This window comes from Trichosurus vulpecula, chromosome 6 (genome assembly GCF_011100635.1).
Source record: "Trichosurus vulpecula isolate mTriVul1 chromosome 6, mTriVul1.pri, whole genome shotgun sequence".
NCBI classification, from domain to species: domain Eukaryota; kingdom Metazoa; phylum Chordata; class Mammalia; order Diprotodontia; family Phalangeridae; genus Trichosurus; species Trichosurus vulpecula.
This window is the reverse complement of record NC_050578.1, coordinates 277,897,088-278,107,149: the sequence shown is the minus strand read 5'-3', so window position 1 is coordinate 278,107,149 and position 210,062 is coordinate 277,897,088. Positions and strand designations below refer to the sequence as shown.

General features: G+C 49.1%; 2 protein-coding genes across 2 annotated transcripts; one reads left to right on the top strand and one right to left on the bottom strand.

The window, feature by feature from the left end:
- Window positions 1-16,937: 16,937 nt before the first annotated feature.
- LRP5 (LDL receptor related protein 5) lies at window positions 16,938-162,197 on the bottom strand. The gene is made up of 23 exons (XM_036763316.1): window positions 161,912-162,197; window positions 121,729-122,125; window positions 97,940-98,137; window positions 96,809-97,005; window positions 94,863-94,994; window positions 69,610-70,006; window positions 67,207-67,378; window positions 46,528-46,744; window positions 44,504-44,793; window positions 43,184-43,410; window positions 41,564-41,748; window positions 39,530-39,853; window positions 38,278-38,477; window positions 35,383-35,591; window positions 34,270-34,460; window positions 32,934-33,143; window positions 31,233-31,358; window positions 30,199-30,435; window positions 27,236-27,346; window positions 25,517-25,753; window positions 24,540-24,679; window positions 18,616-18,713; window positions 16,938-17,413 (listed from the first exon to the last, which is right to left on the bottom strand). The coding sequence occupies exons 1-23, from the start codon at window positions 161,964-161,966 to the stop codon at window positions 17,152-17,154; spliced, it is 4,812 nt and encodes a 1,603-aa protein (XP_036619211.1). The 5' UTR covers window positions 161,967-162,197; the 3' UTR covers window positions 16,938-17,151.
- Window positions 162,198-201,123: 38,926 nt separating this feature from the next.
- C6H11orf24 (chromosome 6 C11orf24 homolog) lies at window positions 201,124-206,018 on the top strand. The gene is given in 4 exon segments (XM_036764937.1): window positions 201,124-201,191; window positions 201,193-201,388; window positions 202,848-202,964; window positions 204,466-206,018. Coding segments are annotated over 4 exon segments (1,407 nt in total). The 5' UTR covers window positions 201,124-201,149; the 3' UTR covers window positions 205,518-206,018.
- The last annotated feature ends 4,044 nt before the right edge of the window (window positions 206,019-210,062 follow it).

Below are 210,062 nucleotides of genomic sequence, written 5' to 3'. Positions count from 1 at the left end.
CTGCCCTCGAAGGGGGCACTCTAATGGGGAAAGACCCGCTTGCCAGTGGGGGTGGACCCCTCCCCAGGATGCAGGGTCTGGGAGGAGAAAGAGGGGCCCGCAGGGGTGAAGGAAGCAGACTTGGTGATAGTTGGGGGGGTCTGGGAGGAGGAGCTCTCCTTGTACATTTATATGGCGCCTGCTGTGTACTAGGCACGGTGCCAGGTGTTTTACAGACATCTCACTTGAACCTCACAACGCCCCGAATGGGAGGTGCTACATTACGCCCATCTGACAGCCGAAGGAACTGAGGCAAGCCAAGATTAAGTGACTGGCCCAGGGCAAGGAGGCGCCTAGCCGCCTAATCAGGATTTTAATTCAGGTCTTCCTGATTCCAGATGGATTTAATTAGCGTAATGGCTGCTAGGTGGCGCCATCGTGCACGGAGCGCATCTGACTAGCTGGGTGACCCTGGGCAAGTCCCTTCCCCCTGTTGCCTCAGTTTCCTGGTCTGTAACATGAGCCGGAGAAGGGAACAGGTCACGGAGAGTCAGAACGGGCTGAAACGACACGTACAAGCATATATACACGCGCGTGCACACTGCCACACCTCTGGTGGTCCCTGCCCCCACAGGACAGCCGGAGGCCTCCTGCCCCCCTCCCCATCATCGGGGGCTTCCCCAATACCCATAGACCTTGGTTAGCTTTCCCAGAAGGCCCAGACCCCAGGTAGGCTGGGCACCGTGCCCACACTCTCTGCAGGAGAGAAGGGGCACCACCCTCGTGGTGGCATAAGTCATGTCCGGCTCTTCTTGGCAGAACATTGGAGGGGTTTGCCATTTCCTTCTCCAGATGCGGAAACTGAGGCAAACAGGGTTTTAACCCAGGGTCTGAGGCCGGATTTGAACCCAAGTCTTCCTGACTCCAGGCCTGGCGCTCTCTGTACCGCACCACCTAGCTGCCCACCAGGACCCTTTGTTGGACAGATGGGGCCCCTGCTAAGGCTCTGGGGGAAATCCTTTGAAGTCTTCTTCTGATCCAAAGGGGGAAGGGGGCAGCAGAACCCGTCTCCTTCCCGCAAGGTTTTGCCGGAGCGGCCTGCTTTTGGAATGCCAGAGTCCCACCTGGCTGGCAGCCTTCCCCGAAGCCCCTGGGGAGCCTGACTCTCCTTAAGGATCTCTAGTCGCTTCCCACCCAGCACGGGCGGCCTCGTCCAGTGGCAGCCGGTAATTGTCTTTGACTGACCTATTGATCCTGTAACTTGGGCAGTTTCACCGGTAAGGCCAGGGCTGGACCTATTCATGAGTGTGAAAGTGACTGACAGGTAGCAGTACGGGTCCGCCCCCGACACCCCTACACGGATCCACCTTGGGTGTCCCCTGCCAGCCAACTCTCACCCGTGGCCCAGAGAAGCCATGGGCAGCGGCCATGTCCCGTCTGGGCAGACGGCTAAACCGGGTGAAGGAATCGCCAGGCCTCGGAGCTCTGGGAGAGTGAAGGGGTGTCTGCCCCAAGCGTGTGGCAGAATGGACGGATGAGAACCGTCTGTTCCAATGGCCGTGAAGGCGGCTGAAGCAGGCGCTGTGAGGTGCTCAGAGCTTGGTCAGACACAGAAAGCACCAAGGTCACCTCCTGCACCCCAGGCCGTCAACAGGCGTCCTGACTCTTGTCCTGCCACTGGACTTCCGTGGCTCAGGAAAAGCGAGTGGGCTGATGACTTTGTGCGGCCCTGTCTCACTTCAGCCCAAGGCTCACAGGAGGCAACATATCCTCCCAAAGTCACTGGAACCCTTGGACAATGAAGGGTGAATAATAATATACAAATACACGGGAATATAAATACAAGGTCATTTGGAGGGGGAGGGAGGGAGGACAAGCCTCCCAAACCTGAGCGGGGACTGTGCAAAGTCAGGGGGGTGGGAGCTGCCGGCTGTGAAAACAGGGAGCAGGTCGGTTTGGCCACAGGAAAAAAGCCTGTGAAGAGAAGGGTGTGAAATCAGCCTGGAACAAGGTTGCAGCTGATCATGGAGGGTCTTAACTGCTGGGGTCAAGAGTCTGCCTGTTATCCTTCCAGCCATAGGAAGCCAAGCCCTGAGCACAGCCCCCTGCCCCTGTGTGTTCCCGCAGGGTGTCCCCACTCGCCCTCCACCTCCCCCTGCACCGTTACACAAAGCCTTTCCTGACTTCCCCCTTCTCGAGTCACTTAGAGCTTGTCAGCTCCTCGAGAACAGCTCGTTTTGGGGTTTGGGTGTAGAGCATCCAGCTCTCAGCCTGGCATCCAGTAGGCGATTAATAAGTACTGATAATTCAACCAAATTGAACTCCCCCAGATTGGAGCCAGGTAGCCAGACCCGGATCTCTTAGCTCTGTGGAGGAGTGCTAGAAAGGAAGCCCGCTTTCAAGGTGGGGTCCAGGCCTCCTGGGTTCTCTGCCTCTCTTCTTTGACGAGACCAGGTGACCCTCTTCACTATCTGCCCATGACCCTTGGGTCCCCAGCTGCCACCTCTGCCCTGTTCAGATAGATAAATTTAGGAGACAGGAGAGACCGTGAAGGTCATTTAGCCCAGCCCCCTCATTTGACAATTGAGGAAACTGAGGCGGAGGTGGGGAGAAGGTCTCACTCCCTGTCTGTCACCCAAGCCGTAACGTCCAAGACCTCCATCCAGCATCTTCCCCCAGCCAGTCACTGATGTGGTTCCTGTTTCCCAGGTGGGGAAGGTCACAGTCGCTTTGTCTCGGGCTCTGCTCCCTGTAAATAGTCCTTCTCGGGTGTTTGTCTGAAAATGTTCACTTACCCTTGACTAGAAAAGGATTCTTTAATCCGAGGCTGGTAACCGATAGTTTTAGACCCGACACCAGGGAGACCCGAATTCAAATTCTGCTTTTGCTAGCTTGCTGTGTGATTATGGATAAGTGGTTCAGCCTTTCGGAGTCTCAGGCTTGTATTAACAGGGAGTCCCCAGTCTGACAAAATCACAAAGTAAGGACCCAAGCCTCGAAGAAATAACTCTGGTTCCTGGACCTGCCCCACAACAACCACCACCCAGGAAGGGAGGCAGGGGTCTGTCACCTTCTCCCTCTATCTAACCTGGGTTAGAGCCCAGCTTTCCTGATCTGATAACTGAGGCCACAGTCTCTAGCCACTGGACTACATGGGCTCAGAAGGGAGAGCCAGGGTCAGACAGAGCTGTGCCTTGGGAGAGTGCCTGAGGTTGGACAGAAGGGAGGGGAAGGATGCCCCTGCTTCAAGTCCAGAAGGCTCTCTTGAACCAAAGGAGGGCCACAGGCCCCTCCTCATCTGCCATTCTGCCCTTCCAAGCCTCATGTGCTGCCCACGTGTGGATCCCCCAATCTCTTCCCCCAGCCATGGAGCTGAGGGGCCAGACTCAGAAGTTTTGGCCACTGGATGGCAGCTGCCACCAGGAACCCAGCCCAGCCGTGCTCTGGGACTGGGCCCTGGCTGTGGAGCTGAGTGGTGGGGGGCAGGTGCCGGGTGGGGGGAGGCACCCTGCTGAGCCCTGACCCAGGCCTCAGGGGAGGCCCTATGGATCCCAAAAGCCAGCCGAGGACTGGTGTCAGGGCTGGCCCAGGGTGGGCAGGAGCCAGCTAGAACTGGCCTGAGAGAGCTGCTTGCTAAGATCTCAGGGTGAGCTTCTATACCTCAGAGACTGACTGTCTAGACTTGAGGAAAGTGGTGGAGACGATGTTATGTGCAGGTTTAACTCCTATGCGCATCCCATGACGTCCCCTTTTGTCCAGACAGCTGTTTGCCACACATTCGCCAGCACCCCCCCACACCCCGCTCAGAGGCAATCTGGACATTGCCCCCAATTTAAAGAGGGGGCCTGAGGCTTCCTTGGCTCAGGCTGCACAGTTGCTTTGGGACTGAGAGGATTCCACAGAAGACAGGCTGGCACTTTGTTAAGGGAGAATTTGAACTCTCCCAAGCCCACCTAACCTGAGACATTCAGGCCCAGGCAAAGGATGCCCCTGAATCTTAGACTCACGATACAAAAACACAAACAGGTCTCCATCCCCAGGGGAGGGACTGCTGGGACCCAGGTCCCCTGACGAGGGACCTAGAAGGCCACCTCCTGGAGGCAGGACCCCTCCCCCACCACCTGCCCCCTGGTTACACCAGGCTCCCTCATCTTGGTACTGTTTGGCAGGTTCCCTTCGCTCCCAGTGCAGGGATGCTGGACAACACCACAGAGAGTAAGGCACAGATAGGCAGGAGCAGGGGCTCTGTCTCTCATGTCTGGTTGTAGCCTCCATTCGGGACTGGACAGGGAGGTGTCAGGGCAGAGCCACAGGGGGACCACTGGAGATGTTTCCAGCCCCCAAATGCCAGCTCATAACTTCATAAGGGTTCTGGTGAAGAGCAGAGATGGAATGATGGGTAGAAGGACAAATTTTGGAGTTGGGACAGTGTGGCACGGGAAAGCAGGCCCAGGACAGCGGAGAGGCTCTCAGAGGCCATGCTCGGGCACCATGTCTAAGCCACCATGTCTAAGCCACCGCCCCAGGGCAGATAATCTGGCTGGGTCACCACTAGGCCCAGAGAATCTGCAGCCGCAGGAATCTTCCCACCTCGTGGCCCCTGACAGGTGAGCAGGGACCACTCTCCTCAGAGAGGAGGATCAGACTGACTTTGCTTTAAGAGATGGCCGCAGGCTCACTAGGGGCAATGTGCCTGGAGCCCCACAGCTGGCTGGCCCAGGGGCAGGTACCACGCATGGCAGTATCCTCACTTGACTGACTGGGAGGTTGGGCTCAGGGAAGCAGGCCACCTGTCCAGGGTCACACAGAGAGTTCAGAAGGGTCTTGAGGTTTGGCACTGTGCCAATTGGGCCCTACTGCCCCTCAAACCAATCCCTCACACATTAGGTATTTATTAAGCCCCTACTGTGTACCAGGCACTGTAGTCAATACCGGGTCACAAGCACAAAGAATGAAATGGTCCCTCCTGACGAGGAGCTGACATTCTAAAGGGGAGGTAGCCAGGACATAGTGCATATATGTGAATAAAGATGTAATAGAGGCAAGACCTCGAGGCGTCACTGCAGGCCTGGAATCAGGAGGACCTGAGTTCAAATCCAGACTCAGACACTTCCCAGCTGTGTGGCCCTGAGCAGTCACTACACCCTGTTTGCCTTGGTTTCCCTATCTGTAAAATGAGCTGGAGAAGGAAATAGCAAGCTAGTCCAGGGTCTCTACCAAGAAAACCCCAAATGGGGTCACAGAGAGTCAGACATGACTGAAAAATGACTGGACATAAAGAGACAAGGTAGTTTGGGTGTGAGGGCATCAGCAGCCTGTGGGAGTAGCGGGGGAGAAGGAAAGGCTTGGTGCAGAAGATGGCACACAAACTTCATCTTACAGGAAAAACAGGGCTCTGAGAGAGACGAAGGGAAGGAGTGTGCTCCAGGCAAGGGGGGACAGCCAATGCAAAAGCTTGGTGGGAGGAACAGAGAGAAGGCCAATTTGGCTGGATCACAGAGGGAGGGAGGGGGAAAAGCTGGAAAGAAGGTTGGGCCAAGTAAGCAAAGGGCTTTTCAAGCTCAGCAGGGGAGCTTGTATCTGATCCCAGAGGCAGTAAGAAGCTACCAGAATGGACAGAACAAGCATCATGTGGTCGTACCCAGGTAAAGTTGAGGAAGGTTCCTTGGGCAGCAGCGTTGGGTACACTGAGACAGGAAGACCAGTCTGAAGGCTGCTACAGTGATCTGGGTAAGCGGTGAGTAGGGGCCTGCCTCATCACACCTCTGGATGGCATTGTCCATTGTTGGATTGTGAGGAAGTCCCAGAGGATTGGTGCTTCTGTTGAAAAGAGCCCTATCTAGAGTCATTTCTGGAGGGGTTGTGGAAGATCAGGCACTCTAATCAGTCAAATCAAATGCATTGTTGGTAGAGATAGGAAGTGTATCCAAAATGTCCACTCTTGGGTCTGGTGAAATGAAGTGGAAGGAGAGGTCTTAGAATCAGAACACGAGGGTCTGAGTCCTGGCTTTCAAATTAATCTCCAGTCCAGAATCAAATTAGATATGGTTAAGCTGCTTTGCAAACCTTCAAGGGCTTTATAAACGTTGTGATGATGATGACAAGGGTGGTGGTGATGGCGATGATGGTGATGGTGATGACGGTGGTGATGGTGGTGATGGTGATGACAGTGGTGATGGTGATGGTGGTGATGATGGTGATGAGGATGGTGATGGTGATAGTAATGATGGTGATGATGGTGATGATGATGGTGATATGGTGATAGTGATAATGGTGATGATGGTGATTATGATGATTGTGATGAGGATGGTGACGAAGATGGTGATGGTGATAGTGATGATGGTGGTGATGGTGGTGATGATGATGGTGATGATGGTGATAGTGGTGATGATGGTGATGAGGATGGTGATGATGGTGATGGTGATGATGATGGTGATGGTGATGATGATGGTGATAGTGGTGATGATGATGGTGATATTGGTGATGATGATGATGGTCATGGTGATGATGGTGATGGTGATGATGATGGTGATGATGGTCATGGTGATGATGGTGGTGATGGTGATAGTAATGCTGGTGATGGTGATGATGGTCATGGTGATGATGGTGATGGTGATGATGATGGTGATGATGATGGTGATATGGTGATAGTGATAATGGTGATGATGATGATGATTGTGATGAGGATGGTGATGATGATGGTGATGGTGATGATGGTGATGATGTTGATGGTGGTGATGGTGATGTGATGGTGGTGATGGTGATGTGGTGATGGTGGTGATGGTGATGATGATGGTGATGTGGTGATGATGGTGATGGTGATGATGGTGATGATGGTGGTGATAATGGTGATGGTGATGATGGTGATGTGATGATGTGATGGTGATGATGGTGATGATGATGGTGATGGTGATGATGATAATGATGGTGATGGTGATGATGATGGTGATAATGGTGATGGTGATGATGATGATGATGATTGTGATGGTGATGATGATAATGATGGTGATGGTGGTGATGGTGATGTGGTGATGGTGGTGATGGTGATGTGGTGATGGTGGTGATGGTGGTGATGATGATGATGATGATGGTGATGATGGTGATGATGGTGATGATGATAGTGATGGTGATGATGATGATGGTGATGGTGATGGTGGTGTTGAGGATGGTGACGATGATGGTGATGGTGATGATGGTGATGGTGGTGATGATGGTGATGATGATGGTGATGATGGTGATGATGGTGATGATGATGATGGTGGTGATGGTGATGATGATGGTGATGATGGTGATGGTGATGGTGGTGATGAGGATGATGATGGTGATGATGGTGATGGTGTTATGATGATGATGACGATGGTGATGATGATGGTGATGATGATGCTGGTGATGATGATAGTGATGATGGTGATGATGGTGGTGATGATGATAGTGATGATGGTAATGGTGATGTTGATAATGGTGATGATGATGACGATGGTGATGATGATGGTGATGGTGATGATGATGATGATTGTGATGGTAATGATGGTGATGATGGTGATGGTGGTGATGGTGATGTGGTGGTGATGATGGTGATGGTAATGGTGATGTTGATAATGGTGATGATGATGACGATGGTGATGATGATGGTGATGGTGATGATGATAATGATGGTGATGGTTATGATGATGGTGATAATGGTGATGGTGATGATGGTGATGGTGATGACAATGGTAGTGATGATAGTGATGATGATGGTGATGGTGATGGTGATGATGGTGATGATGATGATGGTGATGGTGGTGTTGAGGATGGTGACGATGACGATGATGGTGATGGTGATGATGGTGATGATGGTGATGGTGTTATGATGATGATGGTGATGATGATGATGATAATGGTGTTATGATGATGATGGTGATGATGGTGATGATGATGATGATGGTGATGATGGTGATGGTAATGGTGATGGTGATAATGGTGATGATGACGATGGTGATGATGGTGATGACGATGGTGGTGATGATGGTGATGATGATGATGATGGTGATGATGATAGTGATAATGGTAATGGTGATGGTGATAATGGTGATGATGATGACGATGGTGATGATGATGATGATGGTGATGATGATGATGACGATGGTGATGATGATGATGATGGTGATGATGATGACGATGGTGATGATGATGACGATGGTGATGATGATAGTGATGATGATGGTGATGATGGTGATGATGGTAATGATGATAGTGATGATGATGATGGTGATGATGGTGATGGTGATGATGATGGTGATGATGATGATGATGTTGGTGATGATGATAGTGATTGTGAGAAACGTGGTTTTGGGGATCACTGGACTTCCTAGGCAGGGCTAAAGTCCTGAGGAAGAACCCTGTGATAATTAGCCACCCCTTAATCTGTGGGGATCACAGGGCCTCCTAGGGGTCAGACCCTAAGGAAGACCCAAGTGATGGCCCTTTAGGATGGCGGAAAGATCACAAGGCTCCCGAGACAGGGCCAGAAGTCCCAAGTGATGTCCCCTTAAGAAGGCCGTGCAGACCACAGGGTTCCCCAAGGGAATCAAGAGTGGTAGCCCTCTTAACACCGCAGTGGGGATCACAGGATACCCCAAGACAAGATCCAGGAATAAGCCTGGCGAGCTTCTGCTGCCTGTTGCTTCCCTTCACTTGACCTTAGGAAAATCCACGTGATTTGCCCATTCACACCCAAAGAACTCAGGATCAGAGTGGGCAGAGGCAAGCATTTTATTACACTCCCCGAGAGAGCAGGTGTAGTGCTCACGGGAATACTCACACTGATACAGCTGCAGGAGCAGGGGTAACCATTCCCTCCACTCCTGCTAGAGTCATGGTTAGTTTACAATCTTTGTTTTTTACATAGTTTTCCTAGGTTATACAGTTTATATAAATAGGATAATAAGGATACAGAAGCAAAAGTGAAGTTAATTAGATTTTCCTTGTCTTAGTTTAGGATTAAACTATATTCTTTTACTTCCCCTACTTTTCCTCTTTAACATATGCAAATTATGCAAATCAGTAGGCCTGGATTCTTGACCAAGACCAGACCCTAGATAAGCTTGAACAGGTTCAAGTGGGTTTGGCCTCTCTAATTCCCCAGACTGCCTTCTCAAAAAGTATGCACATGCATATAAGCCTCTGACCTCTCACCTGACCGACCTTGAGGCCTGGTCTCTGCTAAAGCTGGGGTGGGGGAGGGCAGGGAAGCACACCTTTAGTTCTGTGGAAACAAAACTCCTCCTCCCATTTCTTACAGTGATGATGATGGTGATGATGATGATGGTGATGATGACGATGATGGTGATGATGGTGATGATGGTGATGATGATGGTGATGATGGTGATGATGGTGATGATGACGATGATGGTGATGATGGTCATGGTGATGATGGTGATGATGGTGATGATGGTGATGATGGTGATGATGATGGTGATGATGATGATGGCGATGATGGTGATGATGATGATGATGACGATTGTGATGATGGTGATGATGGTGATGGTGATGATGATGATGATGATGATGGTGATGGCAATGATGATGATGATGACGATGGTGATGATGGTGATGATGATGATGGCGATGATGATGGTGATGATGGTGATGATGATGATGGTCATGGTGATGATGGTCATGGTGATGATGGTCACAGTGAAGATGGTGATGATGACGATGATGGTGATGATGGTGATGATGACGATGATGACGATGATGGCGATGATGGCGATGATGATGATGATGATGGTGATGATGATGATGGTCATGGTGAAGATGGTGATGATGACGATGATGGTGATGATGGTGATGATGATGATGACGATGGTGATGATGGTGATGGTGATGATGATGATGATGATGGTGATGGCAATGATGATGATGATGACGATGATGATGATGATGGCGATGATGATGATGGTGATGATGATGATGGTGATGGCGATGATGATGATGGTGATGATGATGATGATGATGGTGATGGTGACGATGATGATGATGACGATGGTGATGATGGTGATGGTGATGATGTTGATGGTGATGATGTTGATGGTGATGATGATGATGATGGTGATGGTGATGATGATGGTGATGGCGATGATGATGATGGTGATGATGATGGTGATGATGATGATGGTGATGGTGATGATGGTGATGATGACGATGATGGTGATGATGGTGATGATGATGATGACGTGCCAGGTCAGTGCTTGGAGGTGGGAATAGAAAGACAAAAATCAAATGGTACCTTACCCCTTAAGATGTAGAGTGACATTCTATTGAGGCAATATGGAAAGGAGGATGGAAGGTTGGCCAGTGGGAGTCCCAGTCATCAAGCATATGAAATATTCAAAGAACGGGTCTCTCATTGGCCAGTGTCTCCATATGTGAAACAAATACAAATTATTTTGGAGGGGAGGGTCAGTGCTCACCTGATAGGGAATCAGAAAGGGCCTCGTGTGGAGGTGGCCCCTCAGACGATCTTTGAATCTTAGGCATTTCAAGAGCCAGAGGTGAGGCTCGAGATTATGTCAGGAGGGGGACAAACCTGTTCAAAGATGCGGAGATGGGAGACGGAGTGCCATATACAAGGTCCAACGAGAAGGCACACGTCATACACAGAGTGTATGATGGGGAATCATGAGAAATCAGCCTAGAGAGGCCAGCAGGAGCTGGTTTGTGAAGCGCCAAACAGAGGAGTGCTTTTGTCTGTTTTGTTTTGTTTTTTATCCTGGAGGCAGTGGTGAATCACTGAAGCTTGTAGAGCAGGAGAGCACTGCCCTCCTGTGCTTTGGTCTAATCACTTGGCAGCCGAGGAGTGAAGGGTGGACCAGAGAGGACAAAACAAAGGATAGGCTTTGGAACTTGGGGCTTATGAGTCAGCTGGTCTGTCTGCTCCATTTTCCAGAGGGAGAAACAAAGGCCCAGGTGAGGCAGGGACTTGCCTGACTGGGGTCACAGAGGCCATAAGTAGCAAAGTTAAGACTGAAGTGCAGATCTCCAGAATCCCAATCCGCACCATTTATCTGGCCGGAGCTGACCAGGCAGCCAAAGAGAGGAGAAAGATGGAGCCTCAAAGACGGGGAATCTCGAAGGGGCCCATAGAATGCCACCCTCCCTTCTGAGAACAGCAGGCAGGTGCAGCGATGCAATGCTGACATCTTCCAAAGGGAGTAGCCAGAGGTCACTGAGGCAGGGAGACTGTGGACTGTGCCCAAGGAGCCTCAAGACCCTGGGCAGATGTACCATGGCAGCTCACTCTCATGCAGGCACTTGTTTAAGAAATAGATGCCCCCTCCAAGGACTTCTAGACCTTGATTCTTTTCCTTCTTCCGCTCATAGGCACCATGACTGGCATGGCAGGATGCTCGGGCTTTGGCTGCAGGGTCTGCTACCAGAGAGCTATGTGACCTTGGGGGACTTACTGACCCTCTCTGGGCCTCAGCTCCCTCACCAGCAAAATAAGAGGATTGGATAAGAGGACCTTACCTATCCAGAGGCCATGTGTGATGGAAAGAGGGCCAGAGGGAGCTGGCAGATCTGGGCTTGGATCCTCATCATGCTCCTTAGCCCCCAAATGACCTTGGGAGGATCCCTTCAGCTGTCTGCCCCCAGCTTTCTCTGGGCTGAGAGCTCCCCAAGCTGCTGCTGCTACTGTCACAACTTCCTCCAAGACCCCCTGCTGCTGCTGCTGCTGCTGCCACCGTAGCCTGGGCTGCTCCCACCCAGGGTCACAGACCTCTCAAGCCATCCTCCTAAGCTGTCCTATGCTGGGAAAATGTCTCACTCGCCGTTGGTCGACTTTGCAATCCAAAACTTGATTTGAGCAGTTATTTTAAAGTTGTTCGGAGGGAGACGTTGGGAGAGTTCTGCTGGGTTGCTACCTTCAATCTGCCATCTCGGTTCTCCCCTACCCACCTTTGTTTTCCCTATTGTATTTTTAAAAAATTAAATTAAATTTTTTCCTCAATTACATGTAAACAAAAATTTTAACTTTTGGTTTTTTTTAATTTGGAGTTCCATCTTCCCCTCCTCTCTCCCCCTCCTCTCCCCTCTCCTTGAGAAGGCAAGCAATTTGCCATAGATTATATATGTGCAGTCATACAAAACATTTCCGTATTAGCCATGTTGCAAAATACACATCAAAAAACAAGAACAATGAAAGTTTTTTTTTTAAAAAAAAGCGTGCTTCGATCTGCATTCAGACGCCTCCGGTTCTCTCTCTGGATGGGGATGGCATTTTCACGTTAAGTCCTTTGGAATTGTTTGAGGTCATTGTATTGCTGAGAATAGCTAAGTCGTTCACAGCTGATTATCGTATGCTATTGTACACCGTGGCTGGTGCTATGTGCTGGTTCTGTGCATTTCACTTCGCATCAGTTCATGGAAGTCTTTCCAGGTTTTTCTGAGAGCATCGTGCTCATCATTTCTTAAAGCAGAACAGTATTCCTTCACAACCATGAACCACAACTTGTTCAGCCATTCCACACACACACACACATATTTATATATCTCCTTTTCCTTTGATCCCTTTGGGGTATAGACCTTATAGTCATGTTTCTGGGTCAAAGGGTATGCACAGTTTTACAGCCCTTTGGGCACAGTTCCAAATTGCTCTCCAGAACGGTTGGATCAGTTCACAACTCCATCAGTAACGCATCGTGTCTCTATTTTTCCATATCCTCTCCAACACTTGTCATTTTCCTTTTCTGTCATATTAGCTGCTCTGATAGTATGGGGTGGTACCTCAGAGTTCTTATCATTTGCTTCTTTCTAATCAATCTTGATTTAGAGCATTTTCATATGATTATAGATAGCTTTGGTTTCTTCTTCTGAAAACTGCCTGTTCACATCCTTTGACTACTTATCAATTGGGGAATGACTTGTATTCTTACAATTTGGCTCAGTGCTCTATATAAGAAATGTAGCCTTTATCAGAGAAACTTGCTGTAAAAATCCTCCCCCTCCAGCCCCGCCCCACCGCAAGTTTTCTGCTTTCCTTCTAATCTTGGCTACATTGGTTTTGTTTGTGCAAAGCCTTTTTAATATGGTGTAATCAAAATTATCCACTTTACATCCTGTAATGCTCTCTATCTCTTGTTTGGTCATAAATTCTTCCCCTATCCATAGATCTAACAGGTACACTATTCATTTCATGTTCCCCTAGTTTATTTATATTACCCTTTATATTTAAAACATATACCCATTTTGACCTTATCTCAGGATACAGTGTGAAATGTTGGTCTACACCTAGTTTCTGCTAAACTGCTTTCCAGTTTTCCTAGCAATTTTTGCCAAATACTGATTTCTTGTCCCAAAGTCTTGGATCTTTGGGTCTGTCAAAAAATCAGGTTACTATGGTCCTATTGTCTTTAGAATAACATAGAAATTCCTCTGTTTGGCATTTACTGTTCCATCATCCGACCTCAACTTGCTTTTCAAGGCTGTGGACCCACTGTTTGCCTATGTACTATCTTCTCCAGCCAAATGGGCCAACTTCCAGCCCAACCACACCTGCCTATCCTCTGTGGCTCTCATCTATGTCCTCCCAATGTTCATCACGGCATGCTGGAACTCTTCCTTGGTTTTCTCTGACACCACAAGGGTACCAGTGGACCCCTCTGACTGGGCACTTTCTTCCTTCACCTTCATCCCATCACCAGCCTATCTTCTCTTGTTGTTACACAATTCCTGGAGAACACCCTTTTCTCCTCTTTGTCTTAAAATTGGTTCTGCATCATATCTGCTCATACCCACCTCCATCATGCTCTGCGTGATGGTCACATCTCTAATTCTCCACAGACAAGGAGGTTCCAGGTTTCACTGCTATATAGCAACATGGGCAAAATGTTTGTATTTATAAAATAGCCTTTTGCTCTTATGGGAAGCCAGGGGTCAGTAAAAGAGCTTTGCAGTTTGCCAAAGGCAATCCAGCCCATCCTTCTCCTCCTTTCCCATTCTGGACACAGCTCAATGCCCACCTGTATTATCTGTATTAGAAACCTGTTCCAGATGACATCCTGTTGGACAAATAGCCATTTAGACGCATGTTAAAATCCTGGCAATAGACATCCTTCATCCACTTGGTCTGTCCTGTGTAGATGGTAACGCCAACCCTCTCTGAAAGATTAGAGAGTCTCTCCTTGGGGCCTGATGAAGACAACACAATTTAATTCACCAACAAAAGGACCTCAACATCTCCGCTGAATCCCTCCTTGATCTGGACTCCATGTTGGGGCTCTTCCATCGCTGTCAGGGTTGCTTTTGGCAACCACACATCTCGTTTCATGTCATAGTCAATGTTATGATCAGAGGGTCACCCAACAGAGATACTTCTGTGGTAACCTCTATGGAGGAAACTTGAATTCCGATCCTGTTGTAGAGATGCTGTGAAAGAGCCTATCAGGCAGTCGTGTGTTCTCCCGAGTCAGAATGCATAATCTATAAACGCTGACCCCAATGGGACCTCATTACCTCTACCTTCCAGTCAATTAGGAGACAGTCAAGACCTGGTCCATTGTCGAGCATCATTTATGAAATTCTGCTTGCTGCCCACTAATAATTAATATACATCCTCATTGAGAATAACTCCTATTTGTAAATAGATAACCCCCCAAAAAAGACTCTGCAGAGATGGGCACGCAGGAGCAGAGCATGGTAGATGGTTGTTTTCTCTGTTGCCTTTTTGTTTTTTTTTTTAAGAGACAATCCAGATTAAGTGACTTGCCTAGGATCACACAGCTTGTAAGTGTCTGAGGCCAAATTTGAACTCAGGTCCTTCTGACTCCAGGGGCGGTGCCCTATCTACTGTGTCACCTAGCTGCCCCAGAATAATGCTTTTAAATACATAAAAGAAAACACATAGGATTACAAAGAAAACCAATTGTATTGAAATACAGTTATCAAAAAAGTTGTAAATGACAGCTAACTTTTATACGGCACCTGTGTGCCAGATACTGTGCAAAGCACGTACAATTATCATTTCATTCAATGCTCACAACAACCCTGGGAGGCAGGTGCTGTTACAACCCCCATTTTACAGGTGGGGAGTGTGAGGCAAATAGAGATTAAGTGACTTGTCCAGGGTCACACAACCAGGAAGTGTCTGAAGCCAGATTTGAACTCAGGTCTTCCTGACTCCAGGCCCAGCGCTCTATCTACTATGCCTGGAGCTGGTTCACTGAGCCCAGATTAAGAACTCCTGGCCTAACCTGTGCAGCCTATATCAGATTACTTGCCATCTCAGGGAGAGAGAGAGGAATAGAAGGATAGAATTTGGAACTCAAAACTTGAAAAAAAAAAAAAAGCAAATGTTAAAAATTGCTTTAACATTTAGTTGGGAGAAAAATAAAATTAAAAAAAAAAACCAACTCCCAGCATAGAAAGTCTTATCAAGGTCTTCCTGGAACTTCCCCACAGCCTTGATTTTAGCAGCTGATGTTGGTACCGAAGATGCATTTATTTCCACGATGGCATTTTTTGCAAACACTTGTCATTAGCACTGCAGCAGGTAAGGAACCGCTGGCTGTGAAATAAGATTTCTTACTGCTTTGGGGCATGTGGAAAACCCATGCCCCCAACTCCCTTCTTTGCTTCTGGAGGCAGCTCCTGGGAGCCAGCCTTCCAAAAGCTGGAATTCCCTTCTTTCCCCCACTTTCATTTCTAGCGAGAACATTGGCGATGTAGGCGCCTACACGGGGTGTTCAACCAGGATCGCGCTCTTACAGAGCCAGCCATCAAAATGAGGCTTGTGGAGGGACCAAAGAGCTGTGAGATTCTCCGCACCTTCCCCTGCCGACAGGACTGTCGAGGAAGCGGACCTGGTGCTGGACGATGACCTTCCCACACCAGGTGGTCAGCCAGTTGGAGATGATTTCTGGCTAAACAAACGTTTGTTGAATTAAATTGTAGATAGAATCCGGACTCTACTCACTACCTGTATGACCTTGGGCATGTCCCATCACCTCCTGAAGCCTGTTTTCTTCTCTGTAAAACAGTGAGGTCGGGCTGTATAGTCTCTCAAAGGGTGGTAACCGCAAAGACTAAGTTAGGCTTGATGTGAAGGCAATGCCTCAAGCCAACAGTTCTGTGTCAAAGCATCCTGGGTGGCCGTGGGAGGTGGCCAGTTCCCCTCACGGGAGGTCTTCCAGCAACAAGGGCTGGATGACCCATGTTGGGTGTAGTGTACCCAAGGTTCCAGTTCAGGCCTAGGTGGTCTCTGAGGTCCCTTAGGGTTCTCAGCCTTATGTCCTACCCCACCCTCTGCCCCATGATTCTGCTGCTTTGCTAGCCTCTAGCTAAGTGGTACAGTGGGTTGAGTATGGGGCCTGATGTCAGGAAAGCTCATCTTCCTAAGTTCAGATTAGTCTCAGGCACTTACTAGCTGTGGGACCCTGGGTAAGTCACTTCACCCTGTTTGCCTCAGTTTCTTCATCTGTAAAATGAGCTAGAGAAGGAAATGGCAAACCATTCCAGTATCTTTGTCAAGAAAACTCCACTGGGGTCACAAGAGTTGGACATGACTGAAAAACTGAACACAACAATGAGAAGGCTTCCTCAGACTCCACCAAGGCTAAGCACACCAAGCTCAGCCTGGAAGTGTTGGGAAATGGAGATTCCCAGATGATTAGAACTCTGGATAAATAAGCCAATCCAAACGCTCGGACTACAGCATCTTGGCACACCAGCTCTGTGGGAAAGGGTCTATAGTCAGCTTCTCCCTCCCTCTCTTTAATTGTGGCAGTGAGCATTTCTCAGTACTGACCCTAAGTAACCTACACCCCACAATCCAGTGGGATCCTTTGGTTCGGCCAACAAAGATGGACCCAAACAAGCTGACGACTTGAAACCTGTTGAGGTCTCAGGATAAATACACGCCACAGGCACGCCAACTCAAGGCTCTGAAACCAAGTCAAGTAGCACAGAAAGAAAGGGAATTAAGTTAAAAAATTAAATTTATAAATATTTTTCCACTGTACAAAGTTTTCACAGCCCTGCCCACCCTGCTATTATTCACATTTTTTGTGTTTTAAAATCCCAACCATATTTATTTATTTTTTAAAATCATAAAATATATTTTTTTCTTTGTTCATATTTAAAAATATTTACAGGGGGAGGGGGAAGAAGCGGGCCCGGGTGGCCGGGCCGAGGTCAGGAGGAGTCCGTGCAGGGTGAGGGTGGGGGTGGGAAGAGATGGAAGTAACTGCGCTCCGTGGCTGGTGACGGCGGGCAGCTGTCTTCCGCTGACAGGTACTGGCTGTGGGGCGTGGGTGGGGGTGGGTAGGGGTCCGAGTCTGAGTTCAGATCCATGTAGTATTTGCTGGCCTTCCACCGGCTGGTGGTGCAGTCGCTGTCACATACGTCCGTGCTGCACGGCGTCGTGGGGGGCGCGATCCCTCTGATGATGTATGGTCTGGAAGGAAAGAGGGAAAACAAAGATGTTGGTGCCAGGAGGCCAACGTCCACTTGTCTGGGAGATGAGGCAACTCCCAGCTGGGCTGCCCCCAGCTAGCTCAAGGCACGATATCTGTACGAGCCTCATTTGTAAAATGGGGATATTCCTACTTAGAGCTACTTAACTCACGAGATTTCCACGAGTGCTTTATGGAACTTACAGCACTATAGAAACGTGGGTGACCAGAGTTCAAAGCCTGCATTTGGCAATTATGATCCACATGAGTGACCAAATCATTTCGCCTCCTTTGTACGATGAGGGCATGAGACAAGATGGTCCCCTGCAGCTCTTGGACCACCATCCCTACTATTAAGCAGTAGCCAATTAGTACTACTATTAATAAGGCGCAGGGCTTCCTGGGGAGGCAGGTCCCTTCTCTGTACCCCATTCCTCAGCGCCTGGGGTCTTGTCCAGTTCTTTCCAGTGCTCCCTGAGGCTAGAGTCCAGCCCACAAGCCCCTGGTCTCCTGGCTGGATTCCCAAACTTGGTGGCTGCTATCTGCTAAGGCTGTTTCCAGGATCGACCACAAGGGGGCACAAGACCTCTGTACTGGACAACTCCCTGGTTGGGAAATCCTGGGGATTCTAGCAGCCGGCTGGCAGCCCTACCAAGCTCCCCTGCCGGCCTGGCTGCTGCTTCACCAGCCCTTTGGACCAGGCTTGGACGAACGCACTTGTGTCTGCCTGGGACTGGGTTCGTGGTAAGGGAACAGAAAGCCACGCCCACCCCCTCCAACGCACAGTAAATGCTGCATGGTCATTGACTTCATGCTACGGAATAAGTTATGAGGAAGGAGAAGCGACTGATGCAGAGCCTGCAGGCAGAGGACTTGGCTTTCCATCCCACCCCGATGCTTGCCCACTGTGTCTGCATGGGATCCCGAGCAAGCCACACAAAACTCCCTGGGCCTTGGCTTCTTCATCTGTAAAAGGGAGACTAAACGTCAGACCCAAATCTGTGATCCTATTAAATCGACAATCTGACTTGAGGATTTGTGCATAAACTAGGAACCAGGAAGCTGGTTTCAGGCCAGTGGCCATCATTCACCGACTGAGTGACCCTGAGCAAATCAATGGTCTCGTTTTCCTCCCACGTGCCACGGGGGACCCCTACTCTGTCGCCTGGCAGGTGCAGGTGCCGCAGCTCCACAAACCATGTACCTGTATGATCTTGTGGTTGAAGGAATGTTTGAGGAGTAGAACATCTCCGTGTTGTACAAAGAGCGGTCAGTTGCGGGAGAAGGAGGAGGGTTCAGGATCTGGGGAGAGAAAGGACAAGAGGCTCATCATGTCACTCACTGCTGCCCTCCACGCCCACAGTTGGGCAGCACTGTCTCTTGCCTTATGTCACCAAGATTCCAGGAGGGCTGCAGAGAAGGCTTAACCTGGGAGCCACACATGGACTGCCAGCCGTGTGCTATTCCTAGAGAGAGTCTTCGTCATTAAGAAGCATCAGTGGGAAAAGCCCTCTACAGAAGTGATCGCAACCCACAACCCAACCATAATTTACGATTAGAGATTTAGAGTTCATTTAGTCAAGGGGGTCTTAATCCCTTGGAGAGAGGGGGATCTATGGATAGATTTCAGGGGATCCATGAACTTCAATGGAAAAAATTATGTCTTTATTTTCACTGACCTTTCCTGAAATTTAGCATTTCCTTCGATTATGGTGTTTTTTTTTTAACCCTAGAGCATCATTTGAAGAAGGCATCCAGAGGATTCACTAGTCTGCCCAAGACGCACAACCAATACCTTCATTTTAGAGATGAAGAAACTAAAGCTCAGAAAGGTAAATGACTTGGTTAAGGCCACACAGGTAGCAGGTGGCAGAACTGAGATTTGAGCCTAGGACCTTAGACTCCAAGTCCAATTGAGTGTCTTAAGGAGTTGTCTGAGGCTCCAAGGGGTCATGAGAGCTGCTGGACCCAGAGCTAGTACTCTGGCTGGATGCCTGGCACTGATACTTCCTACCTAGATACGCTTGGGTCACTCACTAACCTCTCCGGGCCTCAGTTTCTATATCTGTAAAAGATGACTTCTAGGGTCTCTTCCTGTTCTAAACTGAATTTTGATTGAGCTAATTGATCAATCACTATGCATTTATTCTATGCATCAAACACAGCATGTACTAAGCACTAGGGATACAAAGACCAAACAAAATGACCCCTGCCCTCAAGGAACTTCCATTCTTCTGAAGAAACAACATGCACATTTACAGAAGTTGTTGTGAATAGACACAAAGTAAATACTTAAGTTGTTGTTGTCCTTTGTCCTTTCTTAAAGAGCACCATGACATCAGGGAGGTGATGCCATGACATGAAAGTGAGTTGGATCTAAGTGAGGGAGGGCTGTGCAAAGTCACTAGCCTCACTCTCTCCTCCAGAGCCATCTGGGTCCAGTGGCCAGAGAGAGGCCCTCAAACGCTTAAGTCATCAGGAAGCTAGGTGGTGCAGTGGACAGAATGCTCATCTTCATGAGTTCAAATCTAGGCTCATACACTTCCTAACTGTATAATCCTAGACAAGTCACTTAACCCTGTTTGCCTCAGTTTCCTCACCTATAAAATGAGCTGGAGAAGGAAATGGAAAACCACTCCATTATCTCTGCCAAGAAAACCCCAAATTGGGTCAATGAGAGTCAGATACAACTGAGAAATGACTAATACTTCCATTGGTTTGGGAAGGAAGAGTGCTCTAGGGGTTGGGGGTGGGGTGGGGAGGTGGGCAGGGATGGTCCATAGCTTCATTCAGAAGAGAGTGCTTGAGCTGTGAGCTTTGAGGAAAACCGGGGATTCCAAAAGGGATTCCAGGCATGGGGGACAGCCTGTACAAAAGCATGGAGATGAGAGATAGTGTTTTATATGTGATATAAGCCCAAGAAGGCCAGTCTGGCTGAAATGTCAAGTGGATAGGCGGGGACAATGTGGAATGAGCCTGGAAAGGCAAGTTAGAGGGAGGTTGTGAAATGTCAGAGTCAGGATTTGAATCTGCAGCTTCCTCGATCCAAGGTCAGCACTCTATCTTCTATACCCCTTGGACTTTCAATTCTGTGGCTGGGTTGAAAGAAACAGAATGTGACCCAACCAACTTTCCCTCATAATTTGTCAAAAAAGTTGAGGCCATTTGCTGTGAGCGCCTCCTTCTCTCCTCAACTCACATCACTCAGATGCAGTCTGCCATCATCTCCTCCTTCACCCCCTCTCCGATGAAGAGGTGGCCCACTTCCTTACCAAGGCCAACCCTCTATCTGCATGAGCTATCCTACTCTGTCTGGCCTCCTCCAACAGATGGCCCTCTTTGGCATCTCACTCTCTCACTTACCCTCATCCCCTCCCTGTCTAGAGGCTCCTTCCCTGCTGCCTACAAAGGAGACTGAGAAGCAGCATTCAGAGAGGGAGGAGGAGAACCAAGAGAGAGAGATAGAAGTGTCCCAAAAACCTAGAGAGAAGAGAGCATCGCGGAGGAGACAGTGGTTACCAGTGTCAAAGGGAGCACAGAGGTCAAGGAGAATAAGCATTGAGAAAAGGCCACTGGATTTGGCAATGACCATGTCTCCCCCATCCTCAAAAAACCCTCACCTGGTCCATCCATGCCCACTAGCTCTCATCCCATGTGTCTCCTCCCTTTTGTGGTTATACGACCTGAGATTGTCCAGGAAAGCTTGTTCTTCCTCTCTTCTCATTGTCCTCTTAACTCTTAACAATCTGCCTTCTGTCCTCGTCATTCAAACGAAACTATTTTCTCTAAAGTTATCCAATGGGCTCTTCTCAATCCTCATCCTTCTTGACCTCTATGCTCCCTTTGACCCGCGGATGCCCCTCTCCTCCTCAATCTTCTCTTCTTTCTAGGTCTTCTTGTTACTGCTCTCTCCTGGTTCTCCTCCTGCCTATCTGACCCCTCCTTCTCAGTGTCCTTTGGTGGTTCTTCTTCCTGGTTACTCCCACTAACGGTGAATGTCTTCCAGGGCTTTTTTCTGAGCCTTCTTCTTTTCTCCTTCTATATTCTTTCACTCGGGGATCTCATCAGTTTCCATGTCACACATACTCCTCCCATTCAATCAACTTTACCAGCTCCCCTAACATCCAGGATTAAATAGAAAATTCTCTGTTTGGCATTCAAAGCCTTCAAAATCTGCTCCCTCAAAAATCGGAACACTACTGCACTGTTGGTGGAGTTGTGAACTGATCCAGCCATTCCGGAGAACAATTTGGAATTATGCCCAAAGGGCTATAAAACTGTGCATACCCTTTGATCCAGCAATACCACTTCTAGGTCTGTATCCCAAAGAGATCATAAAAAAGGTAAAAGAACCCACATGTACAAAAATATTAACAGCAGCTCTTTTTTGTGGTGGCAAAGTATTAGAAATTGAGGGGATGCCCATCCATTGGGGAATGGTTAAACAAGTTGTAGTATGTGATGTAATGGAATACTACTGTGCTTTAAGAAAGGATGAGCAAGCAGATTTCAGAAAAACCTGGAAAGACTTAAATGAACTGATGCTGAGTGAAGTAAGCGGAACCAGGAGAACATTGTACACAGTAACAGCAACGTTGTAACAATGATCAATTGTGAATGACTTAGCTCTTCTCAGCAATACAGTGATCCAAGACAGTTCCAAGACTCATGATGGAAAATGCCGTCCACATCCAGAGAAAGAACCATGGAGTCTGAGTGCAGATCGAAGCAGACTGTTTTCTCTTTTTTTTCCTTTCTCATGGTTTTTCCCTTTTGTTCTGATTCTTCTTTCACAACACGACTAATGTGGAAATATGTTTAACATGATTGTACATGCATAACCTATATCAGATTGCATGTCGACTTGGAGAGAGGGAGAAAAATTTGGAGCCAAAATATTATTTTGTATATTTGGAAAAAACAAAATACTATTAAGTGGGGAAAAAAACCAATTCCTGCCCCCTCACCTTTCCCATCTTCTTATCCCTCCCCCCCATGTGCTCTTCATTCATGGGGTACTGAGCCCCTGGCCATTCCTTGCACAGGACCCTCCCCCTCTCTACGGCTGCCATTTCATGGTCGTCTTCCTGTGCCTGGAAGCATTGCCCTTCTCATCTCTGTCTCCCGGCTTCCCTCGCTTGCTTCAAGCCTCAGCTATACTTCCACTTGTGGGAGACACCTTTCCTGCCTTCCTGCCTTCATGTCTGCCTTCTGTTGATTCCCTCCAACTTATCCCAGATGTAACTTGTTTGTACCTAGTTGCTTGCATGTTGTCTCCCCAACCTGACCAAGAGCCCCTTGGGAGCAGAGACTGGCTTTTGCCTTTGTTTGTATCACCAAAGCTTAGTGCAGGGCTTGGAACACAGTAGGCGCTTAATGAATCCTTACTGACTGACCAACATCTTCATCAGCTCTTCCCACGGAAGACGTAACAATAACCCAAACGTCACCCACATTCCTGCAGTACAACTTAACAGACGTGATTTCATTTAATCAGATGGCAGACCAGCTGTTGGTTTCAAAGTCAGTCTGCAAATGTGGCCTCCTACAATGCTCTGCATATAGTAGGCATTTAATAAATGCTTGTAGATTGAAAGGCAGCATCGTCTCATTGGTGCCTCGTGTCTCGGATGAGGTCTGGGCTTTTGCTGCTCATCAGAATGAATGCTTTCGGTCAATAAATCAACAGATCATGAAAAAACAGACCTCATAACACTGTCTTATCCAAATTTTTCACACTGATGAAGGTTGGTTCTCCAAATCTGATTTTGGATTGTCAGAGGTGGACAGGATGACAAGAATGACGGAAAACCACAGCTTATTAAAAATCCTAAATCCAGCCGGTTTCCAACCAAGAGTTTGGGCCCATCCTCCATAGTCCCCGTTGGCCCAGTGAAGTTGATGTGAATTCCAACAGGCTGATTCTCCCTCATGGGAGGAAGGCCTCAGGCCCAGAGAGGGTGAACTCAGGGAACTTTTCTGGGTCCAGAATCCTGGGTGTCCACTGGAATCTAGAAGTCTGTAGTAGAGATGAAAAGGCCAGGACTAGAGAGTGGGGGACTTGGGTGGAAGAAAGTCCAAGACAGAACAAGGCTGTCCCCAGTCAGTCCTGGCATTTCCTTTTAGCCATGGCCTGGGATCTGGCAGGCATACTCAAGATCTCTGTCAACATCTGCTTCCATCAGATCAGCAAGGGCTCTTTAGATCCCATTTGTTCCCTCCTGCAGCACTGTACGCTGGGCTTGGCAGACCTGCCATAACTGACTGGGCGACCTTGGCAAAGCCAGGCTTGTTCCCTGAGCACCATAATTGCCAGTGCAGGCTCTGGCTTCAAATGATCCATTTAAAGACTGTATATAGCATTCCACCCCACCTCAATCCCCTCCCCACCTTCAGCAAAGGAGAATCTTCTGGAGGGCAGGGATTGAGTCATTTCTTTGTCATTCTATCCTTAGCACCAAGAACCATTCTCTGCACCTGATGCAGATTTAATGAACGCTTGTGAATCAAACTGAATATCAGAAGTTGGATCATTTAACAACATGAGGGTTAGATAAAAGAGTCAGAAGATTGGGGTTCATGTCCTGGCTTTGAGAAAACATAGGGAAGGAAGAAAAGAAGGAAGGAGAAGGAAAATATAGAGGAACATAAAGAAAGAAGGAAAAGAGAGGAAAGAGAGGAAAGGGAAGGAAGGAAGGAAGGAAGGAAGGAAGGAAGGAAGGAGAGGAAGGAAAGAAGGAAGGAGAGGAAGGAAGGAAGGAAGGAAGGAAGGAAGGAAGGAAGGAAGGAAGGAGAGGAAGGAAGGAAGGAAGGAAGGTAGGAAGGAAGGAAGGAAGAAAGAAAGAAAGAAAAGGAAGAAAGAAAAGAAAGAGGAGCTCCAGGGGAAAAGCTTGGCTCTGACACATGAATGACTCTGCCTTGGGTTTCTCTGTGTGGTCTCCCCTTCTGGGAAGGGGAGACAGGGAGGCCATGAGAAGAGGCCACTGGCCCAACTCTGCTGCTGCTCCCCTTCTCCTCCCCTCCCCCTCCCTCTCCTCCCCTCCCCTCCTCCCCTCTTCCCTCTCCCTCTTCCCCACCCCCTTCCCTCCCCCCCTTCCTCTCCTTTCTGCCCCACCTGCTCCCACTCACCTGTGGGTATAAAGTGGCTTTAGTGCTGGATGAGCTGCTGGACGAGGCCCCGGTGACATGGTTCCTATCATAGAGGGGCAGGCCGCTGCTGCCCCCCATGAGGCTCATGGAACTGATCATGGACTTGCCACAGGAAATACCTGTAGAAGGACAAGGGAGGGAAGGTGAGCTGGGGAGCTCCTGAGTCCTAGAACACAGACACCCTGGGTGACCTGCACTTCCTGGCTGCCAGAGGGGGAGAGGACAAGGGTCTGCATTACCAAGGAGACCTTGAAAAGCTCCGAATCTCTGAGCTGGATGAGATGTCAAAGGTCATCAAGACCAGCCCATCCTGCCCAATAATCATCTTGACAGCAAGGTCATCCAGCCTTGGCATGAAGACCTCTAGTGGACGGGGGGAGGAGGGGTACCTGGGAACTTCTGAGGCCACTGGCCCACTCCCCATTTGGACAACTCTACTTGCTTCTGCTTTCTTCCTGAGACTAAGCCTACATTTCTCTCTCTGCAATTTCCACCCATTCCACCTAATTCTTTTTTCTGAGGCCAAACCCTCCCTCTTCAACGTGACAGCCCATTGGAAACCTGAAGACAGCTAATGCCAGGCTAACATTCCCAGTTCCCTCAATTGATTCTTGTACGTAATGAACTCAAGGCCTTTCACACCATCCTATCCCCTCTCCTCTGGACACTTTCCAGCTGACCACTATTCCTAAAAGATGTCACTCAGAAGACAAGACTCCAGGTCTGGTCACCAGCCCCCACCCCAACCACAGGAATGTTGTAGGGAATCACTGTGCCGGGGCAGATGGGACAGATGGCATTCATCTTGCTGCCATCTTTCTTAAACAAAATGGCGTTACTATCCCCCACCACCATCCAAAGACCATGGAAAGTTGGGTTGGTCTCAATAACGACATTATAGATTTCAGGTATAAAGAGCATCTTATGTACGTCTTTTCATTTGACCTCATTCCTACCTGTGAAGGTGCCATGCTGAGAACTGCCAGGGGCTATGAAATTGAGGGGGACGTGAGGAGTGCCACTGACATACTCATGGGGGAATGGCCCACTGGCCCCCGTGTATCTCTGGCAGACCACACGCTGGCAGACAAAATACATCCCTCCCATCACGAAGAGGGAGAGGATGATCCCGATGACGGGGCCGATGGCATTACTGTGGGAGGGTGGGTCATCCGAAGGCGGCTTTGTGATTTCTGCCAAGAGAAAGTGAGGAACAGTCCATGGGACTTCAAAAGCAACAGCATCATCTTGGGTATGGAAAGATGGAATATCACTGCCCCCGTCATGGGAAGTCTGGAGTCTGGGGCATTTGGGCCACTTTCTTTATTTCAATGAATCGATCCCTAGAGAGGCCTATAGTGGCATAGCTAGAGAGGGGACCTTGGAGCCAGGAAGACTTGCATTCTGATCTTCTCCTAGGCAGGTCATACCCCTGATACCCCTGGGCAGATCATCTACTGGGCAAAGCCTCCTGGACAGCTCTCTAAGACTGTCAAATTGCCAAGCAGGTACCCATCTGACTGGCAGGATCCAGACCACGAAATCATAGGCTCAGATCCAATCTAATCAGTCAATCACAGAATCTGAGAATTGGAAGGGGTCCTCAGTCCAATTCACACCCAGAAGGAATCCCCATTATAATACACCTGAAAAACAGTATTCCCACTAAATACTTGGGACAACTGACCTACGGGCATTAATTAAGCACACCCCTGCATGAGCCAAGCACAGTGCTCTAAGTGCTGGATGGAGAAGCAGACCAAAGAGAGACAGGCCTCATCCTTGGGTATCTGACCATCATTGCATCATCCATTTCATAAAGAAAATCCAGAGACTCCACTCCTGAGCATCCTCTCCAAAAGACCCAGAGTTCCTACTGGTAATACTCTAGCTTTTGGGGCTGGCTGCAGGCAGGAGCAAGGGAGGCAGCTGGGACCCACGGGTTTCCCTGAATGCCTCAGCCTAGAGCTGGGGAACGCTGGGTATTGACCAGCTTCAGGAACCAGAGAAGACACAGGTTTGGGGGGAGGATCCCTCTTAGACCTGGCTAGGGCCTCCCATTCTGGCAATGAGGGGCTTTACTTATCGGAGAAACAGAGGGATGTGTCAGCAGAGACATTTCAGAGCTGTCACTTCAACCCTGTTATTTACAGACAACGGCACCAGTCACCTATCTGGTCTTCCTGCCCCCAGTTTCTTTCTTTCACACCCACCCCCACATCCCAGGAAAAAGTTATCACCAGGGAGATTGCTCCACCTCTGGTACTCACATCAGAGGGCTGAAAGGTGGAACCAAAAATACTTCCCAAAGACTCCCTGTCCGGAAGTCTCAGAAGCCCAGCCAGCTCCTCACTTCCCACCAACTGCTCTGCTCAGTTTCATCTCCACTATCATGGTCCTGCCCTAGGCACCATCCCTGGCTTCTAATTTGCATCTTCCTTTTGTGTATTGTCTTCTCCCTCTAGACTGTAAGCTCCTTGAGGGCAGGAACTGTCTTTTTTCACATTTGTACTCTCAGGGCTTAGCATAGTGCCTCGCACATAGTAGGCACTTAAAAATGTGTATTGAATTGGATTGTAAGGGCATTGGCCAAGGGCACACAGGTAGCCAGTGTCAGAACCAGTCTTGACTCCAGGTTGCCCCCTGGCCCTCCCATCCCCCTGAGGCCTGCTCACCACACAAGAGCTCATCAGAACCGTCCATGCAGTCTGGGAAGGAGTCACACTGCTGCTTGATGAGGATGCACTGGCCACTGGCACAACGGAACTGGTTGGGCAGGCAGATGGCTGGGTGGGAAGAAAAGCCAAGATGAGTAAGTCAGCCTCTGCCTCACATCTGCCACACCCCCCATCCAGGAGTGGAGCCTCTGTCCTGAACATCCCCGGGTCTTGAAATGCTCAAGGAGCTACAGACTTTCACTGGGTCATTCAACAGACATTATTAAACCCTGAGGGTGTTCGGAGAGTCCTGTGCTCCGTGTACGGGAAGTCTGCAGAGGGCATAGGCCCTGTCCTCATGGCGCTTACAGTCCATCTGGGGACAGGGGTAATGGAAAGGGTGATCTCTGCCAAACCCAACAGCCTTTTCTCCTCCTCCTCCTCCTCCTCCTCCTCCTCCTTTTTTAACTGCTCTACAGCCGTTGACACTGCTGATCACTCACTCCTCTCTCTCCGGGTTCTCCTCCTACCCATCTGCTCACTCCTTTTGTGCATCTTCATCCAAGTTACACCCACTAATCTGTGAGTGTCCCACAGGCAAGGGCTAGGTGAAGGCGGGTGCCAAAGGACGGCCCTGAAAAGGGGAGCCCTCACACCAGAGGGGCTCCTGGAACACCCCTTTGCCCCTTTTGAAAAGGCTAAATGACCCATTTGGCCATGAATTCCTTAATCATATAGCCTCGGACCAATAGTGAGACTTCTGGGCCAAGTCGACTAGGCTGAACATCAAGGAGGAAAATCTCAATTACTTTCCCTATGAAAGGGAATGGGGATGGAGGAGGAGAAGGTGAGTTCAGTGGCTTCCTCCCTGGCTGTCTCTTTTCCAGATACTGAAGCTGTATAAGCCAGAGCTTGGATGGCAAGAGCCCCAGCCTCCCAGCTGGCTGAGTCTGAGGTCAGACACTCTCCAGCAGACATCCTAGGCCAGGCAGGAGTGCAAAGACTGGCCAAGCAACCCCTGCACTGCATGGAGCCCACGAGTAAAAGAGGCCCTTTCACCAACATGAGACTATCTTGTTCATAGTTTTGTTTTTTTTTTAAAGGGGGCAGGATGGAGCATGAGGCCCCTTTCAGAAACTATAGCTTCTTGACCCAATTTTTAAATTATAGAGACAGATGCCCTTCCCTCTTGTCATGGAGAGAAATACCAAAGGGGCTGGGAAAAGGCTCCCTGTCCATCCATGCCTATGGCCAGCTGGGACAAAAGGGAGAGATGAGATGGGAGTGGAGAGGATGTTGGGGAGGCAGCTGGAGGTGAGGGGGGAGGGTGGAAGGCTTTGCCAGTGTAGATGGAGGGAAGGCCTCTGGTGCCCAGGTGTTGGTGACAAAGAAGGGGAGAGCAGGGAGGGCTCAGAGCAACTTGGGGGCGTCACCTCTGGCCAATCTAGGACACTGCTTCCCTGCCAAGAGATTCCTCTTCTTCCCACTGGGGGAAGTCCCTCCTCAGGCCTGAGCCTCAGTTCCTCCTCAGCCAGAGGGGGTGGCACCAGGGTCGCTGTGAGCTACAGTGATGTCCTGCCTTCTCCAGAGCCCTCTGGAATGGCTCAAAGGTGGCAGATTCAGGGTTAAGAGAAACCTCAGGGTTCCTGAGCACAATGAAACTGAGGCTCAGAGCGTCATACCCCTCGCTCAGCCTCACCTCCTTCAGATAAATAAGTGGTAGCTGTCCCATCCCTTGGCTGCAGGAGATGGAGAGGAAGTGTTCGGCAGCCAGGAGCAGAGGAGAAAAAGCTTTGAAGCCAGTCACACCCTTTCCTCCTTGAGGCGTCAGGATCTTTGGGCTTGTTTTCATATGCTGGGGACCAGGGAGGAGGGAGGCAGGGCTGGCTATGTTTGGAAAAATCTCACCAGAGAAGTGAGTGATAAATGTTGGGGGCTTTGAACAGGAGTGACAATACTTAGACGCTATCTTGTTCCTTGGCAGGGGCGGTGGGGACGGGGGGGGGGGGGAGGTACTCCTCCCACCAACGTGGATTGTAAGCCATTCCCAACTTAGATTTTTTTTTCTTTTTGATGGGACCTGAGTCTTCCTCAGTGTTGGTCTCTGGGGAGGAAACTGTGTCTGCCAATGGAGATGGGCTCCTGCTGTGCAAACTTAGAAACCCCATTTTCCTGCAGCACTGAGTATCTTGCCCAGGGTCACAAGAGGACTTGAACCCCAGGCTTCTGGACTCAGCAACCAGCTCTTTCCCATGCCCCCACATGCTCCCTCTCAAGCAGACATTGTCAGCAAGCACTGTGGCTGGAAGAAAGTCACCAACTGGTGGCCAATACCTGTTGTGTCAAGCAAGAAGTGGGCACCTAGGCTCATCTCTGACCCTCCTGCTGCACCTGCTGGCAATGCTGTTGCTCTTCTCCAAGAATTTAAAATATATAACCAAAGCTTTCTCCAGTCATAGGTATTCATAGGCAACCCGACCATGCTCATGAACCTTCAATGGCTGCCTAGTGCCCACAGGATACAGAACGACCTCCTCAGTTCGGCATTGAAAGTCCTTCACGACCTGGCTGTGATTACCTTTGTATACTTCTATTTCACTTAAATTCCCCCTTCCACACACTCCACACTCCAGCCTAACTGGATATCTTGCAATTTCCTGAACTCAGGACTCCATCTCCCCCCTCTAAGCCTTTGGAGACTATCAGGCCGCCCCAAGTCTGATGTGCTCTCCTTCCTCAGAATTCTGTCAAGGCTCAGTGTAAGAGCCGTCCCTCCCTTCTTGAGGCCCCTAATCATCAGCCTCTTCTGTAGCAAGAACAGAAGTTTCCCGAAGGCAGGCATCCCTTCATTTTGGGATTCCCTGCCCCTATCACACACCTGGCATACAGTAGGTGCTCAGAAAAGACTTGTTGGATTGGGTTCTGAGGGACGGGGTGGGAGATGTCCTGAGGCTCCCTGGGGCCCCAAGACATCCTCGTACCATCACAGTCGGCTTCGTCAGACTTGTCCTGGCAGTCGATCTCTCCATTGCACCGCCAGCGTAGGTCGATGCACTGGCCCTTCTCACACTGGAACTGGGAGGCCGAGCACACTGGGCAGTTCGCCTCATCACTGTGATCGTCACACTCCGGAAACCCGTCGCACCTCCACGCCATCGGGATGCAATCGATCTCCCCCGTGGCGCATGTGAACTGGTCTGGGGAACACGTTGGGGGCTCTAGAAAAAAGACCCCGAGGAGGAAGCCATGGGCAGGCGGTCACTGTGCCACGTGTGTCTCTCTTAAGTGCTGGGTGATAATTCTTACTGTGTACGTAAATATGTATATAAACATAAAATATATGTACATGTGTATGTTTGTGTGTGTATATATACATCTACATACACACACATATAAAAGAGTCTGGGCTTGGGATTTCATTAGTAAAAGGACCTCCTGGTGAGGAGACTCCATCAATGCAGGGAGGCATCTTCTCTGCAATGTATTATCTTGCCTGGTGTTAAGTGACTTGCCCAGGGTCACACAGCTAGTACAGATCTAAACAGGATTTGAACTCAGGTCTTCCTGACTCCAAGTCCATGAGAGGACGGACTGAAGAGAATGGAGCTGTTTGATGGGAGAAGGAAAAGCTCCGGGCCGGGCCTGATGGCCGTTTCAATGTATTGGAAGCACCATCACATGGAAGAGAGATTAGCCTTGCGCTGCTCAGCCCCAGGGGGCAGAATGAGGAGCAGAGAGAGCCTGGAAGGAGAACTTTCCCAACCACCAGAACTGTTACAAGGCATTATGGGCTCCCTGGGGAGGTGGTGGGCCTTCCCTCACTTGGGGTTGCTGGCAGAGACTCCAGACCCGCATGCTGGGGCTGTGATGGGACAGCTTGTTCAGGGCTGGGTTAGACTATTCACACTGAGCCCAGCAGAGCTGCGTGCGTGTGCACATACACACACACACAAACAGACACACGGGAACCCCATTGGATGTTTCAGATGCTTGACTGAGACGGCCCGGGACCTACCTCCACACGTCAGGAGGTTCTGTAACAGCACCAGGTGAACGGGGCAGGAGCACCTCGGGGTCCCATCGCCTTTGGCGATGCAGATGTGTGAGCAGCCTCCATTGTCTCGGGAACACGGATGAGCGGCTGCAGAAAGCAAGCAGACCAAAATGTGCTCAGGGAGCGTCCTTCCTGCCCGGGGGCGCGTGGCCGGGGAGGGCCCAGCGGCCGAGGAGCCGCCCCGGCCCCTCCCAGGACAATATGGGTGTCTCTGGGGACCCCTCCACATTCTGCCTCCCCAATGAGGGGGTGGAATGGTGAGAATGCCAGACTTGAAGTCAGGAAGCCCAGAGCTTCAGACACTAGCTGTGTGACCCTGGGCAAGTCACCTGACTAACCCCTCTCTACCTCAGCTGCTGATCTGTAAAGTGCAGATAAGAATAGCACCTCCCTCCCAGGGCTGTCACGAAGACCAAATGAGGTAACAGGTAGAAGGCGCTTTGCAAACCTCACAGCGTCGCAGCAGCACTCGCTGTTCTTGGGTTTCACTGCTAAGTCTGAAGTCAGCTTTGTTAAAGGATGCTCAGGACCCTGTTTCTCTTATGAGATTGGCAGTATATAATTATTGGGCAGCTAGGGGGCGCCATGGTGCACACGGCGCTGGGCCTGGAGTCAGGAAGACAAATCTTCCCGAGTTCAAATCCAGCCTCAGACGCTTCCTAGCTGTGTGACCCTGGACGAGTCACTTCAGCCTGTTTCCCTCAGTTTTCTCATCTGTAAAATGAGCCGGAGAAGGAAACGGCGAACCCCTCCAGTATCTTTGCCAAGAACACCTCAAATGGGGTCCCCAAGATTCGGACGTAACTAAAAACTGGCCAAACAAGAAGTATGTTATTAAAGTTTTACATATGAGAGGACAGTAAAAGCAGTAACAGGGACAGCCCGAATCCCTAGAGCACCAGAAGGCTTAGTGAGCGCTCCATGTGCGTTACATCACCCCAGGCTCACAACAATTGCATGACGTGGCGACTGTCAACCCCAGAGGAGGAAGCTCCGGCCGACTGGGGAGAAGCTGCTTGCCCAGGGCTACACGGTCAGTAAGGGTCCGAGGCTGGATTCAAACTCGGGTCTTCCTGACGCCAGGCCCAGCGCTCTATCTCTTATGCCACCAGCTGCCTTTGGGAGTGAGCGGGAACCGAGTGATCATAGGACGGACATCACTAATGGACCTGAAGAGTCCTTGTGATACAGATGACAAAACTGAGGACCGAGAAAGGAACTCCTATTCCATTCCACTGGAGTCAGCAAACATTTATTAAGTGCCACCTCCACGCTAGACATGGTGCCAAGTTGGGGGTTACAGAGAAGAAACAATCCAGAAGCGGCTGTTCTATTAAGAGGAAGACCACACAAAGAGATACAAAGTAGCATCCCGAGGGAGGACGCTGTTACAACCAGGGGGCTTCCTGGAGGAGGTGGACCCAAAGCTGTGCCTTCAAGGAAGCCCAGGAGTCTAACAGGTGGAGCCAGTGCCTGGCGGGGACGGGCATCCGTCTGGGCAAAGGGAGAAGCCAGAGATGGAACGAGTGCTGCTGCTAGACAAATAGCTTGTCCAAGGCTATGTGGGCAGTATTATCCGAGGCCTCTGATTTCAAACTGTCCCCGCCCTTAAGAAGGGACAGAAGAGAGGCCTGGAGTCTCTGGCCGGCGGGGTCATCTTACCGTACTCCTCCACGTTGACCTCTTCCACCGCGTGGATCCCGGTGAGGTGAGAGATCCGCCCCTGGATCCGGGTCCGTTTGTAACCACTGGTCTTCTCTACCCGCTCAATCATCTGCTGCTGACGGTCAATCCAATATAGGTGGTTGCCCAGCACCGTCAGGCCCATGGGCTGCACGATGTTGGAGTCTTCCAGAGTCACCCGGTTTGCTCCTAAAAGAGGCAGGAGGTCACACAGTGAAGGCCTTCAGTGGGGACAGGCAGACCCAAGCCCTGGCTGGTGGTCTGTAGCTGGGCTTTGCCCAGGTCCTAAACAGTGGGTCTGAAAGGCAGACAGGGAAAGCCAATGCCATGTATGTTACAACTGGCATGGCCTAGGGGAGAAGCAGCTGAGGATGCCAACCCTTGGCCAATCAATCAATAATCCTTTTTAAGAACTTATTACAAGCTGGGTCCCCTTTTAAATGCTGGGTACACAAACACAAAAGTGAGACGGTGCTTGCTTGCCCTCAGCAGGTGTACATTCTACATTCTATAGGAATGATCACAACGTCAGGTGGAAAGACACAGGTTGTCCCTGGGTTGGCCTCAGCCCTGACCTCCTGCAGTGTGAGAGGCTCTTAGGTGCCCCTTCACCGCAGACACAACAATAATTATTATAACAATAGTGGGAGAAGCGTTTGCCAAAGGTGGGCCACAATCCCAGGTCTTCGTGGCTTCTGAGTTGGTTCTCTGCCCAGCACACCACGCCGCCTCTGATAATAATAATGATGGTGATGACAAGGACATAGCCCTGTGAGATGGGCACTATGGAGGGTCAGTGGGATTCAGTGCCCTATCTACAGTCACAGGGCTGGCGAGGATTTATCAGGCGGCTTGGGAAACCTGCCTCAATTTTCAGAGTAGCGGCCATGAGCTTCGAGCTCGAAGAGATTCTAAGATTTTTGGAAACAGCCCAAAAGAACAGAAGGGCCTCTTCTTCAGTGTCACCCAGGTAAGGTCCCTTCAGTCCTCAGGAAGCCCTAGAGTTGCTTAGAAATGTTCTGGAGTTTGGAGTTTGGGGTTTGGGTATATATAGCTGGCTACCCTTGTGGGCACTGACCCTGAACTTTGGGGGGTTCCCTCAACCACTGTTCTAAGCCTAAATTCTGCAGGTACATGTTTAACACCCCCAGGCTGGTCATCTGCCCCCAAGCTGACACCCTGTATAAGCCGAGATGCCCCTGCGCTGAAGAGGTGAGGTCCTTGATGGAAGACCATCTAGACAGTCATTGGCACTGGGAGAGACCAACCCAACCCAACAGGGCTCCTGTGGACCAATGCCCCGAGGAGCACCTACCTGACAAGTCACAGCTCTCAATGCGTTTTAGGTCAGCGTCCACCCAAAACAGCTTGCCTAGCTTATTGTCGACGACCAGGGCCACCGGCCGGATGAGGCCTGTGGTGAACAGCACTTCCCGCTCCGTGCCATCCAGGGCTGCCCGCTCGATCTTCGCCGCACGGTCCTGCATGTTGGTGAAGTACAGGTACCTGCCAAGGACAGGCACAGAGGCCATGAGGAAGGGCAGCCAAAATCCAATTTAATAGGACGAATTGTTAGAGAAAATGGGGTGGGGGTGGGGAGTTAGGGATGTCATGATCACACTTCCTGGGCAGGGAGCCCCACGCAGGTCTGCCAACACATCGAGGGGCCTAGGTTTCCCTCAGCCTGGGCACTTGTGCACTAATGCAGAGTGCAGCCCAGCTATGACTTAACGCCTTCGAGAGGGGACGTGACCTGTCCGAGGTCACAAGCCAGTGACTCAGTTTGGGGGCCGGAACAGTGAGGTAGCAGTAAGACAAGTTTCAGGGGTGGGTGGGGTTGGAACCTGTGTCCTCCTAATTCCAAACCTGCTACGCTAGCCCCTCTGGGCCACGGCCTCATCAACCACAGACACGGGACTAACAGTAAGGGCGGCTCAGAGCTAACTCAGCGGCTCATGCCTGGAGAGCGCCTCGCGGCTTACAGTGTGTCTCAAAGACATTATTTTATTTGACCTTCCCAACAATGCTGAGCAGAAAGTACTGCTGCCACATTACCATTAGCTGCAAGGGAAAACCGAGACTTGCTGGTGAGAAATGGTTTCCCCCAAGCGCAGGCACGTCCTAACATTAGCTGGCATTTCAGGGTGGTCCTGGGTGTCTTTACACACAGTAATTATGTCGTCTGAGCCTCACACACACCACCCTCCTGGGAAGGGTGGCATGACTCTCCCTCCTTTGTAGAAGAGAAAGCTGTGGGCTCCATGGCTGAGGAGTGTCTGAGGTGGGATTTGAACCCAGCACCCTCCATGACGCTAGGCCACCTTGAGACAAGCAAGGAAATGGAGGAGCCGGGCCCCAATCCCGGCGCGCTGAATCTCGAGCTCTGCCCCCTCTCCCCTCCCTGCCATCGTGGCCGCTGGTCCCTCACCCGCGCTCGGCATTCACCACGATGGCTCTGGGCTTGTCACGATCCCCACGCAGCACCACGCCAATGGCTTCCCCGCTCAGCCGATGCACGTTGATGGTGTTGGTGGCCTCGCAGGTCCAGTACAGTGTGTGGCTGTAAATGTCAATGCTGAGGTCATGCGGCTGCTTTTCCGAATTCTGGCCTTGGTTTGCTGAAGTCACGACAAAAGGCTGCGAGACAGAATCGGGAGAAAGCTCAGAGCATCAGTCATTTCAATGGCACATCCTCGGCTGCGGGCTCCTTCAGGGCAGGCAATGAGCTTTCTCTAAATTTTGTATTAATGCCCAGCCTGGTGATCTGTAGACGGGTAAGTGCCTGGCATACAGCAGACATTTAATAATTGCTTGTTGACTTATTTAGTTCAGGAAACAGTAAGCACCTAATAGATGGTAGGCGTTGAAGATGTAATCTCAACAGCGTCTCATCCCAGGTTGCTTACACTCTACTGGGGAGAGGATGCAGAATGGCCAGCCAATGGAGAGTGAATGTTGAGTCCAGAAGGACAAATTAGCCCGCTGACCCGGGTTCAAACCCTACCTATGATACTGACTAGTCTTGTGACCATTTAGCCTCTCCTAGACTCAGTTTCTCCCTCTGTAAAACATAGCACCCAGCTCACAGAGTTGTTAGGAGGACCAAGTGAGATAAAGTATAGAGAGAATGCTCGAATTTTCCTTCCCTCCCTCCTGATGTGCCCCCCACTCCCAGGTGCTCATCATATTGGCACTAGCCTTAATGTGGGCATCACATTGGCATGGCCCACTGCAGCTCTGGATTCCTGGGCTCACATTATCACCCTCTCAAGCCTGGATCACCACTCCCAGCCCCACGTGCAAATCTTAAAGCATCACATAAATGTGAGCTGCAACCATTACTGTCACCAGAATCCGGCCAGGAGGCCCTGGTCGCCAGCCCTTTCCTTCACTGTGGAACGAGTGGACTCCAACTAATCACAGAAAGCCCGCCGTACGCTCCACAGAGGACAGCCTGCTTCGTCCATTCTGCGTCATCTCAGGTTTCAGGGCAAGATGCCCCGAGCCTCCACGTGGGCTGGCAGCAGGCAGAGCCCCCCGTACATGTTTGAAGAACTGGGCTCCCTTACAATGTATTTTGAAGTGGGACCCTTTTCATTAGCATTGGGCCTATTCCATTTCCCAATGAGGGAACATCTTCAATCAATGCAGACCAGCACCTTCGCTAATGCATAAAGCGTTAACGCTGTTTGTGGGCACCATGACAAGATAAATGACTGGCCCAGGGTCACACAGCCAATATGGGTCAGAGCTGGTTTTCCAGATGTAGCCTGGTGCTGCTATGAGGCGGTGCTCATCTGCTGGGGGATAGCAGGGCCTACTATGGGCGATGTTTGCAATGGATTACTCTTGTGCTCAACGAAACGATGATGCAAATAGTTTCAGAGAAACCTAGGAAGACTTATATTAACTGATACAAAGTGAAGCGGGCAGAAGCAGGACAATAATTTCTGCACTAAGAGCAATACTCTAAAGCCCGACAACTTTGAAAGACTTTGGAACGCTGGTCTACTCGATGACCCACCAGAATGCCAAAGGACTCATGGTAAAGCACTCTGCTCATCGGTGTACACGTTGCCTTTCCCCAGTAGAAGCTCCTGACTGACAGATGATAGATGCAGGGGGCAAGCTGATACACATTTTTTTTGGACATTTGGGGGCAAAATAAGGGATCTGACTAGATCTTGGAGTAGGGATTTTATTTGACACAAAGACGAAGAATACACCTCCCTCCCCAGTAACTGTAAACTTGACCCTATGTCTAATTATCCTTCAACCACAGGAGAAAGACTTTGGCTCTAATGAAGCAGAACTGCTTACAGACTTCTGTAATTAGTCAGGATTTGGGGTGAAACTAGAAAGGTAATTCCCCAAATTGCTCAGATGGCACTGTCTCTTTTAAGCTGTGCACAGCCTGGATCCAGCCTGTCACAGCAGAATCGCCGACCTCCACAGGCCTGCAGGCAATTTACACCCAAGGCTTTCTCTGCAGGGGAGCGTCAGTCCAACAATTAGCACCTTCTGGCTTTCCAAAGCCCCAGAGCAAAGCTCTTCTCTGAGTCCCAAACTGCCATTCCTATCAATGGAGACCAAAGAACTTCACGTCCCACGCAATCACACGCTCCCTGAGCTCTACGCTCTCTGATGCAGAAGAGGCACGACCGCGGCCTGGAAAGCCCAAAGCCCTTGCCCATGATAGAGTCCAGATGAGAGTCAGCCAGAGAGGCTGGATCCACACAGTCACGGCAGGGGCAGAATGAGGGTTAGGGTTTGGCATGAGGTGAAGAGGTCTGACGGTAGGTGGGGACTGTTACCGCAAAGACTAGTGCTTATTAAGCATGGGTAACTAGCTTTAATCCTGCACTTAGTCACCCCCTGGTAACTAGTCTCAGGGCTGTGGTTAGTTACAGACTGCAGACAGAACACCCAAAGAGTTAGGATGATATTCTGACTTTTACAGATGCCACTAGGGGGCGCCAAAGGAAAGAGCACTGGACCTGGAGTCAGGCGCTCCTGAGTTTGAATCCAATCTCAGCTGCATGCTAGACAAGTCACTTAACTTCTATCTGCCTTGGTTTCCCCATCTGCAAAACGGGGATAATAATGGCACCTACTTCCCAGGGCTGTTGTAAGGATAGATAAGTATCTGTAATGCATTTTTCAAATCTTAAAGTGCTTTATAAATGCTAGCTAACAGCAGCCTTATCAGCATCTTCATCCTCCTCTTCATTACAGAGAAACCAGGGGAGGGCAGATATGTAAGTCCTCACTGAGGCCGCACACCCCGCCCCCTCCCATCCCCGGATCCAATAAGCAGACTTGCCTGGGTCCCGTCATCTTTGGCCCTTTTAATGTTCTGACGCCCGTCCACCCAGTAGATGAACTTGTCCAGCGGGTCGTAATCGATGGCTTTGACGTTGCGCAGGCCGTGCAGTGGGAGGACCACATCTGGGCTTTGCTGGTCATCGGGTATCATCCGGCTGATAGCACACTTCTGACTAAAGAGCAGGAAGGCGGTGGGTGCTGAGTGATGGTCAGAAAGGGGAAAACAAGAAGTCTGGTGAGAAAAGCCAGGCCGGCGGGCACTAGTCCTACCCTGGGGATACAGGCAAGGTGCCAGCTCACGTCAAGACGTTAAGACAGATGTGGACACCAAGAAGAAACCCCCGTGCCCTTAACATCAACCCCAGTGATGTCTTCTAGGTGCTTTGACCATAACTGAGAGAGGACGTCTTTTATCCCCCAAACCAAAAGCTGATGCTCTCAGCTCCAGGACTAGGTGACTTGTTTTTCACCCTGAGACGCTTTGAACCGAATGCACTCTAACCCCCAAAGTACTCTTGATTCCCTGCCTGGACTCTGGGCGTCCTGCTACTGGCTCAGGAGGCTTTGAGACCTGAAATGACAGTGCCTGGTTAGGAAAAGCCTGTTTGTCTTCAGAATTCTAACATGTTCTCAAACACTCACCGGAGAACAATCTAGATTTGTTCTAGCTCTAGAAACTTTCAGAATAAAAAAAATTCAGGAGGCGAATAGGACTATCCACCAGGAGCTGTCCAGGGTGGTTTCTCATTCACTTTAGCGAGCTTCAACAGACAGCATTTATTAAGACTACTGTATGCAAGGCATCTGGGACATGGGGAGGAAATAAGACGAAGCACCTACCTTCAGAGGGCTTATGATCTATGAAAATAGATAATAATAATGCACATACATGAAATTCTGTCTGCTGCCTCTGTGCCTTGGCATGGGCTTCCACTAAACTGGAATTTCTGCTCCAAAGGTCAGCTCAGGCCTCACCTCCTAGAGGTGGCCTTTCTCTACTCCTCTCTCTCCCAAATTTACTTTGCATTTACTTTTTCAATGTTTTCAAATGTAAGCTTCCTTTTTGTCCATTTCCCCAGTGCCCGGCACAGAGTAGGTGATTAATTACTGAACTGAATGGCTCAGCCCATCTGTTAACTCAAGAATCAACGTGCCGTCCCCTTAAGAGGACAGGAGGCCAGTACCCCTCCCAGTCACCCAGCCCGGGGGCTTCTTGGTGAGATTGTATTGAAGGGGTCCAAGGCACATACAGGTACAGTTCCTGTGGTTCGGATCCAGTGTGTAATGGGTGGCGCATCCACATCTGTAACCACTGGGGATGGCCAGGCACAGCTGTCCGCAATGTCCGTTGTTCTGTACGCAGTCATTCAGACCATCCTGGCGGGAAGAGTGGAAGACCAGGATGTCCATCACGAAGTCCAGATGGCCCTGAATCAGGGTCCGGTTTTTGCCGTTGACCTTATCGGCTCTCTCAATACTGTGCAGATTCCAGTCGGTCCAATAAATGTAGTCGCTGTACTGCGTCAGCCCAAAGGGGTGCGGGAGGTCATCGGCAATGATGACCCTTTCTTGACCTGAAGGTTTAAATGTACGTTATGTTAGCATTTGGACCAGAAGGAAGGAAATACACACAGAAACAGGCATCAGAGGTGGTCAAGAAAGAAACGGGCCGTGTCTGGAGGCTCTGGTCCGCCCTCGTTGGAGGGCAGAGAGCACGGTAGCTGTAAATCCTGGCCTGCAGTGAGTGCTACAGCATTATTATTATTGTTGGTGCTGTTATAACTACTAATATTAAACACTGGACCTGGGATCAGAAAGACCTGATTACATGCAGTCTCAGACACTGTGTGCCCCTGGCAAAAATGTGACCGCTGAGCCTGGCTCCATCGCTAGGTGGCCATGGGCAGGGCAGCCCCTGCTCTGGGCCTCCCCTTCCTCACCTGTGAAGGTGTGGTAGAAAGAACACTGGAGCTGGCAGGAGACCTGGGCAGGGACACATCGCCACCTGCAATGGCCAGCTGCTTCTCCTCTGCTCCTTATCGGCTGGAGACCTAGGCAACGTCCTTAACCTCCCTAGGACTCAGTTCCCTCGTCTGCAAAATGAGAGCCTTGAGCCAGACCCCAGGATTATGTCATCTAAGAATTCAAGCTCCCATGGACCTTAGGAGCTACGCAGTCCAGCCCTTAGGTTTTCGAGATGTGAAAGCCCCAGGAAAGTAGAGGTGACCTGTCCAGGTGACCTCGGAGCTCTCTCCTACCTCTAAATCTTAACATCCTACCATGAAGGCAGATCTCAGGTCAGATCTCTGGGGTCACTCTCCACAGGTTCAAATCTCTGAGGTCACTTTTCACAGGGTCAGATCTCTGAGGTCACTCTCCAGAGGATCAGATCACTGATCTCCACAGGGTCAGATCTCTGGGCACACTCCCCACAGGGTCAGATCATTGATCTCCACAGGGTCAGATCTCTGAGGTCACTCAGTGAAGGGCTGGTCTGCTCTTCACTGTCCCCAAAGCTTGAATTAGGGTTGGTCCTCATTCTCAAAGATCTTTGAGGTTTCATCATCTGACAATGGCATCCACATTGGAATCAGATTTGGATCCAGCCCGGCTCCCCAGTAAAGGAGTCAAGAAATGCCATGGAGTGTGACTTATCAAGGCATTGGTTTCCTTTCTGTATCCATCCTATCTTCCTTGTGAGCCCATCTCCCGTGGCACCTTTAATATGAGGCCTCTCCTAATCCCCACAGTGCCCCCCTAATTCCTAGCACCCCCCCTCTTGAAATGAAGATTGTAGGAACACGCCCCTTAGAGCTGGCAGGGATGGGAAAGGTCATCTCATCCAACCCACAGAGAACACACAGCTGAGAGAGGGAAAGAGATTTTCTCAAGATGAGAGAGGTTTTGAACCCAGATCCCCTGACTGAAGTCAAAGGCTCTTCCTACTGCACCACACTGCCCTGGAGTTTCCTTCGCCTCTATTTGCTCATCAGTGTACACTTTGCCTTTCCCCAGTAGAAGCTCTTTGAGGACAGAGATGACACAGTGCCTGGCATATGGAAGGTGTCCAATTAATGCTAATCGAATTGAACTGACCCAAGACATAGGAAGGACTTGCACTGTTATTTATGTCTGTTTCACTTTGGGAAACCTAGAACATGAGTGGGTCCAGGACCCTGTTGTCCAAGTTCATGCCCTCTGCCCTTCCATGCTGGTTGTAGACACCATGGATCACACCCTCTGTTGTCAAGGAGTTAGTACTTATGGTTTAACTACATATGTACCCAGCATGTTTGAAGACTCTATCATGTTGGTGTCCAGATCAGTCCAGTAGAGCCTCTGGTCCGCATAGTCAATGGTCAGGTCATTGGCCCGACCCACTTTGTCCACCAGAGTGATGCTGTTGGTTCCATCCATGTAGGCCCGGACGATCCTAGGCTTACCGCCCCACTCTGTCCAGTAGAGGTACCTACAAAGGAACCAGAAGGAACGTCGGTGACCTCAAAAGGGTATGAATGGTAAAAGAGGAAGAGGAAGAGAGGGAAGGGAGGAGAAAGGAGAAAGACAGACAGAGAAATACAGAGAGAGAGAGATACAGAGAGAGAGAAATATATATAGAGAGAGAAATACAGAGAGAGAGAGAGAGAGAGAAATACAGAGAGAGAGAGAGAGAGAGAAATACAGAGAGAGAGAGAGAAATACAGAGAGAGAGAGAGAGAGAGAGAGAGAGAGAGAGAAATACAGAGAGAGAGAGAGAGAGAGAGAGAGAGAAATACAGAGAGAGAGAGAGAGAGAGAGAGAGAGAGGGAGGGAGGGAGGGAAAGAACACAATTCCAGGGCTACAGGGCACCTTCAGCATTTTGAAAAGTTGCCTTTAATGCTGTAGGTCAGAGACTGTTTTTTGAAGCCTGTCCTTGAATACACTTGTTGAAGAACACTCCTCAGCCTCTCCCTGGATCTCACTCCTTTTTTGTTCCTTCCATGGGCCTGTAACAAGGGCCCCCCAGCACACAGAGCACTGGTCCTGGAATCAGGAAGACCCAAGTTCAAATTCAGCAGGAAGCTCAGCTTGGAGGCAGTGCTGGGGCCACTGATATTAAGTTTATTATATCCTTAAAAAAAAGCCATTCAGACAGATTCCTGGCTTTGTGTCCAATATTCCTGTTCTGTTCTTTTATCAGGACATGTTTGGGTTTGTTGCCATTTGCCAAGTTCTTATTATTAAAATGAAAAAGATTTTTTAAAGATTTACAAGTCACTCTATAAATACTATTTCATTTGATCCTCAACACCACTCTATGAGGTATAATTATCCCCATTTTACAGTGGAAGAAGCTGAATCTGAGAGCAGTAACTGGCTCGTCCAGCATCTACACAGCAGGAAGTGACAGGGATGGGACTTGAACATGGCTCCTCCTGAGCCCAAACCTTTCCCTTCACCAGCCACCCACTAGGCACTAAGGACCTAGTGTGTCAGGCTCTGTGCTAAGCACTGCAGATCCAGATCCCAAACAGGGCAGTCCCTGCCCTCCAGGACCATACCTTCTATTGGGGGAAATGCCACGTCCACAAGTCAGTTCGAGAGTGCATTCCTCTATAAGGCATCGAGAGCTCTCCCATCTGCAGCCTCCATGCATTGGTTCATCCCCTGCCCATCGCCCACCCCGCCGGTCAGTCCACATCCATCATTCCCCTCACACTTGGCTCCAAATTCACCTCCCCCAGAAGACCATGCTTGATTAACCGCATCTCAGTGGATGGCTACTGCCCTCAACACATGAACAGCAAATGTCAGCCCACCTCTCACCCCAGATACCACCCATGCGACCAGATAATCTTCAAGCCTCTGCCCCCCATGGCCTCGGTGGTGACCACCCAGCTGCGTCGCTCCAGGCACTCCTTACCCTTTGGTGGGATCCAGGGCCAAGGACCTAGGGTTGTCGAGATCCTTCCACACCAGAACCTGTCTGTACTGCCCGTCCAAGCGAGCCACCTCGATGCGGTTGGTGCCCGTGTCTGCCCAGTAGAGGTTCCTGCCCATCCAGTCCACGGCCATGCCCTCAGGGTAATCCAAGCCAAACTCGATCACGTGCTCCACGGAGCTCCCATTCATATAGGCCCGGCTGATGGTCTGCAAGGCCAGAGAGAAAAAACAGTGCCTTCCTGGATGAGCAAACCATGGAGTCACAAGAGAAAGAGAGAGGCCCACCCTGAAACATTTGCAAGGCATATTAGAAGGCACCCCAGAATCTGAGGCAACACCTTGGAAATGAGCCTCTTTTATGGCCAAAGTACAACAGGACAAGGTGATTTTTTGTCCTCTGAGAGATACTCAAGCTAGAGTCACCTCCTCTACGTCCCAGACCCCTCGGGCAGGTCTGGAGGAACCTTCCCAGAATCATGCTATGAAATGTGCAAAGCAGGATAACCAGGCCTGCCAAGGAAACCAATCCCATCAACTAAGACTGAGTTCACGGAGTCCACGTTAGAAGCCCCTGAACAGGCTCACGGACTCAGAACCCGAAGTGAGATCTTAGAGGCAGGCCAGCAACTCCCACATTTTAAAGATGAAGAAACTGAAGCCCAGGCACGGAAAGTGACTGTTCAAAGCAGGATTCAAACCCAGGTCTTTGTCAGTCCAAGCCCAGAATTCTATCCACTCTACCTCAGTGTTATCATGTTTCTTGATGCTTGACGCCATATGCATCCCTCAAATTTACCTTTTACAGTCCCTGCAAAGGTAGCAGGGGGAGCAGAAGGAGTGAAGACTGAAGAGGGAAAATGGTTTTTCTGCACCCTGAAGCAATTCTAAGAAGGGCTTATAGCAGGGTCTCTTAAGCTGGAGTTTGTGATCTTTTTAAAAAAAATTCTGATCATTTTATCTCAATCTAGTCAGCTTCCCTCATCACCTTCTGTATTTTATTTAAAGTATCTAAAAACATGATTCTGAGAAAGTGACTCTGGGCTTCCCCAGACCGCTGCCCATGGGGTCCAGGACACAAAAATAGGTGAAGAACATCTGATTTTAAGGCAGTTCACTGAAATGGGCCTCTTCAGGACTGAGGCTAGCTGAGTTTGCTGAAGCCACACGAGTGACCCCCATTTGGCCCCCAATCCTACACCTCACAGCTTCCCCAGTTCCCACGAGCCCTCCCTCCCTCAGCCTAGGCTGAGCCTTTCTGGCAGGAGTCTGCAGGCCGCCAGCGATACTGAAGTGGCAATACCTTCAGGCTGACATCCGTCCAGTAGATGTGGTTGTTGGAGACATCAAAGTCCAGGGCAGAGGCCTCCTTGACTCCAGTCAGGGGGATTGCCACGTCGTTGTTGTTGGTCTCCAAAGAGATCCTGTGGATGGCGGCTCGGCTCGTGAAGACCAGAAAGGCTTCAGGGATGATGCAGGTTTGCAGGTCATTCAGCAGCTCCAGCCCGATGGGGCAGCCACACTTGGTAGCATGGGGAGTGAAGAAGCAAAGGTGGCTGCAGCCCCCGTTCTTCTCGGCACATGGGTTGGTGCCTGAAAGCAAGCGTCCAGCCTCTAAGTCAAGGAAGCCAGCAAAGCAACACTGCCACGGGATGTATGGGGGCCACTGATGATGCCTTACGCATCCCTCGGATTTACCTTTTACAGTCCCTGCAAAGGTCACACAGTGACATTTGGGGGAAGTGGCAGTAGCAGGGGGGAGCAGACGAGGTAAAGATTTAAGAGGGAAAATGGTTTTTCTGCACCCTGAAGCAATTCTAAGAAGGGCTTATAGCAGTGTTTCTTAAGCTGGAGTCCTAGACGGGCAGTCAGGTTAGCATGGGCGGATGAGGAAAAGTGTTTCTGCCTGGGGGCTGGATACTGGGGCTCCAACTCCGGTCCCATTCAATGTTCCAAGGCCTCTCCCAGCTCAGGTGTCCTATGTTCTAAGGCCCCTCCAAGCCCAGATGTTCTAAGTTCCAAGGCCTCTCCCAGCTCAGATGTTCTATGTTCCAAGGCTTCTCCAAATTCAGGTGTTCTATGTTTTATGTGCAAAGGACCCTCCCAGCTCTGATATTCTGTAATTCTGCCCCTGCTAAGTTGCTTTCTCAGGTTCCCAAACACAAGCACGGGAGGTCTAGATGATATTTTCTACTGTTGACCAAAGACTCAATTATTTTGATAAAACAGACAGTGGTTAGCTGGCTTCCTTCAGGCCAGCTGGCCATCTCTCCCATGTCTGAACCAACCCTATTTCAGATCAAGTCCTGGAACTCAAACCCCTGGCTTCCTCCCATCCTTCATAATGGCCGGCCCCTGCAGGGAGCTCGGGGAAAACAAACCCTGGCCAGATCCCACAACCCTCAATTACGAGGGTGGATGAGTCTTGGCTCTATCCTTGCTAAAGTGAGTGAATGAATGGCATGGGTGGACATCACTTTATATGAGGACTGTCACTTCAAAAGACAGGGCATCATTTTCAGAGTGGTTTGAATTTTGTTCATTTTACCCAGTGGGGTGGATAGAGAACTGGCTTTGAAGCCAGGAAATCCTGGGTTCAGGTCCTGCCTCTGACTCATCCCAACCTTGTAACTGTGGCCAAGTCCCTGAGCCCCCCAGTTCTCCAGGCACCTCCTGCATCTAGTGCATGGAATTTCCTTGCCCCAGAGTCCCCTGAGCCGATACAATCCAAGGTATGGTCCCTACACACCATTTTACTTGGATACGTGTTCCTTGAGAGTAAACAGAGTGTTTTCCCCTTTCTTTAGAGCCCTACCTGTTAGTACCATGCCTGGCACACAGTGAGTACTTAATAAATGTTTGTTGTTACCCACAGGACAGGAGTCTCCTGGGATAAGGAGTGGGGATCCCTTCAGGAAAAGTGAGGAATGCTTGTCTCCTGGATTATTTTTCTGTCTAAAGCTAAATTTTTAAACATTGTGTTTGTACATAAAACCAAAAGGGAAAAAGGTGCATAAAGATAACTCCATTTTCCCATGGTGCTCCAAGATAAAATAAGAGACATCTTCCTGTCAAACATGAATAAATCCAGGGACTGAGTTTGAAGTTTTTGAGGATGAAGGACCTATTGCCTCTCCTCCCCTACCCTCTTTCCAAGGGCTCAAAGGGAAAGATGGGGCCCCTGAACGGAGAAGAGATGAGGCTCCTCTCCACCCCACTCTTAAGTGGGGCTGCCCAGCTGTGCTTCCCACCAAGAGTGTACCCACTGAACCAGCCCAAGCGATGACCCCACCCTCCTCCCCGCTGCCTGCCGCCTCTGCTCCTCACCGATGACCTTGGCCACGTTCACGGCTTTCAGGCCCATCAAGTCGGGCAGCTGGTCGATGATGATGTCTCGGTTTGCCTTGACCTTGTGGACTCGTTCGATGCTGCGTCTTTGCCAATCTGTCCAATAAATGTAGTCCCCCAACAAGGTGAAGCCAAATATATGGGGGAGCTTATCTTCCAGGAGGGTTCTTCTCTTTGTGCCATCAATATTGATCACCTAGAAAAGAAGACGACCAAGAAAGAGCCATTTCAAGATGGCAGGTGTGACGGGAGTCTCATTGTGCGGATGCCTTCCATCGACACCAAACCAACTTAATTCAATAAGCACATATGAAATGGTGACTATGTCCTTGGCCCGGGTCCGACTCAGAGGCACAAAGACAAAAACTAAACAGTCCCTGCCCTCAAGGAACTTACTTTCTAACGGGGCGGGGAGGGGGGAGACACAGGCCCACAGATAAGTATAATGTAGGTGCAAAGAGATGGAGAGCTCATTAGCAACGGGGAGAGAGGAATCAGAAAAGGCCTCGTGGGGGAGGTAGCAGCTAAGCAGTGGTCTGAAGGGAATCAGGCAATCTAGGACATGGAGGTAAAGAAGGCATCCTTTCTAGGCACGAGAGGCTGCCTGTACAAAGGGAGGGAATTTCATTTCTAGGGAATTGCCAGCTGGCCATTTGGATGGAAATGGAGAGCGTGTGAAGAGAACAATCTGAAACAAGACCACAGCAAGAGATGGGAGCCGTGTTATGGAGAGCCTTAAATGCTGGGCCAGAGATTTCTCATTTTAGCCTAGAAGCAAGAGGGAGGGAGCCTCTGAGTACATGGTGAGACTTGGGCTTTAGGAAAAGCATGTTGGCAGCTGTGGGAATTTCTGGCATGCTTGAAAGAAGAGATGTTCCCCTGGACTCTGCCATCTTGTCTGACCCACATTGATTCAGTCACTCACTTATTTATTCATCTAATCATTTGCTTAGAACATGTGAGAGGCGGCATCATAGTGGACAGGGCACTAGCTCTGGAGCTGGAGGAGCTGGATTCGAATGCTGCTTCTATCCCTTACTAGCCATGGGACCTGGTCAAGCCACTGAACTAGTGAACTCAGCTTCCACATCTGCATAATAAGAGGGTTGTGCTACAGGGCCTTCAAGGCGATGATTAGAGATTCCACACTTGTGTATCCATGGCTGCTCTAGGTTGGGGGCAGGGCGGAGCTGACCATAAGGGATCTTTTCCTGGATGCCCACTACTCTCTGGCCGTCAGCCGAAATGCCACTAGCAGACGCACACTGGTGCCTGGGTCTCTGGAGACTTAGCGGCTAAATCTTTTTGGTGAAGAGTCAAGTAGAGATAAAAAACCATCCGCGGAGGATAAAAATACAGTCAAACATCAAAACGTAGTTTAATGAACTGGTTGATGCAGAATGAGAGATAAGGTGTGAGTTTGTTTGGAGATGAGCGCCAATGTTCTCAGCGAGGACACTTGAGCTCCCTGGCTCTTTGAACAAATGAGATGAAAGGCATGAGACGCCGCCAATCTCAAACAGCTGGATCGTATTTCAGGCTCATTTGAAAAGAAACAAATAATCCATGGGGAGTATGAGACTTTGGACACGAAAATAACAAAAATAAGGAAGGCGCCTCTGTCCTCGGCAACCGTTAGGACGTTCGGTCTCTGGGTCCTCTGGGGAAATTGCACCAGCTTGAGGAGGGCAGCAACCAGCTGGCCTGGACCTTCTGGGTGAGTCCTTGGCTGGGTGGTCATGAAGGTCATGTTCTTGTGAGCAGGGAGCAACAGAATGAGTGCAAGGAGGCGGCGTTCGAGGCCTGGGTCTGACGCTTCCTAGCTACGTAACCATGGGCAAATCACACAATATCAGTGAGCCTCAGTTTCCTTATGTCTACCTCCTAGGCCTGTCAGGGGAAGTAAGGGCAAACCGTGGAAACCCTAAAACCTTGTGATATGAAGGGCAGCTAGAATTATCACTATCATGTAAGCATAAGATCATTGCCCCGGCAGATAAACGATCACAGGATGGGAACGGGCAAAAGAAGAAATGCAACCTATAAACAACCATACAGAAAATGGCTCCGAGTCATTAATATCAAGAGAATTACAATTTAGAACAATTCTTGGGTTTTCACAGCACATTGATCAGACTGACAGCGATACAGAAAAAACACAGCAAATGGTGAAGGAGCTATGGAAAGGCGGCACAGCCATCCACAGCTGGGGCAATGGACTGGTCCAACTGTACTAAAAAAACAATTTGGAACTAAATGAAAAAAGTCACTAACACGTATATATCCTTTGACCCAGCCATGGAACTACTGGGCATATGCCCTTAGAAGAGGCTAACAAAAGAGATCCCCATACATGCCAAAATATTGATAACAGAACTTTTCATAATTTTGAAGAACTGGGAGCAAGATGGTGCCTACCGACCGAACTGAATGTTCAGAATGAACAAATTGTGGTACGTGAATATAATGGAATATTGTTTCACCACCAGAAATTATGTACAAGAAGGATTCAGAGAAACTTGGGAAGCCTTTTTGAGCCGATTCAGAGTAAAGTAAGCAGAGCTAAGAGAGTACCTTACATAACGGCTGAGACAACATCAAAAGAACCATGATGATTGATGGCAGAACTCAAATCAAAGCAGGGCCCAACCAGGCCTTTGGGGAACCGATGGTGACAATAGCTCTCTCCTCTCAGTAAAGTGGATGAATACAGGGGCAGCATGGCACCCACGCTGTTAGACACAGCCGACATATTGGTTAATTTTGCGTCACTATGCCTTATTACAAGGGAGGGTTCCATGGCGGGAGAGGGGGAAGGATCATCAGGAAACAAGAGTGATGTAAAAAAAAAAAAGCATTGGTAAAATATGTACGTGCACGCACGCACACACACACACACCCCATGGCAAAACAGAGAAATGCCCTTAGAACCAGAAAGACCTGGGTTCAAGTAATGCCTTTGGCACATATGGCTATGTGACCCTGGGTACTTAACCTCTCAGCAACCCAGGCAATTCTCAAAGAAGAATATCATGCTAAGCAAGGCTGGGAGAGGTGGGTCTTTCACATCAGTGAAATCACAGGTTTGATCTCATAACAATAAAAAATCATAGATATATAGATTTATATCTAAATATAAAATGAAAAGTTACTGGCCACTGGGGAAATCCAAAAAGGCTTCATGGAGAAGGTGGCATGTTGCAGGAGCATAGACTTGGAGCTGGAAAGAATGTTAGAAGCCATCAAGATCTCCTCGTCTCTATACACATACATTTTGCAGATGAGGAAACAGGCCCAGTGAAGTGACATGACTTGCCTGGGGTCACACATCTCTTTTTTTAAATTATATTTTTATTTATTTCATTAAATATTTCCCATTTACATTTAAAAATTTTGATATTCATTTTTTAAAATTTGGTTTCTAAATTTTCTCCCCCCTCTCCTGACCCTCCTCACCCACTGAGAAGACAAGCAATATGACATCAATTATCCCTGTGAAGTCATGCAAAATGTATTTCCATAAAGCCATGTTGTAAAAACACACATGCACACACGTGCATGCACACACGCACACGCAATGCACAAACGTGCACGCACGCGCACACACATACACACACACACACACACAAAAGAAGAATAAGGAAAGTGAACAAAATCTGCTTCCTTCTGTACCCAGAGTCTATGAGTTCTCGCTCTGGAGGTGGAGAGTAGCCTCCAAGAGTCGTCCGTCTCTTAAGTGTCTGAGGCAGGATTTCAAACCACATCCTCCTGACTCCAGATCAATTGCGTTGTCTCAGGTGAGCTGGGTCTTTAGGGATAAGCAGGATTTCGCCGGATCATTTCAGGTATACAGCAGCTAACGTGATTCCAGTCTTCTGTTTGGCTGCATTTCCAAACCCTTCGGCTTTCAAGAAGGCCACAGTGACACCCCTCTCCCTGGCTCCGCTGGCATCTCCCTACACCTAGGGCCATCTAAGTTGTGCTTAATGAAGCCCAGTTGGGTTCACAGGAGCTGAACTGGATGCAGCAGGGGCTTTGAACTCTGGAAGCTATGATAATGAGCCATGGAGGCCGAGAGCCACCAGAGCCCTCCCACGTGCCAGCTCTCCCTCTGCACATCAGCATCAGACAAAAAAAAAAATGGGAACCATCAAGCCATTTGATCAGAGATGTTACCATAGGGCATGGGGCTGGAAGGGGCTTTAGAAATCATTTCATCCAAGCCCCTCATTTAACAGAGGAAGAAATTGGCACCCAGAGAAGGGAAAAGGTTTTCCCGAGGAAGTTCATAGCAAAGCTGTGATTTGAACCTTCCAGAGTTAGAAAGCTGTAATAGCAAACCAGACCAAAAATGCCCCCCAAGGATTCATTGTCTTTGGGACTAAAGACACTCTCCTCCTTCTAAATGCCAACCATATAGGAGTCCGAATTGTTATAATGAGAATACATAACAAAACTCCCCAAATGACACCAAGGCCCTTCTACCTCCTGCATCAATTTGAAAACAACCCTTCCTGATCTCTGGCCACAGCAATCACTGGAACTGATTAACAACATGTTGGCTGGAAGGCTTGGAAAGAATCAGGAATTCAAAGGACAACTCTGGGCTGGTCCATTTCAGTCCAGAGAAAACAATGAGTCTCCAACAGCCGTTCTGTGAAACATCTCAGCGCACCTCAACAACATCCAACACATCTGGCAAAAATAAAGATTTCTGAAAGAAGACTTCCCCATAGCTTACTTGTGTTGCGGGACATCTGACTGGAATATATAGGACTTCAGTCACTCAGGTCTGGCCTGAACATTTTCTTGGGGATTCTGAGTTTTCTGGCCAACTGAGTCGGCAGGTCCACCCCTGAGGGCCTGACCTTTGAAGGAGCCCTCTTCCAAAGGAACCTTGTTCCTTGAATCATACATCCCAAGAAAGCTCTAAATGGATAAGCGCCCTCAACTTTAGAAGTCACTAAATCATTTAAAAAAAAAAGACCTTAGGAGAATACAAGAAGGTATCTTTCAGATCCGACACTGGGAGAAAATTCACAATCAAAACAAAAACAAGGAGATGAGAAAAGAACAATTTTTTGAAATGTAAAATTTAAAAGCTCCTGCATAAACAAAATCAATGCATATCTTTAATAAAGGTTTGCTAGGCAAGAAGTTTAGGGAACTGAAACAAATACATAAGAGCAGGGGTAGGGAAACTGTGGCCTTCTACGTCCTTGGGTGTGGCCTTTTGACTGAGTTCAAATTTTACAGAACAAATCCTTTCATGAATGGGATTTGTTCTTGAAGTGTGGATTCAGTCAAAGGGCCGCACTTGAGGACCTAGACAGCCATGTGTGGCCTTGAGACCACAGGTTCCTCACCCAGCAAAAGGGCAAATGAAGCTTATCCAATTATTCAGGGTAACATTTTCAATTTTTTTAATTGCTTGAAAGGTTAGTAGCTTGAAATAGAAATATTAGAGAATGGGAAATTCCTGGTGTCTGTTTTCAAGCTGACTTGAGCGTAAGAACAATTAACAGCAAATACCTAACCAATGACCCCATCAATAACACTGAAAAAGCCCGAGTCTTAGGAATCCCTCCTTTCACCCTACCATCTGAGACTTGCCTCAAGTCCACCTTTATTTCAAATGTTAGCCCACTCTTGCTCAGCCTTGACCTGCTCCACCCTTCGTTCTTCTGCCAGGTGAGTGAGGGTCTTTTTCTCTCTGGATATCAATCTCCCCCTCTATAAAATGGTAGGGCCTGATGAGATGATCTCTAAGGCTCTCTATGACTCCTTTCTCTGTCCTTCACTATCTAGCCCCTATTCCCACCCCCTCCACACACCAACTGTCATCACTGTATGGAAGTTAAAAGCTTCTCTCACAAGGTACAGTGCTCTGTATACAGTATGTGCTCTATAAGTGTTTGCTGAAGTTGTTGCTTTTGAGTTCTATATCACAGCGTAAGGAAAAATGGATAAGCTCCAGCTGTGCTCTTTGCTCAAAGATTTCCCTGTGCCCACAGATGCCATAACCCTTCTCCACCAGGTGCAATTCTGTCCACATCCCTCCCCTCCAAGACTGTGTTCCTTTTATTTTGTATGCATCCTTTGTGTGTCTATTTATATACATATGTATCTATTTATATACATGTTGCCTGTGAGCTACTTGAGGGCAGGGACCATGTTTTTGCCTTTCTTTGTATCCCCAAATCTTAGCATAGTGCCTGGCAGATAGTCAGGGCTCCATAATCCTTAAAGACTGAATCAAGTACCTTTTCCTCCAGAAAGTCTTCTTTGATCCCTCCTTTCCAGCTGGTAACCACCTTTCCTTCCTCCATCTCCACAGGATACTTTGTACCTCTTACACCTTCACCAAATACCTGTGGTTATGTACGGCTCTGTGCTGGTTTTCCTTCCAGAATATAAGCTCCGTGAGGGCACATTTATGCTCAGTCTGGTGCTTGGAGAAGGGATTCATATTTTAAATATGGGTTTGACTAAAGGACCTGGAAGGACCCTTTCAGTCCAAAGGCTCATGATTCTCTTTTCCCTGGGGCCAAAGACGGGATTCCCCTAAGTGAACTGAGTTTAAAGGGGTGGGAAGCGCTCCCTCGCTCCAGTAAGAGAAGCCAGTATCTGTGCGCCTTCTCAGATTCCGACACAGGAAAAAAAAATCCACTCACTCAGCACCTGTTAGGTCTAGTACAATGAAAGCCAAGACAAAGACCCGTGTCGTGAATTGCAATATTCTTCTGGTGACGTCAGAGGACTAGCAGTCATGGGACACAACAGTTGCTGAAGGACTGAATTGGATGATCACCCAAGGGACAATGGAGAAGGCACAGTGTGGGCACAAGCAGCCACCACACATGAAAACAAGAAATTAGAAAGGAGAACACTGGAAGAAAGGAGCCTAAAAGATGGGACAGTCACACGGCAAAAGTGAGGGGCATCCTTCATGAGAATCTTCGAAATGTTAAGGGAAATCAAAGACAGCCCCAGCACACAGCAAACTCTCAGCGAAGAGCCAGTCAGGAGAAAAGGAGGAGAGCTCTCCAGGAGGGTTGGGAACTGAATCATTAAAGAGATATACACATCAATGAGACCATGAGTCCTCAAGCATAGTGGAATACAGTGGACATGGGGCAAGTGGGCTCCACATTATCAATGATTAAGTTCCTAGAAAATGACCCCAAAATGATATTTTTTATGGAGATTCAACTTTTTTTTACTGACTATATTTAATAATTGAATTGTGGTCCTTGCAGAAGAAAGGACTCTGAATCTTCAAATATAGTCATACAAAAAAAAACCCACCTTTAAAAGTCATGGTTTTGTCCTTTTGGGGGGGTTGGGGTAGAGAACCATCTCAACAACTTAGAAGCGCTGAACATTTAACTAAAAAAGAATGCAAGGAGGCTGCTACCAGGCCTATATTCTAAAGAAATCCAAGAACTGGAAACTAAGGCAGGGTCCATCTGTTGGGGAATGGCTGACCAAGTTATAGTGTATGACTATGATGGAATAGTATTGTGCTGTAAGAGGGGGTGAAATGGATTGTTTCAGAGAAACCTGGGAAGACTTGTGTGAACAGATGCAGAGATGAGTGAGAAGATCCAGGAAAACAGTTTATAACAACATTGTAAAAACAAACAATTTTGAAAGACTTAAAGAACTCTGATCAACGCAGTAACGAACCATCATGCCAAAGGGCTGATGACAGGAGACGCAGAAGAAGACAGCCATTTTTGGCCAATACGGGAATTTATTTCATTTAACTAGGCATATTTGTTACAAAGGCTTTCTTTTTCCCTTTTTTTTCCAGATGGAAGGGAAGGAAGTGAGAGGGAAAAATAAATGCTTAATAATTGAAAAAAAGACTAAAATTAAATTAAAAATGCAATGGGGATGAAGTGTCCCAGCTTCTAAGAAAGCCCTTGCACAAAATTCCATACCTAGACAAATTCATCTCTCTTTAGTTACCCAGATCCTATTTTCTCTCCAAATGGAAATTTTTCTTTCTGCAGATCTGTTAGGTTTGGGGTTTCGCCTTCCTCTGCTTGTAGGTGTCAGATCATGGGAACACCAATATATTTTTATCCTCCATAATCCGTTAATTCGTCTCAGGTCACTTACACACACTCACCACCACTGCTGAGGTTCCCCACTTGTGTTACATTATCTGAAAGGGGATCCCTGTGATGACAGGTTGTCCATCAATGGAGATCAGCTGCTGGAGATTGGACCCAGCCCACGAATGTTCTGGCCAACATTCCTGGCAGGGGGACAGGCCAGCAGGGGGGCAGAAGGGACCCACAGGGACTTCCAATGGGGAAAGTGCAAGAGCTTCCTTTCCCCTCCTTCATTCCAACATTCACTACTAGAAGAACTGGGGTCCTTTTCTAACTAGCAGCCATGGATTTCATCCAGCCGGACTAGTGTTCAAAGGAGGTGCCCATGTGGATGAAGAGGAAGACTCTAGCCCGAGCCTTTGAAGGATGAATATAAAGAACGGTCCTCATCTGTTCCATGGAATCTACCCATTTTCTCTTCTGAACTCACATGGTTTCCTATGAAACTGTCCATCAATGGCAGAGGTGGGCAGAAGGGAGGGAATGAGCATTTCTATAGCGCCTACTATGTGCCAGGCACTCTGCTAAGTGCTTTTTGTAAATATTTTCTCATTGGATCCTCACGACAATCTGGCCAGGCAGGTGCCATTGTTATCCTCATCCTAAATATAAGTGAAGTAACTTTCATCATGGACATTTCTCGAGTGTGTTTGGGTCATAAAGCACTTTCCTCACGAGGATCCAGAAGAAGGACTGGGATGCCATCTTACAGGGAAGGAACCTGAAGGGCCAGCCATAGGGATCAATCCACTGGCACCAATGGTCCCACAGTTAGTTATTAAGTGGAACTACCGGACACACATTGTGGATTTCTGCCCCACAAGTCCCCTGCTCTCCCTTCACATGGCTTCTCTAAATGAAGCAAGAGAACAGTCCTACCAAGGCTCTTCTGGGAACCCAAGACTCCATGGCCAGCACCTCCAATCTAGCAGTGAACATTTACCAATTAAGCCACTCCCATGATCCATCCCCACCCCCAACCTCCACGCAAGACCTTGCCTCTTGGCTGAGCTTCAGAGACTTGCCCAGTTAACTCTGCCCATCCAGAGATCATGCAGTAAAGTCAGAACCCTGGTCGATGAAGAGGCGGCCAAATATCACAGCCAATATTACATCTTTAAACTAAGTCAGCATGCAGCTTTCAGGGATGCTTACGTGTGGTTTGGTGGTCTCTCTTTCTGTTTTATTGAGTTTGACACAACCGCATTACACAGTTGGGCTGAAATCAGCCATTATAGGTATGGTTGTTCAGTCATTTCAGCCATGTCTGACTCTCCATGACCACTGGGGGTTTTCTTGGCAGAGGTACTGGAGCAGTTTGTCATTTCCTTCTCCAGCTCATTTGACAGATGAGGAAACTGAGGCAAACAGGGTAAAGTGACCTACCTGCCCAGGGTCACACAGCTAGTAAGGTGTCTGAGGCCAGATTTGAACTCTCGAAGAAGAGTCTTCCTGACTCCAGGCCAGTGCTCTGTGCACTGTGGCTCCACCTAGCAGCCTCTTTAGGTATACACTCTATGGTTTAATTCAAGGGGACTTCTCCATAGCCCTGGTTTTCCTCCAGTCTGTTACCCTTTGTCATCTCTGTTTCCTGTCTCTCATGGGGCAGCACTACATTGTAATCAGAAGACTCAGAGTCAAATTCCAGCTCTGCTTAACACTTCTATGACCTTGGGCAAATCTGTGGGCCTCAGTCTCCTCCTCTGTAATGTGAGCCATTTGGACTAGAAGACTTCTTAGGTCCATTCTATCGCTAAATCTATGATCCAAGGAAATGACATACAAATATGCTACGGCTACATGAATTCTAGTGATCAGCCAGTCAACCCTGTGTGCCAGGCCCTGTGCTAATAAGTTCAGGATTTCAGAGAAAGGCAAAAGCTCCTCCTTGCTCACAACTCTGTCCAGACAAAGTGCATTTGGAATACATTGGAGAGTCCAGAGGAAGGGCATGGGAATTGTGGGAGATAGGGAAAGGCCTCTTGTAAAAGGGGAGATTTTAGCTGGCACTGAAAGGAAGGCAGGAGGCCAAAATGAGAAGGGAGAGCAGCCCAGGCATGGAGGATGGACAGCCAGAGAAAATACCCAGAGCTGAGAGAAATAGGGCTTGTCTGTGAAACAAAGAGGTCAGTGTCCCTGGGGGAGCGAGGTGTAAGGAGCCTGGGAAGAGGGGCAGCTAGGTGGCACAGGGAGTAGAGCACCAGCCCTGGAGTTAGGAGGACCTGAGTTCAAATCTGACCTCATATACTTGACACGCTTACTAGCTGTTTGACCTTGGACAAGTCACTTAACCCCAATTGCCCTGCCCTCCCTCTCCAAAAAAAAAAGGATCTTGGAGAGGGAGGAGGGGGCAGGTGACCAAGAGTTTTGAATGCCAAGCAGAGAATTTTCTATTTGATCCTGAAGGCCATAGGGAACCCTGGAGTTTACTGAGTGAGGGGGTGGCAAGATCGGACCTGTGTTTTAGGAAAATCCCTTTGGTGGCTGAAAGGAAGGTGGTCTAGAGTGGGGAGAGCCTTGAGGCAGGCAGACCCAGCAGCCACTGCAATAGCCCAGGGGTGAGGGGACAAGGCCTACATCAGGATGGGTGTCAGAGGAGGGAAGGGGGCATATTGGAGAGATACTGCAGAGATGGTGTCACCAGACCCTGGCACAGATTGGAGATGGGGGAGAGAGATGGAGAGGAATCCAAGACAGCTCCTCCGTTGTGAGCCAGAGGAGTGATAATAAGGGTGATGGTGGACATGATGAGTTTGAGATGTCTGCTGGCCATCGGGTCTGAGAGGCCTGAGAGGCAGGTGCAGGCATTAGGGTGGAGGTGGGGGCGGGGCCAGGGCTGATCATCAGCATTGAGGCGATCTGATGAGATCGCCAAGGGAGACTTAAATAGAGAAGAGCTAGCCCTGGATCTCAGGTCAAGATGCAAACAAGGAGCAGCAACAGGGCAGGTGGCCTCTGAGCCTGCCAGATCCCAGCTTGGCTCTTGCCCCTGACCCAGGCTGCTTGTGTGACCTACCCAAGTCACTGAACTGCTCCACACTCTGACCAAGCCTAGCAAACCTGCCCGCACTGACTTAAAAGGCAATTGGAAAATGCTTAACAAATATCAAAATAAAAGACAACGTAATGTTAATTATCTATTGTTAAGCTACAATTAAGGACAATGTTAAAATACAACAGATAATAACAGACATAAAAGTATCCTATAATAGAGGATGTGAATTTGTGGCTTTCTAAGTCAACACATGATTCAAGGCTGACTGTCTCCCTCCTGAATACCTGCCTCCCAGCAGGACTGGCACACGCAGACATCCATCCTGCGATGGAACCTGGCATGGTGGCTGGCTTCTACTCTTAGCCAGACCTAAGATGCTTGCAATCCTGAATGCAGCCTCTAAATCTCATCCCTGTACACGAAAGTGCCCATCTGAGGCGCCTGCTTCATGAGCCCGATATTTGTGGACCTTTGTTCTGCTCCCAACATATCAAAGGGATTAAGGATCCAGCTGCCAGCCTGGGCAACAATAAATCTGGCCCACACAGCCTTCTTCAAAGAGAAAGCAAATGAGTTTACATCACATTAAGTCCCAAAGTGTCCCCTTGGAGCCCAGAGCTTAGCCAGGCACAGACAGCCCTAAGATAAATGGAATGGTTGTTTTGTGTTTGTTTTCCCCTCAAATTGAAATCCTGCGAAGTCAATAGATATGCCACCGTGAGGCAAAGCCAACTGTGTCTCCTAACCAGTCCTATCTAAATTGTGCCCTAAGACTCTGCCCCTCTAGGAGAGCCCCAGGACCTCCCAGGTCACCTGGTCCAATCTGTGTCTGGGCGTAAATCGTCTCTGCGATGATACCCTCCAGAGTTATCCAACTGCCCCTTAAAAGCATCCAGTATTTGAGTGTATGTGTATTGACAGGGGTCTCACCACTTCCCAACGTAACCCATTCCTCTCCTAGCCAGCTCTAAGTGGAGAAGGGCTTCCTGTTACCCAGCCCAATTCTGTTTCTCTGGAGATCCCCACCACTGCTGCTAGATGTAGGCCACAAACCAATCAAGGATTCACTGAGAAGAGAAGGTACCTCTGGGGACCACTGAGACCCTTCCTTCATTTTACAGGCCCAAAGAGGGGCTGCCCCCAAGGTCAGAGCGTTGCAGAGCTGACATTGGAACCCAGGTCCTCTGTGTCCTCTGGCTTCCAATCAGGGCTTTTTCTGTCTCCTCACCCTGTCCCAAAGGACGCAAGGTACCCTACTCACCCAGCTGGACTAGACATGGGCAGGCAGAAGCGAGCCCTGAGTCTGTTTGCCAATGCACAGCTAGAAAGCTGTCCCTAAAACTTGGCCCTGGTATGGAAGACCTTTCAAAAAATACTAAGGTCCTCCCATCCATAGCCCAGTAAGTTGGAAGTCACAGGAACTGGAATCTGAGAACCTGGGTCTCAGTCTTTGCCACTTCCAACCTGTGGGACCCAAGGAGAGTTCACCTCCTTCTCTTGGCCTCAGCCTTGTCTATCTGTAAAATGGACAAGCTGACCAATATGTTCTCTAAGGCTGTCTCTTGTAGCCCCAAATTCTATGATTCCATAAGCTATGGCCTGCTTGAGGCCAGCTCAAAATCTATGATCATTTATGATCATAGCAAAATCTCCAGCAACTATAAGAAAATGAATAGCTTTGGGAAACATTCTGTTTCCAAGCTAACAATCTTGGTAATCTGTGGCTGGCTGATGTCCAGATAGAGGCAGATCCCCCATCAGAGTGCAGAGACATTGCAAGGGGCCAGCATTGCTAGGCTCTATCTTACCAACAGAACCTACCGGGAGGCCCAGAGGTAGTCCCCACCTGCTCCCCCACAGCACGGGCTTCAAAGCTTCATTTGTAAGGCAGTGGCCTGAACCCCACACATGTTTTCTCCTAACAATTATAAATCGGTGGTATCAAAGGAACAGGGGCCACTAAACCTCTAAACTGGGATCCCAAATGACTCAGAAAACTACCTATTTACATTCCCTATGTTCTATTTATTTTGTGAAATATTTCCCAATTACATTTGAATCTGGTTCATGTCAGCGGGTGCCTTGGGCACCTCTGTTATAGATGGTAGTGAGAGTCCCAGGCTATCCCAGAGAAGTCACAATGGAACTGAATGACAGTTAGTAATTGTGTTATTATCGCTGACTGCTACTGGTACTGTTTGCTTTTCAGAGAAACTAATGCTCCCCCCCACCCCACCTCAAATATACCACAATCGACATCTCCATAACAATTGCAGATTTGCAAGACATTTTCATGAAAGAAACTGGGAGAAATGGAAGCAAATATCATCCCCACTCTACAGATGAAGGAAACCAGACCAGGGTTGTGACTTGCCCAGCTATTGAGTGTCAGAGGTGGAATTAGAACTCAGACCCTCCTGACTGCCTCTCTCAGGTTCTATCCACTCGCTCCTCCCATCTAGGTCCTGGCAACACTAGGGGCCTCCAAGTTTCTAAGTTCAGAGGTAGAATTTCCCTTCACTGAATTTCTGACTTGGTTTACAAATTCTTTTAAGTCTCTTATTTAAGGAGTTGGGATAGGGGCTCCCAGGTGAGGAAAGTCCCCATACATTCTCCGCAATTTATAATCTTATAAAGTTGCCCATTAACATTAAGTGACTAGCGTAAGGCCACATGGTCAGCGTGTGTCCGAGGGGAATCTTGGACCCCAGGCTTCCTGGCTTTCATTGAGGTTCTTAGGGAAGTGAATTCATGGTGATAACCAAGCTTGATTGTTATCTGGTTCACAGACTTGGTCATTATCCCATCTAAGGGCAATCTCCTCCTGATCTGCCCATCGGAAGGGACTGGCCGGCCAGCATTGACCCTTCTCTGTGAGAAGGGACTGAGAGACCAATGGAAGGGAGGAAGTCCCTTTGGTTAGTGAGGGGAGAGTCCTGGACAAATGGAAGAGGGATGTGGCCACTCAATTCTGGAATATTAACCCAGACTGGATTTCAAGATCTCTGTCTTCTTCCAGGCTCTTTGGCCCCTTCCAACCTTGCCACTCTTCCTCCACCTCATGCCCTCCCTGTAGCTGCCACCCAGTGACACCAGGCCCCGGGCTCTGCCCCTGATTCTGGCCATCTTCTCTGGCTGTCCCTCAGCCCCAGGGTTCTCTCCCTCATCTCAGCCTCTTTCGAGCAACAGCTAAAGTCCCACCTTCTACAAGAATCCTTTCCTTGTGCCCCTTAAGGCTGTCTCCCCTCTGTGCTCAACTCCAAGTTATCTAGTATTTCTAAAGCACTTAGATCAGTGCCTGGGACCCAGGAGGTGCTACATAACTTGCCGAAAATCAGAGATTCATGTGGGAGGGCACGAGGCAAGGAGGGGGCTATGCCAGTTTAGATCTCCTTCCCTTCCCTTCTTCCCCCCTCCTGTCCCCTCCCACCCCCCGAAATTGCCTGGCTATAGATTAATAATAAATTAAATAAAGCTATTTCTGGCAGACTGATACCTAAATTGATGGGGTTTTTTTCTTGGACAGCTGGCACCTTTTATCTTGACCTAACAATCTTTCCCATCATCCCTGGCCAGTCTGGATTCTTGCTACAAATCAAAACACTTAAATCAAGCTCCACAAGACAGACTGGATATAACCATGTGTTTGCTCTGCCCTCATTGTCCCCCACACTCCTCTGCCAGGGTGGGGGAGGCGTCTGTCACCATCTACCCCCAGGACCCTCCCTGGTCTATGGATTCCTCAGAGAGGGGTTTCCTTTTAGTGACCTTGGTATGAATGTTACTGTATTGAGTAGGTAACTGAGTGATTTCTCCAAACTGAATTCAATATATTAAGGATGATCCCTGTCAGGCTAGTTTTAGTAAAAGGCAATTCTGGCTGCTCCAGAACAGAAACGAAGCCTCCCTCCCTGCCCCGCCCACCACTCTCCAGTGACCGGCTCTCCTGGCTGGGTTGGCTGCACAGCTGTTCTAACCTATCTTCTCCCCCTGACAGCCAGTCCTGCCATTAGTGGAGCCATAGGGAGGTCCAGGAAAGACAACACTGGCCAGCCAACGTCATTACAGAGGCATAGACCTAGGGTGAGGGCACTCGCCAAGTGGATATCAGACAAGAACGAGAACAGACAGTGGTTCTGAATAGGTCATTAATGAGGCATGAGCTCACAGAGTCAAGGTTGTGGGGGATATATCTGACATTATCTGACTCAGCCCCATCACTTTACAGGAGCGTAAAATAAGGCCCGGAGATGAAAAGTTACTTCTCTAATGTCACACAGATTGTCCAACACAAAGTATTCAAAAGCCAGGTGCCCAAACGCTGAAGCCTGTGTTCTTTCTATCTTAGGCTCTAGACAAATTAAAACAGCCTTGGGGTGATCAAGTTCTAGGTCACTTTCAGCATGCAAGTCACAATCTCTTTGGGACCCTGGTGACCCTAAATTAGTGAGCACAAATAGATTCTAAGTCAGACACTTTCTTAACTTATGGGAGGCATTGGGAGCCCTGCTAGTGGCTATAGCAAATTCTCTCAACACAGAGTTCTCTGAGAGGACACTGACCTAAGGTAGAGAGAAAACCAGGCAGGGAAAATCCCTCAAAGGAGTACAGAAGTCCCTGTGGATAAGGGCTGGTAAGAATTAAGTTGGCCAATCAGCAAGCACTTATTTTATGTTTGCCCTGTGAGGAGGCACCAAAAGGACCTAATTTCTCTGTCCCCTGCAGCTGCTTCAGTTCTGTTGAATTCTTTGGGTTCTGGGCGGGATGGCTCTAGCCCAAAATTCAATCAATTAAGCACCTACTATTCCCTGAGCATTGTAATAAGTACTGAGGCTACAAAGACAAAAACTGAGTGGTTCTTGCCTTCAAAGAGTTTATATTCTACTGGAGGAAATAATATGTAAATGCATAAGGAGAGGGGGGGCAGAGAGGGGGAGAGAGGGAGGGGGAGAGAGAGAGAGAGAGAGAAAGAGAGAGAGAGAAAGAGAGACTGTTTTGGTGGAGGATAGTTTGAACAGCTGGGGAGTGGGGCTCAGAAAGGGTTTGTGTTTGAAGGAAGCTCAGGATTCTGAAAGGAGGAGTTTCTAAAAGAACTCTTCCATTGTCCCAACTGGCATAACTCTAAGTTAATTAGGCATCCCATCCCATGTGCGTCTACCTCTAATGTATGTAAAGTTTGTTTCTCTGTGTGTGTGTCTATGGGGGTCAAAGGTCTCTCACTGATGCTCTGAGGTGCTGTCCTGAGAAAACTCAGACATGGGGGGTAAAAGGCCATGGACCTGGCCTCCCATGTGGTCTTTGGCCTGAGCCTCTCACTACCTAGGTGACTGTAAATCAGAGCCAGGGAGGAGCCTAGTCCCTTGTGGAGAACTCCCCTCTGGAAGGGCGACTGTATGAAGAAACCCCAAACATGTCAGGATTTGGCAAGGCTCAGGGCAAACTCTTCTGAGCACCTTGAATGGGAAGGTGGGCCCCATGCTGCTTTCTCCTTTAAAGGAGATGTTTTCGGCTTTCACCAAGGCACATCCCTGGCCCCAGATCCAGATCATCCTGGTTCATCTGCCCAGTTCACGTACGATTCTCACTTGGAGCAAACATGGGGGGGGGGGGAATTTCCTCCTAAAGCCTTCTTTTTATTGGCTTCATTCCAGGAGGCGGCTCCTTTTCATCTTCTCCAAAAAAAGGGGCCAAATTAGCAGCCCTTGGGGTTTTGACAGTTTCTAAGACAGGCTTAGGAATGGTAATTATCCCAACAGATGCGCTTATCTGGGGAGAAATGTCTCAAGTTGCTGACCCAGGACGCTGGTGGCTCTCCCACTGCCAACTCTCAGCCTCCTTCGGCTGCCCCAGGGCTGGATCAGTGCAGCAGCGCAGAGCTCAGCCAGCCCATGGTCCTCCCATGAAGAATGGAAGCTCCAAATTAGAAGAGAATCTCAGGGGCAGGGGCAGGGGAGGTGGGGGGACAGGGACTCAAATGTTTGGTTATCGCCAGCATGTGGTAGGTGCTGACTGCACCAGATTCCAGCACCCCCTCTTTCAGGGGAGCAGAGAAGGGAGAGGAGAGAGGAGCTGCTGGATGAAGGCAGGTGGGATTGTTTCTTCAGGCTCCAGGGTCTCCTGTGCATGTCTGCGCTAATGTTCTGTGCAGCTCTCTTCTGGAGCCTCGCTAGGGATCATCTTCTCCCTTCCCTTTTGGATTTGCTGGCAACCTAGAGGATTTCCTGCTGACCTGGTCTTAGCTGAAGAATCAACAGAAAATATTTTCATCTGAGCTGAGTTGTCCGTCAGGCCCTAGCCATCTAGTTCTGTCTGTAATGAGGTGCCTCAATTTTCTCTTTCTCTGTCTCAGGCAAAAGGATTCAGAGGAGGGAAACAGTGGGCTTTCTTGGGTGACAAAGCCCCCAGGGAAAGCTCCTCTCTCTCCTCTGGCTTCAGAGTGACAGCTCGCCCATGGTCACCACACCGAGTCCCACACTGTCATTATCATCCTCTAGGACTTCAAAGCCTGGCCACCTGGACCTTAACCAAACCACCTCCTTTCTTTGGGCCTCAACTTCCCATCTGGAAAAGAAAGATGCCGGACAAGATGGTCTCCAAGTACTGTCCTACCTCTAAATATGATGACCTGGAATGGAGGGCTTGAGGAAACACTCATATAAACAGGTGTAATATACAGATGAGAACATGAGAAAGCGATACTTGAAGAGGAAATGCCCAGGGGTTGTGGGGATGGGTAACAAGGGGAGGAGGGAGAGATCATTGTCAGCAGGAGGCAGGAAGCTAGGGACAGGGCTGAAGAGCAGTAATACTCCGTCTCCTACATGAGGTGGTTTCGAGAAAAATCCTTTGTAAACTCTAAAGGGGAACTGTTATTATCGTAATGTAGTACATTGTAAAGCATACATTTGAATCATTATGATTGCTTCTGCCAAGAATGGACAGCGTCACATTTCAGACTAATGCAAGGTATAAGCCAGAGAAGACCTGCCCTCCCTCTACATTTGCTTGTTGTCACACCTTTCCTAAAATGATCCCAAATAAGCATTTGAACTCCAAGGGATCAAAGGTCAAGCTTCCTGTCCTACCAGCAACCCCACCCCCCCCACCAATCTTACATCAGCTGACGATGATGACACATTCCTGTGCATCAGATAGGAAGATAATGTCCCTGGTAAGAGACCAACAAGGGCAGGGCTCAAGAAGAGCAGGGGATGTCACAAGGAAGGTGGAGCCTTGCCAGAAATGATTGGCCATGGGACAACTGAGGTGACAGCATTTCCCTTTCAGAGAGGATTGTACACTGATGCGAAGGCACTGGACCTTGCCATGTTGATGACTATTAATGAATACTCCTAACAATTATTGTTAATACTATTAATGATAAAGGACTTGGCTTACAAAGTAAAGGCTTCACAAAAACTGATTTGGCCTCCCCTCTTCACTCCCTGCCCTGGTATCACCAGCTGGTTTTGGCGCTCAGCTCCAACGGCAGCGTCTTTCCTAGTGGCTCGCAGCTAGGGAGGGCAGTGCCACCCTAGTCCTCCCCCCACTTCCCTCATACTATTACACACTCATCAGTTGTTCCCCCCAACAAAACCGAAACAGAGATTATCCCACTTTTGTCTCTGTATCCTTAGCATCCAAGACAGTGCCTGACAGAGTAAGTCCATGATGAATGCTTGGAAACTTTGCAGCAAGGTGCTGAGTGTGCTTTTTTGCTGCCTTCTCCTGGGACGGTTTGGGACCCGGGGGAGGGTACAGTTGTCTATGGTTGGTGGGGGGAAGTGCGGTGGACCCCCAAGGACCCCACCCTGTTGGCTTCGTTGCCCAGCCACCCCTCAGGACTTGGAAGCGGGGGAGGGGCTGGAACAGTGTGGGGAGAACAGACCCCCAAGAGAACTTTATTTGGACTCTTTTGTTTTCATTGGGACTTTGCTAATTAAAGCATGCCTGTACCTGAGGGTACTAGGAGGAAGCCTGCAATGGCAGCGTGGGGAGAAGGACACACCCTCAAGAAGGACTTTACTTGGACACTCTGTATTGACTAAAGAGGTTGTAACTTGCTGTGACCTAGGGGTGGGTGGTGTTTGTATTGTATTGGCCACTGTGCTGAGCCCAGGACTGTCCAAAGTCATGTGACTGCTGTATGAGAAAAATAAAAATAAGAAAATAATAATAAGAAATAGCTAACATTTATATAGAGCTTACATGTGCCACACACTGTGCCAAGTACTTTAAGGTTATTATCTTAATCTTCATGAGAACTATGAGAGGCAGGTGCTGTTATAATCCCCATTTTACAGGTGAGGAAACTAAGGTAAAGTGACTTGCCCAGGACCACACAACTAGTAAGGTCTAAGGGTAGATTTGAATTCAAGCCTTTGCCCAGCACTCTATCCACTGCCTGACCTAGCTGCCCCATAAGTACAAGCAGTGAGTACTATGTAAACAATGGCTGCTTGACAAATTTCACCAATAAAGGTCTTATTTCTAAGGGATATGTTTACACACACAAACACACGTAACTGAGTCATATTTAATAAAAGTAAGAGCTATTTCCCAGTTGGCCAGAGGATAGGAATTGGAAGTTTTCAGAGAGAAAAATCCAAGCTATCAACAGCCACATGAAAAATGCTTCAAATCATTAATATTTGGAGAAATGTGCATTAAAACAACTCAAAAGTTGTCTCTAACCCAACAGATAGGCAAAGTTGACAAAAAGGGAGAATGACAAATGCTGGACGTGATTGAGAAAACAGGAACACTAATGCACTGTTGGTGGAGCTGTGAACTGGTCCAACCATTCTGGAGAACGATTTAAAGCTGTGCTTCAAGAGCTGTTAAATTGAATATAACCATTGACTCAGCAATACAACTACTATGGTTACAACGCCAAAGAGGTCAAAGAAAGAGGAAAAGGACCCATTTGTATCAAGATATTTATAGAAGCTCTTTTCATGGTGGCAAAGAACTGGAAACTGAGGGGATACTCATCAGTTAGAGAACAGCTGAATGTATTATTGTGATGAAATACTGATGTACTATATGAAATTAGGAAGGAAATGGTTTCAGAAAAACCTGAGAAGACTTATATGAACCGATGCAAAGTGAAATCAGCAGAACCAGGAGACCGTTGTACACAGTAATAGCAACATTGTAATGATCATCAACCGGGTACTCTGATCAACACAAGGACCCACCACAATTCCAAAACACTCATGATGAAACAGGCTGCCCACCTCCTGAAGACAGATGAACTCAAGATGCAAACTGAAGGAAAAGAACACACACACACACACACACACGTGTGTGCGCGAGTGTTCGTGTGTGTGTGTGTGTGTGTGTGTGTGTGTGTGTGTATAGACAGGGCCAATGTGGGAATCTGCTTTGTTTGACCATACATATTTGTAATCGGTTCTGAGACGAAGGGGAAAGTGAGAGAGATAATAACCGAAAATAAAATAAAATTGAATTTTACAAAACAGTTGATTAACTGACCAGTCTCACCCTCTGTCACCCACCACCTGAGGAATGACTCACCTCAATTTTGTCTGTCTTGGCATCTCCCCAATAAAGCTTGCCCTCCTGGAGGTCTAGTGCCAAGCCATTGGGCCACCCAAGAGACGTGTTCACCAGGACTCTTCTGGCCTGTCCATCCAGATGGGCGCATTCAATTTTGGGGTTTTCACCCCAGTCTGTCCAGTACATGTAGCTGAAAAAGAATCCCACACATACACATTTCCATCAATTCAACACAACTCATCCCGTTTTAAGCCTGGCAACAGCTCCATGAGACAGGTGCTATGGGATTTATTGTCCCATTTTTCAGATGGGAAAACTGAGGCTCAGACAGGTTAGGTGACTTATCCATCATCACACAGCAAGTGTGCATCAGAGGTGAGGTTCTTGACGTCAAGGCCACCACTGTACCCACCGCACTATGCCACTACTGAATGAACCCAGGATCCCAGACCAAGAGCCCAAAGGGACATCTTCCTTTTACAGAGAAGGACACGGGTGCTCAGGGAAATAAACTGCCTTGCCCAAGGCCACATAGTCAATGAGTGTCCTAGGCAGGATTTGAACCCTGTCCCATGGCTCCAGAGCCCAGCTCTCTCCACTGTACCTGAAGCTTTACGAAGTACTTTCTTCCCAACACCGGCTGTGAGGTAAGGATTATTCCCATTTTAAAAGTGAGAAGACTAGGATGTGGGGAAAATGGAACATTGTTACATTGTTGGTGGAGTTGTGAACTGATCCAGCCATTCTGGAGAGCAATTTGGAAATATGCCCAAAGGGCTATAAAAATGTGCATATCCTTTGACTCAGCAATATCACTTCTAGGGCTGTATCCCAAAGAGATCACACAAGTGGGAAATGGACTAGCATGTACAAAAATATTTATAGCAGCTCTTTTTGTGATGGCAAAGAATTGGAAATCAAGGGGATGCCCATCAATTGGGGAATGGCTGAACAAATTGTGGTATACGAATGTAATGGAATACTATTGTGCTATAAGAAATGAGGAGCAGACAGACTTCATTACAACCTAGAAAGACATATATGAACTGATGCTGAGTGAAGGGAGCAGAACCAGGAGATAACAGACACACAGTATCTGTAAGGACTAACTTTGATAGACTTGGCTCCTCTCATCAATGCAAGGTTCAAAGACAGCGCCAAAGGACTCATGATGGAAAAAGCTGTGCACAGCCAGAGAAAGAATCGTGGAGTCTGAACGCAGATTGAGGCAAACTATTTGCTCTCTTTTTTTCCTCCTTTTCTGGTTTCGTTTCTCCTTTCTCATGATTCATTCCATTGGTCATAATTCTTCTTTACAACTGGACTATTATGTAAATAAGTTCCATGTGAAGGTATATGTAAAACCTACATTGGATTAATGCCGTCTTGGGGGAGAGGGGGAGAGAGAATATTTGGAACCCCAAAAATTGTGGAACTGAGTGTTGTAAACTAAAAATAAAAAATAAATTTATTTTTAAAAAGGTGAGAAGACTGAGCTTCAGAGATGATCTGGCCAAGGTCACAGACAGCTGGTAAGTGGTCAAAGTGGGACCCAGGTCCCAGCCACAAATCAGCTGCTCTCGCCACTAACTATGAGCCCTGCCCGCCTCGGAGCAGACTGGGACAGGAACAGCAATGTTCTGGAAGCCAAGCCTGGCGAGGGGATGAGCTCCCCAGCCCGCCACGTTAGCCAAGCTTCTGAGATCTGCCCAACGCCTATGTGACAGCTGGTAATTCAGGCCGAAGCTCCGGCCAGGATCCCATCCTGCCTCTATATTCACTCCCCGTGATGCTGCGCTGGAGGACTGCTTTACTGTACAGCCAGGGCTTAGCCAGGCCCTCCCTGGTGAGGCGTGGTCCTGCCCCGCCCCTCCTCAGAGGCCCTGGGAGGAGGAGTCCTCAGAAGTGGGAATCAGAGGACCCGAGTTCAGTTCCTGACCCTGCCACATACAGCAACCCAACTCCCTGGGCAACCTTCATCTTGACGGGCCTCAGTAAGACTCGATGGCCTTTAACTCTACATCGCCTTGGACAAGTCACTTCAACTCCTCGAGCCTCAGTTTCCCCATTTGTAAAGTGACCAACTGGTCCCTGAGGTCGCATCTAGCCCTCAATCTAGGACCCCACGATCACCCAGGAGGCTTATAGCTGGAAGGGTTGAGTGGGTGCTAAACTGGGTTGCAACAAGAAGTCAGCCTGTATCTTGGAAAAAATGCTGCATCTGAAGTCAGGAGAGACCTGGGTTCAAATCCTGCCTGGAACACGAACTGCAAGAGTGTGGAGAAGTCACTTCCCTCCTAGGAGCCTCGGTTTCTCTACCGGGACAGCAGGGATGACAATGCCTCCCAGGGCGGGGTACCTTTCAGTCCCGCCTTGCAGCCCTTCCTTGGCCCCGCCCCCTTCAAGCCCCCTGACACTCACCCCATCACCGGGTTCAGAACAATGGCCCGGGGCTCGTCCAGGTTCTCAGAGATAAGAATCTTCCTGGAGGTCCCGTTCAGCCGAGTCACCTCGATGCGGTCTGTGCCCGTGTCAGTCCAGTAGAGGTTCCTGGCCACCCAGTCGACGGCAATGCCGTCAGGGTCGTTGATCTCCGTGTTGACTAAGGTCTGGGCGCCGGAGCCGTCCAGGTAGGCCCGGCGGATGGCCCTCACTTCATCGTCTGTCCAGTAGACGTAGCGCTCCACGGGGTCGTAGTCAATGGCGATGGCGTGTCTGATGTCGTCAATCTGCAGAATGATGTCCGTGAAGTCGGGCATGTCCAGGGAGATCCTGCGCAGATCTGTGCGCCGTGCGAGCAGCAGAACCTCCTCGGCACCTGGGAGGAGAGTCAGTCTGTCAGGTCAACACGCATTGATTAGGCGCCTATTGTATGTAAGGCACAGGTAAACATGAAGCCGCCCTGCCCTCAGGAAGCTGAGGTCTACTGGATGGGAAGGCGTTCTGGATGCGCAATAACCCGGCCGTTTCATCTACTCCCGATGTGATCTTGGGGAAATCCCTTTGCTGTGCTGGGTCCCAAGTTTCCCCACCTGTAACAGCCTCTAAGTCTGTGATCCCCTGAAAGACATTAGTTTAATGGGCTAGCAACCGTTTTGTACAGACTGTGAGAGATTCTCCAGAAGCAGCTTATACAGTGGTAGCTGTTTGGTCATTTCTGGAGTGTCTGACTCTGACCCAGTTTGGGGTTTTCTTGGCAAAGATGCTGGAGTGGTTTGCCATTTCCTTCTCCAGCTATTTTTACAGATGAGGAAACTGAGGCCAACAGGGTTAAGTGGTTTGCCCAGGGTCACCCAGCTAGCAAGTATCTGAGGCCAGATTTGAACTCAGGTCTTTGACTCCAGGCCCGGTGCTCTGTTCTCTGCACCATCCAGTTGCCCCCCACAGTAGTAAGGGTGATCTATGCCACTGTAGGGCTGGCTGATGCTGGGGTGTGGATGTAATACTTGAAGCTGGACCGATGACCTCAGTTCAAAGGATGAGGGATATAAAGCTGGAAGAGGTCTAACTTCTTTATTTTACAGAAGAGGAAACTGAGGCAGCATCTGTTGACTTGCTAGATACTACGGGAGGAGAGATGCCTGTCATGGTCCTCCCCTCAACCAGGCTTTGATTTAGTCTGGGAGATGACAAAAGGAGAGGAACTAACTAAGCCCCAGGTTACTAGCATCAGAGAATGGGTGACCTTGCAGCTGGAGAAAACTTCAGGAACCTCTCATAGTTAGCGGCAGCCTCTAACTTAGGGTCTGTCCCTCAATGATTCTATCAGTGGGTCCACCACTACTGTGGTGAAGAAGATCCTGTGATCCAGCTATCTCCTGATCAGGTAGGAACAGATTATATGTTTGGGGGACTGAACCTCTGAAAATTCCCCTGGGGCACTAGAGGTTCAGTAACTTGGCAAAGGTAAGGGAGAGGCAAGACCAGAACCCATGTCTTTGTTAAGCTGAGGCCAGCTCTTGAATACACAACACAGCCCAGGGTCTCAGGCTCTGCCTCGATGGAAAGCAGACTGGACAGACTCCAGCAAGCAGAGCCCCTGACAATGTGCACAGAAGGAGCTGCAGGCTGCGGGGAGCGTCTGGGAATACAAAGAGGGAAAGAAAAGGCCTTCCGAGAAACAGACTCATCTCCTGAAATGAGGGATGAGGATTCCAGCTCCTAACCTGCACCCCCCAGCTCCTCTGGGAAAAGAACCTTCTCTCTTCATGGACAAACGCATTCAGAGGGGTGGCATCTTGAGGAACTGAAAAGGCAGGATGTTTTTCCCAACCTACAAACAGCGAGCAAGTAAAGAGTGACTGGCACCCCAGCCAGAAACTTAGCCATCTGACATAAGTTCTGCTTATCAAAAATTTGGACGAGTGCACTCATTTCCAAAGACAAAGGGTCTAGGCTTGATTTCTGACTATGCCACTTGCTGCTTTGTGACCTTGGGGCAGATCCTGCTCCTCTTTGGGCATCAGCTTCCCCAATACATAAAATGAGGGCCTTGAGCTTGATGACCTTGGAGGCCCCTCTGAGCCACACATCTACATACCCACAGTGTCCCCCAGTCACAATATCAGAGGCCTAGAGCCTTTTTTACAAATGAGGAAACTGAGGCACAGTCTCTTGCCCAGTGCTTTGCACTGAATAGAGGTTTGATAAATACTGGCTGAATAAATGAACCATCCACCAACAGTCACTGCTTGTGGTTTGCCACTGGGGCCTCCAAGCCCTCCCCGGAGTGGCTTTGTTCCTGTCCAACTCAATCCCTGACCGATTCCAGTTTGAGGCTGGTGTCAGAGGCAGCCCTAGAAAGGGGCATGAGGATAGAACCAGTCCTGTGCTGGTCCTGGGGATTCCAGCTCACCTCTGCTCCCCAACGCTGACCCTGGCAGCTGGAGATGCCGCCTTTAGCCAAGGGCCAGGGGCGTGGGCACTTCAGGACATGGCCTGGGCTAGTGAGGGCAGATTGCCAAGGTGCTCAGGCAGCAAGGCCACCTTCTTGGGGGGTGACCCATTGTTCTAAAGCTTTCCTCCTACCTTCTTCATTCACTGACAACCCTAACAACAACAGTAACCGAGATCTTATCATCCCCTTGTGACACAGACTCTCTCAGCTGTCTGGCACCTCACAGATCGTCTGATCCACCCCCTTCATGTAGTAAGAGGAGCCCAGGGAGGGGAAGAGCCCTGCCCCAGGACACTCAGGGCCTTAATGGCAGCTCTGGGATTTGAACCCAGGTTTCTCCTGAGCTAGTGTTTTTGTCTGTTTGCAAGAGAATGCAAGGGCCAGCCAGAGCTAGGAAGATTCTTAGAAGAAAGGCCAGCTTTGTGGGTGAGGCAGGGCCAGCCCTGGAGCCAGTCAGTCCTGTTTCTGACACATGCTAGGTGTGTGATTAGGGACAAACCACAATCTAAAATGACAAAGGTGCCAATAGGAGTTTATCTGGGATGATGGAGGGAGATCCTATACCAGGAGTTCCCCATATAGATGAAATTGCAAGCCCAGACCCGCCCCCCCCCCCCACACACACACACACGGCCACCAAGTGTCAGGCCCTGAGCTAAGTACCAAGGATACAAAGAAAGGTATGAGACAGTCCTGCCCTCAAGGGCTCACAGTCTAATGAGGGAGACAAGAAACAAAACAAGCCACTGTGTCTACCTCCCCGCCAAACAAGCCATAGACAGGAGAAATTAGAGCTGATCCCAGGGGAAAGGCACTGGTGTCTGCTGTCCTCCTTTTCAGTAAGCTGGGGTGTTAACACAGAAAAGGAAATGACACGGAGTCAGGGGAGACCAACTCTCCAATCTCACCTTCAACACTTACCGCCTGGGCGACCACCAGCTAATCACCTAACCTCACCCAGCATTGGTTTCCTCAAAAATAGGGGCGAGAGGAGAGCAGCCAATGAAGCTTGGCGGGCAAAGTGCTTTGGAAAGCCTTGGAGCATCGCAGGAAACCTAGCCATTGTGACTGCTCTTTGAAGTCATGAAACTGAGATCACTGGTATCCCCTTCATTAGCAGAAGGGCTAAGAGCTCCTCCTGGGTCGGTGTCAAGCCAAGTGCTAGAACTCTGGCATACCTAGAGCCCCTTCCCCATCCCCCTCTTATGTGGGCTGTCTTCCCCTATTGGAACAGAACATAAGCTCCCAGAGAGTAAAGACTGTCTCCCTTGGGAAGAATTTCCTGGTAATTTTGCTGTCCCAGCTCAGGCTGGCCCCTTCTCTAAAACATGGAGTCTTAGAAAATTGCCCAGGACACAGAGAGGTTGGGTGACTTCCCTAAGGTCACACATCCAGCAGGACTTGAACCCAGGTCTTCACTTCAAGGCCAACTCTCTTCCTTACACCATATCCATCTTGGCACTGAGTAAACACTCAGTGTTTATTTACTAAGTCAATTATCACATCAATTTTTTAAAAAGGCAAAGTATAGGTCAGTGACCTTGACTTCTATTCCTGGGAAAACTCTAGAATCAGTCAGGTCATTAAGGGGAGGGCTGGGGTGAACCTAGAAAAGGAAGGTGCTGAGCATGAAGAGCTCTTGCCAGGACAGCTCAGCCTTAGGTCAAACTAACTTCATTGCCTTTTTTGACAGGGTTGCTCACTAAGCCTAGAGACCAAAGGAATGCTGTGTGTACAGACGACCTAAATGTTAGCAGAGCTTTGACTCAAGGTACCTCACACTCCTCTTGTATGGAAGATGGCTGGATGGGCGGTGGATGAGAAAACGATTAGGTGCTGACCAGTCTCAAAGAGTGCCTGTTCATGGTTCAACATCAGCTGAGGAGAGACCAGATGAAGTTTACAGATGATACAAAGCTGGGGAGGAGGAAGGCAGATGCTTAACAAGTGGACAGCAGAGTTGAGATCCACTAAGAGCTCCACAATCTAGAGCATTGGGTTGATTCCAATAAGATAAAATTCAACAGGATAAGTGTCAAATTTTACACTTGGGTTAAAAAATTTCACTTCCTATGTACCAAATGAGAAAGGTGTGGTTAGGCGGCAGTTTTTCTGGAAAAGATCTGGGCTTTTGGTGGACTACAAGACTCAATACAAGTCAATTGGTGAGATAGGATTGCCCAAAATACCCCTTTGATCTTGACTGAACTTCCAGGAAAAAGGAGGAGATGGGTCCCTCCATCCTGCAGCCCAGGTAGACCTCACCTGGAGGCCTGTGCTCAGCTCTGGGAGCCAAAGCTTAAGAAGGAGGCTCATGGGTGGAAGAGCATCCAGAGAAGGGCAACCACCATGTTGAAGGGCCTTGAGATCACATGAGAACTGGGGAAAGGAACTGGGGTGGGGGGTGGGGGCGGGAAGGGTATGAAAATCATCTTCAAGTAATTAAAGGGCCGTCGGGTGGAAGAGGATCAGTCTAGGTCAGCCTGGCCCTTGATGGACCACATGACCATCCTTTGATTCTCACACCAACCCCACGGGGGCACCATATCTTTTGGCCCTGTCCTGAGATTTCATGGAGGCTGGGAATTCCCATGGGTGGAAGTGGTAAAGAGGTGAATTTTGGCTTGATATCAAGAAAAACCTTTTAAGAATGTTAAAATTATGATTCTGCCACAACATGACATTTGCATTCCTAAAAATCACTGGGCTATGCAAAGTCACACAATAAAAAACTGGGCTTGGGGTGTAACCTTCGAAAACCACCAGCGACATGTTTAAAAAAGCCAGAAACTTCACAAAAATAGTAGAACCATTTTATGCGTATTAAATGGTTAGGAAATGTACAAATACTCCAATAAATCGTGTCTCTGTCCATGGCCTAGGGCTGCTATTCGGTCCTTGCCCTGGTTGCTTGCAAACTCAGTGGTTATGGGTGCGATCAAATTCTATGATTCCTGATTCGCCATCCAAGTGTTTCATTGTAGAAACAGCAACGGTATTGATGTCAGAAGATCTGGGTTCAAATTCTGCGTCAGTCACTTCCTATAAGTTCCTTAATTTGGGCCTGCTTTCTGCATCTTAAAATTAGAAATTAGGAATCAGTGACCTCTAAGATCTTTTCCAGCTCTAAATTAATGACCTTACACTTTTCTGCCTCCTCCTTTCAAGCTCACTGACCACTCTTAACAGCAGCTGGTTCATTCTGACCAATGAGGGACCAACCAAATTTATCTTCAGAGAACCCTTCTTCCTGCTGCCCAGTGCCACTGCTCATGGGCTTGGACAGCATCATAAAGGGGAGAGGAGTAATCCCAGAGACCTGGACCCGCCCTGGACCAGTGGAATCACTATTCCCTCACAGCCAGAGTGTTTCCAACCACAGCCGTACAGGCATAATACAAAAGGGATGGGCTGGACTGGTAGTCTTCGCCCTGTTGGTGATGGCCTGGACAACCTTGGGCGAAGCGCCAGACCTCTCTGGGCCTCCATTCTCCATCTACAAAGTGAGAGGTCTCCAAAGATCCCTTCAGTCCTACCATCCTGTGGAGAACCACAGGAGAACCTACTGCTAGGGGGAGCATATAAAATATTAACAGCATTATTGATAGGGCCAGCCATGGGGGGAGGGAGGAAATCTGCGTTGTCTGTTCTTTCTTGAAGAGAACCATGACATCGGGGAGGTGATGCTGTGACTCAGTTGGATTTAAGTGAGGCAGGGATTTGCAAGGTCATCAGCCTTACTTTCTCCTCCAGAGCCGTCCGGGTCCAGTGGCCAGATAGAGATCAGGATGACTGGAGACAGCCCCGGACGTAGTGGGAGACAGGAAGGAAGGGAAGGAGGCAGACAGCAGCCTCGAAGGATGCCCTAAACAGGACAGCCATAGTGAGATGCTAAAGGAGAGGGCTAGGGCTGGATCTCTGTCTCCAATATTCCAGTGGGGGGGTGCAGCGATGCTAGGACCCGGGTTTGAATCTCGCTCTCATACTTGGTATGTCACTCATGGTTGGACTGGACAGAGTCTAGGGTCTCTTCCAATTCCAAATCTATGGTTTCCCCAAGAAATCTTCTAGCTCCTGAGATGCAAAAAATAAATCACATCGAAGAATGAGATTCAATTCAAACAATCCTCGTGGAATGCCGGCTTTGGGGTGGCCCGGTGACAGGGTAAGGGGCGGAACCCAGAGCTCCTGTCACCACCCTGGAGGCACCTCAAAGCAGCCTTGGTCCAACCATCTCATCTTCGAGATGAGGAAACTGAGGCCCAGGTCACAAGGTAGTCAGGGCAGAGCCAGGATCTGAACCCAGGTCCTGTTACCCCAAGTTCAGTGCTCATCAGCAGCCACTGAAATGAAGAAAGACTTGGTCCCTGAGCTCAGTCTGCACGTACTCTCAGGCCGTTCTGCCTCTATGGACAACATCTCATCCCCAGCCATCCGCACCAGGGAAGGTATGCAGATGGAGGCACAGACCCCCACAACCTGGGTGACCTTGGGTAATCCCTCCCTCCCCAGGACCCCAGTTCCCGTTCCACAGCTTTTGAAGCTTATAACGACCCACGAGGGAACCGTCTCTTTTGGTCCAGTCCTGTGTGTTCATGGAGACAGGGAACTCCCATGGGGGAGAATTCCATCTACCAGTGAAGATTAGCCAGTCATTTCTAACTGATAGCTTTAGAAAGTTATCCAGGGTGCTGAGAGGGGAAGGGTCTCACAGGAAGGCAGGCAGGAACAAGGTGGACGTCCAGGAGACAATGAACTCTGAACCTCCAGACCATTTACAAATAGCTGAAGATCCGTTGCACCTCTAATGGAGGGAACGCTCAGGCCTCAATCTAATTAACAAGTGTTGGTGCCGGGCCCACTCTGGCCAGAGCCCTGTGCCAAGGCTGGCGATTTCTGCACCTGCTACGGTGGGGGCACTTAAGATGGAAACCAAACCAAAAAGAGGGGGAGCAGGGCAGGGGGCAGGCCCTCCCCTCAGGGAGCCCAGAGAGGCTCGCCTGAAAGCCATAACACAAGCAGCCGCCCTCGGAGTAGGGAGGCTGAAAGCCCGGGTGGGATGACTGACGTCCCAGACTCTCTCCCTGGGACTCCTCGGGCGGGGCCCCAGGAGGGGAGCCTGGAGATCTTGGCCGGAAAAGAGCCTGCCTGAGGACGGGTTTGGGGGTGGGAGTGCCTTAGGAGACGGAAGCTTCTTCCCACATTTGAGCAGGGCACCGGCTGGCTTGCGGGCAGTAATCTGTGTAGAAGCAATGAACTTTCCTTCCCCAGCAGCTTAAACAAACAAGCCGCACAAACCACTAAAGCCCAAAGGAAAGCTTTCCCTCCCCGGGGCCTCCACCTGGATCTCAGCTCTCCCCCTCCCCTTCTCACCTGAGTCCAAGCCAAGCCCTCCAGCAGTGATTTCGCTGCCAGCCTCAGCTGGGCAGGCCACTGTCTAAGGTCGACGCTCAGTCCCCACCCTCCCGTGGGCTGTCCAGGCCTTTCCACTCACAGAACCGTGGACTCAACAAGCTAATGTCGCTACAGGTCCTACTCTGTACGGGGCCCTTGACAAACCTGATCTCATCTGATCCTCACTGCAGCCTTGGCAGGCAGGCTCTCTTATCATCCCCATTTTCCAGGTGAGGAAGCTGAGGCAGAGAGATGTTGAGTCACTTGCTTGGGGACACACAGCTAGGACGTCTTCCTGACTCCAGGTCCAGGTTCCTTCCCCTGCCTTTCTGCTCTCCTGGAAGGACTGACCAACACCCTCCAGAAAGTCCACAGCTGAAAACATCAACTCTCTGCACCTGTTGTTCCAAATCTGACGCCCTTTGGGGCAGAAATGTGAGTGGGGGGTGGGGTGGAGATGAGGGCTGAGTTAAAACCCCTGGTCCCTATAGCATCTGTAATCCAAGAGTCCTGAGAAATAAAACTGCCCTGTCTGCCTCCTCTCCCTTCACACCACACAGGATAGAAGCTCCTCTCCAGGACCCCCAGGGCATCTGACAATAGAACGACCAGAAAGAAGGGGCAGACCCCAGCTCAGAACCTTGCAAGGCTCAAGCCCGCGGGACCCCTCGGCTGCCCAGCCTGGCTCCCCACCCCACTGGGACCATCTTTCCATCGCAGGCCTGCAGACATTTGACAAACAGCTTGTGGCAGAGAGGTCAGAGGGCACAGCCCAGAAAGGGAAGACCCGGCTCCCAAACTCCCACTCTAGTCCCTGGGCCAGCCAGGAGCTGCCCCTGCCTGGGACAATGTCTCCATTCATGTTCCCCCAACCCCCACTCAACCAAACCAATCACCTTCTCTGTGGCTTTCAGACCCACTCATCTCCCCCACTTCCCCAGCGAGCTGGAGCGGCAGCCAAGAGGGCTGGAAGCCCCAGGGTCAGAAGGGTCACTTCCCCTGCCTCTCCATCCTCCCCTAAAGTGCTCAGGTTTGCCCGTGGCCACCCTAGGTGTCTCCCCAAATGCTCACTACCAGGGGGCTCCGTGCTATTTATAATGGTTGGGATTTCCACCTCCCCTTCTACCCCCAAACTGGGCTCAATCTGTGAGTTATTAGTACGGGAAGCTAGAAAACCCCTGTCCCAACAGAGATGAGCACTGTTAGGTAACCTACCTGAGGCACTGAGCAGAAGGTGACCTGGACAAGGTCACACAGCCAGCATGTGGAACCCACAGCTTCCAGACTCTGAGGACCCCTCGCTAACCACTATACCACTCTCCCCACTCCCCAATTCACTTAGCATCAGAATCACCTCCCCATATCCTCATCCCTTGTAACAAAAAGCAGAGCAAAACCGGGTCAACCATGTGGCCTCATCCAATGGCATATACAACACGTCGGGCCCCTAGCCTACCACCTCTCTGCCAGAAGGGGGAGGGCAGATTTCTTCCTCTTTTCTCTTGGATAACGGGTTGTTCATTTGGCGGCATCACAGTGTTGTTTTCATCGACCAGTTCTGGAATTCTGGATCCTCTGATTAATCAATCCCACCACCATCTGGGGTTCATTATGGTGGTGGTTGTTTTTGTTGTTTTAATGGAAGCCGAGCCTTATCTCAGGGTTGGCCTGCTGATGGGGGGAGTGATAAACCCCCGGTGAGTCACACGGATGCCCCAAACCTCAGGAGTTAGGAGGGGCCGCAAAAGTCACAGGACCCGAGAGCAGGACTGGAGTTGGAGGAGCCACCCTTCACTTGATAAATGAGGCCCAGAGAGGGAAGTGTGTGGCCCAGGGTCACACAGGGAGAAAGTGGAGAAGGTGGGAGGTGAGCCCAGGTCTCACTGCTCCAAATCCCACCCTCTTTGCACTGTAATGAGGTCACCCGGCCCCCCACCGGGACCTGCTCAGGAATTCTCCCCTACAATAGTGAGCCCCCATTTGTAGGCTACAGGCTGGACTTTGGAGTCACAGGACCTGGGTTCAAATCCTGCTCTGTGACTTTCTACTATCTGTACGAACCTCGCTGGGCTCTTCTGCTTGGCCCCATCAGGAAGGAAGCTCTCTGCAGGCAGGCATTCTTCTTCTTTTTATTTCTTTTTGTTTGTTTGTATTCCTGGTGTTTAACACAGTGCCTGGTACATAGGAGGCACCTAATATGTGCTCACTCCAGCTCGCTTTCTCTCTGTCTCTGTCTCTCTCCCTGTCTCTCTCTGTCTTTCTCTGTCTCTCTCTCTCTCTGTCTCTCTCTCTCTCCCTCTATCCATCTGTCCATCAGTCTCCACAGAGATAACACCACTGGACATTTGCGCAGGTTTCACGGTTTGCTGTGCACTTCACATGCAACATCTCACTTGATCCTCAGGAGGTACATAGGAGGCACCTAATAAGTGCTCACTCCAGCTCTCTCTCTCTCTCTCTCTCTCTCTCTCTCTCTCTCTGTCCACCTGTCTGTATGTCCATCTGGCCATCCGTCCACCTGTCCATCCATCCATCGGTCTCCACAGAGATAACACCACTGGACATCCACGCAGGTTTTGGGGTTCACTGTGCACTTTATGTGCAATATCTCACTTGATCGTCACAACAGCCCTGGAAGGTACACACTATTATCATCTACATTTTACAGATGAGGAAACTGAGGCACAGAGTGTTGAAGTGACTCACCCAGGGTCACACAGCCAATAGGAGCAGAGGTAGGACTACACCCGAAGCCTTTCCTCGCACAAGAATCTATCTGGCTCAGTAGAAAGGGCGCTGACCTGGGAGTCCCGGGCCTTAAATCAAAGTTCAGTTTTCTCACTCCCCACAAGACTTTGGGTAAGTCATTTCTCTCTGGGTCTCAGACGAGGTCGGGCTACGTGACCTCTGAGGCGCCTTCCAGCTTCGGGGGCTTGGATCCTATCCTTTCTGATGGTTCTCTTCTTTCACTTTCTAAAGACCGCCTTCCTCCTTGGAGGCCGAGGGTCAGCAACCTGAAGGCGGGCCCCCCATCTTTAGAGAATCCTCCACAAGCCTTAGTGAACGAACAGCACATGACGTGCAGGGCTTCTGGGAGAATCGTTGCCAGAATCCGACGAAGCCCTGGCCTATTTGTCTTCTCCACCTTCTAAAGCCTGCCAGGAGGATTCTTCCTGTGACCTCACCTAGCCTGGGCTTGACTCCAGCTCCTGAGGGAGAGCCAGGGCCGGAGCCTGAGCCAGAACTCCTCCTGCCACCTGGGTATGGAGGTGAGCGGCATTTGGCGGGAAGCAGAGCGTCAGAATCTGTCTTCACAGGCGGCTTCCCAGCACTGTCAGTGGAGGGCAAGGTTCCATCTTGGACCCTAGCGCCCTGGTGGAAGAGCAGCTGGGGGGCGCCACAGTGTACAGAGCACCAGGCCTGTAGTCAGGAAGACCTAGGTTCAAATCCAGCCTCAGACACTACTAGCTGTGTGACCTTGGGCAAGTCGCTTCACCCTGCTGGCCTCAGTTTCCTCATCTGTAAAATGAGCTGTAGACCCCTCCAGTATCTTTGCCAAGAGAACCCCAATGGGGTCACAGAGTGAGACACGACAAACGAGAACTAAACAACAGCACCACCCTGATGGAAGTTACACGGTCAGGTGAGATGAGAGAAAGCTGAGATGGGGAGCAGGGGCATAGGCAGAGCAGGGCACATCCCAAAGGCTGGCCCTTTGGGTGGGGGATCGAATTTGGAATCAGGAGGGCCTGGGTTCAAATCTCACATTGGACATGATAAGCGGTGTGACCTTGGGGAAGTCACTTGTTCTCTGGATCTCAGTTTCCCCCTCTAGGAAATGGTGGCAATAGCCGAAGCAGCCCCTACTTCGCAGGGTACTTGTGAGGCTCGTCATCTTAAGAGGGCTCTCTGGACACCAGCCCTCATGAGGATTCTCACCCCCTCCCAAGGCCCTTCTTTTTCAGAACATTCTAAGAAGGCCTTTTCCTCTGGAGGTGGCTGGAACACGCCTTTGTGCGCTCCTCTCCAGAGCCCGCCAGATTTTCATCAGGACTGCCCTGCCCGGAATGGACTGTGTTGTTTAGTCTCTGAGCTATTAAAAATTCACGCTTCCCAGCTGAAAATAGCAGCTGCATTGGCTCTGCCAAGTTAACGCCAATCACAGCTGTGAGCGGCAGCCCGGCCGGCCCTCTACACAACAAGGTCCTCCTTTCTTTTCCCTTTGCCCTACTTAACATGATAAGGGACAAGACAGCTCTAATATGGAAACAAATGCTCTGATTTATTCACCCGGCTGAAACCCATGGGGCCTGGGGCACCGCTACCTCGGCTAAGCCACTCCAAAAAGGGCTTTGAAACTCCCATCCCAGTTGTCAGTCAGCTGTGAATGAGAAGGAAACAGGGGAACTGCTGTCTGGCCCCGGCACCCCCTCCCCACTCTGGCAGCCACATTCCCCGACTTCTGGCCGCTCTCTGTCCCTGTGGAACATCTGTTGGAAGAGGTGGGGTAGGCTCTTCGGGAAGTCCCCGAGCCTCAGCTTTGCTGCAGGTGAGCCGCCCTTCCTGGCCATGGGATGGGATGGCATGCCACCTCTGGAATACCTCTCCAAGTCAAGGCCAGAGAACCAAAGGACAATCTGCAACCCCAGGAGGAGTTAACAACATAAGATTCGGGAAGCCTCATGGAGCCCTAGGGGCCTGAGTGGGTGGGGAGCGAGGGCCAGAGAGTACTGGTTATTGAATTCATTACAGAAACATCCCTAGAACAGGGAGAACTGAAACGATATTTAATAAGGTGGCCCAGCGTCACTGCCAGCTCCAGCAAGACCAGAGCCCCAGGGAGCAAGGCTTCCTTATGACAGTGGTCTTCCTTCCTGTGGAATAATGATGCTGACATTAAAGCCCTCACCCCCGTCGATTGTAGACTCTTCCCCCTAATTGGAAAACTGTGGGAAAAACTAAGCCAAGATGTGCCAATAGATGCTCGGGGCCCTCTGACAAGGAAAACAGGCAGAAAAGGAGGAAGGAGAAGGCCAGCCTGGTTCTGAAATTCTGTACCAAGTGTTGTGGGCCCTGAGGCCAAAGGCTGGTACAAGAGAAATTTGTGGTCTTTGTTTTCCAGTTCAGAAAGAGCCCAAGTCTGGCTTTCAGTGCCATGGGAAAATGCCTATATAGCATAGCTAGAATCTATAAAAAGAATAGTACAGCTATCTCTTGTTCCAAGTAAACTCAATATGCCACAGTCAGAATTTGCCACTTGGATAAAGTGGGAAATTTATTTCCTTTTATATAACCTAAAAGCTAGAGCTCAAAGAATTTTTTTTTTAAATCTAGAGCATGGGATGAATTAGATGGGGGCACCTACTGGTAAAGAGTGGCATTGCAACCCAGCTCTATTGGAAGTCACAAACCAAGGAGGGAACAAGGAAAACTCCGGGAAGTTACCAGTGTGGCGACCCCAGGAATAATAGAAATTCTAATAGCTTTTGGAGGAGACAGAAGCAAATATAAAGGGAGAAGATGGCCAAGAGCTGGGGAGTTCAGCAAAAGGGGGAACCAAAGCCCTGGGAAATATGGTACTGCTGGGCGAGTACCATGGCCGTGTCACCTTGGGTTGAGGCTGGCCACCACTGCTACTGTCCCTTTGCCAACTCTTCCCACAGAAGGGATTGCATGCGTTGTACCCAGATTTTGAGCCTTCAAATAGAGCTCATTTTTTAAAAACCCAGCATTTATGGCTGCCTCTGCATATACAGCACGGGTGTCTCAAGATAATTGCGCCAAGAGTAATTACAAAACTGAAAGCTTAATGCTCCAGCACAAGTCTATAAAGATAAAATGTTGTCAGGCTGGACAACTCACACGTGGATATGAACAGACAATCCACAACCACACCTTGGTTTCTTCCAGTCACCCGACACAGCCCCTCTCCACTGCCCAGAAATACTATATGCAAGAAATGAAGGCTAATTGTTTTTATTAAATGAAGGACAATATACACAGGAAGCTAACTCTGCTACCCAAAAGGGCAACTGACTCTAAATTCAGGTAGAAGTGATTTTAGAATTCCCTCCCCTCTGCTGCCTTGATTAAAGTGGATGATTAAGCATAACTTGGGATATAGACTAGGAAAAAACCCTGGCCTGAGCCTCAAGGAGCCCCAGGCTTGGATCCCAATCCTGCCAATAGCTGGCTGTGCCACTTTAGACCAATACCTTCCCCTCTTGAAGTCTCTATTTCTTACTCTGTAAAACAAGGGAGTCAGAAAAGATTTCACTCAACTGGAACAGTTTCTCTACTCCAAAATGGTGGTGGTATCAACAGTCCTACACACCTCCCTCATTCTCCACAAGCTCCTCCATTGTTTATACTCATCCTCACTTTTCTCACCAAGTATCTATGTATCAGACACCTTGGTCACAGAACTGAGAAGGGCTCACAGAGAAGTAGGAGTCCAAAGCCTGAGATATTAGTGTCTGCCCAACACAGTGCTTTGCACATAGTAGGTAATTAATAAATGTTTACTGGGTTGGTTTAAGACTTAAAGAGAGAAGAATTTGGCTCAAAGGCGCTAGGAAATAGTCAAGAATCAAATTCTGGTGAGAGAGCTACCAATGAGAAAGTGGAGGGTGCTGAAAGCAAACAATGTGGCTGCACAGGGAGCTCACTGACAACTCAGATTTTAAATGTACTTATACATAAAAGGGACAAAAGGGGGAGGCAGGAAACAGAATAACTACAAAAGAGTGACATGGTCTAGTAAAAATAGTGTCAGGAAGACTAGCAACTAATGCTAAAAAAAACAAAACTCCAAAACATCGGTTATTTATTTTTTAACTTACATCATAGGCAAGAGAAAGAAAAGAACCTGGTAGTCAACTAGCATTATTAAGCATCTCTGTGTTTCAGGCATGGTGTTAGGCACTGGGGATAGAAAGAAAGGCAAAAGACAGTCCCTGCCTTCAAGGAGCTCCCAGTCTAATGGGGGAGACAACATGCAAAAAAACCATATACAAACAAGATATAAATAGGGTAAATTGACAGAGAGAAGGCACACAAATTGCTAGATGATAGGACAGCTTTTTGATGTAGAAGAAAATACGGTAATGACAGGTAGAAAGCAAAACTGCCCAATTCCTTCTTGTTGGTTTTCTCTACCAATAAAAAAGACAGATTAAGGACAGGACAATGAAAGTCAAGGAAGATGAGGAGAGACAAGAGAGAGCCTAAATGCCTCCAGTAAGTTTAAGGGACCCAGCCCAGACAAGTGAGGAAATGAAAGAATTCAAAGAGGAGCAGCCACACGATGAGCTCTGAGTAAGCAAGGAGAACGGGAGACATGCCCAGAGACTATGCCAGGCAACATTGTCTGGGGACGCTTCATAAAAAAGGACAGGGAGCTAGAGGCTGATCCCTGGTCAAACTCTAAAAGAGGCTACTAAAGGAGGTTGGTGAGCACTGCTCCTCCTCTTCAAGGTGACCAAAGATTTTCGGATTTTGTAATCTTCTGACCTTTGGTTGGTCCTCTCTCTGTGGCTTTTATGCTCTATTGACCTGGACTACCAGCAGCGGCAGCAGCAGCAGCACAATCAGCAGCAGCACCACTGCCAGTGCCACCACCACCACCTCTGCCACCACTACCACCACCACCACCACCAACAGCAGCACCACCAGCAGCAGCACCACCACCAGCACCACCAGCAGCAGCACCACCACCAGCACCACCAGCAGCAGCACCACCACCAGCACCACCAGTAGCAGCACCACTGCCAGCACCATCACCACCACCTCTGCCACTACCAACAGCACCACCACAACCAGCAGCAGCACCACTACATCTCATGATACAGCTCTTTCTCCTGGTTTTCCTCTCCTCCCTAGAGGAATACTCATCTGTCATTAACGTTCTCCCCTCATAAATCCTGGGTGTCCCCCGAAGCTTTATCAAGGATGGAAGGAAGGAAAAGGAGGAAGGAAGGAAGGAAAGGAGGGAGGGGGGAGGGGGAAGGAAGGAAAGGAGGAAGGAAGGAAGGAAGGAAGGAAGGAAAGGAGGGAGGAGGGAAGGGGAAGGAAGGAAAGGAGGAAGGAAGAAAGAAAGGAAGGAAATAATTATCCATCGTGCCACCTGACTGCCAGCACCCTCTTCTTTCTACGTACACTCAATCTCAGTGATCTCATCGGCTTCTATGGGTTCAATTAGCATCTAGTTGCAGATGATCCCCAACTTCTATCTCCAGCCCTATCTCTCAGGAGCACCATTCAGCACCTCCAGCTTCCTGTTGCTGCATCTCCATTGGCATGTCCCAGAGGCACCTCAAACGCAACATGTCCAAAATGGAACTCATTCTCTTTGCCCTGAAACATCCCCTTCCTTCATACTTCTCCAATTCTTCTCAAAGTAGCACCATTCTCTCAGACACTCAGCTACACCCTTCTCTCTATCCACATGGCTGTTGCTTTATTTCAGACTATTGTAAGTCTCTTAACTAGGGCCAGGGCCACGTGCCTGCTTTGAGGAGGGTTAGATTGGATCATCTCTGAGGCGACCCCCCCAGGTCCCCACCCCACTGGGGAGGCCCCTGCCTCCTCTGGGATCCCACAATCCATTCTAGGTGTCGTGAGACTCTGGGGAGTACTCTCACCACCTGCTGCCCCTCAGAGACTCCTCAGTGACCCAGCTCTGTCTAGGAAGGGGTCAGAACACCTGAAAGTACCAGGATGTGAATGTGGCCAACTTTAGGTCCTGGCTACAGGGCCTTAATTGAGAGACGTCTTTCTGCTCTTAAAGTCTCCTGGACTGGCTTGCCAGCCTTATCCCTCCCCATGGCTCGGCGTCCCTTTTGGGCTTCTGACCAATGGCAAAGGATTCCCTCTTGCTGCCCACTGGCAAGAGAAACAAAGACCTCTACAGTAGAAAAGATCTTCGGGGACCATGCCTCTAGAGCTAGCCAGGACCTGTGAGGTCGACGGGATCAGGGGCATCAAGAGGTTAAGTGACTCATGAAGGGGCACACAGCGAGTAAGTGACTGAGGCCAGTTTGGAACCTGGTTCTTCCAAACTCCAGGCACAGCACTCTACACACGGTCCCCCCAATACAGCCCCCTCATTTCTACAGCTGGGGAGACAAGATAGCGGAAGGGGGCAGCCCAAAGTGTCACCATGTGTCATACACAGCAGGCATCTAATAAATGATTGTTTGAATTTATATTAAGTAGCAGGCAAATGGTTCAGACAAAGGCATCCTAGGACTCAGGCCACTGCACTAACCACCAGGCAGCATTGCCTCAATATTCTCCCCACCCACCTGGACCATCTGTGACAAGTTTGTGGGACCATCTAACATGCAGCTCTCCTGGGCCCACCACTCTCCTCCCTGGCTTTATTCAGCAAGGATGCCTTATCTCTCCCCAGTCCAGCTAACACCCAGCTCTCCTGGGCCCACCATGCTCCTCCCTGGCTTTATTCAGCAAGCATGCCTTATCTCTCCCCAGTTCTGCTGATCTTCTCTAGGCTGGCTAGGCCAGGGGTGGGGAACCTGCTAGGCTTCTCCCCAGGGATTTATTTCTCCCTTATTTTGGGACCTGCTCTGTGTCCACTACAGCATGGGCCTCCTTGTACCTCTTTGTATTTCTACTGTACTTAAGAAGCTTCCCGGGTTTCCGCCTCTCTGGGCTGGCCACTGGCATGACTGTTAAAATCCTGGAAAGGAATCAAGAGAGCGGAGAGCTGCCTCGGAATCTCTCCTGTCCAAGTTGGACACTGAGCTCTCCTATTTGGAGGTTTCTTTTGGTCTCACTATTAAATGCATTTCTTTTTCTAAAGTTAATTCTTTCCTTGGGCACTTTCCACTATTCCAGGTTTAGCCAAAGTGGGGGGTGGGGAGGGAAGGAAGATGTTCTCAGCCCCTCTGGTCCTAACAAGTTAATTAATGAGACAGTGGGAGAAATGCTTGGGATGAATATACACAGTCAAGGGAAGGAAGCCAAGCTTGGGAAAATGTTTTTTAGAAAACTGGACCAAAGGGCCACATTCTTATGTAAAACTAGCGGCCTTCTTCCATCCCTTTTGTTTCTCCCAAGGGCTTTTTCTCCTTTTGACAGAAAGCCCTAGACAGAGCGTCTGGGCTGACAACGGAAAGGTACAGGCTTGGTGTAAAGAAAACACCAATCCAATTTATTTTCAGGCTGCCTTCCGACACTGCGCTGAATACCCTTGGCCACCGATTCCCACCGCTCGCCTCAGAAACGCCAGGCCCATTGGAAATGACAACAAAAAGGGGCTGTCTTTGGGGCCCTTAGCATTCTGGGACAAGAGTTATTTGTGGAAATGTCTTTCTCAGCTGTAAGGGGAAAGACAGTTCTTCCACGCCAAAGGGGAAATGCTTCCCCCAAAGGCAGACAAGCTTCGAAAGCTAGACACATCCCTAACTGGGATGAGTGGAAGCTTTGGAGGAGGGGGAGACTGGACATTCACACAGAACACTCCAGGGCCCACCTAGGTCCCCCAAGGCAAGTGGGGCTGGCTCGAGAGAGCTGAATGCAAAGGGGAACAGTTGGGGCTGGTGGGGATGATGAGGAAGGATCAAAAGAAAAACATTTGATACATGCTGTCTGATTGTTCCTTTCACAATGATCATGTTAGGTGGGTTTTACCATCTCCACCAGATCAGAGCCAACAATCTCATCTGCTCCCATGGGATTTAATGACCAACCACATGACTCTGCAGTCTAGCTGTGAAACCCAGGCCTCTCTGCTGAGCACTGGTCCCACACCTACTTAAGGGAGATCTCAAGATGGATGTCCCACAAGCGTCTTAAATTCAATCCTGTCAAAACTGTAAGAAATGGGAGGAGGAGTTTTGTTTCCACAGAACTAAAGGTGTGCTTCCCCGCCCTCCCCCACCCCAGCTTTAGTAGAGACCAGGCCTCAAGGTCGGTCAGGTGAGAGGTCAGAGGCTTGTACGAAGCATGCGCATACTTTTTGAGAAGGCAGTCAGGAGAATTAGAGAGGCCAAACCCATTTGAACCAGTTCAAGCTTATCTAGGGTCTGGTCTTGGTCAAGAATCCAGGCCTACTGATTTGCATAATTTGCATATGTTAAAGAGGAAAAGTAGGGGAAGTAAAAGAACATAGCTTAATCCTAAACTAAGATAAGGAAAATCTAATTAACTTCACTTTTGCTTCTGTATCCTTATTATCCTATTTATATAAACTGTATAACCTAGGAAAACTATGTAAAAAACAAAGATTGTAAACTAACCATGACTCTAGCAGGAGTGGAGGGAATGGTTACCCCTGCTCCTGCAGTTGTATCAGTGTGAGTGTTCCCGTGAGCACTACACCTGCTCTCTCAAGGAGTGTGATAAAATGCTTTCCTCTGCCCACTCTGGCCCTGAGCTCTTTAGGTGAGAATGGGCAAATCACATGGATTTTCCTAAGGTTAAGTGAAGGGAAGCAATAGGCAGTGGAAGCTTGCTGGCCTTACTCCTGGATCTTGTCTTGGGGTGTCCTGTGATCCCCACTGTGGTGTTAAGAGGGCTACCACTCCGGATTCCCTTGGGGAACTCTGTGGTCTGCACAGCCTTCTTAAGGGGACATCATTTGGGACTTCCGGCCCTGTCTCGGGAGCCTTGTGATCTTACCACCATCCTAAGGGGCCATCACTTGGGTCCTCCTTAGGGTTTGACCCCTAGGAGGCCCTGTGATCCCCACAGATTAAGGGATGCCTACCACTTGGTCTTCCTCTGGGAGTCCTGTGGTCTGTACAGCTTCCCTAGGGATTATCACAGGGTTCTTCCTCAGGACTTTGGCCCTGCCTAGGAAGTCCAATGATCCCCAAAGCCACGTGTTCTCGCAATTTTGGGGAGTCCAGTGATCTCCAAAACCACGTTTCTCACAAAAACTGAACTAGTTATCTTTGCCCCTAAACATCTCTTTTGTGCCATGGACGCTTTTGGTTGCGATCTGTCTCAGGAAGCCCACGCTCCTCTTCTCAGAATTGTATTTTTAAATGAAGAAAATGAAACACACAGGACTATAAAGAAAACCAACTATACTGAAATATAATTACCAGAATGTCAAGAAAGACAAGTTCACAGACCCAGGTTAGGAAGCTCTGTCCTAAGCCCGCCCCCTTCCCAAACATCACTGCTTCTGGTAAGGGCACCACCAGCCTCCCACCTGGTCTTCCTCAGGCTTCTCCACTCCCACTCAGCTCTCCAAGTGATTTCTCTAGACTACAGGTCAGACCATGTCACTAACCAATCCAGTGGCTCCCAAATGCCTCTAGGATCACAAAATTGTAGATTGCTCGGAACAGGGGAGATGTTAGAGACGATCCAGTCCAGGAAACTGAGGCCAGAGAGATTTCGGGAAATACCAGACATCACCCCATGTGTGTTGGTGCGAGGCAGGGCCCTTCCCAGGCCAGGGTCCCTTTGGTTTGGAAGCACTCAGGTTGAGGCCGTTTGCACCTTTGAATGTCATTAACCAATCAGACAATAGATAGAAATGCTTTACAACCTAGCACAAAGGGCTGGACAGAGCCCCCAGGAGATAGCAGCTCTTCTGCTCCATGTGCTGTCATCTGTCGGCTGATGACAACCTGGAGCGAAGCCCATCAACCAGTCATCTGTATTCCAGTGCCGTGGGAGAGTTCACCCCATGGAGCCCAGGCCCAGACCCACCACCACGGGTCCACCATCTTCCTACCATGCCAAGATTCATCCCCCCACATCCTCACCTTCCACCTCCAGTTCTGAGAACAGTAATCCTATCAATCCTAGAAGGTAAGGGCCCATTCATTACCCTGTGACTCTACTTTACCTTCTCAGTGATTTCCCAGACCGAAACTGCCTTCCGTGGTCACCCCTCCCTCAATGTGTTATCTTCCCCTATTAGAATGTAAGCTTCTGGAGGGCAGAACCTCTCTGGCTTTTAGTTATTTGAGTGCCCAGCACCTGGCACATAATAAGCCCGTGATAGACTTTTTCATTCATTCTTTCATTCAACAGCCCAGGGCCAAAGATAAATCTCTAGACAAGCCATTAGAGACTTCCCTCCAAGTTGACACCAACCAATTAACAGTTTTCTTTTGTGTCCAGTCATTCAATCAATCCCAGCTCTATCCAGCCTCCCCACCATTAGCCCACAACTCCCCATCTATTGTATAAGGACAGTAGGAAAGACTTCATCAAATCCTTTGCTGAAACTCAGAGAAACTATGTCTACCACATTCCTCTGCTTGGTTACGTCAAGGTATGGTGTCTAGAGAGCAATTGTGGTGGGCCTTGCCCAACTTCTTTGAGGAAACCACACTGGCTGGTTCTTAGCCAGCTTCTTTTCTAAATACAGTTTGATTACTTAGATATCATATCTAAAATATTAAAAGACAATTATTTTCTTTTGTTTTACCTGCAATCCCAATACAGCTCCCCCTCCCAGAGAGCCATCCCTTATGCCAAAGTTTAAATAAAAAAGGAAAAAATATTTCAGAAAAATTAACCAACATTTCAAAAAAGTCTGACATTACAGACAATGTTCCTCACCCAAAGCCCTAAAATTTGTCCCCAAATCTATTTGTTTTCCTCAAGATCTCAGTTTAGATTTGGAAGGAAACCTGGAGGTCATCAAGTCCAAGTCTCTAATTTTACAGAGGATCAGCCGAAGCTGAGAAAGTGGAAGTCCTGTGCCCAGGCACAAAGCAGGTTACAGGCAGAACCCCAACTCCAAGCTCACTGTTCCCTCTACTACACACTTAGCTAGTCTTTCCATGGACTTGCAATAGTAATTGTCTACTTTGCCTTCCTGGCTCTAAGAAATCTTTTATAATGAACCAGATCATTCCTTTTTTAAGAAAGTATACAGTTTAAGCAGGAATGAAACCCTGCTCCCTGACCTACACTTTAAACTTCACCCTTTCCCTCATTTTGAGGATCAGAACATGTATCTATCCACTTCTGGTACTATGGCTCCTCGACCATCTGTCCTGATTGTTCAAAGATCACTGATAGGGGCTCATTAAGCACATCCACCAGCTCTTCTATAGTTCAACCTCTTCCTTTTACAGGTGGGGAAACCAAGGCTTGAGAGTTTAAATGACTTACCCAAGGCAACAAGCACAGGTTATTAATAGAAAAACCAGGACTCTCCTGACCCTCAAAGTGAGAAATTAGAACTTGCCCCTGTGGGACACAAGCAGTCCGGAGTTGTTCAACACCAAGCAGAGCTGGAGATTCAAAGCACACTGACCATGAAGGATGAAGGATGAACAATAAAGCGACTAAATGGTACCATGGGCATTTTTTAAAAAGCTATTCGAAAGGAATCACCGGCCTTCTTAGCTAGTGACAACAAACTCGATTAAACTAGCCTGTTTCGATGAAATGATTTATTTTTGTTGAAATGGAGGAAAACCATGTCAAGCATCATCCAAAGGAAATGTGACTCCACTATAATGAAGCCCCCTATCACCTCACTGTTTACCTGGTGATAAGCATACTCAAGATGTAGCTTGCAGCTTTTCAAAGTAAATCAATACTTTTTTTGGAAACAAAAAGCCCTGAAATGACAGCAAATGTCACAGACCCTAAATAAAAGCATTAATACAAGAAATCAGCCCCCAATCTAGGCAAGGCCCAGGAGCACCACAAGCCCAGCCAGGAGACCTCCAGAGAGTCTCCCAAGTGTTCTCCCTCCCCATTTCAGTCCAGGGCTGGGGGTAAAGTGGGGGAGAACAGAAACGTTCTCAGTTTTTAGGTGGACACCAGACATGCTCGGTCATCCACAACAACGAGCTGTTTCCCAAGTCACCCACACGATGCTGCTTCTCAGCGAATAACAATCAATATAGTTTCAGAGAGAAGAGGGAACATGGGAAGCCAGGTCTCCTGCCCCCTCCAGGGGAAGAGGCTCACCTGCTTTATCCCCAACCTGTTCGTCTGCAGCTAAGGGGGAAGGGGCAGGTAGGGAGGGCCATTCATTTGTAGGACAGCAGCTTTTTGAGGGTTGCTCAAGAAAGAGTCACACAGCCCAATCCCCCAGAGCCAGACGTGATCTCAAACACAGCCTCTCCAGCTGTGGGGCCCACTCCACATCCTGTTGCTTCATCGCGCGCGCGCGCGCGCACACACACACACACACACACACACACACACACACACACACTGGAGCAATCCCAAGGCTCTCTATGAGGCTTCACTGTTCTCTGCTTTTTTGAAGGCTGGGCCCAGCTGGGCTGAGTTTCTTTCAGCTCAGGCTAGAGTAGGGGACATCCCCAGGAGGGAGGCAGCCACTTGGGGCTGACATTCATGGCAACGAGGCAGCTCAGGGGTGCAGTGGAGACGGGGCAGGGCCTGGCCTCAGACACTTACTAACTGGGTGACCCTGTCTGCCTCAGTTTCTTGATCTGTAAAATGGGGATTGAACAGCACCTATCTCACAGGGTTGTTATGAGGATGAAATGAGTTATACTTGTAAAGCATTATGCAGATCTATAAATGCTAGCTATTATGACTATAATTACTACTATAATCCCAGAAAATGGCCACTAGGGGGTGCCATAGTGGATAGAGCCTAGAGTCAGGAAGCTTCATCCTGTGGCCTCAGACACTTCCTAGCTTGGTGACCCTGGGCAAGTCACTTCACCTTGTTTGCCTCAGTTTCCTTATCTGTCAAATGAGCTGGAGAAGGAAATGGCAAACCCCTCCAGTATCTTTGTCGAGAAGCCCCCGAAGGGGTCACAGGGAGCTGGGCACAACTCAACAACAATTTACGCATCTGACCAAGATTTACAAAGTCCTGTGAGGTGGGCACTGCCAGGATTGTGCCCTCCATTTTACAGAGGCCAGAGAGAGGTTACATGACCTGCCCAGAGGGAGGAAGGCCACAGGTGTGGTTCATTGCCTATGTTGTCAGATTTTTTTCCACATTTCAGTCAGTTTTGTGGAATGTTTTTTCTTTTCTTCCTCTTTTTTTTTTTTTTGCAGGGGGGGAAGGCAGGGCAATTGGGGTTAGGTGACTTGCCCAAGGTCACACAGCTAGTAAGTGTGTCAAGTGTCTGAGGCTGGATTTGAACTCAGGTCCTCCTGACTTCAGCTCTACGCACTGCACCATCTAGCTGCCCCATCTAGCTGCCCTCCCCCCCTTTTTCTTTTTAATGAGATTCTTTGTTACATGGGGTGGCTCACTGGCAGGGAGAGAGGGAGGGGTAAAAGGGAAATTTTTGATAATGCAAGAAAGTGATGTCAATCAAATTTATTCTAGAAATTTGAATTTTAAAAAATGCACACCTCTGACAAACTAGAGTCAGGATTCAAACCCAGATCTCCCATTCTGCTCTAAAGAAAGAAGACTCTTCTTTACAACACAACTAACGTGAAAATATGTTTAATGTGAATGTACATATAGAGCCAGTATCAGATAGCACTCGATCTTGGGAAAGGGGAGAAAATTTAGAACTGAAAAGCTTGTGGAACTAAATGTTGTAAACTAAAAAGAAATAAATTGTTTTTTTAAAGGAAAAGACAAATGAAAGAGTGGGCAGGAAAAGCCAAGATAATGCGGATCACAGATGGGAAGAATCCCTGGGCTCACAGATCCCAGGCTGGAAGGAACAAGGGACTCACCTCATCCAACCAAATCATTTTAGAGATGAGGACAGGGAGGCCCAGAGGTCCAGGTACAGACCCTCCAGGAAGGAAGTCAGAAAGCCGTCTGCCTCCAGATCCAGCCTTCTGGCCTCAGCCCCTGGCTGCCTCCCCCACCTGCCACCTAACCCTATGACCTGAACATGAGAATCTGTGATTCTGAGCCACTTGGGAACTGGAAGCAGGCATGAGCTGCCCTGGTGCCATGAGGCTGCCCGCACACATCCTCAACAACTGTGGTGAGAGCTTTCAGTTAATTATGAGCCACAGAGAAGAGGTATGAGAAGACGCCTCCCTCCACTCCTCTGCAGAGGTGGGAGCCCACAGGCATAGAATTCTGCATACAGATTTTGGGGGGGTGTTGACTGGTTTTGTTGAAACTTTTTCCTTTTCTGTTTTTTCAATTCTTTGTCATAAGGGACAGTCGGCTATCTGGAAAGAGAGATACAGGCCCAAAATAGAGACAATGTGACAATAAAAGATATCAATTGATATCTACTTTTGAAAAGGAAGTTGGTCCTGGATACAAAATTCATCACATAGAAGGTTCTGACAGAGAAAAATGGAAGAAAAAATTTACATCAAAACTTGGACTCGACCGCAGCGGACAAAGACAATGTCACGCAGGGATCGAGAGGGACGTCCTCACGTGGACTAAAGAGGCCTCCACGAGGTGCACAGGGCTCGGCCTTCATGAACAACTGCCCCACAGGAAGCGAGGGAGGCCCGTTCTTACCTGCCTTACAGGTCCTGCCGTTGTCCTCCAGCTGCACCCCCGTGGGGCAGGCACAGGTGTAGAAAGGTTCTCTTGGAGACAGCAGGCACAGGTGGGAGCAGCCACCGTTGTCCTCTTCACAAGGGGTGTGGACTGTGGGAAAGGACGGGCTTGGAAATCTGAGTGGGACATACAGACTCCCCTCCCTCTGTGTCTGACCCGCTCATCACCGTCACCTTACGCAAACCGCCCTCCTCCAGGCTCAGCCTCCTGATCTGTACGACGGGACCACTGACCCATCACTAGCTGCCTCACAGGAAGGGCCTTGGGAGACAAGGAGGCACCACAGGGGAGTCTGTCAGTGACGATTCTCATTCAGTCCAATCCCACACACATTTACTGAGCGCCTATCGCGGTTGACACCGCAGCTGTTCAGTCTTTTTCAGTAGTGTCTGACTTTCCGTGACTCTGTTTGGGGTTTTCTTGGCAAAGATATTGGAGTTATTTGCCGTTTCCTTCTCCAGCTCATTTTACAGATGAGGAAACTGAGGCAAACAGGTTCAGGTGACTTGCCCAGGGTCATACAGCCAGTAAACGTCTGAAGCCAGATTTGAACTCACAAAAATGAGTCTCCTGACTCCAGGCCCAGCTCTCTATCCATTCTACTGCTCCAGCTAACACTGTACTCGATGTCAAGGCTACAAAGACAAAAGCAGAAGGGTCCCTGCCTTCAAAAAGCTTCCATTTGGAGCCAACATTTGTTTCTTGTTGGGGATTCACCAGCTGTTTCTCCTCTTTTTCCCCACCCTGTGCTGTCCTTTATCATCTTTGCTTCCTAAGCTTTCCCTTTTGGGGGTGGGGGTCTTTCCTCAAGCACATCAAATGAAAAAGTCCATTAACGTCAGCCTTGACTAACTCATCTGATGCTTCTTCAAAGTCCCAGGAATCCAAGGAGCAGACCCAGCCTCCCCATTCTAATTTGCCCAGGCACTGTCCTTCCCCTTGAGGTTCTAAGATTCCCTGGCTGCCCCTGGCCCGGGTCTGGGCACTTAGGAGACAGTGACAATGAATGCCTAATGAATGCCAGTGATTCCTCACCTACCAAACCCACTGTCGTCAAGACCTTATCATCGCCCCAAACTGCTTTCTCCAGAGTTACTAATGATGGCTCAGGAGCCAATGCAATGGCCCTTTCCCCATTCTTTTTGGCCTCCGTGTAGCCTTGGGCACTGGTGATCTCTCTCTCCTCCTCGACATTCTCTACTCTCTGGGTTTTCAGGATTCTCTCTCTCTCTCTCTCCCTCTCCCTCTCTCTCCCTTTCCTTCTCTCTCTCTCCCTCTCCCTTTCTCTCCCTTTCCTTCTCTCCCTCTCCCTCTCCCTCTCCCTCTCCCTCCCCCTCCCCCTCCCCCTTCCCCTCCCCCTCCCCCTCTCCCTCTCTCTCTCTCTCTCTCTCTCTCTCTCTCTCTCTCTCTCTCTCCCCCTCTCCCTCTCCCTGTCCCCGCCCTCAGTGCTCCTCCCCCCTCTCTGACTATGCTTTCTCTGTCTCCTTTGCTGGATCCTCCTCCAGATCACAACCTCTAACTATACATGACCCTCAAGACTCTATCCTGGCTTTTCTGCTCTTCTCCCTCTAGACTGCTTTATTTGGGGATCTCATCAGCTCCCTTGGATTTAATTACCACCTCTACCCCAATGATCCTCAAGTCCCTAAAACCGTGAGTGTCACCACAAAAGCATCTCTGTGTCCCATCCTGATGTGAGTTACAATGACACACAAGCCTCAGGATTGGGTCCTGGGAGGAAGGGCCTTTCATGCCTCCTGCAGAAAGCCTGGGGAGGGGCCTGCCCCCAGCCCTGCAAAGATGACCACCCTCCATACTGCCACACTGTGGCCAGTGGGTATGGGAACACTCAGACCCCAGCCTGGCCTATGGAAACAAAGAAAAGGAAAGAATCGTCTACTTACAATAGGGTTGCCTGTCTTGGCTTAATACTTGGATATCCATGGGAGAGTAAAGGGCGCCGAGGATTTCTCGCCTCTTTTCACCAGTTCTCTTATTGCAGGCGTGAATGGAACGTGTCTGCCAGTCTGTCCAGTAGAGAGTGTCCCCCGAGAGGGTCAGGGCAAAGGGATGGGTCAAGCTGCCCTCCACCACTTTTTGCCTGGTTTGTCAAATACAAGAAATGAAGACCATCAACGCTGACTGCCCCTTTTATAGACAGGCCACATTCAGCTCTCTCTGAACTTGAATGTGGCCACACTCACTATCCAGCTACTTTTGTGTCACACTGAAGGGCTGACAACAAACTGAGGACAAGCAACGGCACCCAGGGAGACCAGCAAGGCCAGCAAAGGGTAAGGGGAGGTCACCAGGGAGACTCTGAGCCATCGCCCTGAGGCCACAGGCATTTCAACCCAAGCTCTCCCTGCAAAGGACCAGCTGCAATGACTGCTGGAAGTTCTCTGACACATGCCTGCCATGTAGCCCTGGGCAAGTCACTCAGTTTCCTCACTGGTAAAGCTTTACAGCATCTGCAGAACTTAGACAACTGGTCACATTAAGATATTGGCACAACCAAGAACATGGGAGAAAAACTTTTATTTCATCCAACACATCAGAGAATCTCCAGACTGGGCGGGACGTCAGAGACACTGAGCCCAGCACAAACCTGAAGAGGAATCCCCTCTCTGACACTCCCAACCAGTGGCCACCAAGCTCCTGCTGGAAGACTTCCAGTGGAGGAGAACCTCCAGCTTCCCAAGGCAGTCCACTACACTTGTGAGAGCCTAGTTTTAGCCTCTAGAGCCAAGAAGAACAAGGCCCACAGCCCTTCGAGAACTTGAAGACAGTGATTCCGGGATCACAGATCCAGAGCCCAGAGAGACCCTGGAGATCACCCAGTTCAACTTCCTCCCCTTACAAGTGGGGAAGCTGAGTCCCAGAGAGGTTAACTACATGCCTTGCTTAGGGCCACACAGACAGTCAGAGACAGGTGTTCCTGACTCCAAAACCAGCTCTTGGGCCATCACTCCATGTGCTGCCTTTTACACTTGCTAAATAACTGGAAGGAGACCCCTGAGCAAAGAGAAACGTACCTGAAGGAGCCATCCAAGTTGGCTCGGTGGATGAAACTCAGCTTTGCATCTGCCCAGTAAAGCTTCTGCTCCTCAAGGTCAATCGTGAGGCCATTGGGCCAGTAAATGTCCGAATCAACGATGATTTTCCTCGTGCTACTGTCCATCCCTGCACGTTCTATCCGAGGGGTTTCACCCCAGTCTGTCCAATACATGTACCTGGAGAGAAGATGAAAACATGGTCAATATGAAGCCACCAGGGATTCTCAATGTTGTGACAAGAGGAGAAATGGTTTAGAGTCTTGGAGACTTAATTTTAAGGATTAGAGGATTTGGAGCCCAAGGGAACCTTGGACAGCATCTCACCCACTTTTTAAAAAATTAGAGCCAACACTGAAACACTTGAGAAATGCCTGTAATATTCCTATGGGAGAGCAGTGTGACACACTGGATAGAGCGCCCACCCTGGAGTCAGGATGTCTTAGGATCTTGGATCAAGAGTTAAGAGGCCCGCTGTCCCACCCTGTCATTTTATTTTTTAGTGTAACTTCTATTTCATATTTTTTCTCAATTAACAAGCATTTTTCCTCTCCCTATCACTTCTCCCCAAGTGGGAAAAAAGCAAAACCCTGGTTACAAACATGTATGACAAAGCAAAACAACTTCCCACACTGGCCATGTACAAAAAATTTATCTGTGTCCAGAGCAGATCATCCGTTTGTCCAGAGGTGGACAGTACGCATCATGACTTGTCCTCTGGAACTATGGTTGGTCACTGCATTGATGAGCATTCTCAAGCCTTCCAAAGTCAGTAAATCAGTCAATAAATATTTAGTAAATGCCTACTACCTGCCAGGCACTAGAGATACAAAAAGAGGCAAAAGACAATCCCTGTCCTCAAGGAGTTTACAATCTAATTGGGAAGACAACATGCAAACAACATGTATGAACGAGCTTCGTTCAGGGCGTACAGGAAGTCAATAAAGTTGTTTTTACAATGTTGCTGTTATGGCATCAATTGTTCTTCTGGTGCTGTTCATGTCCCTCTGTATCAGTTCACAAAAATCTTCCTAAGTTTCTGTGCCACCATCTATTTTGTTGTCTATTATGGCACAATCCTCAATTGATGGGTGCCACCCTTACTTTCCAGTTCTACACCACCATAAAAAGAACTGCTATAAACATTTATATATATATATATATAGATAGATAGATAGATAGATATAGATATATAGATACTTTCCCTCTTTCTTTGATCTTTTTCAAACCCATTTTACAGATGAAGAAAGTGAGGTTCCCAGAGGTCAGGTGACTTACCCAAGTCACCAAGGTAGTGAGCAGTAGAACTAGGCTTCAAGCCCAGAAGGACTCACTCCAGACCCAACACTAATGATTTTCTATATGCAAGTGGAGGGCTAAATGGTTTCCAGGGTCCTTCTACCTCTAAATTTGAGCTCTGGTCTTTTTTTTTTCTTTTAATTATCGATGTGTTTCATTTTTACATTATAAATTTTACTGATTACCACCCATTCATGAGAGGAGAGGTCTCTTTAACAAACTGAAACAGTTAAGTAAAATGAACAATACAGTGACCTGGTTTAGAAGTAAACATAACATTCCATAATTGTAGCCCCTCCCAATTTATTTAAAATTTTTTTTTAATGAAAAGGAACATTTTCTCTCTCCTACCTCATTGAAAAAAAGAAAAACAAAATCCTTGTAACAAAAATGCATAGTCAAACAAAACAAATTTCCTCAATGGTTGTATACAGAAATACATGTTTCATTCTGCCCCCTTCTCTGGCAGAAAGGGGACAGTGCATTTCATCCATCATTTGCTGGATCCTGGATGGTCACTGGACTGATCGTGGCATCCGAAGCTTTCAAACGGGCTTATCTTTAAGATGTTGTTCCTATCGAAATTGTACTCCTTGTTGTCTTCCCTCTGTTTCAGTTCATACAGGACTCTCCACGTCCCTTTGAAACCATCCATTTTCTCATTTCTTTCAGCACAATATTACTCAATTACACTCAGAGACCACAGTTCACTCAGTCAGTCCTCAATTGATGGGCATCCCCTTAGTTTACGGAGTGGTTGGCTTGGTTTTTGTTTTGCCACCACCAAAAATAAAACATTGCTATAAATATTTTTGTACATATACGACCTTTTCCTGTTTCTTTGATCTCTTTTGGACATAGGACTAGCAGTGGTAGAGCTGGCTCAACGGACATACACTATTTACTAGCTTTTAATATATAAATCCAAAGTTTTTGCTTCCAGAATGGCTGGACCCATTCACAGGTCCACCAACTTTGTATCAATGTGCCCTCCAACATTTAGGATTTTACTGTTTTGTTATCCTTGCCAATTTGATGAGTGTGAGGCAGAGCCTCAGAAGTCTTTTAATCTGACTTTCTTTAATTAGTAGTAATTTGGATCATTATTCATATGGCATATATTTCATAAGGCTTCATTTCTTTCCTTGAGAAATGCCTTTCATATCCTTAGAGCATTTGTCAGTTGGGGAATGACATATATGTGTGTGTGTGTTTATGTATATATGTGTGTGTGTGTATACACACATAAATGCATATATAGATACATATTAGAAATGAGACCTTTAGAGTCCTACCAAATTCCTTTTATGGAGCAAATATGGTTTTGATACCTAAACCAAGGAGAGCAAAACCAGAAAAATAAAACTATAGACCAATATCCCTAGTGAATATTGATGCAAAAAGTTTTAAATAAAACCCTAGCAAGGTGATTACAGCCATATATCACAAAGATATATATGTATATGTGTATGTATGTGTGTACGTATATGTATGTATATGTGTATACATGTATGTATAAAACTAGGTGGAATTTATATCAGAAATTACAGATGGTTCAATATTAGGAAAATAGAAGCATAATTGAACACATCAATAACAAAATCAGCAAAAACTACAGAATTATGTCAATAGATTCAGGGGGGAAAGCTTTTGGCAAAATACAATACCCATTCCTATTAAAAACGCTAGAAAGCACAGGAATAAATGAAGCTTTTCTTAAAATGATAAGTATGTAGATATAAAAAGCTCTAAAACCATCAGCAAGCACTATCTATAATGAGGAAAAGCTAGAAGCCTCCCCAATAAGATCAGGGATGAAGCAAGGATGCCCATTACCACCGCTATCATTCACTATTGTACTAGAAATGCTGGCTACAGCAATAAGACAGCAGTAATAAGATAAATAATAGTATCAAGAAAAACAGTATTAGAAAGCAATCATAGTAAGCAAAAGAAATGGAAGGAATAAGAATAGGCAACAAGGAACAAAGTATCACTTTTGCAGATGATACGATGGTTCTTAGAGAGCTCTAGAGAATCGACTAAAAAACTAGTCAAAACAATAACAACTTCAGCAAAGTTGCAGGATATAAAATACATCCACACAAATCACCAGCATTTCTATGTACTACAAACAAAACCCAGCAGGAGGAAATAGAAAGAGAAATTCCATTTAAAATAACCGCAGACAGTAGAAAATACTTGAGAATCTATTTGCCAAAACACACTCAGGAACTATATGGACATAACTACAAAACACTCATCACACAAATAAAGACAAATCTAAACAAATGTGGGTAGGCCAAGCCAATATAATAAAGATAACAATTCTACCTAAATTAATTTACTTCCTAAATGCCTTACCAATCAAACTACCAAAGAATTATTTCCTAGAGCTAGAAAAAAAATAATAAAATTTATCTGGAAGAATAAAAGGTTAAGAATATCAAGAGAATCAATGGGGAGAAAGTAAAGAAAGGTAACCTAGCAGTACCAGAATTCAAACTATCCTACAAAGTGATAATCATCAAAACAATCTGGTACTGGCTAAGACATAGAGTGGTAGATCAGTGGAATAGATTAGGTACACATAACACAGTGGTAAATGACCACATTAGTCTAGTGTTTGATAAACCCACAGATCCAAACTTTTGGGACGAGAACTCACTATTTGACAAAAATTGCTGGGAAAACAGGAAAGCAGTTTGGCAGAAAATAGGTATCTCACACCATATGCTATGATGAGATGAAAATGGGTACATGATTTAGACATGAAGGGTGATATTTAGTATTAGCAAATTGGAGGAGCATAGGGAAAATTACCTGTCAGATTTATGGATAAGGCAAACATTTATGCCAAACAAAAGATACAGAGGATCATAGGAGGTAAAATGGATAATTTTGATTATATTAAATGCAAGAGTTTCTGTATAAAACTAGTGCAGCCAAAATTAGAAGGAAAGCAGGAAATTGGTAGAAAAAATTTACAGCAAGTTTCTCTGATAAAGGTCTCATTTCTCAAATATATAAGGAACTGAGCCAAATTTATAAAAATAAGAGCTATTCCCCAATTGACAAATAGCCAAAGGCAGTTTTCAGAAGAAGAAATTAAAGCTATCTATAGTTATGAAAAAATGCTTTAAATCACTATTGATTAGAGAAATGCAAATTAAAATAACTCAGAGGTACCACATCATACATATCAGATTGGCTAACGTGACACAAAAGGAATATGACAAATGTTGGAGAGGATGTGGAAAAATGGGGACACTGATGGCTGTTGGTAGAGTTGTGAACTGACCCAACCATTCTGAAGAGCAATTTGAACTCTGCCCAAAGGGCTATAAAACTGTGCAGACCCTCTGACCTAGCAATACCACTACCAGGTCTGTATCCCAAAGAGATCAAAAGAAAAAGCTCTATGTGTAGAAAAACATTTATAGCATTTCTTTTTGTGACAATAAAGAACTGGAAATTAAGGGGATGCACATCAATTGGGAATGGCTGACCAAGCTGTGGGATATGATTGTGACAGAATATTATTATGCTTAAGAAATGATGAGCGGGATAGACTTAAATGAACTGATGTGAAGTGAAGTAGGCAGAACCAGGAGAACATTGTACACTGCAACAGCAACATTGTAACAATTATCAGCTGTGGAAGATTTGTCAACTTTGATCAAGACAATGATCCATGTCACTTCCAAAGGACTCATATGAAAATGCTATCCATCTCCAGAGAGAGCTATTTAACTCAGGACAGACTGAAGCATATTTTTTCACTTTCTTTATTTTTATTTTTGTTTTTGCAACATGGCTAATATAGAAATATGTTTTGTATGACGCCACACGTATAATAGGTATCATATTGCTTGTTTTCTCAATGGGTGTGGGAGAGATGGGAAGGAGGAAGAGACTTTGGAACTCAAAATTCAAAAAGAACGTTAAAAATTTGTAAAATTTAAAATGAAAGAAACGAGACTTTATCAGAGAAACTCGTTGCCTTGGTTTTTCCCCATTAGTTTCCCACTTAATCTTAGCTTTGTTGGATTTATTTGTGCAAAGCCCTTCTAATTTCATGTAATCAGAACGATCCTTTTCGTCTTCCGTGGCCCTCTCTTCCTTGTTCGGTCATTTTCCACATTTTTCTCATTTTTCTGATATGTTTATTATTTGGTCTGTTATATTTAGGTCAAGTATCCATTTGGAACTTAACTTGGTATAAGGTGTGAGGCGTTGGCCTAAATCTAATTTCTTCCACGTGCTGCCACCTTTCCCAGCAATTTTGGCCAAGGAGTGAGTCCTCCTTCCAGTATCTTGGGTCTTTGTGTCTATCCAACACCACTGGATTTGCTGGCTACTGTATGGCATGTACCTGATCTGTTCTACCAATTCTCTCCCTTTTTGAATCAGCACCAAATTGCATTGAGAATTCCTGCTGTGTCAGAAGCCTAGGGCCCAGACATCGCTACACCCGCTTCATTCCCTCTTTTTATTATTGCCGTAGTTCTATAAAGTAATCCACTGGTATTCTGATTGGTTTTGTCTTGAATAAATAAGCTCGTTTAGACAGCTTGTTATTCTGTGACATTTATTTGTCCTTCACACAATAATTAATATCTTCCCAACTATCTCAGGTCTGCCTCTATTTCTGTCAACAGTGTTTTATAGCTGCATTTATACAGTTCTTGTGTGGATCTTGTACTGGTTTAAAAACAGCATTTTAGACATTCTATGGTTATTTTAGATGGAATTTTTTTTTATTTCTCCCTGCTGTATTTGATTGGTGTTATATAGAAGTGCAGATGGTTTGTGTGGAGCCCCAACCCTAGCCCTAAATTTGCAGTGGATGGAGCACTGGGCAAATAGTCAAGAAGACCCAAGTTCAAGTCTAGTTTCAGACTCTAGCTGTGTGACCCTGGGCAAGTCACTTCACCCTGTCTGCCTCAGTTGCCTCATCTGTAAAATGAGCTGGAGAAGGAAATGGCAAACCGCCCCAGTATCTTTGCCAAGAAAACTCTAAAAAGGGTCACAAAGAATGCAGACATGACTGAACAACAACAACAAAACTTTATATCCTACAAGTTGCTGAAATGATTGTTTCAATTAATTTTTAGTTGAGGTTTTTGGGTTCTTTAAGTGTGCTATCATCTCGTCCATAAAAGATTATTTTATTCCTTCTTTCCCTGCACTTATCCCCTCAGTTTCTTCTTCTTGTTTTATTGCCATAGGCAGTAAGTGTGACAGTGAACAGCCTTGTTTCAGCCTAGATTTTATTGGAAAGGATTTTAATGTGTGTTCATCGCATATCATAGTAACTCTTAGTTTTAAATAGAGACTATCATTTTAATGAAAGGTCCATTTATTCCTTTTTTTTTAGTATTTCAACAGAAATAGATTTTTTTCTGCATCTATTGACCTATTTATGCAGATATTTCAATGTCTTCCTCTGAAACTGGGTTGTTTAAATTCTCTATTTCTTGTTCTGTTAATTCAGGTACTTTATATTCTTGTAAATATTGATCTATTTAAGTTGTTGGTTTATTGGTCAGATCAAATTGCTTCAAATAAGAGCCTTTACTCCCTCTGAATTTGCTGTGTGCATCGTCCTTTTTCATTTTGGATCCTGGTGATGAGGTTAACTGTTAACATGCCACTTTAGCCACCCCATGCCTACCCCGTCTCAACTCAACGCAACAGGGATTTTCACCACTCCTTGGGATCGTGGTGTTTAGGGTTGGAAGGGGTTCATCTGAATGGGAGCTCCTTGAGGGGAGGAGCTATTTTCACTTTGTCTTTGAATCCCCTGGTGCTTTGTAGCATGGCACCTGGCACACAGTAAGCACTTAACAGATGCTTGTTGATTGATCAACTCACAGATCATTCCATTCTACCCTCATTCTATTGCAATATTTCTCCTGGCAAACAGTGAGGGGGAAGGGGCTTCAAGAAGGTGTTTTCTTATACTGGAAGAAATAAAAATACCTAATCGATGACCCATGTTGCTCTTTTCTTCCAATGCAACTGCAGAGTTCCGGGTCCCTGCTCCCCTCTCCCATCACTTCTACAGACCAGCCCACTGGGCTAACCCTGTTCAATGCTGCCAGCCTCCCAAACTGCTTCTCATCCCCACCTTCCCTCCTGCTGACCTAGTTCAAACACTGACTGGGTTACCAGCTGTGTGACTCTGGGGGAGTCACCTCACCTCAATCCCTTTTCTGTAAAATAAGGATGAGATTTGCATAACGTACCCCACATGGATGTTTGGAGGAGCCAATGAGCTAACAGATGTAGACAGCTTTGAGGGAAGGTGGGATAGCAATGTGGGCTCTCATTATTCTGGGAGTTTTCACTATCTTGTTCATATCTGGTCCAGCTGTGGGACAACATACCCAATTCTCTAATCTGCCCACCAGAGATCAACCTCACCCTAAGGAAGCCTGGAAGGTAGCACAGAGATCGAAGATGGAGCTCTGGACGTTCACATCGGAGGAGGGGAGGATCAGCACCATGGTCAGGTCCCGCACTCCTGCCTGGCACATAGTAGGATCACCAGTGATGAATGTAATCTATTAATGAGTATTTTAAAGGTGCCTACTATGTGCCAGCCACTGTGCTAGGCACTAGAGATACAAAAACAAAGAAGAAACCAGTCCTGCCCTCCAGGAGCTTACATTCTATTGAGGGGATACAGCATACAGCATATAGATAATATGGAAATTAGAAAAAAGAAATACAAAGTTGTTTGGGTGGGGAGATATTAGTAATTAGGGAATTCCAGGAATGCCTCTAGAAAGATGCGTTTTCAGAATTGAGTCTTAAAGGAGGGGAGGGAGGTGCAATTCCAAAAGATGAAGGGAAGGGGTAGGGAGAGAGGTTGGTTGTGCCTTGCAGAGGCACAGAGAATCAATGCATCAATCAGCACTTATGAAGCACCTGCTGTATACCAGGCACCGGGTTACGAGAAGAAGATGCAAAGTCATGGGTAAGGAATAAAGAGGCAGTATACATAAAGGCTCGGAGGCCTGAGTTAAAAGCTGGAACCCAGCTGGTATTTTATCCTCTAGGCAAGAGGGGGCCACTGAGGCTCTGCAGGTGTAGAGATGAGAAATAAAGCTGATCCCTGCCATCAAGGAGCCGCTGTGAACCTAAGAAACAGGACACAGACAAAATAAACATGGCAGCTTTCCTCAAGTCAATGAAAGGAACATGATCACAGATTGAGGGAGGGAGGCAACAAGCAATTATTAAGTGGCTACTATGTGCCAGGGGGGCTTCTAGGTGGCACCACAGTGCACAGAGCACCAGGCCTGGGGGCAAGAAGACTCAGCTTCCTGAGGTCAAATCCCACCTTCAGACACTGACTAGCCGAGTGACCCTGGGCAAGTCCCTTCACCCTGTTTGCCTCAGCTTCCTCATCTATAAAATGAACTGGTGTCTCTGCTGAGAAAGCCCCAAATGGGGTCACGAAGGGCCGGACGCAGCTGAAAAAGGAGTGAAAGACGACAATGCGCCAGGTGCTGCACTCAGTGCTTTACAAATATTACCTGCCTTGAAGCTCACGACAACCCCAGGAGGAAGGGGCTGAGGAAACTGAAGCAGGCAGAGATCAAGTGACTGACCCAGGGTCACACAGCTAATAAATATCTGAGGCCTGATTTGAACTCAGGTCTTTCTGACTTCAGGCCCGACACTCTGTCCATCGCACTACCCAGCTGAATGATGGCTGGAAGATACCTCAGAAGCCATCTAATCCAACCCTTTCATTTGACAAATGGGGAAACTGAGGCCCAGGCTGTCTAGTCCCAGTCCCTCATTTTGCAGAGAAGGATACTGAGGCCCAAGGGAATCAGGTCCATAAGGAATCAGTATTGGAGGCGTGATTTGGGGCCCTGCCCTCTGATACCGGCTCTGGGGCTCTTCCCACTGACCCTGAGGCCTCCCTGGAAAAGGGAAGAGACTCTTTTTCTGGCCCGAGAGGGGAGAATCAGGAGGCTGGGGGATCCAAGGAAGAGTTCCCTCACATGAGGCCCTTCCACAAGAGGAACGGGCTGCTCTGAAAGTGAGGCCCTGAGAGGGGCCTCCAAGCAGAGGCCATGTGCCCACTTACCATTAGAGCGTGAGCTCCCAGAGGGCAGGACTTTGTATGCTTAACAGAGTGCCTGGCACATAGTAGGGGCTTAATTAAGTCCTTGCTGACTGACTACCCTTTGGGGATATTCTATATTGGAGCTGTGATAGTCTCAGTGCCCCGACAAAGGAAAAGCAAGGCAAAGCAGTAGGAAGTGTAGGACTTCGGCCAGAGCATCTGGGTCCAAATCGACTTCTGCTCCTTCAGAACTGTGGGACCTTAGGTCAGCCCCTCCCCCTTCTGGGCCTCCACTTCCTGATCTATGGAATGAGAGGGGTGGGCTGCATGGCCTTGGCTCTCCTGCTCTGAGCTTCAGGCCTTCGTCTCCAAAGTGGAGGCTCTGCTCCTCTCCCTCCCTGGTGGGGGGTGCCCACCAGCCTACTCCTCTTCCCCAGGAAGCCTGGATGTGAAGCTTGGAGGCAGCTTCTTCTGCTTAGACAGGAGGCCCAATCTGGGGACAGGGACAGGAACGCTCAAGCCGAGCCCAAGACCAGAAAAATGAAGCTCCCTGGACTCTGGCTCCAGCATGACTCGCATTCCTTTGGCCCCTGCTGCATAACAGATGCCTGTGGGTTCCCTTCGGCAGGAGCCTCAGAACCAGGCAGGACCACGATTCGGGAACCTATCTGCCCAGGCAGATGGCATGGAGGAAGGGCGACTTCCGAAGACGGCCTTCCTGGAGGGAGCGGGCTGGCACTTCGGGAACTGCCCAGGTCCGGAGTTATTTTGGGGCCTTGACATTTTGAGTTGGGAGGAGAGGCTTGGATTTCACCCTGTTGTTGATTTGAACCTGGGAATACCAGCAGCTCGAGCTCAGGACCAAGCCAGGTCCTGGCCAAGGCCCAGGCTCTGGCTGGTAAAGCGTGTGCAAAGTGAACTCTAACCTAGAAGAAGACCTCAGAGCCTCTCAGCCCTGGGGGGGTAGCCCCAGGAGCTGGACAATGGACATACAGCAGTTTCCAGGCCAAGCGATTCCTCTTGCACAACTTGGAAAAAGCACCTTCCTGGCCCCCTCCCCCCATTGCCAGGACTACCTTCACTTTCCACTCAGCCAAAGAAGGGAGAGAGGGAGGGAGGGAGGGAGATGGGTAGCCTAGGAAGCCTTCTTGAAGCTTCCCACATGCCACAGAGGTTGTCTGGGGGATTGCCAGTCATAATGTAATACATCTGCCTGCAACCAGGAACACCATCGATGGAAGGGGTCCTGGGGGAATGTGGCTTTGCCTAAGCTAACTTGTATTTAATTTGTATATATCTTGTATTTGCTTAGAGGACCATGGACTGGTCCTCTAAGCTCCCTGAGGGCAGGGACTGTTATGTCTTTGTCTCTGTACCAGCACAGTTGGTACCTGTGACATCACTGCTATTGAATAGCATTCACATATTCACAGCTATTCGATAAACTTAAATGGCAGCCAACTTCAGGGAGATCACAAATTCTTAGCATCTCAGAGGTAGATGCCATCAGAAAAGGAAGAGACCTTAGAGATGGTCTGGTCCAATCCTCTCACTTCGCAGGTAAGGAAACCGAGATAGAACAAGGACCCAATCTGTCCAAAGTAACAAAGATGATCAGCCACAACATTAGAATCAACCCCCACTGAGGCCAATCCCAAACTCATTCTATGACAATACACTCTCTTCGCTTGGGTCTGTCACATCCTCAAATCAGCACAGAATTCCAGAGCTGAAGTCAGCCTGTGCCTGACCCAGATTGCCCTCGAGGACACCCCACAAAGGGGCCATCCCAGTCTGCCTGAAGACCAGCATAAAAGGAGAGCCCATTGCTGCTCCAGGAAAGACACGCTGCTCAGGGATACCTCTCACTGTTGAGAAGGTTTCCTGATATCAAGCCTCAATTTGCCACTTCTAACACATTATTCTTTGCTCTGCCCTTGGCGCCAAGCAGAAAAAATAAAATCCCTCTTCTATGTGACAGCCTTGAAGACAGATCTATGCTTGCAGACAGATTTCATGCCCTCCTCCCTGCCTCAGTCTTCTCTTCCACAAGCTAAGAATTCCCATTTCTTCAACTGATGCGCCTCTGTATGGTTTGAAAGGCAGGCCCTTCCCCATGCCAAAGTGACCTTCTCTGGTCACTCTACAGCTCATCAATGTCCTTCTTAAACCATGGCCCCTAAAATGAGATAGGGCAAATGGAAGCACACTGCTGGAGACACCTCTGAGTACTCAAGCTTCAGTTTCCAAACCTGCAACTCGCTCATAATAACAGTTGGCACTTCTAGAGAGGCCCAGAATTGGCAAAGTGCCTTCCATCTCACCAAATATGTGAGGCAGGTGCCAGTGTCCCCATTTTACAGAGGAAGAAACTGAGCCTCAGGGAGGTTAAGTGACTTGCCCGGGGGCACTTAGCTAGGACATCCCAGAGGCAAGATTTGAATCTAGGCTTTTCTGACTTCACTCCTAGGATCCATTTAAAGGTAGAAACTTGTGGAACAGAATTAAAGGCAAATACGGAAGCAATAAAGCACACCCCATCTTATTGCACTTTGCTTTACTGCACTTCTCAGATTTTGGGTTTTTTTTTTTGGAGGGGGAAGGCAGGACAATTGGGGTTAAGTAACTTGCCCAAGGTCACACAGCTAGTAAGTGTGTCTAGCATCTTAGACTGGATTTGAACTCAGGTCCTCCTGACTCCAGGGCCGGTGCTCTACTCACTGAGCCACCTAGTTGCCCCTCTCAGATTTTTTTTTTGCAAGGGGCAGTGTTGAGGGGTCCACACAAATTGAAGGCTCATGGCAACCCTGCATGGAGCGAGTCTGTCAGCGCCATTTTCCAGCAGCGTGTGCTCACGCCGTGTCTCTGAGTTCCTTTTGGGTCATTCTCACAATATTTCAAACATTTTCCTTACCATTCTATCTGCTCTGCTGATCTGGGATCAGTGATCTTTGATGTTACTGCTGTCCTTGTTTGGGAGCACCACAAACCACACCCACATGAGACACTGGTAAATGTGTGTGTTCTGACTGCTCCCAACTGACCGCTCCCCACCACTCCCCTCTCCCTGGGCCTGCCTGTTCTCTGACACGCAACGATGTTGAAGAATATTACAGAAATTGAGCAGATAAAGCAGTGGAAGGGTTTGGGAGGACTGACCCCAATTGTGAAAGAAGTTCTCCTTGGGGTGAAATACTATCAAACAGCATTGCGTGCCAGAAAGAAATCTTTCATGAAAGGAAGAGTCAAATGCAGCGAATTTCACTGTTTTGTTATTTTAAACAATTGCCGTGGCCACCCCAGCCTTCAGCAGCCACCCCCGATCAGTCAGCAGCCATCGACATCGAGGCAAGACCCTCCGCCAGCAAAGAGGTTGGGACTCGCTGAAGGCTCACATGGCACTTAGCATTTTTCAGCAATAAAGTATTTCCAATTAAGGTATGTACAGTGGTCTTTTTATACATAATACTATTGCACACTGAAGAGACTACAGCATAGTGTAAATATAACTTGTATATGTACTGGGAAATGGGAAAATCGTGTGACTTGCTTTATTGAGATATGTGTTTTAGTGAGGTGGTCTGGAACTAAATCCGAAATATCTCCAAGATATGCCTGTACTGAGCACACTTCTGGCGAGCAGGAGACAATGACAGGGCAAGGGGCTTAATCTGTCTGAGCCTCAGTTCTTTACCTGTAAAATTAAGGAAGCGTGACTACGAGGAAATCAGAGAATCACGGGAAGAGCTGCATGAACGGATGCAGGGAGATATAAGTGGAACCAAGAAAAAAAAACAAAACGATGTACTTACATTAGTAAGTGCAGAAGAAAGCCTCCAAGGAGGCCGCACTCTAATCAAAGGTCCCAGAGAACAGACAACAAAGGACATATCTCTTCCTCCTCTCACAGAGAGGTGGGACATTCCTGGCAGCAATGGCCATCTTCCCCAGGTAGGAGAGGTAACTGTATCTCATAGTTTTGCTAAACTGTTTTTTTTTCCTTCTGACAGTAGAAAGGGAGGAAGGGGAGTGTGTATTTTCAGAAAGGACTGGTTTGTAAAAACAAAATGTGTCAATAAAGCTTATTTTTAAAAATAAAATGAAAGAAGTTGGATTAAATGGTCACTAAGGTCTCTTCCGGAGCAGCTAGATGGTGCAGTGGATGGAGCGCTGTGTCTAGGGTCAAATCCAACCTCAGACCCTTACTAGCTGTGTGACCCTGGGCAAGTCACTTCACCCTATTTGCCTCAGTTTCCTCATCTGCAAAAGGAGCTGGAGAAGGAAATGGCAAACCATCCCAGTGTCTGCCAACAAAACCTCAAACAGGGTTGTGGAGAGTCACATACAACTAAACAATAACAAAAGCTTCCTTTGGAGTTCTACATATATGATCTTGTGATCCCTTTCTCCTCCAAGCCTTCTCAGAGGCCCACCCCCCCTGCCCCCAGGCCATAGCGTTGGCTTCCTCCCCAGAGCTCAGAGGTCATTTACTGACCTCACCATTCAAAGGGCCCAGATAGATCGCTCAGGATCCTTTGCTGTCTGCTCCTAATGCCCAAGGAGACTCCAAGCTCCAGAAAGGCAGGGATCATCCTGCACGTGCATTCTATACAGCACTGAGAGCCCACAGGCTCAGCAAAAGTTTGCTAATGGACAACATTCAGGGAGTGAGAGAAGGGACTCCCACCTAAGAAGCATCGGCAGTTCCACATAAGCTTTTCCCCGTCTGCTGGGCAAGCCACAGCACCTCTGGGGCTCAGTATTGTCATCTGTAAAATGGGAGGACTGGACTGGATGATGTCTAAGGAATTCCAGCCTGCTCTCTACGATCTGTGACGCCTCCCCTCCCCCAGCATTCTCACAGCAGCAGCAGCAAGCGTGCAGGAGGGAAGGAAACGGCCAAAGAGAGGAAACCAAACACGGGCCAGGATCAGATTTTCTGAAATCAGGGCATGTTTTTGTTCTCACTGGGGCCCTCCAGCACAAATGTTTCATGTTACCAATCCAGGCTGACCCCCTGACAGCTCATGGACAGCGGGCCAAGGCTGCAGGGCAAAGGCAGGGAGAGTGAAGGGGGACCAGAAGGGACAGGGAGAGGCATCTGTCTTTTCGTTGCTTTCCAGAAAGAGGGAATTTCTGCCCTGATCTCCTCCTGCCCCAGGGACGGCCTGAGCCAAAGTCGGCCTCAGCTCTCACCAGATCTTGGGAAGGGACGGGAGAACAGTACAGTTAGGAGACTCTAATGTATTTGCTTTGGCTGAAGGCTCGGAAAATTCTCCATGTGTGCAAAGGCTTAATGGCCAAAGACCACTTTCCCACTTTCCTAAGTTCTCGGGTATTCTCCACCATGGGTGAGAAGGAAGTCTCCCTGCCCCCTCCCCTGTCCCAGGGACACCGCTCCAGGGAGGCCCAACCGAGGAGCTCCCCTCCTGTGGACAGCTGGCTGGGCTGACCACACCCCACCTTCTGGAAAGAGGAGCAGAGATTTATTAAATGCCTGCTAGGCACAAAGCACTGGACCAGGCACAGAGGGAAAAGGCCAGCATTAGCTGTGACACAGCCCCTTCCCTTGCTGAGCTCACATAAACACACAGAGAAAACACAGAACATGACACAGAAAAGGTATCTGAGAACTGGAAAAGAGGTCTTGGGAGCCCTGACAGGGAAGGGCACCATCGCTGTGGCAGGCTTGGGGAGGGAGATCATGGAAGGCCCCCTGGAGGAGGAGGCCGTGGAAGCTCCAACTCTCCCTGTCCTTGGCGCTGGTAACACAGCTCTCTCCCAAGGATAATGAGCCAGAAGGCACATTTATATGCACCTACTAGGTGCCAGGCCCTGTGTGCCAGTGGGACAAAAACAAAGCCCTCCTTGCCTTCAAGAAACTGACATTCTACTGGGAAGGAACAAAATGTTTCCAGATCAGTAAAGACAAGACCAGGATGGTGCCAGGCCCTTACAACAGAGGGGTTCTGGGAAGCCTTCAAAGAGAAGCTGGTGCCTGAGCAGATGGCAGGGGCTAGTCACCACTAACCTTCCCCAGGGCCCCCTTCATGTCTCCCTCCTGCCCGGAGAATAACGACACTGGCATTTATATGGCACTTCAAGGCTCGAAGTGTGCTTCACAGATATCTCGTTTTACCCTCACAGCAATCCTGGGGGCGCGGAGGGGGAGGGGCTATCATTACCCTGTTTTATAGATGAGGCAAACAGAGTTAAGTGATTTGCGCAGGGTCCCGGAGCCAGGAAGTGTTCAAGGTAGGATTTGAACTCTGCTCTTCCTGACTCTCATCTAGCCACATGGCTGCCTCTAAGCCAAAGAGAAGGGGGTGGGTTCTAACGAGGCTGAGGAGGGAGACTCCACCAGATCTTCTAACGACTACACTAAGGGATGGGGATGAGGAGAGGGTGGAGGGTGGCTTGGCTGCCTAGAAGGACGATGGTGTCCTTGACTGCACAAGGGAAAGGAGGAAGATGCCACTCTCCCGTCCTGCCCCCTTCTCTTTCTGCAGAGCCCTTGTGAGGAGGCTGAGGCAGGGCTTTAGATGGGCCAGATGCCTGCCCCGTGCCAAGGTTCCCTTCCAGGCCCAACTCGAGAACAGGCCAGCAGTTCTGTAAGTCAACATGGCAGGTTGAGAAAGAGCCGGGATGGGAGCAGCCAGCAGCCTGTGCCCAGATCTGAGGTGGGGGCGGGCCGGGGGGGGGGGAAGGCAGGCTGAGATCAGCAGGTCAGGATGGGTGGTGCCTATTTCTCACAGAGGAGCAAGCAGATTGTTAAGTGCTTCAAGCCCACCTGCCAAATGCCAAGAGGAAAAGGATCTTTTGGGCAGCTTGGTGGAGAAATCAAGCATGTTGGACTTGGAGTCAGGAAAAGACCTGAGTTCAAATCCTGACTCAGAGACTCACTAACCTAGGTGAGACACTTAACTTTTGTCTTCCTCAGTTTCCTCATCTGTAAATTTGGGGAGGGGGGTGGGAAACAGTATCTGGCTCACAAAGCTGTTGTACAGATCGAATGAGAACCTTTGTAAAGTGCTTTGCAAACACCAGCTACATAGATTCTAGCTCTATCATGATGATTCCATCCCGAGGCCCTGGCCCAGCTCTCTTTTCTCAAGCTCCCTAAAGAAAAGTCTTTGCGAATGGGATTTTTGCATGCACAAGATCCAGCCAGCATTCAGAAAGGAGGGAAGTGAGGCCTGGCAAGAGAAGAGCTTGTGGGGGACGAGAGGTCCTGCCCTCTCCCCTCACCCTCCCCCACAACTGTACCAACCACAGTTTGATTCAGAGCTGGGACCGGGCCAGTCCAAAGTCTTTGTCGTTCATAGGAGGAAGCTGAGGCCCACAGAAAAGAAACGACTCACCCAAGGCCATGTAAATGTCATTCTCAGATGTTTGCACTAAAGAAATGAGGCCCCTCAGCCAGCCATGAACACTTGATTCTCACAGGGCCCTGGTGATGGAAGGCCACGGTTAGCCGGGCTCTTCTCAGCCCTGGGGGACAAGGGGTGACTCGGAGGTCACCTCCAGGACTGCAGCCGGCCCTGTAGGGCCGCAGGGAGCTCCCCACCACCGGCAGGCGGCCAGGGTCTGGGGCAGGCTTAGTCAGAAAGGAGCTGACTCCAGGGCGCCCAAGGAGCTTTTCAGCTCTGATGTTCTGAGACTGGGGAGGAGGGAAGGAGAGATGGAGACCACAAGATCTGGGTTCAAGTCTTGACTCTGATAAAATACTGACTGTGGGACCAGGGGGCACCAACTCCCTCAGGCAACAACCTCCTAGAATCACAGATGTAAACATGGAAGGGACCTTGGAGGCTATGCAATTCTGACTGCTCATTATACAGATGAAGAAACCGAGGCCCAGAGGGGTTCCGTGATTTGCCCAGGATCACACAGCTTATAATTGGGCAGGGTTTGAACCCAGGCCTGTTGGACTCTCTGGGCCTCAGTTTCCCATCTATTAAAATGAGAATGATAGTTATGGCACTCCCTTCCCCCACAGGGGTGCCTTTTACCGTCCTTAATCCAATCAATCAATGGCAGTCCTTTTTAATACGTGGTTAAAGACTTGTTCTGTCATGTAGAATTTCTTATTGCTTGTAATTTACTGTGCCCGCCTCAGCAAAGCCACAGAGGAGCTGCCGACTAAGACACAGCTGTAATGGCCTTGGGTGCAAATGGACATTCAAAGGTCGTTCCCCAATTCAGATCCTAGGATCGTCCGCCAAGAGTTGCAAGGTCCTTGGAGGCCACCTTGCCCAACCCCTTCATCTTCCAGGTGAGAAAACTGCAACCCAGAGAAAGGGAGAGCCTTGTCCAAAATCACAGAGGCCATAGAGGACAACCAGTATTTGAACCCAGGTTCTGCCTCTGATGCCAAATCCCGTGTTCTTTTCACTGCACCAACCCGGCTCCTGACATGATTTGAATACATGATCAGAAGATTTTAGAGATGGTTAAATAGAGGGGGGAGAATCAAAGATTCTTCAAGCATTTCAATTATCCCCAAAATCTCGATGGCCCCCTTTCAAAGAGAAGAAATAATTCAAAAACAGCACCAGGATTTGAAGTCAAAGGCTCCTTCCCTCACGGCGCCAAAGCTATGAGGATTGAAGTTACTGCCAAGTAAGGCCAGATAAAATTTCTCAAACCTCAGAGGTACAAATCATTCATCAACCCTGCAAAGGCAACCTTTGAGACATCAGACTTCAGAAGCCCATGACTCATGTTTTAAAAATTAACCCCAAACAACTTGAGAAGTCCCTAGTCAAAATTTAAAGGGCAGTGATACACCACGCAAATGTAAAAGGATTAGACTTTAAAGTGATATTGTCTCTATTCCCCTAAGATAAAAACAAGCTAAGAGAGATTTCTAAGCAGGACACAACTATCCCTGATGGGTGTTTGGAGCTGCTGTCAGAGTTTTGGAAATTATTGATTTCTACAGGAAAAAACAATACAGGTCTGAAGGATTTTAACTTATTTACTTGGGTTTGGAGCAACACACACCCCTGAGCTATTCTGGTCTCAGAAAAACACTGAACTACAGAGGAAATGATTCAAGTCATCTCATTCCCATTCAATAATGCTCCCCTGCTCCCCTACCCCAACACACATACAGTCCTTCTAAATGCCTAATGAGACAAGATGGAACCAGGAGAGCCCAAGCAAGCCCTGAGAGGCAGTGAGCTACATGGCACTCCCCACTCACATCAGAAACCAGTAAATTACACCGTTGTAGTAGGCAGCGCCAGAATGTTCAAGTGGTGAGAATCCTATGTTTAAGTGGCTACCACAAAGCCCTTGTGCTCTTGTCTTTTCCTATCTCCAAATAAACAACCAACTTAACTGAGAGAATGAACACCCCTCCCTTCTTCCCCACAGAGGTGGGGGACTTTGGGTATGGAATAGTGCATGTACTGTCAGGCAGCTGATGCGTTGGTTGGTTTTGCTGAACTGCTTTTTCTCCCCCTCTTTCTTTTTCAATCTTCACTACAAAGGATGGCTCATGGGTAGTGGAGGAAGGAGGAATATAAAAATGATGATATAAAAATTACCATAAAAAGGTAAAAAAAATTTCTTAAGCAGCCAACTTCCTGGCCTGTGTAAGAGTTCATGAAAAGAAGCCCTAGAGACTGGTTTCCCTGGGGAAACATTTCGATCTCCTAAGGACTCAGGCAAATGCAGCTGCAGGCAACCCATGAAGTAGTTCCTTTTAAAAACCAGGCCCAGGTATGACTTAAAAAGCACAAGGGGAAGGCCTTGAACTGTAATCACAGCCACGAGTACTGGGATTTCAGGAGATGTCCTCAAATTCTTCTCTATCCATGTTAATGTCTAGTGGTGATTTCTGGCAGCTGGCTGCTTTAATCCTGACACCACCCAGAAAACCCAAACTGTGACTGTGGATCCTCCATGACACGAGGTGAGGGCACATTGCTAGGGAAATTCTCTGATTGTGAGAGTGGTGTGCATACCTTTCACGCCCTGCCACAATTAAGGAACCAAACAGGGAATGCTGAACCTGGAGAAAAGAAAGGGGACACACTAGCAGTCTCTACATATATGAAAGGCATAGAAAAGAGATTAGATTTGCTCCGCTTGGCCCCAGACACTGACAGGAGGGCTCTGCAGACACCTTTCTGGGAGCCATGTGGATGGGGAGAGAAGCACTGCTTTACTGACAGCTGATTGACTGGAGAAAAACCCTCCAAAGGGTTTGTTTCTGCTGTCTTTCATCTTCCTCTCCGGTTTGTGGGAGAATCAGAGAAGGAAAGACAGACTTTGCTCGGCTGTGAGTTGTGCTGGTTGGAGCAGAGGTATGGCTTTGCTGAGAGATTAATGGAAAAAGCAGAATCCCTTGCTGCTTGTCTGAGCAGGAGAAACTTTTCCGAGGCCCAGAGCAGATCTGAGGAGCGTGGTGGTTTTCAGGCTTAAGGGAACTGCTTATCACTGAAAAAGTATAACACTCAGAGTACTGCCAAGAGTGGCTGTGTGTTAAAAGAGACTGACTTCAGCAGCCCAACATCCCAGCAAGTCATTAATAGTACAGATCGTTCCTTAAAGAGAGCAGGGACATCAAAGCCAGCAGTCCAGGGTCATTATAGGGCCGTGTGTTTCCCCATTCATGTGCCTCTTGACTGTGTGTGCCCACTTCCCCATAGACATTGTGTGCATTGGAGAGAGAATACGACTGAGGTTTCAGAGCTGACTGTTAGTTTTCTCATTCTTGTTTTTGCTTTCTACTGGGTAAATGCTTGTGTTTGCCTTCTAGTTCAGTCAATGCTTTATGTTTAAGAGTCCATGGTATTATTGTGATTGATCTGTGCAAATGGGAAGCATGCTGGTAGGTGCTCAGAAGCTACAGTGTTGAGTATTATGAATGCTTCCCTCACACCTAGATCATCTCTAGGACCCTGAGAGGATGGAGCTATCACCTCATGAGTACTATTCTGGGGAATCATCCTCACCCAGGTGGGGTGAGCAAACCAGCCACAACCTAGAGAAAGAGAGCCTGGGAAGAGGTGGGTTGCCGAAAAATAGTAATATACGTAACCCTAAAGTGCAAAGCACTTTATAGGCACTATCATGATTTAGTGAATAGAACATTCAGCTTGAGGTCAAGAAAACCTAGATTAAAATTTTTCCTCTAGCACATGCTAGCTGTTTGACCACAGGCAAGTCACTTAATGTCTCTGATCCTCAGTTTCTTTTGCTGGAGAGTGGGGATAATAACATTGCCTACCTCATAGAATTACTGTGAGGCTCAAATGTGTTAATGTCTGAAAAGTCCATTTATCATCATCATCATTGTCATCACCACCATCATCATCACCATCACAATCACCATCATTACTACCATCACCATCACCACCACCATCACCATCATCACCATCATCATCATCACCATCACCACCATCACTACCATCATCATCACCACCACCACCACCATTATCACCATCATCATCATCACCATCACTACCACCACCATCACCACCATCATCACCATCACCACCATCACTACCATCACCACCATCACTACCATCACCATCATCATCATCACCACCATCATCATCACCATCACCACCATCACCATCACCACCACCATCACCATCATCACCATCACCACCATCATCATCATCACCATCACTACCACCACCATCACCACCATCACCATCACCACCATCATCATCACCATCACCACCATCACTACCATCACCACCATCATCATCACCATCACCACCACCACCATCGCCACCACCACTACCATCCCTACCATCACCATCATCATCATCATCATCACCATCGCCATCATCACCATCATTTGAAAGCTAAGGAAGTAGTGTGGGATGGTGGGAAGGTGTTTGAACAATCCAGCTAGCAGCCGCTGTAGGGGCGTAAAACCAACAACAACCAGCACACAGAATGCTGCAAGCCCAGGTTCTTTTGATCTGCTTTACTAAGGAAAGCAACATTAAGGGGTTAACAATCTTACTTTAATCCAGCATACAGACATCATTCACTTAGTTCAGGGGAAAAAGCTAGCACTCTGAACTTCAGAGCAAACACAAATTACAAACAACATTTATGAACAGACCAAATACAATTCATAGTTACCAAGGAACCATCAACAGCCGGGAGCTCGACAAGGCTGGCTCAGAGTCAAGCACCACTCCTGCTGCAGCTCAAGAGCTCCAGAAAAAGAAAGCCAACCTCTGATTTTACATATCTTGTTCAGGGTCAAAGGTGAGTCACGCATGAGACTCACCCACATGACTTAAAATCGTCACAAAAATGCAACGAAACCCACGTGATCTAAAAGCCTCTGTTGTCACAAACATGTCACTCAAACCCATGTAAACTAGGCTTTCCCTTGAGGGAAGGAGGTCATCAAAGACTCCTAATTTAATCAAGGAAACACAGGCCAAACTCTTCAAGGGCATTTAGTTGAATAAGTGCTAAGAGCCCATCTTGATAGCCAATACAGAAGGAAGGAAGCTTCTGGAGTCTGAGGACCCGGTTAAATTCAAGCCCTGTCACTTACTGCCTGTGTGATCTTGGGGCAGTACACTCAACCTCTTTAAGCCTCTGTAAAACAAAGAGGATGGAACATATGGCCTTCCAGGGGCCCATCTTGATTTAATCAACGATCCTGGGAAGATGCAGGAGATCAGAAATGATGTAACTTGCCCATGGTCATACAACTAGCACATTCAGAGGAGGCACTTGAACCCAGACCTCCGCTGCCCTATCCTGCCTCTCATTGCCATAATGGCTGCATCTGACAAGTGTTCAGGACTGATGCATCCCAGGGAAGGGTGAGGGCTGAGCCAAGACAACCAAGATCTAGTCTCTGTCCTTGAGGAGCTCTCAGGCTAGTCTGAAAGACCTGCTCACCAATTAAGAGCAGAGCAGAAAGGAGATACACTATAAAAAGAAACTGCATACACTTACTGGGTCTCGTGCATCCAAACAAGCCTTGTCCCTCAAAAGCAGTCACCCTGGGAGGCCGAGCACTTATTCAGCAGTGCTGCTGGACTGCAGCATCCTGCCTCCCAGGCACACACATAGCAACAATGGTGACTATATTGAGTCCCTAGTCCTGGCTCCTCACCAGGAGTGTGATCTTGGTGGGGTCACCTCCAGCTCCAGGCCTGAGCCCTCAGTACTCCCTCTAGAGAGCATGACTGCCCCCAGCCCTCAAGGAAGCATGTGTGACCCCACGTTTAGCACTGACACATTTAGCACTGACACCTGCGCATGGCTCATATTTTGAGAAATAGCCATGGGATCAAGGACAGCCCTTCTCAGCTCCTGGCCTTAGCTCTGTCTCCCTGAAATGGGGCCACTGAGTCACCCAAGAGCTCCCTGTACGGGATGTAGAGGAGTCTATCTTCTCTTCTAACGATCAGGGTGTTTCTCTCCTAGACTTACTAAGGAACTCATCTTCCGTTAACATCCCCATTCGAGCCCTGACTTCAGACGAGAAGACAGCGTAGGGGCAAGGGTGTCACTAGCCCCAAAACCAGCTCGGATACTGCCTAGCTGCATGACTGTGGGCCAGTCACTTCACTTCTCTGAGACTCAGTCATGCCACCTGTATTTTAGGAATAATAATGCCTCTCCATTTCTGAAGTCCTTTCCAGCTCTAAATCTGTGGCTCTGGGACTTCTACCTCCCACAGGGGTGCAGGCAAGGGAGCTATTATTTGTATATTATTCAATTATTTAACATTTATTACTGATATTACTGGCTGTGCAACCATGGACAAGCCACAAAGTCTCTGATCTTACATATTACCTGAATTAGGTCAGGAAGACCAGGGTTCAAGTCCCATTTCAGACACGTAAAGCTCTGACCCTGGGCAAGCTACTTTTCACCTTGATAGCCCACAGGCAACACTTGAAGACCGTAAGTTACGGGAGAGTCACCAGTATACTTTAGTGAAAGGAGTTTCCAACATCAATGAAATCACAGGTTGAGATCCCACCACCAGACAAAAATCAACATTTCCACCCATTTTCCATCTGTCCAGTTGTACAGAGAACACTACAAAAGTCCATCGTTTTTATAAACAATATCCAAGGCTTTCAAAGGGCCTGGATGTCAGGTCCATTCTACACAATGCAGAGACGCTTACCAGCTGCAGCTTGTGGCTGGCAGCAACTGACATGTGCGAGTGTGTGACGGCCTGATAAACGAGACAAATCCATCTAGAGCACGCCACCCGGAGAGAGCCTGGCCCCTGTGACAACACAGTGGAAATCAGGTGGGCTGGGTGCATTCCCGCCTCCCCAGCCTTCCTTTCAATTTTGCTTCCATCTCAATCCAAGAAAGAAGACTACTGGCCGCTCAGTGGCCATAAGAAAGCAGGAGCGTTACTTACCCATGAGCAGGGTCCAGGGCGATAGCCCGCGGCTGATCCAGATCTTGCCAGAAAAGGACTTTTCTCGAGGTTCCGTTGAGATTGGCCACCTCAATTCGGTTGGTCTCCGAGTCCGTCCAGTAGAGCTTCTTCCCGATCCAATCACATGCCAAACCATCGGGGGACACCAGGCCGGAGATGATGACGTTCTGCACCGTGCTCCCCGACTGGTTAAAGTACGTCTGCTTGATGGCTTCTTCACTCACATCCGTCCAGTAAATGACACCCTGGGAGTACTGGAAGTCCACAGCTGCCGCGTCCTCCAGGCCGCTCACCACAATGCTAGATTCCAACTTGGCTCCCCCGGCGTCCACCAGCCTCACGTCCCGGCGATTGGCGAAGAGCAGGAGCGGAGAGGCTGCAAGAGCAAAGCAGAGATATGGAACATCATCAAGCCATGCTGGGCTACACCCCCAGGGCTGTGCTCCCATGTGACCCCTGGCGACAGAGGCCATCGAGATCAATTCCCTCATTTTACACCGGAGGAAGCTGAGGCCCAGAGATGGGAAGTGATTTTACCAGGGCCACTTAGCTAAAGGTGCCAGAGACAGGATTTGAATCCAAGACCTCCCATCCATTCCAGCATGCCATCCATCACCATACAATGCCTCTCTCTACAATGCTGCCATTAACAATTAGAACTCTAAGAAATTTTTTTTAATGGATTAGAGAAAAGAGTTGAAGTATGGTAGAGTGTTCACTCATCAGCTAACAGGGACTGACAGCTGTCTTCCAGTATTTGAAGGGCTGTCACATAGAAGAGAGATTAGCTTTGCTGGGTTAGGACTAGGAGCAATGAGGGAGATAGGCTGAAGAGGGAGATGGGAGTTCTAAATCAGGAAAAACAAACTTCCTAAGAATGAGAGCTATTTGAAAATAGAATGAGATGTCTGAGGAGGTTGTGAGTGCCTCATAACTGGAAGTATCCAATTAGTAATTAGATAGCCATTTGTCAGGAACTCATAGTGGGGGATGGACTTCTCAGGGCAATTGTTTTCTGTACATCTGGGATGTCTGTGCACTGGAGCTCTGGCCTGTGGGAAGACCCAGAGCAGTGTGCTCAGGCACCGTCTCTCTTGGAGGAGATGGGCAGCCTCCCCACGTGGCGCCACCTCCCTGGGGAGACGGCTTCTGAGTAAAATTGCTGAAGTGTGAAGGAAATCCTTTGGAGAGTTTCAGCAGGTGTGGACATTCTGCCACTGGTCCATGAGGCAATTGGCTGCAAAGCCAGCATGGAATACATCTTTCCAAAAGCCTGAGTGAGCTTGGGGCACCTCTTTGCTTCACGCGTGTCTGGCGGAGGTTAGGAACTCCTTTGCCCACAGGGTCGTTGCTCAAAGTGTCATCTTTATCTTCTCCTTTAAATTTCCCATTTCTTTCTTTACTCTATGTGATGATTTACATCATAGCGCCTTGTATATTATTTTATAAATAAAAAATACACGCATGGGGGAAATGCTCAAAATTGTTTACTTATGAGCCTTGTCATTACGGAGTCATTTCTGGCATGTCCAACTTCTCAACCAGGTTTTGGGGTTTTCTTGGCAGAGATACTGGAGTGGTTTACTGTTTCCTGCTGCAGCTCCTTTTATGAATGAGGAAACTGAGGCAAACAGGGTGAAGTGACTTGCCCAGGGTCACACAGCTAGTGTCTCGGGCCTGAGTCAAACTCGGGTACATGATCAAAGTTTGGAAACCACTGGTCAAGATGACCCCCGAGATTCCTTCCGGCTCTGAGATTCTAAACTTCTGCGTAAGACAGGATAAAGGGGCTTGGAGGGAGCTACAGGTATACTGGTATTGCCCTTTGTCTATTGCAGCATGCTTTTAATTGTGAATAACTTTTAGTAAGAGACTCAGTTTGGTTTTTTGGTAAAGCAGGGAAGGTAGAGGGGCTTGTGTCCAGACCTGGGATTTCATTGGCACTGGGAATACCTGTCAGTCAATAAACATTTAGTAAGTGCCAACTATGTGCCAGGCACTGGACCAAGCACTGGGAATATAAAGGCAAAAGGCAGTCCCTGCCCTTGAGAATCTCACAGACAAAATGGGGAGAGGATATGCCAAGGACTCCATACAAAAATGCTATAGGAGGGGTAAGCTGAAGATGAAAACCAGAGGGAAGCAGCTAGCCTTAGGGGAGATTGGAATGGCTTGCTGGAGAAGGCAGGGCTTTAGCTGAGACTTGAAGGAAGCCAAGAGAGGGAGATGAGGAGGGAGAGAATTCCAGGCATGGAAAACAGCCAATGAAAATGCCTAGAGTCTGGAGATGAAGCATCTGGTTCCAGGAACAACAAGGCAGCCAGAATAGCTGCTGAAGAAACTCCCTGCCCAAATGCACAGCAACAGGTACTCTGTGACTCTGAATTAGAGTTACCTGTGGCCCATAGGCATCAAAGGCAAGACTTGAACCCAAGGCCTCCTGACTCAGATGCAGCCTTTTCTAAGCTTGTTAAGCCCCAACCATAAAGAACTTTTCAGCTCCTCCTCAGCCTGTCTGAATATCATTACAGGCACAGCAAAGGAAAACTAGATGGCCCCACCAAACCAGGCCAACCACATTCAACAGTCCTGAGCCAACTGGCTGTGTGTGCATAGGCCTGGCCCCAGAACCAGGAAACTTTGGTTCCAGCCCTGGCTCTGAAAGGTGATGGTTTTTCAACTTGGCAAATCAAATCTGAATGTAACAGCCCCAAGCCCAAAGGAGAGTCTGACAGACAGAGAGGAGACTTGTGCCTCCCAGGGCCCACAAACAACTACAGTGTAAGGAAAACTAGGCAGATGGGAGTGGGCTTCCCAGGGAAGGGGGCACCTGAATGGAGCCTTGAAAAAATACAAGAATTCTGAGAGACAAAGGATGACAAAGGAGGGCATTCCAGGCCTGGGCACAGCCTGTGCAAATGCCTGTAGGTAGGAGATGGATCACCCAGTTCAAGGAGCTTCTAGAACACAAGTGTGTGAATGGCAGTGGTAGGAAGTCAGGTTGGACAGATGAGTGGGACGCCAATGGTTGGGCAACCACCAGCCAGGCTAAGGAGTGTGTGTCTTATCCTAGAAGCAACCAGGAGCCACTAAAGACTTTGGCAAGGCAGTAACAGAATCAGATCTGTATCTTAGGAGGACGACTTTGACAGCTGGAGGGAAGATACAATGCATGCAGGAAACAATGTTGACAATGCCCGCCCTCCTTCGGATTTTATGCACGAGGAAGCTGAAAACAGAGGCACCCTCAAGTTCAAGGCTCCTGCTACTACACCACAGACACAGACACACAGACAGACACACACACACACCCACACACCCGGCTCCGCAGGTGATTTGCTACTTCTAATTCCTCCTCCCTTCTCCCCCGCCCCAAACAGCTCTCCCGGTGAGTCCCAGGGCTCCCTGATGGACACATGTCAATCATCCCCGCTCCATTCCACGTCACTGTTCTCATAGCTTCATTGCTCCCCCAGCAGACAGAGGAGCTGGTTTTAGGAGTCTCTGGCCAGACGGGCACACTTTCTTCATGAACTTCACCCAACATAACTCACTTCTGCAGAACAGATCCTGGCTGGGGGCCAAGTCTAGCCCCAGATGTTCCCTTGGAAAGAGGGGTCAAGATCAATCAGGCAAAGACAACGAAGACCAGATAACCCAATCTACTCCTCTTCAATTCAATTCATTTTAATTAAATAAAATGCAAGTTCTCTTCCCGAGGACCCTTGATCTCCCCACTGCTGAAGAGGAGCCTTGCCCCTTGATATAACTTTGTATGATGGTATAATACTCTGTATTAATGTCATATATGGGATCAGTAGGCCTACCCCTTCCTCTGTGTAGGAAGCTTCTTCCTAAATGTCATGCCAGGAAATGAACAGAACGCTCCAAAATGTGATCTGACCAGGGCAGAGTGCACAGGGGCCCATCACCACTTTAATCCTGACCAGGGGCCCCGCTGATTTCTAACGCAGTCCAACTGTCAGCTTTGGGGACTGTATTGTCACCCAGTTCATTTGCTTTGTGAGAGAGTTTTGTTGTTATCGTTGCAGGACTGGAAGTTCTTTGATGGTGTTTTTGGTTCCTTCTTTATGAGCTAAAAGCCTCAGATCTTTTGCAGACAAATAGCCAGCTTTTCCCATCATGCACTTGTGGTGTTGATTTTTTTTTTCCAAACTGAGTTCAGTATTAAAGTTGACACTTAAACAAATCCAATGTCATCATCTTAGATCTAAGCCCATGCTCTACATCTGTCAAAATCTCTAGATGCCAACTTGGTCACCCAATGTGTGTTAGTGATCTTTTCAAGCAGGGGGTCATCTGAAAATTTAAGAAGCTCTCCATCAATGTCCTTACCTAAATCACAGCAGAGAGCCCTGGGGCACTCCAGTGGAGACCTCCTTCTGAGGAAACATTTCATAATGAAGGTCTGCTGAGCACAGAGAAAGTGATTATAACACAGTGGCGGGGGGGGGGGGGGGGGGGATTATCTGATTTGACTATTGAACCACTTTATTAACTTCATAATCACCTGACCCCACACCTCTCTATCCTATCCATAGGAAAAACATGAGACTTTGTCAAAGGAGCCCTTGGGGCTTAGAGGAAATCATTTAACCAGGGACTTCCAGCTGGTAAGTATCAGAGGCGGGCTCTGAAACCATGTCTTCCTGCCTCTAAGGCAGTAGTCAGGTGGCCCCGTGGGCCAGCCATTCTAGTGAGCTCCCCAGCTGTACACCCAGATGTTGATAACTACGAATTGTATTTGCTCTGAAGTTCAGGGTGCTGGCTTTTCCCCCTGAACTAGGTGGATGTTATTTGTATGCTGGATTAAAGTAAGATTGCTAACCCCTTAACGTTGCTTTCCTTAAGTAAAGCAGATCAAAAGGACCTGGGCTTGCAGCGTTCTGTGAGCTGGTTGTTGTTGGTTTTACACCCCCACAGCAGCTGCTAGCCGGATTGTTGAAACAGACTCTGGGCAAGTCACTTCACCCTGTTTGCCTTGGTTTCCCCATCTCTAAAATGAGCCAGAGAAGGAAATGGCAAACCAGTCTAGTGTCTCTGCCAAGCAAACCAAGTAATGCCAAGCAGCAGGGTCACAAAGAGCACTAAAAACCACTGAACAACAACCACAGTCTTACAAATAGCAGGGGAGTGGAGTCAGTAAGTGGTACTTCAGAGAGGCTGGCCTGCCTTCAGGCCGGATCTAGCAGTGAGGATGGAGCTGGAGGAAGAGAAGTGAAGACCGTGGAGTCTTAACATTCGGCTTCAGCACAAACATCCTCCTTTTGCTTCCGCTGTGATCACCACCCAAACTGGAAAGACAGCATTTTTGGACCCTTTCAGAAACTGTGTGTTCTTGTTGGGAGTTGCTGAGGCAGTCACGTTTTCCCTTTCAAAGGCGAACAGCTAAAAAGCTCTGGGTTTGCTTATTGGCTCACCGGGTTTGGGCTTTTTCTTTCCAAATCAAGAAGCTAGAAACAGCAGATACTAGCTTCAATGAATGAGGCTTAAAAAGAGACTGAGTTGGGAAAAAAACAAAACCAAACCAGCCCACACCTGCTTGCTCCTATAGAAACTGAGCCTCCAAAGGCCAGTGATCTGAAGTGCTTAAAAACTCACATGCCAGTGTACCTGGAGGCTTATCAAGTCAGGGAATCACCCACCTCCTTGGGCACTTTGGGGGGAAAGCATGATGATGACCATTTTACAGATGCAGAAACTGAGGCTCTGAAAGATGACCGAGGTCACAGAGCTGGAAGGGGTAGAGCCAGGATTTAAATCTAGATCTCTTGGCTCTCAGTCTTGGACTCTTTACAGATGGGAAGGGTCTTAGAATTCATCCTTCATTTTACCAATGAGGAAAGGGAGGGAGAGATTCACCCAGCAACACAGAGCCAGGAGAACCTGAATGAGGGTCTGAGGGTCACAGATCTGGAGCTGGAACCTCGGGGATGAGGAAACTGAGGCTAGTCTTCCTGACTCCTGACCATTAAGCCATGTTGCCTCTCAGTACTTTAGCACAGTTTTGGTTTGGGTTTTAACCAGTAAAGGGAATTTCACAGTAGGAACCATCTTGTACCAATCCAAGTTGGCACCTTCTCTGCCAGTTCTGGTCTTAGAGGCTTGCCTAGGGCAGAGCTGCTGAACCACATTAATGTATAATTGGAAAGTAAAGAAAACTACAATAGAACACAGATAATGTTAAGATGTGGTTTTCTGAAACAATATGCACAGCAGGGAGCCTTCAGTGGGGTCATCGGCTCTCCTTTCTACAGGAATTTGACACCGGGGCTTAAAGCTCTGAGAGGGTAAGTGATCTGCCTAGGGACACACAGCCAGCATTGGTCAGAGGCAGGCCTTGAACTCAGGTCTTCCTCCCTCCAAGGTCAACACTCAATCCACTCTACCTCTACTTGCTTAAAATGCTTGCCATTTGAAAGTTATCAATTACTTCAAGATTTCTAAGCTTTTCAATGAATGCCTACACCAACTCTTAAGGACCATTGGCTTAGGAGTCCAAAGACCTGGGTTTGAATCCACTCTGCCTGGCTGGGTGCCGCTGGCTAACTTACTTCCTCTCCCTGTTGGAAACACTTCCCTTCTCTGTAGAATGAGGGCATAGGGTGGGGGTGGGGTGGGGTGGGGGTGTTGAGGGTTGAGGGAGACAAGGTCCAGGAACCCCAAGACTGGAGTTCCCAGATGAAGTCATTGAGGGGAGTACCCCTCAAAGACCTGAGTACTGGAGAGGGTCGGGGCAGTCTGGAATGAATTCACGATCTCAAGCATTCTTTAAGTCAAGGTGGCAAAGATTTATTACGCTTTTCAGCAGGCAAGAGTTCTTAAGGAAACTGCAACCTTGTAGGGGTACAAGAAAAAGTTTTTATAGGAGATTTTGGGGTGAAACATGTCAATTACAGGGTACACAGGAAAAGTTTTTATAGGAGATTTTGGGGTGAAACATGTCAATTAGGTGTTTTGGGGTGGGATTAGAGAGTGGTTAAGTGGTGGTCAGTTCTTAAAGGAACATGTACTTTTGGTATGTACTGCGCAGGTATCTTACCCAGAGTTCACTGGGAAATAGCCCAAGGTAGGGGGTGACATGGAGGTGTGGTTTTTGCCTTGAAACATCACTAAGTCAACCAACAGTCAGAGCTGATTGGAAATATCTGGGTGGCTCTCATCAAATGTCTTGTTAGATAAGATGAATGTAAGGGAGGATGCATTTGACTATGTGTAGGATACATATTGTTATGGCCCAGTGCACAGCCAATTAGCAACACACAGGGAGTTGGACCAATATATTCTATAGGTAGGCACAGCTGGCCTACTGTGTCAGGAGGAGAGATGAGTATTTTGCTAGGGCATGCTGCCCTTGAACTGGAGAGGGACTGCCTGAAACAGTATTTTGAGGTTAGGGAGAGATGTGATTTTAGAGCTGAATGTGGCTTTGGAATTGGGGTCCAGGCACAAGCACCCAAGCACCCCATCAGGGCGACTGGATAATCCAGGAAGTTCTCTCCCCTGCTCAATCCCTGCTTCCCCCCCACCCAACCTGGCCTACTTGGCTGCAGCCTCAAACCTTAAGACATTGTATTCTTCAGCCCTGGCAGAATGTAAGCACTTTGAGGGGAAGGGCTTTTTGTGGGGGTTATGCACCTTTGGCAAAGCGCCCAATAGTGGAGTCCTTGGCCATCTCCTTACTGACCTTAGACAGAAAGGGGCCTTCAGACCCTCCCTCATTAGAATGTGGAAATCCCATGGGGATGGAGCTTTGCCAATCTTAGAGCACTGTCTAGTGCCAACACGCCTGCTTATTATTCCTTGAGAGCAGGGACTGGGTTTTTGCCTTTCTTTGCATCCCTGGTGCTTCACATGGTGCCTGGCACATAGTCAGGGCTTAATAAATGTGAGCTGACTCTCCCACCATGGGAGGACGATCATTAATTAACCCGGCTTCTGGCTTCCATGTCTATAATTGCTTTAAGTGTGGCTAATACGGGTGGCACATGTTGGTGCAGGAGCCCCCAGAATGAGGCCTGGCTGGGTAAGGGCAAGTCAACCTGAACAGTCCCAGTTCTACAGAGGGGGTCTGGCCCCCCTGCTCTGGGTGGGGGGAGGGAAAGGAGGTGGGGCCCCTGATGCCAGGTCAGGGAGGCCAAGGAGGGCACAAGACAAAAGAGCCAGAGATCCGAGAAAGAAGGAAATGGGCGATAGGAAGAGAAGAAGATGGGGAGGGAGAAGAGAAAAGTAGCAGGGGCTGAACCCTGCCCTGGGCATTAGGAGACCAGACTAAAGCAGCTCTGGGACTTCTCCCAAGTCATTTGATCTCTTTGGGCCTCAGTGTCCTTATCTGTAAAATGGGAGGTAACAATGCTGGCACCCCAAGGATGCTGGGAAAAGGATTCTATGTAATGCAAGGCTCAGACTTTGAAATAATCACAGGGCCAGGGATGGAATCCTATCTCTGCTACTTAACTACTCAGACAAACCCATTCCCCTCAGTTTCCTGGACCTGTTTCCTCCTTGGTAAGCAGGAAGCCTCTAGGCTGGAGGGCTGCTCTGAATCCTTCCAACCTGGGCATGGGGGATGACAATATTTGTTGCTAATTCTCAAATCCCACTAAGAAAACAGGCCCAAGGATGAGCAAAGCAAACCTGCCTTCAGGCTACAGGTAAGATAAAAAATCTGAAGCAGGGAAGGAGGAGAAAGAGAAGAGAAGGAGAGGAAAGGGGTGGGTGGGGAATGGAGAGAGAGAGAGAGAGAGAGAGGAGAAGGAGAGAGGAAGAGAGAGAGGAGAAGGAGAGAGGGAGGGAGAGAGGAGAAGGAGAGAGGGAGGGAGAGAGAGAGAAGGAGAGAGGAGAGAAGAGACGGAGGAGGAAAGAAGGGAGAGAGCAGATAGAGAAAGAGGAGAAAGAAGGAGAGAGGAGAGGGAGGAGAGAGAAAGAGGAAGAAAGAGGGAGAGAGAAGGAGAGAGAGAAAATGAAAGAGAGAGAGAGAGGGAGAAGGAGAGAGGAGAGGGAGAGAGAGGAAAAAAGAGAGAAGGAGGAGAGAGAAGAGGGGGAGAAGGAGAAGCACCAAGCCCGCCTGAAGGCCTGTAAGAAGAGTGAATATTTATATATAGAATTGATAACAGATGGCTGGGCTTTTTTTTGGCCATAGCCTATATTTTACACTGTTTACACGGTTACCCCAAGCACAACCCAATTCAGGGTAACCCAATCCACTGCAACTATACCAAAATAACAAGCCTGATTTATATTCACCAAGCATTATATGGCGCCTTCCATGCCTCACTGGAATTCTGAGGGTTCTATATGGAGGAGAAGTTGTATCTGAGCCCCAGGTACCAAGCAATGAAACAGTAAGCCAGCAGTACAGACCTGAAAGCTCAAAGGAGTCCAAATGGGCTCCCTGCCCTCAGGAAACTTCTAGTCCCACAGGGAGCAACTTGGCAGGAGCTTCATCTGATCACTACATCTCTAGTCCACTCAGAGCCTAGTAGGGTCCCAGAGAGTTCTGGGTACAAGTAGAAAATTGCCAAGCTGGAAGGGACCCCAAGGGCATGGAATTCGGCCCCCTGCCTGAATAGGCATCTCCTGTATGCCTGGCTCACATACCGTCCTCCAGCCTTGGCTGGGAGACCTCCAGTGCTGAGGAGCCCACCCCTTCACAGGCCTCCCACTCCATCCTGAGCCAGCACTCAGGGCTAAGGAATCTTTCCCTCCATGGAGTCAGAACCTACACCCCCACTGCTCCCAGGGCAGCCCTGGGGGTCAAGCAGAACTGAGCCTAATCCCCCTCCACATGCCAATCCCTCCAACATTTGCAGACAGTGGTCCAGCCTCCCCTCGACTTGTCTCCTCGGAGTTAAACCTCCCCAGGGTCTGCAGCTGTTCCTGGACTTTTCCCTACAGGGTTTTCAAAGTCTGATGAATGCCTATACCCACCGAGAAAAATGCACGGACGAAAAGCATTTATAATAGAAATGAGAATGGGGGGGAGCCTGGCCCAAGGAGAATGGGGGAGCCATTGGCAAATACCAACCGGATCCTAGTCAAAAATGGCCCAAGTTAGGACGGGGGTCTTTAGGAAGGTCAATGGCTGCCACCAAGCTCCCCCTCCCCTCTCCTCAGGGATGGTGGCTCTTGGTGGGGCTAGTTATCTGGGAGTGAACTCCAGAGCTGTCTCAGGATCTGACCCAGGCTCGCTTTGTTCTGGACCAGAGTCACTTCAGAGGCCATAATACATGTGCCTATTGACTGGCTGACTGACTGCTTCTAAGATCCCTGAGAAAGAATGTTTGTACACCTACTCACAAACACATATCCATATCCACACATGCACATGCACTCATGGACACACTCACACACACACATAGTCACACTACTCCCACACTTGCACACACATTCATTCACATGTAGGCACTCACACACAGTCTCACACAAAAAGCTTGAAAAGAATTTTTCCAAGGAATAAATTCACACAAAGAAAAGCAGGATTTGAGGGCAGAAGTAGCGGGCCCATGGTCCCCCTAACTTGGCAGGATGAAGAGAGCCCCCAGAAGCCCTGGGCTCAAATCCAAAGTGTAGGCTTCGGAGCTGGAAAGAACCATGGAGACCCATCTGATCCAAACACCCTCTTTTTCAGATCAGGAAACTGAGGCCCAAGGAAGGCATGGGACTTTTCCAAGGTCAAGCAGATAGAAAGGGTAGTAAGTGGCCTGGTCGGGATTCAAACCTCCCACTCCCTGAGTAACCATTGACCACTCTGCCCGTTAGACAAGCCTCCCCAACGGAAGCTATGAGTGGGTCGGGAGCTCCACCACAGTGAGAGGACTCCCCACACCAGGAACTCCGGTAACCCTTGACAGAAAAAGCAGAGTTCTCTCTCCAAAATCCAAAGTGAGAGGACTGACCAGCAAAGCCTGGCCTTGAGGCCATGTTCTCTGACTCCAAGGATGGCCCCCTGATTCCCTCCATTTCTGTCTGGGGGCACTCAGGGGGCTCTGGACAGAGGCCAGTCAGCCCCCACCCCAGTCCACTTTCACTGCCTACAAGCCAGACCTGCCCCCTTCTCTCCTCTCCTCCTGTGCCAGTCTCTGAAGGTGGCCCTTCTCACCATGGGCCAAGCCTAGACGCCAGGACCTCCTACATCTGGCCCCCACATTGTCCCCCAATGTCATGAGCAGCACTTGGTACAGACTGTCTCCTGTGAGTCTCCTGAGAGCCCTGGGCTCTCTTGTCCCCATGGAATAGATGAGGAAACAGGCTCAGTGATTTCTAGGCTCCAGAATTGGAAGGGAGTGGTGACTCCAACCACCTCATTTTACAGATAGGGAAACTGAGGCCCAGGGAGACGAAGCAACTCCAATGCAAGAAGCATTCCTCAGTGGGACCAGGTAAGTCGGGGTCTGGGGAAACAACAACCTGGCCCTCAGAGAACCTAGATTCTAGTGAGATGAGACAATGAGGCGGATGTGAGACATCAGGACAGACTTCCTGGAGGAAGAGGCTCCAGAGCTGGGGATCCCAAGGGGCAGAAGGGAAGACAGAACACATTCCAGGCATGAGTGGGGGCAGGGCAACAGGCTGGGCAAAGGCAGATGAAGGGCAGCCCGTCCTGTGTGAGGAACAGCTGGAAGCCCCTTTGGCTGGACTGGGAGGGACGAAGGAAAGAAATGGAGAAGACTGGAAAGGTAAGTCAGGGCAGGCTGTGAAGGCTCTAAAGGCCAAAAGGGAACTTCTCCTTCATTCTAGGAGTGATAGGGAGCCACTGGAGGTTACTGAGGAGGGGAACGACCCAACCAGCCCCGAGCTTTAGGAAAATCGTCAGGGAGGCCGTGTGAGAGGCAGGCTAGAGCCAGCCCAGCAGGGCTCCGAACAGCCCAGGGTGCCAGCAGAGGGGCCAAGCAGGGCCGGATCATGAGCCTTCTACATCAGCCCATGGTCACTCATTTCAGCTGCCCTAACAGGGAAGGCGGGTCCGAGGCCCTCTCCAGGTCAGTGGGGCCATCTGCTGCACTCCCCAGCCTGTGCCAGCCCCTTCCCCACACCTCTACAGTCTGACCGTCCAATCCTAGGGTCTCCTTAAGCCCTAAGCTCTGTCCTCTGCTCTCCCCAGCCCCCAGATCCCATCCCTGCTTCAACGTCTGGGAGAGGAGAAGCACCAAGGCCCACCCAGCAAAGGTCAGGGAAACAGGGGAAGCAGGAAAGGGGGCTTCCAAGGGGGACAGGAAAGAAGGAGTAGCTTACGAGAGCCACAAGAAACAAGATACCCAGCTGCAAATCTATTAGGAGCCAAGAACGAAAAAAGGAGGGAGATTCTTGCCTATTAGATGGGGAAAGAAAGACCAGTGGTCAGAGACCTTTAACAATGTTTTTGAAGCAGAAGCACCTGTGACCTGAAGGGGGACACAGAAGAGCTGGATTTGGGAGGACGGAAGGGTTAAAAGGGAGGGGCAGCTGGGCATGGGTGGCACAAGTGGCATGGGTGCTGAGGCTGCCCCCCCCACCGGGGCTCAGGAAGCCTGGACCTCCCCCCCACCAACAGAATCCACCAAAGTAATCCGGGGGTCATTTCTAGAAGTGCTGGGAAAGATGGCAAAGTCCTGAGCCTGGAAGAGGCCCAAAGACAACAGCAGCCAGACTAGGCAAAAGGTGCCAGCCAGGGGGCAGCCCACAGTCTGTTGCTTACATAAGTCCTGGACCCAGGATAGCTTGGCCCCCTCTGCTCCAGCCTCTCCCTCCCCTGTAGCACCTTGTGCCAAGGCCCAAGCACCAAAGGGTGCCTGGGTGTCCTTGGCCCCAAAACCCCAGGTGCATCCTGAAGCCCTTGGAACCTTCCTGCAAAATCACCTGGAAACGGGTGGGGGGAGGCCCATCTGATCCAGGGGCACTCTCCAATGTGGACACTGGCCTCTGGGGTTCTAGGCTCTAACCCCTCTGGAGAAGTTCTTTTTCAAGCCAGGACCAGTTATCTGGGTAAGATGAAGGGTGCTTGATTCAGAATTGGAAGGCCTGGGTTCAAATCCTACATTTTAGTCATGCTTCAGCCCATATTCAGTTCTGGGGTGCAGGGCAGAATGTATCTACCGCACACACCAAAGTACACCCCAGCTCAGCAATTATGGCCCAGTCTTGACTCCATGATGGCCGAGGCAAGTTCCCAAGACATTCACATCTGAACCGTGTTTGCATGCTAGCCTTGAGACTAATGAGAAGGTTGAGGATAATGGCCGAGCAAAGACGTCCTTCGGCATCCCAGCTGGATTCGCCAGCCTGCACTTTGGGCGCCTCAAATTCTTATTTTCAACAAAATATAGCCTGCTGATTACACACACGCCATCCTGTGTCACACACTGGCTCCGGGCTTTGCCCATGGCTCTGAGGGGGAGAAGCTAAAGTGAGGTTGAGGGGGGGTGGGCGGGATGGAGGGGCTGGCTAAAGATAACTTGGAAATCCCAGGATTCCTCTTGTTTTTCAGCACTTGGGACCAGAGCTGCCTGGGCAGCAAGGGCCATGAGATGCATCAGTGGGAGGCTCAGATGAGATCAGAGGATCATAGCTTTATAGATGGAAGGGACTTAGAGGCCACTGAGTCAGGGGTGTTAGAGGTGGGGAAACTGAGGTCCTGAGGGGGAGATTTAGCTGAGGTCACATAGGCAGTGAGTGGCAGAGTTGAGATTTGAATCCAGGACCTCAGACTCCAAATACTGCCTCCCAGTAACATACGCCAAGTGCTTCAGTGCCAGAGAAATGCCAGCTGGGCCACGCCAAGCCTCCAGCGTTCACATCTCTGAGCCCCTCTTCATCAGACCCGTCACTGAGTATCAAGAGATTGCATTTTAAGAGATTTGGTTTCTCCTAGAGGACTCTGGGGCCAAACAGAGCCATAAGGGCTAGGATGGAATAAAACTACCTAAGAAATGGCTAAAGAGGACAAAGGAGGGTAAGGCCTGGAGGAGAAGATGTGGCTCCGGACGTGGGGGGTGGAGGGAGAGGGCGTCTGTCTAGGAAAGGTTCCTTATGAAAGAGCTGATTAATAATGAGGAGAGAGGTGTTCCAGGCAGGGGGCTCAGCTTAGAAAAAGGCACAGAGATCACATGGTTTCCAACTCTTGACCTTATCTATGATCCTTCCAACTCAGTAAGTACCTTCAGAGGACCCGGGTGCCAATCCTGCACCTACAACCTTTGTGGTTCCAGGTGATTTGCTTAGCCCTTTCTAGGTCTCAGCTTACACATCTGTAAAATGAGACTGGACTAAATAATCCCAAGGACACCCCTCCTCCTAGACCTACGATGGAGAAAAAGGGCCTAACGATAACAGAAAACAGAAAAGTGGGAAGGGTTTGGGTAAGGAAGGGCCTGGGAACACATCAAGGGTCCAGGGTGGTGGCTCACCTCAAAGCTACTCAATGATGTGCCAAAGCTCGGGGCCACCTTGTGGGGTGCCAGGACTACCCTTCAGCCCTTCAAAAGCAGAGGGAAGCTCTCTCCTCCCCAGCAGACTGGAGGCGGCTCTAGGACAAGTGGACAAGGCCCCACAAATTAGGGGACAGAAGGCAACCGATGATGTCATCAACGCTGGATACTCTGAATGTGGATCATTCCCTCTTCAGATGCAGCTCCTCGAAGAGGTTCCTCTGAGAGGTCAAATGACCTGCCCAGGGTCACACAGACAGGATGAGTCAAAGCAGAGCTGGCATCTGGCCTTCCCTCCCTCCTCTACCCCACCTGGCTCCTGTCTGGCATTACTAGGTGACTAATGAATGCATGCCGAATGGTGATGGACGCTCCAGTGCTCCATGGCAGGGGTGGGGGTTGTGGTGTCTCACCTCACCTGGAGGAGCAAGAGAAGAAATGGGGGAGGTGCGCTCCCTGGGGCATCGGCGAGAACAAGGAGGACTGTAACAAGCTAACGTCTAACAGAGCTTCGAGGTTTGCAAAGCAATTTTCACATAAAGCATTAATAAGGGGAAAACAAACTCACACTCGAGACCCAGGAAAGCCCTGCTGCCAATCCAATTCAAGCAGCCTCCATTCCCCAGTTAGTGGGGGTGGGGCACTCTGCTGGGAGCCCAGGGGAGATGTGCAAAAATAAAACATCCTTTAGGAGTGAAAGTTCTCCCGGATGGATACAATACTGTCCAGTTAAGTGAATACAAAGTAATGTTGGTGGGGAATCCAGCACTAAGTAGGGGGAGACAGAGAACCAGAGAGAGAGAGAGAGAGAGAGAGAACGAATGAACATCAGGAAAGGCTTTGAGCTAAGCCTTGAAGGGAGATTGGGGTTATAACACTCAAAAGGGGAAAGGGAGGGCATATCAGGTAAGGGGCTCAGCCTAAGCAAAGGCGTGGCAATGGGAAATGGCACGATTTACACGAGAAACATTTGCTGTTCAGTGGTTTACCTACTGTTGTTTTTAATTGTCCTGGGGATCTAGGGGAATGCTGAGAATCACAGTAAAAAGAAACAGAGACATCAGGAAATCAAGCAGGATTTGTTACTGTTGCTGCTTCGTAATCCTGAGTCTGGGTAGGGGTGTCCCTCATAAATCGTCCCCCTTTCCCCCTTAACTTAATCATTTCCAAAGACACCTGTTAGTTGTTTCTCCTGCTGAATTAGAATGAACGGGAGGACTCGATTCAAATGCTGACTGTGCCACTTAGTCTTTGTGTGACCTTGGACAAGTCATAACTTTCCTGAGTCTCAAGCTCCTTCTCTGTAAGACGAGGGGCCTGTGCTGGATGGCTTCCCAGCGCCCCGCCCCCAGCCCTGGGTCTGTTATTGGCTAGGCCCGGCTCCTACCCCCAGCTGATTACACAACTTAATGATCTGGCCCGAGTTCATTCACTTCCTGCCATTCGGCCTCTTTTATCCCAAATGCTCTGTAACTTCCCACATTATCTCTCGGACATTAGCCCTGGAGAGGAGGCAGACTGGGGAGGAAGCTGATAATGAGCACGTCCTCACAAGGAGGCAAAGAACTCCCATGTCCAGATGACCATGGCGCTGGGTCAACAGTGCACTGAGTGGGAGAGACGCTCATGTGGGCAAGCAGTGGGGGCCCAGAGCCGAATGGGGAGGGGCGGTGGAGAGAAGGCTGAAAGCCTTTGGCAAATGGGGCAGTGCTTCAAGTTTCTCCCTGAGACAAAGGTCCATCTCTTAATAACTATGGTCTCTGAGTCACGGCACATACAAATCTCCAAGAAAAGCGAGTCAAATGTGCCCCACAGGGCCAACAGGAGCACGTGGCGAGTATAAACAATGGTGGCATATGGGCTGTGCAGGGAAAGGAGGGTGAAGAGGTACATGATTGACAAAAAGAGGAACCCACCACAAACAGGAGCAAGAGCCCGCCGAGGAACACCCTCCCCCCACCCCGCCGCCCCATGCCATGGGAGAAAAAGGAGGTGGCCATCAATCGGGGAATGGCTTAATAAGTGATGGCCCGTGAATATGCTAAAGAATTCCAAGAAGACTGAGGGGACTTGTAGGGACTGATGCAGAGTGCAGCATGGAGAACAGGAAATGATGTGCAGCCCAGGGGCCGGCACCAGCGAGCTCTTCACGAAAGCTCGGTCACTTCACTTGACAACAACTGGAACACGAGCAGAAAGAAGGAAAAAACTGACCCGAATTCTGGTGAATTCTCATGATCAAGCTTGGCCCAGGGCAACAGTTGGGAAGCTGAACTTGCCTCCACTCTGGGCCAACCTAGGGGCCTATGACTACAGAATACTGCCTGCCCCCCCAGACACACAGATCTCCCTGTGCCCCCCCCAGACACACAGATCCCCCTGTGCCCCCCCAGACACACAGATCCACCTGTGCCCCCCAGACACACAGATCCACCTGTGCCCCCCCAGACAGGGCTGATCTCCCTGTGCCCCCCCAGACAGGGCTGATCTACCTGTGCCCCCCAGACACACAGATCTCCCTGTGCCCCCCCCAGACACACAGATCTCCCTGTGCCCCCCCCAGACACACAGATCCCCCTGTGCCCCCCCCAGACACACAGATCCCTCTGTGCCCCCCCAGACACACAGATCCCCCTGTGCCCCCCAGACACACAGATCCCCCTGTGCCCCCCCAGACACACAGATCCCCCTGTGCCCCCCCAGACACACAGATCCCCTTGTGCCCCCCCAGACACACAGATTCCCCTGTGCCCCCCCAGACACACAGATCTACCTGTGCCCCCCCCAGACAGGGCTGATCTCCCTGTGCCCCCCCCCAGACAGGGCTGATCTCCCTGTGCCCCCCAGACACACAGATCCACCTGTGCCCCCCCAGACACACAGATCCACCTGTGCCCCCCCAGACACACAGAATCACCTGTGCCCCCCCAGACACACGGATCTACTTGTGCCCCCCAGACACACAGATCCACCTGTGCCCCCCCAGACACACAGATCCACCTGTGCCCCCCCCAGACACACAGATCCACCTGTGCCCCCCCCAGACAGGGCTGATCTCCATGTGCCCCCCAGACACACAGATCCACCTGTGCCCCCCAGACACACAGATCCACCTGTGCCCCCCAGACACACAGATCCCCCTGTGCCCCCCCAGACACACAGATCCCCCTGTGCCCCCCCAGACACACAGATCCACCTGTGCCCCCCCAGACACACAGATCCACCTGTGCCCCCCCAGACACACAGATCCACCTGTGCCCCCCAGACACACAGATCCACCTGTGCCCCCCCGACACACAGATCCACCTGTGCCCCCCCCAGACACACAGATCCCCCTGTGCCCCCCCAGACACACAGATCTACCTGTGCCCCCCCCCAGACAGGGCTGATCTCCCTGTGCCCCCCCAGACAGGGCTGATCTCCCTGTGCCCCCCAGACACACAGATCCACCTGTGCCCCCCCAGACACACAGATCTACCTGTGCCCCCCCCAGACAGGGCTGATCTCCCTGTGCCCCCCAGACACACAGATCCACCTGTGCCCCCCCAGACACACAGATCCACCTGTGCCCCCCCAGACACACGGATCTACCTGTGCCCCCCCCACCCCAGACAGAGCTGGTTTATTGATTGGTTCCTTTTTTCTTTTTCCCTTTCTTTTTCACAGAAAACGGCTCCCTGGGGAGGAGGGCAGGAGGCACACACACCAAAATGAAGGTGATATGAGAACAAAAATATCACTAAAAGTGAGGTTGTAAAAACAAAGGTCAGTGAGGAAAGATCTTCATTCTTGAGAACATCACATACAAGGCGAGATGGGAAAAGGGCAGGGGGAAGAGCCGAGGCTTGAGTGAAGCATGAGCCACAAGGATGAGTTGGGGGGGTGTTGGGGGGGATGAGTCCCCCAAGCATGAGTTATTGGTGTGGCCACAGCGATGGCCAGGGCACTTCTCCTCCCAGAGATCATCATTCAGAATGGAGCTCTAGAATTGTTTTTTCTTGGAAAAACTCACTGTAACAATAGTCCTGGCTGGAGCAGCCACAGTTCCTAGGAAAAGATATCTTTTCCGATGCCAGACTCATTTTGAGCCAACAGTGGGATGAGGAAGACAAACACTGAGTGGCCCATTGCCCAGGAGGAGCAACATCCCTGGGGCATAAACTGGAGGGCAGGGAGTGCTTGGATCGGGGCTCAGTATTCCCAATCTGTAATCTCCACAGTGGCAAGCACATTGGAAGCACACCCTGACTAGTTAACAAAGATGCTTAGAAAAGGCAAAGGCCTGGAGGTGGAGGGAAGGGGCAGAGACTGTGGGTCATGTCTTTGAAGAGTTGTCCTGGGGGCACAGGTGAGGCTGCTTGGCTGGTGACTGACTGCTCAGCCCTGAAGCACAAAGCCTGTAGGATAGGCATCATCTGGCATAGCCCATCACTCTACAGATGGAGAAACTGAGGCCCAGAGAGGTGAACACGGGGAGTCACACAGGGAGGACGATGCACGAAAGCTTGCAGAGGCAGATCTGGGCCCCCACATTTGGAGGATTCCAACAGCAGGAAGACCTGTCCTGAGAAGCAGTAAGGTTCGGTTCCCATCTCCAGCGAGAACAAAAGATTGTCTAGAGGCCTACAAGCAAAGGCTAGATGACCAAGGCGAGTCAACGAGCATTTATTTACACACCAGACACTGCACTAGGTGCTGGATGTTCTAAAAAGGATTCCTGTCCAGAGACGGACTGGAGGCTTCTGGGGTCCCTTCCAGACCCAAGATTTAGTGCAAATATAATCCAACTGGCAGAAAAGTCCATTTTCCAAAGGGGCAAATCAGTGTCTCCCTCCCCCAGGCAGTCCATCCTTCGGGGCAGTCTGTCCATCAGCCAGCATCAAGCCAGGCACAGTCCTAAGCATTGGGAATACAAAGACACGCCTTCTATTTTTCCCAACGCTGCTAGACCACAGAGGGCATATTGTTCTGGACAAAAAGGCTGAACCAAGAGAACGAGGCTAGATCGACATGTGTCTCAGAGAGAAAGCCACAGAACACCTGGAAAAGAAAACAGTCAGACACAAACCTACCTTGTATCTGATTCTGACTTTCTTTGAATGTTTCAGAAAGAAAATGACAAGTCAGATCTATCATCCCTGGAAAAAGAACTGCAAACAAATGCACGCAGTCGGCCAGCCCCTCTCCATGCCTCTGGGCTCGCCTTTCTAAGGGTCTCCTGATCCAGAGAGAGGCTCTGATCCAGCCGTCAGGACTCAGGTCCGGCCCAAGAAGCACAGGCCAAGAGAAGAACTGCTCCCAGCCTCGGCAAGGCCCTGTCCTTTGACACAGAGTAGGAGGGGGGGTGGGTACGAGGAAGAGGGCAGTTGAAACATTCCTCAGAAACAAAACCCAACCTGAGCTTCTTTTCTAGGTTTTCAGCTTTTCCAGGGCCCTCCTGCCCAACGAGGTTGGGCTGGAACCCAGGCCCCATGGCCTGCAGCATTCACCTGGGGCCTGATCAGAGGATCACAACCCTAGAGCCAAGTGAGATCTCAGACAACCAGCACCTCCAATTCCCTTATTTTACAGAGGAGGAAACTAAGGCCAGAGGGGGCAAAGGATTTGCCCAAAGTTAGAGCCAAGAAGTAGCAGGTCCAGAACGAGAACCCCAAGCCTTCTGGCTCTGGGTGCCAGGATCTGGCTCTTCCTTACCACCTCAGAATGTGTCTGGGGAGAAGGAGCAAAGGGCAGCCCAAGAAGCACTGGCGTGGAAGCCAACACCCTAAGACGGAGCAAACTCTGGGGCCTTAACCCAGATCCAGAGTTTGGCCAAGACCTCCTTCTACGTCTGCAGGGCCCAGGGGAGGAGGACGGTGGGAAGAGGAGAGTCGCCAAAAAGGAAAAAGAAGGAAGGTCAGGAAAAGACAGAATGTGAGTCACCTTGCCTTTTGGGGGGGTGGGGAACAGCGGGGGGCGGTATGATTTAACAGACAGAAGACAAGAGAAGTGTGACCAGCAAGACAGATTAGCAGGGAAGCTTTGGAAGCATCAGGCTGAATTCACTACCTAGTTAAAAAAGCCAACTCTCCAATGCCCACCTCTGCCCTCTTGATCTGTTCTCCTATGTTTAGTGGAAATGCCAATTTTGTGTGGTGTTTGTTACACTCAGAAAAGAAGAATTGGTCAAAATAAAAATCTATTTTAGGGGACCTCGTGAAATTGTAAATTGGGGACAAAATCATCCATCAACAAGCATTTATTAAGCACCTACTAGATCCCAGGAACTGTGCAAACCCCCAGAGACACTGACAAAAGGAAACCATTCTTTGCCCTTGTTGGAGGAGATAGTATATAGCTACACACACACACACACACACACACACACACACACACACACACACACACACACACACACGAGTGTATTCGCCATGGGTGGTACCAGGGGAGGGGAGGCCAAAAAAAGCTTCCTGTAGATAGAAAGGTGATATTCTGACTGGGACCTGAAGGAAACCTAGGGAGTCTATAAAGGAAAGGTGAGGAAGGAAGGCATTCCAGGCACGAAGAACAGTTGGTGTAAATGCCCATGGGTGGGAGATGGGATTCAGCATAAAGGTGACCAGACCACAGTGTGGGTGCCGGGCAGGGAAGGGGAATAAGTCTGGAAAGGTTACTGGGGCCAGGTTAGAAAAGGCTTCTTAACCACTGGAGTGACATTCATGGTCTTTTTAGGGAGACCCCTTCGGTAGCAATGTGGAGGGTGGCCTTGAGGGGAGAGATCAGAGACACTAGGAAGAGGCCACAGCCTCAGCCCAAGGGGGAGGTGACAAGGGCCCAAGAGAGGGTGGGAACCGTGGGAGCCGAGGGAGGTCTGCCATAGACCACAATTGTATTGAGTACTCCAAGCATGGGAACAGGTTGGGGATAGGATGGGCCTAGAAACCAGGCCAAAAGAGAGGAGAGAAAACTCTTGAGGGGACATGAAGACTGTCCTCAAGCCCAGGAGGGGCACTATGCTGAACAGGGACAGGAGATGTTCCATTTGGCCCCAGAGAGCAGAACCAGGAAAGATGAAGGAGGGCAAATTGGGTGCCAGTGTAAAGGAGAGCCTCTCAAAGATGGGAGTTGTCCCCAAGCAGGTACACCCCGGGATCCTTGCTCTACCTCAGAGGCCATCCAGCACAACCTCTCCCACATCCCAAGAGAAGGACAAGGCCAAGCCAGAATTCCAACCTGAGGCCTCTTGTCCTCCCTACTGCCCTGCCATTCCCCACCACTGGAGGCTTTCCAAAGGTGCCTAGAGGGTGCTTGCTTTGTCGGGGCCATTGGGGAAGACACGTTCACTTCAATATGGGTTAGACTAGATGCCTTCTGATGTCCCTCCCAACCCAGAGATTCTGCAATTCTATAACGTTGTTAGACTAGAAAGGTCCAGATGGGCCTTTGTAAGCTAGTGGCCAAAGGATCACTCGATGTAGTCGGAGGTCCTGGGATCACATCCCAGCTCCACAGCTTCCTAGCCATGAAGCCTGGATAGAGCTTGCCTGCCATGGACTTGGGTGGGTGCACACTCCTCCCCGTATCACAGTGAGGCTGGACTGGAAGTAGCCCCTACTTCCCTTTTGGATGGCAGTGGTTGCTATTTGCTCCTTATGCCAGAGGAGCAGGATGCCCAGGCTGCCCTTAGCAGGGCCGGACAGCAGCATCCAGCAAGGAAACTCTCAGCATTTCAAACACTGCCGCAGCTGCTACTACTTCAAACCCCTTCAAATGCAGCCCCCAATCGCTGGCAGGGAGAGGAAAGCTGAACTTTATCAGTCCCTCCCTGGTTCCAATCTGACAACCCAGTCCAAAGGTTTCAGAGGCAACATCCTCCCTCCCACCTGTCCAAACAGCCCGGCCTCCCATTACCATGATGGCCCCACAGCATACAGAGGAAAAGGAAGCAGGACAATGGGTCTGTGTGGGAACGTACAGGGCACTATCCCAGCAGAGGCAGCCCAGACTGGCGCTCAGGAGAAAGAAGAGGCCCCAAGGGAAGGATGCAAGCAGGGGACGAGGCAGGAGGCACCGCCAGAGCCTGGTGGAATGTCCGATAATAACAGTGACAAGCGAAGGCTTGCACAGGCTTGAAGATGTGCAAAGCCTTTCCATCCGTGACCTCATCCTCTCCTCACAACCACCCTGAGAGGCGGGTCCTACAACCATTGGGAGCCCCATTTTAAAGATGGGAAAACTGAGGTTCTGAGAGACTAGACTGAGCTAGGAGGCAAGAGAGACAAGGACAGACAGAGACAGAATGTATTTATTAAGCACTTAACTATGTGCCAGTCAGGGCAGTTAGGGGACACCATAGTGCATAGAGGGCTGGGCCTGGAGTCAGGAGGGCTCATCTTCATGAGTTCAAATCCAGCGTCAGACACTTACTAGTTGTGTGACCCTAGGCAAGTCACTTCACCCTACTTGCCTCAGTTTTCTCATCTGTAAAAGGAGCTGGAGAAGAAAATGGCAAACGGGGTCATGAAGAGTCAGACACGATTGAATGACAATATGTGCCAGCCACTGTGCTAACAGGATCAGAGACAGAATTTGAACCTGCGCTCATCCAGACCCTGAACGAAGGAGGCTCTTTGTTCTTTCCACTGTGTTCCTGTTGTCTCCAGTCCTCATGCAAAGGTAGAATTACCGTTCCCATTTTACAGGCGAGAAAGTTAATGCTCTGAAAGGAAATGCCCGTGGTCATCCATTTGGTGTGACAGCTGGGTGCCTCAGTGGCTAAAGTGCCGGGCCTAGAGTCAGGAAGACCTGAGTTCAAATCTGGCCTCAGACACTTACTATCTATGTGACCCTGGGCAAGTCACTTAACCTCTGTTTGCCTTAATACACTAGAAAAGGAAATGGCAAACTGCTCCAGTATCTTTGCCAAGAAAATCCCATGAACAGTATTGGGGTGACATTGTCCATGGGGTCACAAAAAGTCCAATATGACTGAACAGCAATCCATTTAGTTAAAGGCAGGGTCAGGATTCAAACTCAGGTATCAATCAATTTATTTATTAAATCAATGAATTTATTAAACACTCATTAAACACCAAAGCTAGCACCCTTTCCTCACTTCTGGAATTCTAAGCCAGCTCCCTCCCTCTGTTCATGTGCTTTTTCTTTTCTTTTGTTGTTTTGTTAAGTATTTCCCAATTACATTTTTTTAAAATTAACATTCATTTTTAAAAATTTTCATTTCCAAATTCTCTCCCTCATTCCCACCCCTTGAGAAGACAAAACAATGACATCGATTATTGAAGTCATGCAAAACATATTTCCACATTAGCCATACTGCAAAAGAAAATAATTGGTTAAAAAAAAACAAGAAAAATAAAGAAAGTGAAAAAAGTATATTTTAATCTGCATTCAGAGTTCTTCAGTTCTCTCCCTGGAGGCAGAGAGCATCTTCATCACAAGTCCTTTGGACCTGTCTTGATCAGAGCAGATAAGTCTTTCACGGTGGATCTCCTAGGTTCTGCTCACTTCACTTTCCATCAGCTCATACAAGTCTTCCCAGGTTTTTCTGAAACCATCACTTCTTAGGGAACAATAGGATTCAGTTCAATGTTCAGCCATTCCCCAATGGATGGGCATCCCCTGAGTTTCTGATTCTTTGCCACCACAAAACAGAACTTCTATAGACATTTCTGTACATGTGGGTTCTTTCCCTTTTTCTTTGGTCTCTTTGGGATACAGACCTGGTAGTAGGATTGTTGGGTCAAATGCTGTGCACAGTTTTATAGCCCTTTAAGCATAGTTCCAAATTGTTCTCCAGAATAGACAGACCAGTCCTCATGTGGTTTTTCAGTGGCTGACTTTCTACTGGGAGAATGGTTTGGAAAGACTGATTTCCTCCTCATATTTTATAGATCATTGTAGCAGGAAAACTCAGAATGGCTCTGGAATCTCCCTGATGTGGGCCTTCTCTACAGTGATGCACATTAGAACTCGTCCATGCCTGATCATCTTCAATAAACGGATGAATGAAAAAGCATTCGTTAAGTGTTTACTATTTGCTCACCACTCTGCTAAGGACTGGAGACACAAAGAGAAAAGCCAACCCCTTGTCCTCAAGGGCCTTATATCCCAATAGAGGGAGATTACACATATAGGAAGGTGACAGCTACTGATGGGAGATTTGGTTTGCCAAGTTATAAGGATAGTCAGTGGAACTGTAGGGAGGTAGACTGACATTAGCAATGGCCATATTGATTGGATTAGGATTCCAGAACTGGAAGGAGTTAGGGAAGGGTGTCCAGCAAATGGCAACAACTGGTGAGAAGATGGTAAGGAGAAAAGGGAAACTGGCTGGAGCCAGCCTGACATGGTGAGCCACATGAGGTACTCAGAACAGCAGGTCCAAGAATGAGAGTGACTCTCACCCATGTCCTGCCACAGGGAATCCATCCAACGTGTTGGACAGCCCTCCAGTTCTACCGACATCTCCAGAATACTGACGGAGAGGGGTAGGGAATAAGTATTTATATAGTGCCTACTATGTGCCTATGCAAAGTGCATTTTACAAATATTATTTCATTTGATTTTCCAACAAGACTGGGAGGTAAGTGCTATTCTCATACCATTTTACAGTTGAAAAACGAGCTTGAGCAAGGTGTCATGACTTGTCCAGGGACATAAAGCTAGTAAGTGTCTGTGGCCAGGTTTAAATTCAAGTCTTCCCGGCCTGGCGCTCTGTGCCACCAGCTGCCTCTAGAACACACACACACTTACACAGGGCCTTCCACCCTTACCCCTAGATCTCCCACCCACAGCCAATGCATCTTTTTCATTGGTATATTTCTTTGCATGATGAATGGATACACATCCTTTATGCTGGGTTTTTCTCCTCTCGTCTGGAGAACAAATTCCTCAATGAGGAGATGGCCAACAGAGCACACATGCACACACACGCACACACACACACACACACACACACAAAAATGCATGAAATGTTTTGCTTTTGAGATCCTCCATGGGCTCAGCTTCCACACTTCCATTCCATACTTGACCACACTCTTCTCACAATGTTTGGTATTGGGTAAAGGCTATGCTCAAATTATGCAACACTCCCAAATCTCGTGTTGGAGTGTTTGACTCCAAGAAACCTCAACTCTCCAAGAGCGCAGGCTCTTGATGAGATGCTCCCTTTTGGACTCGTGTTTTCGGTCTAGTGGACTTTCCAGAGGTCACACGCTGGCCTCCATCCCCACTCACAGTTCAGAGCAGGACCCGAGCCACCCAATGAGAGCTCTCTCTGACAGACCATTTTCCCTTTAAAATCTTGCCCTCACAAAAGCCCCATGATCAGGAAAGTGCAAGGATGACTGTGTCTTCTTTACAGATGGGGAAACTGAGGTGAAGCCACTTGGCTCAAGGTAACCATCAGAGCTTGGACTCCCAGGCTGGGTCCTTTCGCTCTGTGTCTAGTGGTCTCCCTACTACATTCCTGCCTTCTCAGAGAAGAATGTCCTCCCCTCCTGTTCTGACCATATGACCCAAGGATCCAGTTAAGAGATCCCTCCTAACAGAGATCCCTTAGCAGTCTCTGGGAGCTTCCAAAGGTCTGGGCAAGAAATTGAAGACACAGGGGGTGTTTTCATCCTTGCTGGCTGTTGAAGGTGGAGGTTTTCGATCAAAAGAAAATTTGGGAAGTCAACGGCCAGTTTAGAAGATGGATGGTCTTTAAGAACAGGCCATGGACTTCTGGATCAGGACGGAAAAGAAAGGATGGTGGCCCTTGGTGAGGGGCAGAGGGCATCTAATGAGGGCTAGGACCAGGAGCAGTGGCAGAAGCTCCTGACAGGCAGATTCAAGCTTCCTAACCATGAGAGCTGGAGCAAAGTGAGAAGAAGCTGCCCCTGGAGGTGGTGGGTTTGCCCTCACTGAAGGTCTTCCAGCCTTTACCCATCAGGCTTAATGTAAAGGGAGCCTTATTCACCTCCCTAACGAATAGAGATGCTGGGATTATCGGGCAAGTCCCTCGAGCCTTCTGGGCCTATTTCCTCAACTGTAAAATGTGGAACCAGATGTGTTCTGAGTGATCTCACTCACTGACCCCGTCCATCTGAATCTTGACCCTGTTGACAATCCCACCTGCCTGAGCCCTGAATCAGAGGATTTTTGCCACAGCTAGCTCCCTATTTCCAAGGCCTCTGGAAGGAGAGTCCAGCATGCTTGGACCTGTGCCTTTCCCAGTTCCCCATGGGTGTAGATAAGGAGCAGGGAGTTATTCTGTACTCTTTTGAAGTGAGGTTCCAAGTGGCTTTCCCCTCTCCCGAACCTCTAAGGCCCAGACAAGGGGCTTGCCTAGAGAGGGGCATAGACTTGGCCAAGTCATACAGAGTCCAAGTTGCTAATGGCAGGGCAGGCCCTAGAACCCAGGGTCCCCAGCTCCCAGGCCCACATGTTTTCCACATCCAGCAACAATAATCCAATCGCTGCCTGAAATAGTTCAAGAGAGCTTGCTGGTTTCCCCCAACAGGAAAAGCCCTGGGTAACCCCATAACCACACACTTCCTGGGTTGGGGTTTATGACTCTGCTGACTTAACAGCCTGAAGAGCAAGAACCAATAACTCAGTCCCTGTCTCAGGATCTCAGATCGGAGGCTCCAATCCAGGCATGGGAAGGGAGGAAGCCTGCGCCAGGACCTGGTGCTTCACACTGCCAGAAAAGCAGATGAACACAAATCATCATGGGCGCCCCTCCTCCAGGGAGAGCCAAGGGCTACGGAGGCCAGGCTCTGCAAAGTCAACACCGTAAAAAGTGCAGGAACAGATAATCAAGTGATAAACTGTGACTAAGGGCAGGAGGAGCCCCAGGAAGGGAGGGCGTCAAGGAACAGGCCTGGCTAACCGGAGACAAACAGGGAGCTTTGCTGCGTTAAGGGGAGCAGGATTTGGTTTGTCAAATCAAAAAGCATTGATTAAGTGCCTAGATATTTTATATTTGCTGTTGTCTAGTTGTGTCTGACTCTTTGTGACCCCTTTGGGGTCTCCTTGGCACACTGGAGGGGTTTGCCATTTCCCTCTCCAGCTCATTTGACAGATGAGGAAACAGAGGCATGCAAGGTAAAGTGATTTGCCCAGGGTCACACAGCGGCGAAATTAGGTGCCCACTCTGTGCCTATCACAGCGATTCAAGAAAAGGAGCATTTATTAAGCACTATGTACCTAGAGTATACAAGATCACTGCCCTCCAAGACTTCTCAGTCTAATGGGAGAGCCAATGTGCAGAAAAGTAGGCATATGCAAGATACAGACAGACAGAAAGCAGTTGCTGAGGAGAAGAAGACACTAGCCGCTGGAGGGAAGAGAGAGGGAATGAGGAAGGGCCGGGTCTTAAAGGAAACCAGAGAAGCTGGAAAGGAGCGAGAACATTGCAGCCATGGTGACCAGCCAATGCCCAGCCATGAAGAAGCCAGTCAGGAGATGGTGTGTGCTGGGCAAGGAAGAGCCAGGGGGCCAACACCACCACTGACGGTCACTGGTCTCCAATTCCACTTCTGTTAGGCTGGGTCCTGGGGTGCTGGGACAGCAAGCTCAGACAGGGAAAGGGGCAAAGCTCACCACCCAGAGGACCAGCCTACCCAAAGCCAGAGGGGCCCAATGCCCACCCAGGGAGAGTTTTGCTTCCTCCCCCTTTCTATAAACCCTTCTGTCACGAGATGAAGGGACTTGTGATCTTCAGGACTTAGAAGCGCATAGAACATCTCATCCAACCCCCAGCAGAGTAAAAACCCCTCTACAAAGACCCCTTCAAGGGGTCTTCCTGGCAGCTCAAAGACCTCCAAGGAGAGTCCCATCCCACCCGGGACCAGTCTCATTGTTCAGAGCAGCGGGGTCAAAATAAAAAGGTCTTAGGGAAATGTTTACCAAAATCAATAAAAATACAACGCAGATAATGTTAATGTGTGGTTTTCTAAGTCAACAGGCAGCCTGGAGGGATCCTTTTGTATTTGACATCCCTGGTCCAGTTTTCCCAGGCCTCAAACCTATATTTGCCTCTCTGAAACATCCACCAGTTGCTCCGGGTTGGGCCTCTGGGGACTAGAAGAAGGAGGCTAATCCCTGTCCCCAGTGACCAGCCCTGGAAGTGTAGAGGATACCAGTCATACCTTCCCTAAATCTTCTCTTCTCCTGTTGCTTCATCTGAACGAGGACTCCCTGAATCTCCTAGCTGGACGTGACCTCAGAGGCACCCGATGTAGTCTATCTCCCTGAGGAGGTTCCTAACAAGTGGCCCCACGGCCTGAGCTTTGAGATCTCCAGTCAAACCCCAACAGACAACTCTCCTGTGCTCTGGCAGTAACAAAACCCAACCCTCCACAATCTGGCTTCTAAACTCATCCTTCAACTGAAATGACTCCGTCCAGCAATACCACTGGCGTCTTAACTGTCAGGCCCGATGGCCTTTCCTCAGCCCACAACCTTTCTGGCCTCTGTGCTGCTGAACACCCTCTTCTGGTAATAATAACTAATATCTATATAGCGCCTACTACGAGCTGGTCACTGGGCTAAGGACTTTCTAATCATTATCTCATTTCACCCTCACAGCCACCCTGGGAAGCAGGAGCTAGTATGATCCCCATTTTTACCTTTGAAGAAACTGAGCCTGACAGGGGTTAAGTGACTGGCCCAGGGTCACACATTCAGTAAGTGTCTGAGGTCTCATTTGAATTCAGGTCTTCCTGACTCCAGACCCACACTCCTGGAGGGCAGACAGGGCCTGGCACACTAATAAACGCTTGCTGACTGAATACCTGATGCTGTCAGCATTTACTTTCTTTCCCAAATTCCGCTTTTCTCTGCACTCAACACACAACCGCCCTCATTTCTGTAGGCTTTAGGGCTCATGGCAGGCTTCCCTGGCAGCCACTAGATGGGGCAGCTTTTAATATGTTCATTTTACACAGAAAAACTGAGGTTCAGAGAGGAGAAGGCTAGCTGCTGAGTGTCTGAAACAGGATGCGAACCCTGCACCCAACTCAATTCAAACTGAACCAAAAAGAACCCCATCCATACATGTCTGCCACATGTAGAAAACTCTCCTGGGGCGTGGTGAAGGCAGGGAGTGGCCGGAGCTGAAGGAAGCTGCAGCCCCTGCCCTCAGAAGGATTCCAGCCTCTTGCATATTGAGATAGATCCACAATCCACACACATTTACTCAGGCCCTACTCTGTGCCAGGCCCCAGGGGTCCGAGTCTGGAGAATGGAGGAGCCCAGCTGAGATCAGGGGCACCCCTATACAAAAGGCTAAACTGCAAGGTGGCTTGGGAAGGAGGGCACTGGCATTCGGGGGGTGGGGAGGGGGACAGGAAAGACTCCAGGCAGCCCCCGCTGCTTCCCCCCTCCTTGGATCCCGAGCTTCCTTCCCAGATTAATCCAAGCACCCTCTTGGATGGGAGACCTTGCCCGATGGAACCTCACGCCCTGCCGCTCCCACTGCCCAAATACCCCAGGGACACTTACACGTCCACACGTTGGTTTTCCCATGAAACGTCAGCTACGGCTCATGTTGTTGGAGGAGGCACACAGTTCCTGAGAGGACTGAGTGATGTAGTTAACTCAACCAAGCTCTCCAAGCCAGAACTGAAGCTCCCTGAGGGCAGGCCTGGGGTAACCTCAGCATCTAGCCCAGGGCCTGCCACATGGTAGGCACTTAATAAATGCTGATAGGTAAACAGACATAAAGCACAGCTAATAACTGGTGCAGTGCACAGAGCACCGGGCCTGGTGTCAGAAAAACTCAATCCTCCTGAGTTCAAATCTGGCCTCAGACACTTCCTAGCTGTGTGACCCTGGGCAAGTCACTTCACCCTGTTTGCCTCAGTTTCCTCATCTATAAAATGAACCGGAGAAGGAAACAGCAGCATCTCTGCCAAGAAAACCCCACATGGGGTCAGGAAGAGGGAGACGCAGCTGAACAGTAATTGAGTACAGGGCACCCACTGTATGAGAGGCTGAGTACACAGAGGTGAAAAAGACAGAGCCTGCCCTCCCTGAGCGTATTAGCTCTGTGACAACCAGAACTGTAGAAAGACAGCTAACTGGGGTCTCAGAGGATCCAGGTTCAAATCTTGCTTCCTCTCTCGCAAGGTCCCGAGTGAGACCTTGGGATAAAGCCCTCGCTTTACGTATGGACTCACTGACCTTGAAGGCCCCTTCAGGCCCCTTGAGCCATGAACCTGTGGGCATAAGAATAGTTACAATGATACACCAGATCTGGAGTCTGAAGATTCAGGTTTGAATCCTAGCTTTGCTCCGTGGGCACATCATTCAGCTTCCCAGGCCTCAGTTTCTCCATCTGTCAATAGGACCCCCAAGACCCCTTCTTCCACCTCTAATCGCTGTGCTGCCATGAATGGGTACCAGAGTATGTCCTGACAAGGGTCTCTGCACAGGAAGAGACCAGGTGGTGAGGAGTAGGAAGGCTTCGTTAGGCACAGAGGATAAAAAGGATCTCACAGGGTGGGCCCCAGGGACAGGTGAGTTCTCCTGCAAAGGACAACCAAGAGGCCAGTCTGGGGAGAGTAAGTGGAGAAGTTAGGCAGAAGCCTTGAATGCCAGACCGAGCATTTTAGAATCTAGGCTTCTGGATGATAGACTTTATATTGCTGTCATTTTTCTGAGGCCCAGGGTGGGGGAAAGGACTTATCCAAGGTCACACAGGCAACAGATGGGAGAAGGCTTTCAACCCACATCATTCATTCAAATCCAATTCTTCTGCATCCCCCTAGAGCTGAAAGGGAGCTTGACACTGGTCTAGTCCAGCTCCTTCATGTTCCAGGGGGAAGCTGAGGCCCAGGGGCAGAGAGGGGGTTGCTGAGGTTCACACTGTTAGTACATGGCTTCTGCTCAGTCCTAGGACAGCCAGAGCCTAGCCTAAGTGACCCCAGATGTCAGGAGATGCAAAGTTACAAGGACCAGGCCAAGCCTGTAACCAACTGGCTGGACTCAAAACAAGCCTCTGGCTATTGGTACAGGGTGGGGTAACCCCCCAGGCAGCCTCCAGCTGGGCCAGGGGTCTTTCCTGCCCTCCTCTGAAGCACTAACACCCACCCCACCAGCCCTTACGGTCCACCGGCCCATGCCCTCGTTCCCCTGGTCAGGAATATGGCCAATGGCATCCTCTCTTCATTCCCTCCACAAATATTTACTGAATAGACTCTGCGCAAAGCCTAGCAATTCACCTGTGAGATAAGGGCCCAAAGAGGGTGGGGCCGGCCCAGGCAGCTTCCTGGTATCAGGCACCACCCCAATTACCCCCTGAGCTGATAAGGACTGAGACAGCAGAACATTCAGAGCCTCACAAGTCTCCAGGTCTAAGGTCATCTCCCTTATTTTCAAGGAGGAGAAAAAAGGCACAGAGAAGATAGAGGATATGTCTGATGATGAAACAATCGAAGCATTGATTAGGCACCTACTATGTGCCAGGAGTTTAGTGCTGGTGCTAGTATCACAAAGACAGAAGTGAAGCAGTCCCTGCCCTGGAGGAGTTTACGTTCTAATGAGCAGAAGATTTGTGTGTGTGTGTATGTGTGTGGGTGTGTGTGGGTGTGTGGCCTATAGAAAGATATTTAGATACAAATTCTATATTTTATGTAAATTTTACATATTTACATATAGATTATATTCGTATGTGTGTATATATTTATGTCTGTGAACATAGATATGCAGATCTATCTATAGGATCTGTATCTGTATAACAAAACCACCATGTAAGGTCTCCTGGGAGAGGAAATCTGGCAGCAGGTTCAGGGGTGCTTCAGATGAGATGAAGGGGGTGTGTATCCAGGCCCAGGGGTGGCTGAAGCAGAATCAGGGAGATGGAACCCAGTAGGTGGCGAACACCAAGCTAGTCATCGTGGCCAGACCACAGAGGAAGATTCACCCAGGGAATAAGTTGCAAGTCACGAGACTCCAAATCTAAGTCTTTCATAATAAGGCAGGGAGGCTCTTTTTGTTTGGTGGGGGGGCATCTGAACCCATGCTTTTCTCACTGGGAAGAGGTCCCCAAGGTACACAGTCCCTCCACTGAGGCACAATAGCAGCTCCTAAGTTGCTGTAATGGGGTAATAAGATCTTCCCTGCCCATTAATAGGCCTCACATGGAGCCCATTAAGGGAAGCTTGCTTAGTGGAGGCTTGTTTGTAGGAAGGCTTTGACACCTTTTAGTACTAAGTTGATTAGGCACTGAGTCAGGAGGGTTTTATATATACATATATATATGTACTCTGAGTTGTTACTTTGCTTAGGGGGCTCGCTTATGAGGAGGACTTTGTGATTTGCTGGTCGAGACTCTGAGTAGCTGTATGTTCAGACCCAGACTGCTCAGAGGTAAAGGCTCTCTCAAGCCAGCGATGTATGTAAAGCGTATAGCAACGTTGCTTTGGTTCAGGCAGTCAGAGCCCTGTCTGTGGGTCTCTATGCTAATTTCTCTGCTTGTATTTTCTCTGACATTCAGGGTGCTGACCCTTCCCCTGTGGCTGTAATTAAAAGTAGGATTGTCAGCCCCCTTTGGAGCGAGCTTTCCTAGACAAGCAAATTAAAGAGCTGTGCTAGCAGCCATCCTGGGCACGCCAGGGTGCTTGCTGCTACGGCTGCCTGAGACACCGAAAGGTCACCCGGCCAGCTCGCGCCTCGCCTTGAGGTTCGTGAGTCTGCACTGGCCAGGCCACCCCCTCCATCCACTCTTCCTCGCTGCCTTTCCTGCCAAGAAGAGGATCAAAATAACGGCAATTGTGGCATTCATGGGCGAGGGCTCCATGAGGATCATCTCACTTTGAAAAGGCTTGATGGCAAAGGGAGAAGGCATCGGTTCAGCAGCATTTCAAGCCCTTCCCAGCCGTGGTTCCTTCCTCCCTTTCCATCCTCTCTATCCCAATCTCTGTTTTCCAGACAAACTGGCCTACTCAAAGTTCCCAGAATGGGGCGCTCCATCTCCCATTTCCCATCTCTAGGCCTTTGCGTTGGCTGTGCCCCATGCCTGGAAGGCTCTCCCTCCTTGCTTGGGTTTCCTGGTGTCCTTCAAGACTCCGCTCCAGGCCCACCTTCTGCAGGAGGCCTTCCTGGTGCCCCCAGCTACAGCGACTCTCCCTTCTCAGAGCACCTTCTGCTTCGTCTGTACGGATCTCGCATGGACCTAGCTATTTCCTTGTCTCCTTTGTACTCTTGCCTCGCCAGAGCACTGGGCCTGGAGTCAGGAGGACCTGGTGCGAGTCCAGCCTCAGACGCTCTCTAGCAAGCGCTTCACCTCTGCCAGCCTCAGTTTCCCTATCTGTGAAATAGAGATAATGATAACAGCACCCCTCTCCCAGATTTGTTGTAGAGAGCTAATGAGATAATGTTTGTGAAGCACTTAGCACAGTGCCTGGCACACGGTCAGTTCTTTATCACTATTAATGACCTCTACGGTCCCTTCCAACTCCGAATCTGTACTTGGAGAGCCACTGGCCTGGAGCAGCAAAAAGAGCTGCGCTTGGAATCAGGGCCCCCTGAATTCGATATGGTCAAGTCACTTCGTCTCTGTGCCTCAGTTTCTTCCTGTGTAAAACGGGGGACAAGGAAATCAGCAGCGGCCGGCTCACAGGGCTGATGGGAGGTTACAACAGTAAGGCGAGATCCACACTAGCAGCCCTCCTGCGTGCTGCCGTTGTTGGTCTTACACCTCCACAGCAGCTGCTAGTAACACGGTTGTTACAGAGGTTCAAGCAAGAGCTGGGTCAGAGAGCTTCCTGAACTTTAAACACTGTTGTTACTGTGAGTACTGTTACTTCCCTCCCCCAGCCAGGAAGAGGTTCTACCTGAGGAGGAGGCCAGGCTCTCTGGGCAGCCAGAGCTCAGGCCCCTGGGGCAGCCAGGGCTCAGGCACCTCCAGCCAGAGCTGGGGCCCCTGGAACAGCCAGGGCTCTGCCCCCCCAGTCAGAGCTGGGGCCCCTGGGGCCACCAGGGCTCAGACCCCTCTGGCCTGGAAAGGCTTCTTCGGGCACGGTCAGGGCCAGTCCTCTGGGGCAGCCACCTGGGGATCAGCACAACCCAGGTCAGGAAGTACAGCCCCGCCCCATTGGCCACTAGTTGGTGATTTATTTTTTTTTTGGCCACAGCAGCCCATGAATCCATGTACGAAAGCCTGCTGAGGTTATTATTAACAGGAGAGAGAATGCCCACACCCATGAAATCCCAGATCTTTTAAGTTGCAACATAATTCTTTTAACCACTAAGGAGCCTAAATTTATCCAGCTAAATTGCAAAAAGAAATTCTCCCTCATAACAGATTAGCTCATGACTGGGGCTGGAGACCAGTGACTATTTCTGCCAGAAAGAAGGATTTTATTTTAGCTATGTGTAGTCTATCCTGGAATTTCTTTTTCTTTAAGGCAGATGATGGCCATTTACCATCAGGTCTCTTCTTCAGTATCCACAGAACCCTGGCTTGTGAGGATGAGTTCACAGAAAGAGAAATTGTCCTAAATGGATGATGCATGGAACCCAGAGCAGAACTGGGGGAGGGGCGGATATAAAGCAGAGCAGCACCTCAGGTGAATGCCATTCTATCCCTGAGGATTCAGAGGGCACTTTCCCATCTTACAGGACCTCATTCTAAATTCAGGATCATCATTCTACATGTCACTTTTCTCCATACTAATACACAGACGGTGTAGGAATTTGGACTGCACCTAATGGAAGGTACCAATCACAGCGGCAAGGGAAAAGTGCTGAATTTGCCATCAGAATCCTGAGTTCAAATCCCAACTCTGTCAATCTCATTTTTAAGTGGGGGGTTGGGCTAGAAGGCCTTGAAAGTCCCTTCTTCAGCCTAAGACCTGTGACCCTACCCAGTGTCTACAACACTGCTGTTTGCAGCCTCTTTCTTGGTTGGCTCAGTGCCTGGCAAACAGTAGGCACATCATAAATGCCTACCGACTTGATATGACTTCATTCCCTTGATCTTCTGAGTCATCCCCTAGACTGTTATTAACCCCATTTGCCAGAGAGGGATGCCTTGGACATTCTCAGATTAAGTAAGTTGCCCGAAGTCCCAGGACTACCAAGTCCCACAGCCTCAAGGCAAAACACACAAAGGTAGAAGGACCAGTTAAGAGGCTGGAAGACGAACCTTAGAGAGAAACAAGCCAGTAGAAGGGACAGAGGGCTCCCTACGATTCCCAAAACACTTTCCTCAAGACCAGGAGGTAAAGAATGCAAGCCTTAGTATGCCCATTGATCAATGAACAACCTCAGAAAAGTGGCATTACTCAGCCCAAGCCACTCAGCCAGAGAGGATTGAGGCTGGAGCACAGGTCCTCTGCTGAGAGACCTCCTTAGTACTGCCCCAGAATCCCAGCCTCCAACCTCTCCAATCCCTCCCCTGCACACACCAGCCAAAGCGATATTCCTTTAAGCACTCATCCAGTCCCCAACTTCATTTTCTGCTGACATTTCAGGCATCTCTGGGCACCGAGTGGTCCAAAGGGTGGAATTTGGGCTGCCTCTTGCCTTTCCCTGTGGTCCAGCCTGGCACGAGGCCTCAAACTTCCTGTCAGTCTGCAGTCTTGAGCTGGCACTAAGAAGAAGCTTGGCATGCTTTCTATCTGCAAGCATACGTGGTTTTGACATGGCCTTGCCCACTCTCACACTGTGCCTCTGTTTTCTCTCTCCTCTTCCTTTACTCATGGACTGCACTAAGGTTGGACCTTCACGTTAAGAAGGGCTCTCTCCCTCTCTTCCCACCTGAAAGGGTTCAGCACATACACAGGAGTCTCCCCAGCTGCTAATAGGATACTAACCACTTGGGGGACTTCAGGACCTGACCCCCAGTGCTCCAAGCCTCTCTTGTGCTGCTGGGCTAGGCGTCCTCTGAGGTCCCTCCCAGCTCAAAAACTATGAGCAGTCAATAGAGTTCCATTCAATAAACATTTACTAGGCACTAACTGAATGCAAGGTACAAGGCTGGGTACTCAGGACTGAAAAGCAAAATGTCTCATTGATCAAGGAATCTGCATTCTACCAACACGTATGGATATAAACCCAAAGGGAATGTTGTGGGGAGGGGAGGATCACTAAAGATCGGGCAGCTCCAGATAGGACAGAGCCTTGGAAGGAGGTAGGGATTCCAAGAGGTGGAGAAAAGGAAGTAGAACATCCCGGCATGGGGTGGGGAGGGTGGGGGCAGGGCAGCCCAGGCAAACATATAGAGGCTAGAGATCAGAACATCACAGATCATGGATCAGAACAGCAAGTGAGCCAATCTGGCTGCTGCACCGTAACCAATAGAAGGCTCCACTCCCCACCTATAAATGGGGATGGTCACACTGGTTACGAGATCATCTGGCCCAGGACTTTGTAACCATAAGTAAAGAGCTTTCAAAGCCTTTTTAGACAAATGACTCACATCTGTGTCTCACAACAAAACAGTGAGTTGGGTATAATGAGTATTAGCAGCCCCATTTTATAGAGGAGAACGCTGAGGCTCAGAACAATGAGCTTCTTTGACCAAAGTCAGTGGGTTAAGAAGGAAACCAGAGGGGGAAGGCAGGTTTTTTTTTTCCTTACTCTAAAGGATATGAACACAGGTTACTAGACTGAGGATGCAGAAGGACCTCCAGGGCCAACCTTGTCATCCTTCATACTGTTGAGGAAACTGAGGCCCAGGTGGGATGGGACTTGCCCAAGGTCACAAGATTCAAGTGGCACAGCCAGGAAGCGGCCCCAAGAATTCCAGGACTCAAAGCCAAGAAGACTTGGATTCAAATCCTGCTTGAGTGATAACTGCTCACTCCAACCCTAGGAAAATCACTTCTCCTCTCCAGGCCTCAGTTTCCCCTCCAAAAAAGGAGATAGCAATCCCTATCATACCCGCTTAATAGGCCCATTGGGAAGCAGACGATGATTACATGGTGTTTTGCCACCTCTGAGCCCCACAGAATTAACGTGTCAATGTTCACGTGGGGCTCAGAAATTTGCCAGGTGCTTCCTTTACACAATCTCAATTCCCCTCCCCTGCCCCAACTATTAGCTCTCTCGTATGTGTGGTCTTTCCACCTTAAATTGTAAACTGGGGGTAGGGGTGGCCAGGGGCTTTCTTCTTCCTTCTGTATCTATCCTCTGAGAATACTTAGTACCATACCTGGCATACAGTAAGCACCTAATAAATGCTTGTTACCTCCCTGCCTTGTTACCTGCCCTGTGAGGGAGGTTCCATTGGCATAACTGTGCCCATTTTAGAGATTGCAAACTGAGGCCAGAAAGGAGAAAACAGAAGCAGGAGAAAGCACGGCAACTCTGGAATCAGAGGACATGGCTTCAATACCCAGGTGTGATGCTTCCAATCTGTGTGATGGAGGCAGCTGGGTGGAGCAGTGGATACATCACCCCACTTGAAATCAGGAGGACCCAAGTTTAAATCTGCCCACTGCCACTGGGCAAGTCACTTCAACCTGTTTGCCTCAGTTTCCTCATCTTTAAAATGAGCTGGAGAAGGAAGTGTAAGCCACTCCAGTGTCCCTGCCAAGAAAACTCCAAATGGGGGCACGGAGAGTCAGACATCACTGAACAACATCTTGTGACAGTGGTTATCACTGCCAGATGACGGGCACACAGTAGGTATTTAGCAAATGCTTCCTGAATGACTAGCATGAGGCTTAAAATCAAAAAGAAAGGTGACCAAAACTGTCCAATGTGTCCTCAGGAGACTCCCGGGCTGGCCTGGTGGGTCTTTGATCCTGCCCCTCCTAAAGTGAGAATCAGCCCTCGTTAGAGGCGAGGCATGCCTGTTCTCAGATAAGAAATCCCCACCGGAAGAATCTGCCCCCAGCTCTTGGGGTCAGGGCATAGAACCTCATGAAAAGCTCAGGACAAGCAGTAGATGAGCCCTCATTATTCTGCAGATACAGAGATAAACTTGCAGCAAACTCCAAATCAGGTTCAGAAAAGCACCCTTACATGCCCACGAAAGCCATTAAAGGACACCCAAGTGCTGGTCCTAAAAAACCCTGGGCAAAGGCTGAGGCCAGAGAGACCTCCAGCACACTGCCCCTCCCCCAGCAGCAAGAGGAGGCCTGAACTAGGGAAAGATAGGGGTTGGTGCTCAACCTGGCCTAGGAAGCTGTCCAGTACCAATATAGGTCCACAGCAGAACCTTCTGATGAAGTGACTTGCCCAAGCTCACACAACGGAAGGAGAGAGAGATGATGGCTGGAAGACTCTAGGACAGAAAGTCCTGGTTTGGCCTTCCCTCTCATGGGCTGCCTAGGACCTCAAACCCAAAGCTTCCCAGACAAGACCAGGTAGCCCCATTGTTCCCCCATACCCTGCTCCCTCAGGCCACACCTTGGAGGTCCCCAAAAGCTAGGTCTACAGGAGTAAGACAAAGAGGGTGACTGGAGCCAGTTATTGGAGAGTTACCTGGATCTTAGGGGCCAGACTTCCCCCAGACCATGGCTGCCAGCTTCTAGCTGGCCCTGCACGTGTAGATTTCGCCACATTTTCGGGAAGCCAGGGGACCTCTGACCTACACCCTCCCTCCAAGCTGAGACCGCCAGGTGAGCAGGACTTCGGGGACTTCTCTGGGTTCCTCGGCCAAGCCAGGGAAGGCGGCAGCGAGGACTTCCAGTATAATCCAGGTTCCCCATGTCTAAGGGAAGGAGGGCAGCGGGGACCGGGAGAGCGAGGTTTAGAAGGAGGGTACCAAACCCTGGCAACCCAGGGCCACGAGGAAGAGCAGGCAGCCAGGGCTGGGCACCAGTGTGGGCTCCTTCCACCTGCGGGTCCCTCCCTCCCCAGCACAAAAAAAAAAAAAAAAAAAGGGAGCGACGCGTCTGGGGGCACTCGGAGGCCCGTAGGTGGTGCTGAGCTCTCCACAGGTGGCCAGGGGTACCTGGCAGCCAGCTCTGCCCCAGCAGACTATCTGGGTGCCCTGCACCTTTACTGCCACCTTTCCTGGACTCCTCGGGGTGCGCACCTGGGCCACACCCCGTGACACCCAGGGCCCCCCTCGTGGGGGGCAGAGCCCCAAGCAAGAGGAGAGCATGGGGTAGGAGCTCAGGCTTGGGGGCCCCTGGCTTCCCTCCCGGCCCGGCCTAACGTAGAGAGAGGAGTCCCGCGGCGGCCTCCCTGGGACAGGGTGGGAGGAGGCTGGGACCTCTAGACAAAGGGCCCGGATAGCCCCACTCGGGCACTGGCGGGGGCGCGGGGTGGGGTGCGGGGAACTTGTGTCGGCCCAGAAAGTGTGTGAGGGGGGCCACCCTGAGGCTTCCTTACTCTGAACTCCCCCTGCTCCACCCCACCCCCAAGGGCTCCGGGCCGCCGGCGCGGGGCGTCCCAGGCCCACAAGCCAACTTCTGAGCTCGGCCCGGCCCGGCCCGGCTCCTGCCCGAAAGTTGGCTTCCCGGCGCTGCCACCCGCCACCGGCTCCCTCTCCCGGCAGGCAGGCAGGCAGCAGGCCGGCCGTCCAGCCGCCGAGCAGGTCCCAGCAAAGTTCTATTGTTTCAGAGCCTTTGCAGCACCCCCCAAAAAGTGAGTGTGTGCCTATCCGGGATCCCCCCGTGGGGGCCCGCAGCGCCCTCGTCCGCCTCCGTCCCCTGTCCCCGGCTCCAGACTGGGCTGCGCTCCCTGGCCGCGGCTGGTCCCGGCGATCGTGAAGCCCTGCGCTCGGTCCCGGCGGCCCAGGCCCGGCCAAGTTGGCCCCCAGGAGACAAAGCTTCGGGGGCCCCACTCACCTCCCGCTGGAGCCAAGTGGCTGCAGAGGACCAGCAGCGCCAGCAGAGCCTCCATCGTCCGGCCTCGGCCCCGGCCCGGCCCGGCCGCCTCACTCGGGCTCCATGGCGCGGCCCGCGGGGGCCCAGGTGTCCGCGCGTCCCCCCGGGCGGGCCGGCCGGCTCCTGCTCTGGCGCCCACTCCTGCTCCCGCTCCTGTGACCGCTCCGGCTGCGGCTCCGGCTCCGGCTCGTGCGCCCGGCTGCCAAGTCCCCAGCGCAGCTCGGCTCCCCCAGCGTGCGCTCCTGGCGCCCCGAGGCCCGCGCCCCCTGCTAGCTCCCCTCGCCCCCTCCCGGCGGGCCTCCCCCTAGCCTACACCAACCCAGTGGGAGGACGTTCATGAGGAGGAGGAGGAGGAGGAGGAGGGGGCGGGAGCCCAGGCGGCTCTCCGCCCCCAGCTGCCGCGCCAGCCCCGCCTCCCCGCCTGCCAGCCCCTATCTAGCGCGCTCTCTCGCGCCCGCCAGCTGCCACCTGCCGTGCCTGTCACCTCGCGTCCGGCCGTGCTCCCGAGTGGACTTCTCTGTTGACCTCCAATCCCGCAGACCCAGCTGCCTGTTGGACATCTCAAACTCAACTTGTCCCAAACCCTGCCGTCTTCTTAACTCCCCTGTTACTATCGAGGGCACCACCTTCACCCCGGCTCCAAACCTAGGTACCAACTCCTCACTCTCCCCCTCCTTCATAACCAAGCTGCTGCCAAGACCTGTCGATGTTAACCGATGCCCCGCTCTGGCTTCTCTGACAGGACTGTCAGGGGTGCAGACCTCTTGTTTGGACTGTTCCTGTGGCATTCTGGCAGGCCTGCCTGCAACAAGTCTGCTGTCTCCAGCCCAACCTCCATCCAGCTGTCAAGGTGATCTGACCATGTCAACCTCTATTCCTGAAAGCTCCAGTGACTTCTGGCAGGCCAAGCTCCGCCATCAAATCCTCTGTCATTCAGCCCCTCCTAACCTCACCTCCCCGAATACACACAAAGCTTTGCAGGCTTCTTAGACCTTGCACCCCACCACATGCTCTTCCTTCCAGCACCTGGGCACTCCAGGATGAGATTCCAGGCATTTTCATGAGCTCTCCCCCATGACTGGAATGCTTTCCCTCCTCCAGGCTTCAGAACTCAGCTCAGATGTGCAGGAAGTCTTCCCAGTCCCTCTCAATAGCAGTCCTTTCCTCTGCTGATTTTCTCCAATCCATCCTGTAGTTAGTCTGTATGTAGCTGTTTGCATGTGCTCTCCCCCATCATGCCTTGAGAGCAAAGACTTTTACCTTTCCTTGTGTCCCTGCTTTTTAGACTGGCACACAGTGAGAGCTTAATCATGTTGGACTGCCTGACTGACCAGCTGCTGTCCCAGACCCTGGCCTCCCGAGGGCCTTCCCAGAAGCTGCCCCAGCCTTCTGTCCTAGGGGGTCTCTGGCTAGATTCAGACTCCGCCCAATGAACTCCTGAACACTGGATAGCCACCAGATGCTCAGAAGTCTCCAGGCCCCCAAAATCCACAAGGGGGTGTCGGGAATTCTAACACCACGTGGGCTACCCCACACCCACACACTAATCAGTGACCCAACGGGCAGTCGGTCAACCAACATTTATTGTTTACCTTGTGCCAAGCACCGTGCCAAGCACTCAGATACAAAAAACAACCAAAAAAAAAGCAGTTCCTGCCCTCATGGAGCTCTTGCAGTGGGTGGAGGGCTGAGGGTGGCACCGCCTACCCAGGTTTGTGGCACAGCCTGCCGGGCTCTTTTAGGATTACTGGGAACACTTGGCCTTCCTGGAACACCTGGATCCGATGCTCACCGGGCCCCACCTCCTTTTATTGAGCATGAAACTGTGGCTCAGAAAAAGCTGACGACTTGCCTAGGGCAGCCCAGGGAGCTTAGATTCGAACTCAAGTCCTCTTTCTCCCAGTGCAGGGTTGGTACTGAGGCTCCAGGGCCTCGCCTGAACCTGTGCCAAACTGTGCAACCTGAGCCCTCCCGCTCCAGCCTCGACCTTCCCGTCAAACTGGCTTTCTTAGTGTTCCTCACCTGAGACACTCGTCCCTCAGGTGCCTCAGCGAGTGTTTCAGCGCTGCCTGGGCACTCCCCACTCACCTCCCACCTCAGAATCCCTAGTTCCCTTGAATGCCTGGGCCAGGCACTGGACCACCTCATACAGGAAGCCTTTCTTCATCCTCACATCTTCTAATGCATCCATTTTGTACACGTTCATGTGCAGACATATGTTATAAGCTCATTGAGCTCTGATCTCTTTGTATCTCAAGTACCCGGTCCCTCTGTGCCTGGCACAGAGTAGGCATTTCATAAGTCCTGACTGATGTGAACAAAGAAATGCTCAAGAGCATGAATAAAAATGTTTAAAGAGAAATCTGGAACACACCCCCCCCCCCGCAAAAAAGAGAGTGCTCTTTGAAACTCAGAATCCCCAAACTGGAAAGAGCCTGGGAGGTCTCCTAACCCAGCAGGGTTGGGGAGCCAGAAGAAGGCATGGAAGATGACTCCGAAACTTGAACCCTGGGTACCTGGAAGGATGGGAGTACCTTTGGCAGAAACGGTGAACTGAAGAAGAGGGCTGGGCATCTGAAGGAAAGATAATGAGTTCTGCTTAGGGTTGTATTGAGTTTGAGATGCCGACAGAACAACCAATTAGAAACACCTGAGAGGCAGTTGATAGCACTGGAATGGGGCTCAAGAGAGAGGAGGGGCAGATATAGAGCTCTAGGAACCATCTGTATCAAGAGAATAACTGGCCCCATGGGGCCAGTGATGAAGTCCTGGAAGGAGAAGAGCCCTGGGCACAACCACACTCAAGAGCCAGCCCTAGCTGCCTCGGTTTCTTTTCCCAGGATTTTTGTTTTGAGCCAAATTGCCCAGGATTTACAATGCTAGACAATGTGGTAAAGATTGAGAGCCGGGAAGGGAAGGGCTGCAATATGATTCATCTGTCCAAAAGTGAGGCCATACAACCCCTTCTGTGGCCCATCGATAATGAACTCCCCCTGGCCCTTCTTCCTTCCCTTGCTTCCTTTCTCCCTCCCTCCCTCTTTTCCTTCCTTCTTCCTCCCTTCCTTCCTCCCTCATTCCTTCCCTACATTCCTTCCTCCCTTCCTCCCCTCCCTCACTCCTTCCTTCTTTCCTTCCTTCCTTCCTTCCTTCCTTTCCTTCCTCCCTTCCTTCCTCCCTCACTCCTTTCCTTCTTTCCTTCCTTCCTTCCTTTCCTTCCTCCCTTCCTTTCTCCCTCACTCCTTTCCTATATTTCTTCCTTCCTCACTCCTTTTCTTCCTTCCTTCCTTCCTTCCTTTCTTCCTCCCTCCCTCCTTCCTTCTGTCCTTTCCTTCCTTCTTTCTTTTATTCTGCATCTACCTCGTCCAGGAAGGGGTCTGTGTCTATGGGGTCCTTGGGGAAATACAGACTTCACAGGTCATTGACCCAAGAATTTCTGAGGAGGTGGGGGAGGGATATATTTGGAAATGAAGGGCTCTAGCTAGTAGTAGCAGACCTGTGATTTCATTGGCAAAGAGCATTCTCTAAACCAGATAAGGACACTCCCGCTACCAGCACTAACACCTTTTCTGTAACTTACAGTCTTAGAGAATGAACTGCCCAGAGGACTAAGAGGCTCAGCATCTCACAGCCCAAATGTGTAAGAAAAGGGACTTGAACAGCCTTCTCAAACAAAAAATAGCCATAAAAAATTTGTAAATTAAAAATAATAGCTGGGGTTTATACAAAAAACACTTTAAAAATTAAGAAGCGACCCGTAGGCATTTTCTCATTGCCCAAGCCTAGCAGGGAAGGGCTTCAGATCTCATTCATCTCCACCTTTCCCAGGAGGATGCTGAGCAGCACTGAGCAGCCCCTCCCACAGGATCCCCCAGTTAGCATGTGCCTGGGCCACTATTTGAATCCAGGTCTTTGAGATCCCCAACCCAGTGCCTTGTCTTAAGTAGATGAAGCCTTGAAATGTAAACAGTATGCTATGGGGGGTGGGGGGCAGGGAGATGGCTCCTTTCAGTCTAAACACTTGAAGATGTTATGACTTTTCTTGTCTTTTTTTTTTTTAGGCAGTTTAGCGTTAACAATGGGACACGAGGAGGAAAAGTCCATTTGACTGGTCTAGGTGAGAGGGTCATAAGTCTTTCCTTGTCCCCTGCTGGACTGTTGTCGACAAAACAACTGGCCTCCTAGGCTCTGGGGTAAGCAGTCCTATTGGGGCACCCCCATCCACATTCGATTGTTGGGAATTCCTGGAATTATAGAGGGCCACCGGATTAAGTGGCTGAGATCAGAACCTGAGGAAAGCAGACCCTCCTAGGAACAAGAGTAGGCTTTGTCTAGCTCTCGATCCCCGGGTCAGCAGGACCAGAGTCACCAAACTGGACAGCAGCAGGCTGACCGAGGATCCTGTCACCAAAGACGATCTCTCTTTAGCCAGTGCCTTGGGGTATAGGACCCTCCTCTCAGGAAAGAGCAGTAATTGGTGGAAACCAAATTCCAGAGAATTCCCTATCACTGTCATGGAAAGTGAACCCTGGCTGTGGAGTTGGAAGCAGGTTCTGACTCTCCTTCCAGAGAGCTTCCCTTCTCCGGTTCTCGGTTTTCTCCTTTGGAAAGTGAAGGGAATGACTAGATGATCTCAACAGTTCTTTCTAGTGCTAGTGCCAATGTTGTAGTGGCCAACATTATAGTCTGAGGACCTGGGTTCGTATCACTCCTTCTGCCTCTACCTGTGAGGTCCCTGATCTTCTCTGGCCTCAGGTGCCTCCTCAGTGAAAATGAAGGAGTTGAAGGGTCTCTAAGGCCCCTGCCAGATCTATGGCCCTCTATGACCCTCTATGACCCGTGTACCTGACAAGCTTGAAAAGCAGTGTCCAAAGATGAGCCCTGTGAGAGGCCTCCACAGACTCCTTGAAGGATGTCTCCTCTTCCAAGGCCAGCCTGTCACAGAACAACCAGCTGAAAGCAGCCCTTTGTCCTGTGACAAGTCAGCTTTCAGAGTCGGTGGCTCTGGGTTGGTCCAATGGAGGCTCCTCTAGGAGGTACAGCTTTGCCTCAAACCAAGACTGTCTCTACAAGGAGCTCCCTAGAGATCAGAGAGCTAGATTCGGAAGGAACTATGTCTACTTTACCCCTCAATCTACAAATGAGGAAATTCAGATCCAGAAGCCCAAGACTGCACAAATGATGTCTTGGCCAAGACTGGAGTCAAATCAAAAAGCGCTGTTAAGCACTTGCTATGTATATAAATAAAAGCAAACAGAAAGGCAGTCCCTGCCCTCAAGGAGCTTCTGTTCTAACAGGGGATGACAGCACATAGATAAGGGGAAAGAGGAGAAGGTGCCCAACTGGGCACCTGGTGAAGAAGTCCAGAAAATCTGGGGAGCTGGGAGAGGAGCCAGGGAGTAAGTGTGGCTGGCCCCGGCACTTCCTCTGACTGGATTTCTTGGAAAAGCTCGGAGCCCCCTGGAGCAGAGGCATCTTCCAGGGGGAGAAGACTGCCACCACCATGGCAGAGAGGACTGGACAGTCAAGAGCCGTGCTGGGAGAGGAAAGACAGGGGCTGTTTCACTTCTGGCTTTGCACCCCAGCCCCTGAAATAGCACCGGAGGCTGCATTTCGGAAGAGCGAGTAAGAATTGTTGTTAAGTAGCTTTTCAGTCATGTCTGACTCTCCGTGACCCATTCGGGCTTCACTTGGCAATTTGCCATTTCCTTCTGCGGCTCATTTTACAGATGAGGAAACTGAGGCACAAAGGGTTAAGTAACTTGCCCAGGGTCACACAGCTAGGAAGAGTCTGAGATCAGATATGAACTCAGGAAGATGAGTCTTCCTGACTCCAGGTCACACAATCTACTGTCCCCTTGGCTGTTCATACAATTATTTTTTTAAATGATTTTTAAGATACATGGCTAACGTTGAAATGTTTCACATTACTGCACATATATAATCTATGTTGAATCGCTTGCCTTCTCAAGGAGGGAGAGAAAGAATTTGGACCTCAAATTTTAAAAAGCAAATATTCAAAAATCTTTGTTTATATGTAGTTGAGAAAAAATAAAAATAAACATTAAAATTATTAAAAATAAAAGTACCCTTGGTTTATCCAAGTCACCCAGCTCCCAGTGGGAGAGCCCCTTCACTATGCGTTAGCTGGTATATATCCTCCTAGACACACCTTCTCTGATGTGTGTTTTACCACCAATTTGGATAAATGGAGTTTTTTGGCTAAATGCTGTGTGTTTTCATTGTGGAACTGGTATTTGGAGGGAAAGAGGTAAATCTTTGGATAGAGAATTTGGAGCCCTCTTTCACCCCACTTAGTGAAACAATGATCAGAAGTTGGCTTGACCCTGGTTCAGGGGTGAGGAACCTGAAGCCTTGAGGCCACATGTGGCCTTCTAGGTCCTCAAGTGGGGCCTTTTGACCGAGTCCAAGTTTTAAAGAACAAATCTTTTTTATTCAGGGGATTTGTTCTGTGAAGTTGAGATTCAGTCAAAGGGCCCCACTTGAGGACTTAGAGGCCCACATGTGGCCTCAAGGCCACAGATTCCCCCACCCCTGCCAGGTTATATCCCCTAGACTAACTACATTTAAGGGAGCAGATGGATATCATTACAGCCATGTGCCCCCCCTCTCTGAGGAGCCTCTGGCCCCAGGCCCTGGGGCCAGCCTCCTTCTTCCCCTCCTGGCAGGAATTAAAGTCACCCTTGGAGAAGGTGGGGGGAGAAGGGGCTGGAGATTTTCATTCTGCTGCCCATGCCCTCCCCCCACCCCCCAGGCCACACAAGGAACTGGCAATGCTCTGGTTCTACTAGGGGCCTCCTCACAAGAACCCTGGGAGGGAAGTGCTACGATTATCCCCACTTCACAGATTCTGAAGCCAAGGCTAAAGGACATTAACTGACTTGCAGAGGGTCATGCAGCTAGCAAGTACCTGAAGCAGAATTTGAACCCAGGTTTTCCTGATTCTAAAAGCCAGCCCTCCATAGACTGCACTACATAGCCACCAAATTTGTTATTGTCTTACTGCTCCTGGAAAGGCATTGTGGGCTTGTGGTGGTAGCTGAAGAGTTGACCTGGCAATGGGGGGGGAAACTGGGTTCAGATCCCACCTCCAACCCATCCTGGTTGTGTGACCACGGACAAATCATTTACTCTCTCAGTCTAGCCTGAGAAGGTGCCAACCTGCATTGGCAGAGGCACTGTCCTCCCCAGGGAGTCCCCTATACCAGTGAAATCCCAGTCCCAGTCCCTATCTACCCCTTATTATCCTCATTTGACAAAGTAAATGACTGATCCAGGGTCACACAACTGGATTGCCAGATTGGGGGTGGGGGTTAGGTTGAGTAGTCTGGCACATAGTAGGTGCTTAAGAAATGTTTATTGACTGCACCCAGTTCTGGAGAAGATTCCTGTTCAGCTACAAGAGGACCAGAGAGCCCCTGAGGTCTCCTAAACTTGGGAACCTCCCCTAGGGCTTAGCTATGCCGTCCTAAGGGCCTGGGAACCAGGAAAACAGAAAGGCCCTTGTGGAGGAGCAGGGGATGGAGAGATCAGGTGCTCCATGTCCCTCACTCAGTGCTCCAGCTTAAACTGTGAGAACTAAATCCCAACAGGGCAGATAAGAAAGTTGGTTTACTCAATGAACAGAGCTAGAGGGAGGAAGGGAGGAACGGCGGTCAGCTGTCCCAGCTGCAAGGGAAGGGGCCATTCGGAGTTTGTAAATAGCTGGTGACAACTGGCTTGGGGCTGGCCACCATTTGGTTTTGCAGCTTTTGCAGGGGACTGACTGACAGGCATGGCTGGGCCCCTGGGTAGGAGCACAGCTTCGATCTTGGGGGGAGGGAGGGAAGAGGGGAAAGGAGTCTGGCCCAGGAGGACGCTACTGGAGCCTGGGCCCTGGGGTCTGCTAATGCAAGCCTCTCCCCTCCTCTGCCAGGCTCAAGGCCTCCTCCAGCCTCTAGCTGGATTAAGGAAGAAACAAAAGGTACTGAGACCCAAAGAAAACATGACAATGCATTTACAGAAAGAGAACAAAGCAGAAATGAACCCTCCTTGGGGTACCCTGACCAGCAGGGAGGGGTCTTCCCCATCAGCAGTCAGTACTCCTAAAGGCGTCCGGGCTTGCTTGTGTCTTCATGTGAGTTATTAAATCCTCACGACAACCCTAGGAGGTAAGTGCTGTTACTTTGCCCACTGAACAGATGGGGGAACTGAGGCTCGGAGAGGTGCCATGATTAGTTCAGCATCACACAACCAGTGATGGCCCAAGCTGCAAGGGCTCACCCTGGCTAAGTCAGCCACAATCCCTTCTTCAAGGTTCACAAAACACATTCCCCATCCCCACCCTCTGAGGGAGGTCCAGCAGTTCAGAAAACTGAGGCTCAGAGCATTTAAGTGACTTATCTAGGGATGCCTAGGCAGGTGGGCATGGCTGGTGCTCTGAATCCAAACCTAGCGCCCTTCCACTGAGCCACACTGCCTCCATAAAAGCCAATTTCTTCATAATGCCTCATGGCTCCTCTTCCCCAACTCCAAACCTTCACCACCTGTTCTGCTGAGCCTAAGATGTCTTTAACAGGAGAAACCTACCACAGAGATAACAGCTGAAAAGTCAATAGCCCAAGAAAGGTAAAATATTGGTTTAAGTTCACACTGAAGTGTAAATGGCTGACATCAGTTAGTTTCCTGAAAACACATTTCATAGAGAGAAAGATGGCAGAGGAGGTTGAGCCCACGGCTGGAGGGGACAGGGACAGGCAGAGAAATCAAGGCAGGGGCTGGGGGCAGGGAACTGAAGACATGTGCTCCTTCACAATTTTCCCTGAAAGGGGAGTCCTGAGCAAATGTTAAGTATTCTATTAATGTTATTTTGGCCAGTCAGTCAACAAGCATTTATTTGGCATCTGCTACATGCTAGACATGACTGAAAAATGACTCGACAACAACAAAATTACACTTCAGGCACTGTACTAAATGCTGACTTACAACCAAGCCCACCCCACACCCACAAAACTGGGGGAAATTGCAAAGATTTTAAACTCAGATTTTAGCAGGGTAGTGGGGGGGCACCCTGGTATATGGTTGGTGGAACTATGGTCCTAACTTTTCGGTGAACAAGCCCACAGTATGAGAGTCACGACTGTTTTTACACAACTTGACTTTACCATTTCATTGCCAAGACTTGATTCTAAATATTTCATGAAGGAAGAGGAAGGAGAGGAAAAGCATTTGTGCCTCTGGTTTTAGTTTCTAAAATTTGAGAATTAGCCATGTGTCCAGAAATGGAGAGAATGGCTGAACTGTGGTTTGGAGCAATGGAAGGGAGCTAGATGGGCCTGGAAAACCCCACAGGTATGAAGAGAATCCCAGGCTACATATCTAGTACTCTTCTCTCCTGAACTCCAGGCCTTTGACTCCACCTGCCTGCTGGACAGCTCCACCAGAGCATCCTAGGGACATCTCCAACTCAACCTGACCCTGGTAGAACCATTTCCCTCCTCTTAACTTCCTTTTCCTATTCAAATCTTTCCACCTTCCTTCCTTTCTTCCACCATCCTTCCACACACTCAGGTTTCCAACCTCATTACTCTTCCTCCACCTCCCTTCCTCCACCGCATCCAAGTAGACACTGAGCGTGGCCAACTCTAGCTCTGCAACACCCTTCTCTGCAATGACCTTCTCATTGCCCCTTGCCTCCAATTTCTCTCCTTCGCTGTCTGCCCTCCACAAACCCACCTCCCTTAAATACATGTAAGCATTACCCCCACACACACACAAGAAGCTCCACAGGCTTATATTGAGACAAACTCATCTGTTTGGCATTTAAATCTCTTCACAATCTGACTCCAGCCCAACTTCTTTGGAATGTAACCTGGGGCTCAAAGCTATTTGCATGAGACTCTCCTCAGTGGTGGAGATAACTTTTATTTAATGCTTATGATTCGTGCCTGAATGAGGATCTGAGTTGGTGAGAGCTTGGAAGAAGAGAAACCCTGATCTTCTAGCTTTTGTCTTTGGGAGGTTTACACAGTTCCACTTCAGAAAGAAGTCCCTGGAAAGAGAAGCTCTGGAAATAAACCACCATGGAGAGGAGCTGGTGCCTTGCACATGTCCTTACTCCAAGACTGCCTCACTACAGGCTTTGGGAATTTCGTCTTGGGTGAGATGAGGGATTCTGTCTCTATCTCTACTCTGTCTCTGTCTCTCTCTGTGTTTCTCTTTTGTTCAAAGTGTGAGAACTCATTCATTCTGTTTATTGTCTGATATATTCTAATCTATATGACTTTCCTGATTTTATCATCAGGTTGGACAAATGGGTTTATTTGTTAATCGCTATGTGTAACTGGCATTTGGTGGGGAGTTAAAATCTTTTGCTATATCTTGGGGTACTCCTTCATTAAAGAAGTAGAGAGGAATGTATCTTGAACCTAAAAATTATTCCCCCTAAACCAACAATACTTACAGTGGCAGACAGATACAATTCTACCCAGTGCCCCAGAGTAGAGAGTAGCCAGCCTCATGTCCCCCATCCCCTGCTCACCTTCTGGCAAGAATCAAAGTCCTGCTTGAAAAAGGATGGATCACAACTATTCTGTAATTTAGAACTATGCCCAAGGGCTATAAAAGTGTGCATACCCTTTGACCCAGCAATACCAATACTAGATCTGTATCCCAAAGAGATCATAAAAAAGGGAAAAGGATACATGTACAAAAATATTTATAGCAGCTCTCTTTGTGATGAAAAATAATTGGAAATTGAGGGGATGTCTACCAATTGGAGAATGGCTGAATGAGTTGTGGTACACGAATGCAATGGAATACTATAGCGTGATAAGAAATGATGAACAGGAAGACTTCAGAAAAACCTGGAAAGACTAGTATGAACTGATGCTGAGTGAAGTGAGCAGAACCAGGTAACAGCCACAGTGTGTGATGACTAGTTTTGATCGATTTAGCCCTTCTCAGCAATGCAAAACAATTCCAAAGGACTCATGATGGAAAATGCCATCCACATCCAGAGAAAGAACCATGGAGTCATTGCAGAGTGAAGCAGACTATTTTCCTTTTTTTCTTTCTCATGGTTTCTCCCATTCTTTATAATTATTCTATATAATATGACTAATGTAAAAATATGTTTAATAGGAATGTACATACAGAGCCTACATCAGATTGCCTGCCAGCTTGGGCGAGGGAGAGAGATGGGAGGGGGAGAAAATTTAAAACTTATGGAAGTGAATGTTGAGAAGTGAAAATAAATAAATTAACTAATAAAAAGGGTGGATCAGAATATGAGTGCCACGCACATGAAGTAAATAGAATGTTTGCTGCTTTGAATAAAAAAGGAGTGAGGTAGATGGGGGAACTCTAGAAATATTTATTCAAGTTTCCCTTTGAGCAGGATTTAGACAGACCCTGGGGTTGCCCACATAACTCATAGACAACACACATACCTTACACTAAATTTTCTTTTCTTTTATGAACTCAATAATCATCAGTAAAAACAAAAGTTGCTACATATGAGTGAAGAACCAAAAAGAGAATTCTATACAAAGACAGGAACTTCTGCTATGTAGAGTTTGAGAGTTTTTCAAGTGTGCTAAATTTAACAAGATAGTAGCAAAGTTGCCTCATCTGTGCTCCCTTCAGAAATTTTTTCTTGTGTATTCTTTATTTTATTCATTCTTCTTTGCATCTCTGTTCCTCCCTGCTCATTCATTTCCCATCCCCATAGAAGCCCTTCCTTGAAACAAAACAAAAATCAGCCCCTTTCCAACCTTATTTCCTCCCCTTGCTTCTTTCCCATTCTAACTACCAACCATTTGACTGCCATGGCTCTTCATCCATCCATCTCTCATGCCTGGCAGGCACCCCCTCCTTCCCTCTCCCATGGAGCAGGCTTCACTTCCTCCAAGGCTCAACTCACAGGCTGCCTCTTCCAAGTAGCCTTTCCTGAGCTGTTTGTTGTCATTGAGCCTTCCAGTCATCAGTGCCTTGTTCTTTCACAAACTAGCATGTACTGTGTGCCTCTGTGTAATCTGACTAGGATGGAAGTCTCGTGAAGGTAAAGTCTCTCTTGCTGTTATCTCTGTATCTACAATACCTAGCCCAGTGGCTAGCATATAGCATTTGGTTTAAAAATGTTGAATTGAATGGCATACAAGGAAACATAGAAAGAGATAGGGCATGATGCAGAGTGAGATCAGACCAGTAATAACTGCCAAACCTTAACTATAACTCTCTGAAAAAATAAAATCCAAGGCATATGACCTTCCTAAGTACTCAGACAGACTTAAAAGAAGGTGTGGAGCAAGTGGATTCTTTTGTTTTTTGTTTAGTTGAAAATGTGTGTCCTATAATTTTTTTTCTATTTATTCAAAATGCAAATTGTTTGAGTTTAGAATTTTAATTGACTATTTAGTCACATTAGATTTTATTATTTTTTCTATTAGAAATGTTAAGTTTAGAAAGAAGAGGGAAATGAGAAAACATAGGGGAAAGGAAAGAAGGAAGAGAAAAAGAAAGGAGAATGGGGAGGAAGAGAAGAAAAGAGAAACAGAAATGGAAGTAGAAGAGGAGGAGTGGAATAGGAGAGGAGTAGAAGGTGGAGGAGGAGGGAAAAGAGGAAAGGAAAAGGTAGAGGAGAACGGGAGAGAAAGACAAGGGGAAGAAGGACTAGGAGAAAGAAAGGATGAGAAGGGAAATAGAAGAGGAAGTCATAGTAGGAGAAGGGAAAGGAGGAAAAGGAAGGATCAGGAGGAGAAGGAGAGGAAACGAAAAGAGGAGCTGGAGGAGAATATGGGAGGAGAAAGAGAAAGGAAAAAGATAGGAGAGGAAGGAGGAGTAAAAGGAAGGGGGAAAGAAGGGAGAGAAACCCTCCCTTATAGACATGTTTTCCTCTGTATAGTTAAATTCTAATGAAGCCAGTACCTGTGGCCATGCATCTCATTGACAAAGCTGACCGACTCAGATGGGCACTATGGGAATGGTGGTTCATCAAGGCTCCTTCCAAGCCAGCACTGAGCTATTTAGGAGTCAGTCTAAACAAGGGGTGGAGAACCTGCAGCCTCGAGGCCACATGTGACCCTGTAAGTCCTCAAGTGCGGCCCTTTAACTGAATCCAAACTTCACAGAACAAATCCCCTTCATTAAAGGATTAAATTCTAAACGATGCCCATTCAGGCCCTTCCCTGCCATCTGACACTCAAGTCCAAGAGACAGAGCACTGCTAGGGAGAGGTGTCTTGGTGACTCCAGGGCCAGTGCTCTATCCACTATGGCGCCACCTAGCTGCCTCTATTGTTGGGTAGCTGATGAATAAGTGGAGTCTAACATGGATTTTTTTCATATGCTTGTTGCTCACAAAAAACTTTGTGTTCACAAGGATGTTTCAAGAGCTGCACATCAAATGAAAATTTTCTGAAAATGAAATAACTTTGAGGTCCTTTCAGTAGCCAATCTTCAAAAAATGAACAATTCAGCAAGATCTGATTAAACAATTATTTGTGTGATGCCCATGACTTAGTTACTTTGGTTCACTCCTCTGGCAGTCTTAATCTGTCTGGTCCTTTTCATTGGGCAGGGAAGTCCAAGGTGAGATAGCAAGGACGATGGGAATTTAAGGCATATTGAGAGGCCCAGTGTTGAGGAAGAGGGAGGCAACAGCTCCACTCTCCTCAGGCCTTATCCGACCACCATTGGTTGGAATCTTATGTTCAGTACTGGGCCGGGCCATCCAAGGAACAGGGATGTTGGGAAATGAGGCTATTCCCAGGTATCTGAAGGACTCTTTTAAGGAAGAGGCATTTGATTTGTTCTGCACAGCCCTAGGAGGCAGAGCTAAAAGGAAATCAGGGCAAATTTCAAAAGAGGCAGATACAGGGTGGGATTCCATGTAGATGCATATCCTTTCTCCCTTTCCACCTCTAGCTCTGATGATAGTAATCAAATCCACCCTGCCATTCCTAGAGAGGATCATGGATAGGACCTTGGATTTAGAAGGCCATGCCAATCAATTGCTCTAAGACTATTCACAATTCTTGTGACAGCCCCAAACATAAGACCTCACCCTGGCCACTACTCCCCTAGTGTTCATCTTCCCCTGTAAACTCACTGATGGCAGTGGCAGTCTTCCTGCTTGTACTTCTATCCCCAGCACTTAAGAGGTTGTCTTATACGTAGTAAACACTTAATACTTTTTCATTCACTCATAAAAAACAAACAGTCACAGTCCTCCCAAAGTGAGATGGGCTGCCTCTGAAGATGGTAAGATGCTTCTTATTGGAGAAATTTCCAAGGAGAGGCTGGATGGCCATTTGCAAAGGAAGTCATAGAAGACATTCTTCTTCAGTTATTGGTTGAACAAATTCAAGATCAAGACTGGCCTATTCTTCTGGAGGAGAGATGTGGGCTAGACAGTAAAAAATTAGGTGAACTCATTGCTGATTGAATGGCCAGACCTCCAAAGAGCAGTAAGTTAAGGTTTAATTTCAACTTGGATACAGCTAGTGTAGAGCTCCAGGGTTCTAGGGTTGGCCTTGTACTATTCAGTAGTTTACCGGTGACTTAAGTCCAGGGATAGAAGGCAAGCTCCTTAAACTTGCAGATGCACAAAGGCCTGGATGGACAGCTAACACAGTGGAGGAAAATCAGGATTCTAATACATTTCAACTGTTTCTAGCATTGAGCCAGATCTACTGACAAAATTTAATAGAGATAAATGTATACTTGGCCTCAAAACAATCAGCTTCACCAGTGCAAGATGGAGGAGGCCGATGTGGAGAGCAATTTTTCAGGCCATGGGAGGGAACTACAAGCTTACCAATCAGTGAGATAAGACAACTAAAAACAGATTTGGGTGTGATTTTGAGTCACTGTTACAGGGTAGTGTTCAGGTCTAGGAAGGTGATATTATCAAGAGTATTGTTCTCAGTTCCGGGTACTACATTAAGATTAAGAAGGTGCTGATGGACAGATAAATGTCAGCTATTAGAAATAACCTGGAAAATGTTCCAAGGAAGGCAACCGGGAGGGTGAAGAGGCTTGTCATATCCTGAGGATTGAAGGTCAAGGGGATTGTGAAAGGTAGCTAGGTTGTAGTGGGGGGTGAAGGCTCAGTTCAAATCCTGCCTCAGACCCTTACTAGTCATGTGACCTAGGGTAAGTCATTCACATCTGCCTCAATTTCTTCATTTATGAAATAAAAACAGCAGTTCCCTCAAAGGGTTGTTGTGAGGCTCAAATGAGATGACATGCAAAGCTTTATGAACCTTGTAGTGCTATCTAAATGTTACCATAAGGCAACCATAAGGTGGGCTGAGCTGGGGTGGGGAGAGTGGAAGAGATACAATCACTGTATTTCAAAGGGCTTCCAAGCAGAAGAGGAATCCCTCTTGTTCTTTTTAGCCCCAGAGAGCAGAGCTAGAAATGAGCAGAAATTGTAAAGAAGTTAATTGAGATGTGACATAAGGAAAAATTACTCAACGATCAGAGCTATACTAGGATGGCCTGCCCAGAGAAGTGATGGGTTTTCCCTCACTGGAGGCTGAGCAAACGGTTAATGACCACTTAGCAAGAACCTCATAGAGAGGGTGCTGACATCATGCCTAGTGCCAAAGAAAAATATTAACATTAAGATTGTACTCTGCATTTTTAGGCTTGACTGCCAGAAACAATTTTATTTATTTAATTTAACATAGATCTAATATCCAAACATTTCTGGCTTGGAGAGGTGTCCAACTGGCACAGTCCTCCAATATGATTGCCTCATGCCAATTTCAGGTAACACTTATAAGACTCTTGAACAAGGAATAGATCATAATATACAAAATACCATTTGGGTTGATATCCTGGAAGAGTTGAGTAACAATAGTGGTCTTTCTGGATCACACAAAGCCCTGCTCTGAGCAATAGATATCAAAAGCCTTTTTTTTTTTAAGGTAGAAGGGTGGGTGGGTCCTATTTGCTCCTATTTGCTCCTGGTGGGTAGAGTTAATTTGTCAAATGACCAGGTACCAACTGTACTGTATTTCCTAAAGAAGTCTTTCCTTCTTCAACCTATCGCTTACCTTTCCAAAGAACTTTTCCAAGAATTTTGGAGTTTTTTGGAATAGAGAAATATCACATCTTAATATTTCTAGAGAAACTAAAAAGGAAGTTTTTAATATGCTTTGACATTCTCTTACTTCTTCTGGTGTGAGTTGGACAATATGGCCCTGGAAATCCCTGCCAACTGTGACTCAGTGATCCTTCGTTTATTAGTTATAAAGCCACTGACTTGACTTTCTGACCATGGGAGCAGAAGAGGGGCCTGGCTGCCCCACTGTCCTCTAAAACTCCACCCCCTTGCTTTGGGGCCCCAGTACCCAGATTGGAACCATTTCATCAGTAGCTGTCGCAGAACAAGGACAACCTCCCAATGCCCCGCTTATGCAGCATATGTCAACCAATGGAATTCTGTATTTTGTGCAGTGGCTTGAGAATGTCTAGGTCTTCTGCACCACTCCTCACCATGTCTCAGCCAGGCCTGCCAAGGAGTTCAGTGGGTGCGTGGCTGGATGGCTACATATGCTGGGGCACCTCCTTGTATAGATGGATTTTGGAAGCTGGGGAACAGCCTGCCCACCCAAGGTTCATGCCTGGCCTTCAGGGCTCCCTCCTCTCCTTCTGCTTTTATCCCCATCCAGAGATAGGCAGAACTGAAGAAATCATGAGCAGTCTAGACACCAAGGTGGTCATATAAGTCAATAGCTGGTGAAGAAATGACAAACTCTCTGCTCCCTTCTCCTTTTCTCCTCTCCCCCTCTGGCCCCACAAATTGAAGATGGCCCTGTGGACAAACTTGAGATCACAGACCATCCACAGCCAGGCCCAGCATGGCCTAGAAACCCATTCCTGGAAATCCAGATTGACACTGAACGTCAAGGATGTGCCAGGGTATGGCCCATTCGATCCCCAGACAAGGGAAAGCTAAAAGAAAGAGACAGAAAAGAAAGTACCCAAGGACAAAAAAGACACGAATATGTACAAGACAAATGAATAGGGGAGGAGGGCCATTCTTAAAACTGTTATCATTACTACTAAGGTAGTTTGAAAGAAAGATTGGGGCTGAGTTCTGTAGGATGAGGTGATTCTAAGAAACAAAACTGGTTAGGAAAAAGATAAAAGGGGTAACTATCTCCTGAAAACAGGGCATGAAAGGAAGAACTAATACAGAGGAAGCAGATGGGGGGAGGGGAGGGCTGCTAATATTGGAACCTAACTCTCATCTGGGTTGAAAAGGAAACCACGTGTATGTCTAAAGAGGTTTAGAAAACATCTGAACTTGTAGAGGTGAGAAAACTGGGGGATAGGGCGAGGGAGTGACTTTTAGAAGTGTATATAGATGAAGGTTGGGGGGGAGCACGTGTGAATAGATAAAGGAGGGACTTTCAGAGGGGTGGCCAAAATAAGGAATAAGAGGGTTAGGGCAGAAGAGAAGGTAATCCTGTATGGTAAGCTGAGAAGGAAGATAGTGAGTAAAAATAAGATGGAGGGTAATTCACAAATAGTAATTATAACTTTAAATATAAGTTAGAAAAAAAAATAATAAAAATTCATTTGAAAAAAAAACAGAATATTAAAGGAAATAATGAACAAAAATGTAGAGGAAAGAGGTTTAGCAGTACCAGATGTGAAACTGTATAATAAGGCATTAATTACCAAAACTATCTGGTACTGGCTAAGAAAGAGAAAAGCAGATCAATGGAATAAAGAAGACAAACCATTTACAGCAGCAAATAAACATAATAAGCTTGTATTTGACAAGCGTAAAGACCTAAGATTTGGGGAGAAGAATTCATTATTTGGTTAAACAAATTGTTGGGAAAACTAGAAAATGGTATGGCAGAAACTGGGCATAGACCAATATCTTACACCGTTTACCAAGATCAGGTCAAAATGGACACGTGGCCCAGATATAAAGAGAGATTTTAGAAGAAAATTGGGAGAGTACAGAACATATTACCTATCAGACTTATGGATAGGTGAACAATTTACAAAGAAACCAGAGAGAGACAAAGTTAGGTGCAAAGTGGATAATTTTCCTTACATTAAAAAGATTTCATAAAAAATAAATGTAGCCAAGAGAAGAAAGCAGAAAATTGAAAACAAAATTCATAGTTTTTCAGATAAAGGTCTCATCTCTAAAAATATATGTAGAACTTTGTGAAATCTCTAAGAATATGAGACATTCCCCTACTGATAAATGGCCAAAGAACGTGAACAGGCGGTTTTACGATGAGGAGGTTTCTTTTCCTTTTGCGTGACCTTACATAGAGAAGGGTCTCCCATTCTTTGCATTCTGGAATGAGGGGAGAGGATGGCAAGGAGGAGCATCTGATGTTCCCCATTTCCTTTTTTCTCCTCCTATTTTATTTTTTCCTCACATGTAATATTTATTTATTTATTATGTAATATTTATTTCACATTTTATTTTTCCTATTCCATCTACAATAAATTTTAACAATCAAAAAAAAAATGAGAGCTACTGGATCTTCCTGGGATGCCAAAGCATTTAAAGTTCAAAATAACCAGAAACAAAAGCTGCAAAACTGGACCATGGACAAACTAAATATCCTTTTAAGATCAGAGAAGAAACTAGGTGGGACAGTGCATAGTGCTGGGTCTGGAGTCAGGAAGACCTGAGTTCAAATCCAGACCTCAGACACTTAGCAGCTGTATCAAGTCATTTAACGTCACCTAGCCTCAGTTTCCTCATCTGTAAAATGAAGACGATAATTACACTGATCTTACAAGTTACTGTGAACATCAAATAGCATTTGTAAAGCGCCTAACGCAGTGACTGGCCCACAGCGGGTACGACGTAAATGCTCGCCTCCCTTCTTCGGGGGATCAGAGGCGGCTGGACCTTGAAAGATCACCTGACCCAATCTTCTCGTTACCCATCAAGAAAATGAGGCACGAAGAGGTCACTGACCCGCTCAGGGTCACAAGGAGGGATAGAAGAGCTGGGACCAAACCCAGGTCTTCTGACTCAAAATCTGCCACCTTCCTCTGCTCTTTGCTGACCCTTAGCACCAGCCTTCTAGTACGCTGTGAGAGGAAACCTGTGACTAGATTCCCAGTAGAGGGGCAGTCTCCGATTTAAGTTCTGGGACGGTTCCTGTATGGCCATAAACTGGAAACATCAAAAGACATACAAAGCGGAGTGTAAGCGTGACAATCCCAAATGATAACTGGAATTTATAAAGCACATAAAGGGCATGCAGTGTTAATAACTTTGGAGGCATAATGCCAGCTTGCTTTCCAGGTCCATCACCTCACCTGATCCTCACGCTAGCTTTATGAGACAAGTGTTGTAAACATTTTACAGATCAATCAATAAACATTATGTGCCTCTGTGTCAGGCACTTTGCCAAGCACTGGGGAATCAAAAGGAGGCAAAAGACAGTCCCTGCCCTCAAGGAGCTCACAATCTAATCTTAGAGATGACATGCAAACAAATACATGCAAACAAGCGATATAGAGGATAAATAGGAAACAGAGGGAAGGCACTGGAATCATGACAGATCAGGCTTCCTGTAGGAGGCAGTATTTTAGTTGAGACAAAAGAAGCCAGAGAGGTCAGTGGTCAGTAGTTACAATGGAGGAGGGAGAGCTTTCTAGACATGGGGGAGGGCTGAGAGATGGAGGGTCTTGTTTGTGGAACAGCCAGGAGGCCAGCGTTATTGGACTGAAGAATATGTATTGAAGAGTACGGTTTAAGAAAACCAGAAAGGGAGGAGGAGGCTAGGTTACAAAGAGCTCCAAACTTGAAACAGAGCATTTTCACTTGATCCTGGAGCCACAGATGAAGACACGGAAAACTGACAAAAACAGAAATGATTTGTCCATGGTCACACAGGAAGTTGCGGAATTAAGACTTAAGATTTTATTTTTAATTAAATGTTTTCAATTATCAAGCATTTGGGTTTTTTTCTCCCTCCTACCAAGCAACCCACTCCCACTGGGAGAAAGAAGTCCTCGTGACAAATAAGCAAAGTCAAGAAAAACCAAAGTCCCATATTGGCTGTGTCCAAAAGTGGTCTCCTTTTGCCTGTTACTCCATTCTCTCTGCATCAGGAGGAGGAGAATTGTGGCTGAACCAGCCCTGAAGTCTTTCAGAGTTGTTTGTCTTTACAATGTTATTGTATCAATTCTCCTGGTTCTGCTCATTTCATTTGGCATCAGTCGATACAAGCCCTCCCAGGTTTCTCTGAAATCAATCCTGTGAGCATTTCTCACAACACAATAATATTCCATATATTTTATGCCACAATTTAATTTTTTATTCAATTTTATTCTCAGGTTCACATTTTCTCACCTCCCACCTTGAGAAAGAAAGAAAAACAAAACCTGTTCCGTACATATATAGTCCAGTGAAACAAATTCTTGCGTTGGCCACGTTGAAAAAAAGTCTCATTGTGCATTGTAAGTCTAACACCCATCTGGAGGTGAGCAGCGTGTTTCATCACATACCACATTTTGTTCAGCCCCAAAAGATTAGAATCTCTGTAGTTTCTAATTCTTGGCCAGTACCAAAAAGGCTCCTTCATTTAGGGCCTGCCTTTCTTTGATCCCTTTGGGGTACAGGCCTAGCAGCTGTTGCTGGGTCAAAGGGCATGCAGTGTTAATAACTTTGGAGGCATAATGCCAGCTTGCTTTCCAGGATGGCTCAGCCAGTTCCCAGCCCCGCCCATGGCACACCCACAGCCCCTCCAACATGCCGCTGGATCTAATGTTTTTTTTGGCCTTCTTTAAATGTTCCTGTTAACAAACGTCCTAACATCGGTGATGTTCTACCAAGTTGGTTTCTCTTCTTTTCTGCTTCCTTTTTCTTCTTACAAAAGCAACAAGAGGGATCTGTTGTAACATTCAGCACCTCAGAGCCCTACAGACACCCCCTGCCTTTCTCTTTTGGGTGAAGTGCATGAGGTGAGAAGGGGAAGTACCATGGGTATGAGGTTTTGCACCCACCAGCTTCTCAGTGAGCCTGCTCTCCCTCATTCTCCTTCAGGACTCAACTGCGATAACCCCAGACTTATTAATGCATTCATTCGGCTCTCGCCAGGCTCCCCTCATCCTACTACTTTCAGCACAGCTGTTCTGTCTAGGATTTTTGCTATATTTTTTACCGGTGTGTTAGATTTTAAAGACAACACCGTAACACTTTATCTTCACTTCCAACCTGCTTTCTCCTTCTTTCCCGTTAAATTCTACATAAAGGTCTAACTCTGAAGAAGTCTTCTTCGGGCTAAACCTATGTTGTCATTATCACTGTTTTAAAGACTGTCTTCCCCCACCTCACCCAGGCCAGATGTGCACAGGATTCATCTCATCAGCATGGGAGCTTTGACCTGCTCCTTCTCTAACCTGCACCCGTCTGTTCTTCTAGGCAGTCTGGCAGTCCATCCTTTCCCCAGGAGGACTCACTATACTAATATTGCACTTAGTGACCCCAATCAGAACAAGCCAGCACAGTTCAAAACACCGCAGCTCAAGAGATGCTACCCTCTGATGTAGCTGAGATGACAGGAGTGTGCTACCATGCCTCATGTTGGCACAACAGCTACGACATTTAGATGAACATTTTCTTTCTGGTAAAATACCACAAGCTCATTTATACATGACTTTGAGATTTACAGAATACCTTCCATATTCTGTCAGTGATTCTCACACCACCACCAGGAAGTAGGTGGCATATGCCTCATTCTCATCATTTGAGAAGAGGAAGTAATCTCAGAGGGGTTAAATGACTTACCCAAAGTCACACAGCTGGGACATTTAATAGGCATTTTAAAGTACCTCCTCTGTGCCAGGTCCTGTGCTAGGCCCTGGTGTCTTGGAGCTCCTCTAGTCCAGGACACTTTAAAGTAACTTGCCTAACATCACACAAGTAGGAAAGACACAGAGCCAGAGCAGGAACTCAGATTCCCCGACTCCACCTCCAGCTCTTTTATCATTGTACACCCTGCCCTCTAAATACAGCGACAAGCTTCACAGTAGCCACAGTCCAGGTTACAAAGTCACCTAGGGAGACAGAGGCCTACCTAGATAGGGTGTCCCATAAGTCTTAGTGTGGTTTAAAGCTTTGATGGCTGTTAAGTAAAAATGGATATATCTGTAGGACATCTCAGAGAGGTACAACTGCAAGTCATACCATCATTTTCCTGATGTCATAGTCCTCTTTGAGAATGAAGGACAAATACAGCTGGTGAGCGGCCATAGCCACAGCCTCTCCCTCCGCTGCCCAAAGGAGGGACATGGCTGAGGCGTCCACCTTAACTTCGGGTTTACTGGCTAGGTTTCTTTCTCAAAAACCAAGCCTTAAACCCAATTCACTCTGGACCTCATAGATTGGACAATAGGTCCCTGCCCTCTTGTAAATACTAAATAGTAACTATTTCTCTTTTGGCCGGGAACCCTGAGGGTCTTCCCCTCCCAGTTTTTTTTTTTTTCAGTTTTGATTAAAGGGGCCAATCTTTGATTAACTTCTTAAAGAGGCCTATTCACTGAAGAGGCATTACCTCACTCAAAGTGAGAACCTGAAAAGGCCTTAGCCTAAAAGGGCCAGGGTTTCCCATTGCTTGCTGGGCCATCTCCAGTTCTCCTGGTGAATATCAGGCCACTGGACCCAGATGGCTCTGGAGGAGGAAGTGAGGCTGGTGACCTCGCACAGCCCTCCCTCGCTCAAATCAAAGTCAGCTGCGAGTCTTGGCATCATCTCCCTGACGTCACAGTCCACTTTGAGAACAAAGGACAAACACAGCAACAAGCAAAAGTGAATATATTAACAGGACATCTCATATGGGTACATCTCCCCCAGCTACAGTGGTGATGCCTGGATTGCCAGCTACCGTTCAAGATATCACAGCTTACAACTGCACTAAGACTTTGGGGACACTCTGTAGAAGTTACCTACAAAATAGTTCCCAGGTGAGCTTGTGGGGAAGACAAACGGCCAGGGCAGCAGGAAAGGCGTCATGCTGAATAGGGGATCTTGACTTGCCATCCAGGGAACCTTCTGTGCAGGGGCATCTGTGAATGACTCTTTAAATGGTTTAATAACAGGACTCAATTTTATAAGGTTTACAAGTTTTCTCTAATAATCCTATCAAGTTCATTTTATTCATTTAAAAACTGATTCTGAGAAGGGGTCTGTGGGCTTACAGACTGACCTAGATGGATCACTTGAGGCTGAGGTGGGGAAGGGGAGCAATGGTGATGGTCTGCAGCAAGGAGGAGGAGGAGGAACAAGAGAGGAGAGAGACAAGGGAGGAGAAAAAGGGGGGAGGGAGGAAAAAGAGAAAGAAGAGAGAAAAAGGTTGTGCCCTGGGGCAGAGGCAGGAGGCTGCTGGATGATGCCCTGGCCTCAGAGCTGGGGAGGTGCAGATACAAATCTGGGAGCCCACCTGCTTCCCAGACTAGGCCCAAGTTTGGGCCACCCTGGGCCTCAGTTTTCTCCTCTGCAAACAGAAAATCTCAATGCAACCTCTGAAGCTGAGATGCAACAAAGCATGGATCGATTGGCTGCTGCTTCTGCTCATTTTGGTCTAACAATTAACACCAAGAAAACACAGGCGCTCCACCAGCCAGCACCACACCATCCATACATGGAATCCATACATCTATACAGCGAACAGAGAAGTTCTGAATGCTGTGGATACGTTCAGTTCCCCTGGCAGTATGCTTTCCAGGGAGGTACACACCGATAATGTGGTTGATGCACCCCTTGCCAGAGCCAGCTCGGTGTTTGGGAGGCTCCGAAAGGAAAGTGAGGGAGAGAAGAGGTATTAGACTGACTACCGAGCTGAAGGCCTACAGAGCCATCGTGGAGACCTCATTATCGTATGTCTGTGAAACCTGAGCAGTCTACCAGCGCCATGCCAGGAAACTGAATTGCTTCCACCTGAATTGTCTTAGGAAGATCCTGAAGCTCACCCGGCAGGAGAAGGCACCAGACATTGAGGTCCTTACTAGAACTAAACTGCTAAACATTCAAACTCTGCTTCAGAAAGCACATGGCTGGCCTGCCCTTTGAATGCAAACCACGCACTTGCCAACAAGACTATCTTACGGAGAATTCACACAGGGCAAGCGTTCAGTGTGGTCAGAAGGAGCCACACAAGGGCACTCTCACAGGCTCTCTCAAGAACTTTGGAACGGATTGTGTGACGCGGGAGACCCTGGCACAGGACCGCCCAGCTCACTGCTCCCACATCAGAGAAGGCGCGTGCTCTAGGCTCAAAGGAGAGGCAGGATGGGCAAATTTGGAGAATCCATGTTCACAGGGACTATTTGTGCCCGGCCTGTGGCAGATCATTGCGAGCTCTCATTGGGCCGATGAGCCACAGTCGGAGGTACGAGCACGGCAATCTAGTATAGTGACGTCACTGGACTTCTCCGAGAACGAAGGATAAGAACCTCCGGTAGGACGAGGACCGGGGGCTGCCCCTGTCTCGGACTTTCCGCCCAGCCTGTGCGTCCTGGCCTGCCCCGGCTGCGCCCGGGGCCCTCCCAGCCCGCCCCACCCGGGGCGCCAGCCCTCTCTGCTCCCAGCCACGTCCCCAGCCGGCTTTCTTAGGTCCGAACAGCTGCACTTCCAGCTGCCCCACCCACTTCCGGCGCGCCCCCGCCCGCTTCCGGTGACGTCATGCAGCCGGGCGAGTGGCCTAGCGGCGCCGCGGGGGTGCCAGCCACCTCACTTCCGGCGCGGGCCCAGGACCCGGACGGCGGCGGAGGCGGCGGGAGCCTGCCGGCCCCTCGCGGAGGCTCCTCCGAGGACACGATGGGGAGGGCCGACTCCTCCTTCCCGCACCCCCCGCGGACGTGGCGCCCTGCGGGGCGGGGCCGGGCGCTCCCCTTACTTCCGGCCCGGGTGACGTATTTTCCGGGGCGGGGTGGGGCGGGCCCAGAGGTGGGGCCCAGGCCAAGGCCGAGGCCCGGGGCTGCCTGGCACCCGTGGCCGGTCGTCTGTGCCCGCCACGCTCCGAGCCGGCGTCCCTCCCCGCGCCGCCTGCGGCCTGCGGGTGGCGGCGGCCGCTCCCCGCCGGGGCTGCGTCCGGTAAGAAGCCGCGCGGATGGCGGGGCCGGTTGCTAGGGGCCGTTGCCAGGGGCGACGGGGGGAGGTGGTCGCGGGCGGGGGGCTCCGGGCTTCTCTCGCGAGACTTGGCCAAAGTCTCTCCCCGGAGACCCGGCGCGAGTGGTGCGCGTGGAGCCGGGAGGGCGGCGCCGGGCGTGGGTTGGAGGGTGCTTAGAGATCCCCTGGTCCGCCTGCCTGGCTGGACAGCTGGGGAAACTGAGGCCCAGGGAAGGGGAGTGATTGAGTCAAGGCCGCACAGCGAATAGCTGTCAGGCAGGATTTGAACACAGAACTTCTTTTGTCCTAGTTCCATGGTGTGGCCAGGTGGGGGGGGGCCCGGTGAGGGGTAGGCAGCCCCTTGCTCAGTCTGGGCCCCACGTGCTGGTTGGATGGGGGGGCACCCATAGAGCTCTAGGTGCCAGAATGATCCGTGGAAGGGGGCCGGCGCAGAGACCCCCTTCTCGTGGACGGAGGGAGCTCGGCCGTGGTCCGGAGGTGGCAGGGCTGGGATTGGAACCCAGGTCCTCTGGCTCCCAGACCTGGGCTCGTCCACGGCGTCGCCACACATAGAGCGTGGAAAGGGGGCCGTGAGGGACCTTAACGATGACCCCGGCCCTTCTCAGGCCCCCGTGTGCCAGGGATGCCCGCGTCCCCTCCCAGCGGGGAGCCCCGGGCTCGGGCTTCTGTCCAAGGCCCTTGTCTCGATGCTCCCAAAGTGCTTTTCCTGAAGCCTTGGTCCGGCCGCTCCCCCTCCTGCTCGGTGATGTCCAGATGTCCAGGACCTGCCGGCCGGTCCCCCTCCCCCCAAACTCCTGGCTTCCCTGGCCTCCTTTAGGGCTCAGCGCCCATCCCCCTGTGGAGGAGGGCTGCAGCCCTCTGCCCACCATCGCCCGCATTGGAGCGGGAGCTCCTCCAGGTCCGGTCCAGTTCTGTCTCATCCTTATTTATTGTGTGCTGCTGGGTTCGGAGCTCCGTGAAGGGAAGCCTGCCCACCTTGTATTGGGGTGCCTAGCACAGTGCTTCTGGAGTACAGGAATTTAGTAAATAGTCCCTGAATTATCTCCTCTTTCAGAAATCAAACCCACAGTTAGGTAATTGGATTCTGGGGTAAAAGAAGTCTCCCTCATGCCTGCAGGCCTGGCCCCTCTTGGCTACATTCCCCCATGGACCGCTTGGTACGGCCCCCACCCCCATGCTCTTTGTGCTTCTGCCTGATCCTGCTTGCCAGTCCCTCTTGCCACACCTCTCGGTTCACTGTCATTCACTCCTAATCTTCTTGCTATCACCTGCTGGCCTCCAACTTATTCTCCCTCCAATCAGTCAATTGTTAAACATTGATTAAGCTCCTGCTCTGTACCAGGCACTGAATTCATCCTGGCTCACAGTCTTCTCCACCCCAACCCCTGCCCTCAGTGTATATGAACTCCTCAGACATCTAAGTTCCTGCCAGAACCTCCATTTGAGGTAAGCGGGGTGCCCAAGCCAGCGCATCTCAGTCCCCCCAGGCTGTAGTCCAGATGGCGTATACCAGGGCTTCCATCTTTGTCCCGCCTCCACCACCCAAATGCTGGAGTTCCCCTCCTTCGTCACTGGGGCCTGCCCTTCTGGCTTCCCCTTTGCCTCAGTTCTCTCCATTCTGCATCCTCCATGTGGCCTCCAGTTCCTTCATCCCTCATTCATCCACCTGCTTTTGCTGAATCTTGCCCCTTGTTCAGCCATCATCTTACCTGCATTCTCTGCATTGTCCGCATGCCTGGCCACCCACCTGTCCCCTTGGCTCTTGGGAGCTCCTGGTTCTCTGCCACCTGTTGGATCATCAGAAGCTCGGTCCTGGGCCCTTTGCTCCCATTTCATTGAGTCATCTCCTCCTCCCCTGTGGGTTCACAGATCATCTGGAGGAACCCTTGGGAGGGAATACGAGGTGTGGCCAGCTCTAGGCAGACGATTTCCACATGCAGCATGAATCTCTCCTCTCAACTCCAGTCTTCCATCCTGGCCATCTTCTGGACAGCTCCTCCTGGATGGCCCAGCAGTGTCTCAAACTGGGCATACCCAAAATGAATGACAAAAAAAGCACAAAGTGCTTCCCGTGTGCCAAGGATGTTGCTAAATGGTGGGCATACAGACAGAAAACTGAGAGCCCCTGTTCTTAAGGTGCTCACCTTAGAGCTGGAGACAGGCTTAGCTGTGAGCAGACCGGAAGCCTGAAGGGCTGGCACCTTGCTAGAAGAACTGGACTTGGTGCTAGCTCCTAGAAGTGACTCTAGTGGCTGTGTTGGGCTGGGGGGAAGGGAATGGAGGAGCCCAAGGATCCGAGTGAAGCAGGCATTCTGGGCTCCCAGCAAGGCTGGGGGAAAAGGAGAGCCTGGTGGGACCTAGGACCTAGCCCTAGGAAGGACTCACTGCAGCGTGCACAGATCTTCCCTTCCCCAGGAGTTAACGAGACTCAGTATCCTCTCTCCCACACAATGTGTCCTTCTAAATGTCCCTCTTTTTTGATGGCAGGCACCACTATTCCAGTCACCCAAGTTCCCAACCTTGGTGGCATCTCCTCTTCCCTTCCCTCACACTCATACCCAGTTGGACACTAGGTCTTTTCCATCTTACCTTCATAAAATCTAGTGCATCCCCTTTTCGCCACACACGTGGCCACTACCTAATTCAGCCTCCATCACTTTGTAGTACTCTCCTAATTGGTCTCAGCTTTCACTCTCTCCCCTTTCCAGTCCTACTCCGAGCACAGCCAAAGGAAGCTTCCTAGTCACATAGGTGTGACTCACTTCGCTGCTCAGAATTATTCAATGGCTTTCTGCTGCTGCTGTTGGAATGGGGTCTTTTTGTGTGCATGATATGCCCTTTTAGAGACCCCTTCTCAGAATAATGTTTTCAAACGTACAAAGTAAGTTACAAAGAAAACCAATTATGTTGAAATAATATTCAGATTTTGCAAACCAAAGTTCTTGGATCCTTGGATAAGAACCCATGTAGATTAAAATACAAGCAGCATTTAGAGTCTCAGAATTGGAAGAAATTTTGGCGGCTATCTCGTCCAAACCATAGCCACACTACTCAGTCGGTTGTTGTTCAGTCTTGTCTGACTCTTCATGACCCCATGGGCCATAGTATCCATAGAGGGCTTTGCCACTTCCTTGTCCCTAGGATTGAGGCAAGTGGAGGTCAAGTGACTTACCTAAGTGTCTGCAGCTGGATTTGAATTCGGTTCTTTTTGACTCCATCCCCTGAGCCACCTAGCTGTCAATTATCCAGCCCTTGAACAACAAGCGTTTATTACATACAAGGCACTGGGGTACAGAAACATGGGAAACAGTCCCTGCCCTCAAGGAGTTTATGTTTTGCTGAGGGTGGAAGAGCAGTTGAGGGGAGGGAAAAGACCCAACCCAGGGAATCAGGAAAGGTTTCCTGTAGGAAGGTGGCGTCTGAGCCAGGCCTTGAAGGAGAGTGGGGAGGGAGAGCCAGTGAGGCCTGGGGTACACAGCCTGTTGCCATGGCGTGGACCAGGGTAGAGATGTAAGTGGTGGGAGGTTGTTTGGGTCGTTTGGTTTTTACACATTTCTTTTTAAAAATTCTGAATGTAAACACCAAAATAAGGAATATTTCCATATATACAACAGAACACAAGAAGACAGTCGTGAAACAATAAATCTCCATTTCATACTGGCTGCTTTAAAAAATTTTGTAAGGAATTCCACATCTTACTGTTGAAACCGTTCTGCTTCTCTGTGCTTCCTGCTGCTCTCTTCTGCGCATTAAAGAAGTTCTTCAGTGTTTAAAAAGCAATGGGCACAGAGCTATTGCTGACTACCTCTCAACACCTTCATCCAATAAAAATTCTAGAGAAAAGACATTCTCCCTGCTTAAGAGTAATCAAGAAAAATGAATGAATGCCCTCAAGGGCCCCTGGTCAGAAATGTTTGTCTCTGTCAGTGCTGTCAGGAGGAGGGGCTGCAGGACTGCTCAAGGCGCTGAGCAGAGCTCTTCTTCCTTCAGAGCTGTCTTTACGCTGCTGGACTATCAGCTGTTCTCCTGGATCTGCTCACTTTGGGAGATTCCCATGTCCCAAGGTTCTCTGAAATTGTCTTCTCAGTTCTTGGGGGCATTAACCTTGCGTTGTATTCCTATACAGTCTGACCCGGCCCTCCCCAGCAGATGGCACCCCTCCATCTAGTTCTTTTTCCTTTTGTTGGCTCCTCTATCCTCCTCATCCCGTCCTTTGTCAGGTTGGATCTTCTTCACCAAAATCTGTGTGTCCAATCCGCCTTTGCCCATTTCAGATAAGAGTGAGGCTCTTCTTGCCCTCTCCTCCCACCCCTTTCTCCATGTTTGTATCTTTTTCTCACATGCCCCAATTCTGAAGAGATAACAAGCTCCTCCCTTTTCTTTCCTCAACCTCCCAGGACAGAACCCAGCAGTTCTCAGGTCCTAGTTCTCTTTTTCAAACCCTTCAGTAGCCTTTGAAGACCTTCAGGTTCTGTTCTTGGTTTTTCTCCCACCCTCAGAGTGTGAGCACTACGTCATCATGCAGCCTCTTCCGTTGCTCAGATAAGTTGACTTTTTAGGTACTCTGGATTCTTGTGTTTGTATTTCATAGTTTCCATTCAGCTCTGGGGGCAGCTGAGCAGTGCAGTGAGGAGATAGAGAGCCAGGCCTGGAGGCAGGAAAACTTATCTTCCTGAGTTCAAACAGGGTGTCAGACACTAGCTGTGTGACCCTGGGCAAGTCACTTCACCCTGTTTACCTCAGTTTCCTCATCTGTAAAATGAGCTGGAGAAGAAAATGGCAAACCACTCCAGCATCTCCAACAGGAAAGCGCCAAATGGGTCATGAAGAGTCGAACGTGACTGAAAACAACTGAACGATTCAGCTCTGGTCTCTCCATCTAAAATTCTTGAATGGTCCATGAAGTTCCAATTTTTTTCTCGTGGGATCGCTCTCAGCTTTGCAGGGTAAGTTTTTCTTAGTTGCACTCCTCTGTCTTTTGCCTTTTGGAATATTGAATTCCAGGATCTCCCATTTAGAGTCGAAGGTGCCAGGTCTTACACAACCCTGACAGATTCCTTCCTGGGTGCGTGCAGAATTGTTTTTCTTTGACTTCTGTGTGAGCTCTAGATTTTGGCTGTGACATTCCTGGGCCTTTTCCTTTTGGGGTTTCTTTCGGGAAGTGTTAGGTGTGTTCGCTTTGTCCTCCAATCCTTAAGCAGATCTGAGCAGTCTTCATGTAGGATTTCTTGCTACATAGTGTCTAGGCTTTTTAAAATCACGGTTTATTGTATCTTATCTTCTCTTTCCCCCCTCAATGTGTGTTCTGCCCCCATTGCTCGGGTAAGGCTCGGGGCTTTGTCTCCCAAAGTATCTGTTGCTTCGTTTCCCTGTGCCACTGTTTGCAGCTGTAGCAGTTATGCTCTTTACAGGCTGGTTTGTTTTTTTTTAACATACCTAGATTTACAAACACCATTCTTTTTTTTTTTGAGGGGGCAAGGCAGGGCACTCAGGTTAAGTGGCTTGCCCAAGGTCACTCAGCTAGGGTGTGTGTCACGTGTCTGAGGTTAGATTTGAACTCAGGTCCTCCTGACTCCGGGGCCGGTGCTCTACTCACTGTGCCACCCAGCTGTCCCTACAAACACAATTTTTTAAAAAATGTATTTTTAGTTTTCACCATTCACTTCGATAAGATTTCGAGTCCCAAATTTTCTCCCCACCCCAGAACAGCGTGCAATCTGACATAGGCTCCACATGCACATAATATAGAACGTATCACATTAGTCATGACAAACGCAATTTTTTATACTCCTCTCTGCCTTTGTCCTGAATTGGAGCTCTGTGCTGGGGTGAGCCGGCACCGCTTGCTGTCACATCTTTGGGTGGGGTGGTTGGCTCTGCTCCGTCTCATCCTGGGTCACAAGCTCCTGACTGATCTCCATCTTTCACTGCCATGTTAAGGGGAGTTTAGCCAGAAAACAGAGTGAAGGCAGCAGGTACAGTGGAAAGCATCTTGGCTCTGACTTGAGGGGGTGTGTCTCCTGGCTAGGTGATGCTGAGTGGGGCCCTGCATCTCCCTGGGCCTCGGTTTCCTCACCTCTATTTTGAGGGGGTTGTGCCAGATGACTGCAGAGTTGCGTCCCAGGGAGGACCTAGGTCGGGCTGCAGGCAAACTGTTTGAAGTGTTCGAGATGCCAATGACTGCTCTTGGAGGGAAGATCTCTGAGGAGGAGGAGCCAAGTACCTCTCTGGACAATCCTTTCTGCTGGAATAGCTTTGATTGTTGGGAAGTTTTTCCTCTTGGCACCTTCCCCCACTGCTCCAGTGCCATCCCCTGAGGCTAAGCAGAAGAGCCTTTAATAAACCTTGGATAGCCTATTAAATGTCTGAAGGCAGCTGTTATAACACCCCCAGCTACCTGGTGCTAAAAACAAACCCAAACCATCTCCTCCCCTTTCCCTTTCCGGTGATTCCTCTGGGGTATGCCAGGATCTTGGGGCCTTTACCATCCTGGCTGCTTTCTTTGGATACTTGGAGCCCTGAGACCTTCATTTCTTACTGAGACTTCACAATTCTTTGCACATTCTCGATCCCTTCTGATAGTATCATCTGTGCCCACATGAGTCAACAGAAGTGAGGAGTAGTCATCAGCTTTGACAGGTCCTTGGAAGGTTCTCCCTCATGTCCTAGATACAAAGATAACATCAGATCACCAAAGAGTTGCCTCTGTCTGTCTGCAGGGAGTGGCCAGCCCCAACTCCTCCTTCTCCTCCTCCTCACTCTCCCTTTGCTCTCCACTGCAAGGCCCCTTTAGATCTACATGGTCATTTGGAGGATGTGAGACAGTGGCTTCTTTCAGAAGCTCCCATCTGCATGGAAAGAGCCTGAGATCTGTTCCTTCTTTCCATATATCCAGCGCTTCTCTGGATCCCGGTCTTGCCTCCTCCACGCTCCTGATCCAAGATGGGGCCTGTCTCTGCCTCACTCCTCTGTTCTTTTAAGAATACTTCATTCTCCCTGCCACCCTGAAGCATTCAGAGACTTGCCTTGAATCCCTTTACCTTTTCTCCTAGGAGTAAGAGGATTCAGGCTCACACAGTGGTGATGTTGTAGCAGCAGGAAGATAATTGTTGCATGCTGTGAAGGTCACAGCAGAATTCTTCCCTCTTTCCATACTTGTTTTGAAAGATGTGAAGTGGGTTTGAACTTCCTTTCCCGCACTGGTTTTTTTCTGTGATCTGGGTAGCGGCTTAGTGCCCAGGCCAGAGACATGACACCCGAACAACTAATGGATGGCCTGTAACACTGGCCCAAGGGCCCTCCCAGAAGGGGCTTAGCTGGGGATCACTGCCAGAAGGCAGCAGCTGTGAGGGCCCCCCACTCCACCTTCCACCCAAACTCAGACTCCTTCAGGTTGGCCCTGGGGGTAGTATCCCAGGTGCAGCCTCTGCAAGGTGCACGTGACTTTCACCCCTTGGTCTGGTGCGCCAAACCCCTTGCTTTCAATCCCTAGTTACACCCCCTGCTGTTTGCAGTTACTGCTGCTGCTGCTGGGAAATTGCCCTTTTTTTTTTCATACTTGCCCTCCCTATGGGAAGGAAATGGAGAAAAAGAGATTAGACTGGATTACAAGGGGGCGGTGCAGCCCTCTGTCTTAGGAAGCATGCCTTAGTTTCTTGTTGGTTTCCTGGCTACAAGCTCCCCTGTGACTTTGTCTAGTGCAAACAATCAGAGAAACATTTACTGAGCACCTACTGTATGCAAGGCTTTGTGTATACACAGCAAGACATTCTTTTTAAAGGGCATTTCAGAATCATGTGTATACTTCTTACAACCCTCCTTCATCCTGGAATGAGATTTCAGACTCTTCTCATGTTCCACCATCCCCTACCCCCACACCCTTACCAGGGTTCAAATATCTGCCTTTCCCCTGGCTAGCTCACCCAGCCAGTGACTCTAGAGATCTCCTTCTCACCCCACAACTTTGCTCTAATATTGAGCTGGTTAAGGCGTGAGACCTAGGAGGTGCCGAAGGGTGGGCGGGGGATGCAGGATCCTACAGATTATTGAGTAGAGATAGGATGTTTTAAGGAAGTAATTGTGGTTGCTGTAGGAGCCAGAAATTGCCAAGGAGTAGAATGATTAAAATTTGGATGAGGATGAGCGGATAGATGGGGAGCAGCAGAGCATTTATTCAACAAATACTAACTGAATGCCTCCTTTGTGTAAAGTGTTGTTAGGTGGAGTGAGGACAGGGAGACGGGAGAAGGAGGGTCGGGGAAGGGCATGCCAGGGAGTCCGAAAACACAATTCCTGTGGTTCACCTTTCGGGTGCCTGGGCTTTTACAGGCCTGTGCGTGATCCCCAACATCTCTGTGACCATGGGTAGAGTGAGCAGCTGTTATTCCCCTGTCCGGAGGAGAAGAAATGGAGGCATAGAGAAGCGACCAGTTTTGCAGGGTCCTATAGCAAAGGCCTCCTGATGCCTAGGCTTTCTCCACCACACCCCAAGAAAAGGAGAAGTTCTTCATAATAGTGGGTAGGACAAGGGGAAAGGAGCCGGGTTCTCTGCTGTCAATGGAGGTCAGAGTGGGAGATGGGTGATGGGGAAATGAGAATTCAGAGCTAGAGGCTACGATGGGGAGGCCATTTTTGTCAGTAAATCATCCTGATTCTTTTCCAGTCTCTTCTGGAGTGTGAAGGTGATTCCGGGGGCCTGAGCACCGGCTGCAGTGGAAAGTATTTTCCCACAGGCCTGGTGCTGGCTCAGATATCTATTCAGGGACCAACATGACCAGCTCAGTGCAGTGGCCCAAGGGTGACCATCAATCACCATTTGGCCAGTTATATAGACGTCTATATGCAAGCGTGGTCTTGGGCCCTGGACCATACAAAGAGAAAACCCAAACTGCCTGTCATTAAGAAGATGACATTTTATTGGGGCCCTAACATGTACACATCCAAATAAGTGCAGTATAAATATATGACCAAGATAGTGTCCTGAACAGGACCTGGGAGTGGCCCCCGAGCTGTGCTTTGGGGCAAACTGGAAATACTGTAAGTCAGAGGCGAAAAGGGTATGCAGGGTAGACACTCAGGAGGGCTGGTATGATGGCTTGGGGGTGAGAGTGGGGAGCAATGTCATGTACAGGGAACACCTGATAGGTTAGTGTTCCTGCCACCAAGAGTGTCTAAAGAAGGATCTAATTCAGTAACACCGGAGGAGGAGGCTAAGCCAAAGAGTTTGTACCTTATCCTAGCGGGAGCAGGGAACCACCAAAGGTTTTGGGGGGAGGAGGTGACATGGTTTTACCTTTTTGGTTTTTTTAAACAAATATCGGTTTGGGAGTTTCATGGAGAGTGGATTGGAGAGGAGAGAGAATGGAAGCAGGAAGACTATTGACAAGCTGCTAAGAGCCTGATCTAAGGTCAAGGCTGTGTTGTATGAGTGGAGAGAAGAGGACACACACGAGATGTTTAGAGACAGAACAGATAGGAATTAGCAAATGTTTGGGCCTTCTGGCTGAGGAAAAGGAAGGAGTCAGGAATGACCTGGGGCTGTAGCCTTTCATCACTGGAAAGATGGCAGTGCCATCACCAGAAATGGGGGAAATTGGAGGAAGGATGGATTTTATGGGAAATAAAATGAATTCTGTTCTGGCCATGTTGAGTTTCTAGTTCCTTTGAGACATCCAGGTGGAGCTGTCCAGCAGGTAACTGGCAACAAGGGACTGGATCATTTATTTTTCAGATAGTTGATTTTTTTTTCCAATTACATATAAAAAATTTTTTACATATTCATTTTTTAAAATTTTGAGTTTCAAGTTCCCTCCCTGCTTCTCCTCCCTCCTCATTGGGAAGGCAAGCAATTTTATATAGGTTATACATGTGCAGTCATGCAAAACATCTCCATATTAGTCATGTTGTGAAAGAAGAGTCGAACCAAAAATACAGGAAAATAAAGTTTAGAAAGTCTGCTTTGATCTGCATTCAGACTCCATCAGTTCTTTCTCTAGAGGTGAATTACACTTTTCCTTGTGAGTCCTTCAGAATTGTCTTGGATCATTGTATTGCTGAGAATAGCTAAGTCATTCACAGTTGATCGTTGCACAGTGTTGCTGTTACTGTGTACAGTGTTCTCCTGGTTCTGCCCATTTCATTTTGCATCAGTTCATGTACGGCTTTCAGGTTTTTCTGAAATCATCCTGCTCCTCATTTCTTATAGCACAGTAGTATTCGGTTACATTCATATACCACGATTTGTTTAGTCATTCCCCAGTTGATGGGCATCCCCTCAATTTCCAATTCTTGGCCACCACAAAAAGGGCTGCTATAACCATTTGTGTATATGTAGGTCCTTTCCCTTTTTTATCTCTTTGGGACCTAGGAGTGCTGTTGCTGGGTCAAAGGGTACGCAGAGTTTTATAGCCCTTTGGGCATAGTTCCAAATTGCTCTCCAGAATGGTTGGGGATCAGTTTGCAACTTCACCAACAGTGCATTAGTGTGTCATATGGGACTAGTTTGGTAGAAATATTAAGGCTAGGCATGTAGATTTGGGAATTGTCTACATGAAGTTGATAACTGAATCCATGGGAATAGATGGGATCCCTGAGGGAGAGAGTGTGGAGGCAAGAGAAGGGGAGCCTAAGACAGGGACATCCATGCTTAATGGGCAGGCAGAGGAGACAAAGCAGCCAGACAGGAAGAGAATGAGAGGGAGCTACAGCATAGGAGTCGAGGGAGGAGGGGGTGGTCAGCAGGATCAGAGGCCGAAGAGGTCACCAGTGACCTGCAGTGGGATCAGAAATAATGTTGTTGGGAAGTGAATGGAAGATAAGAAATTGAGGCGGGGCCAGGGGGGTTGGGGAGAGACAAGTCCTTTGGGGATGGAGGCACATGACCTTTGGAGAATCAAAGGTCACCCAAGGAAGTAAGTACAGAGGCTGGAGATCTGGAAAAGGGGGTCAAGGTAGGCAGACTCTGGCCTTGGAGCAGGGGCCACCCTGGTGAGGATTCAGGGTCTGTACTTGTGTTTCTGGGAGTTCAGACCACTGGCCCTGGAGAGCTGCTGTGTTCATCCTGCTGCCCTTTGAGGATGAGCTGTTCTAAACTAGCCAGGCCAGGCCTGGGAGTACCTGCCCAAGGCTGAACTTGGCACCCTCACAGCACCAGGAAGCAGTACTTGGCTGCTAGTAGAAGAAATGTCCAAAGGTCTCCCTCCAGGTGGAGTCAGTACCTCTTCTAGAAAGGGCTGGGCCTGGCCCCGTGGAACTCTTAGGCGAGGAAGCAGCCAAGCTGGCGGGAATTAGCATGGTCTCTGTCGTGTGGTATTGTGTTTTATTTATTTGGTTAAATGTCTCCCAATTCCATTTTAATCTGGTCCCAAGCAGCCTGAGTTTGACTCCTGAGAGCGCTGAGAAGTTAAACCAGCATCACCCAAGCAGTATGGGTCAGTTTTCAGGCCAGCTCCCCAACCTCTATACCACAATATGTGAAATAAGAAATTTGCCAATCTCAGGTCCCCAAATTCCTCCATATCCGGGAAGTCTGGCAAACTGGAAGTCAGTATGGGAGACTGGCTTTTGTGGCCAGGAGAAGTGGAAGAGGCCCAGCCCTGATGTCTCGGAGGAGCCAAGCTGCTTAGTCCAGCTGCTGGGTAAACATGTCAGGTACAGCTTCTTTGGGTCCCCCTTTCCTGTTTGGGAGGTTTGGATTTTATTCTGTTTTAAACCCACTAATGCCATCAGTGAAAGGAGGGAGGGAGATCGCCATGGCCAGGGAGGAGGGTCTCCATTGGCTGGTGATAACTCCGAAGGTAGGGAGGTGGTGACTCTTTGGGTGATAGGCCTGGGCAGGGGAAGGAGAAGTGAAAGTTGACTTATCTGCCCAGTATCAGTGACCCTTCTGACTCCGGCTGCGTCAAGTCCAGAGTCATCCGCCCAGCCTTCTGAGTTCTGCCCATTCTGGCCTCGAGCTGCCTCTCCAGCCTTCATCGCCACTATGCATCATGGGAGGCACCTTGTTCTTCTCTCAGCCACCCACAGGGACAGTCACACCTGTGATTCTCATCTACAAGTGCATTCCACTGGCAAGAATTCAACCCCGTGACTCCCTAGTGCCTCATTCTACCTGAATCTGTTCTCTTCACCTTGACTTCCAGGTCATTATGGCCCCTACTCTGACCTCCCTTCCCAGTGTGTGTGTTACCCTGACCCTGTACTTGTTACTCCCCTCTTGTAGCCTTTACACTGTTTACCCTGGCCCGTGACAGGTGATCAGTGATTGCTTACTGCTGCATGCCAGGGCCTGGGCCACGCTGGCCATCCAAAGACAGTCTGGCCAGCAGCTGCTGTGGGGGTGTAAAACCAACAACAACCAGCACACAGAACGCTGCAAGCCCAGGTCCTTTTGATCTGCTTTACTAAGGAAAGCAATGTGAAGGGGTTAACAATCTTACTTTAATTCAGCATACAAATAACATCCACCTAGTTCAGGGGAAAAAGCTGGCACCCTGAACTTGAGAGCAAATACAAACAAATTACAAACATACATTCATAAACAGACCAATACAAGTCATAGTTACCAACATCTGAGTTCATCCAGGAGCTCGACAATGGCTGGCTCAGTCACACGTCACTACTGCTGCAGCTCAGAGCTCCAAAAAAAGAAAGCCAACCCCTGGTGTTATATATCTTGTTCAGGGTCAAAGGTGAGTCACACATGCGACTCACCCACATGACCTAATATCGTCACAAAAATGCAACTTAAACCCACGTGGTCTAAAAGCCTCTGATGTCACAAACATGTCACTCAAACCCATTTTGATTGCCAATACAATTGGCCACTTATGGGGGAGCCCATACTTACACATAGAAATCTGCCCAGAATTCATCAAGATTCAATACTAGGTAATTTCCGAGGGGAGGCCCTAGCATCTGGTGAATGAGGAAAGGCCTCAGTGGCATTCAAGCCAAGCTCGGAAGGAAGCGGTGGGTGTCAAGGGGCCGGCAAGTCTTGTGGACCAACCAGCCAGCATCCACCTCCCAGTCAGGCAAGGGCCCCAAGAACCCATTTCTATTGGGTGAAAGCAAAAGACTTTTGAAGCTGAATTGCCATTTTAAATAGGATGTCCTCCCCACCATTGTCTTCTCAGGTTTCCCTTTCCCCAAGCTGGAAGCACATTTTATGTGTTGTTTATAGCAGGAGGTCAGTTAATACCTGTTGATTGTTTCTTTCAAGGTACTCTCCCTCCTGTGGTACATAAGGGCCTGCTGATGTGCCAGCTCCATCCCTTCATTCAGCAGTTAATTGAGAGCAATGTGGAAGGCACTGTGCTTTGAGGATTACTGAAGGATGATTTGAGGGTGGGCACTGAGAATGTGGGCAGCTGGGTGGCACCAGAGTGGCCTCAAGTCAGGGAGACTCGTCTTTCTGACTTCATGTCTGGCCTCAGACACGTAGTAGCTGTGTGATCCTGGGCAAGTCCCTTCAGCCTGTCGGCCTCAGTTTTCTCATCTGTAAAATGAGCTGGAGAAGGAATTGGCAAAACCCCTCCAGTATCTCTGCCAAGTAAACCCCAAGTGGGGCCTGGGAGAGTCGGACATGACTGAACAGACAGCATGAGATAGCAAGACCACTTCCTGCTAGTCATCATTTCTGCCGATTACTTTAAGAGCTGCTGTGTGTATGTGATCTCTCTGGGTCTTTGCAGCAGCCCTGGCGGGGCGGGGGAGGAGGGGAGGGGCTCTTCTTATTCCCATCTTACAAATGAGAAGATGGAGGCTCAGAGAGCTCCAGCACCTTGCCCAGGGTCACACAGCTGGGCAGTACCTGAGTCTTCCTGACTCCACCCACTGAGCTGGAATTCGGGTCTCCTTTTACAGACATCTCCAGACACACCTGGGGGCATCTTCTCTGACCACTTCCCCCAAATGTTTGTTGAGCAAACAGAAAGCAATGAGGTCCATCCTTTGGATTCCTGGCCATGGGACAGATGCCACCAGCCATCTGCACTTTCCCAAGGAATGTCTTCTTAACGAGCGTGCCCTCTCATTTGCAGATGTCTCGCATTTGAGCAGAAGCAAGTCCATGCTGAGCCAGCTTGGGAGCCGGACCTGCCTCCCTGGGAGCTTTGGAGACCATCACGTCGGGCTCTGAGCTCTCCCTCAAGATGTGGGCACCCATCACCTTCCTTTGGCTTTCTTCCTTGTCCTTGTCCATATCAGAGAACCACCCACCCTCCTTGAAAGAGAGCGGGGCCAGGGTGTTGCAGATACAGAAAGTCCAGAGCAAAGAGCAGTGTAGCCAAGTGTGTGGAGCTCTGGCAGGTGAGCAGATGCCCCTGGCCCACGAGCCCGAGGCACAGATGTGCCCGTTCCTGGGCAGGCTTTCCTTCCTCCCTTTGGCAAAGACTCAGGCCCCTTCAGAGCCAAGGTCCAACCCAAGGACGGGTCCGACAGAGAGGGAGTCACCTTCTGTCCCTTCCAAGATGTGACCACAGGCAGATTTCTTCTCTCTCCTTTGTCGTAATGGAGAAGGAGCTGACTGGCTCTGGAGTCGGGGGGCCCCGGGTCCAAATCCCATCTCTGCTGCACACTGTCTCTGTGACTCTGGGCAGGTCATTGGACTTCTGTGGGCACGTGAGGACGATGAGCTGAGGCCAGGGTCTCCTGAGCCTCTGTTTTCTCACTTGGAATATGGGGTGACACTCTTGGACTACTTGACGCTCAGGAATGTTGTGAAGGAGGGACTCCATTAAATCTTTATTGGTTTATTTTATTTTTATGTCGCCTCCATTTCCCAATCTCTCCCTCTCAATGGTCAGAAAGCATTTATTAAGCACCTATTAGGTGCCAGGCACTGTACTAAGATACAAATAAAGACAGACAGTCCCTGCCCTCAAGGAGCTTACAGTCTAAGAGACCTTCCAGGATGGATGGGGAGCTTGCTGGGGCTGGGGGCAAGTCACTCTTCCCCTTCCCTCTGCAGCCTTGCCTTGGAGCAGAGTCAGAAAGTAGTGTCACCAAACCAGCCAGCCAGGATTCTGCTAATGTATGCCATGTTCCACACCCACAGCCTCCCACGTCTGAAAGGAAAGGAGGGTGGGGCGTTTTCTCATGTCTTCTCTGGAACCCAACCTGGTGGTTTAGTGGTGGACAGCACCCAGTCCAGAATTGTGAGACCAAGTCCATTTCTGGGTGTGCCAAACATGAACTGGCGGGGTTCAGCTTGACGTCACGGTTTTGTGTATGTCCATCAGCTTCCCTGCCAGAGCAGAAGCACCATGAGGGTGGGGACTGTGTCTGATTCCACCTTTTGATCTCCCATCCTCAGCCCCTCTTAAGGTTTCATTTCAAAAGCTGCCCCACCTCCTTCTCCTCTTTTATTTGATGCACGTTTCCTAGCTTTATGTCTGGGGGGACACAAAAATGCATCGGGATTCCGGCACCCCCTGATTTTTGTTCAGAGGAGTTTTTTCATTTTGTTTGGAGATGCAGTAGGGAAGAGCCAGGGCTGAGGAACTGGAAACCCTGCCCTCGCTGATGTCTCCAGAGCCCCCACTCCTGGGGTCCCAGCCCCTGTGGCCTGAAGCGCCAGGAAAGCTTTGTTGGTCCCCAAGGAGACTTAAGCCCGGTGTCTGTCTGTCCGCCTCCCTCAGGGCATTTGTGGCCCTTGCCAGCAGTGGCCTTCGAGGCCTGGTTGGGAGTCCGCTGTCATTTGTTGTTTGTAGCTCTGGGACAGAATGGCTTCCTCTTAGCTCAAGCCTGCTCTCTGCATTTCTTGTAGGTCAACATTTCTGCAGTTTGTCCACAGAGGAACCAAGACATTGTATTGTTCTAGACTGTCCACTGGTCAACGTGTGCCAAGAAGCCAAACCTCAGGATGTTCAAGAACTGGTCACAGGTACCTGGGCATTTTAGGGCTTTGTGTTCCGAGGGATTCAGTAGAAAGTCTAAGTGATGTCCACTACAAAGTAAGCTGAGAGAGCAGGGGTTGTGCAGCCGAGCCCAGGGGACCATGGAGTGTTGGGGCAGAACTCGGGTTCTCGTCCTAAGGGACGGCTCATGGCACGGAGGAGCAGAGGAGACCATGGCAGCATCCTGATACCCCACAGTCTCTGGAGGGGACCACAGGGTCTTGATGGGGCAGGTCAGGCTCTGTAGGACCATTGTTAGCAGGAAGCATGCCCTCCCCAGCTTCCACTGTGGGGGGGCAGGGTTCATTCAGCCCGGCCTGGCCTGGCCTTCCCAATGCCTTGGGCCTCAGTGTCTTGGTAAACAGAGTCAGGCTTTAAGTGTGCTGAAAAGAGTGCACTCTTTAAAGGGGCCTGGCAGTAAGACTGTAAAACAGACTCACCGTTCCTCAGTTTATTTGTTTGATAGTGTCAGAGTTTTGAACTTCGAGTTATCTTGAAGGGAGGCACGCATTTACATTACATTGTGCCACTGCTGGGCAGGCTTGGTTTGAGGGGAGCTGGAGATCCCTGACCCTCCTCCCTGGCTCTCTTCCCTGACCCTCCTCCCTGGCTCCTCCCTGACTCCTCCCTGGTCCTCTTCCCTACTCTTGTGAGGCACCAGGTTAAGCCAAGCTCTTGTCTCTTCCCCAGACCTTCCCTGGAGGGGAATGGTGGGATGGAGGTGGGATGAAAAGGAGATGGATGTTTGGCTTTCAAAGGGCTTCCCTAGTCCGATCCCCAGTCAGCAAGTGTTTATCTAGTGCCCTCTCTGTGCCAGGCAGTATGCCAGGTGCGAGGGTATGGAGACTCAGACAGTCCCTGAAGGACCTTAGAGCCAATAAAGGGAGACAGCGACCTGGGGTCTTGGGGTGTTAGGCATCCCTCCACCCCCACACACACGGGTCGCAGCTATCATTAGACCAATTTTACAGATAAGGCCCATGAGGCTCAGAAAGGTTAGGTGACTTGCCAAAGGTCACACAGCTAGGACATGTCTGAGGAAGGTTCTGAACCCAGCTCTCCTGATTCCAAGCCCATCACTCTCTCCCCTGAGCCTCCAGAGCTCTCCTCCAGGCTGGAGGAAAGAACCAAGAGAGCAGTATTGTGAAAACTCAGAAGGGAGCGCATAGCCCGGACCGTTAGACTGTAAGCTCCTTGAGAACAAGGACTGTCTTTTCCCTCTTTTTGTATCCCTAGCACTTAGCACAGTGCCTGGCACACAGTAGGGGCTTCGTAAGTGCTTGTAGAATGAAGAAGTAGAGGGTGATTCACAGTGCTGCAGAGAGGCCAAGAAGGGCCAAGATGGGAGAGAAGAGGCCCCCGGGGCATGTGCCCATTCTGCAGAGTGGGCACCGCCAGCGAGGAGAGGAGGTTTGGAAAACAAGGTTTGCAGAGGCTAATTGAGGATTGATTGGGTTTTTCCCCAACTTCCTTTTTTTTTTTTTAAAGGCCATACATTAGAGAAACGGAACAGCCTCTCCGGCACAGACACTTTGTTCCTTGGTGCTGAGCTGGGGATCTCTCCAGCTCCTCCCTATAACAAGACCATCAGGCAGACCACAGAGTTAGCCCGGACAGCACGTCCTGTCACGGTGACCAGTAGCAACTATACAGAACTTGGAACCGAGACGCTAAACAGTACTGAGGTAGGCATTTCCACAGCCCCAAATAACTCAATGACTACAACAGGCAGGCCTTCAGCACTCGCCACGTCCCAGGCCCAGAGAACCACCGAAAAGACATCCACGGCGGTGACGACAGCGTTAGCCCCAAGTGCTTCCCTTCCAGTGACACATGACCAAATAAATAGCCACACCGGCTCGCAGAGCACCCCAGCAGGAATCACCAGTGCCTCTGCCACCAGCCCCACCAGCCAGGCTCGGCCCACACATTCTGGAATTGGTCCAACATCCAGCTCACTGACCCCAACAGAAGGCGGGCCTGTGGATGGGCCATCAACTCCAGAAATCCCGACAACCACCCCATCCCCAATTCCCTTGAGCTCCACAACATCAGCAGAAGCATTCACGAGCACCCCCATCATCTCCACCAGCACAAGGGCGGAGCACCTCACCACACCAGAATCAGCGCCACTCACTGCTCAGGCGACAGACCCCAGAGTGACGCCAACAGCCGTGCCAACCACAGTTGCCCAGGCCGCAGAGACTTCAGGTGCTTCACAGACTACAGAAAGAGCTTCTCCCCAAACCACCTTAAGCTCAATGTCCCCTAAAGTCACAGCTGAGAGCTCAGTGTTCACAATGCCCAAAGCATCTGTACAGACGGTCACAGAAAGCCAGTACGTGTGGGTCGCTACTTCACCCTTCACCCAGTACTTGGTCAATAAAAACTTACTGTTGGCCATGCTCTTGGCTGGCACCATATTCTTCATCGCTGTCTTGGTTTTGTTGGCCATGCAAGCATACGAGAGCTACAAGAAGAAGGACTACACCCAAGTGGACTATTTGATAAACGGGATGTATGCAGACTCAGAAATGTGATGGCGGGGGGCACATGCGCGTTCTCATGATTCACGTCTGTGTAACCGTTTCCTCTTTTTCAGTTTGCCTATGAGACCAAACTAAGTGCTTCCAAATTAATTTGGTGCAATTTAGGAGAAATGCCAGCTACTTAAAAGGATTTAATTTATATCTAATTCCATTATTATTAAAGAATTGCTGCTTCCTTTATTGTTATTTTTAAAATCATGTTGACTAAGGGCCGGGCCAGGCCAGCAATCAATGTACTAGATCGGGTGGTGCTGCCAGAACCCTATTGGTTGCCTCCTCTTGTTCTGTCATTTTTAATGTTATAGTCAGAATGCCAGCAACCAAGTTTGTGGGGTTTCTGATGGACTTTTTTTCTGAGCTTAATTATATTTGTGTAATACAGTGTGCTGCCAAGCTTCATTGAAGTCAGATCCTTTTGGAGATGTATAATGCGTAATATGGTTTATTTTTGTAAACACTCATTTAATAAAACATGAGGTCCTGAAGAGGCTACCATTTCCTCGCTACTTATTTTGACTTTTATTTTCTGACTGCTCACCCCCTTTGGTTGGCAAGGTTGTCCCAGGAACAGCCTAAACCAAAGGCTGCCTGCTCTCCCTGCCAGCCTCACTGCCACCCTTGCTGAGCCTGGGGCATAGTGCATGGGGAACACGGCATGGATGCTGACTGACTGGAGCCTTAGCGCGTTTCCCCTTCCTCAAGCATGAGTCCCAAGTGATAGCCCACTCTGGCATTGCCATGAAGGCAGCCCCTCAACTCTGGTTTCAGGGGGCATGCAAATTCCAGATGTAGAACATGGAATCTCACTGGAGACATGATTGATTTGGAGGGTTCCTTGTTTCTCCATTCCCCACCCAGTTGTCTAAGCTCAGCCTTTCTCAGCCCAGGCCTTTCTCCACCAGCCACTTGAGACATCTGGTGTCTCCAGTCCGTGCTAACTACTGCAGGACTCTGTGATTTCTGTGGTCACTGAGGAAGCCAAAGGACTGGAGTCTTTTCTGGCTTCATTCTCTTGGCCTTCTAGTCCCATGCCTCCCCCTGACTTCCCTAAGTCATCGTCATTTAGTCTGATACATCCAAACTATCATGACTTCCCAGTGACCTCTGAACATGGAGGGATTTCCCCTCCTCTGTCCTAGGGGTTTCCCCATCCATCTTTTCCTCACCTTTTTGGCTTTCTCCCCCACTCTCTTCCCAGAATCGTAGACAATCCAGTGACCTGAACAGGTTATGTGCCTTTAAATGTTTATTGGATTGAATTAAATGGTGGAATTGGAATGAATTAAAAAGGATTTTGAGATCATTTAGCCCAAAACTAGAATTTGGTAGTTGAGGACACTTAAGCCCAGTTAGCCAAGACCAAGAAACAAATTAGTTGCCATCATTTATCCTTTTATGCTATGAATGAAGATGGTGGCCATGAATAGGATGGAGGTAGGGCAGGAGATGTTGTGGCAGGAGGAACAAGGTCTGGCTTCATAGTGTGAACTGGAAAAACTAAGGATGATGCCAAAGTTTTCAATCTGATGAGAAGGAGGGTGGCAGTGCTGTTGACAGGCTCAGCAAGATGGGGAGAATGGGTGGGGAGGGCTGGGAGGACTTTTGTTTCAAATGTGCTGAAAGACCACAAGAAGTCCAGTTCAGAATGTTCACTGAGGCCAGGGCTCAGGAGAGAGACTAGGGCCAGATAGCGAGATATGAGGACAGTCACTGAAGCTGTGTGGGCCAACAAGGTTGCCAAGAGTGAGAGTATAGCAGAGAGCAGAGGAGGGGGCCTACATCAGATATCCAGGGTCAGGGGAGAGGAGGAGGGGGCCTAGGCTGACACCCAGGGTCAGGGGAGAGGAGGAGAGGGCCTAGGTTGACACCCAGGGTCAGGGGAGAGGAGAAGGGGGCCTAGGCTGACACCCAGGGTCAGGGGGTGGGATATGGACATAAGCGAACAAAGAGGATAGAAGGGGCTGATGGGTGGGAGAATCCAGAGCATAGGATCTTGTCTGAGAGGAGAGTGTTGAGATGAGAATGTGGCCAACAATGTTGGGAGCTCTGAGAAGGATAGAGAAGAGGCTGTCAGATCAGGCCGTTAAGAGGCCCTGGTCACTCAGGTGAGTCTGGGCAGGGGTCTGGACTAGTCTGAGAAGGGAGAAGGGCCGCAAAGGCTGGGAGGAGGAGACCCACAGGGCCATAGTGTGAGGGGAGGGGACCAGCAGAAAGGGAGAGGTGAAGAGGCTCCACATCAGCCAGAGGAGAGGGGTGACTGTGAAGCATCTCTGAATTCCATTTTGACTGTTCACCGCCTGAGTGATTCTGGGCAGCTCCTCTCCCTGCTTCAGTGTCCTCTTCTGCAAAAGGAAGGAATTGGCCTAGATGACCTCAAATGACCCTTTGAGGTCCAGATCAATGGTTCTGAGTCATTTTATGTGTGAGCCCTCACAGTGTCCCACCCAGCACAGGTAGGTGTTGATGAGGATTAAAGAATTCGACCAACATCTGTCCCATGAAGGAGCAGCACATTGGCCCTTGTGGGGAGGGACTTGGATAAGTAGGGGGTCTTGAAGGAAGAGGCAGGAATGCTCAGAGAGCATTGAACTTCCAGGGGAATTCTCCACTGTACCCATTCTGACCCTGATTCTTCAGGCACACCTCGAAGGTAGTACAGGTTTGGTTCTGGACCTCTGCAATCAAACGAATATCAAAATAAAGCAGTCCCACAAATGTTTTGGTTTCCCAGTGCATATAAAAGTTGTTTTACACTGTACTATAGTCTATTAAGCGTGCAATATTGCATTGAGTCTAAAAATACTTTATTGCTAAAAAACAAATGCTAACCATCTGTCGTAATCTTTGCTGGTGGAGGGTCTTGCCTTGATGTCCATGGCTGCTGACTGATGAGGGCGGTGGTTGCTGGGGGCCGGGGAGGCTGTGGCAGTTTCTTAAATAAGACAATGAAGTCTGCCCCATGGATTGACTCTTCCTTTCACGAAAGATTTCTCTGTAGCATGTGACGCCGTGTGATAGCATTTTACCCCGTGTAGAACTTCTTTCAGAACTGGAGTCAATCCTCTCAGACTCTGCTGCTTCAGCAACTGCCCTTATGCAATATTCTTCTATATCGCTGTGTCTCCGGGAGTAGGGAGGCCCGAGGAGAGGTCGAGGGAGAGGGACGGGAACGGCCAGGAGGCCAGACAGGAGCAATAGCACCACGAAAGATCACTGGCCCCAGATCGGCAGAGCAGAAGCAGTGGTAAAGAGAGGGTCTGAAATATTGTGAGAATGACCAGAATGTGCCGCAGGGGCACATGCTGCTGGAAGATGGCGCCGATCGACTCTCTCCACACACCCTCATTCTGTAACACAACAACAAATGCAATAGATTTAAAGCACCATCACAGAGGTGTGCCTGCGGGAGACACCAGTCAGAGGTGTCCACTCCAGGGCGACCCCTAGTGGAGAAGAAGCAAAACTGACCTAAGTCATTCCTGAGTCCCTCCCTGAGTCTGTCCATGAAGTTGGTCAATCTGACCAAGGCCTTTGGTACAGTCAGTCGTGAGGGCTAATGGGAAAGTGAGTCCCAATATGGTTGCCTAAAGAAGTTCATTAGGACTTAGGCCAATTACACTGTGGCATGCCTGCCCGGGTTCTGGATGATGGACGATGCTCTCGTGCCCCCAGTCACCAACGGAGTAAACGAGGTTGTGTGCTCGCTCCCGTGCTTTTTAGCATGATGTTTTCAGCCGCGTTGTCCAGTGCCTTCAATGAGGATGAACACGCATAGGGGTCAGCTACCACACGGACAGTAAGCTCTTCAGCTTGAAAAGGCTACAAGTCAAGACCGAAGTGGAGGGAGTGCTGGTGCATGACTTCTTGCACTCAGTGCAGCCTCTGAAGCGAAGATGCAACAAAGCATGGATCGATTCTCTGCTGCTTCTGCTCATTTTGGTCTAACAATTAACACCAAGAAAACATAGGCGCTCCACCAGCCAGCACCACACCATCCATACATGGAATCCATACATCTATACAGCGAACAGAGAAGTTCTGAATGCTGTGGATACGTTCAGTTCCCCTGGCAGTATGCTTTCCAGGGAGGTACACACCGATAATGAGGTTGATGCACCCCTTGCCAGAGCCAGCTCGGTGTTTGGGAGGCTCCGAAAGGAGAGTGAGGGAGAGAAGAGGTATTAGACTGACTACCGAGCTGAAGGCCTACAGAGCCATCATGGGGACCTCATTATCGTATGTCTGTGAAACCTGAGCAGTCTACCAGCGCCATGCCAGGAAACGGAATTGCTTCCCTTTGAATTGTCTTAGGAAGATTCTGAAGATCACCCGGCAGGAGAAGGCACCAAACACTGGGGTCCTCACTCAAATTAAACTGCCAAACATTCAGACTCTTCTTCAGAGAACACAACTCCAATGGGCTGGCCATGTTGTTTGAATGCCAAACGTATACTTGCCAAAAAGACTTTTTTATGGAGAACTCACACAGGGCAAGCACTCACGTGGAGGTCAGAAGAAGCTACGAGGACACTCTCA

Coding starts and splice junctions, on each gene's coding strand:
- LRP5 (XM_036763316.1), bottom strand. CDS start 161,966: ATGGAGGCTCTGCTGGCGCTGCTGGTCCTCTGCAGCCACTTGGCTCCA. Junction 70,007..94,862: donor CGGCAGGACCTGTAAGGCAG/GTAAGAACGGGC, acceptor CTCTCCTCCCAG/GTGCCGAGGAGGTTCTGCTG. Junction 18,714..24,539: donor AAGCCACTTTATACCCACAG/GTGAGTGGGAGC, acceptor TTCTCTCCCCAG/ATCCTGAACCCTCCTCCTTC.